The sequence below is a fragment of the Bactrocera dorsalis genome, chromosome 4 (genome assembly GCF_023373825.1).
Source record: "Bactrocera dorsalis isolate Fly_Bdor chromosome 4, ASM2337382v1, whole genome shotgun sequence".
Classification (NCBI taxonomy): domain Eukaryota; kingdom Metazoa; phylum Arthropoda; class Insecta; order Diptera; family Tephritidae; genus Bactrocera; species Bactrocera dorsalis.
In genome coordinates this window covers 61,561,429-61,778,200 of record NC_064306.1, presented here as the reverse complement: position 1 = coordinate 61,778,200, position 216,772 = coordinate 61,561,429, and the positions used below count along the sequence as shown (strand labels likewise).

Sequence of the window (216,772 nt, the reverse complement as noted above, 5' to 3'; positions counted from 1 at the left end):
CAAAATTAAGTTCGAAAATTATATTACAAATATAATGCAGCAACAAAAGAATAATTTGGTGTTAAATAAGTTCATTAAAAGAATAAGTTAAGTAAAAAATTCAATAAAATAAAAATAAACAAAACGAAGTTTAAAAATTAAAAAAAAAATCGATTTCAAAACTGCATTGTGTAATAAAAGAATAATTATACAAAAAAAAATAATTATCAAAAATTATTAAAAAATAAAAAAAATATATAAAAAAAACAGCAAAAAAATATAAAATAATTATCTAAAAAAAATTACAAAATACTAAAAAATTTACAAAAAAAAAATAATTATATGAAAATCGAGCACCCTTAAATACCTAAACTAGCTGTAGATCAAAACTTAATTAAGATAAAAATCAGTAGATCTGTTAGCTAAGCACAAACAACAGATTTGATGTTTCACCGCAATTGTTTGCTAGCAAATAACAAAAGTACATTGTTAAATCAGCACTAAAAATTAGCTACAAATTAACTAGAAGCAAGCTCTAGGCGTTAGTTTATGTAAATAACGAGCACCTAAGCGGCATAGAAAACAGAAACAAGTGATTGCTTTTAATTGCGTTTAAATGTGAGTTTCATAAGCAGTCAGCAAATAAAAACAACAATTATGCCATTAAAATACAAATATAAAATTTTGTGAATTAACGCAAAGTGAAAACATAAAATGCAAATAAATGCTAAACAAGGCAAACAGGTAAGCTAAACACTAGTTGATTTGTTTGACTACGAAATTTATGCAAATATTTGCAAATTGGTGCCGCAAGCGGTGCGACAAATTTTTCATTAAAATTTTGTTTGAAAAATAACGAATTTATGTGAAGTGGTTTATATGTATATAATATATACTCAAATTTTTTATTCACTGATTGGGCATTAATTATTTTTAGATATAGGTAGAAATAGTGGGAAACTAAAAAAAATGTTGCCTACATTGAGGCGGTTTATCATAATCGTATTTTATCGAAGTCATGCACATTATTATTCAACATTTATACTAAATAGTTATAAATTACTTGTTATATAGTAAGAAATAAAAAAAAAGGTTGCCTACATTCAGGCGTTTTATCAAAATCTTATATTATCGAAGTCACACATCTTATTACTCAACATTTATACTGAATAGCTATGATTCATATTTTATAAGGTAGTGGGAATTTAAAAAAAAGGTTGCCTACATTCAGGCGTTTTATCAAAATCTTATATTATCGAAGTCACACATCTTATTACTCAAACATTTTACTGAATACTTATAAACTATTTTTTATAGTAAAAAATTAATAAAAATGTTGCCTACATTGAGGCGGTTAATTATAATCGTGCTTTAGCGAAGTCACACACCTTATTCATTGAAAAATTCCTTGATATACGGCTGAAACAAGTTTTTTGCCAGGTTCCTATTATATGTAAGGTATCTACCATGTTATCATTTCTCTAATATATAATGTCTCCAGTCACCCACTTCAAGGTTTTCACGCTTGCTCGTGCCTTTGACATCTCTCTGCTCTCAAAAGCTCAATATTTTTATTGAATTTTCCACTTAAATTTCGTGGCATTATTCAATTTCAGCTAGCATTTCAAATAAATTCGATTGCCTCCCAAAATTATGCAATACCAGCAGAACAAATATGTATCCAATAACACTTGCCTATAAATAAAATTCATGTCACATTGCTATAGTATAAATATATGTTTAACATATTCGTCTATACCTTGTTGTTGCCAATAAATTATGCATGTCAAATGTATAAACATTTTTGGTGGAATATTGAAAATTACAAAGCTCTTGGGAAATTACAAATATTTACTTTGCTGCTGGTTCTTTGGCGCCAAATGCGCTTAAGGCTTTGCATACCAAATTTATGTAGCTAAAAAATTGAAACAATTTTAATTTTGTTATGGATTGTTTGTGTTCGTCATATCGCGCAAAAAAAAAAAGTTAGCCGCTTATATAAAGGCGCTTTGGCAGAGCTTCAAACATTTTTTATAATACGCCATGACTAGAATCGCAAATAATCGTCTTTATTGCATTACTCATGTTTGAATTAAATTGTATTTTTATAAAAAAATTTTGCAAATTGTATTAAAACAACTTTTATGGGAGTTAGCTTGCATATAGCAATGGGGGAGGACATGGCGTATGAGTAACATTTTCAATGCGTTTACTTGTATGTGCTTTTGTAGTTTAATTTACAATATCTTTATAAATCCATGTATTGAAACGAAGTGTGCGACATTCAATAAACTATTTCTTTATTATTTTATAAATTTGTGTCAATTTATATTGAATTTTTCAACAAAAAATCCAAATATTTACTATATAAGTTATGTTTTTATACATTTTTTTGTATGGAAAATTGTTTGATATGACAAGTTATTTTCACGAAATTTTACGCAGTTTATTGTTAAAAGCAGCGCTGCAATATTCTGAGGTATTATGCAGATCAGAGCACTATAGTGTATAGCTGCCATACAAACTGAGCGATCAAAATCAAATCCTTGTATGGAAAACTATTTGATTTTCAAAGATATCTTCATGAAATTTGCCATAGATTATTATCAAAAGTAGAGCTATAATCTCTGAACATATTGCTCGTATCGGACTACTTTAGCGTACAGCTGTTATACAAACTAACCGATCGAAATTAAGGTCTTGTATGGAAAACTTTTTTACTTGATTTGATATCTTCCTGAAATTTGGCACAGATTATTGCCAAAAGTAAGCCTACAATCTCTGAGTAAACTGCTCGTATTGGACCACTTTAGCATACAGCTGCCTAATAACACCACATTAAAATCAATTTCTTTCTATGAAAAACTTTTTTATTTGTGAAATTATCTTCAAGAAATTTGACTTATATCATTTTCCAAGTCAACACAATAATTTCCAAACATATTGTTCAGATCGTACCACTATAGCATATAGCTGCCATACAAACCGACCGATTAAAATCGAGATAAAATCTTTGTACACCATTCTAATGACATCAGCCGTAAAGCATTTAGTTAATGAATAAAACGTATTCATAACTCTTACATTTGTACATATAACTGCCTGTAATTTGATTTAAAATTTTCCTCAAAGCAACTTTTACAAGCATAAAACCACTTAATACCAGCTGGTATGCTACTGCGTATGAGTGATCTGTCTTTTTTTGAGTAAGAGAAACACATTTTGACTTTTGGAAAATGGAACAAAAGAATAACAATCAAATTTAGTGTTGACAAATGTAAAAAAATTTAATCTAAAATGTAAAATTGAAAAGTCAAACGAAAAATTTTAAGAATTTGTTGTAATAGCCGAAAAAATATTTGAATATGAAAAGCATTAGGTATGCCACGTCGTATGAGTAATTTATTTCATATCTTATGTGTATGATAAAGTTATTTAATTTTTCTAAATATTAAATCATGTAAGTGTGTAGCGATTGAAATAAAGAAAATATTATATATACAAGATTTTTAAAATTTGAAAAAAATACTTTTCTCCAAAAATTCTATGAAAATATTTGCTGTTCCAAACCAGTCTTCTGTTAACATTTCTGGTTGTGGTCATGTGCTAATAAAAGTATATTTTAATTTTTAATTACAAGAAGAAAACGTACCGACTCCGTCTGAAGTAGTTGAAAGTTGAAACGGAGTATATGTATGTATATCGTTCTCTAAAATGAAAAACATCGTAACATAAAAAAATCGAAATTGAGTTTTTTACTGCTTACGATGCTGTAGTGAATCATATTACGTATATGCAGCATAAAATTTTCAGCTTCCGTTGTCAGATATAACCAATTTATAACCAATGTATAACAATTTTATAACCAAAACTAAAATTTTGGTTCAATATGAATTAAAAAAAAATTGTTATTTAGTTTTATATTGCTTACGATGATGTAGTGAATCATAATATGAATATGTATTACAAAATTGTTAGCTTCCGCTGTCAAATATAACCAATACATAACCATTTTTTAACCAAAACTCACATTTAATTATCATAAAAAAATTGAAATTGAGTGTTTTATTGCTTACGATGATGAAGTGAATCATATTATGTACATGTAGCATAAAATTTTCAGCTTCCGCTGTCGAATGTAACCAATTTATAACCAATATATAACCATTTTATAACCAAAACTCAAATTTTGTTTCAATATGTGTGGTTTCTATTATATCGTTTTTTCTTCGCTGTAAACTTATGAAAAGGGATGTTACGCTATTTTGCATTTTAGGTAGCGATACACTACTCTTTCTAACCATTTAGTAGGATTAAATCAATAATTTGAATAGTCGTTTATATATTCTCTTCTATGATTTCAGAAACATATCTAACAAAACTTACATAACAAGTAGATAGTGCTCGTAAGACGAGATTTCAACTTCTTCTTACTATTTCCTTCTATTTTCTTTCCATTTTGAACACATATTTCTCTACTGAAAACTATTAAAATCCACATTTTCATTTAAAAACTTTGCCTGGAATTTTTTTAGTCGGGCAAATATTCAAAATAAATTCAATAAAAACTTTTAAACTTCAGTTTTGTACCGGTATGCCGTGAATATTGCCCGAAAACTACTTACATTCAGCTATATCCTCGAAATAGACATCTCGACTTATATTGACTTAAACTTATCAACCCAATAACTTGAATCGATTTCTAATATAAAATTTGTGAAACAAAACACTTAAATGCTTGACAATCATTTACATAAAATATCCGTAAATTCTCCTTCACAAATACTTCAAAAGTCTATGGGTAAAAAAACTAACATAACTTCTCAAAAGCCACTTGTCGAGCAGATCAAAGTATTCGCTGAACTTTAGGCAGAAAAAATAAACTTCGTCGACAACATGAATAATTTAGAAACAATATTTTTCTATTGAAAATGCTTTAATGACCAGCTAAAAGCGCTTAAGTCGAGTTAAGACACTACTACATTATTCCCAAGAAAACATGACAGCAGCTACCAAATGAGCATTTTTTGTCGACTTTTGCTACTGCTTTAGACTGTAACTGAAGAAAAGTATAACTCGCACCAACCAAAAATTTGTTTTAAGACTATAAAATAAACTTGTTTTTCCAAATTTCACAAAATAATAAACTTTTTCTCAAAATTCCACAAAGTGAAGTTTGCTTCTTTATCCATATTGCGAGCGCATTGTTTGCGATAACTATGCAGCAATTGAATAAAATAACCAATAGATGCGCGTACTCATTTATATTACCCAAAAAACAAGAAGTGGCAGAAACAATGAAAGCTTAAACGTAGATTTGTAGCTTCTTTGTTTTGAATTATTTATGAAGCAATGGAATATTTTGACCACACAAAAGAGAGTTCATTGAAATGTATTGCATTGAATGGCCATGTCATGAGCAACATCTATGCGCTCAAGGATAACGCAAGCTCAGCGCACACACAAACACATAGATACATTCATACATATATACATATATACTTACATACAAATTTCTGAAGTTTGAGCATAGTGATGGCGAATGATAAATAGTTTATGCACTTTGTCCGACTCGATGCTTTGCATAAATAACTATGAAATTGCCTTGTACTCAAATACAGAATAAATAGTTTTATGCCCGGTGGCAGCTTCGCGCATAAGGTTACCATGAGTTTACGGAACTAACGGTGAATTGTGATAGTTTTGTGGTTGCTAGGACTTGAGTGTATGCAAAAATGTTTAGAGGAATAGGCACGGCCCTTCAAATGAAAGTCGAATCTATTTAAGAGGAATAGGCCAGGGATGATATCTGTTCACGAATTGTCAACTTGAAAAATTATTTCGGAAATATTTTTGTCGCTAAAATAATAGAATGAGGAACCAACTTCCGACTAAACAGTCTTGTCAATCACTGCGTCCGTTGCTTGGTCAGGTTCAGAAGAATTGGAGTAGAAATTATAATATGTTATACTAAAATATACCTGTCATCATCGTTGGTCTTGGTAGACTTTCCTTAAGGTATTCTTGACGAAAAATTTTTCTCAGAGGTCAAATAATGTGTCCAGCTCCAGAAAGTCGTCGGTTATTTCCAGTTTTCGGAAGTAAAGACGGACTTTATCCTTGAATGTTATTCAAGTTATTATCTAAGTTACTCTACATTTAACTTTTTCTGAGAAGAGACTGTTATAAAGCGTTCATAGAACGGATCATGTTAAAAAATGTCGAAGCAGCACCGAATTTTAAGACAAAACGGTGACGTAGGTGATCAAGTTCAGAGTTTATTATTTACATATTGCGATGGACCGAATATCCTCAGTAGCTTTTGCGACCTCTCTTTGTCTCTCATCCTTGAAAAAAACTTCTAGTACAAAAAAATGGTTCAGGTCAGCGGGTTCGAGGTTCATATTTCGTGTATGTTGGAACTTTTCTAGTAGACTTCGAAACTTTTTTGAATTATTGTGATTTTATTATATACATAACTTTGACAACTAGACAATTGTTAAGGTCATTAGATATCCAGAGAATTCTTTGGAGACTAACAAACAAACCTTGGTCAAAACGTACCAGTTACCTAGACCCGACTGTCCCAGAGGGTTTCATAGCTTTCCAGTATTAGATCAAATAGAGCACCCGAACTTGTGGTGGTACTTGATATTAAGAATTTCTTCAGACGATACACGCCAAAGTGAAAGTTCATTCAGAATCCGTTCTGTACGCACTTACCACCTTACTACAATTTTTCGCGTATTTTTTTACGCTCCAAAATTATTAAAACAAATATTTGCATAACTGTTTATGTGCTGAATACAATATTCATATCATCTATAAGCGCATATATTCATGGACTTGCAAAGTACTATTCTATCGCATTTGCATTGAAATCGCTAAGAAGACTCTCTTGCTTGTATTTCGACAGACTGGCCGACGCATTTGCCATAAGCGGATAATAGAGACAAAGCTCATTTAAAAATACGAGTAATTCAGTCATTTTATCGTCCGTCAGCTGCCGCAGTTGAGTTAATCCAGTGGGAGTTATAAGAACAAAAACTCGGCGTGACATGTACCCCAAGCCTGCAAGTATATATATATGTGTGTGTGCTTGTAAAAGCTTTTTGCATTCAAAACATTTTCATGTACTTGTCTATATTTGCATTTACGTACTTGTTTTCATTTTCGCGCAAAACTCGAGGCGAATTTTGTTTTTGCAATTTATTTATATGCCAATCTAAATTTACCCTGCAGACAAATTCGCTTCGTTTAAAGTGCTGATATTGACCGCATTTGCTTGTGGAGTGGAGGTACGTTATTACTGATTCGCTTTTGATCTCATTTCATGTTTTCTTTTACTTTTAAAATGTGATTATCGACTTAACGATGAACAAGAAGTTAAGTGTGGCGAGAGTGTTGGTTTGAAGATCGTTAGTGTTCTTGCTGGTGTATAATTTCGGCTTCAAAAAGTCAAGAAAATTATATAGTAATTAGGGTTGTCGATCACCGTCACCATTCCTCTGGTCGAGCTTCCCTTCAGCCGATTTTTTCACCAGAAAAATCATGCAACATATAGGTTGACAGATAGTAGTCCTTTTTTCCAACCAATCCTACCAAGCTGCTGGTATTTCTAACGATTCTCTATTGATGTGTGTGCTCTCTTTTTGTCCCGATGGAGGACAATTCCTCTCCTAATGAAAATAGCTATTCGCTTTTGAACGATATTTTCTTTCATACTGTCCATTTGTTGATTAAGAGTTTGGCCGTAGCGAAACAGCTCATGGTAGATGAACAACTGATGAGTCACCAATACCATCCACCACACAGCAAAATCTCGTTGGCTATCAATCCAACCTCGGTACATAAGATTTGCAACGCAAGATAAAATATTTTTATATTGGAAAAATAATGAATTCATTTATACCAGACTTTATAAAAGGCACTGAAAGAGTTCTGCAACGGAAAAGTATGTTTAGAAACATTGTTCACCTCACAATAAAGCAATACAACCTCTCTAACTTAGGTTCCTGACTGGGCAAGGGTTTAAGGAGAAATAATGTTACCAGTTGTCGTCAGATTCCAGTTTCATCAGGCATCAAACTAAAATTTTTAGGACTACTTCTTCCTCTTTTTTATAAGCGTAGACACAGCTTACACGGTTATAGCCGAGTTTACAACAGCAGCCAGTCGTTCTTCCTTTTCGCTGTTTGGCGCCAATTGGAGATTCCAAGTGTAGGCAGGTCTTTCTCCATCTAGTTTTTCCAACGAATTGGAGGTCTGCTTAACTCAGTGAGTACTACGTCGAAGTGTTTTCGTCCATTCGGACGACATGATCTAGTCAACGTAACCGCTATCTTTTAATTCGCTGAACTCTTGCCAACAGGTGCTACTTCGGACTAAGTAGGCAATTGAGAAGCAAAGTCCTCTCTCGACAAACAAAAAACAAACTCTATAAGTCACTTATAATTCCCGTCCTGCTATATGGTGCAGAAGCATGGACAATAACAACATCGGTTGAGTCAACGTTACGAGTTTTCGAGAGAAAAGTTCTGCGAAAGATTTATGGTCCTTTACGCTTTGGCAACGGTGAATATCGCATTCGATGGAACGCTGAGCTATGTATATGATACATACGACGACATTGACATAGTCCAGCGAATTAAAAAACAGCGGCCACGCTGGCTAGGTCATGTCGTCCGGATCGTCCATGCCTCTGAACCATATAGCAGCGACACGGCACTCCTCATCGTACCAGCAGTTCTTTTTTTTTCGAAAACCAATAGTTTCGTTTGCTGCTGTACGCAAGGCATTTGAAATGCTGTCTCATAGTTCCCTTATACCGCACGTCTAAAACTCTGGAGACATGTCTTCGTCTATCACAACATGGTCGATCTGCTTGGTAGCTTTTCGATCCGGAGACATCCAGATAGCTTGATGAATTTTCTTATGCTGGAGTTTAGTACTACAGATAACCATAATTCGGGACCCGGTCGATCAGCCTCAACCCATTTGGGGACGTTTTCTCATGGAGGCTGAATTTACCGACCGTTGTGCCAAAGATACTTTCCTTGCTCACCCTGGCGTTAAAGTCGCCAAGCACGATTTTGACATCATGGCGGCGGCAGCTCTCATAGATGCGCTCCAAGCCGTCATAGAAGGCATCTTCGTTCACATCGTCCGTCACTTCCGTTGGGGCGTGGGCGCAAATTAGCGATATGTTGAAGAACTTCGCTTTGATGCGTATTGTGATTAGACGTTCATCCATCGGGGTGAATGCTAGGGCTCGGCGACGGAGTCTCTTTCCCGGCACGAATACCACACCGAATTTGCGCTCCTTTATCCACTAAATAAATGTCACAAGGATCTACCCGCCTCAGACTTTTTCCCACATCGCATTTCATGGACGGCGGTAAAGTCGGCCTTAACGAAGACATCAACCAACTAGACAGCGGCACCTTCCCAACTAAAAGACCGGACATTCTAGGTGCATGTCCATAAATTGTAATCCTTAATACGTGTACAGTGGTCGTCATCAAAAGAGAGTGTCTCTCATTCGAGGCTCTTATGATCTTTTGGGGCTGTTTTTTCACGTGGCGGGTTGCAAACCCACGGTACAATCCTGGGTAGGGGATGTTTCTCCTTCTCACTTTAACTCGCCTTCTAACGGATTTTTTGGCTACCCAGAGAATACTTGGTCTGAGACCGGAAGTCGTGAGCTGCTTGAGCCATATGTAAAAGAATCGTTTTTGGCCACACCCAAGTGAATGGCGCTCAGGGAACTTTCCTCACTTGTGTGAACTTCTACACATAACTCCATATTCCAATTTTGACCGATCTTAAAAATCTTGATAAATTAATGCTTCATAAGAGCTTGCGAGCCCTTAACATAAATTTGTAAACCATGCTGTGAGATCTTCTGTAAAGCTTTTCAATTTACTGCTTCCTACAGCTCTCATTTCGTAACCTTAAACTTGTGTGGAGAGAAATCGGTGGCATCACTTTTTCACACCAACCACATTTAGCTGAAAATTTCCCACCGGCCACACCAAAACCATACTTTGTTTATGCAAATGTTAATCTTTTTGGCCCTTTCAGAAGTTTGCATGGACGGCTTTTGCCATTTAGCCATGCAGCTCTGTGGTCATCAATTTAAAAAGCGCCAAAATGATGCTTTCACTTTTGCTATTTTGCCATTCATTGTCGGTGCTGCTGCGCTTTCTTGCTGTTGTTGGCCATGAGGACCAAGGGCCGACAAAAAGTAGATAAATATGTATATATGTATGTATACGGAAAAATAAGCAACTATGCGCTGGCACGGCTGAAAACAGCATATTCTTCACTATTTTTTCTTTTCTTTGGATTTTTTTTATGTGAAAGTTGTAGTCGCGCAACACAACACTTGACAGCCATGAATGGCAAATGCTGCTGTCCTCCTAGTCATTGTAGTCACTCTGTCTCATTAACGAGCGAAACGAACGAACGTACGTACGAGCGCGTGAAAGCGTCGTAAATGATGCTATTGCCATTGCCATTGCTACTGACTGCTCTTCAGCGGGGTGGCTTAGGGTGCGGGGGGTGGTCTTCAAGTTTGCGCCATCACTTTTATGGCACTCCCCACGCCACTCGCCCTCCGCCTCGTGTATTGTACATGAAATGTTGTCGTAAAATAAAGTACACTGCAATAAAGGCGCTGCAACAAAAGCAACAACAATACTGTTGCGCCAAGAAGTTTCATCTCAACACGGCCAGCCGACTTTATGGCAGCCTCAATGTGCGCGAAATGCATTTCAAACGCTTGTGTGTGAGTGTGTGTGTGTTTGTGTGGTGTACTATGTGGGCGGCGCACAGTATGCTTTATGTAATACATACCTACACGAGTTTACAGTTACTCATTTAATTTCAACGTTGTCACGCCACAAACTTAGCACCCTCTACTTCATCGCTCTTTTCTCGAATTTAGTTTGCTGCAACACCGAATTGCTGGTTTTTAGGTGCGCGCGTGTATGTGTGTGTGTGTGGGCGCTCGCTCGCTCATATTTGCACAAATGTCTTGTAATGAACATGATTAATGGTGTTTTGTGCGAAAATCTGTTGTCTTGTTTACATTTCAAGCATTATTAATTAAAACTAATTTAACTTTTTGCGCTGCTAACGGCAATTACCAAGTACAAATGTGGCTGCAAGGTTGCATTTCATCATAAAGCGCGTGTAATTAAATAAAAGTAAAAAAAAAATGTTGCCCTGTTGTGGTTTTCTTATTAGATATACTTGTGAACTTGGTCGCTTTTGCAGTTGTTGTGTTTACTTTTTGTTTATTGTTAGTGTTGTCTAGTAAACCCTTTATTTGGTTTGCCACGAGGCTTGTAACACAAAGAAGAAAACGTTGAAAATTTGAAACAAGATGTTATATAAATAATCAGAGTGGCGAGTTGAGTTAATAATGTAATTTTGATTCATCTATCTGATCGTCTGTCTGTATATACTCCAACTAGTCCCTCACTTTTTAAGATATTGATCAGTCTCTTGATGTCTGCTCTTAAATGGATCCCATGGAAGGACGCTGCATATCCAGAACCTCTGAACACGTCTTCTCAACGTCTCCGCCGCGTAGTCGACAGTAGCACAGCCATTGGGATGCTTTTGAGAGCATTCGCACATTTGCCCGCTCTTCCGTTTCGTGTGAACCTTTTCTGCGCTACTACATCCGTCACGAGAGTGAGCAATAGCCTCTTTTCTGCGAGCACCTTCTGTATCCGCCCGATGTGACTACCCCGAACCAAAGCAGCTGAGCTGCCTACTTTTGCAGCGGCCGCAGTCAACTTCGCCTCAGAAACAGCGCGCGCTCCTTTGACGATAGGGCATCCTTAAGACCCTTGGCTCAACGCGGTGAGCTTTCGGCCGCGACAGAGCCCCTGACGCGGTAAGGCCATCGTTACTTCCAAATTCGACTCGGTGTTGAGAAGGCATAACACCTCGGATTAGAATGCAGCTCTTTCTCCTGACGCATGCAGCTTCCCACAACAGACTCATGCTGGTTGGGAGAAGCCGTGAATGCCTTGCAGCTAAGCCATTTGGGTGCCGCAGGAGTGGTCTGGCAGGGGGACGGACTATATTCAGCTGTTATTTTCTAAAGCTGAATGATTGCTGAAAAGCCAACATACTGACTATACTGGTTTGTAATTATAGTCCAAGTCTAATTCACGTCAGTCCAAATCGCATTTTCCATTTGCTTATTTAAGTCAATCCAAAACATCAAGTGTAGCCAAGTTTTTATCTACTCGGTTCCTCAAAATTTATACTCACAAAGCTCTTAGAAATCACGGGAGAAACCTCTCTATGCTTTATTCAGCTATTTTCTCTTAAGGTGATTATGTGCGGAAAGACTATACAATTCTGGACCAGAAAAGCAACAGTAATTCTAGTCTAGTCTAGTCTCATCAATCGAAGTCTCATTTTCTCTTTCCTTGTTGAGATCAAACCGAAATATCAAGTGTTGTCAAGTCCTCACCATTCTACCGGTTCTATGCTTTGCAATACGTCATTAGCTCATAAAGATCAGTGATTATCCTCCCGTTTTTTTCGGGAACTCAAGGGTCACCTTAGATCCCACTACTACATCACTTATTATGAATGAAGTTTATTCCTCTTTACTCAATCCGAAACAGCAATGATGTCAAGAACTGTATATTACATATTCGATTTCAAGAACGAAAATTATATTACTTTTGATTCAGACTATCTAGTAGATGTCTCATGTATATAACGCCCATATTAGGGGTCGGAACTTTGATCGTTTTTTGTATACCAGAGGTTTCTTATTAGCCTAAATTCTCAACTTTGACATTTTACTGAAACAAATACAGCGGCTAAATACCTCCGCTATTCTTAAAACATCGAAAGAAACCTCAAAACCAAAGAATATATCAAGTCTAAAGCCTGGTTTGTTGTGCTTTTTCGGTTGCAAGTTGCGAGAATTGATCCTTTGATCAAAAGATTTGTGATCATTGTTCTGTAGTATTGAAGCTTGACTCTGTCTCTGTAGCTTTGGTTGGATGTTTTCAGTTAGACAAACTCATCAGCTAGTTTGTCTTCAACTTTGACGAATATTACCTAGTTTGTTGTTAATTATTACTAGGATCGTCAATTGTCATAAGCCGTGTCTTCAAATTATCTGAAATAATGTGTTTCACACGAAGTTCCGTTGCATAGTCAAATGAACTTTCTTTTGACAGTCCGATTATGGAGATCTTAATTTGGGACTAAAGAGAAACTATTAAAATCAGGGATTATACAGTTTCAAGTAGGTCAGAAGTACTCAGACAATGTTGTTGTTAATGTTAATTCCTTAGTAATTTTGAAGAATGCTGTCTAGTCGACAGTCTTTGGTTGGATAAAAATCCGTCTCCGTTCTAGTTACGTAGAACAGACTGACGTGGAAACTATACTGCTTTACAGTTTGATATTAGTTTGATCATCAGACCAACCAGTCGTCTGGTAGCAAAATATTTCTAGTCTGTTACTGTACATTTAGAAACATCCGAGTGGTAGATACGCGGATAAGCTCATCTCAGTCGTATATCTGAACAAATAAGCATTATATTCACTAAGTTATTAATACCGTCATCATGGCGACCGCAATGCAGCAAAATTCGGAAAAATTTTAAGAATAACGGTTCCCTCCTACCTGCTGTGAACTTTTTCTTCTGCTTTTGAAAAATCCGATACAAAATTTTCCCCATTCAGGTTCTCGTATCTGGCATCTTAATCACCTGCTGAGACTCTAAAACAACTTTCCAAAAAAGTCGTTGGCAAAGTTTGCTTATTTCAAAGTATCCAATGTAATGAGATGAGGGTCAAGTTAGAAACTAAAGAAGTAAGACGGGGTTGAATACGGCGAACCAGATTTAGCACGGATTTGTATTTCTTTGAAGAAATCCTTAGAATAAATGGTGTTCAAGAAGTATTTTATTTTAAACAAATTTGAAAAAATCTTCTCAGGAATATAAGGGGTTCTGTTTTATCTCAGCGTCGTAACAAATTGTTCAGGCGGAAATGGTCTAATACAAGATCCCGTTGGCACCGCAGCCGCAAATAGGAAACATCCATCTGCAACTGGCGGATACATTTAAATATCTAGGGCTCATCCTGAATAGGAAGCTTTCAAGGAAGTAGAATATCGAAGAGGAAGCAAAAAAGGCATCGATTGCCTTGTACTGCTGTAGAGGAGTCTTTCGCAAAAGATGGGTCTCTCATCGAAAGTCGTCCCCATGGCTCTACGACACCATAGTCAAGCCCATTATGTTCTATGGAGTCGTTATGTGGAGGAGGCTCTTGAAAAGACCACACTTGCAAAGAAACTCGAGAGCGTTTAACGAACGGCGCCCATCATCAAGTGTGGTGCACTAAGATCCACTTCAAGCATGGCATTTAACGCCGTCTTTAATGGCTGCGAAAGCTGCTATCAGACTCAGAGAATCTCGGTTCTTAAAAATATATAAGTCTGATTAAAAATATATAAGGTCGGATGGATATCCTCACTCGCTTTGATTTTCTACTGGATCACTTGGATCATGGAGTCGCCAAACCGAACTCTGGCGGCTCCTACTCTACCCATATACCGCAAAGGTAGTTGTAGGTGGGAAAAAATCGTTAGAGGAGAATGTCAGTGAGCTTTTTGATGAATGAGTCAAAGCTTGCGGTGAAGGTTGGTGGAGGGTTTACTGTCAGGAGCTTCTCTATCAACTCCAGCTTCAGACTTCTTGACTATTACAGTGTTTTCTAAGCCGATGTTGCAACCATTATGGTGCTCCGGAGTACAGCTTCTTTCAGAGAAGTGATCATCCACTCAGATAGCAGAACGAGATACTGGTCTTAAGCTCATTAGCCTTCAGGGTTGGTCAAGTAGTACCTAACCTCGCTATCAATAGCATCGATTGTCTTTGCGATAAGACTGTTATGAGGCCCAGGCCACAGCGGAACCGTCGGAAATTGTAAAACCGATGAGATAAAAAGAGAAGACACTCTAGAACCGTTATCGGTAGAATGGGAGCTGGTCGGTGCTTCTCTATCTTCTTGTGTTCTGCAACTAGATAGCTGGGCTTCGCGGAAGCTTGTCCACCATGCGCACATGTACTTCATGTACTTTCGCAAAAACTTTTGGCTCAAGATCTTGCGATCACCTAGTGATCACTTTTTACCGTAAGTAAAGCCACTTTTCCCTTTTGCTTGATATAATTTACTGCGAAATTCGCGATAAATGTGTGTTTTTTGAGATCTAAAGAGTACCGTTATTTAAAAAGTGGGCGTGGTCTTAAAGTAACCAATCTCCGGAGAGCATGCGCACTTCAAATTACCGTTAGCAGCACAAATACATTATACCCGCGAGCCAGAAACTCCGCTTGGCTCAAAAAATCCATCGGCGACACAAATAAACAGCACGAACGCAATGTTGGTTTTCCATCAACTATTCGAAACTTGCCGAGAGAGTTCGTACGGTGGAGAGTAAAAACTTCAGGAAAAAGAAAACAGTTTTTCTTCCATTTAATCTATAGCGCCATGGAGCAGTGTGCGCTGAGCAAATATTTTTTCGTAATTTTCCACAGTTTGCTTGCCAAGCTGGGGCCACACGAAGCACTCGCTCGCGTTCGCGCTTGGGTCAGGCGGTTTTTTCGCTTGATTATTTATTTTGTACCGTTTTGCAGTATTTGTTGTTAAACTTTTAGTGGCGCGCCGTCTGTTGCCATTGTGGCATTTCAATATGCATGCAACAAAGCGTGCAACAACAACAATAAACATTAAGCGAAAGCGTAAAAAGTTTTTATTTTTAATTTTTTTTTGTTTTTCTTTTTTTCTACTTTGCTCTAATTTCGTTACAGCGCTGATACCCCCCACCACGCCGCTGTCTGCATTTGCTTAGTCGGTCATTTTGTGGTGGCCAGTCTGGCTTACTTAGGAACGAAAGGATTGGCGTATATCGAAAGGAAGCACACAAACACATAAACATACATACACACATAGAAAGTATGGAGGTGGGGACCACTCGACGCGCCAAGGAAAACTATCGAATGTGCGCGATTCATGCGAGCGGAAAGCGTGTAATGTGAAACTCCATTTCACAGATTGCGATATGTGCGTGTGTGTGTGTGCTTGTGTGCGTGTCAGCCCTCGTTGTGGTCAATATGTAGGACGCGCTTGCGAAGTAACGAAACTCCCATGCGATTTCGAGAATGAAATTGCTGTTGATTAAATGTATACAACACACACACACACACATACATATTTTCCCTTTGTGTAGGTGTGCGCTGTGAAAATATCTCGTTTGAAGTGTAATAAAAATGAACTATGCATTTGCGTGTTTATAAATCATAAAAAACGACACTATATATGTGTCTGTGTGTGTGTGCGTCACGCTACACGCTGTTGCCACTGGACCACAAGTCAAGGCGGGCTCCGCTTTTTTGGGGTCACGCACCTGTGGTCGCAATGCATGTGAAAAACTTTGAAAATTCCAGCAACAGCAACAACAAACACTGTGGTTTAGCGCATGTGGTGAGCGTTAATGTGTTTGTGTGTATTTAAATTAAGTGAAATAAAATAGCGAAGTACAAATGAAACAAATAAACATAACGAAATGAAAACATTAGCAAATAAATAATAAAGAAAAAACAACAAAAGTGAAATAAGTTCCTAATAATATGAGAGTTGGGTCAACTAATGAAATTTGCCTCGTTAAAAATCCCTGCTGGGAATATTAGTAATACTTTGCTCAAACAATGTTGGCCGCTAAATGCGCTGTAGCGCCTAAAAGTATGCAATCAAATATTGTTATATGAAAACAGCGAGTTACAGTTAGTTGGTGTTGGCAAAATAGCAAATATAAATTTGTTTGTACTAAATGAACGTCCGAACCCCCACGGCCCTCAACGTGTAATGCCATTGTCGGTAAGTGCTGCCTAATTAACAATCTCATTCATTAGATATTGACATAGCACAGGCTCCCTAAGCACTCGACTGAAGTGCAAAGTTTTGAAGAGATAAATATGTAGACATATATATATACAGTGGGAAGCTAAACTGTCCGGATGTTTTGCACTAAGGAAGTAAGGTAATGAAAATAATACAAATATAGGTATATTATCAGATATATGTATTTTTTTTATTTAATTGAACATTATTCTAAATTATAAAGCACAAAAACTCATATAAATTGCTTCAAAAAAATAAAAAAATTAAAAAAACAAAAAAATTCATTATTCGGACACTTTTGCACTGTTTGCTGTTTGTTTGTTGAAACCAATTAACGTTGCCAATTTAATATTTCGTCCAAAGGCCTTTATTTCTAATTACGTTTTCAATACGTTTTGGCATACTCTCCACCAACTTTTGGATGATATCACGGTCAAGAGCTCGCCATTCATGTTGTATTCTCTCCCAAAGCTCGTCAACATTTTTTGGTGGGTTTTCATTTGCTCCTAGCCTTCTTTTCACAATAAATAGCCCATAAAATTTCTATAGGATTCAGGTCTGGGCTTTGTGCAGGCCATTCCATTGTCCCAAAAGTTTGGTTTTGTAGCCAGCTTTTAACTATTTTGGCCGTGTGCTTCGGATCCCCGTCTTGCTGAAAAACAACTTCTTCGGTTGGATAAGCACTCTCGTCAACAAATTCTGGTAAATTTGTTTGTAGAATATTTAGGTAGTCCTCCTTCTTCATTATACCTTGGATTCTCACCAAAGGTCCAATGTTCCACCAAGTAAAACATCCCCACACCATTATACTGCCGCCGCCATGTTTCATCGTTTCCTTCACATGGTGCTTTTGGATGCGCTCCTGCGGCCTATGCCAATAGTATTCCTTTCCATCAGACTGGTATCGGTTGACTTTAGTTTCGTCGCTCCAGATAACCCGTTTCCAGTCATCTACTGTCCAATTTTTATGGGTTTTACAGAAATGAAGGCGTCTTTTCACATTTCTATCGGAAAGTGCTGGCTTTTCTTTTTAACACTGGCTACTAAAACCAATTCTATTTAATGCGAGTCTAACCGTCCAGGAACTGACATCCTTACCAATACTTTTTGCAGCATTTTTCGGGGTCTTGGTGTCCTTATTATGTAGCAAACGTTCAATCTGCCGGGCATCACCATCAGAAAGTAGTCTTGGTCGACCCCCTTGGTTATTATTGCAAGCTACATTTCGTCGTTTTTTTTATATCATTTACCGTGGATTTACTTAAATTTAATTTTTCAGCAATTTTACGGCATGAATAATTATTTTGCAACAAATTTATCACATTGTTTTCAATATCAGTTGGCGTTTTTCTCATTTTTGAAGATCTTTTAATTTTTTATTTAAAAATCGTGTTAATCAATTCACAGGTCAAACAATAATGCACAATTAGAGCAATAAAGGCTTGATAACGAGACAACAAACAGAAAAAAAAAACCAACGGGTTAAATACCGTTACATTTTAACAAAGCAATATCGTGATAATGTTTATTTCTTGTACTGTGCAAAAGTGTCCGAATAGTGAATTTTTTGTTTTTTTAATTTTTTTATTTTTTTGAAGCAATTTATATGAGTTTTTGTGCTTTATAATTTAGAATAATGTTCAATTAAATAAAAAAAAAATACATATATCTGATAATATACCTATATTTGTATTATTTTCATTACCTTACTTCCTTAGTGCAAAACATCCGGACAGTTTAGCTTCCCACTGTATATATTTCTTTAATACAGTGTGATATATATACATATGTATGCCTCTTATTTTCACTACAAACATATATACATATATATTATTATCATATCGGTGTATATTGCAGTGGCGCAGATGAGATTGTAGGAAGCGAATTTTGTTGGTAAATAGTTTTTTGCTTTAACTTACTCCGTCTAAGTCCTGCCATAAGTTTTGTTACAAGTTCGGGCCAGTACAAAAATAATATAATAAAAAAGAAAGTAAATTTAATTTAATAATGCTAAATGAGCGTTGAGCAATACTTTTCTCGAAATTTTCTTGCTTTGCTTTGCACAAACCTTCAAATGATTCGTCATTGAGCAATAGCAGCATGTACAGAGTCTATTGGTATTGACGCTGCCCGGAACGGCAGATTTTTATAAATTCTTCAAAATTTCCTGTAGGTATTCAGCAAGCCATGTTCGCCAACTGTGACCATAAACTGTTGTCCATTGGATTCAAATCTGTACTTCCAGAAGACCATTAATCTGCAGCTATGAAACCAGGAATATTGCTTTTAAGCCACTGCTGAGAGATGTTTGGTTTATGTAATGGAACAACATTTTATTGGAGCAACCCATACTTTTTACTGATGACAATTTTGCTTAGCTGCCTTCTTACTGCTCTTCTTTATTGGCGTAGACACCGCTTACACTGTCATAGCTGAGTTTATAACTGTGCACCAGTCGTTCTTCCTCTTCGCTGTTTGGTGCCAATTGGAGATTCTAAGTGTAGGTAGATCCTTCACCACTTTGTCTCTTCATCGAAGTGGAAGTCTTTCTCAGCTTCCCTCGGCGAGTATGGCGTCGAATACTCTCAGAGCTGGAGTGTTTTCGTCTATACGGACGACATGAGCTAGCCAGCGTAGTTGCTGTTTCTTAATTCGCTGAACTATGTCAATATCGTCGTATATCTCGTACAGCTCATCGTTCCATCGAATGCGATATTCACCGTTTATTTATGCGACCATAAATCTTCCGCAGAACTTTTCTCTCAACTCTCAAACTCATAACGCCGACTCATCAACTATTGTAGTCGTCCATGCCTCTGCAACGTATAGCGGGTTGAGAATGATGAGTGACTTATAGAGTTTGGTCTTTGTTCGTCGAGACAGGATTTTGCTTCTCAATTGCCTAATCAGTCCGAAGTAGTACCTGTGGGCAAGAGTTATTTTGAGCTGGATTTCGAGGCTCACATTGTCGCGAATAGACGAAGTTATGACTGTCAACAGGGACATGGGAGCCAAGTCGTGAGTTTGTTTGATGACAGGAAATATTTCGTCTTAACCTCGCTCACTACCAGATCCATTTACTTCGCTTTCTTAAGTAAGCAGTAAGCAGAACTAACGGCGCGGGTGTTGAGGCTGATGATATCAATATCATCTGCCTACGCCAGCAGCTGTACACTCTTATAAAAGATTGTGCCTTCTCGATTAAGTTTTGCAGCTCGAATTATTTTCACCAGTAGTAAATTAAAAAGTCGCACGACAGGGAGTCGCCTTGTCTGAAACCTCGTTTGGTATCGAACGGCTCGGAGAGATCCTTCCCGACTGAGCTTTTGGTGTTGCCGTATTAGTTTTGCGGGTATACCAAGTTCAGACATAGCGGAATAAAGGCAGCTCCTTTTTGTGCTAACAAAAGCAGCTTTGAAATCGAAGAGAGGTGGTGTGTGTCTGTCTTCTATTCACGGCTCTTTTCCAAGACTTGTCGCAGATAAATATCTGGTCAGTTGTGGATTTTCTAGGCTTAAAGTCACACTGATTAGGTCCAATCGGCTTGTTGACGGTAGGCTTTAATCCTTCACACAGTATGGTCGATGCGATGTTGAGAAAACTTATCCCACGGTAATTGGCGCAGTTTGTGGGGTCTCCCTTTTGTGGATTGGGCAGAGCACACTTAAATTTCAGCATTCTTTCGTCCTCCCATATTCTACAAAGATGCTGATGCATGCTCTTTATCAGTTCTTCGCCGCCGTTTTTGAGTAGCTTAGCCGGCAATCCGTCGGCTCCGCCGCTTTGTTGTTTTTCAGGCGGGTAAATGGTCGCGCAATGGAACGTCTGCTCCATCGTCATCGATTGGGGAATCGGGTTCGCCTTCTCCTGGCGTTGTACTTTCACTGCCATTCAGCAGGCTGGAGAAGTGTTCCCTCCATAATTTTAGTATGCTTTGGGCATCGGTCACTAGATCACCTTTGGGGGTTCTACAAGAGTATGCTCCGGTCTTGAAACCTTCTGTTAGTCGCCGCATCTTTTCGTAGAATTTTCGAGCGTTACTCCTGTCGGCCAGCTTATCAGTGGTTCATACTCAGGTATTTCGGCCTCTCTCTTTTTTCCCATCTCGGAGTGAACGCACGTCCAAGACACTGGAGACGTGTCTTCCGTCTATCACAACATGATCGATCTGGTTGGTGGCTTATCGATCCGGATACAGCCAGAGAGCTTGATGTATTTTCTGGTGCTGGAATCTAGTACTACAGATAACCATATTTTGGGCCCCGGCGAAGTCGATCAGCTTCAACCCATTTGAGGTTGTTTCCCCGTGGAGGTTGAATTTACCTACTATTGTGCTAAAGATACCTTCCTTGCCCACCCTGGCGTTGAAATCGACAAGCACGATTTCGATATCGTGGCAGCTCTCATAGGTGCGCCCAAGCCCTCATGGAAGGTCACATCGCTTTTTTTTTTCATCGGGGCGTGGGCGCAAATCGGTGATATGTGGAAGAACTAAGCTTTGATATGAATTGTTGTTAGACGTTTATCCACCATTTAGCACGGATGTAAGTGATTAAAATGGGTACATTTCTATGACAAAATTGTAGCTTGGAATATTTCATGGAAGCATCTTAACTCTCAATATGCGTAAAAAAATATAAAAACAATTTCATACCTATAATTATTTTCTCCCTAAATATCCATTCAGTCTCTCTCTCTCTCTTACCCACTCTGCCTACAAATTAAACAATAACTCCACCCTGCATCAACCTCAAAAGTTTGCCAATCGTTATAAATTATTTTCCACTGCTTCTGACAAATTCCTTGTACTTATTACTGTAAATACACACACAGATACACGCTGAAGTAAACAGATCTCAATATTCCGTTATGAATTATCGCAGCGCGTCCCTGAAGTGTGTTAGCTACATCAATGAGCGGTTGCGAAGAATGCACTGTGGGTGGTTAATTGTCGCAACCAAATCGATTGTTGTGATGGCTTACGGTAATACGCGCACACCGTGGACGGGGATACAACTTATATGACAGTTGTAAATTGTAAGTGACCTCCTTCGCTTGTGACAGAAATAATTTCTCAACTTGTTGTTGCTATTATGACTGTGTGGATGTCGAAGCAGCAAATCGAACTGCAACAATATAGATGTGATATTGCTTTATATATACAGAATTTAACGGTAAAAAACCAGAAAAAGAAAATAAAAAACAATAAAAAAAATATAAAAATTCCAAGAAAATGACGCAAAACTGTAAAGTTAACTGTGTGTGAACTCGTCCTTACACCTACATACATATATGATTTTGTAGATTTGTGTGTTGGAAACTGAAAATTTATATTATTGTTATGTTGTTGCTGTTATATTTATTTGTTATGTGGTATTTTTTATTGCCATCTGTTTGTGTCGTTCGTTCGCTCGTGTTGTGTGTGTGTGCGTGTGCTTGAGGTGAATCAGCAAAAGGTTGCGAGCAGTCGAAAATTTATTATTTGAAAAGATGCTGCCATTACCTCCCAAGGACACTTTAGTAAATTTTGTCTACGATTTTTCATAGAATACACTTTCATATGTGTACACATGTATTTGCGCATAATAGCTCAAAACATTTACGGATATTGCGAAAAATTCATAATGCTGATGCTAACTTCAATACATCAAATTTTTCTTCTGAGGTAGCTCATGTTTTGTCATATTTTTATTTATTTTTAAAAAATTTATTTATCATTCATATTGAAGGTTTTGTTCCAAAAAATGTTTTAATTGCAATTTATGCTTTCATTACCCTTTTGTTTTAAATTCCTTTGCGGAAAAGCTGAAATTATTTCTTCGCTCCAAAATGTAGGCAACATTTTTTAATGGTTCCACATAACTATATGTGGTTAAATTTCATTTGGTTTGTGGTGGTAAGAAAGTTAACTCAATTTTGTTATATTGGTGAACATAACCTGCTAAATTAATGATTTTATCGAATCAATGAAGAGTCAGTAGTTTTAGTTTAGTTTTAGCGTTATATTGGAAGAAGGCGTGGTTGTGAACCGATTTCACCCATATTTCGTACATGTCATCAGAGTGTTAAGAAAATATTATATACCGAATTTCATTGAAATCGGTTGAGTAGTTCCTGAGATATGGTTTTTGGTCCATAAGTGGGCGACGCCACACCCATTTTCAATTTTTAAAAAAAGCCTGGGTGCAGCTTCCTTCTGCCATTTCTTCCGTAAAATTTAGTGTTTCTGACGTTTTTTGTTAGTCGGTTAACGCACTTTTAGTGATTTTCAACATAACCTTTGTATGGGAGGTGGGCGTGGATTTTATCCGATTTCTTCCATTTTTGAACTGTATATGGAAATGCCTGAAGGAAACGACACTATAGAGTTTGGTTGACATAGCTGTAGTAGTTTCCGAGATATGTACAAAAAACTTAGTAGGGGGCGGGGCCACGCCCACTTTTCCAAAAAAATACGTCCAAATATGCCCCTCCCTAATGCGATCCTTTGTGCCAAATTTCACTTTAATATCTTTATTTATGGCTTAGTTATGACACTTTATAGGTTTTCGGTTTCCGCCATTTTGTGGGCGTGGCAGTGGGCCGATTTTGCCCATCTTCGAACTTAACCTTCTTATGGAGCCAAGAAATACGTGTACCAAGTTTCATCATGATATCTCAAGTTACAGCTTGCACGGACGGACGGACGGACGGACAGACAGACATCCGGATTTCAACTCTACTCGTCACCCTGATCACTTTGGTATATATAACCCTATATCTGACTCTTTTAGTTTTAGGACTTACAAACAACCGTTATGTGAACAAAACTATAATACTCTCCTTAGCAACTTTGTTGCGAGAGTATAAAAATATCTATAATTCTCATTTCAACCTTTAAACATGCCGTTTGCAATAAGAGGATATAATTTCCAAAGTTGTACCGACTGTAAGAAAAGGCACCTAGAATCTCTCTCCGTAGATTGGAAACTAGTACTCCGCATTTTCTTGTATATTACTACGAGATAGTTGGGCTGCGTGGAGATCGATCGCAAGAGGGTAGCCTCCCCCATTGCCCTATTGGCGTCCACGCAGTGAGGCTGGGGATCCTACCAGATGCCTTCTACAGAAGCTGTATGGAAGAAGATGAGGTGGAAACTACTCAACACTTTTCAGCCATCCCACCGAGCTGGCGGGAATGGAAATTAAACACCTGTGAAAATTTGTATTGGCTGCTAAGCGATTTACTAATTTATAAGTTCGAACACAGGAGCTCTTATTTTTTATTTCCTTACAAAAAAGTACATATAGTAGTCCACGTACTATCTTTGAACAGCCATCCCTAACCTAAACAAATGTAACGTATAGGGATCTCAATTTGATATTACAGGATAATTTAGTTATCTCTTCGGTTCTCTATGGACTCATTGAAGAAGCAATTATAGGTCTATTCGTTTTAATGTTTTATAAAAATTTCAATACATTCAATATTAAATCGGTTATGAGTCTTCCAATAGAACAGTTCCATATGAAATTCTTATAGAATGGCAAACGTAAAGCGATTTTATTTCGGTTTGAACATTACCGTGAAGATACTTTACTTTCGATTTCCGGCATAAAAATTCTTGGTTTCAGATGATTTTAGACAATTGAAAGTCCACTCTGACTATGAGCCCATTCTGGTATCGAAAATCGTAGCTGTTGTACAAAAGCTCTTGCTATTTAGTAGTTATACTCTGAGCCTGGGTAGGTATTACTTTAATCTGTTTAAGTATACAGAACGCAAAAGCAAAGATTTCTCTCTTGATTTGATTTCCTGGATATTATTTAGGGAGCGAGTTTGTGAAGAAAATTATTGATTTCGGGGACCTATTTATAGAACATCGATTTAGAAATACTTGTATGTTGTATAAGGTATTGGTTCCAAATCATCAGTTTTTCTTCTTTCTGGCTTTAGTATTTCAGGGATACTTCAAGCGAAAAGTTTAAATTTAGTAGTCGACAGAGGTAATTTCTTAGAAAATTACTAGCGGTGATTGTTAAGTTTTTGCGTGATGTTGATTAGCTTGGACAAGTAATATTACAGATGTTTTGAATCTTACATGGAATGTTATTAGAGTCAAAACGATTGGCACAACAGGGGGTTCTAATCATAAAATGAATATACGACGACAAATTACATACATTATAAAGGTTAGAGGTAAATGCGCTACCGTCCACGATCGATTTTAATCTCAATCTGTTTCATATAAGGCAGTTAATGGACGACTTCAGCCCTTTAGTCAGAAAATATTTTTCGGGAACTTATTTACAAAAAGAAGGTTCAAAAGTCAAGTGAACCTGACCTTTGCATTTTAAAAATTTTAATATGGGGTATGCTAGGAATTTTTTATAAATGCTTTTAAGATTTGATTGTGTTCTGAGCAGAAACTGCAACTTCATAGCACCTCAATGCAATGGCAATGGAATGGATTACTTCATCTCGGCTTCGGTTTTTGATGTAATATTTTATCGTTTGAAATCGAATTATTTCATCTCTGATAGTATGCATTTCGTAACGATTATTCTGTGCACTGAAAACAACAACAGTTTGTATTAATTAAACTTAAATGAATTTGTTATAAAGGGTGTTCCATTTCGAGGTTCCCTATTTTTTAAAGAAACAACACAGAAACTTCCAATTTGTTGGCAAATGTTTATTATTTTTCGATATTATCTCGTAAGAGTCCAATTTTCGATGACCCGTTCGAGCGTTTCCAGTGATAACTGGTGAATGACACTCCTGAAGTTATGTTCCAAAGCTTGAATCGAAGCTGAATTGTCCACATAGACTTTAGACTTTATATATTATAACCCCACAGGAAAATGTCTATCGGTGTGATATCTACTGATCTCCGTGATTGCCAATCCACCGTCACAAAACGTGAAGTTATCTGTTCAACGAAGTGTTCTCTTCTTCTCGTCTTGTTGAAACCGAATGTTGCCGAGATCACAAGTTTCAATTTCAGGCATCAAATAGTGGGATGTCAAGGCGCTATAACAGTTGTTGTTGTAGCGGCAAGCGGTCGCCATTGATGGTTACGTTCTCACAGTCAAACGAAGCGATGTAGCTTGGAAAGTTCGAGTGGCTTCAGTTCTTACACAAGCCATATTTTGTAACTTTCAATTAAAGATCTCGACGTAAAATGCACCAAGTCGTTCCATACATACGTCAGTCCGAGTTGCTGCAAACGGCCCCGATTCGACACTTCACGGTCTTCGTTTAGATTCCCAGCTACGGCTGCTATATTTTCTTGACTGCGTGCTGGATGTAGTCTATTCGGTCGAATATTATCCAATAATTAATGTTAGGTCACAAGATGGGGGATGGTGTTGCGAATACTACGTTCAGTAGGCGGATTATGTTGACCATAAATTGAGCGAAATGCGCGAAACCCATTCTTTACAGAACGTGAATTTTCGTAATAAAGTTGAACGGTTTATAAACTTTGTTCAGGCACGAGTCTTTCCATGATAAAATGCCAAACAATACTGAACAAAAATAAAATGAAAGCTTGACACGACTCACGCGAGACCTATCAAAAAAATGCTATTGAAAAAAGTTCCTCTATTTGGTTGACCCGTTATAAATTATTAAATAATGTGAAATAATTAAAAATAATGTTTTTTTTTTTATTAAGGATAATGTAAAGTTTAACAAATGCCCTTACTTTCATTTAAGAGCAGCAACAAATAAATAATGCCACAAAATCTTTTTATTAACGTTAAATTAAATATAATTAAAAAAGCATAATGCCATTAATAATTGAAACATTTCGCAACACAAATATTTGTACAAAGCATTGTATTATATATTTAGCTTGTAATCACATTAAAGACATTAATAACAAGCGCACACATACAAACATACATACACACAAATGCAGCGGGAAAGAAAAAAGGGAAAACCGCAAATAAATCGTTTAAGTAAATATTTATTAAATATTTATGTAAGCTTGCTGAACAGTGTTGCCATAAAAATACACTTACACAGAAACACATACACTAACACATACATATGTATGTATAGAGAAAAAGCATGCGGCCGAAAAATATCAATTTATTTGCAATGAGGCCACCTTCGTGCAGCGATAAATTAAAATCGACAAACATTTTATAATTTCAATTCAACTTTTTTGTTGTTGTACATATTTTTCATATTTTCACTTTCGTTTTGCTTTTTACTTTGATTTGTAGCATTTCGCTTTTCGTGCTGCTTCCTTGTTTTTGCGGCAGATGTCAGCTGCCAGCTGCCATATTTTCACGCCACTTTTTTCGCTTGCCCCATTCTTGGCTTGCTTGTTAGCCGCTTCGCTCGCTTTCGAAGTGGGCCAAACTAAAGTGGCTTAAAATGTATTTGTATATTATGCACGCGATTTACTAAAGCCCCGTATGTATGTGTGTATATGTTGTAATCAGCATATTTTATTGGTTCTATTAGCGTCGTATAAATATCATGGCGCATAGCATACTGCGGACTACTTTCATAACATAACTACAATAAATAGCATAAATAAAGGGTGTTTGTTGGGGGTTTGGCGAAACGGAAACTTCAAAAATAAATTCTTAACCCGAGATCAGTTTTTATGGGTCTCTATCTGAGTATGTGTACCGTTATCTCGGTGAAAACAGAAAAAAATCAAACAAAAGTACATCGGCGTGGAATGAAAGCTCTAACGAAGTCAGACTTACATTATTGCCGAAGCCTTTTTTTGCGATTTTGAGCGCTAGTATATAAATGTTCAATATCTAAGATCATTGCTTTGCCTGAAAGATGCTCGGAAAATATCCTATTGGGATAGATAATTTGGTATGCGGTCCCGCAATGCCTACTCCAATGCCTTAGAGGATTTTCGAGCCGACAGTGAATCACTGGATAGTGCTGCCCTCATTAGTAAGTCAAGCGTGGAATCACTACACTTTGTCTTAATGCTGAGAGCTACTCCAAACTTCTTTGTAAAGTATCCCCTCTTCATAACGATGTCTCTTGGATGAAGGGCCAGCGATGCGTCTTCCCCTAAGACCTTCATTTGTTAAGACGACATTATCTTCCCTTTGTCAAAACACTTTCGCTGCCTGTTTAATCACTAGATGCAGCGGTGTGAACTCCAGCATGACTTCAATTGCGGTTGGACAAGTAAGCATTTCCCCTGAAGCGCAGACACAGGCGAGTCTTTTCAGCTTCGTTAGTTGAAGGCTTACTGAAGACTACGTTGCCTTCGTTGCCCAAGCAACCGCTCCATAAATGACAATAGGCCTTACGATCATGGTATACAGCCACTTGATGGTGTCTAGCTTGCAGCTCCAGGATCTGCCGGCTAGGCGTCTGCATATCATGAGTGCCTTGATGGCTCTGGACAGCGTTAATTGCACGAACCTGTAAGGTTGAGTCTAATGTGTGGCCTATGAATTTATCTCTTTAGACACTTCCAACTCCCTGGCACCAAGTGTTCGGGAGCTCAAGCCCGGAAGAGATCTCCGCTTTGTAAAAGGGACGACGGTTGTTTTTGTCGGGTTGATATATTTAATCCTACTGTATTGTACCATCCGTTTGCTAGGCTTAAGCCTTTTTAGACTATGTCGCAGAGAGTATTTTCAAATTAACCTCGGGCCATTATCACAATGTCATCGGCACCGAATCCCATTGTCCCATTGTTTGTGAGCAATTCATCTACTAATAGGCTCTATAGTAGAGGGTATGGAACTTTACCCTGTGGGCAGCCCCTCGTAGTACCTAGTCGAATTTTACTCTCCCCCATAATGGTTTCAGCTGTTTTAATACGCAGTACCGCCTCTATCCAACCGCATACTGGTGTCACCATATTCCTTTTCTCTGGTGCTTTGATCACACTTGCATGAGACGCATTAACAAAAGCATCTTCGATGTCAATAAAGGCGCATATCTCAATCGAATATCATAGCGAATTCTAGAGTTTAGCCGTGAGTTGGAAAAGAGCAGTGTTAGTGAATCTGCCAGCTCTGTACGCGTGCTGACTGGCATGTAGGGGTGCGATTTTCAGCGTCTTCGTTATCTAAAACCTTTTTCATTTCTTTTAGCATAAAGGAAGTGAGACTAATTGGCCTGAACGATTTGGTCTGCGAGTAGTTCTTCCTTCCTACCTTGGGGATGAAGACGGTTCTGGGATATATGCCATCGCAAGGCTATCCCTCATCAGCCCAACAAGATGTGGGGAGAGATCTTGTATACTTTGTTGCAAAAGTGCTGAAAAAATGCCGTCCGTCTCTGCGGTGAAGATCGCGCTCATATTTGGCATAGTAATTAAGGGCAGTCCTACCAACTGAGCAAAATATTTTTGTTTTCGAAATGTCATTTACCTTGGGAATTTAATTTCCAGGTAGTATTTTGTCACAATTTAAAACATGGGCCTAGCTATTGTGAAAATTGCCGTTTCTGCGACATGAAGCCTGAAACTCCAGAACACGTGCTAATTGACTACACAACAGTCTGTAAACGAATACCCTTGGGATCCATGTTTCCAAATAAGGACTTCAATCAGACCTAGCAGTACCTCCTACCTGTATACATGGCGACGAATGACATACATTATAAGGTCAAAAGACGCTCTGAATATCGATTTTAACCTCATTCTCTCTTATATAGAGTAGTTTCAGAAATATACACAAATAAGTCTTTGGACTGTCACAGAATTCAAGATCCAAAAAATTTCTAAATATACCCTTAAAATAAAGTCACCCTTTACGCTTATGCTCATAAGTTTTGCAATGTTGTCTTCTTGTTGAAATTTTTCGCATGACAACGGCGCCTCACCTTTCCATGGCCCCAGTAATACAAATATTCGCGTGTACCTCCGCTACTTACTTCCAACGGACCTATGTAATATCCTGTGCGGCAGCAAGTCAATCGCATGGCAGGTACCGCTTGTGCGCCAGTTGAGTTGACTTTCTTTGGCATTTCTAGCATTTTGACAGTTTCATTTTAATTTTATGCCAAACGTCAGTTTACTACTCGTGTACTACTCACAGTTCTTTGGTTGTTAGGTAGCGTCAGCCGCACTGGCGCGACATATTACATTGAATATTCCATGAAATGGCCCCTATTGGGAGGCATTCATGCATGCCCGGCGCAACTTAATAGATTTATGTAAGTCCACATGTATGTACATGGTGCTCACGTAGTTGTGCGTCGGGCCTTTGAGTTGCCGCTTTGGTTGAAAATCGATTTTCGGTTCATTGGCCGTGCCACAAACTCGTTGCAGAGCCACGGGTGTGCGTGTTTATGCCTGCGTATGTGCTTTTGAGCTAACAATTTATGCACTAACTAACTGTAGAGTAGAACAAACTCCGATCTAAGCATGCGGTAAGTACGGTAAATAGCGTAGAATGGTATTTTAATTGCGAAAAGTTTTCCGATTACGTTTTCGCTTTATTGTCGAGGAATTTCACTTTAGCAGTAATTTACGAGGGTAGTTTAGTAAGTCGGTGATGTGAGCATATTTTTTTAGGTCAAAATAGATGGTAAAATTACCCATATGAGTTGTTTTATTTTTTGCGAGACTTGCAGAGTGTCGAATCGAACAAACAACTGGCATAAATCTGTGGAAATGGAATGGGAAGATATTATATATCTCAAAATGGTATACATTTGCCTTTTTGTATCAAAAATTGACGATAGGTTTCAAATATTCGTAAATATAAATATGAATGTCAATAATATTTGGAAAAATCCTTGACTGGTATATTCCAAAAGTCAGGTGAAAGGATGTATTGATGATAGGAAGTACCATAGGAAGTACCATATCATACAACTCAATACAACTTTAACAACTAGCGTCCGCCATGGTCCTTAACCATACCACATCGATGACCCTAGAAATTTATAGAACACAGCAGAAGTGTTGGCGCATCAGGTTCAATCTTTTTGAATTGCCATGATATAAGAGGTTATATTTTCCAGTTTCAAAGCCACCACTGTGTTGTTGTCTTTAGGATAGGTTAAATTAGTTGTTAGGGTTGATCCAAAAATTGTTGGATCTCACTTGGATAGATATTATATTTGTTCCTTTTGTTACTAAAAAACTCCTTGAAGAGTATCACCTCATAGGCCCACAAAGCCATTTGAGCTCACCACAAATATAACAAGATGTATCTACCGAGAAATTTCATTCTTAATCTGGCAAAAACCGGACAATAGAGAAGAAAGTGACAAGGTGATTCCACCACGCTTGTCTTCATACAGCTTTTCAAAGGATGACCGGCAAAATATTTAGCCCCACGTGTGGGAACCTATAGTTAAAATAACAGTTAAAACACCTATAATATCGCCGAGTTCGACTTTGCTAAGTGCTGGTAGTTCGAATTACCTTTTATGCCTCACTTTGGGCCAGAATGATCGGGCAGGGGCACTAAATATGGCTATAGACCAGTTTGCTGAGCTCGCTTTAGATCCATAGCTCTAACGCTAGAACACAAGAGAAATTAAAGTTGATGGTGAGCTCCCGGTAGAAGACTCCCCCTTCTACTATCTCTTTTAACTTAAATCCATCCGTAAAAGCTCACTGATTCTCTTCTCCAACGACGTCGTCTCGCCCGCAAATCTCAATGGCGCTCTTAGCCTTCACACTTTCAATCCTTCACTTTCCATATATTTTTTGAATTTGGTATACATTCGTCTTATACGAGTATAAAGGCGATCGGTTTTCGCTTTATGGGGGTAGATATACCATATTTTCTGTTAAAAACTTCCCAGGCAGTTTTGTGAATGTCTAGCTCAGTATATTTTGAGCACCAACAAAGAGAATATACTTCATATTTTACAGTTTTTTTCGTGTTTGGGCCAGCCAGCTTTGGACAAGAGCTGACCATACCATTTTGTCTCATTTGAAGAAAGTACAGATGTTGGTAGGCCGGGTACTTTTTGATGGAACGTTTTATTAATCTTCTTCTCCTTTACTGGCGAGGACACCGCTTATGCTATTATAGCAGTCCTTTCTTCTTTTCGCAATTTGGCGCTTATTCGAGATAGCAAAGGCCAGCCAGACCCTTTTCCAAATGATTACTACAACGTAGTGGAGTTCTTCCTCTTTCTCTGCTTCCACTGGTGGGTACTGCATCGAAAGCCTTCAAAGCTGGAGTGTTCTCTTACATCCGAACAACATGATCTAGCTAGCGGAGCCGCTGCTCTTGATTCGCTGAATTCGTCGTCGTATATCTCGTGCAGCTCATCGTTCCAACGACTGCCTTTTTCTCGAACACTCATAAGACCGATTTATCAGATGATGTCATTTTCATGCCTCCGCGCCATATAGCAGGACGGGAATGATGAGGGACTTTTCAATTGTCTACTCAGTCTAAAGAGTTATTTTGCGTTTGATGCTGGTTCCAAGATCCGAAATTATCTACGACTTAAAAGTTATCACTATCCGCAGTAACGTGCGAGCCAATATACGTAATGTACCGAATACCATTTATTTGATGACAGGAGATATATTGTTTTGTCTTCGTTCACAACCAGGCTTCGTGTTATTAATAGAAATTTTAAAACTCTTCTCAACACAAAAATTAATCTCCAGTTTAGATTGGAAAACTTTTTTTCGTTGTTAGTAAAATTAATTCTAAATATTCCGTTAAGCCTTTAAAGCACTCCTCAAATCTGTTTCCAAGAATATCCTGTATAATACTATGCAAGAAGTATAACATATTACTATTCCTCAGTCAATTATGCCCCAAATTAAGCACTGTGCCACCTTAAAATGTGCTCACTTCACTTTTAGCCAATTTAATTTTTATTTTGTGAATTTCACGAATCTTCTACTGTGTGCATGCAAATCTTCGTGTTCACGGTCGCCAAGTGGCTATGTCATCGCCAAATTATATATGCGCAAGTACGGCACCATAGCCTCTCATATCGAGGGAACTCGTGCAAAAACATAAGCAACTGAGCATCAAGCGTCGTCTTCTGAGTGGCACGACATGTGTGTGCTGTCATCAGTGAGGGGTGACACACTCAGCGTGCTGGAAGAAACTCAGTCGAGCGTTGAGTGCTCAACTCAGAGCTGTACATACATATTCTATGCAATAAATATTTGCACGAGAACACGTTTCATTTGAGATGCAAAAAGTGTTTACGAATTTTAAGGCCCAAAGTAGTGAGGGGCGCAGAAATTTAAGTTGAAATATATTACATTCATTGGATCATTTTAAGGTTTTTAAGTTTTCATTTCGAAAGACTCCGAGAGGCTTTCAAATCTGAGTGTCAGAGGACCATCGCTAGTATACATATATTTAAAAAAATCGAAATTTCAAATATTTATACGATCTTCTGAACTTGCTGCTAAAGCCTTGTTTTTCAAATTTAACCCTTCTGCTTTGAAACTGGCTCACACAGACCAAATAGTTATTGATAAATAATTAGTTACGAGCACTGCTTCGATTGCTTTCCTTCCATCCTAGATCATTACATCTCAGAATCTTTTCTTGATGGTTCTTTTTTGGAACCGATGTCTGCCTGAGTTCTGGCGATGGACTTTTTGACTTCTAAGGAGCTCAGCAATTGCTGATCAATAATTAGAAATTATGCGACTGCGAGATGCTTTTGGGGGTTTGTAAGCGTGGCAGGCCGTTGGAGAAGCAGTGTAGTGAACCTTTTTACATATACAGTTACAGCTGACAGCCTACTTCATGGTATTGTGTATAGACTTCGACAACCAAGCGGTTATACTGGTTTTGAGGTCGCTGACTGTGGGCTAAAAACTGGTCCATAGCAGACTCGTATAGGTGCCCGGAGACAGCGGAATCACTGGAAACTGCAGAGCCGATGTTCTCTGATGTCTGCTGGAGTTCTGGACCTTTGATCCTCCAAGGAGTTCGGCAAGAGCTGTTCAATAGCCAAAAATTGTGCTTCTGGCACAAAGTCAACCATTTGAGTTCAGTACAAAACGATTTGTTGCTCGATGAGGATCTGGTAATCCACCTTTAGGAGTATATGGGTAACGAATTTCCGTCCAAGAGCGATTCATCGAATTTGGATGAACCCTACGACCTAACCTAGTGAACTTAAAATTACTTTACTTAGTCCATCTGTATTTTAAGATCGCCACCCACAATTATTATTAACCCTAAGTTGATATCATGAGGTCCAAGTGACCGTAAATGTTTAAGATTTTTAAATTATTCTGAATTCTGTAAAGAATACTCTCCGTACTCTGTCTTTGTTTATGTTATTTATTCTACCTGGGGATTTCAATGGCCATCCTCCAGGGGTCCCTACGGTATCGATAGTGAGGCCGCAGAGTCGGTTACTGTTCAAGCGCCGGCATCCTAAATGATGACTATTCATCTTGGACTTAAGAACTGAACTCCGATATCGCAAGGGACCAAACTGGTCTATGCGTGGCTTACTAGTCTACCAGGCTAATCTAACCTAACCCCTCATTAACCCATCGACAATTATGTTGGGTTGTAGTGACCCTAAAACTATGTGTTGTTGTCGTATAATCTACAAGTTTTAAATGAAAAAGTTAATAAAATTATATTTTCTGTTGTCTAAATGGATTTTTAGAAAGTTTGGCTTTGGACATCAATGAAATTTCAGGTCATACACGACGGGTTAATAAATTCAAATTTTCGTTTCTTTGATTTTTCGGTCCTCTTTTTCGCCTTTCAGACGCCTCTGTCATGTACCCACTCAGCGCTACTCAACAATTAGACCCTGCAGTTATATAGTATACACATATATAACAGCTTCAGAGGTTACCAGTAACACATGTTGGTACTTATACATATGTAAGCTTGCTTACAAATATATTTATAGGAAAATTTGTATGCAAAAATTGGTATTAATAATGCATATGAACATGTATTCTAATGATTTTGCCTCGACTGCCGGCGCACCACCACCCGACAGCTTACAAATTGTAAGCTCCTCTGCGACAGCTGCTCTTTCTTGACTTGTGCCGGCATGCAAATGCGAATATATGCATGGATGTGTGTGTGTGTATGTTTGCGCCTTTGCACAGCGCTCTGTTTACCATAAGCTCAGCAAAGTAGGTTCTTATTCCTTGCTAGCTTGCTAATCGCTAACTCGTGTAGCTAATAAAATATACTTAACAACCATAATAGAGTGTGTCACACATACATACACCCGTGTCAACTAATAAGGTCGCGCGGTGCTAGTATGTGTGTGTGTGTTGGTGTGCACTTGACGCTTTTGATTCGTGAAAGTTTCAAATGACCGATATTTGCATTTATTGATGGCCATCAGGCAGGCGAAAGTCCTGTTTACGCACGCACATACACTAACACAAGATTATATATTTACATAACCGCAGTGGAGCTTGTGAGCGAGCACATGTGTGCCCATGTCCTTAGGTTAAACAATCGCCTGCGTGCCCAGTAGCCTTTGCGAAAGTGTCCTTTTACTTGGCTTACACGCTCATAAATGCTTTAGTTGTGCGTTTAAATTATTCGCTTTAATTTTATGTTGATACTTTTTGCGTTCACGCGGTACTTGACCACTTCCGACCACATTATGCCGTGGGTTACGTATACGCCGTGTTGTTTTCCAGCATTTTTACTTGCAATGCCACTTTCATTTCACTAAATGGTTTTTCAATAAATTTAAACGTTTCATGCTGCCATTAAATAGTTGTTGTTGTTTTTCGTTTATCTTTAACTTCATTTACGCATAACCATACACATACATACATATAACGCGCATAAACACATTCGCTGTAAAGCTGAAGAGTTGGAGGGCAATATGCATTTCATTAATTTAATGTCCGTATTAACGTGAGGTGAATTAAGAGAAATTGTCATTGGACGCGTGCTTGTGTAGTTAAATTAACTCATTTGGTTGTAAAGGTTAAATGTAAGAATATGTAATGTATGAATATAATAATATGCGTATGAGCAGGCTCAACGCTTCGAATTCATCTTTTTCGTACCTTTTCCGCGCTTTTTACTTATATTCAGCTTTAATTAAATTTTGATAAATGTTTTTAAAGCATACGTGTACGTTAATAATTTCAGCCTCCGCAGTCGTAATTGCGGAGTTCATTGCAATGCTTGTAAGTCCGTGAACATATTATGAATTAAGAGATATTTTTTGGTGTACTTAGCGAGAGTATAAAATACCCTTCACAGGTGCATTTCTGTTAGTAACTATGTGTTAAGTTTGTATGACAGCTATATGCTGTAGTTAACCGATCTGAACAATTTCTTCGGAGATTACTCCGTTGCTTAAGAAACTAATCTATACCAAATTTCGTGAATATATCTTTTCAAATGTGAAAGTTTTCCATACAAGCATTTGATTCCGATCGTTCAGTTTGTGTGGCAGCTAAATGTTGTAGTGGTCCGATATCGGCCGTTGCGACAAATGAGCAGCTTCTTGAAGAGAAAATGACGTTGGCAAAATTTCAAAATGATTTCTTAATAACTGAGGGACTAGTTCGTATATATACAGACAGACAGACGGACATGGCTAAATCGACTCAGCTCGACATACTGATCATTTATATATATACTTTATGGGGTCTCCGACGTTTCCTTCTGGGTGTTACAAAATTCATGACAAACTTAATATACCCTGTTCAGGGTATAAAAACATCTTCTACCAAACTCATGCCCAACTAAAGTATTTCTGGTTAAAAAAAAACAGTTCTCAGCAAATCTCTCCACTAAAATGCTCTTTCTTCTGTAGAAGTTCTGCAGACCTTTGTCTATCGTCTCATGGTCAAAGTGAAATTACAATCCGAAGTTTATCCTTGGCTAGTTCCCATGTCAATAGAATAATGTCAAAGTATTGCTTGATCATATGTAGGTAACATATACTATGTGCTTTTTACGGGAGGAAACGTGCTGTTCCAGCCTAGCAAATTCATCAGTATCTCAGCTATGAATACAACATCGCGTCAGTCGTTCTACGCTTTTTCTGTTTACGCCAATTGTTGATTCCAAGGTTAGTCTTTCCAACGGAGTGGAGGTCTTCCTCTTGCTCTGCTTCCCACGGCGGGTAGTGCATCGAACATTTTCAGAGCTGGAGCGTTTTTATCCATATGGGAGGATGGACCCAGTCTAGAAGTTCACGCAAGTGAGGAAAGTTCTCTGATTGCCAATCACTTGGGCCACAAACGATTGTTTTACATATGTCTCAAGCTGCTCACGACTTCCCGTCTGATACCAAGTATCCTCTGGGTAGCCAAAAAACATTCGTTTGAAGCCGAGGTAAAGTGAGAAGGCGAATCATCCTTCCCCAGTGTTGTGCGCTGATTTTGGGACCCGCCACGTAAAAAAAACTCTCAACAGCCTTGGATGAGAGATCTCCCTTTTGATGACAACCACTGCAAACGTCTTAAGGATTACGATTTAAGGACATGCACCTGATTGATGTCCTTGTAAAAGTAAAAGCTGACATCATCGCCACCTAAGGACTGCGTTGGACGGGACAAGGACAGAGACGAGTAGATCCTTGTGGCATTTACTGCAAAAATGTCTTCTATCAACACTTGGAGCGCACCTGTGAAAAGCAATGGAATGTCTGTAATATCGTCATCGTTTGGGGAATCGGGTTCACCATTTCCTGGTGTTATGCTTGTACTATCATTCAGTGGTCTGAAGAAGTGTTTCCTCCATAATTTCAGTATGCTCTGGGCATCAGTCGCCACACTACCTCTTGTTTGGTGATTCTAAAACAGTATGCTCTGGTCTTGACGACTTCTTTTAGTCGCCGCATCATTTCGGAGATTTTTCGGGCATTGTCCTTATCGACCAGCTTTTCAAGCTCTTCATACTCATATGTTTCGGTATCTCTTTTCGTTTGTCTGTAAATGTGTTTCGCTGCTCTCTTCAACTCTCGGAATCGTTCGGCTGACTGTTATGATTGCAACTTCTCGACGTCGTACCTTCCTTCAGTTTGTTGGTGTGGGTTTTTTTCTGCGCAGAAACGGTTGTGTATCTTGGCTATAAAAAGATAGTGGTCCGAGTCAATATTAGGACCTTGGAGCATAAGCACGTCTAAAACACTCGAGACGTGTCTTCCGTCTATCACAACATGATCGATTTGGTTGGTGGCTTTTCGATCCGAAGACAGCCAGGTAGCTTGATGAATTTTCTTATGCTGGAATCTAGTATTACATATAACCATGGCGTTCCAGCGTTATGCAAATTTAAGAAGAAGGTCACATCAACATTAAGTTCCAAAAAGATATCAGTTAGTAGAAGTCTACCAATGGAATAAATATTTCGAATAAATTGGTGGGAGATAGCGACCCGATAATTCTATATTTTTCTATAGTTGATTGCGATTTTTTTCTTAATGGAGGAAGAGAAGATGGTATCTATTTCAGATATCAATATGCTGAAAAAATACGAAGAAGAAAAAAACACAAGGTATAGGGTGTTTACCTTAAATAATTAGCAGAAGTTCTGTGGATTTTAAAGCACTGGGTATTAGAAAAAATTTTCCTGAATTTATTTAAAGAAGCATACGTTCTTATAGCAAAGGGAAGAGAAGATATCCATATCAATAATTAGAATGAACGAGAATTGCATAAATAGAAGAATAAGAAAAAAATTATCACTATAGACCTTTTTTAGTCGAAATCGAAAGCTTCAGCGATTACTATTGCTGCACTTACATAAATATATATTTAAGCAGTTATAAGTAGTGGTATTAGCTGAGCCTCCGCCTACAAAGTCACTGCACTACCCACCACCAAACACGGGTAATCGATATGTAAATTTCCACATGCCTACAATCCAAGCCATTGTATAACCAACGGGTTTCCTTCTTTGAAAGAACTTCGAGGCGTAGGCGTAATTTGCTTATCAATCAGAACAAAGTGCTGTATATTCACAAGGTGAAAGTAATGTATTGATTAGGATTGGAATCTAAATACACTTAGATATGTACAACAAATAATTACACTCGTTGTTGTTTGTAGATCGCGCTATAATTTCCCTTATGTTCTATATAAACTCCATATATGCAAGCTTTTAGGTCGTTTTGTGTCCGGTTGAGTGCTTATATTTTAATGGCTGCTTGTCAGAGCTCCCAAGCACTCCCTTGCGGTGGAAGAAATGCTGAAACGATATACCTTACAAAACCATTAAAGTGTCAGCAGGAATTTAACTTGATTTATCGACGAAATTATTGTCTGTTGGGGCAAAAGTTATAAATCATAAATTGCTATTTTAATCGGTGCATTCTAAAAAGGGTTCTTGCCATAATGAAGTTCAACATTTAAATGCCATTTAGATGAGGACATAGTTATTCAGCTCAGAGACTATTTATCACACAATGAAGCATCAAGCATGTATAGGTAACAAGCCTTTAAAGGCTTGTACCAACTTCCATTGTGCTGCGGGAACTTTCGCTTGGGATCACCTTCTTCCAAGACGTCAATTACTATATAATGCGGTTCAAGGTTACATCAGCAAATGATTTAGTGGGTATCACACCGTTTGTTTTCGGTCTTTTAGCAGACGAATTAGCCTCTTCATCGTCTTTTTTTGTCGTCGGTGCTGGCGGTTCAAGTTTAAAGCTAGATAGAACCATTTTTGTACAATCGATGGATTTCTGGAGTCCCTTTGTAAGCTTTGATGGTTGACGGTTGGAGATGAACCCACACGGTTCACGGTTGCAGATGTACCCTTCTGAGTACGTAGGTAGTACGCACCTTGCTTTTTCTAGTTCATCGACCTTGAAGATAAAGAATTCTTCAACAGCAACTTTGCTTTTGAAATCTTCTTTACCCTGCTGGCTTGTAGCCATACTCTAGTTACAAGTCTTAGTTTCCGCTGAGATTAAGACAATCAGATTCCTGCAGCTAAACTTAGCCACAGCTCCCCTGCTTGTGCTAATCTTTGTACATAGACAAAGCTTAGTTCCTGTCCTTGTACTGGCTGTCTTAGAGTTTGTTTAGAACTCCCATTTATCGGAACAACCAGTTGCTTCAGAAGTTTTTCAGAGAGCCGGGCTTCTTTGGCGTTTTATTATTTTTGATTTGATAAACAGATCTTCAGCATGGCTTCCTCTACGCAAGTAAGGCGGTTTCTTTACAGAGGGCGCTAGATATCTGCAAGCTATGTTCGAGAGTGGGTTATTTAAGGTCCACCAGCTAGGCTGCTTTTCAGACATGTGACATGACACCGTGATGCAGCTTATTTGGTACAATTTATCATGGTAAGACTTCATATTTGAATGCTAAGCTATTGAAAAGCGACGAACACCCGACTATAAAGTCAAACCATAGCAATCCATTAAGGTTTGCTATGCTCTGTGCAAAGTGCGTGCCGTGCGAACGTACTTTGAATCAAAACTAACGACGAGTTTATGATTCGGAGAAGTGTTTGAGATGTTCCAGCGGAATTAAAGAGAGTTTTTGCTTCGATATGTCGATAATATATGGGACATGTCTCCATCATTTCACTTCGATATACAATCGTTCATCCGAGTGGACTGCACACGTTGAACCCGCTTTGAAACGTGGGAACATGCAACAGTAAGCTGGGAGGGTAAATACGTCCGTATTTTGGAAAGCGTATGGATTAGCGACTGTTCTTCTGCTTCTTTATTAAAGTAGACACCGCTTACGCGGTTATAGCCGAATTTACAACGCCCCAGTCGTGTTACCTCTTCGCTTGGAGGTTTCAAGTGGAGCCAGGTCCCTCTCCTACTGGTTTTTCCAACGGAGTGGAGGTCCTCCTCTTCCTTTGCTTCCACCGGCGGATACTGCGTCGAACACTCTCAGAGCCGGACTATTTTCATGCTTTCGAACGACATGACCTAGCCTGCGTAGCCGCTGTCTCTAAATTCTCTGAATAATATCAATGTCAGAACCTTGTCCCGAAAACTCGTATCGCCGACTCATCCAATGTTATCATTGTCCAACCCCTGTACCATATAGCAGGACGTGGATGATGAGTGCCTTGTAGAGTTTGATCTTTGTTCGTCAAGAGAGAACTTTACTTCTTAATTGCCTACACAGTCCGAAGCAGCATCAGTTGGCAAGAGTTTCTCTACGTTGGATTACGAAGCGAAGTTGTTGGTGTTAATGCTGGTACTAAGATAGACGAAATTATCAACGACTTCAAAGTTATGGCTGTCGACAGTGACGTCGGAGCCAAGTCGCTAGTTTGACGTCTGCGACTATTAGATAACGTTAGTGGACCGTTTGAAGGCTGTTTCCTAAGTCAAAAATCCATGAATTTTGCTTCAAATTGCTCCCTTCATTCTCCTTTATTCTTCAGATCTGACCACCAGCGGCTATTTCTCGTTTTCAGATCTCAAAATAATTTTCGCTGGGAAGAAATTGTCGTGGAATGAAGAGGTGATTACAGAAACCTGTCCTGTCTTGAAGCAAAGGACAAATCGTACTACAAAAATGGTATCGAAAACGATAAAGTATCGTTTATCTTTAAAAGCGAATACACCAAAGTCTCCGAAACAGAGTATGCTGTATCGCTGTTCCAATTTCCTACTGGCTCCACAGTACTTTTTTTGTGGTAGATACCAATTCAGCTGTGCTCATTTCACACGCGAACAAAAAAAGTGAAATCGATAAAATTTTATCACTTTTAAGTGCAGGTATACGTCTATATGAGTACAACAACTATGTTGACGTGAACTCTATTTTATAGGTTAGCAATTTAGGCGGAACCCAACCCACGGCACACCCCTAACACATGTGTACAGTTATACCAGTTATAAGGCGTACATTGAGCTATAATGCTGTGGAAATGTTTCCTTTATTTTTTTCGCGCGTGGATATACAACAAAGTTTAACATAGTTGTTGTTTCTAATTTGTTGTGGTGCAAAAACAAGCGGGTTTTCGGTGCTTGCGTTGATGGAGTATGTGAATACAGTTAGACGCCTTAGCACCTACGCAACGACTCACCTATATACACCCATATTTGCGTATGCATTAACCCAAAAGGCCAACAACACTACTAAAAAACGGTAATTTCCGAGCCACCTGCCAACATCGCTCCCACCAACAACCTGATGGTATACTTAGGCGTAGAACCGACACGTTTCCTTCAAATATATTGGCTAAAAAGGTGTGGTGTCCGTTAGCGAGTGTCTACTTCGTGTCCATCATGTCCATGCATACGAATACTTGATTGCCAGCAAAGACCAACGGTACTGTGTTACATGCTGCGAGGTCATCAGCAGGTGAAACAAAAAAAAACAACAAGACATCATTATCATTATGAAAATGTTAATGTGTCAGCAGTGAAGTGCCATTACAAGGCCGCCACAGCAGATGGTCCGTGGCAGTTAAAGGCGCACAGGATGCCAGAGGTGGAGAGAAGAGGGCTTTTAAAGTTAAATTAATTGGATTTTTTGTGAAATAGGAGGAAGAGAGCGCAAGATGTGCAGGTAATAAAGAGTATTTGTAGAGAGAGAGAGAGCGAAAAAGCGAGAGAGTAAGAGGAATATAGCGTATATATGAAATATAGAGTAAGTGCAAGCAAGTGTTGTCTTAGTGCCGACAGGGTACCAGGCAATAGCGCACGAAGACATGAAGACGTCAAAACAGCCGAGTCGAGACGAAATGAATGAAAGCAATGAATGCAATGAATGGGTGTGAATGGTAATTCAATTCGACTAATTACGCATCGACAGCAGAAGTCCACACTCACTCACACACACACTCACACACACACACGCCTTCTTGCTTACACGCGCACCCATGCCATAAAAGTTTCATTAGCAGCAATCCATAACGAGCGTTTAACGTTGACGGCGTTTGCATGACAATGACGCCACCCAGTGACCGTTGGCGGCGTCATACGGCGCTTTGGCTTTCTCGTGTAATTATATATGCAATTGCGGTAAAATGAATGAATATTAAAAGTTTTATAGCAAATATGCAAAAAAGTTTTGTGGACTTGTGGACACGCAGATGCATTTGCAGATTAAAACAATGAAAGTTTTGGTTGATAAAATGGAAATTGACTTGGCCGCCTGGAAAATGTTGAAACAGTGCGTTGGCGGAAACGCAAAATTTTCTATATAATTAAAAATTATTTAAACACTTTGGACTGACCATCAAGCGAAGTTTGTTTTTGCTTGTAAATAAATAGTAGAAATTAAAAGAAACTGTGAGTGCAACTTTCTCGGGGCGCTCACGGCGCTTATTTTATATTCTATATATATATTCTTAGAGCTAAGGCTTCAGGCTTCCTATACACTTCTCCACTAAAAGCGATTTGACCTCATAAACTTAGATCGCCTTTAGTGCCGCTTGACTATAGCTGAGTATAGCGATATACTTGTGGCGATAGTTGCGGTGGAGATGGATTTCTGCACATTGACTTATAGCGAGGACTTCCGCTGGAAAGATGCACGCAAAACGTCCCATTGGTATGGATAGTTTGGTATGCGCTCCCGCAATGCCTGTTCTATTTTCTTTCGGTGTTTTCGAGCCATCAGTGTACCAATAGATAGCACTGCTCCTAAGTAGTAGGTAGAGCGTGGAATCACTCCACTCTGCCTTACTGCTAGAGTAACTCTAAACTTCTTTTCAAAGTTTTCGCACTTCAGAATGCCGTCCCTTGAAAGCAGAGCCAGTAGTGTGTCTTCCCTAAGGCCTTCATTATTAAGACGACTTTGTCTTCCCTTTGCCAAAACCCTCTGCTGCCATGAGCATAACATTTCATATGATACGCTGCCTGTTTGATCACTAGATGCAGCGGTTTGAGCTCCAGTATGATTTCTTTGATGTCCAAGCAATCACTCCATAAGTTACACTTAACCCAACCGTATTGCACAATCCCTTTGCCAGACTTTAGCTTCTTTGAACTATGTTGCAGAGAGATTTCTCAAATTTACCTCGTGCCTTCAAGGAGCTCATCTACTACTAAACTCCATTGTAGGGGGAATAGAACACGTGCTCTCCCTCACAGTGGTTTCACGAAGAGCAACCTGAAGAGATACAAGAGGTGTAATTTGGTCCAGAAAAGCACGGTTTGGTGTGGGGATATGTAAAGTTTAAAATCTATGCGCACAATCTCAATTCGATTCAGACCTTGGAGTAAAACATCACGCGTGCCATTCGGTAGTTACCTGTCAAAATGCTCGAACGTGTCATCGAAAATTGGACTCAACGGATTGACCATCCAAAAATAAATGTCAAAGAATGTTCTGTTGATTCATAATAAACATTCCCTATTAAATTTGCAGTTTATGTGTGTTTTCTTTTAAAAAAAAAAAGTAGAAAACGTCGAAATGGATCAACCTATAAAAGCTTAAACTTAAGACCACAAGAAAATCTAGAATGATGGACTTTTAGTTTCATCTGAAATGCTTTTCCTTAAAATTATTTTCCTTTAACTTATTTATATCGATGAAGTAATAGATTCAAGCTGAAGTTGAGAAACGTACAGCCACATAAATAACTTGATTTAGTCGCTTGATTGATGTCAAATAAATCAAATGGCAATCGTTGGGAAAACAGCTTAAGATAGTAGAAATCTTACGGAAACCAAAGTTTAGTTAAAGAGATTTTAATGCCAAGCTATTACCGATGACAACCAAAATCAAAAATCTTTAACAAGCGTAATGCCATCTCCATAGAAGCGGTTAATATCTAATCATTTTGTTAATATGGATATTTCGGGATTTGAAAATGGTAATATTGAGATCCAGATTTATTAATAATTACATTTATATTTACTATATATACATTACTATTATATAGTATTACCGGCCTTTGTTTATTTTGATTTCGACAATCGACAGGTGGAAGATGTGAAGGTGATTGGCCTTTTGCATCCTAGACAAATTTCGGGGTTGCTGATATAGCTTCCAGGCAGGCAGATTCGTAGAAATTTCCATCTTCGTTTCCTTTCGTCTGAGACAACATACTCGTAGTAATGAATAGAGAGTACAGCGTGAAGTTGAGATCAATGTTTGCCTGTTTAGTCTCTGGATTGGCAGATTCGTAGAAGTTTCCTTCTCGCTGATTATTAGATTATACCATCGTTGCTAGGATGTCTGGGACCACATAATATTGAGCAGGGACTTAACGCGGTACAAGTTGAGGTGACGATTAGAAGGGAGAAGCTGTATTTTCGCATCATCAAATCCTTTTGTGCCCCATCCCTCTTATGTACTATGTTCCACTTAGGCACTATGGGAATATGGGTTCTTTACATGGTAGATACATAACAACCAACAATGACGAAGAGCGTAAGATAAAAAAATCTTGAACCTGAAAGATCCAAAATAAGGAGATATATAGGTCTTTTTTGAATCATTATGTTCTGTTAGACTTTTAATCTTGAGTACACGCCTTGAGTATGATCCCGGTACACAGAGACAATCTTTCTTTTATTTTGAGCTGAAAGAGGGGATTCCAAGCAGAATGCCCTCGGCTCTCAAGGTCTTCAGTGACGCCTTCAATGCTTGGAAATCGCGCTGGATCAACGCAGAAGGAGTCTGTTTTGAAAGTTTTTAAAGAACTGTAACTATTACTTTCCGGACAAACCCAGTATTTGTCATCTGAAGTGTCGTACGGCAAATCAGAGACAAAGCACTAAATGCTGAGAATATTTGCTTCGATTGGTGACCCGAAGAGATTTTGGAGGTGAACTCGATGCTATGAATGACCTATTTTTTTATTTTTGGGAACATTCAGTCAGGGTTTCTTCCATTCTATAACAGAACGCTTCATATGAGAACAAGAAAAATACTGTAAATCTCATAAAAATCTTCAATATGTATAAGACTACATCGTAGTCCCGGTTTTCGGGATCCCGCACCATTTTACGAGTTGTCTCACTAAGCACACACATATGCGCGCACATAGTTACCTCATCAAATGCCAATTACTTGAACTGTAACAGCACGATGAGTTAAACAACAACAAATATAAACATTTGAAGAACCTATGGTAACAACAACAACCACCACAACAATAGCGTAATATAACAGGCTTTTATAAAGAGCGAAAAAGCGTCCATTAGCTGCAGTTGCCTTTTTGTTGCTGTTGTTTACAAGGGCTTTGGCAAAACGTCAAGGGAAAAGCGTAATGAAACGAAGAAACGTCATTAGGATGGGAGAAAAAGAAAGAAGGAAAAAAATTGAAAACAACCCGATGTAACGGAACACATTTTATACGTTTGACACATGCGAACGCGAATAAAAAATGCACTAACAACAACGAACACGCAAAATTGAAGCGCTCCAGTGTGTTGCTTGAAATGACAGTTAACTTACGCGTATTTTGCCAATGCGAAACTGTAGAACAACAACAACAACAAGCGCAGCAGCAACAACAAGGAAATCAGAGCCGACTGACATGCTCAACATCCTTGAAATGCTGCGACAGGATTATTTTTACACACCACAACAACAACGAAAAACAAAAAAGCCACAGCAGACAAAAGTAAAGCAAAGCAGAAAGGCAGCGAAGGAAGGGAGGGTGCAGCGCATTGAAGGCGAGCGCAGATTGTTAGTGAAAACTGCGACAGTGGCAACACCATCGGTGAGCAAAGTGAACGCTTTCATTGGAAATATAGCATAAACGAACAGACGGGCTGACGGACAGACGGATGAACATTAGATGCAGACACAGACGCAGCGATACCAGTTTGTGGAGGGAGCGTTGCGGTAGGCAGCATGCCAGCCAGGCGCGTGGCAGGCTGATGACGAGGGCGGCGATGTCACGCAGATATATTCAACTGACTCTAAACGCACAAACACATATATAGTTACATGTGTGTGTGTGTTTTTTTTTTTAACCACAGAACAGCACATTGCTTTTGAAAGCAGCGCTTTTGTTTTGTTGGGTTCATTTGACGTTGGTGAATGACAACGACGACGTCACTTTTTGTTTCACAGACATGCGATTTTTTTACTCGTTTGTCCTTCCTGTCTTCCTTAAAGTTACGCGTTGCCGTCGACGCGACGCACTGTTGCGACTTTGGTTGTTTGGTTGGGAAATACTGTATTTAAAAGCGCTTTCGTCGTTGGCAAGCGTGATCTCACAAATTTATGTAATCCTTTGATGTGACTAAACACTTGAGTGGCATGGCAAACGAGCGCTAGCTATTAGATTGCGGTTTACAATGCACGTCAAACGAATGAGAGCTCAATATTATACATAGCGAGCTAAATAATCTTATGTTTGATGTTATTTTACTTTAAATTCTTAAAGTTTTTGACTTCTTATACATTCAGACGTGAGCAATAAATTTAACTTATGAAGCACTAGATCACAATATCAACAGAGATTTAGCAAATATTTACCGAAATTGTAGTTATAATAAGAAAAGTAAAGGGTGATCTATTTGGAGACTCCTTACTTTAATAAAAAACACATATTCTCAAATTTTATGGAGAATCTTTATTATCATTCGAAAGAACATTATTTCACACTTATTTTTTTAAGATTGTCTCTTTCAAATCTTTGCTGTGGCTACATCTCAGATGGTCCATCCGTTGAGTCGAATTTTTGATGATTCGTTGGTAACTAGCGATTAGCAAAGGCAATGTTATGCCCGAAGGCCTGGATTGAAGCGAGATTGTCCGCATATACTTAATACTTTACATAACCCCACGAGAAAAATTCTAACGGTGTGGTATCATACGATCTTGGTGGCCAATCGACCGGCCCAAAACATCTGCTCACCGAAGTCTCCTCTCAACAAATCTATTGATTGATGCGATGTGTGGCAAGTGGCAACGTCTTGTTGAAAGCGAGTATCGCTGAGACGATGAGACTTCAAGTTCAGGCATCAAATAATCGGTTAACACGACGGGATAACGGTCGCCATTAACCGTTACGTTCTCATCGGCATCATTTTTGAAGAAATATGGACCGATGATTCCAGCGACCCATAAACCACACAAAACTGTTGTTTTTTCTGGATAAAACAGCAGCTTTTGAATCTCTTCAGGTTGCTCTTCGTTTTAAATGCGGCAACCTTGCTTGTTTACATACCCATTGAGCCAGAAATGGGCTTCAGCGCTGAACAATATTTGGCTAGAAAACGTCGGATCTTCTCGGAACTTTTCAAGAGTCTATAGAGCAAAGTGATGTCGCTTGGGAAGGTCGACGAGTCGCTTCAAATCTTGGATAAGCTGTATTTTTTAAGCTTTCAATTTAAGATTTCGACGTAAAATGCGCTAAATCATTCCATACGTTATTACGAGTTGCTGCGAACGGCGCCGAATCGACTTTTACTTGGGTTACCCATTGGTTAGAATAAGAAAAGTAAACCAAAAATCATTTTTTGATTGGATTATTGGAAAAAAGAACTAATTTTCAAGGTATAAAAATGGCAGTAATCATAAAGCATTGCTCACTTAAAAATCACAGCTGGATAGTTTACTTCCAAATTTCCTAGTTAGTGGTGGTTCACGGGCCTTCAGTGTAGGTTTTTGGTCAGAAAAACTTCAACGAATGCAAAAGGTTAAGAAAAGGAAATAAGTGCTTTAAGCTATTAAGTATCATTCCACTTTTGAAAAATCTTTGAAAACTCCTGTCCGATAATACCAACTAGGCCCGTCATGTGGGCGGATCGAACAGAGTTAGTCTCTCGGAATCTTCTATATTAACCAAGAAAATACCTTGGAGATGATAGAAATTTTAATTAATACTGCTTATGCTCATCTCTAACTACATGGGCTGTGAGGGTCTTTACTATATTCGTGCGGTTTTTTTTCAAACTTTGAACTAATTTTAATTATCTGGATCTATAACGTTGTGCCGACTTGTCAGCCAAGAATGAATCAAGCCAATTTATACACTGTTCTGATGTGAACCATAGTCCAGGGAGGGCGGTTTGCAAAGCTCGGTACAAATGGTAGTCAGCGGAGATAAGGTCTGGACTATAAAGTGGGTGATTTAAAACCTCGCTTTTATCCATATAGTTTTTAACCGGTCTTGTAACATAAATAACAGTCATAATGGTTTTCGAAGTTCATTAACACGTCCTTCCGATTCTTCTAAATACAGAACTTGGTGGCGTCGTGGATATTTGACTTTGCCATTCAATTGGGGAGTCAGTACTTCTGACTTGCAAAATCATCTTACAACGTTTTTCGATCACTTTTGCTTTGCTACAGTATGTTCAACATAAACTTCCACTCAAAATATGATGATTTTCGGTGGAAGTTTTTTTCATATTAAAGTAAACAAGAAGAACTCCCCATAAAAAAGACTTTTGCGTAGTCAAAGTTAGACATATTTGAGCGAAAACCAGAAAAAACCTCATCAAGATTGGTTGAGTAGTTCTCGAGAAATCGTTAAAGCCTAGCTAGCCTCGAGCGCACAAGTTCTCAAGACTGTATCTTCGAAACTATTACCCGGATAAACTTTGAGAATTTAGTACAATATTCTAGAGGTGTTGTGAAATATAATAAGACAATAAAAATATTCGATTTCTTAAGGGGGTATTCTGGTCTAAACGCATGAATTTTAGGCCTTTTTTAAACTAAGATAAAGAAATGAAAAATGAAAAACATTTTTACAATCCATTTTTTTATATGTTTTTTATTGACATTCGTCGAGATACGGGCCGGTGGAGTGGGGGCTTCAAAAAAAACGGTGCGTCCTGGTTCACGTGGTTTCAACCCTTGTAGAGATCTAAAACACAAAAAACAAGAAGATTCTTAATTAGTATGTCGTTATCGGGTTGACCATTTTCAAAAAAAAAACAACAAAATGGCTTCGTCTTGAAAAAAAAAACATTTTGACCCGATTTTTTCGACCTTTTAGAATTTTTTAAAAATACTTCAAAACAAATTTTTGGAAATCCAAGGCAGATACGATAGAACATTATATAAAGAAGATATATACCAAATTTCGGTTTAGTAGAACTTGAGATATCATTTCAACCACCTCAAAAAAAAAGTAGTTTCGAGAAAAAAGCGTTTAAAGTTTGGGAGACAATTCTAGTGAACACGGACGCCACGTCACAAAATTGGCTGTATCTCCGAAAATAAGCCTTCCAAGGTCATATTTTCGAAAGTCTAAACTTTCAAAATATGCAAAAAAAATCGATTTTTTCAAAATTCTAGACCAGAATACCCCCTTAAAACTCGTAAACCCATGTCACCGTTTAAACGGTTGAAATTAACTTAGTCTTCTCACTCTATCAAATTTCTCTTTCTTTTCTTACGCTCTCTATTTGTTGCTCACTCTCTTTCACTCTGTCATCCAAGTTCGAAGATTTCACACATTTCGTGGAAATGATTCTGATTAGTGTTGTTACAATCAATATTCAATGGAGTCATCAAGTCAATGAGTGTTCCAATTTGTCAAATTCTAAGCAAATATTTACAATTATTATATTTGCCACTTATGTTGGCGCTCACTTTACCTTGTCAAAATATTATTGACTAAGCATTTAATCGCAATACATTTATATACATACATACACAAGTGCAGATATCAATAGTCTACAAACAGGCAAAAATCCCCAGAATATTAATGCCACGCTCACAATAAATTGCACGCACAACCAACAAATTTTGTCTGCTCAGCACAAAATGATGGCCTCAAATTTGACTAATGGATATGGATTACGTCGGACCTTATCAATTAATTGAGAAGAACGCATCATTGTGGCAGCCACACATCACTCATGGTTCGATTTTTGGCACTCAATAAAATACATACATACACACATTGATGAATGTGCCAAAGTGTGTGTGTGTTTGTGTGGTCGTTTGTAATAAAACCCGTTAACTGCCTCGTTTAAAATTTTGTCGATTCGACATTTATTGTTGTTGCTATTACTGCTATGGCACTAACTGTCAGCGTTTCCGTAGCTGAAATTGCATTCCGTCAACGAAAGGTGACAAATGTCAACAGTTTAAGCGAACATTGAAAAATGCCGTTTCAGGGGACAGCCGAACACGCTGTGGCAAAAAGTGTAACAATCGAAAAAGTGCTGTTTCAAAGAAACCAAATAAGGAAGGTATAAATGCGGGTGCAACTGACAAGTAAAGGGTGTCCCAAAATACACACAAAATTGGAATTAAATAGAGAGTGTCTCAAAATTAAAGCTAGATTTAATTTTATCGCTGATTTTGAGCCAAACGTTGTTGTTGGTTTTAATGCTGGTTCCAAGATAGACGATCTAATATAGAAAGACTTCTAAGACTTCAAAGTTATAACTCTCGACAGTGAAGTGGGAACCGAGTCGGGATTGCGACGACTGTTTGTTTGATAACAGCAGATTTTTCGTCTTGTCTTCGTTCACTATCGGACCCATTTTCTCGCTTCCTTATCCAATCTGGAGAAAGCAGAACTAACGGCGCGAGTGTGGACAATATCAATATGATCGGCGTACGCCAGCAGCTGGGCACTCTAACAGAGGATTGTACCTTCTCGTTTCAGCTCTGCAGCTCGAATTGGCTTGAAGAAATCACACAATAGGGTGTCGCCTTGTCTGAAGCTTGGTTTGGTATCGAATGGCTTAGAAAGGTCCCACTCGGAGCTTTTGGTATTGCTCAACGTCAGATTACACAGCCGTATTAGTTTTGAGGGTTGTTGACGGTGGGCTTTAATCTTTCACACAAGACGCTCGATAGAACCTTATATGTGATGTTGAGGAGACTTATCACTATCAGATAAGGTATTTGGCGCAGATTGGCGAATCCGTGGATTGGGCAGAGCACACTTAAATTCCTTTCATTGAGTCCGACCATGACTGTTGCATGCTCCTTATCAGTTCTTCGCCGCCGTATTTGGATAGCTCGGCCGGCAGTCCATCGGCCTGCTCCACTTTGTTATTCTTCAGATGGGAAATTGCTGTTCGAACTTCTTCATGGTCGGGCAATGGAACGTCTGCTACATCGTCATCGATTGTGGATAGGGAATCGGGTTCACAATCTCCTCGTGTTATGCTTTCACTGCCTTTCAGCAGGCTGAAGAAGTGTTCCCTCCATAATCACTAGATCCCCTATGGGGGTTCTACAAGCATCAATCGATCTGGTTGGTGGTTTTTCGATCCGGAGACAGCCAGCTAGCCCGATAAATTTTCCTATGCTGGAATCTAGTACTACAGATACCTATATTTCGGGTCCGCCGAAGTCGATCAGCCTCAACCCATTTGGGATGTTTCATCATGAAAACTAGATTTACCGACCGTTGTGCCAAATATACCTTCTTCGCCGAACCTGGCGTAGAAGTAGTCAAGAACGATTCTTACATATTTTCGGTTTAAGGTATTCTTCGTATAAGGTATTCAGTTGTGATCCGACTTCGCCCATTTTTTGTCATAAATATAAAGCAATATGACAGAAAGAAATGGTTTCACCAAATTTGTAAAAGAAATTATTACAAAATATGGGCCAAGCGCAACGAGTTGAAAAAATTAGTGTCGAGCCTTCGAAGCATCAATTTAAGATACCCAAAAGTACCAGCAAACTGTTCATACATCCCTCCCAAACTCAACAGCGCAGTAAAGTCCGCTTATGTGTATTTGTAAATATGTATTCCTGCCAACATCATTGCAATCATATTTTTTCCGAGTTTACGGTTTTGTTGCGGCCAAATTAGAGGTTTAAAATTTCCAGCAAAAACCGTTTTTGGTTGTTTTTTCGCTTCACTTTTTGATAATAGCTCGCACTCAATAGTTTTTCACCCTTGAACCTCGAAGCTTGCACTCTCTGCTGAGTGACGGCATTGGCACGGCATAAAGAGCTACAGAAAGACCACATATGGGTTGGGTATTCCGTCTGTTTGGCTGCAGTATTCTTGGTACAATGTGTCTGAATAGTTAAAGGAGTGGATGGTCTGTAGGAAAAACTGGTGTTAGATATACAAGATAAATAGCTAAAATATAGACGGAGTGATACATAAATTAGTAATAGAGATATTAAATGGAAATGATTCTGTAAGATAACATAATACAACGCAGTGTTGAATGAAAACCTATGAGAGTTACTTCAATATATTTTTAAAGGATTCTGTTAAGAGATTACATACTGGAAACCATTATTCCAAAACAGCGGTATAATTAGTTAGAATACTCATTTTGGTAAAGCTTTACCCACCTTAACTTGCATTCGGGCAATTTTTTCCTCCAGGTCCTACTTGGCAAATCAGCATATGCTAAAAAATGTGTGCTGGCGCATCAGAATTTTGTTTTCATGTAAACGGGATGCGTACAGTACTTGCCGCCACGAGGCATTCGACACTCGGTGCTTCCCTTTCCTGTTAAATTTTCGGTTGCTCAGCTTCTTTCTCTCCTCCACATTTTTTCAACAGCTACTGTCAATTTGTAAATACAGTTCGTTGCTGTAACGGAGTCCCTTTTATATTTCAGTTTACGAAATTCATTTTAGCTACTCTTCTATTTCGTTTCATGCATATCTCTGTTTTTAGTTTTGCTGTTGTTTTTGCAGCTGGCTATTCAGCCCTAAGCATTGAGTGCTATAGCAATTACTACTAGAGGTTACCTAACTGCACCAAGTACAAGCTTTTCGACTAGTTTAAATAGGGTGACAGCCAGAGCCAATTAAACTAAGTGGATTTTAGATGTTTCTACCGAAGTTTGGCGGCCCAATCTGAAAAGCCGGAATGTTTTACTCGGTTAGATATTAAAGATTAAGTTTCTGATTTAGATAAGTAAACCTGTGGAACAGGGTTTCAACTACCGCTCATTGGAATGTAGGTTCGTATTCCTCACAAAATCAACAATCCACATTAGAATCTAAATTGAATAAGGAATATCGTTTGGAGAAAATATAACTTCACTACGTACTTAAGTTCATCAGATTATATCAGAAATAGATGCAAAATCTGTTATCTATCTAGTATGCGGATTTTTTCCGGGGTTCCTTCTTAAGAAATTGACGTATCCTTCTACAAAAGGGTATTTACTTCTTGATTCTATCTTGAAACATATATCTGTCGATACTCAATCAAAACTTTGGTTTTATTCAATCCGTTTCTGGTAATTCCTATACTCGTATATCCAACTTTTGCTTCAACCCAATCTTAGATCAGCTTTCGCTAATTTAGTTTCCACCAGATTATTAAGTGTCTTCCGTTCACTTAGATTATTCGTTAATTGTTATAGGTTAATTTCGCGGATATATTTTATTTGAGGAATCATCATAGCACTTCCTCCATCTTGGCTATCCCATTTTTATGAAACTAAAGCTTAATCATCTAAGCACTTATTTATTTAGCCTAAATAAGGTGAAATACCTAGGGCTTATTCTTGATAGAAAGCATTAAAGAAGACCAAATATTGAGAATAGAGTAAGTAAAGCATCGGTTGCCTTATATTGCCGAAGCTTTAGGAGCTAAGGAAAGGTGAGCACTCTCAGCTAAAACTGTTGTATGGTGTATTCGTCTGGTGAAGGGCGCTCAAAAGGCTACACTTGCTAAATCGCTTAAATGTGTCCAAGAGTGAACTCATCGACATCTCGGGTGCACCATGGACTACACAAATAATACGTATATAGTATAGCACTTAATGACATCTTAAACGTAGTTCATGTGGACATTGTCGGCAGGCTGCGAAGGTTGTTCTAAAACTCACAGAAGCTGGGTATATGAAGGGGTCTGACAAAGGACACGCCGAAATTTTGTCTTTCTTCAACTGCATTTCTAAAATTTTGGTTCACTGCGTTGCAGAGGCCACTCGTGGCGACTTTTTTTCTGCTCACATACTGACTTACTTCATCATCTTATTCGTTTGAGTGTCAGATCACAGAGGAATCATTGGCAACCGTAAAGCCGGTAAGCTAGCCCGAGGGAGCATTCTTGCTCCGCTTCTATCGGAGTGGAACCGAGTTGGATCTCTATTGGCGTATTGCGTTCTAACATTGTACCTGTCTTGTCGGATGCTAGTTGTTAAAGTTGTATGGAGAAGGATGAGGTGGAAATATCCAGGTAAATTCTTCTTCATTGACCAGGCTTTGCAAGATTGAGGTTGAAACGTCTCGGTGGTCTTACGTTCCTTGCGCACCAGAGGACATATCTTCGGATATGACATCAAATTTGTTACAGGCTCAAAGCGCGTTGTCCGCTTTGTCGATTTGTAAGAGTCTTCGTCGGTACATGAATGTTTGATATATAGCCAGGGGTTTCAGCAGCACAAATAATTTCTATTTCAACTGTCTAAAGGAGACGTAGCTCGTGGTGATCGCCACTGAAATCCAACTTATGGATGATCGATTGGTGATCAGCCACTGCCAACCTAATTCCAATGAGTCTATAGTAAATAGTAAATATTAATATATACCTACAAAGAATCATTAACTTCTTATAAAATAGTTTTTCTTCTTCTTTCTTGGTTTAGACAACGCTTACGCGGTTACAGCCGAGTTTTTCTCATCCGAGGCTGTTTTCTTCTTTTCATTCGGGGTGTCTTTTACGTGGTGGATCCCAAACCCAGCACACAATCCTGGGGAGGGATATTTCGCCTTCTCACTTTAGCTCGCCTTCAAAGGGATGTTTTTTGGTTACCCAGAGGAAACTTGGTCGAAGACCGGAAGTCGTGAGCTGCTTGAGCCATTTGTAAAAGAATTGTTTCTGGCCCCTCGCAAGTGAATGGCGTTCTCTTTCCTTACTTGTATGAACTTCTACACACTGACTCCACCCTCCAAGAATTAAAACTGTTAATTAATCTATACCCGCCTTCATTATAGGCAATTCTAAAAAATTTAAATCTCTTTTAAGCATTGTTGTTTTTCTTTTTGCGTAATTTTCTATTTCTATTTTTAGCACCCGCATAAAACAAATTCATTTTTAATAGAAAGTATTCAAAAATAATTGCTCTCTAAAATATTTCATTTTTAGTTTCAAGTTGTTTTTGCTTTTCGCTAACGCTCAGATAGATTTTGGGTTAATTGAGCACCGGCCCCCAGCGCTTAGCCGACCATCATGGCTTTTTCATGCGGGTTTTGCTGTTTTTTCGAAATGTTGTTGCAACTCAACGCCAGCAATGGAATCGTATATATATAAAGGGTGATTTTTTAAGAGCTTGATAACTTTTTTTTTAAAAAAAACGCATAAAATTTGCAAAATCTCATCGGTTCTTTATTTGAAACGTTAGATTGGTTCATGACATTTACTTTTTGAAGATAATTTCATTTAAATGTTGACCGCGGCTGCGTCTTAGGTGGTCCATTCGGAAAGTCCAATTTTGGGCAACTTTTTCGAGCATTTACGCCGGAATAGCCCGAATTTCTTCGGAAATGTTGTCTTCCAAAGCTGGAATAGTTGCTGGCTTATTTCTGTAGACTTTAGACTTGACGTAGCCCCACAAAAAATAGTCTAAAGGCGTTAAATCGCATGATCTTGGTGGCCAACTTACGGGTCCATTTCTTGAGATGAATTGTTGTCCGAAGTTTTCCCTCAAAATGGCCATAGAATCGCGAGCTGTGTGGCATGTAGCGCCATCTTGTTGAAACCACATGTCAACCAAGTTCAGTTCTTCCATTTTTGGCAACAAAAAGTTTGTTAGCATCGAACGATAGCGATCGCCATTCACCGTAACGTTGCGTCCAACAGCATCTTTGAAAAAATACGGTCCAATGATTCCACCAGCGTACAAACCACACCAAACAGTGCATTTTTCGGGATGCATGGGCAGTTCTTGAACGGCTTCTGGTTGCTCTTCACCCCAAATGCGGCAATTTTGCTTATTTACGTAGCCATTCAACCAGAAATGAGCCTCATCGCTGAACAAAATTTGTCGATAAACACATTTCGAACCGAACACTGATTTTGGTAATAAAATTCAATGATTTGCAAGCGTTGCTCGTTAGTAAGTCTATTCATGATGAAATGTCAAAGCATACTGAGCATCTTTCTCTTTGACACCATGTCTGAAATCCCACGTGATCTGTCAAATACTAATGCATGAAAATCCTAACCTCAAAAAAATCACCCGTTATTTGCATATAATATATATGTATATATGTACTCGCAACTGTCCATTTCCACTTGCCTTTTCAACGTTTATTTCTTTTATTACGCATTTGGCGCGCGCAGAAGCTTCGCCCCCTCCCTTCGGCGGGTGCGCGCGAAACGAGAGCGCGCTACTTTAATTGAAGACTACAAATAATATTTTTTCGCTGGCATTGAATTGAGTTGGCTGCTTTGTGAAAATTACTATCCGCAATTCACGCGTCGGAAAAAATCGCTTTTTATTTGTACGCGAAATAAATTAATAAACAGTGAAATGTCGGTATGAATAACACTGCATTGATGGCGTGAACATAAATCTTGTTGGAGGGGATGGGAAACGGCTGCAAGTTTTGTAATTATTGTTTTCATTGTTTGTATGTGAATTTTTTATAAATAATTTTTGCAAAACCAGTATACTCACACAAGCATAACTGTTGATAACGATTGTCGAAATTGCTCGCTGTTTTTGTGAAATGCAACTCTGTGTGGCAGAAAATTAAATATGCATTTTAATAAATTGTTTGTAAATAAACAATAATTTTCAATTTTACGATTATGTGTGGGAATGCCAATAGTATTTGAGTGCTTTGGTCGAACTCTCGATAGCAGGAGTTAATGGCATGACTCGTTGTCACATCTTCGTTTGAGTGCTTGTCAAGATTTTGAATATTTTTTGTTGCGTGTTTGAATATTCTTAGTTTAATCAGACTTTCCTGTGAAAACCAAGCCTGGTAGCCCGAAATTCACAACGATAAAAACAATTTTTTAAGAGTACTATTCCCACTGAGATGGTTTTATTTACTAGAACATACAAGATCTTCGAGACACCACTGCCACGGAAGAGAAGCATCCGTCTTTATATTGCGGATACAATACAGCCGAGCGTTAGAGGCAAAGATTAATGGAAGCCTAATAATAAAGAGAGCGCGAAGGAAAGAATTGATTGCCTCATAACGTTGCAGAGAAGCCATTGGCAAAAGGTGAGGTCTCTCACCGAAATAAGTCGTTTAGCTCTACGATACCATAGCCAAGAAGTATATGTGTGGTGGATGGCCTTAGAAAATACTATATTTGCGAGAAATCTTAAGAGTGTTCGTCAAGCATGTGTGGCGCACCAAGGCCCACTAAAATAACGGCACTAAATACCATTTTTCATAGATATCCCAGGAAGGTGTATCACCGCTAAAGTTGCTATCAAACTCAGGAGTCTGAGCTTCTATATGAACCCTTATCAGAATTTTCGGAAGTCCTGACACTCTTTGACATTATACCTTATATTTTAAATCAGAGAGACGCCAAAACTAAATTCTGGCGCCTATTTCTCGTCCCACTTGTCTGCGAGTATGTTGGGAAGTTAGAAGCCGTTGAAGGAGAGCGGCAATGAGCATCTTCACGAAGATGGAGAGGTATACATATTGTCAGGAAATCTCTATCAACTCCAGTTTTAGACTCTTTAATGTTTTATATTTCCAGCCGAGGTTATTGTCATTAAGATATCGATGCATTTACTGCCTCGTAGTGCAGCCTCCTTCAGAGAGGTGATTATTCATTATGTTGTAGAGCGGTGATATTGTAATAGCCTTCAGCTTACTTAGGAATGCTTAAGCTCGTTACCAGTGATAATGAGTCACTTTGGGATGAGGCTAGTATGAATGCCAGGCCACTACGGAATCGCAAGTAATTGTAAAGCTGATGGGTCGGTGCAACGCTTTCCTCCTGTGCTATACCACCGGATAGCTTGGCTTCGCGGCAGCTTCTATTGACCAGCGCTGGGCTCTCATCAGTTTATGCGCTGTCCTAAGATCCTTTCGGCCCAAGATTGGTCGTTAGAAATCCTGTGAGCTCTTTGCCAGCTGTATGGCTAGCCTCTTCTTAGTTGTAGGTTCTAACCAACCGGAAGCCAGTTACAGAAGCTGTATGGCCGCCGACGAGTTGGAAGCATCTCGACCTCCTGATTATTTCACCTTTGACTGATAGTGTAATAATCGATATTTTTAATGAATCGATAAAATTTTTAACTGTGATAACATTAGGAAAGAACTTATTAGGCTGAAGTAAAAAAAGCTCGGTCGAGTTCGACTATCTCTTGAATAGTCTGAAAAACTAAAATAACAATAAACATACATATATTACCGAAAAACGGCGTTTAAGTGTAACAGTCATTAATTTCAAAACTACAGCGCTACTTCGAACATCTCCTCCCTCAAATAACTCATCATCATCATCAAGCAGCAATCACCTAGAGGCAGACACAACAATCATTCACCCCAAGGAGCCATCAGTACCGATTCTGTGCCGTTATGACGCATATTCAGCACACGTTTGCACGTAATTAAACTCTAATGTGTATGTAACGAGTGCAACAATAGCAACAATGCGGCTGAAATATGAAGTTAATTTGCGTTATTGATGATGTGCCTTGATGCCGGTGCCCAACTAAATTATATAGGCGCGCACATGCTGGCGATTGCACGTACACACACACACACATGCTCATTTAGTTACAACGCGCTTGCACGCGGATGGATATGTGTGCATATGTATGCGTGCATGTGCGATATTTTACGAGGGTTGCCTTGTAAGTTTGGGAAATCGAACAAAACTATTTCACTGATTGTTTGAAAATAGTTGAAACTGTGTTCCTGATTCTGCTTTATTAGGATGATGCAAAGTATAGGATGTGAAAATGATATTTTTCGATCAGTACTGATTGGAGGAGCATCAAAAATGGTAATTTTTAAGAATGAATAAAATATTATTTTGTTCAAATTAAAATTTTATTTCCAAATAATTAAAAAGTTTCGATGTTTTTTTGAATTAAGTATAGAAATTGAAACTAAATGGATTTAGTCAAAATTAGTTTAAAAATAATTTATACGATTTTTGTTTTTTCTTAATTTTGAAAGTTTTATTAACTGTCATGCGGAGAATTAAATATTATATTGAACATTTTCGTACAATTATTTTTGAAAATTTCCTTAAAAAAAAACTTTTTTATTATTTATCGACCACCCTAGTACACTTGGCTTAAAAAAAGCTTAGGCTATTGTTTTTTATTATTTATTTATTAATTGACTACCCTAGTACACTTAGACACTACTAAGAATACATTACATACACTTTCATTAAAGATTTTCTGAACAAATTTTTCTGAAACTTTTTTTTAATAAAATTTTTTTTTTTATCGACCACCCTAGTACACTACTTTATATTTACTTTTATCGAATATTTTTCTAACAATTTCTGTGAAAATTTCTTCTAATCAAAAAAACACTGTTTTTTATTATTTATTTATTTATTGACCACCCTAGTGCACTTAAACACTACTCAGGCTACATTACATTCACTTTAATTGGACATTTTTCGAACAATTTTTTTTTTTAATTATTTTTAATCAAAAAACACTTATTGTTATTATTTATGGACCACCCTAGTGCACTTAAACACATCCATAGAGGTCAGGCTACATTACATTCACTCTTCGTTTAGCACTTTTGCACAGTTGACGCTTTGATGAAAGTTAATTTATTATGTTACAATGAACTTCGACACTCGGAACTCCTGACACTTACACATCCATAATAACACAACGAAAGTGGCAAGCGCCAGCTAACGTTAAGTGGAATATCGACACAGTGACGGTTCAACTAGGAAACACCTGTTCATTTTTACATGAAGATACATTAGAATAAGCTTGAGGTGCGAGGGAAGCTGAATACATATCTAGATACATACGTATGTACATACAGACAGTTAGTTATGTGCTACATATGTAAATGGGAGAGCCCTGTTAAGGGATATATGGAGAAAGAGGACTCTTCAGAGCTCGATTTCCACTAAATTTTCGGTTAGTAGGCGCCAAAACTGTTAAAATTTCTTAATTATATGGCAAAGTTCTAAATTATTGAAGCTCATCCGCCTTAAATACTATGGTATGGTGTTTATAACGAAGGAAACTCACCACGCTGCTAAATATCACATCAGCATACAATTGTATTTTTAGCTGCAAAGCCTTTGAGCACTTACCTGAATAGAACTGATTATTATTCTGTCATAATCTTCAGTAATAAGACGGTTTCTCCTTAAACACACAGTTTTGGTAGACACTGTGTTCACCTAAGCAAGTTCAGGTGCACAAAATCTCAGGCATGAGGTCATCACTACACACACATACATTCATATATGTATGTAGTATATTTAGTATAGTGCGGCATAAGGACAAGTTGATTAATGATACATCTAAACGCCAACGATTTACCAAATGCTCTTAACTAGATCATAAGCGCAGCGCATGTGTGTGTGGGCGTGTGTGAGTGTGTGAGTGTGTGGGATACATTGTATTTCTATTTACTCGTGCTTTGAACTTAAGTGCTCCAAGTGATAAATGCGTATTTAAGCGATGAAATATAAGCTTGTGCTTGCATATATACTTACTTATATGTATATACTTGTATGTATAGCATGTATATGTGTATATATGTGTATTAAGCTCATATATAGACACATATATCTATTGATATGAATAGCTACAGATTTCACTTTCCTTTTAAGAAGTTTGAAAAGGAAGAGGAATTAAATTGAAATCCAATCGCTTTGTTGGAAACTGAGATTCCTAGAATGCGAGCAAGTAATTGGATATTTTGTGATTTAATTTCATTTATAAATATTATTATATTCGTAAGTAATACGTATATACATATATAGGATTTGTGGCCGTTGGTCAGTGAACTTTGTTAAAAAAAAGCAAAGATATTAAAGGAAGCGCAGAAGATACATGTGTTTACAATATTTATATATTTGTGTAAGCATATACAAACATACATATATATATGTATACATAATCTGCGTGTATTAAACCCACTAAAACATGTTTCCTTCTTTTCTAGTTGAAACGTCGACAAATCTTCTCGGAAATTATAAATTAAGGCACACAAAGTAAGTACTGAAACATTCTCCAGACAAATATCTTGTATTATTTTATAAAAGTCATACACAAATTTGATTATACTTGTAATCTAATAATTTTTGCGAATCAAATGATCCTCATGTTAAATACGAAATTTGAAAAATATGATTTGGAGACCCTAGAACATGTTTTTTTGGTTTTCTGATATGCGAAACAGAAATAAATTATACTAAACACTCTCAAGCTGTGTCTACATCTGTAAAGAAGAAGAAGAAACACCCTCTTTTTCGAATTCTCAAACTTGTTTTAAAAGTGGAATAACTCATATTCTTTTCCATTCGTCCTAAAAAGCGGTTTGGTGCCTTCAATGATATCCCCATGCTGAAGTAAAAACTTCTTGAGCTAAAACTGTTGAGTATTCTTTGTTGGATGATGGAAGAAACTCGAATTTTAATTTAATTTTAATAAGTTAGGGACCAAATTACTTAACGGATTAAATTTATAGATCAGTTTTCACAAAGAGTACTAAAAAATAATAAATAATACGCTAAAAATGTCTTAGACACATGACTTAAATTAAGAGCTTTTTATGAAAATTTTAGCGTTTGTTATTAGAGCTTAATGGTAAACACCAGAAAGTCCAATGAACTTGAGTTAGTGGCTTAAAACTGTTATGAACTTGGGTATAAACGCATAAGCGATGTCTACGCCAATATAGAAGTGTCTGAAGTGAAGAGAACATAAGGTTCTTCAAAGCCGCAGGGTAAAGATTTAGTGGAGGATTCAATTATTTTATAATCTCAGTTATTGAAAATTTTTATTCAAAATAGTCCCTTCTGCTTCAATACAGCTTTTTGCACGGTCCAAAAGCAAGTCGAACGAGTGTTTAAGCTCGTTGGCCGGTATGGCCGCCAGTATGCCAGTGCAAGCCTTTTGAATAGTCTCTACGTCTGCATAACGCTTTCCTTTTATGGGCAAATGCATTTTTCCGAAAAGAAAGAAGTCTCAAGGTGCCATATCAGGTAAATACGGGGAGTGGTTAATGGTTAAAATGTGATTTTTGGTCAAATAATCAGTTAATGATGTCTTTTGAATGTTGGATTCTGAACAATTTTTGTCGTCAGTCAATTTGAGCTGTACAAACCATGCACACACCTTTCGTAAGCCCAAATGTTCGGTCAAAATGCGATAAATCGATGTTTTGGAGATGTTTAATTCCATGAATTTCAATGATAATTTCGGCTGACTTATGATGAATTTACGCACAGTTTCGATGGAATTTCCGGTGATCACGGATTTTGATTGGCCTACATGTTGATCGTCATTTATGTCCTCACGACCACTTTGAAAACGTTGAAACCACTCGTGCACTCTGCTACGAGATAGGCAATCATCGCCATAAACTTGTTTCATCAATTGAGACGTTTCGGTAAAAGTTTAGCCCATTTGAAAACAAAATTTAATGTTGGCTCTTTGCTCGAAGCTCATTTTCGCATCGATAACACAAACATACTGACATTTAAAATGCAATAACTTCACTTCTAATCGATGAAATGTCATGAACTCATTTCTCACTGTATAATCGATAAAGAAAGCAGATTCTAACGCACCAGTCGACATATAGATGGCGACAACAGGGGCGCTAGATTCAAAAAGTCCTGTTCTTTGGCACGCTTCTTGTACTGCAGAAGTCATAGCGGTAGATTGGAATTACACAAAATTTCTATTGGCACTCGGTAGAAGAGACTGTGGGAACATGATCGGAATACTAACTAAACACTATCTAGTGGCGACACACGCCTGCAGAATGGGCTGACAGGTCGAAAAGAATGCTGGAAATGTCTAGAGCAAGGCACCAAAGAAACAATGGAGCATTTCTTGTGCACTTGCACCGCATTTGCAAGACTATGCTGAAAGCATCTGGGGACGGTATGGTACACTGAAGGAGGTATCGAAAGTGAAGCCACAGAGGTGTTAAAATTCGCGTCCAGAGCAGGCATCCTCAAGGAAGATTACTCCTCATGGATCTAGTAACTAAACTTCATCTGGTATCGCAAAGAATCAAAACTGGTCCATGCGTGGCTCATTGTCCTACCAGACTAATCCAACATAACCTGAACTTTTATAACTCCCTTCGTTATTATAAATGCACTTGTAAGGGGTATTACAGCTACGGCGCAACTGAAGTCAACGTTTTATCTTCTTTTTATTAGCATTTATGTATTTGTATTAAGAAAGCCATTTCTTCATTTAACTAAGCGCCATTAGACTTAAGTAGACAATTTGCATTATTTTAATGCGACTTACACAATTCAAGACTTTCCATTACAGAAAATGTAAGTTTGTGCGCGTATCTTACGACTGACTGCGCGACTCTTCGCGAATCAAAGCTCATTTACATTTTAATTGAATTTCGCACATTTCCGGTGGCGCGCGCAAAAGCAGCGTCTACTCAACATTATGAGCGTAACTATTTGTTTGCGCGGGTTTGTTGAAGCATATGAATATTGCCAAAGAGTTAGAAAGCGGAAGGCCTTGAAATTTTATTACAACTATGAACTCTCAAGCACAAGTGTGTATGTGTGTGTGTGTGACGAAATGAAGTGAAATTTATGAAAATTGCTTCAAAGTGCTTACGAGTGGTTGGTTGAGTGATGAAAATGCACCAATCAGATTTGGCAGCACAATTCAAATAGCTGGCAACATCGTCAAGCCAGTGACAACAACAAAAAACAGTTGCATAAACGCAACACACTGCGCGCCGGTCGCGGCCTCTATCGGTCAAAGTGCTGCGCGTGGAGGTCAAGTGCGATTTGGCTGTGGGCGGAGGCAAATTGGCGTAGCGGGGCGACCTGGCGCAGTGCGAATTGCATTTTAATGAGTACGCCGAGCAGCACTTACTCAGCAGACACACAAACATACACATATATATGTGTTAGCAAACACACACACTCACACTCATCAAGCTGTTTAGGCAAATCGAATGCTGATTCCCTCAACCACTCGTTCGGCAATCGAAATTATCACACTGCAAAGCAATAACTTTGTTGTTGCTATTACTATCCTCCTTGTGCGGGGGTTATGATGCGCACGGGCGGTCGCAGCGGCGCAACTGGCTCGTTGACAGCGGAAAAACGCCGTAATGAGACTCATTAAGCGCACATCCGGCTCGGATGCGGATGCAAGCGACCGACCGAGCATATGCCAGCATTCGCGGCCACGCTTCGACATATGGACTTTCACTTATATGTATATTTATCCTATACATTTCTGTTCTTGTTGTTGTTGTGCGCTCGCCACAAACACATTAACACACAGCGGTTTCCGGTACACATGTGGATCTGCTACAAGTAAATGTGTATATAGTATGTATGTGTGGGTGCCGCAATTCGTTGGGCCTTCGATTTCATTATATTGACAACCTTTGACGCTTTGTCGTCGGCTGGCAGCTCAGCTTGAGTGTCACGAAATTCGCATATTCGTTTTTCGACACTAATTAATGCGGTTTTTGTCAGCTGCTCATGTGTAATTATCGGACGCTGGGGTATTGTTTTTCGCTGCGGCTGTTGCTCCTATATATTTGTGTGGCTGTTTACATGCTCTGCTGTTTGGCTATCAAATAGCAAATGGCAAATGTTGGTCCAAGTGCGCAAATAATTCTGTGTGCTTTGTGTGTAAATTGATAAGCAATGGCGAGTTGGATGGCGAACGCGATGCTTTGTGACATGAAAATGTACATATTCGACCTAAAAGAGGGTGCATTAAAAATTTATTTAAACAAGTAAGGACGGGCTAATTTCGGGTTTCACCTAACATTTTACACTCTCGCATGATAAGGTGATAATCGAGATTTCATTATCCGTCATTTACATATTTTTTTTATTTTGCTGTAAAATTAATTAGAACTAAATTCTGAGAGATTTACCGATATTTTCGGTGAAAAATTAGGTCAGGTTAGGTTGGGCACTGAGTTCTTCGTGTTCGATATCAGGGACCTTGAAAAGTTATAGTCCGATCACGACAATTGTTCCACAAGGGATACCTCAGCTCAAATACCGTATTTCTGTAAAGTTTTATTCCGCTATCATCATATATATATACATATATTATACAGAGAAGGCATCAGATGGAATTCAAAATAACGTTATATTGGAAAAAGGCGTGGTTGTGAACCGATTTCAGCCATATTTCGTGCATATCATCAGGGTGTTAAGAAAATATTATGTACCGAATTTCATTGAAATCGGTCGAGTAGTTCCTGAAATATGGTTTTTGGTCCATAAGTGGGCGACGCCACGCCCATTTTCAATTTAAAAAAAAGCCTGAGTGCAACTTCCTTCTGCCATTTCTTCCGCAAAATTTAGTGTTTCTGACGTTTTTTGTTAGTCGGTTAACTCACTTTTAGTGATTTTCAGCATAACCTTTGTATGGGAGGTGGGCGTGGTTATTATCCGATTTCTTCCATTTTTAAACTGTATATGGAAGTGCCTGAGGGAAACGGCTCTATAGAGTTTGGTTGACATAGTTATAGTAGTTTCCGAGATATGTACAAAAAACTTTTTAGGGGGCGGCGCCACGCCCACTTTTCCAAAAAATTACGTCAAAATATGCCCCTCACTAATGCGATCCCTTGTGCCAAATTTCATTTCAATATCTTTATTTATGGCTTAGTTATGACACTTTATAGGTTTTCGGTTTCCGCCATTTTGTGGGCGTGGCAGTGGGCCGATTTTGCCCATCTTCGAACTTGACCTTCTTATGGAGCCAAGAAATACGTGTACCAAGCTTCATCATGATACCTAAATTTTTACTCAAGTTACAGCTTGCACGGACGGACGGACAGACGGACGGACAGACAGACATACGGATTTCCACTCTACTCGCCACCCTGATCACTTTGGTATATATAACCCTATATCTGACTCTTTTAGTTTTAGGACTTACAAACAACCGTTATGTGAACAAAACTATAATACTCTCCTTAGCAACTTTGTTGCGAGAGTATAAAAATGTAGCGAATTTCTTCATTATTTTCATTCATTTTTGAACTTCTCTGAATTTTTATTTTGATTAAATGAAGCTCAAAATCCCACCTTTCCAACACTATATGATATGACACAATGTGATTGGTAGCACTGGAGATATACCAGGTATGACAATTAAGTAATGAGACTGATTCCATAAAAACGGTTTATTTCAAAATTATTCTACAACGCTGCCATCCCCTTCAAAGTAGTCCCCTTGGGCAGCTATATAGCGATTCCAGCGCGTTTTCCATGCTTCGTAACATTTCTGGAACGCTTCGACTGGTATGTCCTCGAGTACGCTCGTCACGGCCGCCTGGATGTCCGTAATTGACTCAAAATGGGTTCCTTTGACCACCAATTTTGTTTTAGGAAACAAAAAAAGTCACAGGGTAACATGTCGGGCGAATAAGGCGGCTGTTGGAACACGGCGATCCCTTTAGAGTCCAAATACTGGGACATGCTGAGTGCGGTGTGGCACGGCGCGTTGTCGTGATGAAGGATCCAGTTACGAGCGATGTCTGGGCGCACCCTGTTGACTCGTTTTCGCAATCTCTCGAGTACTTGGCAATAGTATACTTGATTCACAGTTTTCCCCTGTGCACAAGAATTCTTTGTGGACGATTCCACGGCTTTCAAAAAAGGCAATAATCATCGTTTTCACCTTCGACTTGCTCATGCGAGCTTTTTTCGGGCGGGGCGCGCGCGGAGGCAACCATTGTGAGACAACCACTATCACCATACACTCCTACAATTTTAGCGTACGTTTCCGAAGCTTTTTCGCCCAATCTGGAGCAACATTTTATCGCGACGCGTTGCTCTTGATTTCGTTTTTCAATTTTCGTGACGAGCACTACAAACACACGTCTACTCAACTTGACGCACCAGGCGAACTAAACAAGCTAGAGCGATGGTACATATATCAATAGAGAGGGGAGGGATGCCGAAAAAAGAGAAAGGAAATTTCAAGGTCACAGGTTTACCGCAAGCGTTAAAGGTGGTTGGGACATCTAAAGTCGCCAGCAACACTATTCTTTAGTATTTATATCATCTACGCTGTGTGGACTCTACACTGTCAATGATGCATTTTAGAGCTCCCAGAGTTGATCTGCCGGGTCCAAAGCTGTGATGTCTAGTGGAGAGTCCTCCAGCTTCGTTGATAGCCACTTCGAGTCTGGGATTAAGTAGCATTTCCCGCTGTATCAAGCATGCATAGGAGACGGTATGCTGATGACAAGTTGGAATCTCCTTTTCCCATCACTAATTGGTACCAGTCGTTGCTTTTTCCAGAGTTCATGGAATATTCCGGCTTCATGACAGGCGTTATACATGTTCAATAAAACTGCCGATGGCTCTGCAGCGATTGTTTTCAGGATTTCCGCTGGAATTGTGTCCGTGCTAGATGATTTGTTACTTTATTTATCTCACACCATCTGATCAGATTTGACTCGAACAGACAAAAAACTACATTTTCACGTATTTTAAAAGAAATCTTTATTATCGTCTTAAAAATAAATTTCTGAGCTAATATAAGCATGCCAAGTAACCCATATACTTCAGTCAGTTACCCAAAATGTTTTGCTTCTATAACTACCTAAAAATGATAGCCATAACATATCCATATTTCAAAAATAAAGCAATAAAATTGAATTAGACGTTTCCAAATTTGCATATCTCCCATATATACCCAACTGTAATTTATATTATTACATGCGAACCCATATTCATGTAGTAAAAGATTAAAACTCACAACCATAAATTCATTGGCGGACCCCACCTCAACACCATAATTCTCTGCTATTTCTCAAAATGTTGTAATTTAATGCTCCTTTAGAACTTGCGCACTCGTAAATACAAATATACACAAATGATTACAAATATACACAAATGAATACAAATACTCACATACGCATAAATATGTATGGTCTATTTATACAGTAGCATACATTGTATGCAGTCTTGAAAGCAGCAATACCGTCTAAACGCTCTCATGGTCTACGGTGCGTATGAGTAATTTTCTGCTGTGGTAGCTCAAGCGCACAAATGCCATATTGCATTCGCTCGTATTAATACACATATACAAATACGCATAAATAAACGAAAACTCGGATTAAAATTGCAAGTTTGTAGCAATCTCTAAAATACATACATATAAATTGTGTGGAATAATTTTGTGCGATCAAAGTGCTTGCAAGCTATGAAGTTAAGTAAGCTTTGCTGGAGGAGTAAGTCCATACGAGTATGTAAGCGATATGTGGAATATTCTCTCCAATGAAATGTAGCGTTTTAAATAGCTTTCATTTAATATTTTTATTAGTTTGCTAATATTGGAATATGATTGGAGAATTTTGCATAAATTATTGCGGTAAAATTTGACTAGAGAGATGGTTTCAAGGTAGCTTGATATGGCTCGAATTGGTTTAATATTAGTCCTGAAAATGATGATATAATCAAGTAGGAGTTTCAAATAATCAAAATAGAGTTCAGAAATAGTTTGAAATAGTTCAAAAGCATCGTGAACTATGTTATATGTACATATGTATTAATATATGTATGTACATAAATGTATCTAAATAGCTGGCAACTGTCTCCGAAATATTTTTGACTGTTTATATCTATTCGACTCTCCTATTATATTTTACTATTGGACTATACATTTAATTTAATTTTTTTATTAAAAGATGGCAACGCTTCGAAAACATTTTATGATTATTTAATGTAAGGCGGCAACTCTACAAAATTTTTTTTAAAACATTTTATGATTAGCGCCGAGCTTTAATGTTTTTTTATTTTTAATCTTAATTCAAAAAAAATATTTATTTAATTGAAGGTGGCAACACTCCAAAATTTTTTTTTAAACATTTTATGATTAGCGCCTTATTTTAGTGTTTTCAGATTTTTAATCTTTATTCAAAAAAAAAATTATTTAATTGAAGGTGGCAACTTCCAAAATTTTTTTAAAACATTTTATAATTAGTGCCGCGCTTTAGTGTTTTTTTGATTTTTAATCTTTGTTCAAAAAATATTTTAATTTAATGTAAGGTGGCAATACTTAAAATTTTTTTAACCCGACTTAAGAGTTTTTGATTTTTCATCTTTATATAATAGAAAATATGTATTAATTGAATTTATGGCGGCAACTCTTCTAAAAATATTTATTCCATAATCTCTTATTTTAGTGTTTTTTGACTTTTCTTATCTGTATACAGAATACATACATACATATTAATTCAAGGTGGCAACCCTTCTAAAAATATTTTCCTTCATAGCTCCAAACTTTAATGTTTTTTGACTTTTAATATTTCTACAAAAGATATACATATGTATGTATGTGTATATTAATTTAATTTAAGGTGGCAACACTTCTAAAATATTTTATTTCATAAGCCCATATTTTAGTGTTTTTTGAGATTTTATATCTATGAAAAATATAAATAGATAGTATGTATCTATATTTTTCAATTAAAATTTCCTCGTAGGTGGCAACACTGTAAATAATTTTTTTTTTGTAAAACCGCGCAGAAAAATTATATTACGAATATATTTACATATGTACATAAATCATTCAAATAATTCTCATATAGCAGAAATAATAACTATTTTAAAAATTTGCGTAATTTAGTTAAAATGGCTTAAGTCGACCTAAGTTAATTATGAAATTTCAGTTATTTTAACAAATTTCTCTTATTGATATTATAATATTGTATGTACTAAATTCATAATTTATATTGAATTAATTTTTTAAAGGTGGCAAGGCATTTAAAACATTTTATTTTAAATGCCTGATTTTTTTTTAATTTTAAGCTCTATGCAAAATGTAGTACAATACAATTAATGTAAAAAACCTGTATAGAAAATAAATAATTTAAGGTGGCTTCAGAAAATATTTTTTCCATAATTTTTGTTGTTTTTGACTTTTGATAACAAAATGTATATTAATTTAATTTAAGCTACAATATACAAAGTAAATATTAATTTTATTTATGGTGGCAACCCTTCTAGAAATATTTTTTTCCAAAACCCCATAATTTGATTTTAATTGAATTTTAATCATTTTCCAAAAGTCTAAATACTATGTATATTTTTCAATAAAAAAATATAATTGGGTGGCAACTCTGTGTATTTTTTAATTTGTAAAATCGCGCAGTAAAATGATATTAGTAATGGAATCATTAAAATAAACTCATAATATTAACTATTCTATCTGAAAATCTGTGTCAATTTGTTAAATAGCTTAAGTAGACTTAAATTAATTTTAGTGATTTGAGTTATTTGAAACAATTTCTTCGACACGCAATATTCTATTTTATCTTAAACTATTATTTTCGAAAAGAAACTTCAAATCACACTAAAATAGCGTCAAAAGCCCTGAACAGTTAATACCTAAACATCAAAATATCTATACCAGTTTAACTCGACTTATGCAATTTTAATATATGAACATCGATTTTTTTTAATTGCCCGCTTGTGTGCTGCTTCACTTTTGCTTCCCAATTGCTACTGTGTAAATGTACAATATAAAATCGCCAATACAAAAACAAAAATCTATGTAGAATTTAAAGCAAGTAGAGCAAAGCACACCCCACTTTAGCACGCGATCATAATTACATTACTTCAGCGAATTCTTTTCATAAAACATTCAATTAAGCATTTTGATATTGCAATTTTATTTAAATTAAGCGAATTGTGGAAAGCAACTGTAAAACCGAAAGGAATCGCACACGAACGCATAATAAAATAACAGAGAAAAGCGGTGACCGCAAAAAGGCGATGGCAACGCGCATAAATTAAAAAGTAAATAGAAGTTTAGGTATGTACCGGAGATGGGTGTTGTATATATGTAAATATATATGTATGCTTGTATGTATGAAAAGGAAATCGTTTAAAAAGAATCTTGGCCATAAAAAGTTCACTAAAACTGGAGAGGAAAGAAAGCGCTTTAAAAACTTTGTAATAGGCATTTAAAAGGGAATAATTGAAAAAAAACGCGATTGCAATATATTCGAGATTACAAATATGTGTGTGTGTGTGTGTGTTTATGAATTTGCATAAGTCTCGGTGTATATTTTGTTGTAGGAATTAAGAAATACAGCAGTATAACTTGCAAAGATTTAGAAACTTTTTCAAACTTCACAAGTGAGGGCAAAAATAAGTGGAAGAGAGAGAAGATTAGAATGAAGAAACAAGTAATAAATAAAGTATGTTTCATTATTGTTTGACAGGAAAGAAATGAAAGAGATAATACATTGAAATATGGAATGAATATGAACGTATTAACTGTAGCTTTACTTCATGCTGGATAATGCAGATAATTTTATTTTGTGCATCGGACTAAATTATATAAAGTTTAAATCTGTAGGCACTGTATATTAAATATATTTTATTGTTCCAGTTCAAAGCTCTCATAAAGTTTAATTTTTGAAACACACATACATTCTGACAATAATAATAATAGTATAAAAATGTAAAAATAAAAACGCAAAATATTAAATTATTAATCAATATTTATTTTGCCGCCTTCAAAGTAATCCCCATCAGAAATTCATTAGTAATACACTTATGCCAACAATTTTTCCAGGTCTCGAAACACTTTTCATTAGCATTTTTTGGGATGGCCTTCAGCTCATTCAGTGAATTTCGTTTTATCTCTTCAATCGACTGAAAACGGGTTCCGCTGATTAGAAAATTAGAAAACATCACACGGAGCCAAATCTGGTGAATACGGCATCTGAACGATTGTACTCATTGCGTTTTTGGCTTTAAATTTGGTCACAATTGTGGCTCTATGACATGGTGCATTATCATCGTGTAAAAACTATCAATTGTTCTTTCACAACTCAGGCCGTTTTCGACTGATTTGTTTAAAAGAGGGCCTCCTTACGGCAAAATAAAACTCCTCATTGACCGCCTGTCCTTCCGGAACAAATTCATGATACATCAAACTACGAATATCGAAGAAATCTCAATGAGCATTACCGTGATTTTTGAGCGACTTTGGCCTTTTTCACGACTTTTTGAGTTTCAGCACGTTTTTTTCTTCCATTCCTATGGTTGATAACTTGTTTGCATGTCAAACTTATAAACCCATGTTTCATCGGCAGTAATAATGCTCTAAATGAATGTGGCATTGGAGTTCGCTTGATCAAGCATATCCAAAGAGAACACATTTTGCACCAATGGGGCCAATGTTAGGAACGACGCGCCGAATATCCCCCAAAAAATAGTCCAGAGGTCATACATAGATCGCATGATCTTAGAGGATACGGCACAGGCTCACTTTGACTAACAATTGACTTTTTTGTCTCAGAGGGTCCATCCGTTGAGTCCAATATTCGAAAACTTGTGCGAGCATTTCGACTGGTAATTGGCGAAAACACGCGTGATGTTATGCTCCAAGGCCTGAATCAGAGCGGAATTGTTCGCATAGACCTTACATATCCCCACAGGGAAAAATGTAAAGGTGTGATATCGACCAGCCCAAAATGTGAAACTAAATGCTCACCGAAGTTGAAGCGTTCTCTCAATAAATCCATTGATAGATTCGAAGTCACGAATTAGGAAATTTCTTCGATTTTCAAGCACAATATGATACAGGCTTAAAATACTATAGCTATTTATAGTTTTTTCTTGAAGGACAACCCTTTAGCGGAGTGAAACGCTCATCCAAAATCCAACCACCACCACCAAAGCCACCAAATTCGAATTACAATCCGGTAATCAATGAACGACAACTGCAATTACGATTGAGTGAAAGACTTAACGACCACAATCGAACAGCCAACCGCTAACCGCCGACCAAAGGTACTTTCTCCCTTCTCTCTGCATTAATATTGACAAAATTGCTGCAGCTACACATACATTGCCATTTCAGCAAACATTTATATACAAAATTGAAAGACTTATGGGCGCCAGCCAGTTTAACATTGCAATATGAGTATGAGCTCTACTACACGTGTGTATGTGTGTGTTTGCGAAAAGGTTGGAAACTGTATGCAGACAACGCGATGACAAAACCGCAAAAACATCACGAATGGCGACAAACTTCAGCAGCAGTGGCTGCCGCGCGCTGCAAATTGCAACGCTGACCAACACACACACACACTTACACGCTGCTGGCACATGTGCCGTAGTATGCACACAAGCCATTCCATTACTGGCATTCTTCGGGGCTATGAAGTGAAAATTACAAAAATTGCTTAGAGAAAAAGGCTAAAACAACAAAAACAAAATGTTGTTGCAAAACAAATACAGCAAAAAATGCCAAAAAGTTTAGTTGGAAAATAAAATATTTGAAAAAAGTCAAGTGGCAACGCTTGGAGTTCGACAGTGATAATGCAAAACTACGAAAAAAGCTGCCACGCTGCTGAGCTTCCGCTTGAAGTGCCCTCATTGAGGCGGCACACATATTCAGCTCTGCCCGTGTATCCTTCTAATTACATACATACGTACGTTGTGTTTGTTGCTGGCACTAGTTACCCGGCTGTAGCTGCAACTAACTGCAACCAGCTGCTCACTCGCACACACACACACACACATGCACGCACTTAGTTTGCTGAAATAGTTTGCAACTTTTTGCACGACGACGACTGATAAAAACGACAAAGTTCACGCGCAATGCAGGAAAGAAATAACAGCAACAGCTACACCAACAACAACAACAACAAATAGAATGTTGTATGGTAGCTGTGTAGCGCCTTGAAGGCACTGGCACCGCTTACTTTGCACGCTGTTGTCATTAGAGTTGTATTGTGGCGTTGCACGGTGGGACGAAGGCATAAAATTTGTGCTCAGATTTTTTTTGAATTCAAAAATGTGTGGTTTTTATTGGACAAAATTTATATTTATTATAATTTAACCGAAATTTAATTTCTAACATTTTTTTCTTGTACCAAGGATGTATAGCCTCGATTTTACTGCACTTCTTCATAACTAATAGGTTTTATTTTCTAGTTTACTACCAAGGGCTCGGTTGCTCAAGTTTATTGCATATTTTCATGAGACATCTTTTCTAACCCTTGTGATCTTGTGTTCTGTCAATATGTTCTAAGGCATTAGAAACTGAACCGCTCGGGTTTTTGGTAAACATTTCTGTAATAAAAGTATCACCTTTCCAAGAAAGTTTTCCAAAATTGTGATTAGATTGGCTTTATCCTGCAGTGTGCCGCTTAACTAGGTTCTAATTATCGTACTCTTAAAGATCTCATTGATGTGATGCCATGAGAAAAATGCTAGAACGCCTCTTAGACTTCTCCTAGCTTTATCTAGATTTCATCTTAGATACCTAGGGACTAGATGAAGTAGCAAAATTAGATAGTGAAATTTCCAAAATGCGTTGACGTCCAGTATGACTGATATATAAGCTAATATTAAACTGAATCTTTATCTGATATTACTAAGGATCAGAAGGTCTATGTATGGCATGGTGGGCCAGTATAGGTTAGGTTAGGTTAATCTGGTAGGCCAATAAGCCAAGAATATACCAGTTTTTGTCCTTTCCGATACCAGATGGAGTTCAGTTACTATATCCATGAGAAATGGTCATCCATTAGGATGCTTGTGTGTCATACCCTGGAGACCCCAGATGCTTATAGCATAGAGCCATTTGATCATGTTCCTACAGTCTCTTCTATCGAATGCTAATAGGAATTTCGTGTACTTCCGGTCTACCGTTTTAAATACGACTTTTTCTCTTTTACATCCAAATAGCTCGTTCAATCGGATTTTGATTTTCCTTATCATGCTTCTGTCGAAATCATCGTATAGACAATACTTGGATTTCTCAATGTTTCTCACGTTATCGGGTGTTAGCCGTACACCATTCTTGGTAATCTCGTTCACTATTTCATTGCGCTCGATGACTTTGTGGCCCGGCAACCAGTAGAAGTGAAGTTGCTTCTGGCAGCACCTTCCACTGCTTCACAAGACACTTCGGGCCGATATGCGATACGAGGTTACTGCATTGACTACTGTTTGGCTGTCTACGTTGATGTTGACTCTGGAGTTTCCTAAAGATGCTTTAGATGCCAGCTCCGCGGCTTTCGCAATAGCAAAGTCCTCAGCTTGAAATATACTGCAGATTGATGTTTAGAGTGTTGCGCGTGGATACCATACCTTTACGTTAGACATCTTTTTCTATGTTTATTTTGAACCTTCTTTCCCAGTTTAAAAATGGGTTCATGTAGTCGGTGTTTGCCCAGCCGCATTACCCATCAAGCTATGCCCGAAGGTTCTATGTGTAAATTGTCCTGCACTCGGGGCCAGTATAACCTAACCTAATCCCATGCTACGCGAAATCACGGAAGCCAATAGTATTGGTTTTTCTTTTATGTGATTAAAATCATGGTCAGTCGATTACTAAAAGTTATAGATAGTCTTCGGACCGATTTTTTATTTTAAGAAGAGACTCTTTAAGGCAGACAGACTTTTATAGCCCTAATGACTACAATTTGAAATGATAGTATCCAACTTTCATGAGTAGTCTATCGTACTGAGCCCGAAAAAACTACCAGATTGAACAATAAGTTGGTGTTAGTAAACTTTTCTAGTCAACGAATATTGATTGAGGTGGCAACACTTTGTTGGAAATTGTTATTAAACATTCAAAGAACTTGTTTTCAGACTGTGTAGCAATTTTTCTGATATTCGAAATTTCGAACATTTATTTATTTGGCTAAAATAGGTTTGCCATTCGCGATTTCAAAGAAGGATTTAAAACATTAAAATAAGTTTTTGCTATGAAATATGAGTGTACAATACATAGCGACCTCTGTTGCTTTGGCTGGTTGAACCAAAAATATTTTTTAAAATAATTTTACGCAAGTTAGTAAAGTTCTTAGAGCACTATTCACTTAGGAGTGGCCAGATACGATTATTCTACACATCGCTCAAGCAGCTCACGACTGCTCGACTTAGACCAGTTATTCTCTGGTAGCCGAAGAGCATCCGTTTGAAGGCGAGTTAAAGTGAGAGAGCGAAACTTCCCGCCCCAGGGTTGTGCGGTGTGGGTTTGTGATCCGCCACTTATAAAACAACTCCAATAAAAAGAAGGAAACTATTATCTACACATTGAGTACAATTAAAAAATTTCCCCATTACTATCGCTCTCAGCCCACTGTAAGTTTGTTAATATGGAAAAATTACTTACTGGCTGCAAGCAATTAGGAACATTATTTCAGGCGCTTCGTCATGCTTACAAACTTTAATGAGAAACTGCGCGCAAATATACAATATACAGTCGTACATACATACATACATATATGTTTTTATATAAGAGTGCAAGTGAATTTACATATACACATACATATGTATGTATGTTACATATCTAACTTACAGCAAACAAATTAGCTACGCATATTTGGCGAGTTGCCAGCCATATGAGTAAAAAATTTCAAATTTAATTATAACTGTATCAAAACTAGCTCAATAATTGAGTGGAAAGTTCTTGAATTTAATAATTTCGCGTCTATCACAGAGTTTCTGTGGAGGCAATGTAATTTAAAATTAAAATGTTTTATGAAAGAGCAAGGAAAATGAAAAGTCAATGGTGTGTGCAGAAATTTTTTGATGTCATAATCCATATAAAAAGTAGCCGCCCTAATACTACCTTGTGGTTAGATAGTAGATAGTACAAGTACTGTAGGAAAGTATTTAGCAACACAGTTGTCCAGCTGTAGAGCGTTCAACTTCGTTACTAGTTCGTGTGCTTATTCTGTTTTCCAGTTAAATGACTACCAGTTACCTATTCGATATACTAGTTAGCGGGGGCACAATATTCTTCCTGTCTGCTTTTCACAAAACTTCTATGGTTACTGGTTTTACTGGTTTTAGTGGTGAGGAAAGAAAAAGCTAAGATGCCATTATACTAGACTACTACCCAGCACATAACATAATTCAAAGTTGCCACTAACCGCTTCAGATTTCTCAAAATTATCCAAGTTCCTAGCTAGCACTTCATTCAACTCGCGTCACCTTTCCTACAGGTCCTTTATGCTTTACATTGCATACAAATATTTCTAAGGAAGTAATTATCCTCCGCTTTCTGCACGTTCTAATGAAAATCCTTGAAAACTTTAAACATTTTCTCTCTTCACATTTATGCAGGTCATGCGGTGAGTGGCCAATGCGTCATGCCGTTGAAGCGCCGACTTAGTTGGAAGCCATTTAATATAGTTACTTAATTTTAAAGAGATCAGGAAATTATTTTCCTCATTAAAACACACTGAAAAAAGTAGCAACATTTCCTTAACTGCTGAAGCTGAAGCCTCTGTTGTACATGAGCTAATGAAAAATAAATTTTAAATGATTTAAACGCATTTTTTCTCGTCTTTGATCACGTCTTCATTGCGTTGGTGAGGATTGGCGCATGAAGGAATGCCAGTGTAGCAGTATCTCTCTTAAATTTCTCTGAAATTGTGTGTTATGTTTAAACGAGTGTGGTTGGATAATGCAGCGATTTTTGGAATAGAAATATTTTTAGGAAAAAAAAAATTTTGAGAATCTTTGAAGACATTTATTTCCAATTTTTCATAGCTTTATTAAATTAACTTCCTAATTATGGTGAAATATCTTATCGAACGTGGAACTCCGAGATCTCGGGAATATATTCGATGAAGAAGTAGTTCTGAGTGAGTACATATGACATTGATTAGACTTTGAGATATCACAAATCAAGGTAGAAATTCCATATTTTTGTGTCAGTTATAATATTGTAGAAAGAGAACTTGTTCCAAGAGGAAGTCGTTTAAAAAAGCATACAATTACCAATAGGTTCGAACCAAATAAAGGTTCGAACTTTAAGCCTCAAAAATGAATATCGAGTCTATTTCAAGCAAAGAAAATAAGTCGATTTGAAAGAGTTCATGACCGAAGAGACAAGGTTTGCATCTTGGCAATTATTTCATATATAATAAAAGGCTTAAAAACTAGAGGCGTGTATGTTTTGTAAAACTAAATACTATATCCACAGATCAAAATTTTCGGGTTGAAAAAGAGCATGCTACGAAGATGAGATTCTTAACCTGGTTGTATTCTCTATAAGAGTCCGAATTTTAAGCATCAAAGTATTAGTGACGAGGGATAAAGATTATTACTGCCAGTAAAAAGTTTCGAGTAATTTTTGTAGTAACGGGTGATCCTAGTATTGTTTCGCATTTCAAAAACTCCCTGACTTCTTCATCCACCCTCTTACACTGACAAGCATACCTCTTTCTTTGATTTGTTTGTGCGTGTGGGTAATTTATGCTCCGGCGCTTTCTTTTGCTTAAATTATTCTAATTACACTTGAATACATTTTCCAGCCGATTAGGCAAATCGCATAAGATCACGTCTCAAATTGGTTGCTCTGTACAGGCGAGCGCATGCTGAGTTCAAGGCAAAGCGCCGAGCAGTGTTCCAATGTCTGTGCTGCAAAGTTGCTTACATATTGTACGAGTTCAACAAATTCTTATAATGTGCAAATAACTGGCAGTTTTCTTGAATTTATTTATGTAAATTACACACATGAGGAGTTTAATTAGACCGTTTATTCATGGTGAATTGGACTGGATTGAATAATAAGCTAATGTTTGAAAATGGTTGCTGGTGAAACGAAAGGTAGTTTCTTATTACATAAAATTAAACTTTTTGAAATATTTTTGTACAATTTTGTAGTAGCTCCAAGTATGACAGAGACAATATTGTCATACCCTAAGAAGAAAGAACCTGTTTGACTTCCAAGAGCTTTGTAACCTGATACGTGTCGTTGTAAAGGAAAAAGAGCTAGTTCTTAACCTTCATTGACAGTATATGAGTATGCAAAATATATATTTTTCTTCTTTATTGGCTTAGATACCGCATATCGCTATTTCGCACCAATTCGAGATACAAAGTGGGGTCCTTCTCCGCCTGGTCTTTTCAATGGAGTGGAGGTATTTTTCTTCCTTTGCTTCCACCAGATTTTACTGAATCGAAAACTTCAAAGCTGGAGTGTTCTTTTCCATCCGGATAACATGGCCTAGCCAGAGCAGCCGCTTTCTCTTAATTCGCTGAACTATGTCACCAACGTACCTTCTCTATGCGATGAAGATGTGAGGCGATCCTCTTTTCATGGGTCTTTTTCAAGTTTTGGCACTGAATATGTGGTCAGTTGTTGATTTTCAAGGTCTGAGGCCACACTGTTAAGGTCCAAGTAGTTTGTTGACGTTGTTGGCGCAGATTGTGGGTTCTCCCTTTTTGTGAATTGGGCACAACACACCTGTAACTTGTATATCAATTTCAGTTTCTAATTTTTGACTATTGCAGAGTTCCAGCCGAAGTTGCTGCCATTAAGGTAGCGGTAGATTTATTTAATGCTTCGAAGTGCAGCCTGCTTCGGAGAAGTAACTATCCACTCTGTTAGCAAGCCCATATTAGTATTGAGCTCACTGATATCTGATCGATAATAGTCCTCAGCTCACTTACCGTACATACGATGGCGTCGAGTCACCTTGTGTAGAGGTAGAATGTCGAATAGAAACGGGTCGGCGCTTCACAACCCTAATGTTTTCTATTATTGGAGAGCTGGGTTACCAGCGGTTTATGCGCTTGTCTCTTAAGCCAAAGATCGCTAGTAAAAGACCCAGGGAGCTCTTTGCCTCAGTAAGGATAGCCACTCCTTAGTTGTGGGAGGTCCAACGGGTCACTTCTCTATCGGCGTCGTGCTGTAAGGTTGAGAATCTTACCCGACGTCAACAGCAGAAGCTTCCATACAGCTGATGGAATCATCTGAACACTTAATTTTTTATTTTCCCACGTTTGCGAGATCAAGGCTTAAACATTTGGATGTTCACATATCAGAGCCCTACCGTGCTGGTGGGGATACAAATTAAACGCCTAAGCAAATTTGCACTGGTTAAAAGGCGCTTATGAGGTCGGATACAGAAGTAAAATTTTTATTGATTCAGAAAGAACGACAATTGGTGATCCAAGTGCGATACTTTCCTTTCAGCGGCTTTACTCGTTAGTTTAAAAAATTAGAGGAAAATCAAGAACTACTTAAACGAGTGGAGCCAAGTATAGACGAGACATACGCAGATCATGAGCTCCGCAGGTCAGGCTAGTGCTACAAGGGACTTAGCTACTTGCCATGCTATTCGAAACTCATAGTCAGTTTAACGAACCGGAAACCTTACTTCTAATTAAATTAGAGTTGAATTAATGTCACAGTACTTTTATTAGTTTCTCTATTAATATTTATTGATATATTGAGTTATCGAAAACAAAGTTCGACAAGAAAAATTAGTTGTTCCATCACCTTCACATTGAGATTCGCTAATTCTTTAAGACAATACTTTAAGTAGTAATTCTTAAATGAAACTGCTTGAAATTGTATACAATGTTCTTCAACCTCAGCGTCCCACCGAAAAATTTCCTAATGAACCGTCAGATGGCATTTGAATAGAGTGCAGTTATCTGCTAGCGCTTCAATGAGAGAAGAACATTATTCAATGCGAGAAGAACAATACATCATCTCAGTTTATTTGCTTAACATAAGTAAGTACCGTAAGTAAGTAAGTACCGTAAGTAGCTATGTACTCGTCAGCGACTCGAGTGCACCAATATTTTCGAATGTATTTCGTGGTTGGCCTTACTGTTTGTACAGTTACCTATCTGTGTATACATGTGGCGCTTGCGTCAAGGTGGCATTGTTCGTCTGCTCCACAATATATCTTTAAGCCGCCGCACGAGCGACCCGCCTCCCCCTCCGCCGCATCACCGCACGCCCGCATGTCGCAGCACGCAATGAATACGCTGGCAATGCTGGCGACGGGCGGTGCGCTTTGTTTGCGCAAACTGTCTGCAGCAGTAATCACAACAACAATAGCAACAACAATGCTGTTAAGCTGGTAAGAGCAACAGCCATCCAGCGGCAGTAGCAACAAGTGACGCACTACCTCACCTAACGGTACAGTTGGCGACAACAATAAATGTCTGTCTACCTGCCAGGCCACTAACTACACGTATCTGGTTGGGCAACAGAGCTGCCATTCACAGTTCGCATACAGTCCATAGACCGCCTACCAGCACGCTCTCCGTAGCGCTCGCCCACCTCTGGCTTTTATGATGGCTGTCTGCCGAGCATTATCATATTCTCTGGCCGTGTACCCACCAGCAGTGTATTGTACGTATCATCTACCGTTACATTGTTGTTATTACATTTATGTTGTTACGTTGTTGCTGCCGTTGTTGTTGCATCCGACATTGTTTTGTCCATACACATTTGAGTGCTTTTGGCTTTTATTGCAAACGCAGCTGTTGACATTTTCTTTCTTCTACTCATCTATCAAGGACATGCCGAGTTGCTGTCTTGCTGAGTTGTTGTTGCTGGAAAAAAATGTCCCTAAAATGGCATGGCATTCTTCATTACCAGTTGTTCCTTCATCTAACTAAGAAATATATGTACATATGTACATGCACAAACATGTTTATTTGCTTGCTTGAAGAGCAAGAGCAACACATAAGTTGGCGAAGCGCACAGAAGATTGGTCTTCAGCAAAACAACGGCTCACCTGACCTTGCTGACAATTTGCTTGGCAGGAGTATTTGCTTCATTAAGTGCATCAAGTTTAAGGCGAAATGATTTTCTGTTAGAATGTCACAATTTGTGGCGGTTGAGATTGAGTTCTGGTGGAACAAGGTTCTCGAATATTTTGATTTCTAAACTTTTCATTTGGCTGTAGGAGAATTTATATTTTTGGATTTAAAGAATTTTGTAATATGTTGGTCAAAAGAGAAACCCTTCATCCATGGTATATACTATGGTATTCGTCAAGACCGCCGAAAAGAAATAAACTTCGCAAGTTCTTCGTATGAATTTTTTCGAAATTTCTTATCAGCGCTTCTTGTAGTAAGACCTATCAAATAAATCGCAATCTTACCAAATGAATGGTAGCAATATTAGTTTCCTAATTCTACATCATGTACATAATGTTTCCTACTTTTTAAATTTTTCAAAGAGTCGTCACATCTTCTTTCAGATTTACTGTTCAATAATCTCAAAAATTAGTAAGAAAATTATATCGAAATTCACTTTAAGCGAACTGGAATTTAGTCTGTGATCTGTTTCTCATATCAACTCTGAGTGGAATCAGAACCTTTAATAGAACCTTTAACAGAAGACATCATAAAGTTGAAATTTGACCCTTATATCTTAGAGTAAGGAGCATACTTTAAGCGTAATTGCAGGCTACACAAACCCTGCAGTGTTTTTCAAGTAGAGATGGCTATCATTAAGTTAACAGTAGACGTTTTGCTTTGAAGTGCAGCTTCTTTCATAGATGTGAGAATTCACTCCGACACCAGATCGCTAAAGATCCAGCTCATTTTTGATCATGCCGCGCCAGTTTTCGCGTTTTTTGGACATACAAAGTAGGGCGCTTTCAGATTCTGGTTTTTCATGTTTATAACAGAGTAGAGGTCCTTTTTGCAATAACCTGTTCTTTTTAGCAAACCACGCGTGATCCATGCCATTTCATCGTGGAAAGACTTACACCTGAATAATGTGTACAAATCGTTCAACTTTATTACAAAAATTCACGTTCCGTAAATAATGTGTTTCGCGCACTTCACTCAACTTATGGTCAACAGAATCGGCCTACTCAGCGTACTAATCGCATCATCATTCATTATTGGATAATGTTCGACCGAATAGACTACCTCCAACACCCAAAGAAGAAAATATAGCAGTCATAGCTGAGAGTGTACTGGAAGACCATGGAGAGTAGATTCGTGCAGCAGTAACTTGGACTGACGTATGGAACGATTTGGCGCATTTTTTGTCGAGATCTTATATTGAAAGCATACAAAATAAGACTGCAAATGCAAGACTTGAAGTTAATCGACCTTCTCAAACGACCTCGTTTCGCTCTATGGGCTCTTTAAAAGTTCCAAGAAGATTCGACGTTTTCGTCCCAAATTTTTTTTTTTCAGCGATGAGGGTTATTTCTGGCTCAATGGTATGTAAACAAGTGAAATTAACACATTTTGGGCAAAGTGTTTTGATGTCTGAAATCGAACCACGTGATCTCGGCGAAATTTGGTTTCAACAAGACGGCCGCCATTGCATCAATCAATGGATTTATTGAGAGAACACTTCAGTGAGCAGATAATTTCACGTTTTGGGCCGGTCGATTGACCACCAAGATCGTGTGATATCACACCGTTAGACTTTTTCCTGTAGGGATATGTAAAGTCTAAAGTCTATGCGGACAATCTCGCTTCGATTCAAGCCTTAGAGCAAAACATCACGCATGTCATTCGCCAGTTATCAGTCGAAATGCTCGAAAGAGTCACAAAAGATTCCGTGTTTTTTCTTTCAAAAAATAGGGAACTTCAAAGTGGATCAACCTTTATAAATAATATATACCACGCGTTTTTATAGAAAAAGCAGCCCACTCCATCGTCATGACCATACTTCAGGTGCTCAACATACATCTTTTTCCACACTATCATTAACATATGTACAACTAATGTATTACCGAGCCCTTTTGGTTACCTGGCCATAGTAGAATTTCTGGAAATTGCCTAGCTGATGAACTCAGAAGAAAGGAAACCTTGGAACAATTGAGTCCCCATTGTATTCTTGCATTCAAGCGCTGAATTTTTTGACATCCGTGAACTTAGCAAGCGTTGGGATGCAATTAGTCATTGCAAAGCCACTTTGGACTAGAGTAAAACGGAGGAGACTCACATGCAAGGTTCATGTTGTCGAAACTGCCAGAGTTCTTACTGGGTATTATTAAGGATGGTGTAAAATTTTATTGAAGACAAATTGTAAAAGTTGTTTGGCTGAAAATTAGGTGTAAACATCCAGATAATTTATCCTTCATAGTCCAGCATTTTCAAGGCTGAGCTTAAAGCATGTCAGTAGCCATACCTTACCGAACCAGGTGTATAGCCGAAAGAGACATTAATCGCCTCAGCAACAATTTGCGACAGATTTAAAAAGCTTCGTCGATTTCTGAGAGTTTTTTTCATGATATACTTGTATTATTGAAGATTTTGGCTAGAGAACGGCATATCGAATGTTTCTATTGGAGCTTTTCGTATATTTCAAGTTCGTATCCTCAAATCATAGTATCACATTCGCTCTTATGACTTGAATTAGGCTGGCAAAATTGGGGATCCCATCCACCCAGCTCTGGTTCCGATTTTATAGATCGATCATCAACTATCCGCGTTGCCTCGATTTGTTGTTGAACACATTAATAACCATCATTAATGATATTAGACTTTAATGGAGGTGGAGTAGATACTTTGACGTCTATAACATAAACTCTCTCTTCTTCATATTTTAAAGAGATTCAAGGCTCTCTTTGAGAAAACGTCAGAAGAAAGAATAAACGTGTTGAAAATAGCTTTAAAACTAAAGAAAAACTAAATTTCAGTGACATTTTTTGAAACCCATATATTTATGATGCTTCTCATTTGAGAGCAAGACGATCCACATCTTGTCCGAAACTCTTTACTAAACTGTGTTGTTAAACTTCTGAAGCTATATTTCACTAACCTTAAGGCCGAACTATGTACTCAAAGTTACATCAACATCTATGCAGCGTCATTTGTTGCAATATGGTAGCCCTGAAGACTACTAAAACTTCTACAAACATCTCCATATATTTGATTATAGTAATATCCCTTTCTTATTTCTCTTCCCCTCACCGCCTTCGCCAAGCATATTTAATTAATCACACTTTCTTATACAACAGCGCTGCTATTTACCGTTATTCACTTTCAAATTACCTTGACATTCTGACATTTCCAAAATTTATAGTAACAGCAGCAACAACAACAGTAACAATGGTAACAAAAATCGCTTAGCAAATGACAAATATTTCGTTTTGAATTAAATTGCTTCTATTAGCGGACTAATGGCAAGCCAGCCAGCACTTACACAAACAGCAACAACAACTGTAACTGTGCAAAAAAGCGCCACTACCAAGGGAATTGAAGCGCTCGCAAGAAATACCTCAAATTTTTATTTGTCCCGTTACAAATCATTGCATTCGACACGTTTCGCTAGCCAATAACTTTAGTTGACGCTTTCAATGCGCGAAAGCTCCGTACAAGTGTAACTGTGTGTCTGTGTGAGTGTGTGTGTGCGACAAATCGTGGCCGAATTGGCTGGCTGCATGACAATGACATCTCTGAGTGTTGTGGCGCCCACTTTGAGTGAGAAAATAAATCAGATTTTTTTCTAAATCACCAAAAATGGCAGACTCTTGCGGTCGCCACAGTGCTGACGGTTGTTGCTTGTATATAGTACTTATAAATATACAAATATACGTATATATGTATGTATGTATAGACCTCATAGGTATATTTTGCCTGAAATTTTTTATGTTACCGCTCGCTTTATTGTATTTATTTAGAAAAAGTTCACTTTCCAAATTTTAGCACTCAAATTATTTATTACTGTCTTTTCTCGTTTTCTGCACCCAGCACATGTTATAGCACAAGGGTAAAAAGTTAAAATAGTCTGAGTAGTCTAATAAAGCAGAGCTCTTTGCCCGTCTGTACGTTTTTCTTTTACTGAGTTAATATACAGAACAACTGAACACACATAGACAGGAAGGAGTATAAAATTACAGCAATACACGTCACCAACTTCAAATACATTATAATGGAAAAGCTACCGACTAAAAGAATTTTTATATCCTAAAACAACGTCACTATTTTTTTTTGTAATAAGGTCCTCAATTTATAGTCCTACCGCAGGTCATTATATTTGCGAGAAAGCCAATAATTTTCAAACTTGAAGTACTTCTTACAGTTTAACCCATAAACGTAGTCCGGGAATGTTATTTTTACAGTTATGTTAATTTTTTTCACCTCTGGTGAATATTTTAAATATATCAAAGAGACTAAGTGGGTTTAAGGAGCATGCATTTGCTTCTTTGTAGAATATTTTCGGAGGAAAACATGCCAAATGATTGCAATTTAAGTGTGTTCTTCCCAATCCACAAGGAGAGAGACACCCAATTACCTGCTTAACATCGCGTATAAGATTCTATCGTGCGTACTATGTGAAAGATTAAAACTCATCGTCAACAAACTGATAGGACCTTATCAGTGTGGCTTTGGCCCTAGAAAATGAACAACTGACCACATATTCAACCAAATTTTGGAAAAGATCCGTGAAAAGGGGATAGACACACACCACCTCTTCGCCGATTTCAAAGCTGCCTTTGACAGCACGAAAAGGAGGTGCCTTTATGTCGCCATGTCTGAATTTAGTATTCCCGGAAAACTAATATGGCTGTGTAAACTGACGTTGAGCAATACCAAAAGCTGCGCCAGGATCGGGAAGGACGTCTCCGAGCCGTTCGACGACGAGCTTGCTGACAAGGCATCTCCCTATCGCCCGACTTCTTCAATCATCCCCGTTCTGCTATATGGTGCAGAGACTTGGACGATGAAAATATCTGATGAGTCGGCGTTACGAGTATTCCAGAGAAAGGTTTTGCGGACGATTTATGGTTCTTTGCACTAGCAGCGGCGAATATCGCACTCGTTGGAACGAAGAGCTGTACGAGATATACGACGACCTGAACGTAGTTCAACGAATTAGTAGCCGTTGTACGCTACGCTAGGTGATGTCATCCGAATGGATGAAAATACTCCAGCTCTGAGAGTTTCGACGCAGTACATGCTGCGAGAAGCAGAGCAAAAGGAATACCAGGGGAGAAGGACCTGTCTACACCTGGAATCTCCAGTTGGCGCCAAAAAGCGAAAAGGTGTGCTGTTACAAACTCGGCTATAACCGCGTAAGCCGTGTCTACGCTAATAAAGAAAGAGAGAAGTAGGTTAATGACACTTTCTATAAGATCGTTTAGTTTAGTTTAAAATGTGGATCCTTTGCGAAAGACCAAAGCGCGTTGAATAGAAAAGAACACCTTAATCGATACTGCGCTTCGTCGGCTAATTTTAATTCTATCTATTTCAGCAGATTCCCCGAAGATATGACAGCTGAGATGTTTATCCTTAGGCTTGCAAAGCTCACCTTCCTCCGTGCAATTTTGACAATTTGCGTTCGATAAGATTTTCAGCCATTTTGTCCGATAAAAAATCTCACGTTTGTGGCAAGAGTAATCTGGATAAGAGCAAGAATTAGGATCTGAAGTCTTAAAAAAGTTATGCCGCGTGTAAGTCGGTGAAGAAACAAAGGAAATTGTACTGGGAAACCATCAGATTTGCATTAGACTACCAACAGGGTTCTAAACAACTGTTACCGTTCGACCAAGCAAACTTTTTCAGGTTTTGGCTTCATATCCTTCGGATTCAGAATAAAAACAAATTGTTTTGCATGAAGAATTGGTGAAAAATGTTCTCCTCTATTCATTAGATTTGATTGCCGGTGTCTTCATCTACTTGAGGAGTCAATTGAGGTTCTAAGACCTCTCTCTGCTCATTTGTCTGAACCCATAACATCGGACTACTATAAAATATAGTTACCGATTTAGACTAGAAATATTCGTGCCATGCGAGCTCAGCCCTTCCTTACTGCTGTTTCTTTGCAGTGCTTCTTTGCCATGCATTCCTTTCTTTATTCCTCGTTTTTGTCAGCGCCAAGTCACCTTCGCTGTCGCGTTTTAATTTTTTAGTTTCTCAATAAATTCCACAGTTGGCGTATATTTTTCATTGTCAACTGCCACTTAAATCAAAATTCTCATTTTGGTTTTCTCGATTTGAATTTCCGCTTGAACTGCGGTCGAGGGCCAGTCACTGGCGGGTGGGTAAACACACACACACACACACTCACTGACTCAAGCACTAGTTAAATGTTGCGTCTTTCAGTGGGTCTGCACCGCTCCCACCGCGGCACCTCATCACAATCAACGCCACCGTCATCATCATCATCATCAGCAGCGTTAGCGTCAGCGGTGCGCCTTCATCACCATTCAGCCACGGCAACACTATTCAATGAGCAAAAGCGATAGCGTCGCTGGCACTGGCAGTGGCTGTCAAGGTCGTCGTGTCGCAGCAAAGCTTCCGGCAGAGGTGAACAGGAACTGGAATATAAAGAGAACTGAGAAACACAAGCAAGCGGTGTGCAACGACAACAACACCCACACACACACACATATACATATATACATAAATACATGTAGACGTACAAATGATTGCGCTGAAAACATACAAATGGTTTGTAGTCGGTTTTTGTGTAGCAATAACAACAACAACCACCACTAACAGGTGATGGCGGAAGCGTACATTCAGTTGGCCCGTTGTTCGCTGTTGTTTTTATTTTTATTGCACTTTTTGTTATTCATTATTTTTACTTTTTAGTGCATGTTGTATATAGGAAGCGCCTTGAGCGCAAAAAGCAATAAGTCAATAATATGAAGCAACGGTGAACGGTGAATGGTGCTTACAACGAATGCAAGAAATAGCAGCCAAAATGGCAACAAGAAAGAAAGGCATACAAATATACTGTTGCATACATACATATAGACAATAGAAAACATATTTACATTCATATATACACACATACACACATTCAAACATAAATACATACTTATCCGTGTGCATACATATTTACATGCTCGTCGTTGGCGTTCACAATTAGAAAATTCATGCTCGAAACACACACTTTTATAAATTTTGGCTTGTGTATGTGTGTGTTAAGGGTTATTTGCATATTTTTGCAACCATACAAATGTATTTTGCCTACAAAAGCGCAAATACACACACATTAACACATATAGACATGCATATATCTGACTTTACATTTGTGTTGCACACTCATTTTGCTCACATAACGGCATAATGCAATAAAACTGAATGCCACATACCCACATATATATGTACATACGTACAGAAATCGACTTATATTTGCTAAAAATGTGGCAGCCTGCTAAAATTACCATTAATCTTTTATAAGAAAATTTTAAAATGCAGTTCTGTGCAGTTTACAGTTATTTATAAATAGCTTCGCTAAAAATAATATTTTTGCACATTTCGGCACTGAAGCCTATAGGCTTCACAAAAGCTCATTTAATATTCCTCACTGCCTAAATGTATGCAGCAATTTTTATTTACGTGGTGGGGTTAAGGAGTTTCATGAATGGAGCGAGACATTTATAGAAATTGCTGGTAAAAAATGTTCCCAGGGTTGCATTAAGGTACCTCACATACAATCAAAGGGTGCAAAGTCAGCCGGATGTTCGAAAATCTTTATATTAAGTGTATGGGGGCCAAGGGAAGTATTGGCCCGACTCAACCCATTTTTGACATACATACATACCATTATAATAAGGATTATCCCTTAATTTCAATTATATATCTCACACATTGACCGATACTTTCAATCAAAAGTCAACTATATGTACTGGGGTCCAAATATTCGGTACCTAGGAGCTTAAACAGTTTTGGTTGGTTTTAAGCTATTTTTGGTCATAAGCAGGCGTACTTTAAAGGAATTGTTAGTGCAAAATTATAGCCCGTTACATTAATTACTTCTTGGTTTGAGCACTGGAACGTAAAAGAATCAAATGGAATTTAAAATTGTGTTATATGGGAAGTAGGCGTTGTAGTAGTTCATTTTCGCTCTGTGGCATATGAGAAGAATGCCACGTACTAAGTTTAGTCGAAATTGGTTGGTCGGGTTCCGAGATATGCGATTTCACCAACAAGTAGCCCATCGTCCAATTTTCACACCGGCTCCCATAAAGCTTTCTCACACCTTTACCATTTCCGCCTTCAAAATATAGCTCGAGCCAATATAAGTCAAGGCCTTATTCAATTTTCTATACTCTTGTTATAAGCACCGGCCTTAAAAGCCATCAGCGAGTTTTTTTCGGTTTCTGGTAACTTTTAGTGCGCCATTAGTTTAATTGTTCGACAGTTTGAACGCAATATTCATAAACCCACATCTCGTCATCAGTGGTGATGGCCTTGATGAATGCAGAGTCTTAGCTACGTTGTCAAGCGTTTTGTTTATGACCCTTGTAGCCTTTTTGCACAGGAAATAAGAATCTTATTTAGTTAGTCGGCGTCATGTTCGCAAAAGATTTAGTTATTTTTCGCCTAGCATTGACAGGCTTCATACGAAAAACATTACCCATAGAGGTGTTGAGGTCCTCTGTTATCACTGCTGCTTGTTGTGAGTGACATCCATAATGACCAAGAGAGAAAACTGTTCAGTAACGCGATCTGCCTGGAGCTTTCTCAGTTTACTAAGAGTTAACTCAATCAACCTCTTTTTATTTCTAATTTGAATTGATTGCTAAATTTTTTTCGATTTTAAGGTTAAATATATTAAAGCTATCCTTCTTAAATTGGGCATGAATTGGTTAGATTGTGTGTTTAAAAACCCTGAATATCTAACTATACTTAAATCAGTGGGCACATTCATGAAGAAAGAGCTAAATAACACTTGAACTATTTTCATTGAATAACACTCCTCTGTCCTCGGCGTTTTATCTCAATATTTGTAATATATTTATTTGAACGTCAGTCTACATTATGCAAAAATAGCTTGCAATCGATCGATATTTAGTATTAACTGGCTTGACACAGTTTCACCGAAAACCTCATTAATCCATGATTGGCTTTACTTCGAATGCAAGCAAATAAATCTAAACAAACATACTTAAGCGGATTCGAATGCGCAAAGCATCAATAGAGATTTTAAGCACTTTGAATTACAAATGTGGTAAGCAACAAATTTGGGACATAATTGAGTTTTGCATTTAGCAATGTGCATTCAACTAATTATAAACGGATATTTGTCGATACGGATATACTACTTTTGTTGGTAAATCAGCACTATCACAAATGGGATTTGAGAATTGATGCAATTATGTGGAATATTGGATTGGATTTGCTTGAAAGTGAAAACAAAAGAGTCAACTTTTTGCAAAAATAATAATATTATTTTATTGTAATATTATTTAAGAAATTTTATTGCTCGATAAATGAATTAATTTCAAAAATTAATATTTGATAATGATGACAAAAGTAAACTGACTTGACCAGTTGCTTGACTGAGTTTCTCCATATAATAAAAGTCTACAGCACCGTGGCGAGGAAGCTGCTAACATTTGGATGCGCAAATATAATATGAGACGACTCCTAGCTTGTGTGCCAAGAAACCCTAGCAAACGTAAATATGAATAGATAACTCTTGATAACTCTACACTACCAAAACCTTACTATCTTCATCTTGCCTTAACTTGAAACATGGCGAATCGAACAAACAACAGAGAAAATCAAAAAAAATCGAACAGCAAGCGCTAAAAATATTTCCAATGAGCTAACGAAAACTCTCTTGCATTCGCTTGTATTAAACTCAACTGCAATACGTTTTTAGTGCTCTCAACTTTTAAGCAAGAGAGCAGAGCACGCACATAGGAAGCAGCGAAATGGCGAACCGAACATGCATGTTCATTTTGTGAGCAAGCAAGCTGGCAGCAGTGGAATTCCACTTGTAATCAACAATCAAGCGAAATCAGCGAAATTCCCTGAGCATATTTTGTTGGCGCGTATTACATTTGATTGCAATGTACATACATATAAGTACATATATATTGGAGTTTTAATATACATTACACTACACGACAAAATCGACTTTTTTACACTGAACGGGATAAATTAAGTTTGCCACGAAGTTTTAACACGCGGAAAGAAAAGTTTGAGATTCCATAGGTTAGATTAGGTTTATCCGGTAGGCCAATGAGCCACGCATAGACCAGTTTTCGTGATTTGCGATACCAGATGGAGTTCACTTATTAAGTTCATGAGAAGTAGCACTTGACGCGAACTTCAATAGACTATGTGACCTCACTATCGATACCTCCTCCAGTGTATCATACCGTAGGGGTCCCAGAGGCTTATAGCGTAGACTTGCCAATGCTGGACAACTGTATGAAAATGCTCCATGCTTTCCACTGCTGTCCTGCTTCCGAAGACCTTTCAGGCTGATATAGTTTGTAGCACAATAATGGTTCACTCGCTTCCAGTCGACCTATCCTTGAAAAAGTCGATGAAATTATGGAAAAGATTAACCAGGACCATGACATCTCTAAGGAACTTAACAAGCGGTTTTGAACCATTTAAGAAAGGCTGGCTACAAAAAGAAGTTCGATGTTTAGGTTCCACATGAGTTAACTGTGAAAAAGTTAATGGACTGGATTAACATCTGCGATTCTTTGCTGAAACGAAATAAAATCGAAACATTTCTGAAACGAACGGTAACAGGAGACGAAAAGTGGATTAAATACGACTATAAAGTGCGAAGAAGATTATAGTCCAAGCGTGGTGAAGCTCAACAAATGGTCGCAAAGCCAGGATTGACGCATCGAAAGGTTATGTATACAGAATGTTTGGTGAAATTGGAAAGGAATCATCTACTATGAGCTGCTCAGCCTGGTCAAACGATTGATTCTACATTTTATACATACTGTCCAAAAGTTATGAGATTGAAGCAAGCAATCGGAAAAAACGGCCTGAATTGATCAACAGAAAGGGCTCCATCTTCCATCAGAACAACGCCGGACCACACAAATCTTTGATGACTCGGCAAAAACTGGGAAAGCTTGGCTGGAAAGTTTTGATGCATCCACTATAAAGTATGTGCACGAAAAATATTGGTCGAACATATAACGTTATAAAACTTATGTTTATTATTTAATTTCAGAAATATTTATACAAGTTATAGTTTATATGTAGATTTATACGTATTCAAGATATAATATTCAGGATATTTTTTTATAAGCGAATAATCGTAATTTAGACTTGACATCCTTCATAAGCGCTTGCACAGAATCCTTATTGAAGTCTTTAGTGACGTTTCGCCACTTATTTCTAAATTGCCTCTCATTTTTCACTGTATGCTGCGTCTTTAACAATTTCGCTTTAATAATGGCCCAATAAGTTTCAATCGGCCTGAGCTCTGGGCAATTTGGAGGGTTCACCTCTTTAGGAACAACGACCACTCTATTGTCTTGGTACCACTTTAAAGCCGTTTTTCCGTAATGACATGTCGCAAGATCAGGCCAAAAGAGTACTGGATCCTTATGAAGTTTAATTAAAGGCAAAAGACGTTTCTGTAAGCACTCATTAACGTAAATTTTTTGATTTATTGTTCCATAGCCTATAAAAGGTTCACTTTTAAAACCACACTGGCAAATCGCCTGCCATACTAGAAATTTTTTTGGGAATTTGTCAAGCTTTTTATTTTTAAATTTATCAGAAACATTCCCCCTTTTGTTTGCTGTGTAAAATTGTCGCCCTCGAATTTGTTTAAAGTCTGCTTTTACATAGGATTCATCGTCCATTACAACGCAGTTAAAATTAGGCATGAACTTGTCATATAATTGTCGAGCACGTCGTTTTGCCAAAAAATGTTGCTTATCATTGCGGTTTGGTGCTGCATTCACTTTGAAGGAACGTAATCCATTTCGTTTGCGTACTTTCTGAACATATGAAGGTGACATTTGAACTTTTTTGGCGACATCTCGAACTGAAAGTCCGGGATTTCGTTTCAAATAGGTCAACACTTTTTTTGCTATAAGTGGAGATTCAAATCCTTGTTTTCTACCACTACCGGCTTTTCTATTCAATGATAAGGAGTCACTGTATCTCTTAAGAACAAAAGATACCGAAGATTTTGCAAGTTTTAATTTTTTGGCGATGTCGCTGTGGGACATGCCTGGATTTTCCAGCTTTTTGCGCAAAACCGATTCGCGAACGTGTATATTCATTGCTGACAAATTTTACACTAACCACATTTTTGAAAAAATTATAAAGCAATTATTTAGATAATGTATTAAACTTTGCGTGTAAATTTTAATTTTGATTTTACCGTTACAAATTTCTAAGCTGTGCGGGTTTCTATGTGACCAGTTTTTTTCGTGCACATACTTTATGTGACCTGGTCTACGAAAAGGGAGCTAACGTACGAAAACTAGTTTTCTGGGAAACTGCTGTTAAAAATAAACAACTCGAACAACCTACATAAATTTTCAATCAACAACTGAAATTTGACACCTGAGCCCCCTTTCCGTCGACCAGGTCACATATAGCCCTGACCTTGCACCATCAGACTCCCATTTTTTCGGTCAATGCAGAACTCCCTTAATGGAGTAAAGTTGGTTTCAAGAAGCCTGTGCAAATTACTTGTCGCAGTTTTTCGCCGAGAAACCAGAAAAGTTTTACACTGATGGAATAATGTCAGTAGCGAAAAAATCACATAAAGTGTTCGACCAAAATGGTACATATTTAGTTCCTTGAAGTTCATTATGAATATAATCAAATAAGTTGAAATTTGGTTAGTAATACGAAAAGACTTTTTCGACTACCCTATATGTGAGCTAGCTTAAAGAGCTGAGCGCGTCCGTTTTAAGAGATCATTATGTTATTTTGTACACGTCCTTTCCTGCTTTTTTTGTCGGAATCGCCGGTATCGGATCACTATAGCATATCGCTGTCATACAAACTGAATGAAGGGAACAAAGTGCTTGTATGGAAAGCTTCTATATTTGACGAGATATCCTCACGAAATTTGACATGAGTTATTATCTAAAGCAGTTATGCAATTTCCGAAGAAATTGTATAGATTGTATTACTATTGCCTATAGTTACCATACGAACTGAACGATCGGCATCAAGTCTTTGTACGGAATACTTTTTTATTTGACAAGATATCTCCATGAAATTTGGCACATATTATTGTGTAGAGCAAGACTATAATCTCCGTAAATATTGTTCAAATCGGATCACTATAGCATATAGCTGCCATATAAACTGACATGTGAAAATCAAGAAAAAAAATCATTTTATACCCTGTGAAGGGTATTATAGCTTCTGTTATAAACCGAAGTTAATGCTTTTTCTTTTATAAATAAATATTTATATATGTATATGATGTATGGTATGTATATAGGTGTATTGCGTGCCTTAGCATTTGTTTGCTCATTTATTCATTTGTTCACTTTTGTATTAGCTGGTCCCACTGGCATTGTTATTGTTTCGCTGGCAGTCAATTAATTGCTTTGTTTGTTTGTTATTTGCTTATTAAATAGTCCACCGCATAATGCATTTACACATATGTATGTGTTAGTGTACGGCACTGAGCGGAAATTACAATTAAAATTTACCACTTTTGTTAATGGTCAATCGAGCGAGTGCTCGATAATACGCATAAATAATTCATTTAGATAATTGCCTAAATGCATTATAAACTTCAGAAACCGTTAAATCAGAGTTTATACATAACATTATATATATATATGCAAAATAGTAGCAGCGTGCATGCAAATATTTGAAGTGAAAATTTTCCAAAACGAATTTCTGCCTTCACCGCCGGCTTCAACTCGCATATTTCGAAATAAAACAAAAATTTATTTTATATAAGTTTGTGTGTGTATGTATGTATGCGCTCCTGGGTAAATTTTCCACAAGCATTTTAGTTGTTGTTTACATATTTAGTGGTGAATTGCAAGTGATTACATTAGTCCCACACTCGTGCAAGTGATTTATTTGCAATTGCAATCGGGCATTTGCATGCGGTTTCTCGTGCCAGTGTTTGTGTGTGAGTGTGTGTGTATGTGGTGAGTGCGTCGGGCGTGAATTCAGCTTGACAATTTACCAAAAATCTCTTTGACTTATTTTACAACAAATGTGGTTTTGTTGTGGTTTTGTTACTACAATTTTCATGCGATTTCAATTTGCAGTTAATCAACGCCAATAAATTAAGAAATATGTAATTGTATTTTGATTTTTGAAAATATTTAGCAGGAAAAATTACCGCATTTGGTGGTCTAGTCCCAAAATAGTTTAGTTTAGGCAATAACTATACCAATTTATGGTTATGGTGGGAGAGAGTAAGATTCGTCTTGGTACTACGATGGGCTGGACATAGGGTAGAGTTCCATCACCTCTCTTACGGAGCCTAGCAGTAAATTAACTCTTTGATTTGCTCACAAGCAATGGGACTCGGTAACATTGTTATAAAGGCAACGAGGTAAATTTGAAAATACTCTCTGCGACATAGCCTAGAAGGGTGTAAGTCTAGCAAAAGAATGATATAATACGATAGGGCTAAATATCAACCCATTAAAAAATCCGATGTCTCTTTTGCAAAGCGAAGATCTTTTCCGGGCTTGAAATCCCTAAAAGTTGGTGGCAGCGAGTTGGAGGTGTCGAAAGGGGTCAATTCTTTAGGATATCGAATCTTTACCAATGGAACATTTACCGAGCATCTTTCAAGCAGAAGTCTTTAATATAAGACAGTATGCAGAAATCAATCAGCAATGCAATTCATCGTTAGTTAAGCGACATTAAAAGCAATCTCAGCTTATGAAGTCAAGCTCCTAATATAGTGATATAGGAGAGAGCACAACAGACAAGTTCAAGACCTCAATTATTTTCTATCTTCTATGTATACCAATTTATGGTTACCCAGTTTTATATCTTCAATGGAGCGTACGTAGCAAAACCGGTTCCTTTCATGGTTCTCTTTTTTGATTCGTAGGTAAAAAATCCGCCGGCAAAGCATCAAACCATTTAACTTTTTGAGCAACGTTGCTTATGCGAAAGTTCTTCTGATAAGACTAAGGTGTTAGCCCACTTGTCGACAGCCGAGAATGCAGTTCAATTCAACTGCCTTCAGTTCCTTGTAGTTCTCTTAAATTGTCATAGATTATTTAGTTGCTTCAAGTTTTTGTGGAGGACATGGACTCCAGAAAAATATTTTAGGTCTTGGAACACTAGCAATACAGGGCATACCCCAAACACACCAAAAAGCTGCTACTTTTAGTTAAGAGATCACAAAGAATATAGGGTATGTGACTTTAATAGCCCACCTTCAGAAACTTGGTAAGATAAAATCAGCAAAATGCAGAATATATGCGGAGTATGATGAATATTGAACTCAAAACAATGCAACGAATCCCCAATCATACTTTCTCTAAACTGAAAATCGTCTACGAAATGGTTATTACGAAACACGCCTTCTTCTAATATTTTGGTTATTTCCAAATCCTGCAAGCGCTTAGTTTATAAAACCATTATGCTTAGAACTTTCGTCAACTCTGGCACTCTCATTGTCCAGATCTAGGTTTTTACCTTTAAAATTTCCAAAAAATTTTATCATCTCTTTTTCTCTGTATTCATCTCTCTCCGAACTAATATCTTATGGTTTCAAACATTAATTTCGCCTACGGATAAGTTTCCTAAAAAATCGATGAGTCGAGCAAAAAACGCGTTTCATATCCACCAAAATCATTCGAACGGACTTGCCAGAGATGCGGGGCTCTCTGGCCATCTCTCTAACACTTGCCTAATGATTTTCAAGCACCATATCCTACACTTTTTTAATATTTTCATCAGCTGAAGAGGCCGAAGGTCGCCCAGAATGAGGCATGTTTTCAACGATCTGTCGACCGTATACGAAGGTCTAGTAGGATTTGCAATCTTGTGTTTTTGATAAAACTGAAAATTACTAAATCTATGTACTCGTACTATGTTCATGTATATATGAAAGTTAAGGAAATTATCCCCTTTGTATAGCTAGTAATGCAATTTCAATAAAAATATAATTCATTGTTCGAGGATAGTAAGCGAAAGCGAGTCGTTCATGCATTTTATATGGCTTATGAGGTTATTTTTCGTTGAACTTCTATGCTGGATCAGTTTTTACAGACTGCGATATCAGCGAATATCTCAGGCTTAAGCCAATTTTATTTTATAAGCATTCGATTTACTGACAGCCAAATAATCTAGGTGATTTTTTTGTGTTTCAGGGTGGATTCAGTGTTGAAGTTACCTTCTTTAATTTTATGGCCATACATCTAAACACCATATAACAGACCAAAGTATTTCGACGGTGTCCATCAACCGAACCTTTCGGATCATTAAGTATTGAATATCGTGATTCATAGCAATTCAAACGAAAATAAGCTGAAAAATATGCATATTGTTCAAACCAGGAATTTTAAGTGGCTTTATCGGTATAATACCTAATTCACTGAATTTTTTAAAAGATAACGTGATGAAGCCTATGACAACAATTACCTATATTTCCTTTGATGGACAGAACTCGGTAACTTTAAGCCGCCTAGAATTTCATTTTCAAGTAATTAGAGTCATCGATGAAGACAACATTTTCATTACTGTAATCACAATAAATTGATACTGCTTAAATTTATATATATACAAATATAGCTCTACTTCGGTTTATATGCCAAAACTATGCACACCTACACACACACTCACACAGCACAGTATCTAACCATAAATTTCAATATTTCCACTACATTCTCCGACACAAAAGAAATACTCATTGAAATGTTGCTGTCGACAAAATGTTTTGTTTTGTTGTTATTTTTACTGGAAATGTTAACGTCAGCGTTTGCGTCAGCGCCTGCGTCAACGTCAACGTGAACGTGAACGTCGGCTTTAGCGTGACTACATAGACGCAATGTCTGCTTCAAGGTGTAATGGTGTTGCTAAAGTCAAAATCGATTGGTTTAGTGTCAGCTTTGTGTATAAATCGATTGCGGTGAAGAAACATTTACCCTGACATTACAAGTGTACACGCATACTTACATACATTCGGTTGGTACAACCATACACACAGCTTTACATGTAAAAATTTGTATTTGCATTTGTTGTGGGTGGCAAGAACGCGTGGATATGGTGGAAATGTAACTGTGTATGACGGAATGTGGAGACTTATATTATATTTTTTCTAGTGATGTAAGAACACAGGGTGTTTCAAAGTTTCGATTTTTATTCATATTTAGGTAAAGTTATTTTTGATTGATTAGAACTGAATAGAACAGAGGTGGATTAAGTTCTTTGTTAATATCAAGAAGAAGAGAAGCAGATCGTTCCAGCAGGCCTGTCTGTCAACTTAAAGCCTTTTTAGTTATTCAATGTACATGGAGAATCTGAAGCTCTATTTAACTTTGTGGATACTGATAATGACAGGAAGGTCAAATATAGGTTATGTTAGGTTAGGTTAATCTGGTAGGCCAATAAGCCATACATACATAGACCAGTTTTGGTCTTTAGCGATGCCAGACGGAATTCAGTTGCTAGATCCAATAGGAGTATACATCCTGGATACCTCTCCTTAACGTGAACTTTAACAGACTCTGCGGCCTCACTATTGAAATCTCCTTCATTATATCATACCGTGGGGACTAGAGATGCTTACAGTGTAGTCTTGTCAATACGAGACAGGGACGTAGGTGCTGTTCCTGCTGCCTTGCTCTAGACAATTCCTACAATCTTCTCGATGTGACAGTCCCTTTCAGCGGGCGTGTGTCACTACCAGACAGTGACCAGTTAGTATTCCCATCAAGTTCCTACTATCGAGTAAAAATTGTTATCTACGCTTGAAATATTTTGAAAATAATTGATATCTATCATCGATTATTATACTCTCAGACCTGCACATTTTAAAACCTCAAGACTTGAGCTGTATGTACTTACGAATATTAAACCCTTTATATATCTAAAAATATATCATACCCATATAGCTTGCAACTTCATTTGATGTCTGCCACTGGCAACCATTCACATACATACAGTTGTCACTGCCAACCTTTGTTATATGGCATTATGTGGAAGCCTGCAGCGGAATGTAAATCGGTAGGCGATATCAATTTTGTCATTGTGTTGTGCTTTGCTTTTCTAGGAATTTACCTTTGTCATGTTTAACGGTACACCTACCACGTGATATGTACGAGTATGTGTTTAGTTTCGGCGTAAAATTTATGCACTCAGAGTCACTCGTACAGGTCGGCTTCCTTAAATCCCGCCAAGCGGAAGAAATTTGTTGGCTCAATGCATGTAGGTGAACAAATGAAGACTTATTTGCTTTGATGTGATTTGGTGACATTGAAGAGGATAGTGAAAGGTGTGAAGAATTTTGGGTATTATTTATGGTAATTATGAAATATGCTTTCAAAATACCTATGGTTTTGCTAAGAGGTGGTAAGGAAGATATGATGAAGATGGCAGTTATTTATTTATAGTATAAAGTGCTGGAATAGTATAGAGCATACGTAATACAAATAGTAATATCTTATTTTAGAAAACAAAGCTGAGAGTTTTCTAAAATGACTCTAATGATAATACTGTTGACATGTAATCTTACATTTCGAGTGGCGTAAAATTTCATAGTAAAAGTTCAGTAGAACCCATTTTGCTATAGTATGGCTGTTCTTAGTTACATCAAAGAGATCCCAGCAAGAGGAGAAAATACTAACCATAAGAGAACTTATACTTGTATATCGAAGAATTTTATGGTATAGTCCAGAAATGTTGAATTATTAAAATTGTTATTTTTCAACATAGGTCAAAAACGATGTTTCGAAGGTCAATAAACTTTTAGATCGGCAGCTAACACAGTATAAGGATCCAACTTTTAAAACTGTCAACTGGTTCTGAATATTTGGTAGAACAAAAGTGGCTGGTTTTAAGAGAACCTAAATTATTCAAAAAATGATCATACAAAACGTGAACCATATGATGAAATTAAATCTTTATATAGAATACGGAGAAGGTTCCTAAGTTTTGAATATTCAACTTGTAAAAGAAATTTACATGTCCTCGAGCCAACTGACGTTTCTGTATAAAAATATACATATATTTGTATATTTTGTATATCTATTTTTAATCGTGGTCCAAAAATTCTTCAACACAAATTTTTTTATGTATTTTAAGCATAGTGCCCGAATTGTTATAATTAATTAAATTTTCAATATAACCGATTACAAATTTTAAACAAGTGGCAACTCTTCAGATAAGTATTTTTAAGCTGTATTTAACTTCTCAATTATGAAGCGCTTACTAAAAATTTGCAAATTATTTTTCAATAAAATTTTTTCTAATAGGTGGCAACCCCAATCAAAAAATATTTCACCTGTTAGCTTTTCTAAACATCTTGAGTGAATTAATACAGCATTATACTATCAATTGCTTGACTTTGAATTTGTAAATAGTTGCACAATTTTTAGTTGGGTTAAACTTTTAAACAGTTGGCAACTTTTTCACATTTTCATGAATATTTTGAGTTCTTAGGCTACTTATGCTTCATAAGTTTCGTCCATTTATTTGAAGTTCGTTTTGTTATTATTTTTATTTTGAAATAGATGGCAACTCTCTTAAAAAAATTTTTCAGCTATTAGTTTTTCTAACTTTATTTCGACGCCGGCAACGTAGTTTTACTTTATTTTACTGAATTTCTTGACTTAACATTTTCAAATAACTGGCAACACTGTTCAAAATTAATATTTCAATATTTCAAAAAATTTTAGTTTGCTAACTAATTTGTAAAATTTCATCTATTTCTACAATTTAATTGAGTTAAAAATTAAATAGGTGGCGTCCTTGCTTAACATTTTTTTCAATCTTTTAATATTTTTGACCATAAACTCACCTAAATCCCTTGCTTCCATACAAATAACTCAGTATATTTTGTAATTGGATACATTTTGTAAACAGGTGGCAACTCTATTTAAACTTGTTGGAGCTATGTATTAATATTTCTAACGTTATTTCGCCGTCGGCATTGTGGTGTTACTTTATTTTACAAAATTTCTTGACTTAACTTTTTTAGATAATTGGCAACACTGTTCAAAAAAATTTCAATATTTCTTAAAACTATTTAATTTAATAACTAATTTGTAAAATTGTATGTATTTCTGTAATTAAATTCAGTAAACATTAAACAGTTAGCAACATTGCTCAAAAATATTTTGCAATTTTTTTTTTAATTTAACAATTATTTAATATTTTTGACCATAAACTTTCCTAAATCTCGTTTTCTTCCACACTAATAACTCAGTGTCTGTTTATTTTATAAGATTTATTACCCAAATTTTTTAAATGAATGGTAACCTGCCGTTTTTGTTGGTACTTTAAGTAGCCGCACAAATACATATACATACATACATATGTATGAGTGAGATATCTCTAGAATCCCTTTTTTGTTGTTGTAGTACTCATTTTTTTATATTCTTAAAAAGTGCAGCCTGGCCTCATTTCCATCCAAGCATTTAATCCATTCTCGCATGTTTGCTAGTTGATGGTTGCCACCAAAAATTTTTAACTATAACTCTTAACCTTAAGGACAGTGTGGTGAGTAAAACATACCGTTTTAAACTAAGCACTTAAGCTCAAAATTATTTTGAAGCTATAAACCACGTTGGAACTGATAATTTAGGTGCAGATGGAATGTCAAAAGTGACGGATATTTAGTTAACATACATATACTTATATACTCGTGTGTGCATTCAGATACTCTTACTATTAAGTAGAAAAAATTGCTAGAAGCTCTGGGGCAACAGCAAATTGGTACGAACACTAAAGATAAACGTAAACAGAACAAAAATTCTAAAAAATACAAAACACGCTTGGCTATTGTTTGAGTTGGGATAACCACTACAACCGAAGGCATTAATCAGGTCAACAGTGTGTGTAAAAGAATGTCACTACAAATTCACTAACCCATATATAACAGTTATATGGCGAAAAGAGCAAAAAGCGGGAAAACATAAAAAGGCAAGCCATGAAATTCTCTGGAAAAATGGATGAGTGAATGGATATACTTATATATGCGTGTGTGTTCGTATGTGCATGTTGGGTGATGAAGCGTGCGTGTGTGTCCAACTGACACAGGCACACCACCTCAACGACCAGGAAAAAAACTATGCACAACAACAATAAATAGTGGAACCTATTGTGGTTTTTCTTGCTTTCTTCCCTCACACAATGGCGCAAATTAGCTCTAAAGGTGAATGGGAAAATGTATAGATGAAAATGAAAAAGCGCAACAGTGTGAGCGCAAATGAATTTCTATGCTGAAGTTGCACGTGTAACGGTTTTGCAAAATACTAATTTCTATTTGCACACAAAGTAAATAGTATTTGACGCCTTTACTCACTCGCAATGATCACATTCCACAGCGAGTGTTGTCTATTGTATGAGCGTGAGTTGTGATATAAGATACATACAAACAAAAAAGGTAAACATAAATACTGATACTTGTATTCACTTGACAGCACCTGTACATACATATGTATGTATATATATGTATGTGGAACTGAATAAATGAATGAATGAGTGCACATAACCACAAAATGCCATCAACATTTGCTTTGCACGAACATTTAGCTAAAGGGTGCTGTGCTTACATACAAACAAAGCACATATTTACACATACACTGTGCGAGAATGTGTACTCACACGTGGCAAATACAAACAAACAATGGTTTCTTTTTTCAAAGTTTTGCGCTGCTGCAGCGCTGGCAGCCGCAGGGTTAAAGGGTTTTTTTGTTTAATGTGTACGTGTGTGTGTGTCTAAAACATAGCATGCATAACACAGTTCCTGTGTTCATATATACCTATAAACATGTATATTTATGCACATACATACATATGTGTCGCCCTGCACTCATGTACGCCCATCAGCCTAACCTCTAAAAAAATGTTACGTATACGCACTGTCCGCACGGCTTACTCATAATATTTTCATAATGCATTTGCTTGATTGCTTTTGCCAAGGGAACTGAAATGAGTAAAATGAATTACGTAACGTTGGGTGTGTGTGTGTGTCAGGTAAAATAAATGTGATTAAAAAAAACTTGCTCAATGAGTCTTATGCATTAACGCGGAAGCAAGATTTTTTGAGCTGATATTTTAGCATTGAAGGGCAATTGGTTCACTGTATACTTGCGGAGATTTGTGGTTTGCCTATGCTTTGGAATTGGTGACTCAATTATTATTTTTATCGATTGTTAATGTTATAGATTGTTTTACATTTCGATTATTATTACCATCGATTAGTTTCTATTATCAATTATGATAAACGCTCCCAGACGTGCTACAGCTTGATTTTTTCTCTTCAGGAAACTTAAGAGTATTTAAGAAGTATTTTTTAGTGGACTGATATTATTATCAATTACTTTTAATTTTGATTATTATTATCATCGACTCATTTCTATTATTGATAATTATTATTATAATTTTTTTGATTTTTCCTCTTCAGGAAAGCTAAAAGTATTTAACAAGTATTTTTTTATCGACTGAAATTATAATCGATTATTTTTAATTTTGACTGTTATTATCATCGATTAATTTCAATTATTGATTATTATAATTATTATAGATTTTTTGGCTTTAACCATAGCCCAGTTATGCAGCTTGGGCTGACGCATGGCGAAGTATTTCACTGATGGTTCAAAGCTTGGTGAAATAATTTCATCCCACAAAATATTGTTTCGATTTTCAGGGTGCAATATTATGAATATAAAAGTTTGGAACAAACGTTGAGACTATAAAAGTGCCTTTAGTAGAATGGTTATATAATTGTTTATATCATCGTTATAAACGTATACTCTGTTAACCTGACCTTTTTGACTTACTGGTACTTATCTGGTGGTCTTACTACATATGATGCCGTGCTTACTTTGTGGTTATATAGATACGATTCGCGATACTTTTTGAGCACACCTCGTAAAGAAGAAAGTAAGTATGAGAAGACGACTCGTACTACCTGCTTTTTAAAAAAGTTATTCATAGACGCCTGTCATGCGTTCGATATTATTGTGAATTGTGAATATTTGAATAGTAATCCATAATGATGATTGATGAATGGAGTTCATTAATTATCACCTCAGTATTTATTCGAAGTAAATCGTAGTAGGGGAGCCCAAGAGGGGATTTTTGCAGTTACTTAAGCGTGTCAGAAAACTATATGGGGAGAAACATTGCACCCTTTTATGTACCCCTACCAAATATGAGCCCTTAATATGGAGGCGTGCGTTGGGGGGGGTTCGTCAGATTAGAGAAAAAAAATCGATCCTTCGGGAAACTCGAGCGCGTCAGATTAAGAGATGGTATGTTAAATGCATGAAGACGAGTGTATATTTCAATATTCTGACAGTTTGAGGGTGGCTTAGAGAAATAGCAGGGTGACAAATCTGTAAAAAAAAACGTCACCTTGAAATACTCGAGCGCGATAGATTTTTTTTTCATTTTAAAGGTAATTCTGTCAGAATCACGAAAATCATATAATCTGACAATTTCCGTGGGGCGATACAGGTAAAATCGTCGATAAAAGGTCAAGCGTACTAATCACCATAGCGTGGTTGTTGTTAGTAAACGCTTGACACTTTTGTTTGTTTCGTTCGTTTACAGCGATCAGTTTTACATCCATTGTAAAAATGAGTGACGTTAGTGTCAAATGTGTTTACTGTGGCGAAGAAACGTATGAAAAAAAAAGTTTATTCCACAAACTCTAAATTTTTTTTATTAATATTTAGATCTATTTTCATATTAATAAATTATTCAATTTTCTATACATATACATATGTATATGTATACAATATACATAATACATATAATATTGTATACGTATACATATGTATGTATATGTATACACTGTTTTTATTACATCCTGTAACAAAAACAAGAACCAAACAGAATTCTTCCACTTTTAAATCGTCAGATTAACGATATGCCTCTATATAATTGTCAGATTATCTTTTGGGAAGACTCTGACATCAAGTTCATCCCACTGTATAAAAATCTGACGCGCTCGAGTATCTCAAGGTCACCATTTTTTTTTACAAGTTTTAAAATCAATAAATGACTTTTGTCCACGTCGAAATTGTCAGAATATTAAATGGTACACCTTTTAGAGGTTCATTAACATTCGCTTAGAAAATCTGACGCGCTCGAGTAACTTATTTTTTTTTTTTTTTTTAACCTCTCATTACGGCCTTCAACCCTGACTTGATTGTCAGATTAATATATATCGACTATCAGAAATACAATGCGCGTATATACCATAAATGACTGACGCGCTTGAGTATTTTCATGTGACTGTTTTTTTTTACATTTTTGACACCAATTTCCCGCTCTTCTCCCCACTAAAATGGAAAACTTCATCTAGACTTTCTTTTTTTTTAAACGTTATCTTGACAATCTAGTAAGTCTCCATGACGCTCCAGTAACTGCAAATTTAGCACTCCGGGCTCCCCTACTATCGAGTTTTTTATAGGCTTAGTTTTTTTAAAATTACGAAAGAAAACTGAAGAAAATTGTTTATGGCTTTGAAGAAAAATGTTCAAAGAAAGCATATACATATATTGAGGGCAGTCCCTTATCAGTTACTCACACGTTAAATAAAGTTGCTCATACGACCTATACAGCCTACTTATTAAAAAAGTTACTCATACGACACGGTGCACTCATATGTGCTAACTCTCTAAAGTTACTTATACGACATGTGCAACTCATGCCTTATTTATTCTAAATAGAAAAATAAAGCTTAAATTAAATTATTATTTTTTTAATTCAAACTACTAATATTAGAATGTCCTTTTGACAGTTTATGTGAAAAAGAAAATGTATTTAAATTCACATTTTGCTTATTTTTCAGGTACTTCAGTAGTGCTGAGTGCTTAAAACGTTCATTTCCCTTGGTCAAGGTAAGTAGTGGTGAAAGATTTTAATTTTGATATATTTTTGAATAAATGATTATAATTAAAAATAGAAAATTGTAATATTTTTTTAAAGGATTTTTTCTAAAATTAAGCATATCGTCACCTGAAATGCAAAATAACGTAACAACATTTTCAGAAATTTACAGTGGCATGAATGAAACACGGAATAAAATGGAACATGAGTGAAACAAAATATTAATATTGGTTAAAACTGGTTTATATATGACCGCAGAACCAGAAAATGTTGAACATATTTAATATTATGTATATAATTTGAAGTAGTGAAGCGTAGTCAATAAGACACTCAATTTCGAATTTTTTGATGATACGTTATTTTGCATTTCAAGTGACGATATGTACATACATATACATATGTATATTGAGAATTCGTATATGAGCGCCGCGTATTGCACAAAGTTCTAGGAGTCTAATATGCATGTGTAAGATTTTCTCTAGCGTTTTCAGCAAAGAGAAAATTAAGCTTATGGGCATAAACTCTTTGAATAGGTTTGGTTCTTTCTATCTGTTTTCGGTATATAAACTGCCCTAGCCTCTCTCCATGAGGGACGCACATAGCTGAATTTCATGAATTCCCTAAAAATCGCCTTTAGCCATGGAACGGATGGACAGAGCATATTCTGGAATGATTCCGTTCATACCGGGAAATTTGTATGGGTCGAATGAGCTGATTGCCTACTCCATTTTGTTCTCCGTATAGATGTGTTCGAGAAAATTTACCGCATTACTCTCTTCATAGCTAGGACTTACAGCTTGGAAGGTGCGCACTAACTAGGTCTTCCAAAGAGTCCTTGTAGTTGTCAGTCCCCTCTCCGTTAATTTTGGGAATTATACCGGGCGAAGCGGTGCTTTCGGATAATATTTTCCAAGGTTGCCCACCTCTTGGGTCTTTTCAAAGCCATTACAAAAATTCTTCCAGGATTTCTCACTGTGTCTGTGTCTTCTGAGCACCGTAGATTTAAGCTGTTTGACAGTAGGATCCTACGTAAAACACACTTCATTGTTGTGTCCTGCGCACCAACTTCTTATAGTCCCTAAGAAGATCTTTACATTTGTTTCAATAGACCTCGCTTTCTGCTAGCTTTACCCTGTTGAATCATTGTCGTACTTTGCGTCTGCAAGACCCAAGCTCTTTACTCGTTTGGGGTCTCGTTTTGTGCTTATGTCGCAGCGTAGGGCATGCGTAGTGAAGAGCTGTATTTAGGGCGTTGGTAAAAATAGTCACACCCTTTTCAAGTTCATGATGTGCAAGGTCTAAGTTTTTTGCCTAATAGTGTCTGCGTGCAGAGATCTCAGTTTGTATTCCTGGGATTTCCCTTAACCCGTTATGATCTTTGCAGTAAAGAAGAAGTAGATGTACCAAAGGTCAGAAACCCACGGAATGCTTAGCACTCTCCAGTTTTCTACCAATGTATCTCTACTTGTGTATAATGTTATGTCAAGAACGTTTCTGGAAGTGGGTAGTATGTAGATGGGTTCCTCATCTCGATTAGCTACCATTAGACTACTATGTAAAAAAAAATTGAGTAGGGACTCAATTCGCTGATTGATATCAGGGCTACCCCAAATCGTAAGATGGTGCCCACCACCAACGCCTGCTTTTTTCTGCTGCATGTAGCCGCCAGCCTTTGGAGGTCTCCCGTTGGCGCCTTGCAATCGAGTGGTATATAACAGAATGCAAGGAGTAAAAACTCATCCTTGGCACCCTTCACTGCCACAAACGTCTGGTCATTTTTGGAAAGACTGAATTCAATATGAGAATATATATTTTTTGTTACCAATATCGTTGTTGTTACCTTGATGACCACGCTCGGGTTGTATGTTGTCTAGTTTTGTGACTTTAGCCCAGATACCATGCTCCCGGATGTAATTCATGGTGCAATGCAGCTAGCCTCTCTTCTCTAACTTGAGAAGTAGCTCAGCAGAGGCGATCTTACTTTTGTGAAGATTCACTAGGAGTACCCTTAACTCTTGGTTTGGAACCATCAGATTGCTGACCGGGTTCTTTCTAGACCCCCACGACAAGTAAAGTCGTCATGATCTCTTCTCTACCTCTTTATCCTTCTCCAAAAAATATTTAAAAAAATACTCAAAAACTCTAAAAGCTGCAGATATTTTAATAAACCTTCCGTTTTAAACATAGTTTTTCATAAGAGTTGCCACCTGTTTAAAAGTTATAGTTGATTTATTTTTAATCAAATTAATTATTATAGAACTTTCACCAAATTAAATAGAGCAAGCAGATTTTTAACTTAGGATATTTTGCATAAGTGTTGCCACCTGTTTAAACATTTTAATTCAATAAATAGACTGTAAAGTCGAAAATAATTTTTAAGTGTTCTTAAATTGTATATGAAAATATTTGTGTAAGTGTTGCCACCTGTTTAAAATAAATTTATTGTATAATATAAAATGAAAAAGTAGCGAGTTTTTACAATGTGAAATGTGGTTATGAAATTCTTTTCACTGAAGTTGTTTTAAGCAGAGTTGCCAGCTATTCAAATTATTCCTCTATCGTTAAAAACTCAACTTCCCTTCTGCAACTAACACCGTTGTTATACATACAAATTGTACAACAATCAACTCAGATATTGAAACTAAATATGCACGCGCTCAATTGTATACGCCCACTTGCAATAAAGTGGAGCCCTTGTAAATATTTAAATATTGATATAAAACCATTCAAAGGAAATTCACAAAAATATTTATTTATTTTTCGAAAAAATATTGAATGTAATCGAAGAACAACATTGTGCGTTAATTAAATTTTTTCCAACGCATTTATATACGCATGTAAATTCAGGTTGTTGTTGAACAATTGTTATTCCCACGGATATGAATAAATACATACAAATACAAACACATACACATTCATACAAAGGTATGTGTGTGCATATGCAACAGATACGCAAATATTTTGTGCAATCGGCAAAACGAGCAAAAACTGCCAGGCAAAACAAGGGCACAGGCGCACGTTATAAGGTCAAAGTTCATCTTATCAATTGACCCGCGCTCAGCGGCAAAACAAGGCCCAAAACGGATAACGGCAAAAGGCAAACGGAATGGCACAAAAGAGTAAATAAATTCGCCAAAAATGCGAGCTAGTCGTTGGTTGTTGCTGTTATAGCCGTTGTTGTTGTTGCTGTTCACTCGAGTGGCATGTGACAAACTACATTTGAGTTATCGAATTTCGCAATACAAATGCAAAAGCGCGCGTTCTTGCTGTTTTTGTTGCGCTGATTCGCATATGTATTTGTTAGCGCTCGTGTATATATGTGTGGGTGGCTGTGTGTGTGTGGGTGGCGCTCAAACGCACGTTTGCCAATGCAAATAAAGTTTATGCCGCTGGAAACTTTGCCACAAGTTTGTTTAACACTTTCGAGACGGCGAACGTGTAGCAAAAGTATAATGCCTGAAAAGCAGAATGTGCACACACAAACACACAAGCATACAAACATATATACATTATATATGTATCTTTATAAAAGTGTTTGTGCTAACATTTGTATGAGAAATACTTAAGCATTTGAGCCTTGCTTGATTTTGTTTTTCTGCGTAACGAGCGAAGTTGTTGCCGCGCCTGCTTAATGCCACTCACATAAAAGAAAATCCACTTTGGCGCTTCACTCCGACGCATTGTTGTTATTGTTATATTTTATTATGTTGCAAAATCTAATGCTTTAAATGCTGGACCTACCGAAGGATTACGCAGCAAGTGCTTTTGATGGGTTATGTTTGGTATGTTGTATAGCTCTTTGTGGCCGCAGAGGCTACATGCCCTGTTGGAAATAAAATTTAAGGGTTTCATTTCTTTATTCTTTTTTTAACTGATGCAGATACATTTTTTCTACATTTTTATAAATGATCCACTTTTTATTGTTGGACTATTAAATTCCTGCAACATGTTGTTCATCTTTAGAATACTTTTGTCTAGATATACAATTTGAAGATGGAAGATGGATGTCTGACTATACACCTAAAACTTTAGTGGGATCATTATGAAATCAGCGTGAGTAATACCTCCTCACTCTATTATGTCCTATCTGAACTGGTCCGTGCTGTTCATCAATGGAACTAATATCCCCACTCTATTATGTCCATGCTTCTATTGAAGTTTATCAATATAAAATGGTTTATTTGTGGAACCTCCAAAACATCATCAAAAAACCCTCTACCGATACTTGAGATTCTCTTTTTTTTTAAAGCTTTTATTCGCATAGAAGAAGCTCTTTAACCTCCAAATCTGCTACCACTTAATAGCTTCGACTATATAGCTATTGTATGGTGTTCCCAGTCCACTGGCTTGTCATTAATTTAGACAGTGAACTATTACCACTCCTACTAGAGGTCTTGTGTAATTTCTTTTGAGTCTTAATAGTTGATATATGCGACCCTTATACTATCCCTGCTACGTTTCTTGGCTTATTGAGCAAGTCAGAGATTGACTCCACCGAGACTCAGCTAAATTTATAACATGTTCGTCGATTAAATATCTACAAGTAGACATATGCATATAAATTTTTTACTTTTTATAGTCTAATTGGTAGGAGTCTACCATTGACCTGTTTTATACCCAAAATTTTAACCAAAATGTGTTGAGTTGATCTACAAAACATGATGCTATAACTCTGATGCCACTAATTGACCGATTTATGTTATATAGCTGATCTAGAGAGATCGCGAAGTCTTAAGTCTTGGTTTCCCAAACGCGGGACTGTGATAAAGCGAATGTTGTGTTGCTTCCACCTCATTTTCTGCTATACAGCTTCTGTAGATTCATCTGGTAAGATTCCCAACCTTACAGCATGAACGCCAAGAGAGCAATGGCCTGTTATAATCTTAAAACTAGGGAGAGGCTGGCCTTACTGAAGGCAAGGAGATCACTAGATCTATTGCAATCGATCTTGCGCCAAAAGCCCAGCTTTCCACACATAAGAGGATATGGGAGCACCGACCCGCTTTCATTCTACTGATAGCGGTTCTAGGATGCCTTTCCTTGCTAGTTTATCAGTCTTGTAATTTCCTGCCAGTCCGCTTAGTCCATATTAGTCTTATCACAAATACACTTGATGCTATTGATAGCGAGGCTGGGCACTCCTTGACCAACCCTGAACACACTATTAATGAGTTCAAGGCTAGTATCGGCGCTCTGCTATCTGAGTGGATGGTCACTTCTCTGAAGGAGGCTGCACTCCGGAGTAGTAAATCCACTGCTATCTTAATGGCTGCAACCTCGGCTTCCAAGTGTGGTTTTTTTCTAGAGCACTCCACCACATAAGAGCTCCATAGAACATGTCGTAGAGCCAGAGAACCACATTCAGTCAGAGACTCCACAGTAGTATAAGGAAATTGATGCCTTTTTTATTCTGTCTTCGATATTCTGCTTCCATTAAAGCTTCCTGATATTTCACTGTATCCACTAGCTGCAGACGGCTGTATCCCATTTGGGGCAAGCGTACCACCGGGATTTTGTATCTGCTGATTGACACAAAGAAGTCAAACTTCACACGAATATAAAATATACAGTATCAGTCCGACTCAAATTTGATCAAATATTATATACAATAATATAAAAAAACTTGATCGAAGCTTTGAAGGCACTGATCTTTTTATTATCTTTAAGCCCCTAAAAAAATTTAAAGGTATTAGTCCTTCCAATTGACTTTGTACCATATACATCAGTGGCTACATGAAAAATCTTAACATGTGCTGGTATTGCAAACTTCAATACGTTTGGATATATAGGGTTGTGATCGAACCTTGGTTTGGATAGATATGACAAAAAAACTAAGATACTTCTCTGAGCTCAAAATGATTCCGTACGAAAATTTGACTGTATCATATATAGATCGACCTATATAGATCGAGCAACCTTTTTTCTATAGAGCTCTGCTAACATCTCGGAATATTCCACACGCCTCCAAATCTTGCCAATTACATATAATCTTCAACTTTTTTCGAACTAATCCCACCCACACTTGTTAGATTTTAGTTTCATATCATAAAAAAATCAAATCCCTACAGGGCTATCAAGTCAAACCGAGTAGTAGTTATACAATACATATGTATGTGGGCGTATAATTTTATTAGCTCCGCAAGCGTAGCGTGTGCCGAAAGTTAGTCGCAAATAGAAGTAGTGGCACATATGCGAGCGTCTTAGACATGAAGACATAAGCAAATTAGTCATGCTTAATAATAGACTATAAAAGTTTCGCCGCATTTATCCGATGTAATGGATTAATTTCGTGAAACAAATCGCTTATGACCGAAATGTAGTACGTATGTATAACTGTATTTATGGTTGTTGTCTTACATAGTTAATGGCAAAGTTTTCAAAGTAAAACAAAGAGCAATTTGCTTTCACAGCACGACTAGCCGGAACGCTGCAATTATTTTATGCAGTCATATTTGAGAATTTATTACTTACAAAGTAGTACTGTTATGGAGTATACTTATGAGTATGTGAGTATTTTTGTTCATACTATTTTTGCAGACATTTGCTTATTACTTATTTGTGCTGCCGCTTGATCCCTTAAATTTGAATGATTTACTATTCGTTGTTCTTAGAATGTAACAGTGTATAAATGTGTAACTGTACTTTGGGTAAGGACGTACAATTTTTGTATTTCTAACACACATTTTTTTGCTGTCTTATGTTATTAACTCGGCCCTTTTATGGTGGTCTAGGCAATATACCAAGCCATACTGCGTAAAACTTCCTCTCTCTCTTTCACTCTCTCTCTCCTTCTCAGCCAAACTTAAACTTTTACATTTATTTGGGTCAATGCTCTTGGGCAGACAGACGCATACATTGTCTTTTCTAATTTAACGAAACGTTGGCATTAATAAGTGCTCTCCATAGCGACCTTAAGCGGTTGTATCTATTTGAAAGTCAGAAAAAATTCAAACTTTTTTTCGTGATTTTCTTTTTTGAAAAGGCATAGATAATAAATAAATACAAATAATGTTCACTTAAAGAATTTCATTTACTTTAGCAAACGGCGATTCATTTTTAAAAATTTTGTATTCTCATGTTCCTATAGACGAGCTCCAGGGCCCTCTGAAAAAAGGGTGGTTGACGGTGGCAAATACTTTTACTTAAAATTTTCTGAAATCCAAAATTTGACTGTATCCAAAAACCAGATTCGAAGGGCTATATCTAACAGGGAAGGAAGATTCCAAAAACATGAAAAATTGTGCTCATTGGCTCTGAAAACCATGTGAGCGGTGTCTACTCCATTAAAGAAAAAGAAGAAAACTCTGAAAACATCGTTTCTGGCAAAATCCGTTTAAAGTTTAGAATGCCGTTGCATGGTTGGGAACTGCAAAGCCAATGCCTAACAAGAGTGGGAAACCTTACCTCGTTCACATCTTGCGTTCTAGCACTGAACCTAAAGAGTTTTCGCTTGCTTTGCGGACTCTTGGGTCTAGAATTAGACGTATGTGATCTACAGAACTGCTTGCTCTTAACAAGGTTCATATTGCCGCAATCGCCGAGTTCTTACTGGACATTTTCCAATAAGCATTCATGCTGTAAGAAGGTGAGATGGAAACAACTAGGCACTATCTCTTCCAGCTATTTCACGGCTGAGGTGGAAACATCACGGCTGTCATATCTTCATCGGAGCAGGAGACGTAGCTAAAACAGCCTGCTCCACAAATTTCTGAACGGCTTTAAGCGCTTCGTCGGTTCATGAGAGTTGGTTAAATTTTAAAGACTTTTAGAAAACATAACAAGTCCGGCGCTATAAGCTATACTAATGAGATCCCTATATGGATCGACTATTTAACATAACCTATCCTAAGAACTTTGGACTTCTTCTGAGTATTAAGTACTTTCGAATTCACTTCGAGTTCATACTCTTCCTAAGAGTTATTCCTACCAGTCATTCTTCCTGTGTTATTATTCGATAAGTAGTATTATAAGTATTAGGTAAAAGTTGATCTGTCTGAAAGAGCTGCATGCTTAACTCAATAGTAGAAAAGTGATCCTTCAAGCTTTAAAAATAAAGTAATAAAAAGAAAGCTTAAAAATCGTTCTTTCTTTGAAATGAAATTAATCTATCTCAAATGCTTGCTTATACCGAAGTGGAAAGCCTCTTTTCAATTTAAATTAGAAAATCTCAAAGGTCCATACAAGGTTGCTTGTGAAAATTTATAAATTCGTTAATATTAAGCTTAGGATTTCAGTCCATAGATTTAAATGTATTTGTGGCTTGACTATTTTTACAAATATATGTGTGTATACTTGATATATGTATGTATTTTTTAATTTTTTTTTTTGTCTCCGTTCATATTTTTTCCTTCCTGTTGAGTCATTCTTATTTAATTTTCTGCTTAATCCCACCGGCTTTGTTACTCACTTCGCCTCACTTCGGTTTGCACATTCGCCTTTGTTGTTTTATTTATTTGCCAATGGATGCTGTTTAGCATGAGCAAAGCTCTTGAAATTTATTAACCATATATGCTTTAGTTGCTATTGTTTGTCGAGTGAATATCGGCATTTGTTTTGGTTTCCGTTCTTAAATCAAAAATGCCAGGAAAATTGCTTTATTTTATTAAAAGCAGTATTTGTCTGTATGAAAAAGGTTTTTAATGATTTTCTTGTGGAAAATATCACAAACGTTTTAAACGATTATAAATTGCTGTCATTCAACTCACTTTTCGGAGACATTTTTGATTGCTGAAATATTTTTGGTAATAATATGAAGGTAAAGTGAATGAGATTTTCTGTTTTGAGGAAATTTGATTAATCTATCCAAAGCTCTTTCTAATAAAAGAAAATTGTGTTAAAATTTTTTTATTATTAAAAAAAAAAACTATTTTAACTACAATAAATTTGTATTGTCGTCGTCATATACTTATGTATATATTTGGCACTATTTTATTATTATGGAAAGAGTTCGCATTCAACCCTCTCTTACCTGCTCTTAGAAGGAGAAATTCAATGACTTTCTCTATTCTAGCGAAATTTTAACTTTGAAACAAAAAAATATATGTTTGTAGCAATTTTCCATGGCAACATTTAAAAAATTATTTTTAAATGAAAAACAGGTGGCAACACCAAGAAAAAATTTTTTGTGAAAATATTCTTTAATAATTACCTCTTTACATTAATAATTTATTTTTGGTATGAACACCATTTTGGAAAATAAATCATGATAAGGTTGCCATACTATCCAAATACAATAAACAAATTTAGTCCTGGAAAAACTAAAATATTTCTATCCAAATTTTATTACGAATTTTTAAAGTATTATTGCTTAAATATTTTTTATTATAAACATGTGGCAACTCCGTAAAATAGTTTTGGGAAATAAAGTATAATTCTGAACATTCTAAATATTTTTTACTTTAATAATTTGTTATTAAAAACAGGTGGCAACCCTGTTTAATCTTTGTTTTACAAACACAGTGTACTGTGGACGCCGATATTTCTCGTTTTATTTGAAAGCTTTTTCACCGTATGAAATTTCTTGTCCAAATACTCTCTAATAATCAACTTTTTACATTAATAATTCATTTTTGGTACATATGACATACATGTGTCTGTCTGGTGAGCGTTGCCAAACTATTCAAAACTAAAACTAAAACAAAAATTTGGATCTAGAAAACCTAAAATATTTCAAACCACATTTTATTACGAATTTCTAAAGTATTATTGCATAAATATTTTTTATTAAAAACAGGTGGCAACTCTGTAAAATATTTTTTTTAGTAAATAGCACTTTTGGACATTTTAAAGCGCTTTTTCTTGAATTTTAATAAAACAGGTGCCAACTCCGTATAATATTTTTTTGAATAATAAATTTAACTTTGGGCACCGATATTCGACGTTTTATTTAAAAGCATTTCCGTCGTAAGAAATTTCTTAATTATAAGTGAATTAAAGTGGCAACCTTTCATGCTCTTAAATAATTATAAATTTTAAATGCAAACTTGCTTAAATCTTGTACCCCCTTAAAGAAAAATTGTTATTTTATTGCACATATCTACAGCACTTTCATCAATGAATGTATGTATCCTTTTATATCGTATTTCTTCGTAAGCAATTTGCAAAATACACCGTTAATCATACCGAATTCGTTTATCCCAAATATATATCTCAATAACTCGCCAGCAACTCATTTATTTTTTGCCTAAAATGCAATTTTTCCTGAATTTGCTTGCACGATTTGCTTTAAACATAATATTTATGAGACCAATAGGCACTTTTACGATGACTCCATAATAATTTTTGTTTGCCATACGTGAGTCCCCACACACGACATCCAACCGACACATGAGCAACCGCGCGCTAAGCTCTCGCTCCTCGCTTGTTGGGTAATGAATTATATGAAAATTTGGTAGCTGACTTGAGCGCAACAACGTGAAAGATTGGTTGCCGAAATGGCCGAGCCATGACATAAATGGCTTCACATAAATTTCGCATGTCTTCTGTACCATATTTTTTGATTAATGGCCGCAAGCAACGGACACTGCATCGGAGCAACAAAGTCACCAGTGTGTAAACAAAAAATAAAAGAAAAGAGTGTTGGTAGTGTGTGGAAGACACGTCCGTAGGTTGAGCACGAAATAGGTGAGATGATTTTGACAAGAATTAAGCGTGTCAATCAACAATCTTTTTTATGCTTGACTCACAATGTTGCTGCCACAATGTTTGTGCCGACTTGCTTAACGAGTTTGGTGGCATAAAATTGTACTAAAATGTTACGTCTTAATTATGACAGTAGATTAAAACCCCATCCGCTCAGTGGATTGGACGCATATTAGGGCTATAAAAAGAAGCTTTATGTTTGGATCGTCTATCATAGGACATACGAGTATAAGAAATTTTTGTTGTACCTAGAATTGGTTGTATAAATTAGACCAGCTGATCAATTACATAATCTTTTTGGAGGTAGTTGGGCTTACACGGGTATCTTTGCTGTCGGTCATACCATGGAAAGTTTTCTCATTTTGAAGAGCTAGTTTCATATAAACCCTAATAAGTGTTTTAGATAATAATAAATTGTACACCTGGTATGCCGAAGGTGTTACTGTCGAGATGTTTCAACCACAAACTGTTACGTGTTACAAAAGCTGAACCATGAAAAGGAAACTGCCTGGATGTTTCCACGTCAACTTCTTCCATACAATTTTGACAACATGATACAAGTTATTAAATAATAGTTGCTCAATGACGGACTATTTTCTAAAAGATGGTTTTCCTACTGATTTTTCCACAAATCGTGTGGGTATTTCTGAATGCCGAATCATTTTAATCATTTAAATAACGTCCTGGGTAATCAAATCCCCCAACCGAAGAGTTTTTTCATTAATTGTTATACATGCTCGTTTCCCTTTCCTGATTTTAGGTAGTGGGGAAACCTTTATTCACACAATTTATGTTTTCGATTTTGATAGCATACATTTTACATATGTATATCATTTGTTTTGAACATTTTCGGGATCCCGAAATTAGTTTTTCAAAATCCCGAAAATCGAAGTTGAAATTAATTTTATCGAGTATAAACTCCATAACTTATAGCATAAGGCTCAATTTTGTTTAATCCCGAAAATTTTCGGGATCCCGAAATTAATATTTCAATCTGCGAATTAATTGTTCAGTTCGAGTCACAATAGCAATCAGTTACCATGCTAATTCAAAACTAAGTTATTGTAGAGAATGTTTTGTTAGTTTCCATATCCTGATTTTAGGCAGTGAGGAACCGGCTCCCGTAGCTATGTTGGTCACGCTGTCGTAATAAAAAAATCATTATCTATGTTCTTAAATTTTACGTTTTTGATTTTGGAGGCATTCACAATATCACATTTGTTCTGAGAAATTTCGGGATCCCGAAATGATTTTTTTTTCAAAATCGCAAAAATCGAAGTTGAAATTAATTTATCGAGTATAAACTTCGTAATTTATAGCATAAGGCTCAGCTTTGTTTAGTCCCGACAATTTTCGGGATCCCGAAATTAACACTTCAATCCTCGAAGGAATTGTACCTATCGAGCACTATAATATGTACATAACTACCATATAAACCTTTCGAAATCCCGAAATTAGTTTTTCAAAATCTCGGAAAACGAAGTTAAAATTAATTTTATGGAGAATAAACTCCGTAACTTATAGCAAAGGGCACATCTTTATTTAGTCCCGAAAATTCTCGGGATCCCGAAATATATATTTAAATCTTCGTAGAAATTGTTCCCATCAAGTCACTATAGAATATAACTGCTATACAAACTGACCGATCAAAGTCAAGTTCTTGTAAGAAATATTTTGGATCAATTTAGGATATTGTAGCTTTGGTATCCTGAGGAGCTCATGTTAATGATAGTATAAGGATTTTGATAAGACTTGACAACAAACAACAACACTCTCCCTCTCTCTGTTTCTCTCTCTTTGATACTCTTCTTAAATATTAAAAACAAAAGAGCACTTTTCGAACATAATTCCAAATTATGGTGGCTCACCTAAAGAGCTCAAAGTTTATCGTAGAAAACTTTAATTAATATTAGATATTACAAAAATATTTTCATAAAATTTTCGTACACACACATACATATTGACACTACTAGCAGTTCCATTGGGAGCAACTTGATTACCTTCGATCGATTCAACACTTAATAGGCAATTAACTTAACAAATCGATACGCTGACTGCTCACCTACAAACACAAACAAATACACATACATATATACATAATTACACACTTTAATGAAGATAAATATTTTGAAATGTGAATATTACACATTATCTACCAATTTATTGACAATACTAATCCGTAATCGATTCACAGTCAATTTGGAGGTCACTGCACGTGGTCAAAGGTCAGTGGATTAACGGCTTTGGTCGATTAAATGACAGCGCTGGCGGCGAACAATTGAAAAAAAAAATACAGTCATCAATTTTAATGCATATTATTAAAATGTAATTCTGGCGGGTGGCAGCGCAAGCTGTCAAAAGTGACACGCGTGCACACGCCCACGCAAAAATATGCATACATACATATACATAATTACATAGTAATCGTATGCATTTAAGTAATTACGGATATAACGACATTGTGCATATAATAATTATGAATAAATAAGTTTATTTATTTGACAATTAAATGTGATTTTTTGAAATTAATTACTAAATGAGCGTAATTAGTTTTATCGAACTATTTGAACTAATTTACTTTAATTGCTTTGATATGACTTTGATATTTTCTGATAAATACTCACTCGATTTCTTTTGATATCTTGAATAATATATTGCTTTCTTACTACACTTATGTACATGCCTTAAGTAGTCAGAGTTGTGAGCTGAGTAATTGCATTAAACTCTCTTATTCTCAAAAGTGTGCTTCAACTCCTTAAATGCACAATTATCTTAATTTTATTAAATTTTTGACATTCATTATTTAATAAAATTATATTTGCTTATTTGCATGCGTTGAATTTATAATGAATTAGCTGACTTGAATGCGGGTACTGTTGTAAAAATGAGATTGCTAGTTTACAGGGCGTATGAGGAACATTTTCGTACGGAGACATTTTTATTTTATCGGAATTTTGAATTTAAGTTTTCAACTTTAAACAATTTATTAGCAAGTATGTTATAATCAAATGTATACCTAAGCCTCTACAGCGCATATTAAGTTGAAGTTGTGACACGCAGAAGGAAACGCCAGAGACCCTATAAAATATATACATACATGATCAGCATGACGTGCAGAAATGATTTTGTCATGTCAGTATGTCGATGTGGCCGTATAATCACGAACTGTTACCTCAGTTCTGCAGATATTAGTCTAAAATTTTTCAAATGCTCTTTTCCCACCAAGAAGCTGCACCATCGATACCGAATGAACCATCATAAGTTCTTATATGAAAAACTTTTTTAGTTCACAAGATTTCTTTACGAACTTTGGCACGAATTATTGTTCTCAGCAGCGTTACAATATATGAAGGAATTGCTCAGATCGGCCCACTACATCATATAGCTGCGATATAATTTTAACAATCAAAAGCAAGTTCTTATATGGAAACTAACTTTTTTCTGAAGCTTTAGTGAACCGAAGTTAACGATTTTTCTTATTTTTCATTTTGTTTTAGACTTCTTAGTACAAATTTGGAACTGTAGGAATTTATTGTCAAGTATGTTAGATATTCATGTATAGAATATTCCAAAGTGGATGACTTTTAGATGAATTAGTGCAAATTTTACTTACGAAGAATTGTATGTCGCAATTTCTTTGCTCAATAGCATAAATAATACCACTCTGTTTTTTCAACACATTCGCTTACGTAATTTAAAAGCCATGATGTGTTGTATTGTACTACTTAATTTTCAGTCGCCAACAAAGTTTAGGTCAGCATAGTGAAGTTTTCTCTCTTCTATGGTTCACTTGTGGAATTTGGAATTCTGGATTTATTGTCATTTATTTAACTTTTTTTGCCTTTTATTTACTATTTACTAAATACTTTCATAACTGTTTTGTCCACATTTTTCTGTTAATTTCTGGTGTTATCTGTTGTGTTTATTTGGTTTCGGTTTGATGACTTGAATGATCTACCACTTCATTTGTTCCTAATGAGGATTTCTTTTTTCTAAGAACTTATGCATCTTGTTTACTTCATAGGCTTGGCCAAGTCTTCCATTCGACTATGTTCTCCATTTATTTCCCCAATAATCTTTCAACATTTTTCCATTGGGAAAACAAAGAAAGAAAACTAAATTATTAGCATTTTATTATCTATTTAATTTATTACATATAATATTTTTCAGTCATCATATTATTGTTATAATACTGTTGATAAATATATATATTTTTCTGGAGTTGAATTCTCTTAAGTATAAAAATGATATAATCTCCTTTTCTTGACGTGAGTATTTGTATAACAGATTTGAAATATCTTGAGCCACTGTGGTTTTTATGTCAGTATTTTACGTTTGCCTCTAGTGCAAATTATACAAATAATCCTCTTTTTAGTATTGAGGGACTCACGTCCATTATTGACTCACTACCATAAGCAAAAATAGTAAGAATTTCTACATAATTTTAAAATGCTTATTTACCCACAACTGCCCACAACATACTTATACCATGGTTTTTTCGTATCCTCAAAACAGTTGTTAAAACAATTTCCAGAATAGATTTCTATGCGCGTAGCGATTCACGTGTATGTTCTCAATTGATTCGAAACGGTTTCCTTGAAGCGGTATGAATACCCAGAATTCGCACCGAGCTTAATGTGGCGAATACGGTGGTTGCGACACGATATTGGTTGAAAGCTTGGCGAAAAACTTACGAAGAATCAAAGCGGTATGCGATGGTACGTTATCGTGGTGCAAAATCCAAAAATTATCGCCCCATAATTCCGGCCTCTTCTTACGCATAGCTTCGCGCAACCGGCGCATAGCACTCAAATATCCCTTCTTGATAGTTTGGTCGATCGGAAGGAATTCGTCGTACACCGCACCTCGATAATCGAAAAAAACTGCCAACTACCCTTGAGTTTTGACTTGCTTTCACATGGTTTTTTTGGCTTCGGCTCACTTTTGCCACGATATTCGGCCGATTGACCGTCTGTTTCCGGTTCATAAACATAGATCTAAGACTGATCGCCAGTAATAACACGTTTCTTGACATCCTGGTAGTCAGAAAACATTGCTTTACAAACGTAAACGCGACGCCGTTTTTTGTGATTTTGGAACCAATCGTGTTTTCACTTTCCCTATGCTCAAATGATCTTTTAAAATGCTTTTCATTGATCCTTTCGATATCCCAACGATACTAGTAAGATCTCTGACTGTTAATCGTCGATTTTCATGCACCAATTCCCTCATTTCATTGATGTGTTGATCATCGGTTCATGTTGATGGCCGTCTTCTTTGAAAAATGTGTACCAAACAAACAATAATCACCAAAGACAACACTCTGAGCGTTTCGGCACAAGAAATTTGATTCCGCACAAAAAAATTAAAAGGAGCTTCATTGTTGAATAATTTTACTCATGGTATAAATCGGCGAATGCATTTTATGTACTTCAGACAAGGATGTGACATTTAGCGCAGATGTCACTGACAGGCATACCAATCTAGAAAAAAATCTTTTATAAATTACTAAAATATATAATTTAAATAAAAAAGTCTTACTATTTTTAGTCCACAGTGATACAACGGTTTATAATGAATACTCAAGGTATTTTGGCTCAAAAGCAAAATTAGTTATAATAAATATTTATTATATGTAAATATGTGAAGTAGACTTGAAACTGCCTCTTAGTTCACAATTGAAGCTCTAGAAGTATGCTTGTGAGGAAGTTTTTCAGGTATCCCGCTTTGTCTAATAAGATAAAGAGTTTGTGCTCTTCGTGCAGGAACAAATTATGGTACATAATCTTTCTTCGAAAAAAGCTCTAGCTAGTGACTAATCATTCTTGAATATTCCGTAATTATATACTAACTATTTAATATTTACTAACTATTTTTCTTTTTTACATCTTGGGGAAGATATATATCATTTATATATACTTCTTTGTACTGCAAATAAATCAATATTTATCTATTTAAAATAATTTTCTTCTAGAGACACACATTATATTATTAGCTTATCTCTCACCGCCTACACTAGTCAAATAACTGTCAAAAGCAAATGCGCTTCGACGTCACTTCTATTTGCACGCACAAAGCCAATTGCGCTCACTGCGGCGGACGTTTCTTTCGCTAACGTTTCGTATAAAATCGCACAACTCAAAGTGGGGAATCAATCAAAACAGTTTCATTCTCAGAAATTATTTGAAATTATTATAGTAATGACACTTATAGTACACAACAATCAAGTGGAAAGACCACAAGCAGCCACAAAAGCGTAAACACAAATGCGAAGGCATACACATACAAACAAAGATACATACTTACATGCATGCAGAGAAAAATTTTTATAGGTATGTGGCAGAGTGTGAGTGTGGTAGTATTTACCCTCAATCCACAAGCTCATACACATGCATAACACTATTTGCTAGCAGATTTTATTGTTTGCCACATTAATCTGTGTGCTTTCTGCAATAGTTATGTGTGTGTGTTTGTGTCGCATATGAATGCTTCTGCTAACTGAGCCATAAAAATGAAAGCGAATCAGAAAAACAATATTAGCACAGACGGTTGAAATGAAAAACAACCATAAAATAAATTAATAAATAAGCAAATATGAGCAACAAAGACGTCTCGTCGCCGTGTGGCTGCTAGTCCTGCGCCAAAGCGAGCGATGTGAGGGTTGGCTTTCAGCTCCAGCAGTCAAGCTGCGACGCGACTGAAGCTATGACAGTGGCTGGAACTTTGTTATTGCCAAATATGAGTTTAATTCAATGGCGCGCCGGCGACACTGTCAGCAATCAGTGTGATCTTTGTTATAGGTGGATGGCGCTTGGTATGCGGAGAGCTATGTAATGACTGAATGAAAACTATTGAAACGGTGGAATAAATAGATTACGAATGCATTCTTTAAGAAGTCTTTAGTTAAACTGTAAAGGAAGTTTTATGGTGAAAAATGCAATGGGATAGATTATTTCAGTCTCCGAGGCTTAGTAAACCATAACATTGGCAGAAATTTTCTGCCCGAAGCTCTATCTTATCACTAAAAATATGTTTTCTAAGCTCTAACTTGTGCTGAAACTTAACCTCATTGTGTAAAAATATATATGTCGAAAGGCATTCCATAGGTTTTTACTGTGATCTGCAGTGAAAATTCATTGAATCCGTGGTCCTTTTACTAGGTAGATAAAGTAGGTGGAGCGGATGTCTGTCGAAGCACTTAGGCCTTTAGAAGCCCCAGTTTGATTCCAGCGGAACTAATATCTCCCTACTCTATTGTCCACTCTGTGAACCACCCCATGCTTCTGATGAAGTTCATCAGTACAAAAAGTTTCATGTGTCCAACCTCTGAAACGTCGTCAAGAAAGCCTCGATCGATGTTGTTATTATTTTTGTTTTAACGGTTATCTAGTCCCCGTTAGGGCGGTTCCGACAAGTTGTCATCGAGGTGATCCAACGGTAGGCCTAAAAAAAGTGTTGCTTCAAAGGGGTCGGACCTTAGGGAGGGGGTGTGTGATGTGTAAAATTAGCTGGGCATTCAAAGTGGTGGTTAGTGTAATGCGAGGATTCGCTGCATGGTGAACATATATGTATTTAGTATGCCGGGATCGATTCTGGATAAGTAAGAGTTTAAGCTGCTACAATATCCAGAACGAAACTGAGAAAGGGTTACTCTCGATTCTCGCGCCAACTCGAACTCGTCGTCTGAAATGGGTGGTGACTCATACGCCATTCACTGAGAGAGAGTCGGTGAAGGTGTTTATGGCTCCACTGTAAATGGCTGTCAGTTCATGTCTAAAGTTAGTTGCGTCCGAAGTCTGATCGCCATAATGTTTTATGTCGTCGATGTAGTTGAGGAAGGACCTTTTGATGTTCCTTGGAGGTGGTTCTGCTTCAAGGAAATGACAAACTGAGAGGATTTCTATGAAAACACCCCAGTAGAAACTGCTTGAAGAGGAGTCCAGTCTGCTTCTTAGTGATAAAATACTTCGACCGGATTCCTCCGTATAGATGCGTCCGTGTTCGCGTCGCCTCTCTCTCACTCTCTTTTGAAAAGAAAGGCAATATTGGGAACCGAATTAAGTTTAAATTTTATGGGATATCAAATAACTCTGGTAATGGGTAGAAACGGGACCTTACTAAGTATCATAGAATTCCTCTTATTACGAGAGACTAATTGGGAGGTTTCACTTAGTCAGCGAACTGTTGCAAGCCCCTCCCTGCCTTCGTCGAGATGCTGTGATATCTGCTACCAGCCGGCACCCTCAAGGAGGGTTTAGCTAGAGATCTTGACAACCTCGTTGGTATAAGAGTTTTTGAAAAAGCGATCTAGTTGACTGCTGTGCCTCTGGTTATTATAAATGAAAAGTGCTCACGACCATTCACCTCCTTCAAATACTATGTGAAGACCAGAGGAAGGCTCAATTCTTGATACCACTAAAATCATTTAAAAAATTGACGGAATGTAAAACATATGCTGAGGATGACTTTAAGTGTAAATTGTTATCCCTTGGGATACTCCGTTTTAAGTGGTTTGGATGAAGGAATATCTTCCTCGAATCACAAATGCTTTTTCGATATATATATTATTTTTTCAAACAATTAAAGTTTATAAATCAGCTCAATATGGATCTGCGTAACGTTATTTGTTAAGAAAAACGAGCTTTATCTTGGGATTAACACGTGAAAGGCAGCAAGAGAATCGCAGAGTGTCCATTGCTTACGGTTTTGCACTCAGTTTGCGAAGTTCATGTAGGTATTAGAGGTAGTTCCTTTGTGTGGCGAATTCCCGAGCTGTTGATTTCACAGAACTGCTAAAACTAAGTCTATTGTGAAACCAGAAACTGCCATGGTTTGAGCTCCTGAACCGACAAAGTAGCTTGAAACTATCATAAATCCGCTTAGACACTTTTTTTCCAATCCAGCTAGGTCACTTTGATGTCTAAAAGAATGAGATCTAATGTGTTTTAATCTTGGTCTCCTATAGAAGAACATTCAAGACACAAGTATTGACATTATGTAGCCTCAAATTCTTCCAAAGAACATCTACAATTGACATCCTTTAAGATTTCTACCTTACCGCAAAGACCATTCCACCACAATGGAGCCTGCATTATCAGAACAAACCTAAGTTTTTATTCGGCCAAGAGCTGTCAACTCGACAGTCTTTCGCTAAATTACTTCTAGGATGTTTTCTGCCACAATAAAAACCGCAACGACAAGAAATAGAAGGAGCGTTTAGAGCGCGAAGAGTTCTCTTGATCTTTTCGGATAAACACCAGCAAGGTGGACCTTGTGACTGTATAAATGCTAGTAACTGAACAACACTCGTTAATTCTGGAACGGATTCGGATTTTTATTTTGCGAGCACGATCGATCCACGACAGTCGGGCTTACATTACCGCAACGGATCCGGATTTTTATCCTTATCACGACGAGCACGATCGATCCGCGACAGCCGGGCTTACATTATCGGAACGGACTCCGATTTTATTATGCGAAGGACTATCACGACGCGCACGTTCGATACCCGACAGTCGGACTTACATTACCGGAACGGATCGGGATTTTTATCCTGCAAGGGACTATCACGACGAGCACGTTCGATCCACGACAGTTGGGTTTACATTACCGAAACGGATCCAGATTTTTATCCCCGACGAGCACGTTCGATTTCCGACAGTCGGACTTACACTACCGAAATGGATTCGAATATTTATGCTACGCAGGACTATTAACTTGGTAGCGTTCCTCTGAATTACTTCGAGGACATTAACCAACAATAAAAAAATTTGAAGAAATCAAAGTTTTCATATGGCGAAGAGTACGGATTTACATCGATCTGGAAGGTCTTTGCGACTGCATAACTGCTAGTAACTGACCAGCGCTCGTCAGGTACAAGTGAAACTCAGCCTTCGTCGTCAGCAAGCCTCTAAAAGATAACGGAACTGTGACCCTACCCCCACTACTGACATTGAGACCGAAGCTTCCATTCTTGTAAGCTCATCAGCTTTGTTATTTCCTACGGCTAGACACCCATACTCTTCTCTATGGTAATCTGTCAAACAAAAAATTATATTTTCGAATTTAATCTGCATTCGAAATGAGAAGGCGGCTATTATATTTTAATATATATATCTCAAAATAGTTCACACCCCAGCGGTTATGAGCACACATATACTCATATATACAACAAGTATATGTAAGTATTAGCGCTTCAGCGCCTGCACGCGCGTCTGTCAATCTTCCGCCACATATCCGTCAAGCGACAGCCGACAGGCAGCAGGGGAGCAGATATTACGGCTGATGGCTGCTCACATGTACAGGCTTGCAAGTAGTAATGCACATTTGTGTATGTGATGAATGTATGCATGTATGTGTGTTTTCGGAAACTTTTTGACAATTTTTATGTTTGCTTTAAATTTCATTTTGATGACGGATGTGACGTTATTGTCACAGCACTTGCGCTATATTTGCCATTGCCGTTGTTATTGTTGTTGCAATTATTATTTTTGTTTTTATTGCTGTGGCATACAAAGTGATTGCTCGAAGACAACGGAAACTGGGAGTGAAATAATAAAAAGGAAAGGAGGAGGGCAAAGCAACAACAAATGCCAACAACAATTGGCGGGGGTAACGCGTGTAAAATGGCGCAAAACGGCGCCTCACACACATACACATATATATATATATTTATACAATATGGCTTTTGTTTACATGCGTTTGCGGGTGACTGTGTGTGTGTGTGTGCTGTCTACTTCTTGTCATTTTCCTTCGCTAGCGGCAGCAATTTCGCTGTTTGCCATTTTTCCCATCATCACCAACAACATCACAATGCCTTTGTCACTTTGTTGTGCCGCAGTTTTTTCCACCGAAACCGTTATATGAGTATTTATTTACTTGCGCGTCTTCTTTGTATCGAACTTTGCATTTTACGACGACACAAAAATAACAACAACAAAAATTACTTTAACTGCCAACTCGTTGCTGTTTTTGGTAGAAATTCGTAAATTTGGCGAAATTAAAAAATTTTAAATGAAATGTCAAAAATCTAGAATTTATGGCACAACTGACAGATTAGCCAAAGCTCATGAAGCGGATAAATGAGCGCGCATGCAAGCGTCTGCTATGAAATGCATAAAATTTAAATGAATTGAAATGGAAAATGCTTTGCCATTCCCTTTTTCGAGCTTATTTACATGCGCTCTTCTATTACATATTCCATTTCTTGCGCTTTTTCGCCGTCATGCGAAGGTTGTAGGCGAAACAAAACTCGAAATGAGTAGTGAAATTGAAAAAATGGCACTAGAAATGGCCAAAGGACAAGGGACAAGCTGTGCGGTGACAAACGCGCCTCCTCATCACCGCGACCTCGCCTTGCTCTCATCTTTGCAAGGCTCCACGGCACACAGGTAAACAACCCAGACAACGGCAACTGTTCAGGCGTTTAAAAATAGCAAACAATTTGTTGGGTGGCGGGTGGTCGACAGCGCAGTGGCACTTACCCTTGATACAGACAAACAGTTTCACGTGCAAATATATACAGAGTTATTTTTTATACCATGAAGAGAGTATATTAAGTTTGCCACAAAGTTTGGAACACTCAGAAGGAAGCGTTCGAGACTCTACAAAATATGTATCTAAACGATCAGCGTGACAAGCTGAGTCGATTAGTCCCACAATATTTGAGCTACCGATTTGATACTTTGCACACTTTTCTGTTTCACCGAGAAGCTGCTCATCTGTCGGAATCGTCGATAGGGGTTCACAATAGCATATAGCTGTCATACAAACTGACTGATCAGAATCAAGTTCTTGTATGAACAACTTTTTTGTTTCACAAAATATCTTGATGAAATTTGGCATAGCGTCTTTTCCAAAGCATTGGTACTATCTCTAAAGAAATTGCTCAGATCAGATCACTATAGCGTATAGCTGCCATATAAACTGATCGGCCAAAATCGAGTAGTTGTATGGAAAACTTTTTTATTTCGCGGATTATCTTCACCAAATTTGGCACGGATTATTGTTAAAAGTATTGCTACTATATTTAAAGAAATTGCTCAGATCAGATCACTATAGCGTATAGCTGCCATATAAACTGATCGGCCAAAATCGAGTAGTTGTATGGAAAACTTTTTTATTTGACCCGATATCCTAACAAAATTTGGCATGGGTTATTGCCCAAAGCATTGGTATTATCTCTGAAGAAATTGCTCAGATCAGATCACTATAGCATATAGCTGCCATACAAACTGATCGGTCAAAATCGACTGCTTATATGGAAAACTTTTTTATATGGCAGATTATCTTCACGAAATTCAACACAGATTATTTCGCAGTAGAATGCTATAATCTTTGAAAACATTATTCAGATCGGGCTAATATAGCATATAGCTGTCATACAAACTGACCGAACAAAATCACGAAAATCTTCTTATTATACCATTTTATGGCAAAATAAGCGCACCTGTGAAGGATATTATAGCATCGGTGCAGCCGAAGTTAAATTTTTTCTCGTTTTAAACATAAATGTATGTACATACAAACATATGTTTGTATGTTACTGTGTGCATTTAACGGGTGATTTTTTTGAGGTTAGGATTTTCATGCATTAGTATTTGACAGATCACGTGGGATTTCAGACATGGTGTCAAAGAGAAAGATGCTCAGTATGCTTTGACATTTCATCATGAATAGACTTACTAACGAGCAACGCTTGCAAATCATTGAATTTTATTACCAAAATCAGTGTTCGGTTCGAAATGTGTTTCGCGCGCGTGTTTTGTTCAGCGATGAGGCTCATTTCTGGTTGAATGGCTACGTAAATAAGCAAAATTGCCGCATTTGGGTGAAGAGCAACCAGAAGCCGTTCAAGAACTGCCCATGCATCCCGAAAAATGCACTGTTTGGTGTGGTTTGTACGCTGGTGGAATCATTGGACCGTATTTTTTCAAAGATGCTGTTGGACGCAACGTTACGGTGAATGGCGATCGCTATCGTTCGATGCTAACAAACTTTTTGTTGCCAAAAATGGAAGAACTGAACTTGGTTGACATGTGGTTTCAACAAGATGGCGCTACATGCCACACAGCTCGCGATTCTATGGCCATTTTGAGGGAAAACTTCGGACAACAATTCATCTCAAGAAATGGACCCGTAAGTTGGCCACCAAGATCATGCGATTTAACGCCTTTAGTCTATTTTTTGTGGGGCTACGTCAAGTCTAAAGTCTACAGAAATAAGCCAGCAACTATTCCAGCTTTGGAAGACAACATTTCCGAAGAAATTCGGGCTATTCCGGCCGAAATGCTCGAAAAAGTTGCCCAAAATTGGACTTTCCGAATGGACCACCTAAGACGCAGCCGCGGTCAACATTTAAATGAAATTATCTTCAAAAAGTAAATGTCATGAACCAATCTAACGTTTCAAATAAAGAACCGATGAGATTTTGCAAATTTTATGCGTTTTTTTTTTAAAAAAAGTTATCAAGCTCTTAAAAATACACCCTTTATTTTAAATAGACGCGACGTGTGCTTTTGTTGAGCGCAACAACATTGAAAATCAACCCAACTGCTATGCTTTAGAGTGCAACAACAACAACACTTACAGTAAAACAACAAAAAAATAAAATAAAACAACAACCTAAAGTACAACAACAATACAATATAAAACAACAACAAGCAAGCAAGCTAGTGAAGCGTCAGTAAGAAGGCCAATATTAATGTGTCGCCGCAAAAGAGAACGAAAGTTCGTAATAACTTTGGGTTGACGGGCGCGCATGCATACAAAACGCACACAAGCATATGAACAGCCACACATAAGCAAATTTATACAAATGTATAGTAACCGACACACACACACACATTGATGCAGACATGCGAAATAGAGCAGAGAGTAGCAGTAAATGCTGGCCAAGTGTTGCTTGTCGCCTTCAACATCGTTGTTGTTTTAGTGCCGTTATATTTTTAGCATATTTTTCGTCATTCTTCCATCGCTTACCCAAACTGCCGACATTTTGCCGCAAACTTTGACCTTCTACATATTCTCGTGCTTGTCGGTGTTCGCTTGCTTTTATGTAAGTACATATGTATGTGTTGTTATATTGAATTTTTCGCCTGCAATCATAGCAACGATTTTACATACATACACACACACACGCAGGAAGAAATGGAAGTTTAGAGCATGACGTTGATAAATGTGAAGTAAATGTTGAAGTCTGAGGTTTTTTTGGAAATCGAAAAGAAAAAAAACATTTGCTAATGGAATGTTGGGCATTGCTTAGTGGGGAGTTCGAGCAAGCAATGTCACTTGTAAGAGTTCTGTGGTTGCTGCAGTTGAGTATATGTGTCTAATAAGTTCATCAAAAAAATTTGGAGCTTTAAAACCGCACTTAAGTGGAAACCAGAAAGTCTTTAGTGCAACTCGAAAAGATTTCTGTGGGAAAAGTGCATGCAGAAGGCGCTCAGCGGTTTATCTAAATGAGTTTGTCTTTGGATCGCCCGTGGTTTTTAGAGGTTTTGCATACACTTTTATGTCTCCTTTCTTACAAAAGAGAAGAAAGCTTAATATCTGTTGGAATTGACCGATATTGTACCTCTATATCATATAGCTCACATATAAACTAATCTATGAAAATCAAGTTCTTATATGAAATGTTTTTTTATTTGACGAGATATTATCACGCATAGGTTATTAGCTACAACAGCGCTAAAATATTTGAAGAAATTTTCTAGCTCCGGCCACTATAGTCTAATGATGCAAACTGAACGATCAAAATTATTTACTTGTAAGAAAAACATTGAATTTGGCAAGATACATATCTTCATAAAATTTTGATTAGATTTTTGCCTATGACAACACTCTAATATATTTTAGGGGTTACATTGGTTTACGGTTTTCAAAAATCGATCTTATTAAATTCTACAACACCTCTATAATATTATCCTAAATTTGATCAAGTTGATCAGAGTAACAGTTTCGGAGATACTGTCTTGGAGACTTGTGCGCTAGAGCCTAACTAGGCTAAGTGCGTCGTCTTTAAACGAGTTTTTTTAAAAATTGTGTTTTTGAAATTGGTGGGCAAGATTTCTTGATAACCACTTAACCGATCTTCACGAAATTTTACACAGGTCTCTGCGATACAATTCTAAAAGTTTTAGAGGAAGGATTTCTCTTCGACTACAACTTTTTGCAAAAAACAATTCCCGAATTTTTCACTGAAAATTTTTTTTTTGTAAAAATGTCTGCCAAAAATCAAATTTTCAGCAATTTTTTTGCCTTCGTCCAAGTTCTAAGTAAAGGTTTTAACTAAAACACGTTTGTTCCCTTTTATATGATCCTGTAAGGAGTTATCTTGCCAACGCGGGCGCATATTTTTTCCGTGAGGTCTCTGGAAATGGCGTTGCAATGGCCGAGTTTGAAATATTTTTTACAAAAATTTCAGAATTTCTTTGTTAATAGTGTATATTTGTAACAATAAAAAATTCTTAAAAAAAAAATTATTTTTTATTTGAGAAAAAATTGTTGAAAAAGGCTGTTTTTTACCCGAGGAAGCCCATATAACCCCTTAAGAAACTCTGCCTGATTGGGGCACTATAGCATATAGCTATCCTACAAGCTGAACGATCCCAATCAAGTTGTTGTATGGAAACTTCTTTATTTGTGAAGGCTGCTCCTAGTTTAGATGCAATTGTAGTTAACATTTTTGTTATTTTATATGTAAAAATAAAAAAAAAGAATATTATTATGTTTGATAAAAATTTTAAAATTATTAAAATATTTGCAAATTTCGCACAACCATTTGGCCACTTACAAAAACAATAACATGCTATGTAATTTAAACACTAAAAAAATAATAATTTCTTAAAAATATTAGCATTGCATTTACTAAGAAAAATAATTCACATTTTAATTATCGCCGGACAGTTTGAATAAATAAAATAGCATTTAATTGCTTAATATGTACAAACACAATAAGATGTTACGTATACGCCATGTCAAATGAAATATGCAAATAAATGTCCGCAACCAACAAGATGTTACGTATACGCACTGACAAACATACCAAACTGCCGATACACTTCGATATGCGGCCACAAAAATAAAACCAATTGTCGACAAGCAGTCTTCCAGACCACACACATATACAGATACACACACATACAAACATACAGACATACATATAAGCATACAAACATACCTACACGCATACTTACAGACATAAATCATGAATATATTATATGCGCACTGCCACTCACTTATATGTCTGTATGTTGCCATCGGCATTGCTGACTGCTGAAAAAGCCTTCGTTGTCGACACCGCTGCCAATGTGCAAATGTGCGCTAGCATTTTTATGGAATGCGTGAATTCGCCGCATTGCACGCAAACGGTTTATTGCGTGTTTCAGTGCGCTAAAAGCAAGCAAACACGCATACATACTTACATTTGTAAGTTTTTTACGCTTTCCTTTTATCGGCACTGCTTTTAAATGATCCATCGCCTTGCTTCTGCGTTTGTTTTGCTCGCTCGTGTGCGGCGCAGGAGACATGCACGCACACACACGCGCATGTCGAACTTTTTCACACATGAAATACATTTTTTATGACTTGGCAATCACATTTTGATTTGACGGGAGTATATATTTTTCTTTGCTATTACTGTTAAATAGAATTAGCGTGTTTTTGTTTGTTCGAATGTAATAAGTTTCCACATAAGTACGCTTGTATAAATATATTGATGGCGTGTTTTATAATCAGTAAATACTTGCGCCTGGAGGTAGGCAACAATGTCAAACATATGCGCTTTAACTGTGAAGGTGAAATTATGATTGCATGACGGTACATTCTTGAGGTTTTATGACTTATATCGGAATGTTTTTTTTATTTTTTTATTGTAGAGACGTTGCTTTATATTCAATATCGATGCAGCAAAGTAGTAAATTTAAGCATAGCTCTAGCTCATAATATTGTTTAAAGATTTGTGCTAATCTTTGGAAACAAAAATGTGACACCATTAAAGGCTTTTATAGCTTAAAAAATCCAGTTTAACATTGCGTAATACTAAAGAAAAGATTTTGAGAAGACCTACGTATGCCCGGAGTCAAACACAAGCCATCTCGCTTACATTGTGTAGCAGAAAGGCAATTGTTTATTGCGGACTCAAACAAGTGGGCTATGGCTTCGTTCGAGAAATTCAACTGTCCGGAGGTAGACGGTATTTTTCCAGCATTCTTACACTAGGAGATCAGGTTCTACTGCCGCACCTTGTTCGGCTGATAAGAGAAAGCCTCGAACTGGCGTACATCCAATGGAGGACTGTGAAGGTGATCTTTATACTCAAGGTAAGAAGAAAGAAATATTCATTGGCAAAATCCTTCAGGCCAATTAGTCTAACTTCATTTTTATTAAAAAGTATGGAAAGGATCGTGAATCATGAAACAAGGTCCAAGCCGCTGAAAGTTGCACTCCTGCATGTGATCCAGCATGCTTGCTTAGCAGGCAGATCAACCAATACCGCTCACTATCATCTAACGTCGGAGATAAAGAGTTCACTGGAAGGAGGCGTACTGATGAAGATGCGTTTGATAGCCAAAGCAATGGAGAAAGGAATGTGGCAGCACCGGTGCTAAGTTGGATAGCGCCGTACTGAGCAACAGAACAGCTGAAACCACAATAGGAGATACAAGGATTCGTCTTGGCACTACAACAAGCTGCCCAGAGGGTGGAGTGCTTTCCCCCTGTTATGAAGCCTTGACGAGGATGACCTTCTAGCTTTGCTAACTCACAATGAGATCTGCTGTCAAGGGTATGTAGATGACAATATTATTATGGCCATAGGCAAATTTGAACCTTACCTTTGGGAACAGAGAGATAGTGTTGACCAAAATGTTCAAATATCCTGGTCTAATGGGGGATTCTACTCTGTGGTGGATGTCGCATGTCAAATCGACTAAAGAACAAATGTTTTGCAATAGACTAGCTGGTAAATTATGGAGCTGCAAGCCAAGGATCGTTAGGTAGTTGTACACTATGAACCTGCGACCGATAATCATGTATGGGGCGGTGGCTTAGACCCTAAAACCTTCGCAGACTTCGGTAGGGCTCCAATTATCGAAACTTCAACGACTCGCATTTATCTGCATGTTGGGTGCAATGCGAACTTGTCCGAAGACAACACTTGAGTCATGATTCTGCTACAAATGACAGCAGAAGGTTGTGGCAGAGGTAAGGTAATCTTGTCCCAGCTGATGAAAGAGTTAAGTATTGTACTTCAAGGTTACCCTTAGCGGCAAGGCTGAATGGAATGTAGGAATGCTTCCTCTCTAGAGCTACTGCTTAGGGATAGTACAATTAAGTGGTACATTGACGGGTCGAAAACATCGGAAGAATTGTACATTGTCTTTGTACCTATAGGAAGCTTCGCGAGCATATTTCAAGCAGAAGTTTTTGCCATAAGTCTGTGCATAGAGATAAACCTCCAACGCAACAATCGCAATGAACATATCGCTCATTTGCTGCAATACCGGCATAAGTCAAAAAAATCGATTCGCCAGAAAACGCGTTTAAAGTTTTCAACTTACTACAACCTTACACGGTGACTCCAACCTTACACCTCTTCTCAAGCGGAGCATATAAGAGGTATTCATATGAATTTTTCACTCAACATGAAGTATGATATAACGAACAATTCTGGAGCATTAACTCCAAAATCACGTTTTTTTAATTATGCCGGTCTTGCAGCAAATGAGCGATATAACCATGCTTAGCGATAGTCAAACGGCACTTAAAGCGATCTCCTCCTATGAGATCAAATCGCCACTGGTGCAGGAGTGTAGAAAACGGCTGAATAGCATAGCATAACGTAACCAAGTGTACCTCATCTATATGCTCGATTACAAAGGTATAGCCGGGAATGAAGTATAACTCGAAGTTCTCTATAACTTGAGCTCTTGAATTGGTAATAAAGATCAAATTTCACACAAATTTTCTTCCATAACTCGAAGAGTCTTGAAGTAGTTTTGGAAATTTCGGTGATTCGAGTTAGGGAAATTGAACTCGATTTGAAGAGGCAGACCTACTACATACATTTTGGGGTCATATTTTGTTGAATTCAAGGCGGCTCGGAGAGTAAACATATGCTGTGTTCAAAGTAGGAATATTCAAGCTACTAAATAAATAAGAAGAAGTAAGAAGATTGACTGAGATTCAATAACAAATGTTAATTCAGCATATGAATTCAACAGACTATTCGGCTGCTATATAATTTGAAGCCTATGTTTCATGTTCTGAGCACCAAAAATTCCTGATAAATCACTCACGTGTCATAACTACGTTACTGTGTTGTTGTGTGAGTGTGATACTCATTGTTCTTTTAACTAATCATTTACAAACATTTACTGCAATTTCATGTGTATTTACCCATAGAAATAAAACAACAAAAACCTACCTTCAAATACTATCAATCAATCTCACTCAATTTTGTCGGTCGAGTTTTGAAACAGGTGCCTGAGTATGAAAGTATGTGCCTCTATTAACGCGAAGGAACGTCTTGGCTTTGACGACGCGCCATCAAAACAATTTCCAACACCAGCAACTTACCACCGACCCCGCTCAACTTTACCTGCCTGCGCCACTGTTGCACACATCCTCACACACACACGCACACCAGACATTAATCGACATGTTAATGACGTCTTTTATACGCCTTTACGCACACACCTCGGTGTTAATTTCGTCTGCCTTCGCCTTGCCACTTCCGTCGGCATTTCTTTCGCACAATCCGGCATCTGGTGTGAGTAATGCATCATCATTGGCTTGCTCGAATCACATTACTTTAGTCAGCACTCTGTGTTTGGTACTCTGTACCTATATTTAACCGTTGTATGCAGTCATTAATGGCTGTCTGTCTGTTAGCATGTACGTCCGTCTTGGTGTCTGTCTGTTTCGGAGACACGTTTTACTTTAATTTTATTTGTGTTCATTTCGTTATACGGTTTGTTAAGTCTCAACATATAGTATATATATTTGTTGTAGGAGTGCCATGTCAGTTGTTGCTATTGTTGGCTTTACTTCATATGTTGCGCAAGTTTATCGATGACGACAAGGAGTGACACGATGATACCGGCGGCAGCTCGAGCAGGCAGCTCGTAATGGATCGCCCTGTCGACGCACGACGTTCTTTGTACTCTTCTTCTTGTTGTTTTTGTCTTAATTTTCGGTTTTTTCTGTTGATTTCCATTTTAATTTAAACCGCATCAGCGTTTCGTGGCGAGTAAACTTTTACTCCGGCGAAAAGCAATTAAATTGTTTGGTTATGTTCATTTATTGAGGGACATCGGCCACGTGGACGCGTACATGTTTTGGATCTCCCGAAAGTTGTGACAACTCAATTTCACTTTATTTGACTTGCGAATTGTTGAGCGCGCACAGATTGCGGGCACTTCGTGAGATTATGTGCTGTGCAACTTCATTTCATGGCTCGAAGGCATTTTTTCTCACCGACTTTTGGCGCTGAAGTTTGCGGCTTCACGGTTTCTACGAACTTTATTAATTAAATGCAATGTTCTGTGTGTTCTTAGTGCGGATGTGCTCCTTCATTTGTTGAAAAGTTATTATTTTTGTTGTATTTTAGTTTAGAAATGTCATTAGTACTTCCGGTATAATGAGTTTTCGAGAGTTATCTTACAAGGGTTGTTGTTGACAGTTGAAAATTGGAATTTTATACAGAAAGTTATTCTTATTTTGGAAAACGGAGTTTGTTATTCCAAAAGATGCTTTTTAATACTTTATTCTTTACAAAAAGTGTATATATATTCTCAAAGTAGAATTTTGGTCACCACTTTCTGAAAAAATATTTTGAGGATAATTGCATAACGTTTTATAGGATTCAATATATCTCTTATTAGTTCCCTCTGAAACATTCTCAGCAAGATTTTGATAGACCAATCTTAGCCTCAAAATCGGCTCCTTTTTCAGTAAATATTATATCCCGAAGAGATGCTAACTAGAGAGGACTTCGATTGTTTGATAATGAATATCAAGTCGAGAGTTTCCTTTTCCAGCTTCGGCTGCTGTCATCAGTATTTGTAGTGCACTATAAACCACACCATCTCTGACGCTTAATTGCTTTCTGCGGACTCTATAGCATCGGTGGATATAGCTGTAAGGTGTACGGCCGCGAAAGATGACTGTAAGTCTGGGCTATTCTGAAATCCTCTGACACTTTGTTCTTGTATACGATACGGATGCTCACAATCTTACGCGCGAGGCGTGACAGGGAAGGACGAACTCGCCAGCAGAGAAGGGCGGTAAACCGTTTTAAAGATGAATCAAAGTTTACGAGAAGGGTTGGTGCAGGAGTGCACTGTCGGAAACGTTCCATCACCTGGTTTTGGGCCTCTGACCACTAAAGCGTCTTCCAAATGAAGGTGGCTGTCATAAAGCTAATAGTAGATCTAATGCTTCTGAGCACAACCTTCTTTGGTAGGCTAGACTAGTGAAAGAATGTCTTACTAGTACTTACAGTCTTATTAAATGTGGAACGGGAATGTATGAGTCGACTTCTTGTAGTTCACTGCTAGACTGTTGAGTCTGAGACGAGCTCAGCAAGCGTAAGTAAACTCGCAGTAGCTGTCTAGTGGCAAGGTACCTCTGACACAGTCTAAATCGTCTAGGGAACTCTTCATCTCAGCAATGTCCATATTTCAATGGTTGTAAGCTGTCCGTTTGGACTTCATGTAGTAAAATTGGATCATCTTAACACTTCCTCCTTGAATGTTGCGCTTTTGTCAGATCCACTAGCCAAAAACATCGCGGATTTCATACTTTTAGACATTCAGGTGAAAATATTTCGTAGAAGTCAAATTCCTAAGCATATTTGTGATAGGTTCAAAGGATTTTTACCGATAGCTTTTATCCAGCTACAGAAGTTTTTCGTCTCGTTTTACTAAGGACTATGCATAATAATCTAAGTGTGATCCCAAGCAATGCTGGGGGATCAGCCATCTAATCTTATCTAAGCTATCTTTCTTTGGGATAAATTGAGTGTGTTTGGAGACAAATGAGGTACTCACTGCTGTATCCTAAATAAGTGGTTACATGGGCTTCTTCGGTTAAAAAAAATTTTGCAAGAATATTTTTCTCAAAGAAATAATTAAATATTTTTTTAGAATTTTTTATGGTTACAAGTATTAACGTAGAAATTCTGAAATGAGCTCGGGAATGAGTTGCCACATATTGACGAAAAAAACAGTGTATATAACAAATTATATTCCAAAAGTCAGGTGTTAGAGAAAGCCATATGGAAATCTTGCAGGTTAAGATCTAAATACAGATGGTTTAGAACGCCTTCTGAGAAGCTTTCACCTTCATAAGACAGTCAAAATTTGGCGCGATGTAACAGAATGTGTTCCAGAAACTATGCATTTAAGTTTTTGAGAATAGGGTTACCACGCGTATGTAAAAACTAAACGACAAAAATAAATTCAATTTCTTACTTATTATTCTTAAGCTCACCACTTCTAAGAAATTTTCGTAATAAAATCAAGTTTTTTAGGGAATGTTGGCATTACATGGTCCATTTGTTTACATAAGTTGATGATGACAAACGTATGAAGCGCCGAAATATAGTTTTCTTTCTTCGCCAAAATTTCCACTTTAAATTTGAAAAGCATACTTTAAATGTACCAGCATACAATGGGTGCACTCCGACGACAACAGAAATAAATTCGCATTAAATAAAAATATTTTTACAGATATGTACACCTGCATTTATAAACCCAGCGCGCTTAATGCTGCTATGTTGGAACATAAGTCATCATTTTTAAGACAGTCTCAGCGCTTTAAAATATTTGGTTGAATAAAAGCTGAACACCTGAGGCGTCATTTGAGCGGCGCCAGCAAACCGTTACACTCGCATGCACATCACATCACTCACTTGTTCGCTCGCTGACTACCTTTGTTTAAGATTCTTGAGCTTATAAGCATTGTCAGGATTTATGTATGTACATATATACGTAAGTACCGCATGTATGCCCGCCCCTTAGCTATGCGAGGCAACCTTGAATGCGGACAAGTGCCATTCGACATGAAAACTTCTTTGTTCGCAGGCGCTCAGCACTCATATGTACAGTTACATGTGAGTGTATGTGTGTGTGTATTTTCGTAATCCTATTCACATTCACCTGTTTTTGAGATGCGTGTTCGAGGCAACTAAGTGCATGTGTGCTCGTGTCGTAATCCAGCTTTCAGGGAAATATGCTTAGTATTCGAAAACGAGACAGTTCCACCAAGGCAACAAGTGCTGTGCAGTTAGCCGAAAGCGAGCACACTCACGCAATGTGTACAACCCTTTATCCAGCAAGTTCGTGATTAATAAATTTTGCTAGCTCATCACTGCACATGGAAGCTTGCTTGCTACCTTTGAATGGAGAACGAAAATTTTGCAGCGTCAGCTGTTATTTCCTTCACTACAGCGATGCATTAAATGTCTAGAGGCCGTAAAGTTGCAACGAGCATTCGTTGGACCTTGAAACCATGCCTTATTTTGGAAGGTAAGAGAGTTTAAGTCTCCCTTATGTAGAAGGGTAAGTGAGGTTAGGTCTCTTTTATACTCTCTTAAGGCATTTTCAATATTTTGAGGTTCGCTTAGTGACCTAGCTATCTAGCTAGCTTCAGGTGGATATCGATTGATGAAAACTCACTGATTTCTCTTTTAGAGTTTCTTAGATTAGATAGTCATGCACCCAACTCGTTTATTAAAGTATATTCTACAATTAAAGACTGAGCTTTTCCGTTCTTTTTTGACAAACATGGAGTCTGTAAGGCTCAGAATAAGTTCTATCTTTCGTAATTAATGTTCACGCGTAGGTTTCTTGACGCTGGCGAAAGTTTCCCATTAATTTTTTACAGTTTTTTTTATTGAAGAATTTCATCAAGAGTACAGCGTGGTTCAGAAATGACGTAATAGTGGCTGTGAATTTTAGTTCCGATGGTTTCACAATGTGTCTCTTAAAAACTTGGATGAGTTCTCAGACAGACACCATACTTACCTAATCCTCACGAATTTCACATAAATTTCTAACTATTTTTGAAATCAATTTCTTAGAGTTTTGAAGTCATATCACCTAAACGTCTAGGCTCCTCCCTCATATATGAAACTATATTCACGGTATAGTTAACAACTTTGTGAGTGCCTAGTTTACTGACTTATTAGATCAATTGATCAGAAATCTTCATTTGACATATAGACTTATATGTAAAAAGTATTTATTTAGAGTAAGGGCATTTCCTAGAGGGATGGCTCCCAAACCAAACTGCAAAAGCGAATATGTATGTATGCTTGATATTATTTAGTATGTTTCTGAAATTTGAAAAGTCCCCACATTCTCGGGTTCTGTAGGATAAACTTACCTACTGAGCACTTCCCACAGATTTTTAGCTAGCCAGGTCTATTAAGAGACTCTGTACGCTTATACTAAAAAAAAAATATTTTTTCTCTGGCGTAACATGAATGGCGAAGGCATTATTGATTCATATTTTTTTATTTATAGATGACACCAAGCAAGGGTATGTGGTTTGATGCCAGTAGAATATTTTTCATAGAGTTACTTCACATAAGTATGTGCCCGAAACGTTCAAAAAGTGGTTACTATTGACAAAGAATAATTCTGAATAAATATATCTCTGCGCGAAAAAGTTCTAAGTCATACCAAGAAGGTGCCTTCAAACTAAAGACTACAATTATGTCTTTTAGGTCGAAATTGTTGTCATAACACAAGGTGTTAAGTGGGCTTCTGCTCTAACCAGCAAGTTCATATGCCATCTAGTGTACAGTCAACTGGCAATAATGGTTATTCGTAACGCCTACACCAAGTATCACTGCGTTAGGTTATGCAAGCAGACAATTTTTAGATTCTGTTCCTATGATATGGGTACCCAGTCATATAGGAATAAAAGGAAATGACAAGGCAGCCGAGTTGGCCAGCTCGTGAGCAGCCAGGACCGCAATTTTCCTAAACTATCCTAGACTATTCAGCTCATTCAAAGGTTATTTGAAGAAAGGACCAAAGGAGAACACCTCAGATCTTGGAACACTAGCAACCCTTGCCATTCCACAAACCATCTTTGGAGTAGAGTTGCTGGTGGACAGACCATTAGTTTACTACTTCTAGCCAAAAGGACATCATAAAGCATCTAAACTTAGGATAGCACTTTCAGAAAATTGAAAAGTGGATTCGGCAGAATGCAGCTCATCTAATAATGACCTAAATGCGACCGCCTGCAGTCTAGGCCTGCGCCTCCTTCTTCAAATAATCTGCCAACCAAATGTAGTTCCCATTTCAACCACGATCGACTAAGATGTTTTGCAGATGATGTAAAAAACATTGATGCGACGCAATGTTTGAAAATCCTCTAAGCACAATTCTAAATTAAAATAAATTCAAGTAGCTGGGCAGTACAGGCTTGGAACTAGTTGATCGTATTCGTCAGACTACAACAAAGAGAACATGAAGTTGAATAATAATCTCTATCAAGTGTCACAAACTTTAGTTTGGACATTGAATAATTTCGTATTAAAAGTTATTTTTGAAAGTAAATCGTTTTCCAGTATTTTCCAGTACATTCTCAATTACAGCCGCAAATTAAACTCTCTGCCCCTCTCTCTATTTAAAATCAGTTATAATTAGAAAATATAAATTTCATAAATTTTCTCTATATTGTTTTTGCTGAAATCCTTTCATATTAGTTTTAGTTCGCCCACATGAATTAGAGTTCCTGTTATTAACACAAAAACAAATCTGATTGGCAAATAGTGCCACCTTTTCCAAGAAACCACCATGAAATTCTCGGAACAATTCAACGCGTCATACACACAAATATTTATTTGTTTATATAGTTGCATATACATATGTATATTTACATTGATATTACCACATTTGCTTGCTACATAGTCATTTGACTGCCGTCATTGTTAAAATAATAAAAACTTTTGTAAATTTATTGCTTACTGAAGTCATTATATATCGTTGGATACGGCAGCACGTATCCAATATATACAAACGTATCTATATAAACGTACATACTATACATCAAATATTATTATTTAGTCAATATATGTACATGTAAAGTATTTCCACCGACCACCACGAGAGTACTTAGCCATTATGTGTATACCTATATACATATAGTATGTATATAAATATTGTCTCCTAAAATGCAAAACAACGTATCATCAAAAAAATCGAAATTGAGTTTTTTATTGTTTACGTTTCACTACATCTTTTTATTTATAAGAAGAAAAAAATTTTCAGGTTCTGCTGTCAGATATAACCAATATATAACCAATTTATAACCGATATATAACCAATATTTAACCATTTTATAACCAAAACTCAAATTTTGTTTGTTTGTTTTTATGTGTGGTTTCCATTATATCGTTTTTTCTTTGCCTCTAAACTTATGAAAAGTGATGTTACGTTATTTTGCAGTTTAAATGACGATGTATAAATATATTCGTACATTAGGGTATACGTTATTTCACCAAGTTGATTTTTTTACAGTTGCCTCTTGTAGTTTTAGTGTCTGTTTTAAAAAATTATCCAACCTAAGAAAGATCTTCGTTTTCAATTTAAATATGCTTAAGGTATACTTCTTTTTGCCTGAAGCTATATGACATTGAATTTTTAAATATTTTTGATAGAAGCAGAAAATCTGAAACTTTTAAATATTGATATTCTAATACAAAATTGTCGACTCTACAAAAAAGCTCAATTTTTCCCATAAAACCACTTTTATAAGTTATACGGCGTCAAATGTATTGAAGTTTCATATAAGTGATTTATACTATACATTTTGTGTTGCTCATACGACATGGTGTACTATATGAATACGGCCTGTTTAATGCGTCACTTCAACTACATATAACTGCTAAAGGAATATCTTTATAGAAAAAATAAATAAGACCTTTTTCGCAAAGCACTAATTTTTGTTTTTGTTATAGGATATCCTATTTACAAAGGTTTATTTGCTTGGGAGATTAAAGCTTAAACGCAAAAGATCAAAAAATCCAATTTTAAATGCAAGGGAAAAGTAGCAAGATTTAAAGACGGCTTAAATTGAAAATTAAGCTGCTTGTTTACATTAGATAATACTTTTTTTTGACATAACCTACAACTTCAGGACACATTTCCAACAAAAAAAAATCAACTTGAGCAATAACGGACACCCTAAAATATATCCATATGTACGTATGTGTGCTCACTTATTTATTCTGTAATTAGACTGCGCGTATCGCGTCGCAACTCACTTGACGTCTGTCACTTTCCCTGCTCAACAACTACGTCGCTCACTTGGTCGATGGGTCGGTCGGTCATTAGGAGCAGCCGTTGCGTGGGCTAAATTAATATGTCTCAAAGCCGGCAAGCGCACGCTCGCACTTCTACTTGTATTAGAACATGTACTTGTATTTTTACTTATATTTCTACTTGTTGTTGTACTTCTACTACGACTTGTAATCCTAAATGTATATTCTATTGCTTATAATCGCAATCGTAGACGTTACACACACGTCTCTGCTGGTTTCTATGTGTTTTTCTAGCCATGTGTGTACTATATTGTAGAATGGACTTGAGCAAAGTTGAATGCACGTAAATTTTCTTATAATTACGGAAAACTTACTCAACTGTCAGATTTTAATTACACACGCAATTTATGCGCTGGCTTCTTCTTAATCCTCTTATAATTTAGGGTTGCGATTAGGCACATATGTCGCAGTTTCAGCAATTAAGCGCTGTTTCAAGAGAGATAGTCAAGATTTATACACTTTTTTCGTTGGCTTCTATTTATTATACGATTTAAATTCTATTTTAAATAAAATATAATAACACCCTTCAAGGAATGTTAACTTAAATTAACGTAATGTCTTATGTAATTTATTTCTCGACGAATCAATTCAATGTGCGGTTCGTTTGTCTTTCACTGAGTATAATTCAAGCGATGACTGCCGTAGAAATTTATATGATGAAGTAAAGTGCAAGTCTTTCTTAACAATCTGCTGAGGTTGGCAGCGTATTTGACCTTAATTGCACTACTGATACGCCCAGAAATTGACGTTACCGAAAACAGTATAAAGAAAGCAATAACTCAGTCACCCAATACAGCTAAAATTATAGATGTCTACAGTAAGCTCAAATCTAGGCTGGGGCACTTATTTTTTAGAAAAATTATACAGTTATAAGTTGTTGTTGTAGCGGTAGAAAACATCTCTGAAAAAATTTGGAGAAATGTTGCCGATTAGACAGCCCTTGGCTGCAGAAAAATCCGGGTCCGTTGCAGCTCCGTAGACCCTACAATCGTAAATAGAATAGAAGTATATGCACCAACGAAGATGTAATGCGACATGCAGCCAATTGGACGAAACAATTTAGAACGTTAAAGCAATGTTCACTTAAAAAAAACTATTTAATGCATTACCATTTTAAATTTTCACATTTTAGTTTGCGTCGAGACCAAAATGTCGATTGATAAGTATGCCGGTGCAAGCCTTTTGAATGGCCTCTACGTCTGCATAACGCTTTCCTTTCATAGGCAAATGCATTTCTCCGAAAAGGAAAAAGTCGCACAGTGCCACACCAGGTGAATACGGGGAGTGATTAATGGTTAAAATGAGATTTTTGGTCAAATAATCGTCCTTCGAATGTTGGATTCTGGGCAATTTGTGGTCGTCAGTCAATTTGTGCGGAACAAGCCGTGCACACACCTTTCGTAAGCTCAAATGCTCGGTCAAAATGCGATAAATCGATGTTTTGGAGATCTTCAATTCCATGAATTTCAATGATGATTTCGGCTGATTTTTGATGCATTCGTGCACAGTTTCGTAGCAATTTCCGGTGATCACGGATTTTGATTGGCCCACATGTTGATCGTCATTTATGTCCTCACGACTACTTTGAAAACGTTGAAACCACTCGTGCACTCTGCTACGAGATAGGCAATCATCGCCATAAACTTGTTTCATCAATTGAAACGTTTCGGTAAAAGTTTTACCAATTTTAAAACAAAATTTAATGTTGGCTCTTTGTTCGAAGCTCATTTTCGCACCGATAACACAAACATACTGACACTTAAAACACAATAACTTCACTTCTAATCGATGAAATGTCATGAACTCATTTCTCACTGGACAGCAGATTCTAACACACCAGTGTACATATAGATGGCGGCAACAGGAGGTGGTACATTCAAAAAGACCTGTTTACTTTGAAACGCACCTTGTATATTTCTATTATAACACAATTGGTGTTTGGTTCGTTGGTTTACTTATGATGTTCATCCAAAATCTTTTTGTGAAGTTCTTGTTGTTACGTCCCTGTACTCCCCGAAGGTATCGTCAAAAATCCTATAAAATAGCGAGCTGAGTCGATTTAGCCATCTCTCCCTCCGACTCTCCGTCTGTATATATGTATGCGAACTAATCCCTCAACTACGAAAAAGAAGAACTTCTGGCAGGCTGTTATAAACGTGGTTATATATGCGGTTATCGGTGTCTCCGTCAATAAAGAAGAATCCCTCAATTTTTGAAATATCGATATGAAATTTCGCAAACAAGAAGCTGCTCACTTTTCGCTACCGCCGAGAACAGACTATTATAGAATATACCATATTTGCTATACAAACTAAGTGTTTGGAACCAAATCTTTGTACTGAGATTCATGAAACTCGTCGTACAATATTATCAAAAAACAACTATCTTTTCTTTGAAGAAATTACTTAGCAAAACATAAACCTGTGACAGGTATTACAGCTTCGCGGTGCATGTATTTTTCCTTTCATTAACTAACAATATTCTTGATACTATAAAAACCCTCGATAGTGCAACCTGTCATAGACGTGGCACAAAACAATACAAATTTGAATTTAATTAAATATTTTTATAAATAGACCTAGCTCTATAAATCAAGCTTGTTATTAAGTTAAGCTCAGATAAGACCCGGGAAGTACATCAAGCCTTGGTCTGTAACGACACCAAACATCAAAATCGGTTTGATTATTTATTTTACAATTTAAAAAATTTGAGCAACATACTCTTATTAACTGAATAGTTGAGGAGAAGAACTCGTAAAGGCATTATTGAATGGATTCAAACTCACTCCAATCCACCTGCAGTTCTTGGCTTGCACAATTACCCAATTTTTTGGAACTGCCTTGACGAATGGGGTAATGGAGAACGTTTTCATTGACTACAAAGTCTTTTCCGTTAGTACAACCAAAATTATTGTAGAAATGCATTAGGTTAGCTTAGGTTAAGAGGTCGATTCTAACAGGGATCTCATTTGGACAACTTGATTGAAGGGTCCATTGTGCTACCTAAAACTTCTACATAAGAGAACTAAGGCTCTTACAGAGTGAAAAAGCGCTTGGAGCCTAAAGGATGAACTTAAAAGTAAGGACTCGCTGGTTATATCGATAATCATGAGAACCTATAGAGCGTTTATTGTTTCCAAGAAACGGTAGTTATGTAGAAATAAACAATAGCAAAGGTATACAGTCGAAACAGTTTGGTATGGTGATTTCATAAAAAGAAAAACTGAGCGTGGCAAGCATCATATCAACATAAAAACAGATGTATTTTTGTAAGAAAACTGTTACAACGCAGAAGGCAGAAAATAAGGTCTGAGTCGGTATCGCGGCACTGGTCCATCAATTATTAAATATCTTAATATTATTGTAAAACTATATAATGGGGTTTCGACCACGTTCGAGCCGGGTGCGGTTAAGGTGTCTCCAAAAGTAAAAACAACCGGAAACGATGGACACTTTTGCAAAAAATAAGCCAACAAACATTACAATCGAACCGCGATTACATAATTGCATTTGCATCATAAAACACATTTCCATTCACCATTCATCGTTACTCACTTGGAAGACATTACCTAAGAGCTCACTCGACGCTTTATTTATTCAAGTTGCTTACACAAATATTTATGCACATTATGCAGCGCGTGGAAAAACATGGAAAATCCACTTCCTCAGCAGCTATCTTTTGTGCATAATGACAACAAGCAAAACGATAATATTATTTTGGCAATAAGCGCCGTTGGCAAGCTACGTTTCCCGCAATGCCAAAGGCGTGCCGCGCTAGCGAGGTGGTGCCTTAAGGACGCTCGAGGTAATGTGAACTGGCCTACAAGACAATTGACTGCGCCGTTGGCGGCGCCAACGATAGAGGTAGCAATCTGGCAGCCAATATATGAGTCCACACAAGTGTGCCCGCCGGTATGGGTGTGTGACGCATTGCGCAGTTCAACGGACTGGTGGCGGGCGGCGGGCGGCTGGACGGACAAACGGTTCGGCAGCTTATCGGCGACCTTCGCAGTGCATTTGAGTTGACATTCTGTTTGCTTATGCACTTCTGCCAAAATTTATTGCCAACTTCCCAAGCGAAAAGTAGGGCTATCACACACACTGAAATATATACATACATACATATGAGTACATATTGCCACACAGCTGTGGAATTCCAATATTAAAGTTACGCCAACTAAGAGGAAATATTATGTAATACCAAAATGAGTACATAGGTACATATATGTAGGCATGAGTATAGATAAAAAGGTGACCAGATGGTTACAATAGACTTTTCCACAAATTATTATTAAAGTCCAGTTGAGAAGATAGCCGATAAGGTTTGTAATTTTTTCTCGAAAAATTTTTACAAAGCTCCGATTCGTTTTGACAGGTTGATTTCATTTTCTTTCTTGCTAGCTCATCAGCTTTACTGTTTCCTGCGATTCCGTTGTGGCCTGGCACTCATTCCAGTCTTATCCCAAAGACTTCGACCAGCCTTGAACGCACCGTAAATGAGTTCAACCTCGGCACGGAAGAAATTGCAATAGTCAGGAAGTCTGAAAATGGAGTTGATAAAGGGGTCACGACAACTCCCTCGTAGGTATGTGGGTAGAGAAGGTGCCGTCAGAGTTCAATTTGGCGACTCCATGATCAAAGGGATCCGGTAAGAAGTCAAAGTGTGTCAGGTTTTCCGAGTTTTCAGACCCGTGTTTCTTAGGAACCCCGACTCTCTGAGCCTGATGGCAGCTTTCGCAGGCATACACCTTCCGGGAATGTCCACGAGCAATATGTACTGCATGGCGCTAAGTCCCATTCTTGGAGTGAACCTTAGTGCACGTCACATGCTGATGAGTACCGCGCGTTGAACGCTCTCCAATTTCTTTGCAAGTGTGGTCTTTTCTAGAGCCCTCCACCACAGAAAGACTCCATTGAATAAAATTTACAATAAAAAAGAGTTCGGGAGGTTCCATTGGCTCAAGCTAAGAAAACTCCGGCTTAGAATGATTTCAGCACAAAAGTTCTTCAACTCCAACACTTCAAGACATATCACAAAGGAAATCAATTATGTGATGTTTCAGTCGAATCAGTTTTCGAAGCTTGACAACTCTTATTCGCAAAACGGCTAGTCCGACTATTTTGGAAGAAATGATATTTTTATCTTTCCGGAGGTTACAATGTCGAGACAGTGCTTGTTCCGTTGGAGCTCTTGGAGAGAGCTGGTTCGGACTGGCCTTTGGAGAATGATTTTAAGTGTCTTTTTGTGCCGCATCTTTAAATGAATGTTGTCGTTCCGTTTAAAGCAGCGGTCCTTGTATATAGAATCACAAAGACAGCTTGACGACAAAAAGGGTCAACCGAGATAGTTTCTTTGATGACCTTATTTTGGTGATACTTTGTGAGATTTTGAATCTTAATTTCCTCTGGTCACCCCACAATACTATCTTCGCGAACTTGGCACTATCTAAGCCTTGGTTCGACTTTTGGACATTTCATTGCACTCGTCCGACATTGCCAGACTGGACGTTTGCGTGTTTTATCGGCACATTTGGCATCTAAATCTAAGTGCAACTACGAGCACATAGCAATGAATATAATAAGAAATCACTTACTGTTTTGCTGTGTGAGTGAAAATGTGCCCACGTGCAAGTTTTTGCCGCAAGTGTTCGCTTCCTTTGCTACAATGTTCGCTGTATGCCTTTGTTCGGAACTTTCTTAGGTATTCCATTACAATGCGGATGTGGGAGTTCAACAATCAAACCTCGACCGAAATGCATTTTAAGTAGTTTTGTTGCAGTTCTACAACACTGTGCGATTGTGTGTAGACCAGCTTGGCGCTTAATGTTGCGGAACAATGTCGCGTGGTGGATTGTTGACGGATCATGGGCGCCGTCTGAGTGGGAACCATAAAGACAATAGTGACGTATGAGGCGTCAGTTTGATCGACTTGCTGATGAAATGTTGTTTTTCGTATTTCAATGACTCAATTTTAAGGTGAAATACTTTTAGTAAACTATCGGAGGCTTTCTGTAGTTTTTTGTATTTATTTTTTGTCCTCTAATGTCCTTATCTCATCTGTCTGTCTGCATCGACCAACTGAATACTACTAATGAAGATATAAAATGAAATCGAAACAAATCTGTGGACTTAATCTACTCATAGTGACTTGCTATATATGTACTTTTAAATCGAATTCCACCTAATTCCAGCTTCTATCTTCATTTATAGTCCTCAATTGGTCGGTTTAAGAGGCAACCACAAATCTTTTCTGCTCATAGCTATTTTATATTATTTATAAGGGATATTCCATGTAATTCTTTACTCTGTTCTGGGACATCATACTGCTTTCTGAAGATATCTTTTCATTTCTGATACCAATCTTCAATGCATTTCCCTTTTCAGATCCAGATCCAGATAATACCTTAGATAAAGAATCCCTTTGGTGGTGAGCTCGGTTGATTTTGCTATGGGCAAAAAATTGAAAATTTTGTTCATAATTTAAACATTTGAAATTTGTTCTTCAAAATCTATGTTGACCCCTCAAAGTAATCCACCTTAGCCCCAACACACTTGCGCCAAGATTTTTGCGAGTTCTCAAAACAGTTATTGAAATCAATTTCTGGAATATCCTTCAATCCTCGTAGCGATTCACGTTCAGTGTCTTCAATTGACTCAAGACGATATCCCCGAAGCGGTCCTCTGGGCTTGCTAAGTAGCCAGATGTCTTGAGAGAGCTACATAAATCAGGCGAATACGATGGTTGTGGCACGATATTGGTTGAAAATTGGGCGAAAAATTCAAAAAGAATCAATGCAGTAAGCGACGGTGCATTATCGTGGTGCAAAAACCAAGAGTTTTGGGTTCATAATTCCGACCTCTTTTTACGAATAGCTTCGCGCAAACGACGCATAACACTCAAATAGTATTCCTTGTTGACAGTTTGGCCGGTCGGAAGGAATTCGGAGTGCACCACACCTCGATAATCGAAGAAAACTGTCAACATAACCTTGATTTTTAAGCTGCTTTGACGTGATTTTTCGGCTTCGGCTCAACTTTGCCAAGACATGCGGTCGATTTATCGTCTGTATTCGGATCATAAGCATAGATACAAGACTTATCGTCAATAATTATAGGCTTCATGACCTCCTGGTAGTCGGAAATCATTGTTTCACAGACGTTAACGCGACGTTATTTTTTGAAAAACTTGAGAGATTTTGAATCGTGCTTTCATTTGTCTGAAGCCCAAATGATCTTTCAAAATGGTTTTCACTGATCCTTCCCTTATTCCAACGATGCCAGCAAGATCTCTGACTGTTAACCGTCGATTCTCAAGCACCAGTTCTTTTTTTATTGACATGTTGATCATCAGTTGATGTTTGATGGCCGTCCTGGACGTGGTTCGACCTCAACGCTTTCTCGACTCTATTTAAATAATTTGTACCAATCAAAAACACTTGCTCGCGAGAAGCAATTATCACCGAAGGCTGGTTCCAATATTCTGAACGTTTTGGCATTAGAAATTCCGCGCACAAAATTTAATGGAACTTCTTTGTTAAACATCGTAAAAATCGCCGAATGTACTTTATGTACTTCAGAAAGACCAGCAGATGATTATTTTGATCTGAAAATCCGCTCAAATCTCACTGACACTCATACCAACCTAGAACAATTTTTTTCCACGAATAGGTTTTTGCGCGAAAGTTAAATGAAAAAGTCTTACTCTTTTTTGCCCACAGTAGTATAAATACTATTTACACAGAGCTACCCCATACTCAGTTCTACCTAATATACATATGTATATATTCCAAAAGATACCAGTTAGCAATTATATTGTTGTGCTGTCTTGTTCTTTTGCTGTCAATCTGGTGCAATGCACCATCATAAAAATACATGTAATCGTACACATCTCGTATATACTTATACTCATATGAGTACTTATCATCTTCTTTTGATGCTTGCCAGAAGAAGCCAACAAAAGCCTTGCTACATATATAAATATATGGCGGACAGCTGAAAGGCAATAAGTAGCGTAAAATTTCATAAAGAATACCCACGAATTCCAAAGGAACTCTTGTAGGGCTACAAAGGTGCATAAATACATACATATATATCTACCTTCGTATATTGCTCACTAAAAATACCTGCGACTTAATAAATTTATATAAATACTTACATATATATTAATAATTCATGTAACTGTATATTTCTGTATGTATGTATGCATGTGCATTCAAAGAAAAATTCCATTGAAATCAGTCATCCTGGCATGGAAATTGCAACTTAATTTAATTCGTTTTATTCGCAAGTAAAAAGGTCCATCATAATGTGGTATGTGGAAAGTACTGCGCAAATGGCTGAAGTAGAAAAATTTTACTTGACATGAAATATACTTGAAATAAATTAAAGAATGCTTTCTTAATTAAGTGACAGAATTCTTTATGTGAAGTTAACCCTTTTTTATTTATTGTAAAAAAAGAACTTTATTCAGAAAAAATACAACTTTGCTTGATTATAAAAGGCTGATAGAGCAAGATTTGGCTTTTTTTATAGAACTTTTGTACATTGTCTTTCATTTTAACTTCTTAAGATTTAATGTAAGTTGAAATCAAAGGTTTCTACATGCAAGGCTGTGGTTTTTTTTAACAGCAATTATCAAGTTAGAGCCTTTCCGCCCACTGTAGACTGGAGTATTCCAGCCAATGTTATCATGATTGTTGATACTGTCATAAAAAGAAGTACTTATATTGTGACAAAAAAGTAACCGGAAATCGCAAATAAAACTCAAAATATTTAATTATTCATCAAAAATTTATTTTTTCGCCTTCAAAGTAATCCCCATTAGAAAATATATTTGTAAGACACTTATGCCAACGATTTTTCCAGTCCTCGAAACACTTTTCATAAGCACTTTATGGAATGACATTTAGCTCCTTCAGCGAATTGTGTTTTATCTCTTCAATCGAGTGAAAACGGATTCCACGCATCGACAATTTCAGTTTGGAGAACAAGAAAAACACACACGGTGCCAAATCTGATGAATACTTTGGATGATCGATGGTATTCTGCGTGTTTAGTGTTTAAATGCGGCAGTCGTGACTCGATGCGATGGTCCATTACCATCGTGTAAGATCCATGAATTGTTCTTCCACAATTCCGTCCGCTTTCGACGGATGTTCTTACGCAAATGCCCCAATGCGGTCAAATAGAACGCCTAATTGACCATTTGTCCCCGTGGTATACATTTCATACTCAAAATATCCACCAAAATCATTCGAAGGGACTCGCGAGAGATGTGCAGCTCTCTTGCCATCTCTCTAACTCATGCCTGACGATTTTCAAGGACCATGTCCATCTACTTCTTCTTTAGTAAAGTAGAAACCGCTTACGCGGTAATAGCCTAGTTAGCAACAGCGCGCCAGTCGTTTCATCTTTCGGCAAGGTGGCGCCAATTGGAGTCTCCAAGCGAAGTCAGGTTCTTCTCCACCTGGTCCTTCCAACGGAGTGGAGGTCTTCCTCTTCCTCTGCTTCCCCCGGCGGGTACTGCGTCGAATACTTTCAGAGCTGGAATGTTTTCGTCCATTCGGACGGGATGACCTAGTCAGCGTTGCCGCTGTCTTTTTCGCTGAACAACGTCGTCGTATATCTCATACTGCTCATCGTTCCATCGAATGCGATATAAGCCGTTGCTAATAAAGGTCCCTAAATCTTCCGAAGAACCATTCTCTTGAAAGTTCGTAACGCCGACTCATCAGTTGTTGTCACCGTTCATGCTTCTGCACCATATACCAGGACGCAAATGATGAGTGACTTCTTGGATTTGCTCTTTGTTCGTTGAAAGAGGGCTTTACTTTTCAATTGCCTACTCAGTCCGAAATAGCACCTGTCGTCAAGTGTTCATCAGAAGGGTACCGATACGGGTTTCTTCCTTTGATAGGGATTGTTTTTTACGTTTACCCAACGCACAACCCTGTGGAGGAATATTTCGCCTTCTAATTTTAGCTTTGGTCTTTGTTTTCGAGAGAGGACTTCTCAATTGCCTACTCAGTCCGAAATAGCACCTGCTGGCAAGAATTCATCAAAAAGAAGTTGTTTTTCTCTTTACATTGGGGGAGCTTATTACGTGGCGCGTCCCAAACCAAATTTAACAACTTTTCTACTCCTTTAAATCCTCCTTAGTTCGTAGACCTCATGTGTCGTTGAAACACAAATATTCTCTAGCCTAACCACACACACCATATACCAATCTAACCTCACTTTCGTTAGCATTAAACTCGCAATGTTGTCCCACGCATATGTCTGCCAGTGTTGCCATTAATTTTCATCTTTGCGAATAATAAATGTTGCCACTCTATATTCACATATAAATTGCATATTGTAGCACACTCATAATTAAGTAAGAAAATTCTCAAACTTTTTGTGTTGAAATAAAAAAAAAAAAAACAATTTCATTTCCTCCACCAAGTGCATTCGTTGGACGCACACATGCACACACACTAAAAGCATTTGGTTGCAAATGTTTACCGCGCATAATTTTGCGATTCCGCAAAACCATGAAACCGACAAAGCAGCATAAAACGTAAAACCGAAAAACAAAGTGGCGAAAATGAAAAAAGAACCGCGGGAGAACTCTTGCAGGCGAGCACTCGAAGCAACAGTGTCAGCTAAGCGGATGCTAAGCGGATAACAAGCGCAAGTACGCGTCGCAACAAGTTGGCAAGCATGAGAACGAACTCGTAACGAGCTCACACTTGCACACATATGTATGTATGTATGTGTGCAACAGCGCGTTGGCACAAACAAATGAAGGCGAGCTTCTTGCCACAAGCGAGTGGAAGTTTGGCATATTTAAGCTGAAACCCGAGCACATGCGTAGTTAAATTCCGGCGTAAATATTTTTATGCGCGGCGTGTGAAGACGTGCATGTGGTTGCGGGTGCGAGTGTGTGAAAGTAGACTTTAATGCCGTTATGCGTTAGAGGTCAAAGTGCATTCAACTCCCCAAGGAGTGATTTGGTGGCATTGGCGTTGAAGTTTCATGCTCGAACCTTCTGGCTTTTCTAATCCATTGCGTGGCATGATGGATGAGCAGTGAAAAGAGGATGGTAGTATGTATGATATATGTGTGAAAAATTACCTTGGAATATTTGTGAAAATTTAAGACCATTATATAGTTAAAACACCTAACAACAACAACAAGCCAAGTAAGACTGAAGAAATTCTGTTCACTAGATATGGAAAATCGAAATCCAACCCAGAAGAAGAAGAAGAATATATATCGCTCATTTGCTGCTAGACCGGCATAAATCAAAAAACGTGATTTTTGAGTTAATGCTGCAGAATTGTTCGTTATATCATACTTCATGTTGAGTGAAAATTCATATGAATACCTCTTATATGCTCCGCTTGAGAAGAGGTGTAAGGTTGGAGTCACCGTGTAAGGTTGGAGTAAGTTGAAAACTTTAAACGCGTTTTCTGGAGAATCGATTTTTTTGACTTATGCCGGTCTTGCAGCAAATGAGCGATATGTTAAAATGCTGAAAGGCGTTCGTCTTTCAGAAAAGGGTGCTCAATTTTTAAATCTCTGGTTAGTTGAAATACCCAAAATTTATGAGGATCGGGACACTCTTTTGTAAACCAAAAATATTGAGGTTGTACAGGGTTTGTCTGGAAAGTAATAGAACTGATTTTCTTCCGCCGCGAATGTGCTTCGGAACGTGCGCGCACCGACTGGATTCAGTAGACAGCGTTCCTAGCTAACGAACGAGCGACTGTTCAGTTGTTTCCGAGCACCTGGAGAGTCAGAACAAACATTTTCCCGCGACGTGTTCCTGTGACTGGTGCAAGCCGTTAATACAGCGTTCTTTGGAGCAGAGGTACGCGACTAAATTCTATGTGAAACTCGGTAAATCTGCGACAGAGACGTTTGATATGATCAAGCAGGCTTACCCAGATGTTGCTTTAGCAAGAAGTGGTGTGTTTCGGTGGCACCAGGCCTTTTTGGAGGGCCGGGAAGAGGTCGCTGATGAAGACCGTGCTGGGAGACCTGCGACTTCGACAAACACCGACAATGTGACTCGTGTGCGCAAAGTTTTGAACTCAGACCGTCGACTCTGATGCACAAAGTGTGCTAGAATTTGGTGGCAAAAGAGTTCACTGACGACCAGGTAATCACAGGTGACGAGTCATGGATTTTTGAGTATGATCCCGAGACAGAGGGGATCCAAGCAGCATGCACGTTCAAACACGTAACCTACAGCCCATTTTTAGTCTATTGGATGTTAATGGCTAAGCTAAGCTAAGCATTGAATGGTGGAGATCTCTGATAGATACCTTTATATTCCTCGGAGCTGCGACTTCTTAATGACTATGATCTTCTTAACGCGATCTTAGTAGGGAGTCGACTATAGAGAATTTTCTTTCAACTCTATTTCTTTGTAGTAGTCTCTGTCCTTTATTCTAGTAGTCTCCGTCCAGACTTCTGTACAGTTTTCAAGCAATGGCCGCTGGATAGTAATTGTCCCTTAGAGTGTAGCTTCGCTGAAACTGCTCTCAAAACTAGTTAGGCATTATTTCATATTATCTTCGTGTACTTTACGGATCTTAGAGCAATCGCTGAAAACAGTAAAGTGAATGAGCTTACGATGAAGGAACCGGGTTTCAAAAACTCCGAATTTAGTCCAGGCATGGATTTCTTTGCTCTCCTATATATACTTTGGACTATTCGGTCATTGCCTGAGATCATCACGTGATTGATAGCCGTCAACACTTTTGCGGCCGCCAATGCTTCGTGCCTCTTGTAAACTTCTTGTCCTCCTCCTTGAAAAGATTTGCCTATTCTCTGTAATTATAGGTACTGCATCGAAAAATTTCAGAGCTCGAGTCTTTTTATCCACTTGGTCTTTTGGTGTTGCTCAACGTCAACTTACACAGCCGTATTAACTTTGCGGGGATCACTGGTGAAACTAGGAAATATAATTAATAGTTGGATGCTCCGATTGAGACAAAATCTACAAAAAAATATATGCAATATTTTAGTAAGACCTTCTTACTTTGACAATATCAAAGCTTGGAGGATATAGCTGACTTAAAACCCCTTCTTTTCAAATACCACATATTCAGTGGTAACTTGAAATTTGTTAGATCCACAATTTGAAAAACTCAAAACATCCATAAAAAGATTATATATCAATTTTTACTTATCTTTTTTTAGTGTGGACCAACCTTCTCTCAGGCAAAAATATGATTCCAATCGATGAAGAAATTCTAATGGTAACAAAATTGTAACCTATTTTTTAACTTCGAGCCTCAATTTTTAATGCAAATCACCTAAGCTGAAAGCGCCATAAATATGTTGTAAATTTTGAGTTCTCAGAAAATTCGCACACCCATACAATTCCTCGCACCGTTGACAGACTTTAAGCTGAATAAATATCATATTCACATTTAAAATTATTCAGAGTTCCCATGAGATTATGCCCACATAATATAGGCAAGCACATACTTGTATAGTACATAGGTATTCTTCTATATATATAACTGTTTATGACATACATCAAGCAGGCTGATATACATACGAGTATATTGTGTAGGAAGAATATTTACAAGCTTCCCCGAAGCAACAGCAAACCTTTGGGGAAATGAAAACCATGAAAACGCATTTCTCACACACTTCGTCGGTCGACATCGGTTAGCCACGTTTTAATATTTAGGTACTTTCGATGTTTGTGTATATTTTGCAGGCGTAAGCCATAAAGCACACGCCGAGACATGTCATGTGGGTTGTCCGCGTACAGTGAGTGCAAAAATGTGTGAGGAAAAAATTTGTCGTCACTAAGAAGTTCACATTTCTTCGAGTCGTGTCTGCTTAAGGGCGATTAAATTTTACTTTAATATAAGTTTAGCGGTATTGGCATTATCATTGAGCAGGAAGCCAAATTGGTTAAGTATTTTAGGTATTGCTTGATCTCGCTTTAATTATTGTGGGCTGAGCGCCATGCTATTGGCGGTGGGATTTAAGCGTTCCTTGTACTTTAGTTGTTTACTCTGAGACAGCCGATACTTACGTGAGATAGCTAGCTTTTTAGCAGCCGCCAGTACCTAAGACACTGTCAACTGTCTGATTGGATTTTATCAGTGTGGCTTCCGGTCTAAAAAAGCACCAACTGACCAGGTATTCACCATGTGTCAAATCTTGGAAGAGACCGGTGAAAAAAGGATCTGATCACCTCCTCCTCGATTTCAAAGCTGCTTTTGACAGCACGAAAAGAAGCAGCCTTTATGCCGCGACGTTGAAGATCGGAAAGGGCCTCTCCGAGCCGTTCGATAGCAATTGAGGTTTCAGACTTCTTCAATCTACTGTAAACATTTTTTCTTCACTGTCAATAAACATATCGAATATGCGCCAAATCACACCATAAATAGGGCTTCTAACGAGAACTCGAATCTAGCGCCATCTGTGGGTGCTTTAATATTCATATAGCCTTTCCCAAGTGAAAAAATTAAAAATAATAAAATTTGTTCGGAAAATTTTGTTTACTTGTGACTATAAAATTCCTCATTTTTTCTCAAAAGTTAAAAAAAAAAAAAATTATTATAAAATTCAATTCATGCACAAATTTGTGTGACACTGTAAATATTCGTTAGTGAAGCGTTCGAATGTGCGTTTGTGTGCGTAATATTAAAGTGTGTTTACGTATTTGGCTGCGGCTTGATTAAAAATGTTGTTTACCGCCTCATCAACATGCGAGCACACACATACATATAAATTTTCATGTACATTTTTGTTGTATGTGCATGCCTACTAATTAAATGGAATCCCGAGAGGTTCAACTTTTCAATTAGTGTTAATCATTTAATTGGGTTTTGTTTAGTTATTTTATTAAGAGCTTGGTACACCTGAGTTTTCGCAGAAAAAAACATGGCGGTTAATGACTCGTCAACATTTTTATGCTGTCAGGTGGACACTCATACATAACTCACACATGCTATGCAGTATATCCAAGTACTTATGGCAATTTTGTAAAATTATGTATTTATAAAGTCGTGTCACGACACGAACTATCCTTTAATGGGAAAATATTCCAAGATAAGTTAAAAAATTTAGTCAGTTTCTATTCCCGAAAGGTGAGATTGTGCCGATTAATCTAAATAATGAATTACGACGGTCCAATAAGTATTTAGCTTTAACACGAGCAAGAAGTTTACTATCGTGTAGTCATTGTTGAAGGAGGATAGAGCCATGTCTTAAAGTTCACTTAGGTGAGGAAAGTTCTCTGACCGCTCTTTACTTAGGAGTGGCCAGAAACAATTATTTTTCAAATGGTTCAAGTAGCTCACGACTTCCGGTCTTAGACCAAGTATCTGGGTAGCTAAAAAACATATGTTTGAAGGTGAACTAAAATAAGAAGGCGAAACATCCCACCCCGGCACTGTACACTGGGCTTGGGACCCGCCACGTAAAACCACTCACAATGAAAGGAGAAAACAGCTTTGGATGAAAGACCCCCTTTTTATATACTCGCAAAAGTAATACGGCTTAGTAAGTTGACACTGAGCAATACCAAAAGCTCCGTCATAATCGGGAAGGACCTCTCCGAGCCGTTCGATATCAAATGGGTCTGGTAGTGAATGAGGACGAGACTAAATATCTCCTGCCATGAGACAAACAGTCGTCGTATTTTCGTCTATCTTGAAACCTGCAGAGAACATTAACAGAAACAACAATGTCAGCCTCGAAATCCAACGCAGAATAACTCTTGCCAACAGGTGCCACTTCAGACTGAGTAGGCAATTGATTACATCTCAATCTCTCGGCGATTAAAGACCAAACTTTATAAGTCAGTAATTATTTCCTTCCTGCTATATGGTGTAGAGCTATGGACGATGATAACATCTCAAGTTTCGCCGTTACGAATTATGGAAAGAAAGGTTCTACGGAAGATTTATGGTAATTTGCGCATAGGCAACGGCGAATGCCACAGCCGGTGGAACGATGAACTGTACGAGATATACGATGACATTGAAATAGTTCAGCGAATGAAGAGACAACGGCTGCACTGGCTAAGTCATGTCGTCCGAATAGATGAAAAACTCCAGCTTTCAGAGTATTCGACGCAGTACTTGCCGAGGGATGCAAATATAGAGGAAGACTTCGTTGGAAAGACTAGGTGGAGAACGACGTGGCTGCACTTGCAATCTTCTACGACAGCTCTATGGAAGGATACGAGTAGCAGTATAATATTTTGTAATGTCAGACCGCCAATCAAATATCCTTGAGTTAGCTAAGGCAATAATCATGTCTAAAAACAGCTTGAGTCGCTTAGGACACGAAATATTGGACATGGGAATGTTGTTGGCACGATGAGTACTGCATTTGTTCATTTTGGGTATCAAGCGCAACCGTAAAATAGCTTTACCGAGTCTTACGCTGTTTTGAAAGAATTTCTGCGTCGTTTCGTGATCATCATGACTGGTACACACTAAAGACCAAGTAGCAGTGAAAGCATTGCACTTCACGGCCGAACAAGGTCCGATGCATACAAAGATTTTTCCTATCGGGCGAAACAGAGTTGTCGTTTTCTTGGATTCGCATTGTGTGATCTACATCACTACTTGAGGCAGGCAAAATAGTTATGACTCTTAGTCATAATACTAAGGAAGTATTGGGTCATTCCGACGCCAAATTAGAGAAAAACTACAATATCTTCCGAAGTAGGAACTATAGTTGCTCTTCCATTACGAGACCCCCATTTCCCCCACCAACCTTTTCTCCCATCCACTGTGTTCCAGATTTGGGCCCGTCCGCTTTTTTTTTGCTTCCAAACCACCATTTTGCAGATCTCAGGAAAACGTATTTTCCTGTTGAGTTTAAGAATTTGGTCTAGTATATCGAGCCAAAAGAATACTACGTTGAGCAATAAGTCGGCATTGCTTCTAAAATTTTCGTTTTTCTTAGGTGAGCTTAACAGACGGCCCTAATATACTACGTATGTATATATTTCGGTATCTCGATCCGTTTCCGATAAATATGATTCCTAAAATGGATGGGCTCGAAAACAGCTGGGAAAGTTATTAACAATTTCAGATAGGAAAAGATTCCGCAACTTCAACAATTCAGAGTTGCCAACTATTGAAAAAAATAGACATTAAAATTAAAAACTTTTGTACTTAATATGTGAAGCATCTTCAGAAAGATTTACAAAAAATTGTAGAATTTTTTTTTTTCATTTTGAATATTATAGAGCTGCCAGATCTAGAAATATTATATTTATATTCATTAATTTTCAAATCTACTAAGTCAAGTCTATTAAATTACTGTTTTATCTATTTACAGCTATAACCATAAACTATAACTAAACCGTTATTACCGAGCAAATACACTTCCAAACAAAAGCGTGTTCTCGGCTGAAATGCCAACAGAAAGCGAGGCGTCCAAATGGATTTTCGTAACGGTGAGAACAACAACAAAAGAACTAGCAATCAGCAAAAACATCGAACGCGGTTAAAGTGGCTGATGCTTAATAAGTCATAAAAGAATTTCAAATTCATAAGGCAACCGTTAAGAGGACACTTCGCCGAGTAGCAGACAGGCAATGTAAACGGTTTAATAAAGTGGAAAATTTATGAAGTGAGCATAACGGCGGTAACTAGTGAAGCCGTTAATTGCAAGTAGCTAAGTATAAAACAATACAACCAACAACAACAACAACAATACAGTAGCCAAAGAACATCTTCCGTTTGTAGCGAGACAGAAGTGCAGTCAACGTCTATGGAAAACCCATTGCGAAGACTTAGACCAACATTGCAACAACAACAACGACAAAAACAACCACAACCATACCGACTGCTGCCAAGGCAGTTAAAATATACAAGCAAGCGACAACAATACAAAAAACCACAACAACAAGAAAAACTCCAACTAGAACAACAACGACAGTCTCAGCCACAGCCACAGATAGAAGCAGAACCACAGCAGCCAGCGAGCGCGAACTCACGCTGTAGTTGTAGTAGTTATAATGACGAAATTAGTTATATGCCTTCTATTTTTCGGACTATTCGCCATCCAAACGGTCGGCCACATGAACAGTGACCCAGCGCCAGGTCGCTCGCCCGGACCACCTCCCGCCAAACGAAGTCTCGCCGCCACAGCTGCGCTGCCACCCGTTGTGCACAACGCGAGCGCGACAAATGATGCCACCACCAACACAGTGACGGCATCCGCCCCTGCGTCCGCCACTCCAGCCGCAACGGCGACGCAAACCAATGGCCACAATGATCCAAACAACCAGGCGGGCAACGGACATTACGGCGCGCACTCGGTCGACCGCAATTACGGCAATAATGGTAACAATAACAAAGATGGGAGCGCAGTTAAGCGGAGCAACAGCAGTAACGGCAATACAAACACCAACACAAACAATAACAACAACAACAACGAACAACAATTAGTTTCCCGTAACACAGAGTTAACCAACACCGACGAGATTAACATCAATTTGAGCAAATTACCCTCGAGCAGCGATGGCAGTGCGCCGGCGGCGGCATTGGCGTCGGTGTCCGATTCTGGTTTAGGCCGCACCGACGAACACTACACATATGATAATTTGGCGCATATGGCGTCGGCGCGTGTGGCAAATAGCGGTGAGCTTTCGCGGAGTACTGCCACAGGTGCCGCGGCAGCCGCTGAAGCGCTAATTGCGCAGCAGACAAAAGCGAACACCATCAGCAATACGAGAAGCTGTCATGATGGCTTTAGCGACTTCCTCAACGATGTGGTCGACGTCGAGGAGGAGGAGCAGTCGGAGACGAATGGCGAGGATGTTTTCGATGAGCGCGCACGAGTCGGCGGCGGCCACATGGGACATCATTTGTTTATCGATTTGCGGTTGGAACATCATGTGTTCGAAACGTCAGCGGTCGGCATCAATTGCGGTTTGATGTATCAAGGTAAGTGGCAGGAAATGGCTGAGTTAGAACGTCCTTCAGAGTGAAGTGCTTTATTTAATATTGATTAAATTCGTTAGTTTTACCGGGAAATACCACATTTTTGATAAACTGAAAATGTTTTCCCCGCCCTGTAACTTTGGAGTATAAAAGTGTCAAGATGAAACTGAAAGTAAAATTATTTTGTGTTGTTTTAATCTCCCGAGGCTTACGAAATGTAAAAAGTTGAAGTAATATTCTTATCCGAAAATAACTCGAGCCTCGATATTCACAGTCCGACCTCACACATTTACCTTTCAGTGTAAGACAATGTGAATTTAGATCAAAATTATTGGCAAGTAGCGGTTATGAACCAGTTTCTACAAAAATTTTCTATTTCTCACCCTTTGGCTCATAAAATTTTTATTTTAGCAGCCATTTTACACACAGTTCGAAAGAATGTGTCAGTTTCGGATAAACCTAATCAGATACCGAAACTTCTTGAATTTTGATTATTTTCAGCCAGACTGCTAATGCAAAGTGGCAGAAATATACCTCAAATAATTTAAGGACGCCACTGTGTTATGAAAATCTGCATCTATAATAAGGAAGTCCGTGTACTCTCTTCTTATCTGCCCAGTTTAGATGTCGGGTCACAGCGGAATCGCTGAATGCTACAAAACGGATAAGTGAACTAGAGAAGGTACAATTCTTCAATCTATCGGCCCCTGCAGCTTTGTTTCTACTTCAGACGGGTAATTGCTATTGAAACTTCTTCTTGGTCGGAAAATGAAACGTCTGCTCCATCGTCATCGGTTGGGGAATCGGGTTTACCATCTCCTGATGTTATGCTTTCTATGCCATTCAGCAGGCTGGAGAAGTGTTCCCTTCATAATTTCAGTATGCTATGGGCATCTGTCACTAGATCACCTCTGAGGGTTCTACAAGAGGATGCTCCAGTCTTGAAACCTTCTGTTAGTAGCCGCAGCTTTTCGTAGAATTTTCGAGCATTCCCCCTGTCGATCAGATTGTCAAGCTCTTCGTACTCACGCATATCGGCCTCTATCGTTTTTGTCATCTCTTACCTCTTCAGCTCTCGGTATCTATCCCGTTTGTAACGTCGATTGTAACGTTGCGACAGTATTGTTTCTCTCCACTGCGACACTACGCTCCTCACCGTACCATCTGTTCCTACAGGTTTCTCATACCAAGTTGCTGGCGAATGCTCTCAGAGACTGTCGGTTGTGATAGCAGCCTCTCGAAGTCCTTGTATTTGTTGACATGCGGTTTTTGCTCCACAGATGTGGCACTATTAGCCTAATTTAATCAGATAGCCAACAAGTCAGTAGTCCGCAGTTATCTTGCGCTTTAGCGATGGATCCCTGGATCTCTCACTGTGCAGCAACTAAAAATTTTGCGACTTTATGATCCTACTGGTCTAAAGGTTCAATAAAAAGCAATGATATGCATTCTGACTGGACACTATCCAATAGATGGGGGGAGTTTACATATCTTGTCGGACGCAAATCAGCAAAACTGTGTGGAAATAGACGAGTAGAATCATCTATACATTTACTTCTCATATATCCAGCTTTTGGCAGCCTGAGGTTGAAATTTGTAGCTAGACACATTTTCAACGAATCTGGCGAAGTTGCTGGGATTAATATAAGCGGCTTTAACATATTTGTGGTAGGTTCAAAGCACTTCATCGTCCTGTAAGAGGCCGGTAATCCAAATTTAATAGTTTTGGCTATCACAAAGGACCAGCGGTTACAGCTGTTCAAATGCGTTCCTGTGTGTTACCTTGGTGCGAAGATGGGTACTTAGTACTTTAGGTCGTTACTAGCTAAGCTAGCCTGCTAGTACAAATCTGTCTTTGTCTGAAGTAATATGGAGGAATGTTGGCGGGTTGACAGCCTTTGGCCGGGTAAAAATCTTGATCTGTGCCGGTTACGGAGACCCGACTGTCTTGAGAGCAGTCTTTTCTTCTGTTATGACCTCTAACTCTGTACATATATCCGTACTTTTATTCTCTTTATTTAAGCAAATACGTCTTGCTTATGTTTACACCTCTTTGTAACTCTGTCTTAGTTCTCGCGTTATTTTCTTCTTCTTTATTAGCGTAGACACAGCTGAGTTTACAACCGACTGGAGTTTACAAGTGTAGCCAGACCCTTTCCCAACTGGTTTTTCCTACGGAGTGGAGTTCTTCCTTTTCTTTTATTTGCCCCGGAGGGTACTGAGTCGAGTACTCTCAGAGCTGGAGTGTTTTCATTGATTCGGACGAAATGACCTAGCCAACGTAGCCGCTGTTTCCTAATTCGCGGAACTATATCATTGTCGTCGTATATCTCGTAAATCAGCTGTTGGCATCGCCCATGCCTCTGCACCATATAGCAGTACAAACATGTTGAGTGACTTGTAGAGTGCCTACCCAGTTCGATGTAGCACCTGTTGACAAGATTTGTGTGTGTCATATATTTCACTATTTCAGTATTTTATCCATATTTAATATTAGCATCCCTTGGTATTTGCTGTAACCTTGTTGAAACAACTCGCTTTCCGAAGCTACTGTTGTAAAAATGATTGAATTCTTCGCATCTAACACAACACCTTCAAACACCTAACCAATCAACCGAGCAGAATATCGTGTAAATGCACAAATTCCATAGCAACCACAAGCTATAAAAACAGTTATAATCTAACAATGTAAACTGTGACCTGGTGGCAACATTGCAAATGCATTCAACAGCTCAATTTACCAAGTATAATCGAAGTCTGCATGTCGATATTCTCTGGAAACGAATATGCTTGAGTAGCTGCTCATTAAAATTGTTCACATTCATATCGAGTGTGGAATTCGCTTGTGGCAAGCACTGATTTGTTCAACACAATCGCTCAAAGCAACTGTTGCGCGCTGCTATACAAGGGGTTGACGGGGTTACGGGGTTTAATCGCTTTAACAAATGATGCAGTGCCATCAACAACAGTTATTCGCTTGTCGCTGCACATACAAGCATATTTATGGGCTGCAGGGCTTGTCGCGTGCATATGTATGGTTGTGTGTCCTTGCCACTTGTTGTTGTCAACACTGCAATCGATGTCGAAGTCAATGTGACATTTTCATTTTGAGCTACTTTTACAATCGCCCCCCAAGCGCTTTGGTGTATTAGGGTGGTACAGAAATCAGAAAGTGTCTTGTTGAATGAAGGAAAAATATATAAAAATTAAAAATATTTGAAATATTTTATCTTTTCAATTGGTTTGATTCTTCCAATGCTCTCTATTCAGTACCACCTTACTTGTATTTGCATTATCGCAGTCAAAACAATTAATAACTGAGTGAATTTTGAGTTTCCTCTACTTATAGTCACACCCTAATGTTGCCACTGTAAGTGTCAATGTTTTTAGTCGCATATCTCTGCAATGTACTTACTCATACTTTAGGCAAATGCAACAAGCAGTCACAACGACGAACGAACTTGAATGGGCATAGTAAATTGGGATTGGATATTTTCGAGTTGACAGCTAAGTTGGCAGCAGATCACTCAATTCCACAATGTAATTACAGAGTTATGCACTTATGGTGGATGTTTGTCAATTACAGGTGGATGCAAATTCTCAAAGCAACAGAGCACTGGCAACGTTGCTGAGTACTCACATGCATATACAATACATACATACATTCAACTATTAAGCAAAAAATTCTTAACTTTGAATGATTGATGATAAAATAAATGCAATTATTTCGAAGCAATAATATTTTGAATAAGATATTTTTTCATGAAAGCCACACGTCTATATAATCCCAACAAAAGGTATCTCAAAATATTTTATAAGAAATGGAAAAGTGAAGTTCGTGTGTCGAACATAACATTATAGCAGTAGGTTAGGTTAGGTTAGATAAACCTGGTCCAATAAGCAGTAGGTTAGGTTAGGTTAATCTGCTAATCTAATAAGCCAGAGTAGTCATCCTTTAAGATGCCTGTGCTTGGCGTGAATTTGAACAGACTGACTATCGATACCTCTTCCAGTGTATCGTACCGTGCGAACCCCAGATGCTTACAGAGTAGCCTTGTCTATGCGGGGCAAGTGCGCATTGTTTCCCTGGTGCCCTGCTCTAGATATTTCCTGCAGTCTTCTCGCTCTGTCAGCCCTATCCAGAAATTTTGTGTACTTCCGATCTACCATTTTGCACATGACTTTTGCAGTTTTGCTCCCAGGTAGCTCGTGCCATCGGGTTTTGATTTTCTTTACAATGCTTCTGTCCAGATCGTCGTATAGACAATGGGTTTCCAAATGTTTATCACATTTTTGGGTCTTAGCTGTACACCATTATTGCCAATTTCATCCACTATTTCATTGCCTTCGATGCCTTAGTGGCCTGGTACCCAGTAGAAGTGAAGTTGCTTGCTTTTGGCAACACCTTGCTGCTTTGCTTCCCAAGCACGTCTGGCCGATATGCGCTACGAGGTTACTGCCTTGATTGCTGTTTGACTGTCTACTTAGATGTTGACACTGGAATTACCTGCATTAGAGACCAGCTCCTCGGCTTTCGCAATAGCAAAGACCTCAGATTGAAATATACTGCAGTGCTCCGGAAACTTAAAAGTCTACCTTATGCTTAACCTTGGATAGTATATCCCCGCAACAACTCCATCCGCCATTGTCGAGCCATTCCAATAGATGTTTAGATTGTTGCGCGTAGCTAAATACCTTTACGCCAACCATCTTTTATATGTTTGCTTTCAACCTTCTTTCCCAGTTGAAAAGTTGGATCATATAGTCGGTCTTTGCCCAACCGCCAGTACCCACCGAGCTATGCCCGAAGGTGCTATATATAAATTCTCCTGCAACCAGTAGTCAACCGGACGATGTTGCTGCGAAGAGGTCTATAAGTGGCAGGCTTAGTACCAGTTCAAGAGCCGCCATACTACTGCTCCGTAGAATTGGTCTTTCAATAGCTGTATAGCCCCAATGTATGAAATAGGGAGAGAGCCACAATTATGGCAGTATAATCATGCATAGTGACAAAATCATTGTAATAAGTTTATATAAGCTGAAGTCATCTCTTTCGAAGTTCTCTACTGTTTTAAAGAAAAAAAAAATATAAACATCAAATTTTATGGGAAATATTTATTATCATTCGAAAAAAAATCTTTGGCATTTATTTTTCGAAAATTATCTATTTCAAATTCTGGCCGCGGCTATGTCTCAGATGATTGATTCCAATTTTCGATGACTCGTTCGAGCATTTCGACTGATAACTGGCGAAGGACGCGTGAAGTTTTGCTCCAAGACCTGAATCGAAGCGGGATTGTCCGCATAGACTTTGGCCTTTACATATATATGCTCACAGTAAAAAGTCTAACAGCGTGATATCACACTATCTTGGTGGCCAATTGACCGGTCGGAAACGTGAAATTATCTGCTCACCGAAGTGTTCTCCAATAAATTTATGAATTGATGCGAAGTGGCACCGTCTTGTTGAAACCAAATGTCGCCGAGATCACGAGCTTCAATTTCAGACATCAAATAGTCGGTTATCATGTCACGACGTCATTGACGGTTACGTTCTCACCGGCATCATTTTTGAAAAAATATATGTAGATCGTTGATTCCATCGTCCCATAAAATACACCAAACCGTTACTTCTCTGGCTTAAATGGCTGATCTTGAATCTCTTAAGGCTGCTCTTTGTTCTAAATGATACAATTTTGCTTGTTTACATACCCATTGAGCCAAAAAAATAAAAAATTGGGCCTCATCGCTGAGCAAAATTTGGTTCGAAAACGTTGGATCTTCTTGGAACTTTATTATATATTGAAGCCATGTCGCTTGGGAATGGTCAAGCAGCTTCAGTTCTTGCTCAAGCTCTATTTTATAGGGTTTCAATTTAAGTTAACTCGTCAGTCCGAGTTGTGCGAACGACGCCAAATCGACTCTCCACGGTCTTCGCCTACAATCTCAGCTACGTCTGTTATATTTTCTTCACTGCGTGCTGGACGTGGTCTATTCGGTCGAATTGGATAATCCAGTAATGAATTCTGGGTCTCAGGGTAGGCGATGCTGTTGCGAATAGTTCGCTGAGTAGGCCGATTATATTGACCAACTTATGGTTACGCAAATCGCATGAAACACATCTTTTACAGAACGTGACTTTTCGTAACAAAATTGAACGATTTTTAAAAGTTATTATTATTAAATTATTTAAAAGCCATTAAATATATGTAAAAAAAATCAAACTTTACACCCTTTACTACTTTTGCACCCTTTAACCAAAAACTCAAAAAAAAGTGCAGAAATAATATTTAGTTTAATTTAAATTCACATTGGGCACGTACGAACTTCAGCGCTCATTTCGATGCAAAATGCAAAAGTTTTATTTGGCATTTATTTTTCAGCTGACCCAAGCGCCTTTTGAATAAAATTACTCACCATTTTTTAACCAGAAAGAGTTATAGAGCTTCCATGCCAATGATTGTGGAGACTGTTTGCCTTTGTCATTTGCAGATATTTCGTTAATAAACACAAACATACATACATGTATCCCAATTTTTTAGAGTTGTTGCGAAAAATGGAAAAAACGTGAAAAAGGTGAAAATCTATAAATTCATCTGCCAGCAGAATGCTGCATTGATATTAAACTTGGTTTGCCTTCATTATTGTTGTTGTTGTTGTTCGGATTTTACGTGCGCGGAATTTCAACACTTTGCTTACTCAAACGCGGAGTGGATAAAAGAGGATAATGTGCAGCTCAACAAATTGTAATTGGGTAATAAATATTTCAGTGTTTTCGTTGCGAGCGGCAATTAGTTTTCCATTTGTATGTGTTGAGGGTTAGGTTATGAGCAGGTTTTCATTTAATATTGTTAGACATTTTCATAGAATTTGGATTATTTTTGAACGCTGAGAGAGAACTGAAATTGATAAATTTTGCTAAATTTAGTTTCACTTCTTTAATTTATTCGTAATTACTTACAATATGTCTCAAAATTAAAATATTGGCAGTTGAGCTTGATGTCTTTTTGTCAAACTCAAAAATAGTATCATTTCCGGTTATTTCGGTACCGGTAGAAAATAAAATGGATGTCCTAATTGAGTTGTTGAAATCGTTCAATGTAAACCAATGAAACATTCTTGAGTGTCCTCCAAGCCTTCATAAGGGTTGCTAGGCTATTTTTAACCTTATTGCCTTTAGACTCACCTCCTCTTCTATAGAGATATTTTGACTACAGGCAATGCGAGGTCCAATCTAGATCTTCCCATTTCAAATAAATATATTAATTTTCAATCATTTTCAGCATTAATTCGCCACTTTATATACATAATGAGTAATAGTCTGCTCAAAAAAGACACATATTTTAAATTAAATTTTATTTCCTTCAGTGCTTTATGATATATATATCAACACTTTTCAAGAGCAGTATTTTCTCAAAAGTATAGTCAAGGGGTTGTAAATGATCAAAAGGGTCATTACCCAACATAGAATTGTATTAATCAGTTTTATTTAAGCCCAGAATTGACCGACCGAATCCGAAAAATACCTGTACCACAAAGGCTTATCTACGTTTAGGTTCCAAATGTGAGTAGAAAATCCTAAGTGAATTTAAGCGTTGAATTTACCTCAAATACGCGATTACCCTTTCGTAGCCTAGGAACGAAAATTCCATCAATAAGTATACACGCAAGCGCCGAAGTACAGTCGCGGCGGAAGAAAATCAGTCCTATTACTTTCCGAGCAAACCCTGTATTGCAAGTAGCAGTTTTGTTCAGCTTCAAAAGTTTTTAGAAGTTTAAGGTTTTTGTCTCAGTTCTATGCCTTTGAAAAGTTTCTTTACTCCCCCTTTACACGTACTTCACATTGATGAATTCTAGGAATTTGCTGGGTGTTATGAATCTCAGGGCTATTAAGCTACGTCTACAGACTGTTATGCAGTCTAGAAACAGGTGCTCAGAAGTTTTCGGCTTCATGTCGCAAAACCGGCAGAGGCTATGTCTATATCTTCTTGCTGCAATGCCCAGTGTAGGATACGATTAGTATGCGGAGTTTGTCTCTGGGAAGATGCTGATGCTTTTAAACCTTATTAGGAGCTTTACATGGCGAATACTTACTGTCTGTATATTTCTCTGTGATTTTTTCTTCTTGCGGAGCGCACCTTTGTAGTATGGAAACTAATTGCAATACAAGGTTCGGTCCGACCATCTTAACCACTTTGGTACGAGCGTTGCATATAGTCGACGGCCACAGTTAACCCCACACAACCGAGCATCGACTATAGTCGACAGCCAGGAATTTTATCTTATCGTTTTATCTCTTACTTTATGCCCGTAATGTAAAACCAGCCTTCAGTATTTCAAGGCTTACCTGTCGTGAGCAACGATTTGTGGCCGTTAGGCGCCGTACCGAAGTGGTTAAAAGCAGTAGCAGAGCGGGCGAGTTCATCAGTCAATTCATTGTTGACTACTTCTTTATGCCCGGGCAGACTAAATGGTTGATCATATAAAGAGGATCTCACTTGGACAGCTTATAACACCCGTCAGATAACTTTATCAGATATGTCCTTTGACATCAATGAAAAGCCTCAAATATAGTTACGAGTTAAATGATACGAGTACAATGTGACCTTTATATCGGACCTTTTAAATAAAAGCCTAATAAAGTTGCTTGCTCAAAACTTCCTGTTAGTTATTGACAGATAGGCGTTGAAGTTATTTAAACCCCTAGGTTAAGTTAGATGACTGATTGCACAACATGACGGGGAATCACACTTAAACTGTTACGAGTTTCTGTAGTTGGATATCAGCTATCGGTAAAAGTGTCCCCAACCCATCGCAAATCGGCTCAGGTACTTTATTTCTATTTCCGCTATTTCACCTGGATGTCTAAAAGTGTAAGATTCAAGATGGTTTACCTTGATCTGGCAAAGGCGGGGCATTCGACAAGGAAGATCACAAAAATTTATCGCATCTACCATCCTCCCCCAGAGCTAACGCAACTGGTTTCGGGGAAAATATTCAATCTTACGGTATGAATCCCAATGAAAAAGTGTCCAGTTGGAACTCCTACAAGCCTTGAAATGTGGACTTTGCTGACAGCGAAAAGTTAACCCCCTTAAACAAAGAGGCAATTATCCCTAAAAAAACTGGTGAAAACTGAGAAACTAAGTTGCTGTACTATGATGCTATCCCATTGCCATTCTTTCTCTCTTTCTTCGTCTACCATCATTTTATGTTTAATAGTCTTTTGATTAATTCATTCAAATTAACGGCACCAAGCAATGACGTCAACGGCAGCATAAATATAAGAATGAATACAAACAGATATTTTTCTGAATTACCCCAACTATTTATTTTTATATTCTTTCATTCGATTTAATACGCTCATTCACAACGAAAATGCCCGTATATTTATATTTTCGCATTCAAATTGAAATTTCTCCACGTCTCCACGTCTCTACGCCGTAAATTCATACTTTTATTGCATTTTTTCATTTAAGCCAATGTTGTAACTTAATTTCACTGGCAAATGGCAAATAAAAGTAAATATAATTTGTGTTTCTCATATTTCCAGTGCGTCTGCTGACATACGCCAAGCCATCAACGCCGAAGGCAGCCGGCCGTGCCACAAGAGCCGATGCCGCACAAACGCAGCCATTAGGCGGCTCCGCCTTTGTAGAAGCCACCACCGCGGAGAATACGAGTACAAAAGCGAAAGTGAATAGCCAGGAAGACATGAGGGACCGCAGCAATACGGCTAATGCTGGCAATGACAATGACAGCGGCCCTGGCGGTGGTGATGGCAGCGGCAGCGGCAGCGGCAACGGCAACGGCAACGAGCTGCATTACACGGGGGAATTTTTCGTGGAAACACTTTCGACATTAAGCGGTCGCGAACGTGGCAGTTTTGTTGATCACCATTCAGCAGCGGCGAGCAACAAGTTGCCAATTTCATGGTTCAGTTCACTTCAGCGCAACGGAGCCAACCTTAACGGCGATGATGCTGACGCTGGCGATGATGACAGTCGGGATTTCGAGGCGGAAAAAAATGATTTCGACTCGGCTACATCGGCGTCGGATGAGGAGAATTTCGCTTTCGGTCATAATTACGATGCCATTGGCAGTGGCCATGGCCATTTCCAGCAGCAGCAGCAACAACAACAGCAGCAACAGATGTTCGCCACCAAGTGGCTGCAACAAAGTTGGGATAAAACAACTAATCGACGGTCACAGAATAACAGTAGTCGGAACGCTAGAAAAATGTGCCCAGAAAATAAATGGCATGGCAGCGCGAAAAGTCAACAACAACAACAACAGCGTGGACAGCGTGACTCCAGTGGCACAGGTAGCAATGAGTATCAAGCACATGGCGTACCCGGTGCGGGGAGTGGGAGCGGTGCGAATGTGAGGGATGAGCACAACGCAAACGGAAACGAAGTGCACACCGAGTCTTTGGGCTTCTGGATGTTAAATGAGCTATGCGAACAGGATGATACCATCGAATTCAGGTGAGTTAACTAAAGTCCCTTGTGAATTGCAGATGAATAAGCATTAAGGTCTGCCGTTGTGGGTATAACGCATGTGTGTGTGTAAAAGTGCCTTGAGACCAGGATAATTTAGGCTTTATGGAGAGAGTAGAAAATTTCAATATATTTAAATTTGTGGGGGAAATTTTTGTACTGCTTTTAAGGTGTTATTCAACATTATAATAAAATTATAAAATTTCTATGGGTATGGATAATGGGGAAATAAGCATTAGATGAGTTGATTTCCAAAGAAGTTGTTATAGAAACATGCAGCGACTTATTAAACATAGGGTATAGATTAGGTATATCGGAATCAATTATAGATAAGTTGAAGGATGGAGTCAAGTGTTCACGCAAGGAAGAAAAGTTCTCGGAGAGCCATTCACTTGGGAGTGACCAGAAATGAAGCTTTTACATATGACTCAAGCAGCTCATGACTTCCGATCTTAGACCAAGTATTCTCCGAGTGGATGAAAATACTCCGCCGGGAGAAGCAGAGGAAGAGGAATACCTCCATTCCGTTGGAAAGGCCAGGTGGAGAAGGGCCTGCTTACGTCAATTGGCGCCCAAGCGAACAGGAAGAATGGCAGGCGCGCTGTTGTAAACTCGGCTATAACGAAGTCACGCAAGAACCATACAGCTTTGTCTAACCATACCTTTAGCACAAGTATGGTATTTCCTGTTTACAGTGCTGACCAAGCTACCGCGAAACCCAGCTACTTTGTAGTAGAACACAAGAGGATACGGGAGCACCAATCCGCACCCATTACTAGCTCATCAGCTTTACAGTGGCCTGTCCTAGCAGCCATATCAGTTTTATCACACTCGATGCTATTTATAACGAGGTTAGGCACTCTTTGACCAACCCTGAACGCACTGTTAATGGCTTCAAGGCTATGTAGTATCGCCACTCTGCTATCTGAGTAGATAGTCACTCCTGAATAGAAACTCCTCCACAAGCCTTCACCCCAGAAAAGGAACGGTATATGGGCAGAGAAGGAGCCGCCAGAGTTTGGTTAGGAGACACCATGTTCCAAGTAATCTGATATGAAATCAAAGTTCATGAGGATATCCGAGTATTTACATACGTATTCTTTTAAAAACCCAGATCCTCCAAACTGATGGCAACTTTCACAGCCATTCACATTCCGACGATGTTTACGAGCACTAATGGCGTTGAGTGCCATGGTTGGAGTGGACCTTAGCGCATAACACAAACTGATGAGCGCCGCCTTGCAAGTGTGATATTTTCTAGTGCCCTCGCCACAGAAAGACTCCATAGAACATAATGGGTTTGACTATGGTGTCGTAGAGCCGGTGGACCACTTTCAGTGAGAGATTCCATCTTTTGCCAAGGGCAGCTCTTCAGCAATTGATGCTTTTTTTGCTCTCTCTTCAAAATTCGGATTCCGTAAAAGCTTCCTTTCCAGGATGAGACCTAAATATTTCACTGTATCCGACGTTTGCATCCTATTTGCGGCAGCTGATATTCATTTTCTACTGATACAACCCCGCTTTTCAACAAACTTGACCTCCAGTGTAAAAACTTCGGCTCCCTTTCATTAACACGTTTACGAAATCTTAAACTCGACGTTATAATAATTGTATAAGTAATATCTAAAGCATCGACGTTTCATTCTATGGGTCTTTCACAGTATCACTATGTTAGAGAAAGTATATGTGCGGACTCTGGCGCCAAAAATGCCAGAATAGGAAAAAACATGTATAGGAAGTCCCTCTGTTTGTTCAATATTACACAGGGAACTTTGACCGACCACCAACAAGGACAACAAAATATATAAATACGAGTCTGTGTGCGGGAGTGTAGCTTTATGTCTTCTCCTCTTACTTGTTCTTCTCTAGTAAACGAATCATAATTGTGCGTCTGCTTCGAATATGGCAAGGCCAGAAGAGCAACGTACAGTCGTAAGAGGAGCAATGTGCGTATAGTATATATATATATGCGTGTAATGAGCAGATAATTGCCGGGTCATAATTGTGGTTTGCCTTACGAGCGAAATGGCCAAAGTGGCGCAGTTAATTTAATTTACTTTGTAGAGGAAGCGGCACTGGGTCCATTTGATTAAATCATCATTTGTTAGTAAAACGCATTTAATTACGAGAAGATCTGTTGCTGAAGTGCGTACATGAGCACTACTCGAAATGAACAGCATCATTAACTGTTATTTATACGCAATTAACCGGCAAAGTGAATTTAGTATCAACCAGAACTTAGATCTGTGGTTTGTTGACACAGCTCTGTCAAGAGCATTGTCTTGATGGCTTTGGAGCCGACGCATGCGGTAGTAAAGCCAAATTTGAGACGAGAGTGCTAGTAGTGTGAGTTTACTGTAATAATATGGCAATGTGTTCAGGAAATCTTTGAAATTTAGGTTGGTAAGTCAAGCTGATGTTGATTACTTACATAAATAAGGCGATATGAACTAGCTACCGTTATCATTATACCTGGAGCTTGCAAGTGCGGAAAGTTTTCTAAGTGGCCAGAAACGATTCTTTTACATATGGCTCAAGCAGCTCACAACTTCCGGTCTTGGATCAAGTATTCTCTGGGTAGTGAGGTAGTGAGTAGAAGGCGAGCCTCGGATGAGAGACTCTTTTTGATCTGCTCTCTCATTGATTTTTATATTTATTTGGTCAGGCGCTTAACCCGGAAAGATTGCAAATAATTCATCCATCGAGCTTTTGAACATCAACCTAGGTGGAATTTTACAATTTTTTTATTATCTTGTTCTTATGCTTCTCAATTCCCAGAGACTTGAATAATACTGAAAAAGTTTTGTAAGTTAAGGTATTCAGAGAGTACTTCAAAGTTTACTTCAAAACCCATCGGGCTTAATTGAGTGAGCTTTCCCTAACTTATATTATATCTCAACCTGGAATTAATGCCTGAAGCTTAGCTATGGGATTTCTTCTTCCAATGGGACTAGCTTATCCAAAATCTCTTTAGGATCGTGTTGTTATTGCTCATAACAACATACGTACATATATCAGAATTTTGATTGTAGAATATGTTGTAAGACATGTTTTTTTCCATTAACGGCAGCCATGGCATTTTGCTGATAATGATTTTGTTTCTCAAATTTTTTCATTCCAATTCATTTCGCTATACATTTTATTCCCAAGATTTTAGGATAGGAAAGGAAAAATACCATGAATGCTTGTAGCTTTATATTTATACTTTAACTGTGTGTGGAACTCTGTTTTCCATTGCTTCATGAGCAGCGTCATTTCAGTTTGATTAGGGCTTAAGAGCGGTCTAGTGCTCCAATTTGCCACCCATCTTAGTGATTTTAGTAAGAAAGAGATGGCTTATGCCACCATTAAGCCATCATCTTGACTCCTTCTTTCTTGCGTAGTACATTTCCCTTTTGATTTCTGCATCCACTCCTTCAAAAACTCATCCGTTGAATCATAAATCGCCATAGTTTATTGGCACCTAACCGCAGACAGTAGAATTGTAGAATATTTTTGAAGACTTCTGATAACTACATTAACCTCATCAGTACTCGTATGTATTTCTTTTGGAATTCATCAATTTGCTGGGGCTAGTTGAGACGTTGTAAGCTAGGAAAGGGCACAATAGACCCTAGGTCGCGGTACAATCCTCATTTATTTATCTATCTATCTTTATCTATGTATTTCTTGAAAGGTAGGATTCGCTACAACTCCTACCTGCTATATGATTGTCAAACGGTGAAAAGAGTCATATTTTCAGAAGTGACCCTACATTTAAGCCTAAAATTCAGTCATTGAATTTTTGTTAGGAAAAAATACGGCATTTGCCATGTAAGCCTTTGGCATTTGCCTTTTAAACTAGAAATTCTGTTAAGGTTTCACCAAATTCATTTTCGATACGTTAAACCAAGCACGGATATTTTAAGGAAAAACACAGAAACTTCATATTCAATGAGGAATGTTTATTATCCATCCATTGAGTCCAATTTTCTATGTCGTTCAAGCATTTCGACTGGTAACTGGCGAACGACTTTACATATCTCCACAGGAAAAAGACTAACGGTGTGTTATCACACAATCGTGGTGGTCAATCGACCGACCCAAAAAGAAGTGTTCTCTCAATAAATCCATTGACTGATGCAATGTGTGGGATGTTTCGCCGTCTTGTTGAAACCAAATATCAAAGAAAAGCTATTGAAAAAAGTAGCTTTCGCCCCTTAGTAAGCCGAATCAAGACCATCTTTGAAAAATTATAGAGAATTTGCTCAGCTTTAATGGTTACAGCCTGGAAGCGCCTTCTTCCACAGTTTCGAAATCATATGGGTATCAAAAGCGGGATTACGTTTGCAACAATAAATCAAGACAAGCATGATTCAAGGTCTTATCTGTACGATACAATAGTATCATCGTTTTTCGGCTCTCCTACTTCTCTATTAGAAAAAAAATTCACTTACTATGTATAAATGATTACGAATTCTTCAAAATAAATCACAAGATTCCTGCAAGCAATTGATTAGAACAAACTAATTGTATTTCCACTAAAACTTACACTTTAATAGAATTCCGAGCAAAATACTCTCGACATTGCGTTACTCCAAAGCCAAATTAAACTTGGCCACATTTCAACTTTTCGCCACCGTTGCGGTAATGCGTTGAATTTCAAAGAAAGTATATTTTATGGTTGAAACTTGGACTTGAGCGACTGCAAACTGAAAAAGTTTCATTTCTATTTGTTTTCTTCAATTCTTTTTACTCTCTTTACTTTTCGTTTCGCATTTCATTTCTTCTTTTTTTTGCAGAGTGTTTTTTCGTGCGACTTTTGAGAGTGACAGTGCTGGGGACACAAGAAGTCGCAACAGCAACAATAACAGCAACATGAACAATGCCAATGGCAGTAGTTCCAGCAGTAACACGAACAACAACAACAATAATAATGGAAACAACATTAAAGTCGACGCACAACATGTGGTGTTCAAAAAAACTTTTAAATTTCAACTACGCAAAGGTGAGTACAACAGCAGCATTGCAAAAACAAAAACAATAAATACAGAGACGAAGGTGAAAGAAACAATTACAAGAAATTTTAACAACACTACAACGAAGTGCAAGTGGAAAACTTAACAAATTGTTTTTAAGTCTTTTAATTGCTCGAAATTTTGGGTGTGTGGGAGTTTGTTCAGGGAGAGAACGTATAAGTGATTGCTACATGTTTTTGCATAAATTTCTCCAGTGTAAAGGAGGGCAGGGAAAGTATTCACATTCGACCCAAAATTCTGCCAGGCGAGTAACTGTTTTATGTTTATAAGCAAAATAAGTTATAATTTGGAGAATACGGTGGATGAAGGTCTAGGTGGTCATCATTTTTCCGGTTGGTAATATAGTCTTCGCCTTCTTCGAAGTAAGTTCGTGGACGTTATACCACTTTTTCGACTGTTCTTTGGCCTCTGAAGTCCACTTGTGGTGTCTGCTCTGGATGTATGATTCGTCGACAGTCTTGAAAAAATCCATTAGATTGGCGTTCTGCCAATACGACATCGTACACTTTTGTCACTCTATCCCCTTAGTAGAAATTTTTGGGTCGTCTCATCAAAAACCGACGTACAACTTCTTTTAAACTCGTAGAACCAGTTTTTAAGTCTCTGGTAAGAATTTTAGAGCGTTCCAGAGTCTTATGTCTGGAATGGTTCGCTTCTTCGACACTCTATTGCGATAGCTAATATGACCGCCGTGATCTTCATGAGACAAGCTCATCCTTTTAATAAACACTACACAACATCATTGACATTTAGACACCTTCGAAAAAACATTATACTGTTATTTCTTTCCCTTTCTCATCCCACACACAGACTGCCAATTGCTGTTGCGTGAAGTCACGAGAGGAAACTTGGACTACACAGCACTTCCATTGTACAGCATCGATTGTACCGTACATTTCCCTCCGTATCGACTCTTTGAGACTGAACACAACCAGAACAACCCAACTGGGTCTGCGAGTGCCGCAAACGGCGACATCCCACCGGCCGGTATACTCGTCGAGCTCCAACGACTGAATGTTCCCTGCAACAGTGGCGGCTACATACGCTTCAACGAGCGTACGCGCTTGTGTGGCAAACTGGAGGAACTCAACGCCGCCGATCGCAGCTATCACTTCGATGTGCGCAGCCACACCACAGTACACTTCCATAAAAGTCCTATGTTCAGCCTCAGCTACAAATTGGTAGACTACTGTTATAATATAACGACAAGCAATCAAACGGGTGAGTATTACATACGACCGAGTATGCGAGATGCGGTCGAGTGTTACTTTCGTATACATCTGCCGTATGGCAATCGCATAAGTCTGACACTCGTGACGAACAACGATAGCGCGCTGCTGCAGCCGAACGATGGCATACAATTGAATGCTGCTGGCGAACAGGACATGTTCAATATCTACACCACCGAGGGTATACAAATCGACACAAAGCGCATAAATTTAACGCTGCTGAGTAGCGGTAGCGGGAGTAGTAAAAAAAGTGGCGCTGCAACGTCGACGATGTTTAGACGCGCCGAACCCAAAGCTTCGGCGCGAACGCAAGCACAAGAGCAGAGCTCGTACACGCTTCGTGCATATAATGCAACACGTGAGCACGTCAACAAGCGTTCCACTAGTTCATTGGATGGCTTCCTCAGAATTATGGAGAGCAAAATCAAAGAGTTCAGCTTCGCTGCGAGCGGCAAGTCGCTGCAAGGAACCAGTGACATTTCTAACTGTGATGGCGTTATCGTTAAAATATTCGAAAGCGATTCCGCACGTTGGTCTTATTGCATAAACGATACGAATCGTATGCAAGCCTTCCTTCTAACCTCAACTGGCAATACACTCAACATACATCTCTTCAAGGCGACGCGTATAAACTACAACAACAATATGTTTATGTCTGATCCGATGCCGAATATCGGTCAAAATACGCCCATTACCTCACTGCCCACAGTTTATCTGTCATATGTGGCGCAACCCATTGTGGAGCTTGTTTCCAGCTGTGACTTCGGTTGGGTTGCCATTCAACAGTTTTGCATAAATGCTATTGAAGTGGCCATGTCGTGGCCGGATGCGGAGGAGCATTGTGTAAACTTGGGCGGTCACTTGGCTTCCATTCGCAATGAGCAACAACAACAAGTCATACATGAAATTCTTTTTCGTAGCCCCGGCTATGATGATCAGAATGCCTATTGGGTCGGAGGCTCGGATAGCAGCTATGAGGGCGACTTTCGCTGGAGCGACGGACTGCTGTTCCAGTACACAAGTGAGTAGAAAGTGGATGTAAGAATGAAAATTATTGTATTTATAAATTAAAATACACTTTTTGACTTGGTTGAAGACGCTAGCGGACATAACGTCTTCAACCATTAACACTTAGTAGGCAATACTAACCCCAAAGTATAATTCCTTTATAATCTTTACCTACGTCATATTAAATTTCCCTCTCTTCCTCCTTTTATACAGACTGGTTTCCGGGATGGACGGAACACAGTCATTACAATAAGCAACCCAACGATGACGGTCTCAGCAGTCAAGATTGCATAGAGTTACGTCGCTTTTTTCGTACACCACCGGGTATACAAGCTAATCGCAGTCCGTTGACGAGCACTTTTATGTGGAATGATCGGGATTGCAGTGCGAAGAATTTTCTCATCTGTGAGCGGCCGATGAGTGATGGTAAGTTGTACGAAGAATAATGGAGAGAAAAATAAAGGAAAAATAAGCCACGGGTTGACTGGCCTGATTTTGGAGCGCCATTCACTTGGGTGGTGTACAGTTTTGATGTAATATTCGTAAATACCCGTCTCGTTGTTGTTACGAGTACCTCATTTCTGTTAGGCTGGTAAGGATTATATACAATAAGTTGTCATCGAACAACTGAAACCTGGGAAATCCTACTGTCCGATAACTCTCCTATCCCCAGTAGTGATGACACTTTAGTCCTTACTACTCCCTACCTTCACCCGATCCTATCAAAACACCAGTATGGTTTCCGAAAAAAATTCCCAGAGAGAACGGTCCTCGTAGCATTGGACTTATCAAAAGCTTTTGACAAATCAATCACACAACCTTACTTGAGCGGTCGTCAACCATCATCTGAGAAAAATTAAAAAGACAAAGAAACGTTTTTGGGAACATACAAGGCAATTGACCGGCCGGTCCTGAACCCCACCGCTTCAATGTGGTCGCCTGGATACAGTGAAACGCAGACTTTAGACTTGTCAGAACACTGTACTCCGGATTACAACAGGATGCCTCTTGATGTCTCCCATCGAACAATTACACAGTGAGACTCCTATGTTCTCCATTATGGAGCATAATTTGTAATTTCTGCTGGGTGCTTTGGCAGAAATCATTCCTGCAGTCACCAGCTTGGAGCGGAACCGCCTTCTAGCAGCATCAAAAGGTCCTTCCTCAACTACGCCGACCAGACTTCGGACGCAACTAACTTCAGACATGCACTGACCGCCATTCATAGTGGAGCCATTAACACCTTCACCGACTCCCTCCGAGTGAATGGCGACCTTGGAGTCAAACCACCACCCATTGCAGACGAGAGCTCGAGTTGCCGCGAGAATTCAGACTGACCCTTGCGCAGTTTCGTTTTGAATACTGTAGCAGGTTAAACTCCTACTTATCCAGAATCAACTCCAAACATATCAAACATATATCCAGCGTGCAACAAGTCGCCGCATGATCCTAACCACATCTTTGAATGCCCTGGTAACTTCACACATCTGACAACTCTCTCCTTGTGGTCCAAACCAGTCGAAACAGCACGTTTCCTGGGCCTAACGTTAAATAAAGGTAAAGAAACCCACTTTTCGTCGTCAGTAATTATGCATTTGATGAATATAGGGTTCTCAAGCGTCGTTCTTGCAAAAGATTCAGGTCTTTTGGTAGGAGTCTAACATTGACACGCTTCATACGCAAATCATTAACCAAAATCTGTTGAATCGATCCATAAGACATTTTGAGATCCTGTTGCCAACCCGACGAGTTTCAAGTACTATTTCGTCTGAGTCTTCATTGAATTCTTTCTAGTATCAAACATTTCCGTTCATGATAAAGTAGACTCCCCCCCCAAAGTCACCCCTTTGTTCCACTGGAAACACAAACTTCGTCAATTCAGAAAGCAAAATTTATGCCTGCATCATCTTGAATTAAGCCTTTAATAATTACTCTATATATAACACAGATTCCTTGCGACGGAGTTGGATAAATGACTGCAATAAGACGGTCTCATTGACCAAGGAACATCCGCGCGCCTCCATTTGGAGTCCGTCGTTTCCACGACAATATCCCGATAATGCGAATTGTTTTACAACAATAACGGCGCCAACGGGCTATCGTGTTGTCATCGAATTCGAAGAGCTGGTGATCGAGAATGAGGCGGGGTGAGTAAACTGTTGTCTTTAAATAATCAAAAAAAAAGAATTTACATAAAATGTCATCCTCTCTTCACTTCTCGCAGTTGTACCTATGACTATTTGGAAATTACCGAACCAACGCACTACGATAATTTCAGAACTACAAAATCTTCCAAAAACAAAAACATGTTAAATATAAATAATAGTAGTAAAAGTAATATAAATATAAATAAAACATTTCGAAAGCGAAGTTCTTATGAGAAACCTAGCCTTAGTTCATCGTATACTATGCCTATGTCTACATCTACATCTACATATACATCTAGTAATTCTAATGCGAACGCTTATTCTAATACTTATACAAATTATGCTAGTACGAATGCTGTAAATAATATAAATACGAATGTAAATCCGAATGCGAATGCGAATGCGAATTTCAATACAAACACCAACAACAACAATAACTACTTGTATTCGAATAGTTATAACAACTACAATCTCGCGCAAACGAATTATCAAAAACTGCTGCACATCTTCTCGAGTCTCTACCGACCGCACACGAACTACCTAATACAAACACCCGACTATCCACATGGCAATCCCAACTATCCAACGAATCATCACAATCGTTTGCGTTCGGATGCAAATGCGGAAACGAATGCTTTGCCGAAGCGCCTGTGCGGCGATTGGAGTTCCAAACTGAAGTTGCTGCGTCACGTCTCCACCGGCTCCTATTTGGGCTTGCATTTCGTCTCCGACTACTCGCATCATTTTGGCGGCTTTAAGGCGAAGACTTATATGGAGAATAGTGAGTATTATTTTTGAGAAAACTACAACAACATCACATACATATATTTGCTTACAAGTAACTCGAGTATGCTCATAACGCGCCTCATGTCAACTAATTTCTATTCGATTATACTTGGTCTTACATTATGAAAAGAAGTCAACAGCATTTCGTTACTATAAAACATTTCGTTCAATATATTCATCAGCAAGTTTTTGGGAACTCAGTTCAAAAATATCATACAATATTTCTATTTTTGTACGATATTCCTTAGACACCGCGCATAAAGACCTAGAAGGATCATGGTAAAGCACCCGAGACTAAAATATCCTTAGGCTGACAAACGTTTAATATAATGTATGTAATATTCTCGATCGATTGTTCACCTATTTTCCTGTACAAAGACTTGCATTCACAAAGAAGACATTTTCTAGTCTTTTCTTCTTCTATCTCTTGGCAGCTTCTGCAATTATCATTGTATGGTGTCAAATAATAAGACAACCTCCAATTTCCTGCGATTCCGCTTGGGCCTGGCACCCATACCAGTCTCATCACAAAGTCACTCGATGCTAGTGATAGCGAGGTTAGGTATTCCTTGACCAACCCTGAACGCATTACTAATGAGGTCAATGCTAGTATCGCCACTCTGCTATCTGGGAGGATGGTCCTTTTTCTGAAGGAGGCTGCACTCCGGAGACAGTGAAGTAGTCAGGAAGTCTGAAGCTGGATTTGATAGAGAGCTTCTGACAGTAAAACCTTCCACCAACCTTCCCCCAAGCTTTGACCCGTCCGTAAAGAAGTTCACTGCCTCACGGCTTCTTACTATCCACAACTCTCTCACCGGTATATAGGCGGAGAAGGAGCCGCCAGAGTTCGGTTTGGCTTCTTCACCACCATCCAAGTGATCCGATATGAAGGCAAAGTGTGAGGGGATTTCCGAGTGTTCAGACATGTGTTCTTTTAGGAACCTAAATGCTCTGAATCTGATAAGAATTTTCGGTGCCATACACCTACCGACGATTTCTACGGACACTAGACCTTAGTGCACCACACATGCTGGTGAGCGCCGCCTTGCAAGTATGATTTTTTCCAAAGCCCTCCGTCACATAAAGACTCCATAGAACATAATGGGCTTGGCTATAGTATCGTAGAGCCAGAGGACCATTTTTGATAAGAGACTCCACTTTTTGCGAATGACTCCAATGCCTTTTTGGCTCTCTTTACGATATTCGGCTTCCATGAAAGGTTCCTATCCAGAATGAGCCGTGATATTTCACTGTATCCGACAGAATCTCGTAACTTCTAGTAAATGAAACCATCTGGGTTTCAACCCAAGACCGTCCATTTGAAATCTTCCTCAATATCAAGATACAATAGAGAATTTTCTAACCCTAATGGCTTACTCCAGCTATGACAGGACCTTCCTTTAAAAAACTATACGAAAAAAATTTCATCACAATTTTTCACACAACACATTTCCTTGAAAAGTCTGCGATTTTATGTAACATGAAATAGAAATTCAGTCTAATTAAATTCAAGAGCGCCAATTGGGCTTATAAAAATATATTGGATTTTACAAATTGCTTATTGCCTTTACGGAATTTCGAAAATTTACTATGTTAAAGTCTATACTCAAATTTAAACTACTTAATATGTTTAACTATAATAACATGTGTGTATGTTTGTCTCGATGAATGCTTTCAACTAAATTTTATGCAAAGTAAATCTGTACATATCTATCTATTAACTACCAATATGTCTAACTAAATATGAAATATCTTTTTTGGTATATTAATCGTTTTTGTTCGTGTCTATATAATATATAAAAAAATAAAAATACGTTTCAAAATTTTTTGCTTCAAAGTTATATATGGTACATAATAACTATATCTGTATGTATGTAACTATCTAGGACTCTCACTCATTTCATAAACATTTTGCCATTCATCTCAAACTTAAGGCACTTTCTACAACACGCTTCATCCTACAAGCCTCCTACCACTTGCTCCTCGTTTTTCAATTTCATGCATATCACTTTCTCTTTCATACTCACGCCCTTTCTCTATCTCTCTTCCTAACACATTCACATATGTATTACTATTGTAAAATTACTTTTACTTTTACCTCGTATTGCAAACTATTTCTACGAAACTTAAAAATTGAACATACTACTAGGAAGTTATACGTTCCGTGGTAAGTTTCCTCAGTGCCACATGTAGACCAGTGTGCTTTATTGACATAACACATAGTCTGTAGGAATCGTTTAAGATAAAAGCGTAAGATTGTAGTTAACATAAGACTTTTATGAAAACTTTGAAAAATCAAGTGATAACTTCGACGTAATTTTTTAAAAGATTTTTTATACATTTTGATGAAAAATATTCCTACAGGGTATGTAGAAATGTCATCGAAGCCATGCAAGCACACAACGGCCGCAGCTATTTACTGAATGTTTTAATTTCATTCGAATTTTCGTTTAGATTAAATATAGTTTATAGTATTTAATTTAGATCTTTGCATGAGTGTCTTTTTTGTTTATAAAATATTATCTGTGTATTAGATAGAGACGTGAAGTATAAGATAAATAATTTTTGCCAAGGTATTAAATTATTTCTTTATTCCAATAGTTTTAATTACTTTTTGTTCAGTATTTTCAATAGAATGATTTACATTTATTCTATTCATGAGTGTTGTTTAAAAAAAAACTCAAGAAGAATGTGTATTATAATACGACTATATACCATTTTAACTGAAGTATTATAAACTATTCCGATGTATGTATATGTACAATTATCTGTAATTTTGTTATATCTTATGTATTCGCTAATTTGTTTATTATTTCTAATCATTTTTTCAAAAATATATTATTCTAGCTTTTGAATAGTAATACTTTGTATTTTAAACCACTAAATGTAATGAAAATTAGTGAATGTTTACAGAAATGTGATTAATTTTTATTTCTTTCAGATTTTTATTCATTCTAACTTTATCTTTCGAGTTCTTTCTCCATGGGAATATAATTCCATTCAAGGCCGTTTCCTTCGTATTCAATATTAAGAAGATGGTTATCGACATAAAATAGACTATTTGATATTAAGGAACTTGTGCCAAGAATTTTACGGTTGTTTTTTTTAGAAATATATGTTATTTTTTTAGAATATTAGCTCCGACGACATAACACCCTCAGATTTTCACAGATCGAAGAGAACCGAGATGTGTCTACTCTCCATTGAGCGCAGTAAACTGGTTAATAAACTGCTTTATGATCCATATTCCAAGTATTCAAAAATGGATTCCGTACATAATTTTACGTTATAATTGGACCTGAGCGACATGGCTCTATCGACTCGATTTTCTTATATTTTTTTACCAAAGAATTCACTTATGTGTTGATGGGTATACCTTTGCGTCTATTATCTGGGTCAGATTTGGCCTGTGATCGCCTTCAAGAAGTGCGATTTAACTCACTGGAAAGACACCGTATTGGTGTACTCTATGGGCAGAAGAAATATTGGTCGGTTATTTCTTCAAAAATGAACTCATCCATAATGTTACAGTCGAAGGGAGAGAGGGCATAATTTTCAAAAACGTAATATCATCCCCCCTGGACTTTTTTTCTAGCGAAATTCGAGCACTATGCCATGACACGCTGTTAAACCCGAGACGATTTAGTCCTTGAAAGAGTATTTTCGCTGCGATGATCTACTCAAACATACGGCTTCAATGCTTTTGGTTTATCGAAATTTGTATCACTTGGCACGAAATCATTTTGTCGACTGTGATGACAGACTTATGAAAACTTTAACCATCTTCGGATTCAAGCACTTTTAAACAACATCGAAGTGATATATTTTCACAGCGTATAATCTTTTCCTCAGTGTTTTTTGAGCCGATGATTCACTTTATTGGCTTCTCTTTTCCTGAGCAGAGTTTTTGGGGAAAGATGTACTTTTCAATGTTACCTCGCTCTTTAGTCGTTTGTACACTGATCCAGTGCATGACTCGGCAAAAAATACGATCACGGATTTACGTATTAAAGTAAACTCTAGTGTGAAGTAGTACTCACGAAGAATAATATGTTATCCCTGGATGCTGTTCTCCATCTTCATATTTTTTGCAACTATGACCCAGGTGGTCTTTTGAGCTTTCTACTTTATCAGCTCTCTCATCCTTCTTCTTCTTACTTTCTCCTACGTTAGTCTGCGTTAACACGGTGCTTGATTAATGCGGTATACTTGTAGCTATAAATTAACTCATTAACCAGTGTGATAACAGTACTATCCAACAAAATATTATACCAACTTGACGCTAATTGGATCTTCAAAACTAGAAGCCACCGACCGATATTAATCCACCATTCTTTTTCCAAGATCTAAGTGGACACTCCTACTTCTTATTTACTGGCGCAGACAACCGCCGCGGTAAAGCCTTTGAATACTCAATGCAACTGGAGTGTTTTTTATCCTTTTCGTTGTTTGACGCCAATTGGATATTCCAAGAGTAGCCGCTGGACTTGCACATTGGATATCTGCTGAAATTCAAAATGTCAATGTTGTCTGATTTGAATGAAATTTCACACTTTGTACAGCTATCTATACATTCGTTCCCAACGTATTAGAAGTCTATCTGCATAGAGTTTTTTTTGTCCGTCCCAAAGTGGTGACTGTACTTCTCAAAATTGCCTGCTCAGTCCTAAAGTCACCCATTGTCAACAAGTTATTCTGCGTTTGAAATTCAACTTTGTTATTCTGATTTTTCATTTGGTGTTATTACTCGTTGCAAGAAAAAATTTTTAATCAAAATCCGATTGAAAAAAATATGCATAAAAAATTTTGTGGAACAACATAATTGACGTCGAAATTTCAATGTTCTTCAAATTCAAGTGGTGCATCTTTTTAGCGCTGTCTATTCAGTCCAGACAGAAAGCAGAAGCTCATGGCACGGTTGTTGAGGCCAAAAAAAATTCATCATTGGCGTCCCCTTGAGCAAAAACATATGTCAGAATTTCACGAAGATTAAAAAACCTTCTCTAAATTTACTCTGATAAAGAGAATTTAGTTTTCATGGGAGGTGCGATTGAAGAAGTACGGATATTGACGGGGAAATTTAACACCAAATATATGTCATAAAAACCTTGCTATGTACCAAAAATCAGTGCTGTAGGTCAAAATTAAGTCCTTCACCTTATCCTGGGAGGTGGGCGTAAAATAAAATTTCAAAAAAATAGTTTTTCATTTTTTCTTGAGTGGAATCCCAATGATGTACCAAATGTCATTGTCCTGCGACAACTCCTTATATTTTTAGCCGCACGGATGCACTAGAGAAACCTATGTGCTTGGCTTTAATCTTTCTCGGACATGTATTCGAACGAGTCTTGTCCCACTATAGTTGGGCATTGTGGATTGGTCAGGAGCTCTATTGTAATTCCACAATATTGTACAAAGGTTCATTTCATCTCCTTAACAGTTCTGAAACGTCGTATCTGAATAGTGGTCGTTATCAGTCTCTCATCCGCTTTGCTGCTCTTTAGACGGTATTGCTATCGATTATTCTTTGTGGGCAGTGAAACGGTCTGCTCTATCGTCATTGATTGGGGAATCGGGTTCACCATCTCCTTACGCTATGATTTCGACGGTTGCATCATCGCGCCTATAAGACTGAGTATTTTTTCGAACCGCCCTCGTGTATTTAAGTTTAAATTATCTACTAGGCGTACTTACATATTTTTACTTCTAATATTGTTTTCTTAATTCCTTAACCAAGTTAAATTATTAAAGGAATATATAATTTAATTATAACCGAATTTTAGTATTCAGTGTCGTACATAACTATAGAAATATTTGTGAAATTTATGTATACAAGTAGATTTTTTTGTATAATCAAATAATATATTACTAAATATTCCCTATATATTATACATATATTTATTTTAAATATTTATATTTTTTCTTTGCATTGACGACATGCTCTTACCAGACACTACAACAAATAACACAGCATCTCCCAACTAAGCACGCTTTAACTAATTTATTTTTTATTGAAGCTAATAGTATTTAAAGAAATATAAAGTGAAATTAATACCAATAAATGTATGTATGTATGTTTGTAAGTAGTTTATTGCACGTTTAGCCGAAGTTATAAGATTAGCGTGTATGTACGTGTGTATGTGTTGCCTAACTTTTTCTGGATGCAGCATTTTGCAAATAGCAAAAATTAACGCCTTCTGATTAACGAAATTAACCGCCGATTGCTTTTATGCTCTCCCAATTTGCATTCCAGCTGCCTCCGAGTGCGCCAACGAACGTCTGAAATACTACAATGGTTCCTGTTATCTCTTCATTTCCTATCCCGAAGTGGACTGGTGGACGGCGCAGCAAGTGTGTCGTGGCATGGGCGCACAACTGTCGTCGGTGTCGTCCTCAGATGAGCACAGGTGGGTCTGAAGGGAATGATATTACATACTGAAACTTCTAGAACGCATATAATTTTTTTGCAGATTTATTACATCGAACATACGAAACCAAATAGACTATTCGCCGCAGCTGATTTATTGGCTGGGTGCCGAGCTGGAGAAAAGCGGTCAATTCGAATGGACCGATGACACCAGAATGAGTTTTCAGGTTGGACAGTTTAGCAGTAAATTGTTTCCAACTGTTGTTGCTACTTTTTTCGTTTTAGGGTTGGTTACCCGGTCAGGGTCAATTCGAAGAACTGCCTACAGACGCCATCTGTTTGGGTCTGCAATGGAAAATGTCACCAACGCCAATGTTGCCATCGGGTCTTTATTGGCAATCACAAAAATGCAGTAAAATCGGCGGCTATGTTTGTAAAAAACCGAAAGATTCATTTGGCACATTTTCCGCCAACAATTTAACGATAACCGGTGCTGAAGGCAGACTTGTGTCACCAGGTGAGCTAGTTACATGTTTCTGTGTTAGGTTTCATATCCGAAGATACGATTTTTATTTCAATAAAGATTATTGATTTGAAAGAGTTGTCAACCGAACCAATTTGTAGCCGGAGAAGTGCTTCGGCTCGAGCCAGAAGCCTAAACGAGGAGTCGGAGTCAGAAGAGGACGAAGTTGTTAGTAGGTTCCGGTATCTTCGACTAAACACCTCTACACTGGATTTAAACCAAACCATTTCTTATTCAGACCAACTTATTTTGCGCGATTTTCAAAACATTATTTCGACATCTTTTCTTTAATACTCGTACTCTTTCGGGACAGTTAGCTCAAATACTCCCTTCCAAGAAGATTTTGACTGATTTTGAGTCTGGTTTATACCATAAAACCACGCACGTACCGCTCCCTTCTTTTACCCGATAACTAAGTGGATTAAAATACCTCGAACAACTTTTTCAAATAATTCCTTACTTCGACCTAGTCTCTCAAAAAATTTTTTCCATTAGTCCAATGCAGTCCAAAAGCCTAGTTTTGAGCTTAAAGAAAATCATATAGTCAAACCTTAGAATTAAAATAAGTCAATATTAGTTCTGATCTCAGGGATACCACTTTTTTATATAAGGAGCCTATATAATTTTTATACAGTTTCCCATATAAATTTTTCTCTTACTCATAACTTGTATACATTCTCTTCTCGCCAACGAAAAGCCTACCCCAGCACCTATCCAACAAATCTGGATTATTGGGTGCACATCAAAACACCTGAACGCACCCGCATCATACTGCAGTTCCAAAAAATTGATCTCGAGCCACAGGATGAGTGTCTCTACGATTACGTTAGCATACAAGACTACGAATTAGTCTCGCACATAACATTGGAGCCCGGCAGCAATCCACTACCAATGGCTATGCTAACGTCGGAAGAAGAACTAACATCCACGGACAATGAAGTGAGCATAGGCGACTTCGAGACAAAGTATAGTCAAAGACCTAAACGTAGTATAAGAAGAAAAAAGCGTTGGAGCTACCAAACTACTACCAACACTGCCAGCAATGAATATACAAAACGAGCACATACGAAGAAATATGAGAGTAGCAAAAGAACGCACAATGGTAGTCCGCATTTTAGTAGTGAATTGCTGACGCGAGCAATACAAACTAGCAATAGTTGGTTGAACACGGCGAGTGGCAGCGTTACAAAATATCAAAATCCCAAACATCGTCGGCGAAAAGCGAAAGTGGCGCGACGCAAACGTAACAGTATTTTAGAGGATAGTGAACCATTAATGATACCACTACCTGTAGATAATGCACAATCATTCCTGCCATACGTACGCTGGTGCGGCACACACACCTCCAACATGTCGAAATTCGACTTTGTCTCCAGCTCCAATGAGGCCATGCTGAATTTCCATAGCGACTATTCGGTCAATGGCATCGGTTTTGCGGCCACCTGGAAGGCAATCGATGTTTCAGGCTGTCCGCTGCAGACGCTCACGTCGCGCGAGGGCACTGTCTTCAGTCCCAATTATCCACATTTTTTACTCAACAACTTGAATTGTGCTTATGTGATACAAGCGCCGGCGGGCCGACGCGTCTGGCTGGAATTCAATGAGTTCGATTTGAAAGTGGATGCGATATTGGAGGTGGATATTGGTAGTGGCCTGCTACGGCCATTTCATACTAGAGAACTGCTGAGCGAGGGCATATTCGTGAGTGAACGCGAACAGTTACGTATACAGTTTCGCACGGGACAACATCCGCGCGGCAAAGGCTTCCAAGCTGTCTATCGCACAGGTGGGTCAATGAGATTTTAATATTTTAATTATTTGCTCACACTTTTCAATAACATTGCAGTGGCACCGCTGGAGCGTCGTGAGCGCATCATCAGCTTGCAACTGAACTCAAGCGGTTATCTTTATCAACTGAATTATCCACATCCGATGCCGGAAAATGTGGACTTCACACATCATTTGGTTGCACCTTTCGGTCAGAATATCATGTTGGAATTGCACGGAGTTGAATTCAGCGATAATGGCGGTTGTCCAGATGGCAGTCTACTGGAGGTAATCATTTTATATAATTCAAAAATCTTGAAGGTTATCAGCTGTATAAGTTTTCGAGAAAAAATATGAGCCAATATGAGTCGGTTCCTTGGGGACTTCTGGGACAGAGTGACAGGGTGCCACATACAGTCGCTAAAAAAAGTAAACTTCTCTCTACGAAAAATCTTTTCTCATGAAAGACGACCAGGAGGTCAAAACACCACCAATCGCAGATAAAGAGCTATCTTTAGTCGTTGCTGTAGCGTCAGATCTCTGCCGAGTTGACAGTCCTTGGCCGGATAAAAATCTGGGTCCGATCCGGTTACGTAGACCCGACTGTCATGGGAACGGTTAAAGAGCTCTCTATGACCTTATGGTCCGGTTATTTCGAAATAGTTATTTCCCTGGACGTACCAGTTAAAAAACGTACTGAACGCTGGCTCTTATTTTTCACCAATTTTACTTTTCAAATACCTGGCTTCCGATATCACATCCAACACTCTTATAATTCCTCTTTTCACTTTCCAAATTAGGTCTTTGACAACTACGCCGATAATAATGGCACAAACTGGCAGCTATGCAAATACCTACCACCTACAACGCTTCCACACACAGGTCCACCGAAGCATCCAGCAGAGCGACCGAATGCAGCCTACGATTATTTACCACCGCAGGATATCTTTTACAGTCGCAGCCATTCGATGTTACCACCAACTAAAACGAGCAGTAGACTACAGTTCAGGACGGTCGCTACCGCAGCGCCACCAGTGTACATAACCTCATATCTGAATACGCTGCACATACGTCAACGCACAGGCCAACATTCCAATGCGCTGCTAAATGGCACCGTCAGCATACAGTGGGGTAAATTCGATATTGAAATAGTTAAAAAAAATAATTGAAAATTTTATTTTCTATACATTCCCAGATAATACCTACAAAATGAAATTGACTGCCGGTGAGAAAACCGTCGAGTCATGCCAACCGAATCCCTGTCAGTTCAATGGCAAATGTGTAAACAATAACGGTTCGAACTATTGTCAATGTCAGGGCCACTACACCGGCAGGTGCGCATTGAAAAATTTGATTTATTGCCATTTTTACTAAAATAACAATGTAATTTTCACAGATTTTGCGGCTTAAATATTTGTGAGTTGGAGCCATGCGTCTTTGGCAAATGCGAACTGACTACTAATAGCTTTAAGGTAATGTATGAAGGGTTCTTTTATGGTTGTTCCGACAAAAAAATATTTGTACAATCTGTATGTTCTTATTTTTCCAGTGTCAATGCCAGCCGGGTTATATGGGCCACACATGCGAGCTAAAGCAAAGACCTTGCGCTGAGAATCCTTGTGAAGGTCGTGGCGCTTGTTTCGAACGAAATGGCGGCTACTTTTGTCGGTGCGTATAATCAAATTTAAACAGCCAGAAAGAAATGGTTGAGCTGTTTTCACCTTATCTTTTTCTATACAGTTTCTGGCAAGATTCCCAACATTACAGCATGTACACCAATAGGGCAATGGATGCCTTTTCTTGCTATCTCATCAACGATTTTCAGCGTTTCCGCTGTGCCCTGGCACCCACACCAGTCCTATCGTCCTCATTAAACCCCTCTATCTACCTTCCTCGCAAGCTATGATCCATCTGTAAGCAAGCTCCCTGTCCCTCTCCTCCAAGGACTTCTTCCCACCTACAACTCCCACGACTGTAGGTGGGGCAGAGAAGGGGCCGCGAAATTTCGATGATCCAACTAATCCGATATGAAGTCAAAGTAGTTGAGGATTTCCAAGTGTTCAGAAACGTGTTCTTTCAGGAACTCGGTTTTATTTAGGTTGATGACGAGATCACTTTCGATTGCCCAATTTGTTACGACGCTGAGATACCCCTGCATCAACACGTACGCGGTGCTCAGGAACTTTCCTTTGACCATAAGCGCTACATCGTTTGCATAGACAACCACACGGCACACGATCCTCAACTCTTTTAAGAAGGTCCTTAACGACCAGGATCCATGGAAGAATAGAGAAAACTCTACCTTGTGCGGTTACCATGCTCACATTTCGGCGATCACGTGCGTTACCCCAATCTGTTTCTCTGTTGCACAGAATACTTAACATGAAGTGTTTGGGATTTGATTAAACCCCAAGACCGTCTAGATCAGTAACGACTGCTTCCGGTAGGATGTTGTTAAAAGCTCCCTCAATATCAAGAATGGTCCCTATAGCGTATACCTTGACTGCACTGGCTTTTTCAAGCCATGACACGATAGTATGCAGGGCAATATACACTGACTTGCTTTTACAATAAGCATATTGAGCTCCTGATAAATAGTCCTTCGGAATGCGCTCCTTATATACCAGTCCATCAGTCTCTACTACTTACAGGCGATAATGAATTTTAAGACGATACTAATTTTTCTAGGTTAGGTTTTTAAATTTATCCGTTTGACCGAAAATCTTTTTGACTATAAATTTCAGCGAAAAAGTTAAGTGGAGTAAAACACTGAATGAATAATTGACTTTGCTGGATAGGCCATCGGCTTCTTCGTTTTCTTGACAAAAGCAGTCTTATTGACATATGTATTTCCTTTCATATCTGAGGATGCTATAAACTTCAATACTATCACTAACAAATACCATAAAAATCTATTGTTTCTTCAACAGCTGTCACGCCTGGTGGGAAGGTGCGCGTTGTGAACGTCGTATGCTGCACATACCTTACAAACCGTTATCGGAACGCATGCTACAAGAACCATTTTGGTTAGGATTGATAACAGTGTTTGTTGTATTGGCTGTCATCGGTTTGGTTTGGTGTGCCAAACGGCACTTTCCAGAGAAAATCGAAAAGCTACTCGCTGAAGAAGCGGATCGAAATCGACGTAAGTCTTACTTTATAACATGTTGTGTATATCTTTTTAGGTTAGGAGCTAGTTTAGCATATATGTTTATCAATATTTGTATTTGTATATTGTAATATTATATTATATATTACAAGTATAACTCATACATATCCATAGGACCACAAGTATCTTAATTTGGCTATACGTATAAGTAACGCTCGGAAAGCCCACATTTGGGAAGTCTGTCTAGAAAGCTGCTTAAGAGTATTTTAAGACTTATTGTACTATAATTTATAGAAACAGCCGTGACTTAATATTTGCTGTACTGCTTCAGATACGTTTTTATCTATATATACTAAGTTTATATGAGTATTTCTTAATATATTTTGTGTGTATTCAAATATCTTTATAATATTACTGGTTAGATAGTTAATACATAGTTAGTTTTGTCTCTGTTTGTGGTATACAAAGTTTAGGTACGTATGTATATCATCTGAGTGTTGGGCAGGTCATAAAATGTTAGTTATAATTTCGGACGATACTGCTGCTATTTCATGTTCGATATTCGTACAAAGTTCATCAATCGTCGCTATTTATTGGCATAGACCATAAGCTCGACGTAGCCCTACAGAAAATAGTCTAACGAGGTCAAATCGCACGACTGAGGCGGCTAATTGACTGGGCCAACACGTTCACCAAACTTGGTTTTCAATAAATCGATTGTAAAATTCGCTGTGTGGCTTGTGGCGCCGTCCGGTTGGAGCCACAAATTGTCCAAGTCCATATCATTCAATTCGGGTCAAAAATATATAGTTTTCATTGAGCGGTAGCGATCCCCACTCACAGTAACGTGCCGATCTTGATCATCACGAAAGAAGTACGATCCAATGACGCCGCCGGTCGATAAACCGCACCCAACCGTAATTTTTCCGGGATGCAACACTGACTCATGGAGTACGTATGGCTGGTATGCTGCCACATCAATAACGCATACTTTGCTTATTGACGAACCCATTCAGTTAGAAAGGAACCTCATCGCTGAAGATGATTTTTCGATGAAAATCCTAATCATTTTCAAGTTGTTGCTCAGCCCAATTCACGAACATACGAAGATTCTGGTGGTCAAGCGGCTTCGGTTCTTGCGTTAATTTGATCTTGTAAGGATGTAGACAAAGATCTTTTCGAGAACGACGTGTGAGAGACTGATTTGGGTCTTCCTCAATTGATGGGCTAGCGGTAGCAATGTTCTCGACACTTCTTTGTCTCATTGGCATGGGAACATTTTGTACTGCGCCTGTGGATTAAAATTTTTCCGCTAGAAGCTCAATTGTTGGTCTGACAGGACGATTGTGCCGCCCATAAACTGGACTCTTAAAGTAGATGCCACTGATTCCATATTTCGGTAGTAAATTTTAATAATTTCGACTTGTTGATGGACTGTATATCTTTCGATGATGGCAAACCTTACTGCAGAGATATCTCAAAAGAGCGTGGAAAAAATATGGCGTCGTTTGCTGTCGTTTGAAAACACTTTTTAAGTTTGAAATTCGGAATCTTTTGCGTCATGTCAGACGATGATAGCTCAGAGCATAACATTTCTTCCGTCGCGAGTAACGAGGTTAAGCTTTTTTCATCTCTTTACCGAATTATTAAGCCGAGTGCTAATATTCTACTATATATGTATATACCAAGTATTAAGTTAGCTATAAAATATTTAACTATAGATAGTATATTTTTTATGCATATATGGTACATATGTTTGTCATTATTTACTATAACTGCTAGCAAACGTCTATTTTTGTCCGAATACATATGATTTATTTTTTTTTGAGATACTCGTGTATGCGCTCATTTTGCAAATTTGTGCCAGAAACTTTTTTCTACCACTTACTGTCTCTCTCTTTCTTCTTCTCTTTTTCTCTCTGTTGTTTTTTTTTCTTCTACTACTACTATTCGTTTGTTTGTTTGTATATTTTTTACCGAAAATATTTTTTCTTCTTCATAAAAAATATATAGCACCTGGTTCCATACATGGACATCATCATCACACATCATTACGCGAGCAATTGCAATTTACAACTGCCATACCACAGTCAACCGGCAATATAGCACCGGGCACACAGCGTTCCATATTCAACAGATTGGGTATCAGAAAACCGTCACTTTTGAGCCTCAGCAGCCCCAATCCAATACCCGGAGGGGGAGGGGCAGCAGCGCGTACATTTTCACTTGACGATCTATTACGACCACCTCCCCGACGTAAGATAGGCTAAATTGAGTTTGATTTTCACGAAACGAAAAAAACAAAAATAAAATCAAAACAACAGCAACTATTAAAACAAATTAGCAAGCACAAACCAAAAACAAAAACCAAAAATTGTTGAACAAAAATATTTATGAACCCTTTTTATACCAAAAACAAAGTTATATACTAAAAGCAAATTACTCCACCGCAACTCACTTCAAGCGTTGTATTTCTATCTACCTGTTTCTTTCTCTCTCTCTCTCGCTCTCTTACTCTCTCTCTCTGTTTGTCTGTAACTGTCTGTCACACATTTCCCTAACATATGTATGTATAAGTTAACCTTTATACGCAAATAAGTACTTGATTGGTTTATGATTCGTATTTTTATTAAAAAATTTTGTGTTTTTTTTGCAAAATTTCCTCTTAACGAATATCTCGTTGTGTACACACAGTGCTGTATATCCCCCCCTCTCCTCTAACAAGCGTTACAGTTTTGTACTCAAAATTCGCCATAAATATCAATTGAATATTAAATTGTTGCACACATTATTACTTTAAGTTACATCACCACCATTCATATGTACATGTTATGTAACTGTATACCCGTATGTATGTATGCTTAAATCACATAAAACTTGCACCGCAAATCTAAAAAGAATGCTGAATAAATTGTATAAAATAATACTCCAACAATTGCGCACTAAATATATACAAATATATACAATGAATATTGGATTTTGCTCAGCAATAAGATTTTTGAAATTTCTTTTTATAACCTGTAAAAGCAACCCTGAACCTGAAAGTAGAGATTTGCTTCAACTATCCTCTTAGCACCTAATCGTAAATAAGTGTAGTTCTACTAAGCCACCAATAATACTTAAACATGTAAATATATGCATACTTACATATACATATTATTGTATTATGTATATTAATCCCAAAAATCAAGTAAATTTGTATTAATACCTACATACTATATAAATTATACCCAAAAACCTAACATTTATATATAAAAGCTGTATAATACTTAGGTGCTTACACTAGCTAGCACGCTACACCTGAGCTTTTGCTTTTGACATACAAGGTCACTCGTAAGTACCACACTAAATTTATAGTAGCGCTTTATTATGCTATAATCTAAAAAACTGATTGGTCGAACTGTAGTATTAAGGTTAGGCTACGAAGGTTTAATCACACTAATCCGAAAAACATTTTAAAACATACTTCTTCTTTTTTACTGGCGTAGACACCGATACGCGGTTATAATATACTACTGTACTCAAAAAGTAAGATAAATTGTTTATAAATTTATGATCCTTCGAAATGGACCCTACTTGTTTAAAAAAAAAACATGGAAACTTCAATTGTAATGAAAAATGTTTGAATATTCTTTGGTAATTTTTTGAATATTATTTCTTTGGCCGCGGCCACGTCTGAGAAAGTCCATCCTTTGAGTCCAAATTTCGATGACTCGTTTGAGTATTTCGACTGGTAACTCACGATTCCACCGGCTCACATATCACAACAAACCGTTGTGTTTTCTGAATGAAATGACAGCTCTTGAATATCTTCAGGTTGCTCTTAGCCCAAAATGCGGCAATTTTGCCATATACCCATTGAACCAAAAATGGACCTCATGTCTGAGCAAAATTTGGTTCGAAAACGTCGGAACTTGGTTCTTGAAACCTTTCAAGAGCCCATAGGGCGAAACGAACCCGAATCAATTCCACTCTGCCTTCGCGTACAGTGCCAGCTATAGCTACTGCTATATTTTCTTCACTGCGTGCTGCACATGGTCTCCTTAAAATATAAATTCTTTATTTATTCTTCCAAATCAATTTCATTTCCTTCAAAGTAATGTTCGTCCGATAAAATTCACTTTTTCCAATGCTTTTTTCAGTCCTCGGAACAGTCGAGTATGGGCAACAAAACCTTATTTAATTCGATCCAAATCCGGCAAATACGGTGGTTGCAGAACGATATGAGTTAAGTTTTTGGCAGTCGCGAGTCGCAAAGAACCAATAACAGTATTACATTATGTATTATCGTGTTGAAGATACCAAAAAAAGTTTGCCTATAATTCTAGACGTTTCAGACGTATCGCTTAACACAAACAACTCATAGTATACAAATAATATACTTTGTTGATAGTTTGACCCAGCAGAGATTCTTCATAACTTTAAATATAACTTTGATTTTTAATTAACTTTATTCGATAGACGACACTTTCAGGATCGTATACGTAAATCTTTGTCTCGTCTCGCGGTCCGGATAGTCACACATAACAAAGTTTCACACACATCAACAGGACGCACTTTTTCCAAAAAATTTGTGTTTTTCGCACCAATCGATTCTTAACTCGCATGAGACACAAAACATTCTCAAAACTCAATAAAAAATTAAGTTTTTGTGCGCGGAACTGTTTTTTTTTAACGCTATCACGTTTCACCTTCTCTTTCAAACCATTTTGTAGTTTCAATGAAGCTACTAATGTCCAATATGCTTTTTGAAGACATCCATTCGAAGCTTGGTTCTTGATGGATTTCAAGTGTTCTGTGTCGGATCTGCGAAAGGGCTGGGCATTCACAGAGAAAGTGGAAGATTGTTTCCTTATTCCCTACTAGTTTGCAGCCTCGGCAGATGTCATGCTGCTATTTGTACTCCATTTAATTTCTGATGTTGTATTATTTCTTTAGCGCTGGCCAACATACCAGTGCTCCATATGTAAGTATAGGTCTTATGACCGCCGTATACATACATATGATTATACTAGGATTAAGGCTCCAATTCATGCTGTCGATTCTCTTTCAAGTGTAGTAGGCCATATATGCTTTATTTATTCTTTTTCAAACAAACCAACCATTGTCAAAATCGAAAAATTCGCTATTGGTAATTTAGAAAAGAACATGTAACTCGGTGATAATTAAGCCTTTTGACAGGCAAAAACTTGGCAAATCTTAAAGACAGCTCTAGCGGCTTACCTTCCTGATGAAGGAGTTTTAAATGATAATTTCAACATACTTTTTGATTGCAATAGTATATATGTACATACATATTCAGGCGATATGTTATTGCGGCTAGAGACAACTGAAGATCGGATTCTTCAATCAATCAAACCTCTTTTTCACAAGCGGCCTGATTATTTGGTTCGTTTTAATTTAATATTTACTTCTCCATCCACTTCAAATAAAGTTGACATTTTTGGACTATTTCTTGGGAGAACTGAATATTATCTGTTGATATAGGTCTGAGATATAGGAACGAGAGTTATTGGATGCTGGATGCTGGTTTCTACATTTCAGTAAAATTGTGCATGAATAGTGATTGTCAATTGTAAGGAAAATGAAATAATTAATAGATGTACAGGTATTTATTGAGGCTCCTTGTAACAGTAGCTAAGCAGAATTGCTATACTCGCACAATGGATAGGCTTTCCACAGAGCAAGTATTGTTTTGAGGATTGATCTTACACAAATATATTATACGAGTATAGCTTCAGCTAGTTTTGTGTGCTTAACATTTATTGGAAAACAAATGCTTCAATCGGATGCTTTAAAAGCTCTAAAAGCTATTAAACCTTGGTGTATTGGGTGTATCATGATAAAATTACAAATTTACTACAAATTCAATTATAACTGCATATGTATATAAGTTCAAAGTCTGTTCAAATAAAGCAAACATTAAACTTAAATAAATCTGAAATCTAAAATTGTGACCCCCACTTGGTCAGGTGACATATATGAAATTGACAAAACAACGACAAAACTACTCTTGATCGCCGAATTGCGGCTGCTGGAGGGCGTAAAATAACCAACTTTTCTATTATGTAGTCTTAAAATGTATTTTGCGAATGCTGTTTTAGTTCTGAAAATATAAAATTTTGTTTAATTTAATTTACACATTTCCATGTAGTTAGCTGTTGAAGAGGTATGTCTTGTTGGTTTCAATATTATTGTTATACAATCATATACCATAACATATATTTACACATATCTACATCATTGCCATTTATTTTTGCACCGATAATGTTATAGTTTTAACCGATATTCTGCTTGCCTTACTCTACAAACTGCACTTAGCACTTGTTTCTAGCAAAGAACAACATCTGTTACAGGTAACTCTCCTTTAAGCGAACGAAAATACTCAACATTTGTGGGTGTGATGAGAAAATACATGAATACAATGGAGTATCACTTGTCCGGCATTGGCAAGACCAAACATCTGGGGTCCCCAAAATATGATATAATGGTGGAGGTATCGATAGTCGCAGAGTCTGTTAAAACTCGCGTCAAGCACATACATCTTAAAAGATGAATGCTTCTCTTAGACTTAGCCACTGAACTCCATCTGGTATCGCAAATGAGCGAAACTGGTCTATGGGTGGCTCATTGGCCTATCAGATTAACCAACCTAACCTATCTTTAAACCCAGACATAAGGTATTAGGTAAGAAAGATCCCAAAATAATATTTCCTAGTTGCTACACTGACCAGCTGTATGATAGAAGAAGAGGTGGAAAAATCCCAACATTTCTTCCTTGATTGTCCCGCCTTGGGGAGATCAAGGTTTAAACAATTAGGAGCTCATATTTTAATATATTTGAGATATCACTGAGCTGGTGGGATCTTGGGGATCAGCAATCGAACCTAACCTAAACTTAACGCCGCAATACTAAAACTTTGAACCTTTTTAGAGATATCTTATCCGGTCAGGTCCCTGTTAACATGTTTACATTCATTTCTTCGGACATCTATAGTTGCAACTACTTAGATAAACCAAAGCATTAACTATTTATAGTTTGACCTCAATTTACCAAATCATATCCTATCCTTAAGTTGAAACTCTCAACATGAGCTTAAGATCAAATATTATCAGCAGTCAGTAAAGGCAGTCGATGCCTAACAATTCCCCATCATAACTTCTGTAGCCCTTAAATATATTCTCTAAGCTTTAAAGTAGAGTATACCTGTGACGTTTTCCAATTTCCCAGCACATAACACCAACACATTACGCTTTCACAACTGCTTCTTCTCCTTTTCACTCACTCACTTTTATCTAATTGAATGTGCTTTATTTGCCTAGCATTTGTTTGTGTTTTCTCTGTGAGACATCTTTGTAGTTACATATACGAAGCATGATCTTCGAAGAACCGCTACTAATGTGTCTTTAAAATTTGTCACGCTATCAACAGGTTCGCCGTCGCCACGCAAGAAGCGCAACAACTCAACGCCGGTAAAGAAAAATGCTGCCGAAAAGAAACAAATTTTACAACAACTCGTCTCGCCGGCAACGAATGTGGACAAGCCGAAAGTTAGTCTCGGTGAGCTCATCAACATGACGGAGAATCGTCTGCGCGCTTCGGCCAACAACGTTGACTCCGAGAGTGATGTGAAAGAGACCACATTCTCTGAGAACTCTGGCTCGCTGACCTCGACCAACGTAGCGAATGTTGCACGCACAATTGCCGACCCGAAACTCGAGAAGAAGGTGACATTCGCGCGACTGCTGAATAAAGTGTCCGCCGAGATGAGCTCTGGTTCGGATATGGATATTGGACATATGACGGTGAGTATGGTATTGGAAGCTAGGTGATCGATAAATAATTACCAGCGATATTAGCTAATAGAAATTACTAGTCTAGCCATTGTGAAAGTCTACTAAAGTGAGTTTTAAATTCTTAGGCAAAAAAATCAAAATATTTACATCCATATACTCAGGATCCGGAAGAGAGAGAGGCTTTTCTTTGAGCACTTCTAATGCTATGTAGTGCTTATACCCGCTGCACTCTTCATTCCACAAAGAAACAAACAACTGCTATTTCTTAACACAGAACTGTACGAATTTATAATTTTAGTGCTAAGCATTTTCGAACATAAAGCAACTACTCTAAGTTTTACTAGTCGAAAAAATATGAAAATGTGAACGTTGTTGTCTGACAGCTCTTAAGTCCATTGTCAAATTTTTACATACATTTAGAGGTTATGTTAAATTAAAATATGAAGAGGATGAGAACCGCGCACCAATCATATTAATTACTTTCATTTCCTGTCATATAACTTTGAACTCATTCACTTACATTGTGTTTTCTCTCCTCCTCCTGGGCTACTCCCTCATCACTGCACATCCTTAGAACACACGGAACTCGAGCGCTCTCAGCCTGCCAACTGATTTACAGTTTCGCGCCAGCTCAGTGCCTCCGTCACCGTGCACAAACGATATACGTTCACCGCACAGCACCTCATCGAATCAGGGTAGCGACTCACTATCCAGTTCCGACTTAGCACTTACCGATTTCGGTTTGCGTTCGATGCAGACCAGTGGCAGTGAGATCGGTGGCACAAATCACAATACCCATTTGCCGCTCGGTATTGCCGCGAGTTTGGGCGGACCAACACGTAGTCGTATCGGCACAATTGCACGCCCGAAAGTCTCCAGTGCCGACTCCATTTTAGCTATGTTCCGTAATCTTGCTTCCTCTTCATCAAACGCCAATGCCAATGCAATAACAACTGCCTCAAATACCACCACAAACACTGCTAACATAACGCATAGCGCATCTGTATATGTATCACCATCAACAACCCCAACCGCTTCTAGTCCACAAGATGATGCACCCGGTGATGACGAGTCATCCACCTCGTCTATGCATACGCCGGTTAGTTTTTCGAGTGGTCCACCCGATTCGCCCGTGTTCTATCGTCAAACCACGATTGAGGTGCCCGTCCTCGATGTTCTTAATGCGCACAAATCTTCGTCAACACCATCGTCATCGAACTCGTCATCGTCTACGAACTTATTGCACCCACCGACCATACTGCTCGAGATACCTAGCAATGGTATTAATAATAAGTGTCTGTCGCCAATACGTGAGATGCCTACACCAATGCCGTCGCCCGCTCTCACGCCGATTATGCCACGGCCGCAACGTTCTAACAGCCCGATATTCCAGGAAGATCCACTGTCGACCTGTGATTACAGCGATGATGAGCAGAAGAGCATACGCAGTGACTGCAGCGATGAGCAAATGTCGGTGAGTAAAATTGTCAGCACTAATATTGAGGTTAGGAGGACATGCGAGCGAGTTAGGAGTATCCTAACTTGTCTTCCATTATCTAAATTTGAAAATCCGTTAATCCATTCCGAAGTCGGAAATTAAAGAAACCTTAGTATATAAGAAAATCCTACCAAAAGCCATTAAAAAGCCGATTTCGTGGATCCTTAGTGATCAACTTTCTTTCATCTTCGATCCATCGCATTTACTATATTTTCCTGTCCGTAATATTTTCAAGCTATAGAACTCAAAAAACTTAGTATAAAATTGGAGAAAGATTTACGCATGAGTAGATTTATCCGTTTTTATTAAAATGTTAAATTTTTTCCTTAGTCAACCGGTCTCGATATAATGTATTCAACAAATCGGTAGGTGGCGCTGTGATCAAAAAATGTTAAAACTCGTAGGTTTGTTGTAATCTGTAAGGCTGACGACCTTACTGGGACAGATACTTAAGTGTCAATAACTGCAGATTGGAACGAGTAGGAGCTCCGTTGGCTTCTCATGGTTAATTGCTGGATTGAAGGGTTGGTCACCTACCAGGGGCTTTGCAGTCCCAAAGTCCTCTTGTCTCAGCGAAAATCATAACTCGTCACTCCCAGTAAAGTCCACCTTTAAATACTTGTAGGAGTTCCAACTGGACACTGTCTGATCGGGAGGATTCCAGTTGCTGTTTGGAAAAGGATAAGACAGAATCGGCTCAAAACTTCTTCCTCGAATAATCCGCTTTTGTCAGATCAAAGCAAATCGCAGATTTCATTCTTTTAGACAACCAGTTTAAATAGCAGAAAGAACCTCTCAAGCAGATTTGTGATAGGTTCAAGACATTTTTCCGGTCGCTGATATCACACTACAACAGTTTTTCCTATGGTTTCATAAAGGTTGGACATAACAGTCTAAGTGTGGTGCCCCGTCATGCTCAGGCATTAGCCTTCTAACCTAAGTTTACTTACGTCTGCCCTACTTTTCCTCATTGTCGCAAACTTTTTTTGTTAATGTTATATTACCTCGAAATCGAGGTCGCCAATCTTCTGCGGTCTTCTTCCGTCGAGTCTGCTAGCAAATAATGATTATTTTTCATCTACGTTAATGAAACCGAAGTCTTAAACAACGCGCCCGAACTCCTGTTTTCAATTCATTCCACCATCTTATTCCTTAATCTAACCACAGCAAGGCTTCCAAGGTTAAGAGAGTTAGGGAACATTTACCTTAATCGCTTTCAATTTTTCATTGCCATATAATTTGTACCCATGTATATTTATAAATGTTTCCTTAAGTGATTATAACATATAATACATTTTGAGACTTATTTATCAGGTTAAACATTTTTTCTTAATAAACACAATCAACGCAGATTGACTCAGATGATGGTATAATTATACAATTCGGACGCAAAAACCATAGGTGGTTTAGCTGAGAAACACTACAAACTCTGTTGCTATGTAAAGCTATTACTCTATTCTTGGACATGCTTTCATATTTCATATTTACGGCTAGTCTCTTAACATAAGTTTATAGAAAATTCATTCATATAAGGTTAAGGTTAATGATAATCATTTACAGCTATATTAATTCTTAAAGATCTTGATTGACTTGAAAAAGGTTTAAACAACGAAAGACATAACTTTTTAGAGTTAGAAAGAAGGCAAATCTCGAATAGAAATCAAAAAGAAACGTCGTGGGTACCTGCTGGCGACATCCTTACCCCACACCGCTCAAAAGCAGAAATCAACGTGTTGATCAGCGCCCGAAAATGCCAGGTATTTTTATCACCAATTGGTTCGAGGTCCATCTGAAACCTCTGCCGTACTTTGAGACCGGCACTCGGCTGCAATGCAACTCCACATTGAACTGACAAAGTGTCAGTTCTTCCCACCACAACCACTACGACACTCACTGAGGAACTCCAAGGGCTCCTGCTCTGCTCTGGACCCGTGACCAGGGGTTGGACCCGCATGCGCAGATTGGAGCGAACTACAAGAACCCCTGTTCGCCGTGGTAACGGAGACTGCATCCCTAAGGACTTGTACCACTACGCCGCAGAACCTACCCCTAGCGTCATCTTGTTAGCGGGAAGAGGCGCAGTGAGCTTTTTCACGGATGAATCGAAGCTCCAGGAGAAGGTTGCAAGTGGAAACTTCTGTTGAAAGCTCACAATCAACTCCTTTTTCTGACTGTCCGACCACAGTAGTGTCTTTCAAGCAGAAGTGACAGCCATCAAAGTAGTAGCTAACTGCGCTAACCTAATGAGCTTCGCATCCGTTCGCATTGATCTTCTACAAACCAAGAAAGGCCGCCGATTTATGAGATAAAACTTGGAGATTTTTTTATGGAGTTTAGTTAGTTTCCTTCGACAAGGACCTCGGAAAAACATACTCAAATAGTGTCTAGAGAATCTATATGGGACTTTTGGTTCAAATGAATCCAGTTTTCCTAGTTTACATAGGCCTGAACGTTGTGTTATGAATCTAGCCTTCGTGGGCGTTTTCTTTAACACATCTTCAGGTATTGACTATTGTAATAATATCAGGGATTCTTTTAAAACCCTAAAACTTCAGATAAAACTTAGAGCAGCTTCCAGGTAAATGAAAAAGATAGACAACTCTGCAAAACCATAGAAAACCAAATATTCAATAAAAGTAGAATATATGTTTAAACCACAAGATTTCATAATATAGTAATTTTCAACTATCAGTTACATTGCTTTCTTTGTACTAAGCTGCTTCAAACCTACATATGTAAAACCATTAAAATTCAGATGTTACTTCTTCTCTAATGTTGCATTTTTCGTTGTCATTTCTCATAAACTTTGTCCAAGGAGAAGATTGTACTGGATCTGCATACGGGTAAAACGCATGTCATTATTGATAGTGATGTGGAGACGACACCCACTGACACCGCAACCACCTCCATGGCAGGTCAGAACCGTGGAGCGGATTTACTTAATAAACTACCGCTCTTGAGATTCTCACCACCCACGCCGACAGCAAGCGGTCTCCAGGCAACTAACACCGTTCCGAAGGCTGGGGTAGTGGCATTGAAGCCACCAGCGATTGTCATCGATGTGGAACCACCAACACCGGAGGAGAAAACACCGCGACCGCGTGATCTCATCATACCAACATTGACCGTGGAGCATCCGAGTCCAACGAGAAATCGTCACCCGATGATCATATTCCCGGGATCACCACCACCGCAACGAGCCAGCATAGGTGAAACCAGTTTTATGTTTCCAAATAAGCAACAACAAAAAAGGTATATAAGTAGTGCACATCGCTTTTCGTTTCTTCATCTTTCGTTGTTCCTTACTGTGTTCGAAATTCGATTAATCATTTACCTGTATTCACACTAATATTTATGTGCAGTCGTATTCCTTAGCTTCATTTAGGCGAGCCATTCACAGCGTTTTAGTTATTTACTCACTTTTTCGAGCGCACATGTTGAAATGTACGTGTGTATTAGTGAATCCACCCACTAAATCACCTAGAAGTTCATAGCTTATCTTTTCTAGCCTGGAAACTGAAAATAATTCCAAATCATATAAATAGGTTTAAATGTCTAATTTTTTCCTCCCGACTCTCTTCGACAGGCTCTTAAAACAATTTGAAAAACCGAACTCGCTAGAATTTCCCTTTGTGCCGCCAATGATTACCGTCACTTCCAATATGAGTGAACTGGAATCGGATGCCGAGCCAATGTCGCCAGCCACGAAAACCGGCAATCCAGGCGGGTTGATGCCACCAAACCCCGTTGGTATGTGCTACCTGAGTCCATTCACGATGTGCAGTCGTGCCGATCGCACCATCTCTGAAAGCAATCTTAGCTCTTCCGGCTATTCGAGCATGGCGAGCCCCGGTCCAAGTCGCTGCGGCTCCAGTAATCCATTATGTCCTGGCGAAATGGATGAACCAGGCAGTGGACATTCCGGTGGTGGTCTTTCGCTGCATGTAAATCTTTTGAATAGGCGAAAAAACTCCGCTTTAGCCAGCTGTAAAGAGAACATAACGAATGGTAAAGGTGCCGGCGCTGAAAGTGGCGCGACAGGCAGCAGTACCGATCATTTGAATAGACCACGTTCCGATTCGGAGACGTTCTCAGATGAAATCATATTGGAGTCGAATGACGAAGGTATTGGCACCGATCACGTCGACGAGAAAATGGATGATTGCCGCTTGAGCAGCAATCGCTTCAAAACTCTCGGTGCCTATATGGCCGAGCACGTGCTAATCGAGGTAGACGAACCGCAACAAGCGGCAAATACCAGCACCATGAGCAGCACGAGTGCCAGCAATCAAATGGCACAACTACAACTGCCTTCTATTGTGATACAAATTGATGGTAACGAAAAGGGTCTGTCACCGGTGTCGTCGCGGTCGGAAAGTCCGCTGAGTGAACGCGCCAGTATGGGACGCTTTTCGCCACATTTTTATGGACGTAAAGATCAATTGCCCTTCACCGATTCAGATGGCCTCTATGACTTTCCGTCGTCGGATGGTAAAGGCGGCTCATTCACACATCAGCGTCGCAGCAGCAGTAAAAAACGCGAACGCAAATCATCGAAATGTTCAGCCACACAATCGCCGACAAAGCAACAACTTGATATACCGAGCAAGGAATCGTTGACTGCAACCACCACGCCGAGCAGTAGTACACATACATGTAGTAAGCATTGTCTTTCGCATCATCACCCCTGTCCAGCTTCGGCCGTTACTACACGTAAGAGTCCAAAGAGACGACTCAATAGCAGACCACCAGTGGCGAGCAGCTCATCCTCATCGGAGAGTCTAGTTTCACCCAAAGAGTTGGCTCTATCACGACCTCTGCCGCGACGTAAGTTAAAACGTAAGGCACATTCTCTATACTGATTCAAACTATATGTTTTGTTTCTTACAGGTCTCAATTCTCCGAATCGTGAGAAGCGTCCACGAAAACAGGAGAGCCTCAGCGAAGAAGAGGTGGCCGATGTAAGCGGTTTTTGTATAAATTTCAAAATTAATTTTTATGGTTTATCAATTTTTTTTATTCCATCTTTTCGAAGGCTTTATTGCGCCGTATATCACCCAGCATTGTAAAGGAAGATACCGAAACTGTTAAGCCGAAATGTAAAATAAATCGTTTGCGTGCGATCGGAAATCAAATAAGGTAAGGATTTTTAACCCAAGTAAAGCCGAGTTGGTTTTATTTACTAGAAGATATAAGATTCCGCTGACGGAAATGGGCGACATTCATCTGCAACCGGCGGATACAGTGAAATATCTAGGGCTCATCCTGGATAGGAAGCATTCATGGAAGCCGAATATCGAAGAGAGAGCAAAAAAGACAACAATTGTCTTATACTTCTGTAGAGGAGCCATTGGAAAAAGGAAGGGCCTCTCACCGAAAGTGCGCCTCTGGCTCTACGACACCCCATTCAAGCCCATTATTGCCTGTGGAATCTTTATGTGGTGGAGAGCTCTAGAAAAGACCACACGTGCAAAGAAATTCGACAGCGTTTAACAGACGGCGCCCATCAGCATGTATGGCGTACTAAGGTCCACTCCAATTACGGCACTTAAGGCCATCTGTGGGGGGGCAGCTGATTAACTTCTATAGAAAATATATATTTCTATATCACACTACACTCTTGCTACAATTTGTTCTCGAAAGAGTTCTCTGAGATCTTTCACTAAATTCTAATCTAACTCTTCTAATACAGATTTTTGCGTCGCTTGAAAAAGTCTATAAAAACGCGTGAGCGTCTAGCCTCACCATCGGATAGTTGTCCCGAAGAGAATACCGACGATATGGACTCGCCACAGGCTACATCGCCGTTGCTACAACCGGCATCGCCCAGCAAGACGCGCATAGCGTTGTGTCGGCAAAAGCGCCTGCCTAGCGGTACTTATGGCATCACAGCGGCCGCACTCAACTCCAGCAACTGGAAGGGCATGGATCGCAGTCTCATCGGCGATGATCTAAATAGCGATTAAACCCAAGCCGTCGTAATGAAGGCGGGCACGAGTTGGTTGTGTTTGTGCCGCACACCACTAAGGGGCGAAGCGTAAGGCTGAAATTTACGAATATTACGTAATATTTAAATGTGTATACACAGTGTTTACAACCAATATGCATTAATAGCGTCAAGTGTAGTTGTATAGGTTGTAGCTTATAAAGAACTTAGAAATACGGTAAATAATAGTGCTTAGTTAAGTAAGTTTAGGTGTTTAAGTTAGTTAAATATGGAATTGATTTTTTGTGAATGTAAAACAGTGGTAAGCACACAGTTAGATATATATATGATATATAGTATATATACATATAAGGTATCTACACATACATACATGTTTAAGTAGCAAATGTGCATAAGTAACACACAGCTGCAGATGTGAGTTTGAATATATGAGGTATATATTTGCTATACTCGTACTCAAATGCTGTATTGTACGCCCTTACCGATAATAGTCACGCCTAAATCCACTTGTATGTATGTACAGTTGTATCCGAAGCAATAGCATTGCAAAATCATTCTAAATTCCACTTGCGCCACACGAAGTTCTTAAAAGCAAAAATTTAAGTGGTTCTTCTCGATATTGCAGTGTATCGAGCACACGATGCATACATATGTACATTCAATATTTATATATATATAGTTAGTATATTCGAGTGTAAGTAAATAATATAGAATAATTACGTAACTTAAATATTAAATTAGAGATAATAGGTGAAATGTGCTCAACAATTTGCGCTGTGTTAATTTTGTTTGATGATAAACTAACACAAAAACAACAAATTAGATACAAAAAACAACACAAAACTGTTATGCCTTGTGTGGGTATAGAAAAAACTAGTTATATAAATGGATTCGTTAATTATTGAACAAACAGAGCTGGCTGTTTAAAGACAAATTCTTTGAACAGTTGAAGTTATTTGGAGACTCCTTTTTTCTAATTTTTAATTAATTTTTTTCAAATTTTTTATAACTTTTTTTTATTTTTTATTGATGTTTTTTATTAATTTTTTATTAATTTTTTTCCTATTTTTTTATTACTTTTTTTCTAATTTTTTATTGGTGTTTTTTATTAATTTTTTATTAATTTTTTTCCTATTTTTTTATTACTTTTTTTCTAATTTTTTAAAACTTTTTTTAATTTTTCTCCTAATTTTTTATTAATTTTTTTTTAAATTTTTTTTTTAATTTTTCTAATTTTTTTTTCTAATTTTTTTTCTAATTAAAAAAAAAAAATTTCCAACCAACGAATATGAAAGTGATCTCTTTATTTTAAATGCTTACATAACCAACTGGAGGAAACTAAAGCGTGATGAATTTCTAGGTTCCCCACTTTTATAATGTTAAAACACAGAAATTTCAAAATTAATGGGTAATAATTACTAGCGCCCGAAAGAACATTCTTTGACATTTATTTTTCGAAAATTATCTCTTTCAAATGTTGGTCGCGGCTATGCCTTTGAGATCCATTCGTTGAACCCAATTACAGATAAATTCGAGCATTTCGATTGGTAACTAGCGAATGACACACGTGATGTTTTGCTTCAAGGTCTGAATCGATTGTCCACATAGACTTCAGACTTTACATATCCCCACAAGAAAAAGTGTAATGTGTGATATCACACGATCTTGGTGGCCAATAGACTGGCCCAAAACGTGAAATTATCTGCCCAACGAAGAGATCTCTCAACAAATCCATTGATTGATGCGATGTGAGTGATATGGCGTTCACTTGTTGAAACCAAATGTCGCCGAGATCGAAAGTTTCAATTTCATTCATCAAATAGTCTCCATAGTTTTCGTGTACAATCTCAGCCACGGCGCTATATTTTCTTCACTGCGTGCTGGATGTGGTCTATTCGATCGAATATGATCCAATAATGAATACTGGGTCTCAAGATGGGTGATAATGTTGCGAATAGTGCATTCAATATGCCGATTATGTTGACTGTAAGTTGAGCGAAGCACACGAAACACATTCTTTACTGAACATGAATTTTCGTAATAAAGTTGAACGACTTGTAAACGTTGTTCAGGCGTAAGTCTTTACACGATAAATTCCAAAAATACCGAACAAAAATAATATGATAGCTTGACACGACTCACGCGTGATCTGTCAAAAAATGGCTATTGTAAAAAGTATTTCTACTAGGTTCATGCATTTTGGCGATCTACAGTTCAAAAATTCAGTGCTAAAACTGTGAGCTTAAAAAATTTGATTCGGATTAACATGAAAAACACATTTTTCCGCATTTGTTCACTATAACATTTGAGGTAGACTCCTTAAACAATACAAGCATGTCAACGCTTATTCCAAATTTCTGTGGTTATAAGTATCAGCTGGGATGGCCTTCAGTGCCTTCGAATTTGGAAATTTTCATTTTCGGTTCATTTCTTGAGACATTTCATTCATATAGGACAGTTTCGACATCACATTCATAAACTCACAGCTCACCTCTAATAATTATACGTTTGATGAATGTAGGGTTCCCAGCTATGTTCCCAGATATCTACTTTATGACCTTTACATGACGTCGTTTTTGTTAATGATCTAGTTCTTTTGGTTCGAGTCTAGCGGTGACATATTTCATACTCAAATTAATAACCAAAATGTTTCGAGTCGATTCACAAGAGATGTTGAGACTCATTTTCTATCTTTCTGATGCCAACATGATGATTTTCAAGCACTGTTTCTTTAATTTTTGTGATTTCGATAGTCATTAACAAAGGTGCATGACAAATTTTCTATAACTTCTGCCACATTTTCAACCATTCGGTAAACGTGATTCCAATGAAAACACAAAACTCGAATACCTCAAATCCTCAGTATTTATTTGATTTAATATTTTCAAAATTGATAGAAATAAATTCAAACTTTTTAACAATTTCACGACAGTCTGTTTTTAAATCTAAGTTCAAGCTCATGATCGTGTAACTGTATGTTTTATCACAAGTAATGTGCAATGATTTGTGATGTTCTGTTCACGAACTAAATATATGGCATTTGAGGGAAAATAAAGAAGGTTCTCTTATTATTTTTCCTACAAAACTATGCTTTGTTCGAAGTATACTTCAGTTATTGGCATCATAAAAACAAAGTGATATTCGATTTATGATTTCTGATTTTTATTTACATTTGTACACAATTCGTAAAAACTATTCCAAAACCCAAAGCAATATAATAAATAAGGAAGCATGCATAGGCAATATAAATGAATTAAATAATAAATGTATGCGTAAATTAGATATAATTTAGATATAATATAGATCAGTTAATTGTAAAGATCGAATAATTTTAGTGATTACTATTATAAAAAAATAAAAGATATAATGAAAAACTCTAAAAAAAACTAAGTAAATTTTGAGAGTAAACCAACAGATAAGCATTAGAAAAATTGCTTATGCTAAACTGTATTAGTTTTAAATGGGTTAGGCATATTGTACATATTATATATAAATATAGTATACTAAGGCCTAGCACAAAGTTGAAGACAGTTTGACATTCACCTAGTTACATAACAGCAAATGTAGATATGGTAAATTACACGTAATTTGCATTGAAAAACTAGTATAATGTAGGTTATAAAGCACTTTGCAATTATACAGGGTATATGCACCCATATAAAATTATAAGGCCCATCGAAGAGAATGCAAGAAAATGCAATGGCGGCGCGAATGCTACTAAGTATATGGATTTTGTTGATTTTTGAGTTATAGAACTGAGTTTTTTGCAATCAAATAGTGTCACTCTCACACTTGGCTTCATAATGAAGCAGGTGTACTATACTATAATTACAAAATTAAGCGTTTTAGTAGCAAAAAATTCAAAAATATAATTATTGCGTTGGCTTTATATTTCCATTTTTGAAATATTAAAAAATAATAATTTAAATCGAAAATTACTTAAATATTTTACAAATTTTTGGAAATTTATTTATTAAAATTATTTGCCAAAATGAATTTTTAAAATAAAATTTAAGAATAATAACAATAATATTCAGAAAATTATTTTTTCTTTGAATGAGAAAGAATTTTTAAAACGATATGTATGAATATTGCCTGAAATACTCAGAAAAAACATTTATTTATTTATTTATTTCTGTTAAAAAAAATAATTTTATTAACAGTTTCAATGTTTTTAACGTTTAATTATAAGAACTGCTTCAAAAAATATTATTTATTTTTTGAAAAAATATTTAAATTCTTAGTTTTTTAAATATATACCAACAAATAAAATTAAATTCACACAAATACAACAACAATTACATTAAGTGCAACAATCAGTTCATTAGTTCTCATTCACCACAGCAAGTGACTGGTCGACTAGGCGTATACGTAACATTAAGGCAAGAAGAAAATTATATGAAATGGTCTGCTCGCCTAGGCGTATACGTAACATTAAGGCAAGAAGAAAATTATATGAAATGCTGTGTTCACCCAGGCGTATACGCAACATTAAGGCAAGAAAATTATATGAAACATTCTGGTCGACTGGGCGAAATACGTAACATTGAGACAAAAAGAAATTATATGAAACAGTCTGGTCGACTAGGCGTATACGTAACATTAAGGCAAGAACTAAAATTATACGAAATAGTACATATGAACATATGGATGCATGTGTAGCATACAAATATATTATATAAGCAAAAGTTTCTTATTTCGCGCTCAGATTTTAAAGTTAAGCAAATTTTTGATGATGGCTTATTGTATTGAGACTGATTTTGTAATAAAAATAAATAAATTTAAACATAATGAAATACATAACTAAGCAAATGTACAATTGGATAACTCTAACGAAAAAGTAAACAACAAAAAAAACAGTGTTATGATAAAACAATTGCAATACAAATCTTAAAAATAATTAATGAATTAATTAATTAAAATTAAATGTGAATAGTTGTGAAATTATTGCAATATTATTTGTGGTTAA

The 216,772-nt window shown here is 37.8% G+C and overlaps 1 protein-coding gene across 11 annotated transcripts; it reads left to right on the top strand.

Moving 5' to 3' along the window:
• The first annotated feature begins 226 nt into the window (after window positions 1-226).
• On the top strand, window positions 227-212,709 carry LOC105229811 (uncharacterized). 11 transcript variants are annotated; one of them, XM_049454222.1, is made up of 29 exons: window positions 227-723; window positions 61,707-61,755; window positions 107,165-107,213; window positions 162,499-164,111; window positions 173,662-174,595; window positions 179,389-179,594; window positions 180,436-181,875; window positions 182,076-182,288; window positions 183,811-184,009; window positions 184,087-184,790; window positions 186,945-186,962; window positions 191,049-191,202; window positions 191,266-191,389; window positions 191,448-191,679; window positions 192,383-193,471; window positions 193,532-193,740; window positions 194,253-194,583; window positions 194,648-194,786; window positions 194,849-194,924; window positions 195,002-195,120; window positions 196,383-196,597; window positions 198,575-198,703; window positions 203,994-204,367; window positions 204,933-205,832; window positions 208,672-209,108; window positions 209,443-210,683; window positions 210,747-210,817; window positions 210,892-210,995; window positions 211,549-212,709. In XM_049454222.1, the coding sequence occupies exons 4-29, from the start codon at window positions 163,181-163,183 to the stop codon at window positions 211,820-211,822; spliced, it is 10,863 nt and encodes a 3,620-aa protein (XP_049310179.1). In that variant the 5' UTR covers window positions 227-723; window positions 61,707-61,755; window positions 107,165-107,213; window positions 162,499-163,180; the 3' UTR covers window positions 211,823-212,709. The 11 variants fall into 11 exon arrangements, with proteins under 11 accessions (XP_049310179.1, XP_049310177.1, XP_049310176.1 ...); XM_049454220.1 differs by having other exon boundaries at window positions 198,575-198,817; window positions 208,678-209,108; XM_049454219.1 differs by having other exon boundaries at window positions 198,575-198,817; window positions 208,675-209,108.
• Window positions 212,710-216,772: the final 4,063 nt, after the last annotated feature.

Bases quoted from the DNA above. Each gene is read 5' to 3' on its own strand.
- LOC105229811 (XM_049454218.1), top strand. From the start codon at position 163,181: ATGACGAAATTAGTTATATGCCTTCTATTTTTCGGACTATTCGCCATC. The intron at 182,289-183,810 runs GTAAGTTGTACG...TATATAACACAG, and splicing joins TGAGCGGCCGATGAGTGATG to ATTCCTTGCGACGGAGTTGG. The intron at 210,996-211,548 runs GTAAGGATTTTT...CTTCTAATACAG, and splicing joins GCGATCGGAAATCAAATAAG to ATTTTTGCGTCGCTTGAAAA.